This window comes from Oncorhynchus mykiss, chromosome 8 (assembly GCF_013265735.2).
Source record: "Oncorhynchus mykiss isolate Arlee chromosome 8, USDA_OmykA_1.1, whole genome shotgun sequence".
Lineage (NCBI taxonomy): Eukaryota > Metazoa > Chordata > Actinopteri > Salmoniformes > Salmonidae > Oncorhynchus > Oncorhynchus mykiss.
This window is the reverse complement of record NC_048572.1, coordinates 66509687-66798044: the sequence shown is the minus strand read 5'-3', so window position 1 is coordinate 66798044 and position 288358 is coordinate 66509687. Positions and strand designations below refer to the sequence as shown.

General features: G+C 43.0%; 5 protein-coding genes and 5 pseudogenes across 13 annotated transcripts; 5 read left to right on the top strand and 5 right to left on the bottom strand.

Annotated features, from left to right (window-relative positions):
* Nucleotides 1-76590: 76590 nt before the first annotated feature.
* Nucleotides 76591-85958, bottom strand: LOC110530397 (transmembrane protein 275-like). 2 transcript variants are annotated; one of them, XR_002474521.2, is made up of 3 exons: nucleotides 85558-85958; nucleotides 83516-84392; nucleotides 76591-76647 (listed from the first exon to the last, which is right to left on the bottom strand). XR_002474521.2 is itself a non-coding variant. In XM_021613414.2 (2 exons), the coding sequence occupies exon 2, from the start codon at nucleotides 84244-84246 to the stop codon at nucleotides 83635-83637; it is 612 nt and encodes a 203-aa protein (XP_021469089.1). In that variant the 5' UTR covers nucleotides 84247-84392; nucleotides 85558-85958; the 3' UTR covers nucleotides 83373-83634. The 2 variants fall into 2 exon arrangements, 1 of the variants encoding a protein (XP_021469089.1); XM_021613414.2 differs by lacking the exon at nucleotides 76591-76647 and having other exon boundaries at nucleotides 83373-84392.
* A 7886-nt stretch (nucleotides 85959-93844) lies between these two features.
* Nucleotides 93845-98834, bottom strand: kncn (kinocilin). Its single transcript, XM_021613413.2, has 5 exons — nucleotides 98215-98834; nucleotides 96090-96158; nucleotides 95924-95995; nucleotides 95150-95243; nucleotides 93845-94152 (listed from the first exon to the last, which is right to left on the bottom strand). Exons 1-5 carry the CDS (start codon nucleotides 98360-98362, stop codon nucleotides 94077-94079), a joined length of 459 nt encoding a protein of 152 aa, XP_021469088.1. The 5' UTR covers nucleotides 98363-98834; the 3' UTR covers nucleotides 93845-94076.
* Nucleotides 98835-115097: 16263 nt separating this feature from the next.
* elovl1a (ELOVL fatty acid elongase 1a) lies at nucleotides 115098-125585 on the top strand. Of its 3 annotated transcripts, none has more exons than XM_021613412.2 (9): nucleotides 115105-115391; nucleotides 118863-118962; nucleotides 122357-122456; nucleotides 122576-122766; nucleotides 122906-122986; nucleotides 123121-123177; nucleotides 123360-123465; nucleotides 123714-123853; nucleotides 123977-125585. In XM_021613412.2, exons 3-9 carry the CDS (start codon nucleotides 122396-122398, stop codon nucleotides 124289-124291), a joined length of 951 nt encoding a protein of 316 aa, XP_021469087.1. In that variant the 5' UTR covers nucleotides 115105-115391; nucleotides 118863-118962; nucleotides 122357-122395; the 3' UTR covers nucleotides 124292-125585. The 3 variants fall into 3 exon arrangements, with proteins under 3 accessions (XP_021469085.1, XP_021469087.1, XP_021469086.1); XM_021613411.2 differs by having other exon boundaries at nucleotides 118855-118962; XM_021613410.2 differs by lacking the exon at nucleotides 118863-118962 and having other exon boundaries at nucleotides 115098-115391.
* LOC110530967 lies at nucleotides 125438-126942 on the bottom strand (annotated as a pseudogene).
* Nucleotides 126943-139228: 12286 nt separating this feature from the next.
* On the top strand, nucleotides 139229-148182 carry LOC110530394 (tRNA selenocysteine 1-associated protein 1-like). The gene is made up of 9 exons (XM_021613409.2): nucleotides 139229-139410; nucleotides 140475-140572; nucleotides 141479-141578; nucleotides 142039-142091; nucleotides 142275-142406; nucleotides 142881-143000; nucleotides 143143-143389; nucleotides 143524-143569; nucleotides 146881-148182. Exons 1-9 carry the CDS (start codon nucleotides 139375-139377, stop codon nucleotides 147021-147023), a joined length of 975 nt encoding a protein of 324 aa, XP_021469084.1. The 5' UTR covers nucleotides 139229-139374; the 3' UTR covers nucleotides 147024-148182.
* Nucleotides 148183-148492: 310 nt separating this feature from the next.
* On the bottom strand, nucleotides 148493-149411 carry LOC118965632 (annotated as a pseudogene).
* An 11699-nt stretch (nucleotides 149412-161110) lies between these two features.
* On the top strand, nucleotides 161111-164120 carry LOC118936436 (annotated as a pseudogene).
* Nucleotides 164121-165864: 1744 nt separating this feature from the next.
* On the top strand, nucleotides 165865-174532 carry LOC110530964 (annotated as a pseudogene).
* A 4914-nt stretch (nucleotides 174533-179446) lies between these two features.
* LOC118965631 lies at nucleotides 179447-187742 on the top strand (annotated as a pseudogene).
* A 14062-nt stretch (nucleotides 187743-201804) lies between these two features.
* Nucleotides 201805-287620, bottom strand: LOC110530393 (microtubule-associated protein 4). Of its 6 annotated transcripts, none has more exons than XM_036986010.1 (17): nucleotides 287343-287620; nucleotides 269339-269517; nucleotides 242273-242392; nucleotides 241525-241617; nucleotides 241167-241391; nucleotides 237561-238853; nucleotides 216167-216561; nucleotides 213234-213443; nucleotides 212622-212769; nucleotides 212395-212457; nucleotides 211615-211859; nucleotides 209837-209881; nucleotides 208139-208231; nucleotides 207553-207634; nucleotides 207251-207369; nucleotides 206628-206814; nucleotides 201805-206296 (listed from the first exon to the last, which is right to left on the bottom strand). In XM_036986010.1, the coding sequence occupies exons 2-17, from the start codon at nucleotides 269511-269513 to the stop codon at nucleotides 206289-206291; spliced, it is 3501 nt and encodes a 1166-aa protein (XP_036841905.1). In that variant the 5' UTR covers nucleotides 269514-269517; nucleotides 287343-287620; the 3' UTR covers nucleotides 201805-206288. The 6 variants fall into 6 exon arrangements, with proteins under 6 accessions (XP_036841905.1, XP_036841906.1, XP_036841907.1 ...); XM_036986011.1 differs by having other exon boundaries at nucleotides 201805-206293; XM_036986012.1 differs by having other exon boundaries at nucleotides 207251-207354.
* Between the last annotated feature and the right edge of the window lie 738 nt (nucleotides 287621-288358).

The following is a 288358-nucleotide window of genomic DNA, read 5'->3' as shown; positions in this document are numbered from 1 at the left end:
CTTAAATCTGGACTGTACCTGCTCTAGACCATAAGTGTTAGCATGGTGTGAATAGTGTTGTGTCTTGGGCTACAGCTGGCCATTTCACGGCTGTTTCAAGCAAAGGGTGTCAGAATATTTCCCAGCTACTTTGAGATTTAAAACTGAAAGGAGTAAAGGACTGAGTTGTAAAAAAATAATCCTCCCGTGCCAGTGCTGATAATCACACCTGAGAACGAGACTAAACTTCCAGTATAACCGGACATACACGTGCACCTACTCTCACGCCCAAATGTGAGCGTGGCAGGCAGCTGCCTACTGTTTACTGTATGTTGACGCTGATTTCTTTGGCATTCCATAAGAACATAGTTTCACAGACCATAGCTAATCATTTTTTGAGTGACAAGTTTACTTTGTTAGGGCTGGAATAGATTGTATGTGGTGTCCTTACGAGACTGGTTTTCTGAGGGGTGATGGTATTCCTTGCATGCCTGAGACTGGTTTTCTGTCTGAGGGATGAGGGTATTCCTTGCATGTCTTAGGTCATGTGTGGAGAATAGGACTAGACATATTGTATCAAGGAAGGGCTCCTCAGACAAAGCAGCCTTGTCCTCTGGCATGGTAGCAGACCTGGAGGTTGAACTTCCCTTTGAACATTGTATGACTTGATTATGTTAAATTTAGCCTCACAGCCTGGGCTTCCGAGGCTATGTTCAACTCTACCCTAGTGTCACAGTTTGGTCGTGTCCCTTTGCTATTTTAAGTTGAAACTGTGCACAAATGTTGAATTTTAAAAGCCTTTTATATTAAAGGAAGTGTCTTTTAACATAGACCACATGGAAAATTCAATAAATCAGATAACACGAATAAAGACTTGCTAAAGTGCCAAAATTCAGAATTTGACATGTCCCTCTAAGCATCCTCTGACTTTAAGCCCCTTAACGCTAACGTTTCTCAAAGTTTCTACCATCATTGTAAAGCATGGTGAAACTATTCATTTTTACATATTTTCAAAAGAAACTTTGAACATCAAATCAAATACAATTTTATTGGTCACATGCGCAGAATACAATAGATGTAGACTTTACAGTGAAACGCTTATGTCCAATCCCAGCAGTGCAGAGTTAAAAAGTAAGACAAATATTTGCTTTAAAAAAAGTATAAAATATTAACACAAAAACAATGAGGCTATATACAAGCAGTATCAGTACCGTGTCAATGTGCCGGGGTACGAGGTAGTTGAGGTAATACAGTTTGTACATGTGGGTAGGGTAAAAGAGACTAGGTAATCAGGACATATAATAAACAGTGTAGCAGCAGCATATGTAGAGAGAGATTTTTTTTTTTTTTTTGTGTGTGTGTGTGTGTGTGTGTGTGTGTGTGTGTGTGTGTGTGTGTGTGTGTGTGTGTGTGTGTGTGTGTGTGTGTGTGTGTGTGTGTGTGTGTGTGTGTGTGTGTGTGTGTGTGTGTGTGTGTGTGTGTGTGTGTGTGTGTGTGTGTGTGTGTGTGTGTGTGTGTGTGTGTGTGTGTGTGTGTGTGTGTGTGTGTGTGTGTGTGTGTGTGTGTGTGTGTGTGTGTGTGTGTGTGTGTGTGTGTGTGTGTGTGTGTGTGCATAGAGTCAGTTCAAGGGAGTCGGTGCTAAACAATTAAGATAAAGAAATACATAATGAAGGGGGTCAATGTACATTTTCAGGGTAGCCATTTGATTAACTTTTCAGCAGTCTTATGGTTTGGAGGGTAGAAGCTGTTCATGTGCCTTTTGGTCCCAGACTTGGCGCTCCAGAACTGCTTACCGTGCAGTAGCAGAGAGAACAGTCTATGACTTCGCTGGAATCTTGACAACTTTTTATGGCCTTCTGACACCGCTTGGTATAGAGGTCCTGGATGGCATGGAGTTCGGCTACAGTGATGTACTGGGCCGTATACCCTCTGTAGCTCCTTGGTTGGATACAGAGAACTTTGTAGAGGATCTGAGGTCCATTCCAAATTTTTTCAGCTTCCTGAGGGGGAAGAGGCATTGTTGTGCCCTCTTCACGACTGTGTTGGTGTTTTTGGACCATGATAGGCCCTTAGTGATGTGGACACAGAGGAACTTGAAGCTCTCGACCCGCTCTACCACAGCCCGTTGATGTGAATGGGGGAGTATTCGGCCCTCCGTTCCTGTAGTCCACGATAAGCTCCTTTGTCTTACCCGTGTTGAGAGATGTTGTTGTTCTGGCACCACACTGCCAGGTCTCTTGTCTTCCTCCCTATAGGCTAGTTCATTGTCGTCTGTGATCAAGCCTACCACGTCATGTCGTTGGCAAATGTAATGATGGTGTTGGAGATGTGTGTGGCCACACAGTGGGAGGTGAACAGGGAGTACAGGAGGGGACTGAGCACGCACACCTAAGGGACACTGGTGTTGAGGGTCAGCAAGGCGAATGTGTTGTTGCCTAACCTCACCACCTCAGGGCGGCCCGTCAGGAAGTCAAGGATCTAGTTGCAAATTGAGGTGTTCAGTCCCAGGGTCCTTAGTTTACTGATGAGCCTGGAGGGCACTATGGTGTTAAACGCTGAGCTGTAGTCAATGAACAGCATTCTCACATAGGGGGATTTCTTATAAGCATCTGGATTAGTGTCCTGCTCCTTGAAAGCGGAAGCTCTAGCCTTTAGCTCAGTGCGGATGTTGCCTGTAATCCATTACTTCTTGTTTGGATATGTACTTATAGTCACTTTGGGGACAACGTCGTCAATGTACTTATTAACGAAGACGTGAATGATGTGGTAAACTCCTCAATACCATCGGATGAATCCAGAAATATATTCCAGTCTGTGCGAGCAAAACAGTCCTGTAGCTTTCTGGCTGATTTAAGATGAAGTTGTCGACCCTGTAACAGTCAACCCTGGCACATGACACTTAATAGAAACATACAATATCCTGATGGTTAGAGTGTTGGGCCAGTACCCGAAAGGTTGCTGGATCGAATCCCTGAGCTGACAAGATAAAAATCTGCCGTTCTGCTCCTGAGCAAGGCAGATAACCTACTGTTTCCCAGGCACTGAAGACTTGGATGTTGATTAAGGCAGCCCCCCGCACCTCTCGGATTCAGAGGGGTTGAGTTAAATGCAGAATACACATTTCAGTTGTACAACTGACTAGGTATCCCCCTTTCCCTTTATATACGTATCCTATATATATATATTTTTTTAAATTTAGCCTCTTGAGATTGGAAAACTAGTTTTTTAATGAAGTTGAACATGTGCTCTTTATGATAGAATGTTAAAATGAGGTGAAATCCAATGTTTTTTACGAAGTTACCCAGTTACTGATCAAATCAAATCAAATGTATTTATATAGCCTTTCTTACATCAGCTGATATCTCAAAGTGCTGTACAGAAACCCAGCCTAAAACCCCAAACAGAAAGCAATGCAGGTGTAGAATCAATCAAATTTATTTTATATAGCCCTTCGTACATCAGCTGATATCTCAAAGTGCTGTACAGAAACCCAGCCTAAAACCCCAAACAGCAAGCAATGCAGGTGAAGAAGCACGGTGGCTAGGAAAAACTCCCTAGAAAGGCCAAAACCTAGGAAGAAACCTAGAGAGGAACCAGGCTATGTGGGGTGGCCAGTCCTCTTCTGGCTGTGCCGGGTGGAGATTATAACAAAACATGGTCAAGATGTTCAAATGTTCATAAATGACCAGCATGGTCGAATAATAATAAGGCAGAATAGTTGAAACTGGAGCAGCAGCACAGTCAGGTGGACTGGGGACAGCAAGGAGTCATCATGTCAGGTATTCCTGGGGCATGGTCCTAGGGCTCAGGTCCTCCGAGAGAGAGAAAGAAAGAGAGCATTAGAGAGAGCATATGTGGGATGGCCAGTCCTCTTCTGGCTGTGCCGGGTGGAGATTATAACAGAACATGGCCAAGATGTTCAAATGTTCATAAATGATCAGCATGGTCGAATAATAATAAGGCAGAACAGTTGAAACTGGAGCAGCAGCACAGCCAGGTGGACTGGGGACAGCAAGGAGTCATCATGTCAGGTAGTCCTGGGGCATGGTCCTAGGGCTCAGGTCCTCCGAGAGAGAGAAAGAGAGAAGGAGAGAATTAGAGAACGCACACTTAGATTCGAATAGGACAGGAGAAGTACTCCAGATATAACAAACTGACCCTAGCCCCCCGACACATAAACTACTGCAGCATAAATACTGGAGGCTGAGACAGGAGGGGTCAGGAGACACTGTGGCCCACTCCGAGGACACCCCCGGACAGGGCCAAACAGGAAGGATATAACCCCACCCACTTTGCCAAAGCACAGCCCCCACACCACTAGAGGGATATCTTCAACCACCAACTTACCATCCTGAGACAAGGCTGAGTATAGCCCACAAAGACCTCCGCCACGGCACAACTTAAGGGGGGGGGGGGGGGGGGGGGCCAACCCAGACAGGATGACCACATCAGTGACTCAACCCACTCAGGTGACGCACCTCCTCCAGGGACGGCATGAGAGAGCCCCAGTAAAGCCAGTGACTCAGCCCCTGTAATAGGGTTAGAGGCAGAGAATCCCAGTGGAAAGAGGGGAACCGGCCAGGCAGAGACAGCAAGGGTGGTTCGTTGCTCCAGAGCCTTTCCGTTCACCCTCCCACTCCTGGGCCAGACTACACTCAATCATATGACCCACTGAAGAGATGAGTCTTCAGTAGAGACTTAAAGGTTGAGACCGAGTTTGCGTCTCTGACATGGGTAGGCAGACCGTTCCATAAAAATGGAGCTCAATAGGAGAAAGCCCTGCCTCCAGCTGTTTGCTTAAAAATTCTAGGGACAATTAGGAGGCCTGCGTCTTGTGACCGTAGCGTACGTGTAGGTATGTACGGCAGGACCAAATCAGAGAGATAGATAGGAGCAAGCCCATGTAATGCTTTGTAGGTTAGCAGTAAAACCTTGAAATCAGCCCTTGCTTTGACAGGAAGCCAGTGTAGAGAGGCTAGCACTGGAGTAATATGATCAAATTTTTTGGTTCTAGTCAGGATTCTAGCAGCCGTATTTAGCACTAACTGAAGTTTATTTAGTGCTTTATCCGGGTAGCCGGAAAGTAGAGCATTGCAGTAGTCTAACCTGGAAGTGACAAAAGCATGGATTAATTTTTCTGCATCATTTTTGGACAGAAAGTTCCTGATTTTTGCAATGTTACGTAGATGGAAAAAAGCTGTCCTTGAAATGGTCTTGATATGTTCTTCAAAAGAGAGATCAGGGTCCAGAGTAACGCCGAGGTCCTTCACAGTTTTATTTGAGACGACTGTACAACCATTAAGATTAATTGTCAGATTCAACAGAAGATCTCTTTGTTTCTTGGGACCTAGAACAAGCATCTCTGTTTTGTCCGAGTTTAAAAGTAGAAAGTTTGCAGCCATCCACTTCCTTATGTCTGAAACACATTCTTCTAGCAAGGGCAATTTTGGGGCTTCACCATGTTTAATTGAAATGTACAGCTGTGTGTCATCCGCATAGCAGTGAAAGTTAACATTATGTTTTCGAATAACATCCCCAAGAGGTAAAATATATAGTGAAAACAATAGTGGTCCTAAAACGGAACCTTGAGGAACACCGAAATTTACAGTTGATTTGTCAGAGGACAGACCATTCACAGAGACAAACTGATATCTTTCCGACAGATAAGATCTAAACCAGGCCAGAACTTGTCCGTGTAGACCAATTTGGGTTTCCAATCTCTCCAAAAGAATGTGGTGATCGATGGTATCAAAAGCAGCACTAAGGTCTAGGAGCACGAGGACAGATGCAGAGCCTCGGTCCGATGCCATTAAAATGTAATTTACCACCTTCACAAGTGCCGTCTCAGTGCTATGATGGGGTCTAAAACCAGACTGAAGCATTTCGTATACATTGTTTGTCTTCAGGAAGGCAGTGAGTTGTTGCGCAACAGCCTTTTCTAAGATTTTTGAGAGGAATGGAAGATTCGATATAGGCCGATAGTTTTTTATATTTTCTGGGTCAAGGTTTGGCTTTTTCAAGAGAGGCTTTATTACTGCCACTTTTAGTGAGTTTGGTACACATCCGGTGGATAGAGAGCCGTTTATTATGTTCAACATAGGAGGGCCAAGCACAGGAAGCAGCTCTTTCAGTAGTTTAGTTGGAATAGGGTCCAGTATGCAGCTTGAAGGTTTAGAGGCCATGATTATTTTCATCATTGTGTCAAGAGATATAGTACTAAAACACTTGAGTGTCTCTCTTGATCCTAGGTCCTGGCAGAGTTGTGCAGACTCAGGACAACTGAGCTTTGAAGGAATACGCAGATTTAAGGAAGAGTCCGTAATTTGCTTTCTAATAATCATAATCTTTTCCTCAAAGAAGTTCATGAATTTATCACTGCTAAAGTGAAAGTCATCCTCTCTTGGGGAATGCTGCTTTTTAGTTAGCTTTGCGACAGTATCAAAAAGGAATTTCGGATTGTTCTTATTTTCCTCAATTAAGTTAGAAAAATAGGATGATCGAGCAGCAGTAAGGGCTCTTCGGTACTGCACAGTACTGTCTTTCCAAGCTAGTCGGAAGACTTCCAGTTTGGTGTGGCGCCATTTCCGTTCCAATTTTCTGGAAGCTTGCTTCAGAGCTCGGGTATTTTCTGTGTACCAGGGAGCTAGTTTCTTATGAGAAATGTTTTTAGTTTTTAGGGGTGCAACTGCATCTAGGGTATTGCGCAAGGTTAAGTTGAGTTCCTCAGTTAGGTGGTTAACTGATTTTTGTCCTCTGGCGTCCTTGGGTAGGCAGAAGGAGTCTGGAAGGACATCAAGGAATCTTTGTGTTGTCTGTGAATTTATAGCACGACTTTTGATGATCCTTGGTTGGGGTCTGAGCAGATTATTTGTTGCAATTGCAAACGTAATAAAATGGTGGTCCGATAGTCCAGGATTATGAGGAAAAACATTAAGATCCACAACATTTATTCCATGGGACAAAACTAGGTCCAGCGTATGACTGTGACAGTGAGTGGGTCCAGAGACATGTTGGACAAAACCCACTGAGTCGATGATGGCTCCGAAAGCCTTTTGGAGTGGGTCTGTGGACTTTTCCATGTGAATATTAAAGTCACCAAAGATTAGAATATTATCCGCTATCACTACAAGGTCCGATAGGAATTCAGGGAACTCAGTGAGGAACGCTGTATATGGCCCAGGAGGCCTGTAAACAGTAGCTATAAAAAGTGATTGAGTAGGCTGCATAGATTTCATGACTAGAAGCTCAAAAGACGAAAACGTCATTTTTTTTTTTGTAAATTGAAATTTGCTATCGTAAATGTTAGCAACACCTCCGCCTTTGCGGGATGCACGGGGGATATGGTCACTAGTGTAGCCAGGAGGTGAGGCCTCATTTAACACAGTAAATTCATCAGGCTTAAGCCATGTTTCAGTCAGGCCAATCACATCAAGATTATGATCAGTGATTAGTTCATTGACTATAATTGCCTTTGAAGTAAGGGATCTAACATTAAGTAGCCCTATTTTGAGATGTGAGGTATCATGATCTCTTTCAATAATGACAGGAATGGAGGTGGTCTTTATCCTAGTGAGATTGCTAAGGCGAACACCGCCATGTTTAGTTTTGCCCAACCTAGGTCGAGGCACAGACACGGTCTCAATGGTGATAGCTGAGCTGACTACACTGACTGTGCTAGTGGCAGACTCCACTATGCTGGCAGGCTGGCTAACAGCCTGCTGCCTGGCCTGCACCCTATTTCATTGTGGAGCTAGAGGAGTTAGAGCCCTGTCTATGTTGGTAGATAAAATGAGAGCACCCCTCCAGCTAGGATGGAGTCCGTCACTCCTCAGCAGGTCAGGCTTGGTCCTGTTTGTGGGTGAGTCCCAGAAAGAGGGCCAATTATCTACAAATTCTATCTTTTGGGAGGGGCAGAAAACAGTTTTCAACCAGCGATTGAGTTGTGAGACTCTGCTGTAGAGCTCATCACTCCCCCTAACTGGGAGGGGGCCAGAGACAATTACTCGATGCCGACACATCTTTCTAGCTGATTTACACGTAGAAGCTATGTTGCGCTTGGTGATCTCTGACTGTTTCATCCTAACATCGTTGGTGCCGACGTGGATAACAATATCTCTATACTCTCTACACTCGCCAGTTTTAGCTTTAGCCAGCACCATCTTCAGATTAGCCTTAACGTCGGTAGCCCTGCCCCCCGGTAAACAGTGTATGATCGCTGGATGATTCTCAAGTCTAATACTGCGGGTAATGGAGTCGCCAATGACTAGAGTTTTCAATTTGTCAGAGCTAATGGTGGGAAGCTTCGGCGTCTCAGACCCCGTAACGGGAGGAGTAGAGACCAGAGAAGACTCGGCCTCTGACTCCGACCCGCTGCTTAATGGGGAAAACCGGTTGAAAGTTTCTAGAAGTTTCTAGAAGCACGGTGGCGAGGAAAAACTCCCTAGAAAGGCCAAAAACCTAGGAAGAAACCTAGAGAGGAACCAGGCTATGAGGGGTGGCCAGTCCTCTTCTGGCTGTGCCGGGTGGAGATTATAACAGAACATGGCCAAGATGTTCAAATGTTCATAAATGACCAGCATGGTCAAATAATAATAATCACAGTAGTTGTCGAGGGTGCAACAGGTCAGCACCTCAGGAGTAAGTGTCAGTTGGCTTTTCATAGCCGATCATTGAGAGTATCTCCATCGCTCCTACTGTCTCTAGAGAGTTGAAAACAATAGGTCTGGGACAGGTAGCACGTCCGGTGAACAGGTCAGGGTTCCATAGCCGCAGGCAGAACAGTTAAAACTGGAGCAGCAGCACGGCCAGGTGGACGGGGACAGAAAGGAATCATCATGCCAGGTAGTCCTGAGGCATGGGCCTAGGGCTCAGGTCCTCTGAGAAAGAAAGAAAGAAAGAAAGAAAGAAAGAAAGAAAGAAAGAAAGAAAGAAAGAAAGAAAGAAAGAAAGAAAGAAAGAAAGAAAGAAAGAAAGAAAGAAAGAAAGATAGAAAGAAAGAAAAAGAGAGAATTAGAGAGAGCATACTTAAATTCGCATAGGACACCGGATAAGACAGGAGAAATACTCCAGATATAACAGACTGACCCTAGCCCCCCGACACAAACTACTACAGCATAAATACTGGAGACTTATACAGGAGGGGTTAGGAGACACTGTGCCCCGTGTGCGAGGGGATTTATACTACTATCTGTACTTACTGGTGGCACAGACGCTGTTTCATCCTTTCCTACACTGAAATTACCCTTGCCTAACGATTGCGTCTGAAGCTGGGCTTGCAGCACAACTATCCTTGCCATAAGGCGATCGTTCTCCTGTATATTATGAGTACAACGACTGCAATTAGAAGGCGTCATGTTAATGTTACTACTTAGCTTCGGCTGGTGGAGGGCCTGACCAACCACGTCCAGATAAAGCGTCCGGAGTGAAAAAGTTAAATGAAAAAAAAAAGTTGAGTGAGGGAAAAACTAAAAATATAAACGGTAATTAAAAAGTAAAAAACGTAAAGTTGTTAGGTAGCAAAGTAAGGTTAGCAACAAAACGCACAGCAGCAAGTCTGCAAGTTGTGACCGGAAATCTGATCCACATTTGATTTGATAATGAATTTGTACATCTGACTAGGTATCCCCCTTTCCCTATGTATATGTTTTTAAATTTAGACTCTTGAGATTGGAAAACTCGTTTTTTTAATGAAGTTGAACATGTGCTCTTTATGATAGAATGTTAAAATAAGGTCAAATCCGAAGTTTTTTTAACGAAGTTACCCAGTTACTGACCCACATTTGATTCGATAATGAATAGGAGGGTGCTCATATTTGTCCTACTCCACATGTGTATTGGAAATTTGTTTTTTGCATAGCCCAAGTTCTCCTGAGAAACAGAAACAGATTTTTTTCTCTCACCTTTTCAGCATGGGGATTCAAATGAGCAATCCCAAAGCTCTAACCACTAGGTCACCTGACTGCTCCACTGATAACAACTTAATAACATGTCATCCTCTTCAATGTTTGTATATCTATTTAAGCTCCTTCTAGGACTTGGGGAAATACCGAATTATCCTACTGATCTCTTTGCTGAGCTTGCAGCGGCAGCCTGTGTTTCCGCTGATTCATCACTGTCCCCTCCCTTGGCTAGACTGGACCAGAACCAATAAGTATTTTAGCCAAAGAAGATGTCAGTCAGTCACGTGGTAGAAAAATGTGTTTACTCTGTAAGGGAACAAGGGGGGATTTTTTCCCCTGGACGTGCAGGAACATCGACACTTCACAGGACATAAATATTGACTTAGCCTGTTCTCCTCCCTCTGCTGCCTGCCTGCCTGAGGGGAAAGGGGGTGCTGGCAAGATTTGTTGTCGGACCTTTTACCTACATCCTATCTGGCCCTACAACAGAAAAGTTACAAAGTGTACTGATTGGCTCAGTGAGAAGCAAGTCAGCCAATCATAAAGTACAAAGCAGGTCACTTCGGAGAAAAGTTGGCTGGCAGATTCCCTAGTCATGTACTTTACCTTTGTCATGTTGTTCTTGGCATTTCCCCCCCAAAATCAAAAAAGAAGTCCCTGCACCAAAGCAGGGGCATATTAATTACCCTTATTCTGTTGCAAAACTTTTCCTTAAACGGAAGCAAACGTTACAAAATGGGGAGGGACCTACCTGAATTTGTTTTGTGACTGTTTAGACTAATGATTACACCCCATATCTTGTGCTTTTATGTTTTATATCAAAGTGTTTTTGCTGCCTTTACCAGACTGTCAAATCAGTACCACAAACATTAGAAATGCAATGTTTTGAAGTTTTCCTACACTTTATTAATCTTCAGGTATCATCAAAAATGCATTCTAGGACATCTTTGTTGGAACAGGCCCCACCTCATTCTGGAGAGAAAATGAATCAAAACAAAAATATCTGTATACCTTGAAATTGACTGAAGTTTTCTGAGGTTTTACAAGAGCATAACAGAATGGCTCGGTACCAGGCTGTCAGAGGAAGGCACTAAAACTGTCAAAAACTCCAGCCACCGAAGTCATAGGCTGTTGGCGAGCGGTACCGGAGCGCTAAGTCAGTGACCAAAAGGCACCTGAACACCTTCTACCCCTAAGCCATAAGACTGCTGAACAGTTAATCAAATTCCTAGCCGGAAAATGTACATTGACCCCCATTATTATGTATTCATCTTAATTGTTTTGCACTGGACTCTCTTGCACTGACTATGCACGCACACACACACACACACACACACACACACATACATATTGACACCACACACTCACACATAGACACATTTTCACACTTCACACAGGCTTCTGCTACTCTGTTTATTATTTCCTGATCAGTGGTGTAAAGTTCTTAAGTAAAAAATACTTTGAAGTACTACTTAAGTAGTTTTTTGGGGTATCTGTACTTTACTATATATTTTTACTACTTTTGCTTTTACTTCACTACATTCTTTAAGAAAATATTATACTTTTTTTTTGACACCAAAAAGTCCTTGTTACATTTTGAATGCTTAGCAGGACAGGAAAATGGTTCAATCTACGCCCTTATCAACAGAACATCCCTGGTCATCACTACTGACTCTGATCTGGTAGACTCACTAAACACACAGGCTTTATTTGTAAATAATCTCTGAGTGTTGGAGTGTGCCCCTGGCTATCCATAAATTAAGAAAGAAAAGAAAATGGTGCCTGGTTTGCTTAATAAAAGGAATGTGAAATTATTTATACTTTTACTTTCACTTTTGATACTTAAGTATATTTTAGCAATTACATTTACTTTTGATACTTAAGTATATATTTAAACCAAATACGTTTAGACTTTTACTTAAGTATAATTTTCCTGGGTAAATTTTAGTTTTACTTGAGTCATTTTCTATTAAGGTATCTTTATTTTTACTCAACTTTTTCCACCACTGATTCTGATTGTCTAGTCACTTTTACCCCTACCCTCATGTGCATACTGTATTACCTCAATTACTTCAACTACCTCGTATTCCTGAACATTGACACGGTACTGATACTCGTATAAAGCCTCATTATTGTTTGCATTGTGCTACTATTTCCTTTTTTTATTCAGCAAATATTTGTCTTACTTTTTAACTCTGCATTGTTGGGAATGGGCTCGTAGGTAAATATTTCACTGTAAAGTCTACACCTGTTGTATTCGGCGGATGTGACCAATAAAACCTTTCGATGTGATTGTGATTTGAGTATGTCCTGTTCACTTCCCATGTTTTACAATCCAATTCAGAATATACCTCAGAATCAATGGACTAAGAAGGAATAAGATAAAATGTCACCATATAAGTACATTGCAGACATCAAGCATTGCATTTACAGTTAACCAGCTATCCGCCACCCCACTATTAAGTCTGATCCCTTTACCATAAGTACAATTAAAATGGTGGAGGAATTCAATGCAATAGAGTAATTGATACATTTGCATCAACAATCCTTGCCTTAGAATAACTCCTATTCAACATGTCAAGATGCAATTGCTTTGTGGAAGGAACAATGTCTGTATTGCTTGTAACATATCCTTCCATCTAACCCATGCATGTCTAGCGGTTTTCTAGTTTGTGCTGGTCATGCTTTTTAACCTAACAAAAAGAGGGTGTGTAGTCAGGGGAGGGGATGGGGGATACCTGCATTTCTGTTTACAGTGTCACTAAGCACGCCCCTTGGTTGGACAGCAGCCATACCACGCCATTCAAATGTCCATCCCTCCACACACCCTTCTTGAAAGCTAAATCCTTGCATATAAAATCCCAGTAGCCTCCTCCCTGAGAAACTGTAGCCATGCAGAGAGGGAGCTGCTTAGACAAAGGAAGGGGAGGGATGGTGCTGCTTTGTTGCTATGACGACCACCGGAATGTACAGGCTTGGTCGAGATGGTTCTTGTATGGACTGGGAGGCGAGAGCAGTGGGGTGGGGTGAGAAAAAAAAACATCCTTGTTATGTAACATGGAGAAAAAGAACAGAATCAGGTCTTCCAAATAGGACCTTGTACAATACCCGCAAGATTAGCCCGCTTCAAAGATTCATGCAATTATTTGTCAGTGTAGATTTCCACCCCACCTTGCCCTTTATTGGCATAGTGTCAGTGTTAAAAACAGCATATCGTTGCATTTAGAGCCATCAGTGCCATCAATCAGCTGTGTTGAAGCTCTGCCAATCGTCTCTCTGCATTGCATTGCATTGCATGGTAAAAACACTCTGGCCATTGTGTAACACACATTATGACAGTACAATCCAGTGCTTCACCGTTTCCACTCAAATGCATAGTGAGTCAGAAGTCAAGATAATAAACATCTGATGACATACTGCACGTTAGCTGTAAACCAGGTTAGACATAGATGGTGTGATATAGACATTGAACAAGACAGAGAGAAGAGAGAATAGATGGAATTAACATGATTCTGCAGAGGACCATGTGGCAGAAATAGACCAAGTGCAGACTAGGCAAGGAATGTTTCTGTCTTGGCTAGGAATCCATATAATCCTATTAAGAGAAAGCAGCGTACATTTAAGGGGCGTTTGAAGAGAGGGATTTGCCGCATTCCCCTCTCTGTCATAGCCCTGTATGACTGGGCACATATTTCATACAGATCTGCTATCTTAATTTGATCCCTCTCTTGTCGCAGATCATTTTCCTGTGCAGTTTGTAATTTCCACTTTAAAATGTCAGACTTGATTTGCCCTAATGAAAAATGTATTCAGGGCAGGTGGGGCAGAGCTGGCCTGTTTCCCATGTTATTTTGGCATTAATACGAGTCACATATCAGTTTGCAAACAATTAAAAAAATGTACATATATCATTGAGTTAATAAAGCTGCATACGAACATGCTCTTTTTTGTTTTCTTGAGTAATGCAGCTCCAAAATGCAGGTGTTTCAGCCTAGCTCAGTGCTTTCTGTGGTTGCACCATGATTGGCTCAGTGTTCTGTCGCTCATGGGGACACTACGCCACGGCCAAGTAGTAAGGGTAGACATAAAACATTTAAGCCCTTTGGCTCCTGCCATAGAACATTTCAAAAGTGCTAAACAAATAGTTATATTGACTATATCAAAATTCCGAATGGTCTCTTATCCACTGGTCGTCCCCTTATGCCATAGTTTGTACATCTCAATTGTCAGTAGAATCCACATTTGTTTAAGCAAGTCAGCTATATCAGCTATGTTTTTTTTAAAGGCAGTAAATGAGGCTGAATGAACCGTTTCGCTGACAGACAAGGCTCCGCTGTTAGCCAGGTGTAGCAGTGTTAAGGTGTTGGGACTGCTGTTGGGACAGCTTTATGTAGGCCCTAACAGTTTCTGGGCACCGTTTGTCACCGTTATAGGTCAATTAATGTATTGTTTAGTGTTGTGTTGTGTAGTGGATTTGCTGGCATGCACCCCCCCCCACACACACACACCAAAATGTACATGCTAAAATCGCTACTGCTTTTGAGTCCATGCTCTCCAGGTCCAATACACACTCATACACACACATCATGCAGACATGAACATGCATTCACATGTAGGTACTATACATACAAGCAGGCACATGTGTACACATGTTTATGGAATCACATCTACCAACACAATATACAAGACAGAACACTCATACAGCAGACACATTCTCACAAAGAGAGACAGAGGCGGCACTCTGCACGCTAGAAGCCGCCTGATTGGTTGAGCATTCTGGTGTGATTGGACTGATGCTAATAGGCCACGCCCACTCACCTGCACCAGGATTGGCCAAACCATTATGTATGACACAGTGACACAATTTTCACTAGACTTCAGTTCGTAGACTACTGAGAGATACAGTTTCTTTGTCCCTGTTTGGCTGAGAGGGTGCAGTGTGGTTTGAGGTGTGGTTTGCGGTGTGGTTAGCAGTGTGGTTAGCGCAACACTTCCGTTTATTACGCCTTGAATAGTGAAAGTGACTTTCAAAACCATTGGACTTACCTACCCTCTTTAGAAAAAAGGGTTTGTTGAGGGTTCTTCGGCTGTATTCAAAGTAGGAGAACCCTTTTTGGTTCCAGGTAGCACCGTTTTGGGCTACATGGAACCCAAAAGGGTTCTACCTGAACCAAAGGGTTTTACCTAGAACCTAAAAAGGTTATTCAAAGGGTTTTCCTATGGTGACAGCTGAATAACAGTTTTTTGGTTCTAGATAGCAAATTACTTTCTGAGAGTCTAGGACACATACTATCTTTTCTGATTAGAATGGATATCAGTGGGGACGACACAAACATGCTGACTATGCACACCATTAAGCCGCTATCAGAACATACTGTGGGTTAATGACAAATGGAAGCTACACTCTTAGAAAAAAGGCTTCCAAAAGGATTCTTTGGCTGTCCCCATAAGATAACCATTTTTGTTCCAAGTAGAACCCTTTTGGGTTCCATGTAGAACCCCTCTGTGGAAAGTCAAACATCCCGTTGAGGTTCTAAATAGCAACTTTTTTTCTAAGAGGGGAGCCAAACAAACAGCCTTGGTCCAAGATAGACAACCACTAAACACTGGCCAAATGTGTAACTGGAACGTATTGTAAATCAGAGCGCGCTAGCTAGCCCCATGCCTGAAGTTCCACAGCATGCCGACTGGGTTCTCTCCTGTCCTGACCTACAGTAATAGCCCAGCAGAAACATTGAACCCTGTTTCACATGAGACTGTCACCCTCCCTACTGTACAGGTTCCATTCTAAATCATTGGAATAAAATCTGTTTTGACCACATTCACTGTGAGGTATTGTATTTTATTGTCCCAAATATCCTATAACCTGTTTTAGAGAAGTGTAATCACCGAATATTGTAAGAGCTTTCATTGTCTGTTTATATGCCCCCTTTATTTATCCTATGGTTCTGACTTGTTGTACAGGGAATATACTGTAAGAACGGCCCATGTTCTGAATTCTGTCGCTGTACATTTCAAAAGTGCTGAACAAATAGTTATATTGACTATGTCCGTCATCGCTTGCTCATTAATGACTTAATCGAAATTACGGATTGCCTCTTATCCGCTTGTCGTCCCCTTATGCCATAGTTTGTACATCTCAATTGTCAGTAGAAACCACATCTGTTTAAGCAAGTCAGCCATATCAGCTATGTTTTTTTAAAAGGCAGTAAATGAGGCTGAATGAACTGTTTCACTGCCAGCTGAATTGTATTGGGACTCTGATGTTGGGACAACATTATGTAGGCCTTAACAGTTTGTGGGCGCCGTTTGTCACCGTTATAGGGCAATTCATGTATTGTTTAGTGTTGTGTTGTGTAGTGACTTTGCTGGCATGCATCCCACATTTTATTTTTTTGCATGCTAAAATCGCCATTGACCAGCTGTAAAGTCAAAATTGGCTATATCGTAAAATTTCATGAAAACAAAAATGGTATTAGATTAGGGTTAGCGGTGTGGTTAGGTTTACTTTAAAATCTGATTTTATGACTTTCTGGTTGTGCCAGCTAGTGACCACACTGCCTTCAGGGCAAGTTCATGACAATATATTCCAACCTGCAGGTTGCTACCCACTGGGCACAGATGTCATTTCAATGTCTAATTTTGATTTACATTTGATTGAGTTGTCAACTAATGTGTATTCAATGTGAAATCAACAAGAATTCTAACCATGTCATTGGATTTAGGTGAAAATGTAGGTGAAAACAAAGATGACTGAAATCCCTTTACGTTGATGACTTTTTACAAATCTAATCAGTTTTCCATATTGATTTAACGTCAACACGTTGATTTTATTTGTTGAAATGATGTAGAAACAAAGTTGATTCAACCATTTTGTGCCCAATGGGTAACTTCTGTCAAAGCAACTCTAAATCTGAAACCCAACACCTCATAAACATCGACATAGAACATCTATCCACCTCTCTCTCCAATGAATGGCTTTGCACCATCTCTGGTCTAGCGCCTATCCTTAAGTCCATGGAAAATCCCGCTATTATGGGACATACAGTTCGAAAGAAAAGGGGGTGTGTTTTTTTCATGATGTGACTGAAAAAAAGGACCCCTGTAGTTAAAAACACCAGAAGACTGACTTCGACCGGGAGAGGAGAAGACTTTGTGAATGGAGCCAGCCTAGCGGTAGAATAGTTCATGACTGAGCTATTTCTCACAAGAAAACTCTCTCCATACAGCCAGACTGTTAAATAAAAAATGTGCTCTATATCAGTGCACTAATCTCACCAATGCAACTGGGTATTTATGGCTTAGAAGCGTAGCTATGTGCCATGTATCGTGAACCAGCTGAACTCTGACGCAGCCTTACAGTTATAGGTCATGCTCAGCAAAATAGTTGTGTATATAAACTACATTTGCATGCCATTTATATAGACCTTCAACAGAGTCTTCACAACCTTACTGAAGAAAGTAGTCAGAGTAAATCATTGCTCACATACCAAAAAGACTTGTATGCCGTTTACATGCTTCGTAAACAACAGGTGTGGAGTAGCAGTGAAACGCTTACTTACGTGCACATCCCAACAATACAGAGAACAATACAATAGAGAAATAATAGAAAAGTAAAACACGTATTGATAAAAGTAATAATACTTGGCTATATACGCGGGTTACCAGTACCGAGTCGATGTGCAGGGGCACGAGGTCATTGAGATAGATATGTACATATAACTAGGTGTCCAGATGGGAAAGGGCAGTGTGGAGTGCAATAGTGATTGTGTCATCTGTGGATCTGTAGTGGCGGTATATGAATTGGAGTCAGCCCAGGGTGTCTGGGATGATGGTGTTGATGTGAGCCATGACCAGCCTTTCAAAGGCTATGAGTACTATGAGGAGATAGTTATTTAGACAGATTACCTTGGCATTCTTGGGCACATGGTGTTCTGCTTTAAACATGTAGGTATTACAGACTGGGTCAGGGAGAGATTGAAAATGTCAGTGAATACACATGCCGGCTGGTCAGCGTATGCTCTGAGTATGAGTTCTGGTAATCGGTCTGGCCCTGCGGCCTTGTGAATGTTAAGTTGTTTAAAGGTCTTACTCACATCGGCTATGGAGAGGGTGATCACACAGATCTGTTGTTCTTACAACAAAGCCTGGGCTAAAGGAGAGCATTTGTCATTTCATTATGACTTTGATACACCGAGAGCAAAGCACATACCTAACAGTGAACACAGCACATACCTCACAGTGAACACAGTACTATTTGGGACGGCACATGGGCTACAAACAGCTTACTGCACAACATACACTTAGTATTACTTTCTCCGCTACAGTGTACATTTCTCCCTGGCATATTACATCATTTATGCAGCAGCATATAAGACATTTTTGGACTTACCTTGTGAAGGTGTAGCAGCGGTCCTTTTTGGGCAAATTTTGTCATCAAACTTTGTCATCAACGTCTGGCATTCTCTGGATTTATGGTGGGAACTCAGGGAAAAAAACAGCTACTCCATTGAATAGTAGGCTAACGTTAGTGGTCTCTTTGCAATGTTTGCAGTTAGCCACTGATTCCTTCCAAACAACCCATTGTTGAATTTGCAATTTCCAATGGTCGATAACCACCGATACATTTTTATCTATAATTTCTCTTCATTATTTCTCTTCATATGACAAGGATTAAGAAGGATTTGCCAGTAGATTGTCAACTTGATGACAACTGATGATGACTGCTAGCTGAGACTTTGAATGTATGATGTTGACATGATCAGTCCAATCAAAGCCTCTGTAGATAAAGCATGATTTGATGTCAATCTATCTGTGGCCAATGACCTTGAGCCTTCTTGGATGGGCACTTCTAATATAACTCTATGGCTGAACCCAAAGGGCAAACATTTTCGAGCTCTAACCTTAGAATTGGAGATGACGTACTGTCCCACGAGTGACAGAAAACTGAGCCAATCAGGCACAATGCTCTGTATTAGGATAGTCCCACCACCACGGAAAGCACTAAGCTAGGCTGAAACACCTGCATTTTGGAGCTGCCTCACTCAAGAAAGCAAAAAAGAGACCATGTTCGTATGCGGCTTTATTAAGTCAATTATATATTTTTTTACAATGTTTGCAAACTGATATGTGACACATATTGATGACAAAATAACAAGCAAAACAGGCAAGCCTAAACGTGTGGTACTCAAAACAGGTGGGGATCTGCCCCACCTGCCCTGAATGACAGGTTGCCACTGCAGCTGGCTCATCTAGTGGAAATTGATCAGTGCTGCCCCCAGGGCAAAATGAATGACAATCAGCCTCAATCTGCTAGTAACACGCACAGTAGGTTTGTACAAGTTGTTCCCGATTCCTTAAAGGGACAGTTCTCCTCCCAAGTCTCCATTTTTTTGGCAGTCAATGAGTAGCATGCACAGTCAGCTGCTACAAGGACGCTCATTAGGTTTTATAGATAGAGCTACATATACATAATTGACTGTTACAGTATCCTGTAATCAGAGCAGAGTATATCTCATTGCACTACATTAAAAGGGTCAATCGGTTTACAATCACAGTCAGATTCTAAAAGCTGGTCATAAACAATGCAACACAAAATGTCCGTAAAACACTGAGTCAGTATTCTTCTTCTCACAGATTTACAGCTGGACAAAAATGAAGAATAAGGAGACTGATTTGCGGGTGACAAAAGTAAAATATAAATTATACTTGCAGATGTATGCATTTAAGTGGAAACATTGGCAGAATAAAAATCCTGCATTGCTCAAAAAAATGACAAGGAAAGGGAACGAATATGTAGGTCAGAATCCAGAGCAAAGGGGGAAACCGAGGGCACCGTCTAAGTAGGAACTATTTTGGGGTTTTGGCCTAGGTGAGCGGTAAATGTTGAATCCTGCTGATACTGCAAATAGTGTTCGGTGTCACGCCCTGACCGTAGAGAGCCTTTTTATTCTCTATTTTGGTTAGGTTGGGGTGTGACGAGGGTGGGTAATCTAGGTTGTTTTATTTCTATGTTGGCCTGGTATGGTTCCCAATCAGAGGCAGCTGTTTCGCGTTGTCTCTGATTGGGGATCATATTTAGACAGCCATTTCCTATCTGTTTTTTTTTTTGTGGGATCTTGTTTATGTGTTGTTTCCTGTGAGCACTCCATAGCTTCACGTGTCGTTTGCTCTTTATTGTTTTTTTGCGTTTCACGAATAAAAAGATGTGGAACCCATATCACGCTGCGCCTTGGTCCGAATGTTATTACGACTGATAGTGACAGTCGTAACACCCAGGCCTACAGGGAGTACTATTTAGGGCCTGATCTATCTATGAGGTTAAACAAACACCAACTGAACTCAGAGGAGCCACATATATATGTATATACAGTATATATATATATATATATATATATAAACAAGTCATCGAGAAATAGTGGTATTTTCGCTGAAACAAGTGAGTCATTGAATTCATTCTTCTAGGTTATATTGACAGAAGGGAAACGTGTTTCTTGTTCTCTTGGAAAGTGAAATTCTGCTACATTTCATCATACCTCTCACTCAGCACACCCAGAGAGCCAGACTATTGCAACGTATAGGGAAATAGATTGTTCAACAGATGTCACACTGAACATGAGGATCTCTAAGTGTGCTTTAGCCCTCAAAGCACTTTGCCTTTAATGTGTATCTCTAGTAAAGATACCCAGCTGTAGAAATATACAGTTCAAACAGTATGACAATGTATGTACAGTTGAAGTCGGAAGTTTACATTCACTTAGGTTGGACTCATTAAAACTCGTATTTCAGCCACTGCACAAATTTCTTGTTACTAACTATAGTTTTGGCAAGTCGGTTAGGACAACTACTTTGTGCACGACACAAGTAATTTTTCCAACAATTGTTTCAGACAGATTATTTCACTTATAATTCACTGTATCACGATTCCAGTGGGTCAGAAGTTTGCACACACTAAGTTGACTGTGCCTTTAAACAGCATGGAAAATTCCAGAAAATGACGTAATGGCTTTAGAAGCTTCTGATAGGCTAATTTACATAATTTGAGTCAATTGGAGGTGTATCTGTGGATGTATTTCAAGATCTACCTTCAAACTCAGTGCCTCTTTGCTCGAAATCATGGCAAAATCAAAAGATATCAGCCAAGACCTCAGACCTTTTTTTTAGACCTCCACAAGTCTGGTTCATCCTTTGGAGCAATTTCCAAACACCTGAAGGTACCACGTTCATCTGTACAAACAATAGTACGCAGTATAAACACCATGGGACCACGCAGCTGTCATACCGCTCAGGAAGGAGAGGCGTTCTGTCTCCTAGACATAAACATACTTTGGTGCGAAAGTGCAAATCAATTCCAGAACAACAGCAAAGGACCTTGTGAAGATGCTGGAGGAAACAGGTACAAAAGTATCTATATCCACAGTAAAATGAGTCCTATTTCGACATAACCTGAAAGGCCGCTCAGCAAGGAAGAAGCCACTGCTCCAAAACCACCATAAAAAAGCCAGACTACGGTTTGCAACTGCAGATGTGGACAAATATCATACTTTTTGGAGAAATGTCCTCTGGTCTGATGAAAGAAAAATAGAACTGTTTGGCCATAATGACCATCGTTATGTTTGGAGGAAAAACGGTGATGCTTGCAAGCCGAGGAACACCATCCCAACCGTGAATCACGTGGGTGGCAGAATCATGTTGTGGAGGTGCTTTGCTGTAGGAGGGACTGGTGCACTTCACAAAATAGATTGCATCATGAGGCAGGACAATTATGTGGATATATTGATGCAACATCTCAAGACATCAGTCAGGAAGTTAAAGCTTGATCGCAAATGGGTCTTCCAAATGGACAATGACCCCAAGCAAACTTCCAAAGTTGTGGCAAAATGGCTTAAGGACAACAAAGTCAAGGTGTTGGAGTGGCCATCACAAAGCCCTGACCTGAATCCTATAGAGAATTTGTGGGCAAACCTACAAACCTGACTCAGTTACACCAGCTCTGTCAGGAGGAATGGGCCAAAATTTGTGAAAGGCTATCCGAAACGTTTGACCCAAGTTAAACAATTTAACGGCAATGCTACCAAATACGAATTGAGTGTGTGTAAACTTCTGACCCACTGGGAATGTGATGAAAGAAATAAGCGCTGAAATAAATCATTCTCTCTACTATTATTCTGACATTTCACATTCTTAAAATAAAGTGGTGATCCTAACTGACCTAAGACAGGGAATTCTTACTAGGATTAAATGTCAGGAATTGTGAAAAACTGAGTTTACGTGTACGTGGCTAAGGTGTATGTAAACTTCCGACTTCAACTGTATGTACATCTCCCTGGAGAAGTTCATAAGGAAAGACAAAACAATAGTGTAACCTTACTGCACCCGATAAGCTCACTCAAGACTACAGAAGTTATGTCTCAATGTTAGACACTGAAGGTGTGGTGAAAGGAGGGTTAAAGGTAATCAAGAAACTTGGCCAAAGACCCCTTAAGTCATGCCCAAGGCCACAGTTATGTACTAACGTGTCATCGGAAACACATAAGCCTATCTCCACACTAAATTACACACTTACTGAATAGGCAGTAAACCTCACTGCGTCGGGGGAATGTCTTCTGTCGACGTCATGCTGAATAGGTGGCACTCCCATAGCAGTGTGACACAAACACACAAAGAGAGGAAACGGCCAGGCAATGATGTCTGTTGTTTGTGCTGCTCAGGAATATAAACAGGCTTCTAGTCCTCACCAGGACACCTCTCTGTTTGTCTTTCCAAAGGATCTATATTGTGTTGTCACTGACTCAACAAAAATCATGCTTCTTCCTCCAGGACACTGTCCCTGACATGTATGTGACATGTGATATGTCTGCCTATCCTGCTACCAGCCTTTAGACAGATACACACATTCAGTAGAGTACCTAAAGTTCTCACACACCCACACCCACGTTTTTGATAAAGGGAAGGTAACACTTGGTACTGGAAACAGTAAGCAGCTGCTGTGTATAAATCTCATTATGACACAAAGATCTGCCTATGTTTTCTTCTATTTATTGTAAATATTAAGATAAGAAACAAGAGAGAGGGAGGGAAGAGAGGAGAATGACGGCCACACAAATCCTTTAATCTTGGTATTGTTTGTTCTGGTATCAGTCAGACACAGATACAGTAGATTACATGTACAGTGCTCTTCTTTTGGCTCTATACTCCAAAAGTTCGGATTTGAAATCAAACAATGGATATGAGGTTAAAGTGTAGACGGTCAGCTTTAATTTGAGGATATTTGAATCCACATCGGGTAAACCATTTAGAAATTACAGCACTTTTTGAACATTTTAGGGCAGTAAAAGTATTGGGACAAATTCCCTTATATGTGTATTAAAGTGGTAAAAAGTGAAATATTTGGTCCCATATTCATAGCACGCAAAGACTACATCAAGCTTGTTTTAGTTGTGTTTCAGATTATTTTGTGCCCAAGTGAAATGAATGGTAAATTATGTATTGTGTCCTTTTAGAGTACTTTTTTTTATAAATAAGAACGGAATATGTTTCTAAACACATCTAAATTCATGTGGATGCTGCAATGATTGTGGATAATCCTGAATGAATTGTGAATAATGATGAGTGAGAACGTTACAGACACACAAATATCATACCCAGCCAAAAATGTTAACCTCCCCTGTTATTGTAATGGTGAGAGGTTTGCATGTCTTGGGTGTATGATATTTCGAAACAGTTCAAATACCCTCAAATTAAAGCTGACAGTCTGCACTTCAACCTCATAGTCATTGTTGGATTTCAAATCCAAACTTTTGGAGCATAGAGCCAAAAGCAGAAAAAATGCTTCACTGTCCCAATAATTACGGAGGGAACTGTAGTTTATTATGTTATGTAACACCAGATAAGCACCATAGGTAGCCAGTAATTATGGAGGGCCCTGTAGGTTGTTATTTTATGTAACACCAGATAAGCACCATAGATAGCCAGGTGAATAGGGGACTGGGTCATGACGTGGAAAAAGCTCATGAGGTGGTTTTCACTCTGCTCAGAATAACGCATCAACAGTGTCGACCAAGGTGGGCGATGATTATATGGCTAGTCATGCGGCCAAAGTAACAGCTGTAAACAGAGATAAGCTCATGCTTCAGACAGACTGCTTTCTTTTTATGAGGTTGGGTCAGGCCAATAACGTATTCGAGGTAAATGAAGATCACAAACAAATCAGATAAATCTCTGAAAGGATATGACCCAATTCGATTGGTTCTAACTGGCCCAGTGATTCTTGATCCTATTATTTTATTAATAAATTCATTCTCAATAACTGATCAATAGGCAATTTAAAGTTAGAGACACAATGTTTATCTGAATAACTACAGACACATGCATACACACACGGGGCGGCAGGTAGCCTAGTAGCCTAGAGCATTGGACTAGGAACGGAAAGGTTGCAAGAACAAATCCCTAAGCTGACAAGGAAAACACCTGTTGTTCTGCCCCTGAAAAAGGCAGTTAACCCACTGTTCCTAGGTTGTCATTGAAAATAAGAATTTGTTCTTTACTGACTTGCCTAGTTAAATAGAGGTTACATTTTAAAAAATGCACGCTTGCCCACGCAAATGAACACACACATATGCAATGTAAAGTAGGGGAGCAGTCAGTTTAACATGCTATCCAGGTAGGCAACAGAGTGGCTGGGTTCCTGATCATGTAATCATGGTTAAGGACAGCAGGCTCTGCCAAGGTCTGCCCCAGTCTCATGCCTTCTGCCTCAGCAGAGTCTATGCATGATCAGAGCAAAGGGCCTAACTGAGACCTGTTTACCCTCTACGAGTCCCATATAAGGCATTACAGGGTTAGGTTGCATAAAGGAATCATCAATCAAGGATCAAAATATAAGATGTTGGATCATATGTAAGACCGTTAAGATGTTTTATCAAATATTGTACATTTACCAAGCCGCTATTCCCAGCGCCTGTAGTCGTTGTCTTTGCCTTTGATTGCCAAGCATAGAACACAACTAAATATAGTCATCACAGACTCAGCACTGTGAAGGTAATGGTGAAGGTATGCAATCATTCCAATATCCTAAATGAGCACCAAATGAATCCACTTGCTATTCTCACATGAATGATGCTGAACTATACCAGGATTACATCATGTCCAATATGCTGTAGTGGAAAGAGTACTCAATTGTCATACTTGAGTAAAAGTAAAGATACCTTAATAGAAAATGACTCAAGTAAAAGGGAAAGTCACCCAGTAAAATACTACTTGAGCAAAAGTCAAAAAGTATTTGGTTTTAGATATACTTAAGTATCAAAAGTAAATGGAATTGCTCAAATGTACTTAAGTATCAAAAGTAAGAGTAAAAGTATAAACCATTTCAAATTCCTTATACTAAGCAAACCAGCACAACGGCACAAATATTTTTATTGACAGATAGCCAGGGGCACACTCCAACACTCAGACATAATTTACAAATGAAGCATTTGTGTTTAGTGAGTCCGCCAGATCAGAGGCTGTAGGGATGACCAGGGATGTTCTCTTGATAAGTGTGTGAATGGGACTATTTTTCTGCCTTACCGTCCATACGGGGAAAAAATACACAATTTCAAACACATTATTCAGTAATGCCCCAAACTTCATCAAGTCCCCTTTTAGCCATGTTTATAATAAAGGCATCATGGTTGTAGTGCACATACAGTGCATTTGGAAAGGATTCAGTCCCCTTCCCCTTTTCCACATTTTATTATATTACAGCTTTATTCTAAAATTGATCAAATATATGTTTTTACTCATGAATCTACAGACAATATCCCATAATGACAAAGCGAAAATAAATGTATTAACAACAAAAAACAGAAATACCTTATTTGCATAATTATTCAGACCCTTTTCGATGAGAATTGAAATTGAGCTCAGGTGCATCCTGTTTCCATTAATCATCCTTGAGATGTTTCTACAACTTGATTGGACATGATTTGGAAAGGCACACGCCTGTCTTCAAAAGGTCCTACAATTGATAGTGCATGTCAGAGCAAAAACCAAGCCATGAGGTCAAAGGAATTGTCTGTAGAGCGCCAAGACAGGATTGTCTCGTGGCACAGAGTACAAAACCATTTCTGCAGCACTGAAGGTCCCCGAGAACACAGTAGCCTTCCTCATTCTTAAATGGAAGAAGTTTGGAACCGCCAAACTCTTACTAGAGCTGGACGCCCAGCCAAACTGAATAATTGGGGGAGAAGGGCCTTGGTCAGGGAGGTAACCAAGAACCCAATGGTCATCCTGACAGAGCTCCAGAGTTCCACTGTGGAGACGCGAGAACCTTCCAGAAGGACAACCATCTCTGCAACACTCCACCAATCAGACCTTTGTGGTAGAGTGGCCAGAAGGAAGCTCAGTAAAAGGCACATGACAGCCCACTTGGAGTTTTCCAAAAGGCACCTAAAGGACTCTCAGACCATACGAAACAAGATTCTCTTCTCTAGTCTGTTGAAACCAAGATTGAACTCTTTGGCCTGAATGCCAAGAATCACGTCTGGAGGAAACCTGGCACCATTCTTACGGTGAAGCATGGTGGTGGCAGCATCATGCTGTGGGGATGTTTTTCTGCGGCATGGACTGGAAGCCGAGTCAGGATCAGGGGAAAGATGAAGGGAGAAAAGTACAGAGAGATCCTTGATGAAAACCTGCTCCAGAGCGCTCAGGACCTCAGACTGGGGCGAAGGTTCACCTTCCAACAGGACAATGACACAAAGCACACAGCCAAGACAATGCAGGAGTGGCTTCATGACAAGTCTCTGAATGTCCTTGAGTGGCCCAGCCAGAGCCCGATCAAACATCTCTGGAGAGACCTGAAAATAGTTGTGCAACGACGCTCCGCATCAACCTGACAGAGCTTGAGAGGATCTGCGGAGAATAATGGGAGAAACAGGTGTGCCAAGCTTGTCGTGTCTTACCCAAGAAGACTCAAGGCTGTAATCGCTTCCAAATGTGCTTCAACAAAGTACTGAGTAAAGGGTCTGAATACTTATGTAAATGAAACTTTTTTTATTTTTGTATTTTTTTACATTTGCATTTCTAAAAACTTGTTTTTGCTTTGTCATTACGGGGTATTGTGTGTAACAAAATGTGGAAAAGTCAAGTGGCCTGAATACTTTCCGAATGCACTCTACATACTGTAGATGGCAATTCAATCACAGATGACAGTGTATTTTACTGTGCTTGAATAAAACTGCTTAGATGGTTTACCACAATTGTTGATGTAAAACCCTGAAACAGATTATATCAGAATTGCCAACAGTGTGTCAGGGTTATCAAGTCATTTAAGACATACAGTGCCTTGCGAAAGTATTCGGCCCCCTTGAACTTTGCGACCTTTTGCCACATTTCAGGCTTCAAACATAAAGATATAAAACTGTATTTTTTTGTGAAGAATCAACAACAAGTGGGACACAATCATGAAGTGGAACGACATTTATTGGATATTTCAAACTTTTTTAACAAATCAAAAACTGAAAAATTGGGCGTGCAAAATTATTCAGCCCCCTTTACTTTCAGTGCAGCAAACTCTCTCCAGACGTTCAGTGAGGATCTCTGAATGATCCAATGTTGACCTAAATGACTAATGATGATAAATACAATCCACCTGTGTGTAATCAAGTCTCCGTATAAATGCACCTGCACTGTGATAGTCTCAGAGGTCCGTTAAAAGCGCAGAGAGCATCATGAAGAACAAGGAACACACCAGGCAGGTCCGAGATACTGTTGTGAAGAAGTTTAAAGCCGGATTTGGATACAAAAAGACTTCCCAAGCTTTAAACATCCCAAGGAGCACTGTGCAAGCGATAATATTGAAATGGAAGGAGTATCAGACCACTGCAAATCTACCAAGACCTGGCCGTCCCTCTAAACTTTCAGCTCATACAAGGAGAAGACTGATCAGAGATGCAGCCAAGAGGCCCATGATCACTCTGGATGAACTGCAGAGATCTACAGCTGAGGTGGGAGACTCTGTCCATAGGACAACAATCAGTCGTATATTGCACAAATCTGGCCTTTATGGAAGAGTGGCAAGAAGAAAGCCATTTCTTAAAGATATCCATAAAAAGTGTTGTTTAAAGTTTGCCACAAGCCACCTGGGAGACACCAAACATGTGGAAGAAGGTGCTCTGGTCAGATGAAACCAAAATTGAACTTTTTGGCAACAATGCAAAACGTTATGTTTGGCGTAAAAGCAACACAGCTAAACACACCATCCCCACTGTCAAAAATGGTGGTGGCAGCATCATGGTTTGGGCCTGCTTTTCTTCAGCAGGGACAGGGAAGATGGTTAAAATTGATGGGAAGATGGATGGAGCCAAATACAGGACCATTCTGGAAGAAAACCTGATGGAGTCTGCAAAAGACCTGAGACTGGGACGGAGATTTGTCTTCCAACAAGACAATGATCCAAAACATAAAGCAAAATCTACAATGGAATGGTTCAAAAATAAACATATCCAGGTGTTAGAATGGCCAAGTCAAAGTCCATTCGAGAATCTGTGGAAAGAACGGAAAACTGCTGTTCACAAATGCTCCATCCAACCTCACTGAGCTCGAGCTGTTTTGCAAGGAGGAATGGGAAAAAATGTCAGTCTCTCGATGTGCAAAACTGATAGAGACATACCCCAAGCGACTTACAGCTGTAATCGCAGCAAAAGGTGGCGCTACAAAGTATTAACTTAAGGGGGCTGAATAATTTTGCACGCCCAATTTTTCAGTTTTTGATTTGTTAAAAAAGTTTGAAATATCCAATACATGTCGTTCCACTTCATGATTGTGTCCCACTTGTTGTTGATTCTTCACAAAAAAATACAATTTTATATCTTTATGTTTGAAGCCTGAAATGTGGCAAAAGGTCGCAAAGTTCAAGGGGGCCGAATACTTTCGCAAGGCACTGTACTTCAGCTGAGAAACAATAAACTGTTTAAGGTATGCCAATACACACGTACACATGCACACGTATACGTACACACACTCACTGAAACAATTGTTATCTTCTTGCACTCAAGACATGCATGACCATGTCTGGCAGACAGACATGCGTGTGAGTTTTGGAGACTCTTCCGCAATCTGTCAGCTTTTGTAATATTATTCTGTGAAGAGTTCTACATTCTTAAAATACTCCAATGCTCTGAGATTACATCAGCAACAATGGATACATTGCTGAACTTAGCACTTTAGTCCTCCCTCTGACCCAAAGAGTGACACATGATTACATGGAGAGAGGAAAAAATGCCTACCCCACAGCCCCCTTGAGCCCCAGTGATATTGAGATTAAGGCCTGATCATGCATCTGATGGGGGCACATCAGTTTTTCAGAGCCATCCTTCTGGTGGTATAGTCCTAATCCCAACAAATCCTTTATTTTCCTCAGAACAGAGTGATTGGATTTGCGTCCAATACACACCACTGCCTAAATCAGGCACAAAGAATGGGGTCAAGGGGAAAGGGAGAAAAAAAATAAGATGTTGCGTCTTTCTGTTTGCAATTGCGAAGTTTGTCATCACTGAGAATGAATTTACTCTAATCCGCGCAGTAATCAAAACAGAATTATGCACACGAGGCAGGGATGACGCATGTTCCCCCGAGCACCCGTTCTTGGTGTGTGTCTTGAGGTTAGTAGGTAAGAGGGTCACTGTCCCAGAGGGCTGAGTTAACAAAACATTAAGGACACCTGCTCTTTCCATGACATAGACTAACCAGGTAAATCCAGGTGAAAGCTTTGATCCCTTATTTGTATTTGTATTTATTATGGATCCCCATTACTCTTCCTGGGGTCCAGCAAAATTAAGCCAGTCGTACATTTTTAGAAACATTACAATACATTTACAACAGATTTCACAACATATTAAGTGTGTTTCCTCAAGCCCCTACTCTACTACCAAATATCTACAACACAAAATCCATGTGTATGTGTGTGTGTAGTGCGTATGTTATCGTGTGTTTGTATGCATGTGTCTCTGTGTCCATGTTTATGTCGCTTCACAGTCCCCGCTGTTCCACAAGGTGTATTTTTCTCTGCTTTTAAAATCTTATTTTACTGCTTGCATGAGTTACTTGATCTGGAATAGAGTTCCATGTAGTCATGGCTCTATGTAGTACTGTGCGCCTCCCATAGTGTGTTCTGGACTTGGGGACTGTGAAGAGACCTCTGGTGGCATATCTTGTGAGGTATGCATGGGTGTCCAAGCTGTGTGCCAGTAGTTCAAACAGATAGCTCGGTGCACTCAACATGATCCAGGAGAGATTGACATGCATATTATTAATTTTAGCTCTCTGTGTACGTCCAAGGACCAGCCGTGCTGCCCTGTTTAGAGCCAATTGCAATTTCCTAAGTCTCTCAATGTGGCACCTGACCACACGACTGAACAGTAGTCCAGGTGCGACAAAACTATGGCCTGTAGGACCTGCCTTGTTGATAGTGCTGTTAAGAATGCAGAGCAGAACTTTATTATGGACAGACTTCTCCCCATCCTAGCTACTGTTGTATCAACATGTTTTGACCATGACAGTTATATTTAGGACTAACTTATTCCTTGCCACCTATTCTGAAACTAATTGGCTCTTTGTTAAGTGTTGCAGTCATTTCAGTCGCTGTGGTAGCTGATGTGTATAGGGTTGAGTAATCTGCATACATAATCAAAGCCAGTGGCATGTCGTTAGTAAAGATTTTAAAAAGTAAGGGGCCTAGACAGCTGCCCTGGGGAATTCCTGATTCTATCTGTATTTTGTTGGCGAGGCTTTCATTAAAGAACACCCTCTGTGTTCTGTTAGACAGGTAACTCTTTATCCACAAGATAGCAAGGGGTGTAAAGCCATAATGCATACATTTTTCCAGCAGCAGACTAAGATCGATAATATCAAAAGCCTCACTGAAGTCTAACAAAACAGCACTCACAATATTTTTATCTTCAATTTCTCTCAGGCAATTATCAGTAATTTATGTAAGTGCTGAGCTTGTTGAATGTCCTTCGTTATGAGCGTGCTGAAAGTTTGTTGTCAATTTGTTTACTGTAAAATAGCATTTTATCCGGTCAAACACAATTTTTTCCAAAAGTTGACAAAGTGTTGGTAACAGGCTGATTGGTTGGCTATTTGCGCCAGTAAAGGGGGCTTTACTATCCTTAGTTAGGTGAATGACCGTTGCTTTCCTCCAGGCCTGAGGGCACACACTTTCTAGTAGGCTTCAATTGAAGATATGGCAAATAGTCGTGGCAATATAATCCGCTATTATCCTCAGTCATTTTCCATCCAATTTGTCGGACCCCGGTGGCTTGTCATTGTTGATAGTTATCAATCATTTTGTACACCTCTTCCACACTTACTTTACGGAATTCAATAATTTGGTCAGATAAACTTGGATGTGTAGTGTCAACGTTTGTTGCTAGCATGTCATGCCTAAGTTTGCTAATCATGCCAATGAAAAAATAATTAAAGTAGGTGGCAATATCGTTGGGTTTTGTGATAAATGAGCCATCTGATTCAATGAAGGGAGCGGAGTTCGCCTTTTTCCAGAAATTTCATATTAGGTGCTCCAAAGCTTTTTACTGTCATTCTTTATGTCATTTATCTTTGTTTCATAGTGTAGTTTCTTCTTCTTTTTATTCAATTTTGTCACATGATTTCTCAATTTGCAGTATTTTTGTAAATCGGTTGTACAGACCTATTTGTCATTTCTTTTTCCTCATCCCTCTCAACCATACAATTTTTAAATTCCTCATCAATCCACTGGGATTTCAAAGTTTTTACAGTCATTTTCTTAATCTGTGCATGCCTATTAGTAACTGGCATAAGCAATTTCATAAATGTGTGAAGTACACACCACGGACCAACAAATATTATTTACATCAATGAAACATAGGAATTGCTACAAAACTTCTTGTATGACCTCTTATACACTATATTTAACAAGTTTGAAGATAAGACCCAGGTGCAGACAATATCAAAGTAACAAAGGTTTATTAATTCAAACACGGCCAGTCAAAGGTACAGGACGGCAGTCAGGCTCAGAATCAAATCAGGCAGAGGTCGGTAATCCAGAGAAGCGGGGCAAACAGGAGACAAAGGGCTGTGAGACATGGGTTAAACTATAACGGCGAGACAGTGCATCCGGCTTGAAATTCTTGGACCCTGGCCGATATAAGAGGAGAAGTTGACCATGTGAACAGCAGGGCCCATCTAGCTTGCCTGGAGTTGAGGCGTTTGGCGCTGTGGAGATACTCCAGATTTTTATGGTCGGTCCATACAATGAACAGGTGTTCCGCCCCTTCCAGCCAGTTCCTCCATTCCTCCAACGCCATCTTCACTGCGTGTTAATGTAATTTAATTATGCCAATGTGCTTTCATTCATTGAAAACCCTTAATCTATTTTATGAGAATTTGTAAGATTCTTGTTTGCATAAAATAGACTCAGACCAGTCTTTCAATAATAGGTAACATAATTTATTCTCGGAGCGCGCTGCCACTTAACCACGAGCAACAGTTTATATACAGATCATGACGTCATTTCATTGCAACTTACTAACACACTCCCAGGTAACTTTTGACCCCTCAACATTATCAATCACCACTGAGCTGACAGTTCTAATTAACAGAAAACTTAGGAATGCACTCACTGTCTTATCTAAAAACACCAGAGCTAAGTTTCTGTAGGGTCAACCATAGGCCAACGACCTGATCTGTTTTCACAGTCCACAACCCATTAGTTTCTTCCTAGTTGAAATGGTGTTCATTAACTTTAATTACTCCTTGTCCGTGTCTCACGATCCCTTCTTATATTGTTAATCAGATATAATAAAACAGAGTATAATTTTTACTTAGTTACAGTTCCATTTAAAATGATTTGTTCAGTCATTTAATCATAATTTTACCAACACTGTGAGAAGCTCACGATTTCCCACATTTAAATTTTGCTCCGTGGCTTTGAGGCGATGGGAGAAAAAGGCGTAGGGATGTAGCTTCAGGTCCAGGGCAGAACGCTGGGACAGGACTGCCCCCACTCCTAAATCAGACGCATCGGCCTCCACCACGAACTGTTTGGAAGGGTCAGGATGAACCATGATGGGAACAGTGGTGAAGTGGTGTTTCCCGGAACGCCTGGTCAGCAGGAGACCACGTGAACGGACCTTGGGAGTGGTGAGTGCTGAAAGGGGGGAAGCCAGGGTGCTGTAACGCTAGATGAAGCAGCGATACAAGTTGGCGACCCCCAGGAAAAATTGCAGCTGCACCCTGAACGAAGGCTGAGGCCAGTCCACCACCGCTCTCACACGTGGAGCACATGTTCTTGAGGGGAGCGGGGGAAGACAAAGATGTCACCAATGTAGAAGAAGATGAACCGATTCAACATGTCACGGAGAACATCATTTACCAGAGCCTGGAACACAGCAGGGGTGTTGGTGAGGCCAAATGGCGTGACCAAATACTCGTAGTGACCGCTGGCCGTGTTGAAGGTGGTCTTCCACTCATCCCCCTCCCATATCTGCACCAGTTGGTAGGCCTTCCATAGATCCAGCTTGGAAAACAAGGTGGCCCCCTGGAGCAGCTCGAACGCCGAGGAGATGAGTGGTAGCAGATAGTGGTTCTTCACCGTTATGTCATTGATTCCCCGGTGGTCGATGCACAGGCGCAGGGTCTTGTCTTTCTTCTCCATAAAGAAGAACCTTGCGCCGGCGGGAGAGGACGAAGGACGTATAAATCCTGCAGCTAGGGAGTCCCCAATGTAGGTGTCCATAGTCTTGATCTCTGGTCCTGACAGTGAGTACAGTCGTCCTTGGTCAGAGTGGTGCTAGGGAGAAGGTCAATCCCGTAGTCATATGGTTGGTGCAGCGGAAGTGAAGTGGCGTGGGGCTTGTTGAACACCTCCCAAAGGTCCTGGTACTCCACAGGAATAGTGGAATGGTCTGGGGCACCTTCCGAACCCCCAGGAAGATGTCCCGGGCAGGTTGCGCTGACTTCAGACAATGGGTGTGGTAGAACTAACTTCAGCCCATGATGGCACCAGTAGACCAGTTGATGAGGGGATTGTGTTGCTGAAGCCAGAAGAATCCACAGGAATATGAGGAGACCTAATGAGCAGGAATTGAATAGTTTCGCTGTGATTCCCTGACACCCGTAGGTTGATGGGAGTGGTATATTATGAATGCCCCGGCCCACAGAGCGCCCGTACGGCACTCTAGCAGAAATGGGATTGGAGAGGGGCTGAGTGGGAATATTCAGCTCAGAAGCCAGAGTAGCGTGCAAAAAGCTCTCATCGGCCCCAGAGACAATGAGGACCCGAAGAGATTTGGACTGGTTTCCCCACAGCAGAATGGAATGAAAAGGGGTGCGAGCAAGGGAAGCAGGAAAGTTCTCCATATGGCCCACCAGAGTACTCGCTTCTACCAGTGAGCCTTGTCTTTTTAAAGGTCAAGAGGATTCAAAATGACCAAGAGTCCCGCAATACAGACATCTCTTCGTGTCGAACCTGTATTGCTCTACCTAGTTGCATAGGCTCGGGAAGTGATGACTCAGCCTTCTTCGGCAACTCTCTGGGAAGGTTGGGAAGCCTTGGGTTCTCTCGGCAAGGGGATCGTTGGGGACTTCCAAGATGACTCAGAGGCAAGGTGGAATCCCTGGACGTTCATGCAAAGTCGAATTTACTATCCCTCCGATGTTCCCGTAGTCGCCCATCAATTCGGATGGTCAAAGCAATGAGGGATTCGAAATCCTCCTCCGGGACTCCGTGCTGGAACATATTCTAAGCACTCTCCACTGCCAACGTGTGGAAATCCACCACATAGTCTGTCACACTGCGGGAGTCCTTCCGAAGCTAGGTTAGCTTCCGGGCAGCTTCTCTCCCGGAGAATGGGGCATAAAAAACCTTCCCCACCTCTCCCACGAACCCAGGTGAGAGCTCTCCCAGACATCAGTGTGATGAGATGTGCTATCTTGGAGCAATCCGAGGAGAAGAAGGAGAGCTGAAGCTCAAAAAACGAGGGCACACTGAGCTAGAAATGCCAGACAGGTGCTTGGCTTTTCATTGAAGCGTTCGGGGGAGGAGGGGGGGTTAGCGGGGCTCCCGAGTAGGAGGAGTGACCGATGAGACAGCAATGCTAGCAGCTGGGTTACTGAGGAGCTGTGCGGTTACCACTGTGGTAGGCTGCATCCCAGACAACCCGCGGAATTGCTCCAGCAAAATGTCCAATGTCCGGTCATGGCGTTCAGCCAACGTTTGGACCCCTCCATAAGGCCACGAAGCAGTCCCTCATGCCTCCCGATGTTGGCTCCTTGGGAGGAGATGATGTTGCGCAGCTGGCCCGGGTCTGCTGGGTCAGTCATGGCCAGTTCGTACTAACACGTTTGAAGGTAAGACCGAGGTGCAGACAATGTCAAAGTAACAAAAGTTTATTAATTCAAACACGGGCAGTAAAAGGTACAGGTCAGCAGACAGGCTCAGTGTCAGGGCAGGCAGAGGTCAGTAATCCAGAGTAGTGGGGTAAAGGTACGGGATGGTAGATAGGCTTAGGGTCAGGGTAGGCAATTTCAAGGGGGAGGAGACAGGTTAAGGAAGGACTACATGGATTGTCTGTATGTGCCATTCAGAGGGTGAATAGGCAAGACAAAAGATTTAAGTGCCTTTGAATGGGGTATGGTAGTAGAGGTGGGACCAAGTCATTGTTTTACAAGTCACAAGTAAGTCTCAAGTCTTAGCACTCAAGTCCCAAGTCAAGACAGGCAAGTCCGAGTCAAGTCTCAAGTCAAGACCATCAAGTAGCAAGTCAAGTCTCAAGTCCTAAACTTTGAGTTTCGAGTCATAATGTGCTCTTCACCAAATGTAATACCATTTCATATTTTTAACAAGAGTAATAGTTAGTATGTTACATTTACGCAAATCATGAATGCTTTATGCTTTTTAAAATATCTATATATTTATTACTTTCCAAATGAACGTTATATTTCCATGGAAATACATGGGGTAGCCATGATAAAGACCCCCCACTCCCCAATAGTGATCGACTATCGAGGATGGCTATGGGGCGCAATCAGGCGATGTAGGCTTGTACACAATCACCTGACCTTAACACACACTCTCTCTCTCTCTCTCTCTCTCTCTCTCTCTCTCTCTCTCTCTCTCTCTCTCTCTCTCTCTCTCTCTCTCTCTCTCTCTCTCGCTCTCTCTCTGTCTCTCTGTGTGTGGTTTACAGTATGCCAATGACTTTAGGAACAGCAGTAACATCAGGCAGGATTTAGGCTACCAACTGCCTAGTCAGTTGTAGCTCAATCTTGGTTTCAATGATCACGTTCCCGCACTGACTGACTGTGTGGAGGCTAATTGATTTAACGTTACGTTAGCCTACATGATACACTAGTAAAGTAATAAAATATATAGCTGTTGGCTATACTGTATTAGTCACGACTTACAGTTCTTTCTGCAGCTTCAAATATCGAACAAAGTTGGAAATTGTTGCGGCCCTGTCTGTAATTTTCTTCCTGCATGTTTTGCAAGTTGCAAGTCGTCTTTATATCCAAAAATAATAATTTTGGGTATTATCTTTCCAAGGGCTCCATCTGAATTCACCTGCTGAAGTTCCTCTGCACTGCCACGCACAACTGTTTCTCAGCTGGCACAATTTGTTTGGCTGCTGTCCAATTCAAACTGTAATCCGTTAAATTAAGAGTTGATGCACTGCACACTTTTTTTAATAGCATCATTTTTTATATTTGGGCATGGGGAGGGTATCAAGTCAGGTCGAGTCATAAGGCTCAAGTCCAAGTTAAGCCACGAGTCATTGGTGTTAAAGTCAAAGTCGAGTTGCAAGTCATCATATTTGTGACTTGAGTCTGACTGAGTCCAAGTCATGTGACTCAAGTCCACACCTCTGGTAGTAGGTGCCAGGCTCACCGGTTTGTGTCAAGAACTGAAATGCTGCTCGGTTTCCTGTGTGTTTCAAGAATCGTCCACCACCCAAAGGACATCCAGTCAACTTGACACAACAGTGGGAAGCATTGGAGTCAACATGGGCCAGCAAGCATCCCTGTGGAACACTTTCCTTGCCCCGACGAATTGCGGCTGTTATGAGGGAAAAATGGGGGTCGGGGGTGTAACTCAATATTAGGAAGGTGTTCTTAGTGTTTTGTACACTCAGTGTATGTAACTCTACAAAAATAACTTTAAGGCCTATTAAACCTGACTTCAGTGTATTAGATGAAATGTCTGGCCTTCATTCAGTAAAGCCCTGAGTATAACCTTGAAGGCTGCACTGAACAGCCTGTTGAGATGGTGAGCCAGTCTGTACAGAAGGAAAATGAAAGAAAGTGCACCATATGAATGATTTCATGTGAAAAGAACAACTGTACTATGTTAGAGAACCTACGTCAATAGCAGCAAGGTGAACCAATGGAGATTACTACTTGTGACCCGATGTACCATAATCTACATCTACAGATGTTTGAATTTAGCTCTAATGATAACTCAAGGAGAGATACATATTATATGGGCATTTTCTCCAGCTCAGTTTATGTCTTATTATTTAAGTGATACAATTAAAGTAGTTCTACAAATATTAGGCCTACGTATATTTATCAAATCACCCACTATCAATGTGAATGTAAGCCAATCAATGTCAGTGAGTTTAGAGTTTACAATCCATTTGACTAAGCCCTCCCTATTTGCGTATCATCATCTCGGATTTGGAAAGTGCTTTCGACTTTGTACTGGCCTTACTTTGTACTGTTGTTTTTCAGCCTTGGTTAGGCTGAATCTCTGCCCCAGGCAGGCTTGCAGCTACAAACACTGGTCCTGTAAGCCAGGGATTGCCCTCCAGTGGCCACTGTTGATAGGAATCATGGAAATGGGACACGTCCTTGGGGCAACATGGACCAGGATGGTGCTAAAGTATCACACAGGTGTCTCAGCATTGCATGGCCTGGTACATCTGTCATCAAAACACAGAAAGGGCTGCACAACTACAACACTAGTAAAGGCATTAGAACTTAGAGAACCTATAATATTTTGGCCACAAATGTGTTATTCTGTCTACACAAATGCTGTTCCCAAACAGAAATAGAGGCGCTTTGGGCATTCTCAGGTTGAAGGATGATGGCAACTTTCCAAGATAATTGATTTGGTTGCCATTACTATGACTGCTACTTGGACTATAAAAAAATGTATCATGCCCTCTGGTTGGCTGAACGGACAAAAACCGAGTTTGTACTTAAATTACCCAACTGGTTCTCATTTCATTCTTGCCCTATTTCTGGCCTTTGGAACTTATCCTGTTCCTGTCCAACCTCATGTCGCTGATAAAAACAACTCTCCAATTATCCATCAGTCATTCCAAGGCTGACAAAGAGGCCTATGTTAAGAGGCATGTTATGTTAATGTATAAAGTCTCAAGTATCAGATTGAAAATTGGTCATACTTGGAGGATCATGTTATTTTGTTTTGGGTTGTTGCTTTGGAGTCCATAAACTTGCCCGAAGTGAGTAATGTTAAATTCCTTGAATACAAAAACCAAGATAGCTCTCTATGAGAACCATATGGCTGTCTGATATTTCAGGAGAATAGCAAAGCGGACCTAAAAAACAATACAACCCCACTGGGCACACACTGGTTAAATCAGCAAAATGACATTGAACCAACGTGGAAAAGAAGTAGAATTGATGTCTGTGCCCAGTGGGATGTCCCTCTTTCTGTTAAGGTATACACTAACTTCCTCTCTTGGCATCTTCTCTGTTCTCCCTGTGCCTTCCCAAGACCAGATTGACAATAACACACCACAAACACTCATGTTCTTTCTCCTCGAACAAAGCCTCAAAATTACCTTGATCGCTTTTCCGTCACTGTTGCCTTGAAAGGTTTTTTTTTCCACCATAGCGCTTCCGTTCCCTATTCTCAGTGGTCCAGTCTGTTTTGTACCACCACCTCTCTTGCTTAAGAGAATTAAACAGAAGCCGACATTCAGGTAAAGACACACACAGGTACTCTCATGCAGACACACATGCACGTACATGCATTCACACACAGATGCACGCACGCAAGCACACACTGAGCCCCTGCTTGCCCACTACACCGTGGGAACTGCATCAGCCAAAAGCATTGTGGTAAAATAGACACCAGAAGGGACTTCAGTATAAAACAGGAATTGTTCCTCCTAGCAGACCCAATTCAGAAGCTTGGCACGCAGCAGCGTTTTTAACTTCACCCAGGTCACCCGAAACGAGTAGGACTGGGAGTATTCTACAGTATCACATCCCTCTGGCTTCAGCCTGAGTGGGTAGATGCCTCAAAAACACCATTATTCAGGATACCCAGCTCCAGGCACACAATGGCAAAAACATTTCGCTGAACCATCTTAATTAAAACTCTAATACAATGCCAACAACGGGTGCTTTATGTACCCAGAGCTTTGAGTGGACAACACTTGAGCGTGAGCCATGGTGGTGAGTCTGGCCCTGGTGACTGCTGCCTGCCGGTGGATTGGACAAACCTTCCCATGATCCTGTTCTGTTTGTTTTCTCCTTTCATATTGTTTAATTATCTTCTGTTTGACATGAATGGTTGAATAAAGAGCTTTTTAAAGGCAAAGTCTCCTTGCTCACACAGTTCAATTGGCAACACAGCACTTTTTAACTTTATGAAAGATGACTTTGAACCTGCACCTGGTGAACCTTTGTGACAGCTGAGTCACAAACATACCTTGTATTTTGGCAGGGTCAGGGCACCCCAGAGAGCTACTGTAAATCTATAACTATTATGGCTTGTAAATACAGTTGGACTCCACGTGCTCCCGCTAAATCTGTTCTGTTCCACTCAACAGTTATTCATTTAATTGAACGACTAGTTTCTGAAAGCATCTTTCTTCCAGTGTCTACAATGCAGTGTGGTACACAATCTGAGTGCTATGAAGGTTTCGAGAATCTCAGCCCAGGCTAACTTTGATCTCAGTCTTTATGGTTCATACCTGCCTGTCAGTGCCTGACCATGCGAGGGGCCTCACTAGACTTACACTGGTCTGGTTAAAAAGATGTGGTGGAAAATTGACCTGAAAGAATGTAGCTATGCTGCTACTGTTGTTTAGTAGAGCAGTTGTGTACAACCAGGTTGTTTTGCACTGGGAATTAATGTCTGATAAAGCAGTGATAATAGTATGGGACACCCAGTCAATACCTAGGGGCATGAACTAGAACTACACCCTGAGAAGAAAATAAATACCACCATAGCACAAGTACAGTGCTTGTAGTAGTATTTTTAGTAGTAATGGTTGTTGTAGAAATAATAATGTATTAGTTGTAATAGCAGAAGAAGCAGTGCTAAGAAGTAGTTGTGGAAATAGTACAGTAAGCTGATTAAACTCATTTAGATTTGGTGCAGAACCTTTTCTGTGAAGTACAGTATTGAGCACAACACCAAACTTCAATCCCCATTAAGTCCCTTTAACTTTAACCCTCAATGTGTTGTGCAATCTGTCATTATAATCTCACATGGAGAACATGGATTAACATACATTTAAACAGATAGACACTTTGTGCATGTTAACCGTAATACCATGTCTCTGATCTGCCGCAGGGGGAGTGAGGCGTCGGGAGATGGGGGTGTCAATAAATGGCCTATGCCATCAAGGGCGAATGTCTCAAACTGAATGTGACACCAGTAAATGCCACTCTGAAGCCCATTGTGTGGCCCCTATGATAATGAGGATTTCCATCCTTGTGTATTGTGAATATGTTATTATATAAGAGTGGCTTGTTTATTCATAGTGTGTTCAGTTTGTGCGAAAGCCCCCTTTTGATTTCACTGGCTTCATTATTGGGGCACGGCTAAAGCCTTTATCAAACTTCAAACATAAGAAGTCCTCTTTCCCTCGCCTGGCCATGCACACTAACACTGGCCTGGTGGTCTGAATGAAAATGCTGAAATTAAATTACACTGACTGTACGTGCGTACTTTTCGGAGTGAATGAGACAGTGTGAGAATGTACAGGTAACGGCCAAAATAAAGGAAACACTTGAGTAAATGAGGGATACAAACTATATTGAAAGCAGGTGTTTTCCACACAGGGGTGGTTCCTGAGTTCATTCATTAATTAACATCCCATCATGCTTAGTCATTAAAAAAAATGCTGGGCAGGCCATTATTTTGGCCATTATTTTGGCTATCATGGCTATGCCCCATAGGATGATATTGCTCCCAACCACAGGGCATGGGCGGTTACTGAATGATTTGATGAGCATGAAAGCTATGTAAACCATATGCCATGGCCATCTCAGTCACCAGATCTCAAACTAATTGAACACTTATGAGAGATTCTGGAGCGGCGCCTGAGACAGCGTTTTTCACCACCATCAACAAAACACAAAATTATAGAATTTATCTTGGAAGAATGGTGTTGCATCCCTCCAATAGAGTTGCAGACAGTTGTAGAACCTATGCAAAGTTGCATTGAAGGTGTCCTGGCTTGTAGTGGCCCAACGGACTATTAAGACACTTTATGTTGGTGTTTCCCTTATTTTGGCAGTTACCTGCATGTGATGTGTGAGAGGGTGTGTGGTTGTGTGTGTGTGTCTGGGGTTAGAGTGAGGGTGTAGCAGGCAGCAATCTGCATCCGTATCCTCTTTTGATGTGCATTCTTGGAAACACCTGAGATCAGCTGTTTTTGCTGGGGCTTTATTCATATGGGCTTAAGCCAGGTGGCGTAACTCACCCATACCGTGTAACATCACAGAACACCGCAGTAACATAGGCATGGCTGAGGACTCTTCCATTGACCTGTTCAGTGATCCTGATAACGGATCCCAGGGTTTCCGGTATGTTCTGCACACAAGCTCACTCTGGTGTTAGCTAGCTAGTAATAGCCACAGCACCACAAAGGAGAGGAGGGCACAAAGCTGTGGTGTTGTTCCTGGTGGGGGCCTGTGCTGTAACGTATCAAGCCTCATTAAGAGCTGTTTCCTGTAAGCCTCTTATTGTGATGGTGCTGGCTGCACCAGTCACTACATGCACCAGGTACAGCAACAGCTATGGGCCAACGCAGAGGCTCAGGGGCTGGAGGAGATGACCTTGTGTGACCTGAAGGTTGTTGATTCAAATCCCATTTCCAGGAAAATGCGGGAAAAGATCTTCAGAGTATTTGTTACATTTTTAGAATCATATTGAAACAGGCCTTACACTACATACTGTAGTCTATATTAAACCGTTTATAATAGTGTTATGATGGACAAATTACCTAAACAGAGAATGGTACTCCGAGAGAGTGGTTTCTTCATAACAGTTATTAAAACAGTGCCCCACCACCAGTGAGGTTCAGAGTCAGGCGATTTGGTTCGGGCAAGCCTGTTTCTTCCCTCTATACAGTAAATCTAGATGAAAGCCACAGCAGGATTAACAGCGTGGTTAGCTCCGGGAAAAGATTCCAATCCTGGAACCACTTCCACTCTTCCTTCTTCCCCCCTCTCCTCTCCTCTCCTCTCCTCTCCTCTCGATCAGAGTACGTTTTATGTAAGAAATATTTGTATGTGTACACAGATCTAAGTTCATACATACAAAAACAGCATTTATATTAACATTTTTTGGGCCCCAAACAACCCACATTCCTCTGATCCCCTAAACAATCTATTTGTTGTATTTACATTAAACACGTTGATATTCTTTGCCTAGAATAAGAGATTAAAGCTCAGGTGACAGATGTGTGAAACCTCTCTCCTCTCGCCAATACTCATCATGATGTCTCTAGTACTTTACACACGGTTTGATAAATTGTCTTCAAACACCACATTATTATTATGTCTGTCTGACCTATGACTTAATAACTGGCACCATATTCAGGCCTACTACATTTCTGAGGATGCAGAACTGAATGCTAAACCGAAGCAGTGGAATTGTGATTATCAAGGTAAATTCTATCCATTTTGAATACACTGTAGGCCTGCATTCATTTGCCTCTCTTTCTGTCAAAGAACATGTGATGTAATGTCATGTAAGGGCTAAGTACTTCATCACCTGTGGAGCTTTTATCTTTATTGACCATGAAAACATCCTCATAACTTCAAAATAAGAACTACCTATCCCTTGTCTAGTTGTGTCAATGGAAGGCTCTCTTTATGGCATCTGGAGTATGCTGACATCACTATCAGCATGGCAGTGTCACAAGTCTAGCCGTATGTCATCATAGGGTGTGTGACATTGACACTGGGCACAGTCTTCTTGCATGGCATCTATCTATCAACCCTTTGATCTCTACAGCGGGGAGGAACACTGACAGGCAGTTATGTATAACTGTCTGGGCACAAAGTGCTAATCAAAGTAAAAAGGTCTGCTACTCAAATAATAACTCATAGCTTGTGAGTGAATTTCAGAAATGTCCTGCACAGACATAAGGTAGTTCCACTAAAATATGTTTTTATGCAGGATGCATTGGTTACACTGCATGAAAATCCACCACATATGTAACATGCTAAACTAATGACATGCACAAGAGAGGACCGCATCACATAATGTTTCTATCAAGAAAAGTATTACAAATCAGATGGGAAAAAATGGGAATATGCTCACTACTCATTTTACACAAATACATTCAGGGGGATGCGGGTGCTTGTACCCAAACTGGTCGAATCTGGTCCAGACTGAAACTGTATTTGTATTCCTCTATTCCCTGCCCCTCTGCAACCCCCTCCTCTCCTGCAGAAATCGGTTATGTAACGGAATATACTGAGAACCAGTTTTGCAGAGGCTTCCCTGGTTTTGCAGAGGCTTCCCTTTCTCAGGATCGCTGCAGGAGCACTATGTTGTTGTTTAGGGTGAAGTCTGCACTAGTGGGACATCAGGTGTCGTGGGACATTTGTGTTTGTGGTAGACTGATTAGGATTTTCTACATAGCGATCTACCAAAAAGTGTCCCACTAATGCTGATTTCACCCTACACTTCCACAAGGACATGCATGCACCCATTCATTTAGATCCTTTGAAAAGCCTTGAACGGATGTTTTTATTGCTACTTTTCCCGCCTAGAGATAGTCTATTTCCATCGACATATCCATATGAATTTGTAAGGAGTGATATGGACATCAAACAAGTGTATTGATTCAACACAGTCAATTCTGTGAGCTATGAACTTTTTTAGCAAGGGAACATTTTTCACGCACCAGCAAAGCACTACATTTTCATGCACTAGCAAAGTATTAAATGTTCCCTTGCAAAAAAAAGACCCTAGCTTACAGAATTGACTGTGTGACAGGAAGGAGATGACCTTGGAGGGTTGTGACATTCTGAGCTACAAAGAACTGTGCTTGACATTATCCACCGTAAGCAAAAATCTTGTTGAAAAAAAAGCGCAATTAAGTTGAATAGAAAGATTGTGAATTTGTAAAACAAAACCTAAAATCCAGTAAACCTCAACACCCCTCACATTGAATCAGAAGTCAGGAGTTCAAATTAGGACACATAAATACTTTCCTGTCTGTATCTTATTTCATTCATCAGTTTCCACATTATTGTGTAATGTTTTCATGCACCCCCCTCTCTCTCTTCCACCCCCCCCCTCTCTCTCTCTCTCTCTTTCTCACACACATACAGAATATCACAAAAGTGAGTACACCCCTCACATTTTTGTAAATGTAAAGTACTGAGTGTACAGCTTGTATAACAGTGTAAATTTGCTGTCCCCTCAAAATAACTCAACACACACAGTACACCCCTAAGTGAAAATGTCAAAATTGGGCCCAAAGTGTCAATATTTTGTGTGGCCACCATCATTTTCCAGCACTGCCTTAACCCTCTTGGGCATGGAGTTCACCAGAGCTTCACAGGTTGCCACTGGAGTCCTCTTCCACTCCTCCATGACGACATCACGGAGTTGGTGGATGCTAGAGACCTTGCACTCCTCCACCTTCCATTTCAGGATGCCCCACAGATGCTGAACATGGTTTAGGTCTGGAGACATGCTTGGCCAGTCCATCACCTTTACCCTCAGCTTCTTTAGCAAGGCAGTGGTTGTCTTGGAGGTGTTTGGGGTCGTTATCATGTAGGAATACTGCCCTGCGGCCCAGTCTCCGAAGGGAGGGGATCATGCTCTGCTTCAGTATGTCACAGTACATACTCCCCAGTGCCGGCAGCACTCATGCCACTCCCACCACCATGCTTGACTGTAGGCAAGACACACTTGTCTTTGTACTCCTCACCTGGTTGCCGCCACACACGCTTGACACCCTCTGAACCAAATAAGTTTATCTTGGTCTCATCAGACCACAGGACATGGTTCCAGTAATCCATGTCCTTAGTCTGCTTGTCTTCAGCAAACTGTTTGCGGGCTTTCTTGTGCACCATCTTTAGAAGAGGCTTCCTTCTGGGACGACAGCCATGCAGACCAATTTGATGCAGTGTACGGCGTATGGTCTGAGCACTGACAGGCTGACCCCCCACCCCTTCAACCTCTGCAGCAATGCTGGCAGCACTCATACGTCTATTTCCCAAAGACAACCTCTGGATATGACGCTGAGCACGTGCACTCAACTTCTTTGGTCGACCATGGTGAGGCCTGTTCTGATTGGAACCTGTCCAGTTAAACGGCTGTATGGTCTTGGCCACCGTGCTGCAGCTCAGTTTCAGGGTCTTGGCAATCTTCTTATAGCCCAGGCCATCTTTATGTAGAGCAACAATTCTTTTTTTCAGATCCTCAGAGAGTTCTTTGTCATGAAGTGCCATGTTGAACTTCCATTGACCAGTCAGTATGAGGGAGTGTGATTTAACACACCTGCTCCCCATTCACACCTGTAACACTAACGAGTCACATGACACCGGGGAGGGAAAATGGCTAATTGGGCCCAATTTGGACATTTTCACTTAGGGGTGTACTCACTTTTGTTGCCAGAGGTTTAGACATTAATGGCTGTGTGTTGAGTTATTTTGAGGGGACAAATTTACACTGTTATACAAGCTGTACATTCACTACTTTACATTGTAGCAAAGTGTCATTTCTTCAGTGTTGTCACATGAAAAGATATACTCAAATATTTACAAAAATGTGAGGGGTGTACTCACTTTTGTGATACACTGTACACGCACACGTTCTCTCTCTTATTCACTCTCCACATAATATATTTAAAGCAAAGTGTTCATATTGATTTACTCAGTATTATCATGAGCAAATTGGGTGGAGCGCTGCACTTGTGCTGCTCTTGACTACCCTCACAAGGCTGCCGGCCCAGATGGCACCCCAAGCCGTCCTCAGAGCATGTGCAGACCAGCTGGCTGGAGTCTTTGCAGACATATTAAATCTCTCCATATCCCAGTCTGTTGTCCCCACCTGCTTCAAGATGCCCAGCATTGTTCCTGTAGCTAAGAAAGTGAAGGTAAAGGAACTAAATGACTATTGCCCCGTAGTACTCACTTCTGTCATCATGAAGTGCTTTGAGAGGCTAGTTAAGGATCATATCACCTCCACCTTACCTGACACCCTAGAACCAAAATAATTTGCGTATCGCCCCAATGGACGACGCAATTTCCATTGTACTGCATACTGCACTATCCCACCTGAACAAGAGCTATGTGAGAATGATGTTCATCAACTACAGCACAGCCTTCAACACCTTTGTGCCCTCCAAGCTCATCACGAAGTTCAGGGCCCTGGGTCTGATCCCTGGGTCTGATCCCTGCCCTCTGCAACTGGCTCCTAGACTTTCTGATGGACTGACCCCGAGTGGTGAAGGTAGGCAACAACACCTATGCCACGCTGGTCCTCAACACACCCGGTCCCAGCTCCCTCCTGTACTCCCTGTTCATCCATGACTGTGTGGCCACGCATGACTCCAAGTCAACCATCAAGTTTGTTGATGACGCAACAGTAGTACTGTAGGCCTGATTACCAACAACAATGAGACAGCATACAGGGAGGAGGTGAGAGCCCTGTCGTAGTGGTAACCTCTCCTGCAATGTCAACAAAATTAAGGATCTGATTGTGGACTACAGGTGACATGGCCGCAATAGAGAGGGTCAAAAGCTTCAAGTTTCTAGGCTTGCACATCAGTGAGGACCGGAAATGGTCCCTCCACACTGACAGCATGGTGAAGAAGGCGCAACAATGCCTTTTCAACCTCAGGAGGCTGAAGAAATTTGTCTTGGCCCCTAAGACCCTCACAAACGTCTACAGCTGCACCATCGAGAGCATTCTGTCGGGCTGTATCATTGCCTTTTATGGCAACTGTCAGCCCACGCATAACCGGGAGCAAACCATCATCTAGAAGGTGAAGACAGTACAGGTGCATCAAAGCTGGGACTGAAAGACCGAAAAACAGCTTTCATCTCCAGGCCATCAGACTGTTAAACAGTCATCACTAACTGGCCTCCGCCCCCAGTACCCTGCCCAGAATTTCAGTCATGGCGGCTAACACCCGGGACACTAACCTATACCTTAGAGACTGCTGCCCTATGTGCATAGCCATTGAACACTTGTCACTTAAATAATGTTTACATGCTGTTTTACCCACTTGATACACTACCAGTCAAAGTTTGGACACACCTACTCATTCCAGGGTTTTTCTACATTGTAAAATAATAGTGAAGACATCAAAACTATTAAATAACATATGGAATCATGTAGTAACCCAAAAAGTGTTAAACAAATCAAATAAAATTTATATTGAACATTCTTCAAAGTAGCCAACCTTTGCCTTGATGACAGCTTTGCACAATCTTGGCATTCTCTCAATCAGCTTCATGAGGTAGTCACCTGGAATGCATTTCAATTAACAGGTGTGCAAGTGAATTTGTGGAATTTCTTTCCTTCTTAACTCTTGGAACTACCCATCCCGGATCCGGGAGAATTGTCAGCAACTACACTAATTAGCATAGTGCAACGGTCAAATAATCTTACTAGAAAATATTCATATTCATGAAATCACAAGTGAAATATAGTGAAACACAGCTTAGCCTTTTGTTAATCACCCTGTTGTCTCAGATTTTGAAATGATGCTTTATAGCGATAGCAAGACAAGCATTTGTGTAAGTTTATCAATAGCCTAGCACAGCATTATTTCCAGCTAGCTGCAAGAAGCTTGGTCACGAAAATCAGAAAAGCAATCAAATTAACCATTTACCTTTGATGATCTTCGGATGTTTTCACTGACGAGACTCCCAGTTAGACAGCAAATGTTCCTTTTGTTCCATAAAGATTATGTTTATACCCAAAATACCTCAGTTTGTTTGTCACGTTATGTTCAGAAATCCACCGGAAATAGCGGTCACGACAATGCCGAAAAAAAATCTAAATTATATCCATAATATCGACGGAAACATGGCAAACGTTTTTTATAATCAATCCTCAAGGTGTTTTTCCAATATCTATTCGATAATATATCAACCGGGACAGTTGGCTTTTCAGTAGGACCGGGAGGAAAATGGCTACAGTACCTCTCTCTTTTATGCAAGAATCACTCTGAGATCCATCAGCTGGCCACTTACGCAATGTGGTCGTTTACGCTCATTCTTCAACATAAAGGCGTGAAACTACGTCTAAAGGCTGTAGACACCTTAGGGAAGACGTAGAAAAAGGAATCTGATTGATATCCCTTTAAATGGAGGATAGGCATGCAAAGGAACAGAAGGGTTTCAAAATAAGAGGCACTTCCTGATTGGATTTTCCTCAGGGTTTCGCTTGCAATATCAGTTATGTTATATTCACAGACAATATTTTGACAGTTTTGGAAACTTTAGCGTGTTTTCTATCCTAAGCTGTCAATTATATGCATATTCTAGCATCTGGTCCTGAGAAATAGGCTGTTTACTTTGGGAACGTTATTTTTCCTAAATAAAAATAGTGCCCCCTAGCTTCAAGAGGTTAATGTGATTGAGCCAATCAGTTGTGTTGTGACAGGGTAGGGGTGGTATACAGAAGATAGCCATATTTGGTAAAAGACCAAGTCCATATTATGGCAAGAACAGCTCAAATAAGCAAAGAGAAACAACAGTCCATTAAGACATGAAGTTCAGTCAATACGGAAAATGTCCAGAACTTTGAAAGTGCAGTGGCAAAAACCATCAGGCACTATGATAAAATTAGCTCTCATGAGGACCTCCACAGGAAGGGAAGACAGAGTTACCTCTGCTGCAGAGGATAAGTTCATTAGAATTACCAGCCTCAGATATTTCAACCTAAATAAATGCTTCACAGAGTTCTAGTAACAGACACATCTCAACATCAACTGTTCAGAGGAGAATCAGGCCTTCATGGTCGAATTGCTGCAAAGAAACCACTACTAAAGGACACCATTAAGCAGAAGAGATTTGGTTGGGCCTAGTAACTCAAGCAATAGACATTAGACCGGTGGAAATCTGTCCTTTGGTCTGATGAGTCCAAATTCAAGATTTTTGGTTCCAACCGCCATGTGTTTGTGAGACGCAGAGTAGGTGAACGGATGATCTCTGCATGTGTGGTTCCCAGTTCAAGAAGAAGAAAATATTTACCAAGTAGGCTAAAATAGAAAGTCATAATAAAAAGTAACACAGTAACAATAATGAGGCTATATACAGGAGGCACTGGTACAGTGTGCAGTGGTACAGGCTAGTTGAGGTAATCTGTACAAGTAGGTGGGGGCAAAGTAACTATGCATAGGTAACAAACAAACAGCGAGTAGCAACAGTGTACAAAATGGGTGGGTGGGGGGGTCAATGTAATGTTTTATGAATTGTTCAGCAGTCTTATGGCATTGGGGGTAGATGCTGTTGAGGTGCACTTTGGTCCTAGACTTGGCGCTCCGGTACCGTTTGCCATGCGGTAGCAGAGAAAACAGTCTATAACTTGGGTGACTGGAGTCTCTGACAATTTTATGGGCTTTCCTCTGACACTGCCTACTATATTGGTCCTGGATGGCAGGAAGCTTGGACGCAGTGATGTACTGGGCCATACGCACTACCCTCTATAGCGCCTTACGGTCAGATGCCGAGCAGTTGCCATACCAGGAAGTCCAGGATCCAGTTTCAGAGGGAGGTGTTTAGTCCCAGAGTACTTAGCTTAGTGATGAGCTTCATGGGCACTATGGTGTTGAACGCTGAGCTGTAGTTAATGAACAGCATTCTCACATAGGTGTTCTTTTTGTCCAGGCGAGAGAGGGCAGTGTGGAGTGCGATTGAGATTCCGTCATCTGTGTATCTGTTGGGGCGGTATACGAAATGGAGTGGGTCTAGGGTGTCCGGGAGGATGCTGTTGATGTGAGCCATGACCAGCCTTTCAAAGCATTTCATGGCTACTGACATGAGTACCACGGGGTGGTAATCATTTAGGCAGGTTCACTTTCCTTCCTTGGGCACAGGGACTATGGTGGTCTGCTTGAAACATGTAGGTATTACAGACTCAGGGAGAGGTTGAAAATGTCCGTTAAGACACTTGACAGTTGGTCCGCGCATGCTTTAAGTACACGTTCTGGTAATCTGTCTGGCCCAGCGGCTGTTTAATGGTTTTGTTCACATGGGCTACCGAGAGCGTTATCACACTGCCATCCAGAACAGCTGGTGCTCTCGTGCATGCTTCAGTGTTGCTTGCCTTCGAAGTAAGCATCAAAGGCATTTAGCTCATCTAGTAGGTTTGAGTCACTGGGCAGCTCGCATCTGGGTTTCTCTTTGTAGTCCGTAATAGATTTCAAGCCCTGCCACATCCGACGAGCGTCAGAGCCGGTGTAGTAGGATTCAATCTTAATCCTGTATTGACGCTTTGCTTGTTTGATGGTTCGTCTGAGGGCATAGCGGGATTTCTTGTAAGCATCCTAATTAGTCTCCTGCTCCTTGAAAGTGGCAGCTCTAGCCTTTAGCTCAATGCGGATGTTGCTTGTAATCCATGGCTTCTGGTATGGAATAAGTACGTACAGTCACTGTGGGGATGACGTCATCAATGCACTTATTGATGAAACTGATGACTGAGGTGGTGTATTCCTCTTTGCCATTGGATGAATCCCGGAACATATTCCAGACTGTGCTAGCAAAACAGTCCTGTTGCTTAGCATCCAGCTGACCACTTCCGTATTGAGCGAATCACTGATACTTCCTGCTTTCGATTTTGCTTGTAAGCAGGAATCAGGAGGATAGAATTATGGTCTGATTTGCCAAATGGATGGCGAGGGAGAGCTTTATATGCATCTCTGTGTGTGGAGTAAAGGTGGTCTAGGATTTTTTCCCCCTGGTTGCACGTGACATGCTGGTAAAATTTTTGTAAAACTGATTTAAGTTTGCCTGCATTAAAGTCCCTGGCCACTAGGAGTGTCGCTTCTGGGTGAGCATTTTCTCCTTTGCTTATGGCCTTATAGAGTTGGTTGAGAGCGGTCTTAGTGCCAGCTTCACTTTGTGGTGGTAAATAGACGGCTACGAATAATACAGGTGAGAACTGTCTTGGTAGATAGTGTGGTCTACAGCTTATCATAAGGTACTCTACATCAGGCGAGCAATACCTCGAGACTTCTTTAATATTAGACATTGCTCACCAGCTGTTATTGACAAAAGAAACACACCCCCACCCCTCGTCTTACCAGAAGTAGCGTCTTTGTCTCAGAATCCCGCTAGCTCTATATTGTCTGTGTCTTCGTTCAGCCACGTCTCGGTGAAACACAAGATGTTACAGTTTTTAATGTCCCGTTGGTAGGATAATCTTAGTCATAGGTCATCAATTTTATTTTCCAATGATTGCACATTAGTAAGAAAAATGGAAGGCAATGGGAGTTTACTCGCTCGCCTCCAGATTCTCAGAAGGGTGCCCAATCTGCTGCCTCTTTTCCAATGTATTTTCTTCAAGCAAAAGGTGTGGATCTGGGCCTGTTCCAGGTGAAGCTGGTTGAAAGAATGGCAAGAGTGTACAAAGCTATCATCAAGGAAAAGTGTGGCTACTTTGAAGAATCTCAAATATAAAATATATTTTGATTTGTTTAACACTTTTTTGGCTACTACATGATTCCTTATGTGTTATTTCATAATTTTGATGTCTTCACTATTATTCTACAATGTAGAGAATAGTAAAAATAAAGAAAAACTCTGGAATGAGTAGCTGTGTCCAAACTTTTGACTGGTACTCTATGTACAGTATATACTGTGTTCTAGTCATATAGAACTACTACTGTACACAGCTTTTCTATTCATATACTGTCCATACTGTCTATACAAACCAAACCATTATACTGTATATTGATATTCTAGACTCTGACATTGCTTGATCTGATATTTCTTAATTTCTTTATTTTTAACTTTTTGAATTATGTATGTATTGCTTTGTATTGCTAGTTATCACTGCACTGTTGGAGCTAGAAACACAAGCATTTCGCTGCACCTGCGATAACATCAGAGACCAATAAACTTTGATTTGAATTGACATTTACCCAACCGCCTAGATTGTATGATAAAGGGAGTGTTTTCATGGCTCAGTCAAATTCTTTCCTCCCACACTCCTCAGGTCAGTGAAGTATTGTTAATGTGTCATCTGATGTCACAGAGCAGGAGGAGGGGTAACTTATTGTTTCTTAGCTTTCATGAGTCAGCTGTGTCTGTGTGGCCTGCACTGATTCTGGGGAAACCCCGGAAACAGGTGTTTCCTTCATGCCTGGTGCTACCCATTAATGACTTTTCCCCAACAGAATAATTGTAAATACTGTTGAGAGACATCTGGTGGAATTAAGTTACAATAGCCTACTATGCAAACTTTCAAAGCAACATTTTTAAAAATAAATTCCTGGAATTAAGAGAGAATTCAAACATGAATCTTTTTAAGATTTTAATATTGGAGATCATGAGATACAACTTTTTGATGTTTACATGAACACATTGACCAAAGTTTTGAATAGTCAAACAGTTTTACACAACTTTACACATACAGTATACTGTAAGTACTGGCTCCAACAGCAGAGTCTAGACTTATAGCTTGACCTCTGTGTGAACAGGGGTTGATACAATGGTGGTATTACTTTCATTCTACTCGTATTCTGTCATAATCATGGCCAGTTTAACATAATGTCTGGTTTCAGGTTTCCTGACTTCCTTTCTCCCCTTTCTCTAGCTCTCTTGCTTTTGGACTGAGACGGGGAGTGAATGTAATCAGATCGCAGACGGAGGGTACAGGTGAGAAGGACAGCACAGCAGCACCTTGTTGTGTGAAAGAGCCTACCCATGAGGACACAATGAAAGCCCAGGATGTAATAGAGACTCAGCAGCCAAAGGAGTAGTTGTGTGACCAACCTTTGTCATTGGCCAGGTCAGAGACAGTGTAGTTCTGTACCATGAACCTGTACACTGTCTGAGAACACTACTTTATTTATGTGATAACACCCGAGAAGCCGGTGTTTGGAGGATATATTGGCATGGGTGTTGTTAGGCCGAGACTAATTCAAATAATGATAGACATATTTTCATTAAAAACATTACTTTCATAAATGTATTCATACTATTTCAGTCTTCCACAAGATACAGTTGAAGTCGGAAGTTTACATACACCTTAGCCAAATACATTTAAACTCACTTTTTCACAATTCCTGACATTTAATCCTAGTACAAATTCCCTGTCTTAGGTCAGTTAAGATCACCACTTTATTTTAAGAATGTGAAATGTCAGAATAATAGCAGAGAGAATTATTTATTTCAGCTTTTATTTCTTTCATCACATTCCCAGTGGGTCAGAAGATTACATACACTCAATTAGTATTTGGTAGCATTGCCTTTAAATTGATTAACTTGGGTCAAACATTTTAGGTAGCCTTCCACAAGCGTCCCACAATAAGTTGGGTGAATTTTAGCCCATTCCTCCTGACAGAGCTGGTGTAACTGAGTCGGGTTTGTAGGCCTCCTTGCTCACACACGCTTTTTCAGTTCTGCCCACAAATTTTCTATGGGATTGAGGTCAGGGCTTTGTGATGGCTACTCCAATACCTTGACGTTGCTGTCCTTGAGACATTTTGCCACAACCTTGGAAGTATGCTTGGGGTCATTGTCTATTTGGAAGACCCATTTGCGACCAGGCTTTAACTTCCTGACTGATGTCTTGAGATGTTGCTTCAGTATATCCACGTAATTTTCCTGCCTCATGATTTGCCACATCTATTTTGTGAAGTGCACCAGTCCCCCCTGCAGCAAAGTACCCCCACAACATGATGCTGCCACCCCCGTACTTCACGGTTGGGATGGTGTTCTTCGGCTTGCAAGCCTCCCCGTTTTTCCTCCAAACATAACGATGGTCATTATGGCCAAACAGTTCTATTTTTCTTTCATCAGACCAGAGGACATTTCTCCAAAAAGTACGATCTCTTTTGCAGTTGCAAACTGTAGTCTGGCTGTTTTATGGCGGATTTGGAGCAGTGGCTTCTTCCTTGCTGAGTGGCTTTTCAGGTTATGTCTATATAGGACTCGTTTTACTGTGGATATAGATACTTTTGTACCTGTTTCCTCCAGCATCTTCACAAGGTCCTTTGCTGTTGTTCTGGAATTGATTTGCGCTTTTTGCACCAAAATACGTCCATCTCTAGGAGACAGAACGAACGTGTCTTCTTCCTGAGTGGTATGATGGCTGCGTGGTCCCATGGTGTTTATACTGCGTACTATTGTTTGTACAGATGAACGTGGTACCTTAAGGCATTTGGAAATTGTTCCCAAGGATGAATCAGACTTGTGGATGTCTACAGTTTTTTTTCTGAGGTATTGGCTGAATTCTTTTGATTTTCCCATGATGTCAAGCGAAGAGGCACTGAGTTAGAAGGTAGGCCTTGAAATACATCCACAGGTACATCTCCAATGGACTCAAATGATGCCAATTAGCCTATCAGAAGCTTCTAAAGCCATGACATCATTGTCTGGAATTTTCCAAGCTGTTTAAAGGCACAGTCAACTTAGTGTATGTAAACTTCTGACCCACTGGAATCGTGATACAGTGAATTATAAGTGAAATAATCTGTCTGTAAACAATTGTTGGAAAAATTACTTGTGTCATGCACAAAGTAGATGTCCTAACCAACTTGCCAAAACTATAGTTTGTTAACAAGATATTTGTGGAATCGCTGAAAAACGAGTTTTAATGACTCCAACCTAAGTGTATGTAAACGTCCGACCTCAACTGTATAGCCACGACACACATCTAGGGTTTTCTACCCAAGCCGGCTGGTCGTTTGGTTCTATCGGTTTGGTTGTTTGAGACGCGACCCAGTCGTTCTGTCTTTTTGCTCTGTATCTATGGACACGACCCAGTCATTCGTTCGAAATGTTTCTGTTGCATACTGGCTGGCAAAGTTCTTATCCCTTGGTCGCTAGCTAGCCAACTACGGCTAACTTACAGTCATGTCAAAAAGTGCAGCCAGAATAACAGCAAGTAGATGCATTTGCATTTGTTTAATCTGTTTTCTAGAGACATTTATTTGGATGCATCCATAACAATGAGCTAATGAGGCGTGATTTCGCCTGGCATAGAAGATGTGCTCACTCGTCAGGACACAGTTGTTCTGAGGAGCTAGCCAACAACACAGCTAATCACTTCAAACTCAAGTTGGAAAGACTGCAAACTAGCTGCACTTCGTTTGACCTTTTTTCAATTGACATTTCTTTGTATATATCCATAAAAAATGTGCCAGCTGATTCATGATATCGACTGGTTGAGAAACGACGCCTGCCTGTCTGTCTCGTCCCGACTCCCGACATGTTCATTACTATGGGATAGCTGGAGATCGACTTTTAATATTTTAACAATGTTGCAAGAGAGAGAGTCTGTCGGAGAGACAGCAAGGTTTATACAACTCTCCTCTGTTGAAAACTAAATGTTAGTCTAAAAGAAACGTGAGATAATGTCTAGATGCTTTTTATAGTGGAGATCAAGTTTATTAATTGCTTGGCTGGGCTGATGAGACAGTGGATTGCGCAGTCAGATGGAACAGAGTAAATAGGTGATTTACCAAACCTCTTATTGTAAATGGTACACAAGTTTTACTGTTTTTTACACTATTAGGCAGTTGGCACTCTTGACTGTTTTTGCCATTGCATTACTGGGTGTGTTACCTTGTTTAGTGAGAATAAGGTGCCAGTGTTCCATCCTGTATACATTGGTATGTGTGTTGCCATATGTGTACACAGTAGGACAGGACGGTATGTAATGTATGACATAAGCACTCATACACAGATGCGTGCGCACACACACACACACACACACACACACACACATTCTACGTCGGTCTGCATGTCCCAATCCCTCTAGGGATTATCAGTGTTGTTAACTGGTATGCGATTATATGGTATTACATACACCATCTCTTGCTCTGATCCACATCAACAGCTTCATGTTTTCACACTGCAGTTCAACAAAACATCATCCAACTGAAGTACTGTATAGTGATCTCAGTAGAGAGTCAAACTAGAATGCTACATTTTTGTGTATAGTAGTAAGCCATTGTATGACACACATTACTGTAAGATTAATGTAGATTTTACAGTAAGCTGATGCAACATAATAAGGTAAAGATGTTGTGGTGTAACACCAGGACACCATAACAAGGAAGTTGGCCAAGGCAGGCCTTAAGTAACACTGTTACTGATTATTATACTGATTTGATTAATCTTTGATGGGCTTCTGTGTGGTTTCCAATTGATGGAAAGATGAGTTTCTATCAAATGAGAGTAAATCAATTGCACTGAAAACCTTGATTAAAAAGGGAACTATCCACAGCTTCATTGCCAAGCCAGTTAACAGGGGTGATATGTGTTGCCTAGCAACTATGCAAAGTTAAGCATCTCTGTCTTGCTTGCTACATCTGACTATGGTTTTCTCCATGATGAGCAATGATGAGCCATGGAATTAAATAACTATGATCAGCATATTTTTAGTGGGACTGCCTACTGTGCATGGCATTAGATCACAGCACAGCACAGCACAGCTAGGAGACAAGGTGTCTTTCAGAGAGGAATTATGATAATGTCTTTCAATAGAACCTTTTGTAGAGGTAGCATACTGTAGGGTAGATTGCAAAAAGTATAGATATTGTTTTTACTTGATTAGTGATTTGTTATTAACTTGATTTGTTATTCCTGGTGCTGAAGGTGTATGCCATCATACTAACTGCTACTTAAGTGTAAGCGTTAGCAGAAAAATGGTTAAAATCTTGCGTAATTCCCCAAGTTTTCAAACAGCTTTCTGTTCAAAGTAATAGCAATAAGTGTCCTAATACTTTATGGTAGCTATTGATTCAATGTGCCTACATGAATGGGCATTTGTTGCACAATTTCAGGACAAATATGTTCAGCAGCTAGATACTGGGTTTCTTAGATGTCCTAAGACAGCCTTTTACTAGCCTGACCTCAATCACTGACCGGTAGATGACAGAGTAAAACAACACAAACTGTTCAGAGGAAGTGAGAGGATTTTTTGAGAGATAAAACAGTGATGTAACAAAAAAAAAAACAAATCTAGAAAGCCCTAGAGATCTGGCATGGGGGAGGAGTACAGATCCTGCCTTGTTCTTACTACTTAAAAAAAGTACTGTTCTTTGAGAAGTTATGTAACAAGCGTTAAAATAAACCTGAGAGTATGATAATTAATGCTAAAAACAGCCCCATCGAGATCTGAGGCAGTAAATGAGTGTATTCTAATTTCAGTGCTATCCCAAAAGGACGGGACGAGACAAAGTCACACACTGGTAAGGTCCCCTAACGACATGTATAGATGTTACAGCAGCAGTTAAATCTATGGAACGTTACCTCTGCAATTCTAATGACACACAGCATCAGTGATGTTTTATCATTAACAGACTAGTTGGCTTCCATTTCAACACCCTGCATCCTATATGCAACCATGTAAATCACAGCTCTGAAAGCAGCCCCTTCCTTTTAGCCATTTTATCTGCCTAAATCTGGTCCAGGAAGAGTTGCCTTGTCAACATTGTGATGCCTTGTAAACCTTGTGGTGGCTTGTAAACCTTGTGGTGCCTTGTAAACCTTGTGGTGCCTTGTAAACCTTGTGGTGCCTTGTAAACCTTGTGGTGCCTTGTAAACCTTGTGGTACCTTGTAAGCCTTGTGGTGTCATTAGCTGAATGACCTGGAGGGACAATCCATGTGTTTTGTATTGAAGGAGGACAGCAGGGGGATGGGGGACACACCAACTTTAGGTTGGAGGGGGTGCCCCAACGTGACCCCATGTTGGCTGTGGAGGACAATCAGGCGAGCACAGGGGGGGGGGGGGGGGGGGACAATGCAGTAGCTGTCCCTAGCAAGCCCCATGGATGCCACATAAAGACCCGATTATTCCCCCTGTTGACTGGCCCAGCCAACTGGACAGACACTGGACCCTGTATTCATCCAGCAGCTTTAGTCCACTGAAGAATATCCTCTCTCTCACTACCCTCCAGCTTCAGCCAAGGCAGAGCAATCTAGGAGGGGGCTGTTGTTTTGGAGAGAGACTCTGTGGGAAAGTCATTAAAGTGTAAAGCATCTCCCTTTATTCTTTTCTAAGGGACTCCTGGAAGAGGGATCCGATGAGCTCCTCGACGGTAATGAGTGGTGACACCGACTGCCCAGCGCTACCATGGTGAACCAGCAACCTGGCCCGCCGTGCTGTGCCGTTAAGAACCAGCCTGTCAGACACTTTTCAGAGACACATCCGCTCCTCTACAGGTGGCCACCGTCCACCAGCGACGCAGTAAATTTTTATTTTCTTAGCGCAGGAAAGGGCCTTCAGACGTTGAGGTAGGTTGTGTGGAGGGAGGTGGTTAGTAGTGAGTTGTGAGGTGAATATTTTATTACACCACACAGAGTTAGACAGAGACAGACTCCACCAAAGATCACTGAATCATCATTTATTTAGAAAGGCCCAGCAAGCACCTGTTATGCAACACTAGGTGACTGGCTGGGAGGCCTGAGGAGATGCCATGCATTTAGTTATAAACTGACTCAACTGAGTCTGCTCCCACTCCTACATTACCATGATCACCCTACACTCTTAGAAAGGGTTATAAAAGGTTTTTCTGCTGTCCCTATGGGAGAACCCTTTTGGGTTCAGGGTAGAACCCTATATGAAAAGGGTTCTACCTGGAACCAAACAGTGGTGGAAAAAGTACCCAATTTTCATACTTGAGTAAAAGTAAAGATACCTTAATAGAAAATGATTCAAGTAAAAGTGAAAGTCACCCAGTAAAATCTATCTATAACTAGGGTGGCTGGAGTCTGACATTTTTTACGGCCTTCCTCTGACACCATCTGGTATAGAGGTCCTGGATGGCAGGAAGCTTGTCCCCAGTGATGTACTGGGCCGTACGCACTACTCTCTGTGGTGCCTTGCGGTCGGAGGCCTAACAGTTGCCATACCAGGCAGCGATGGTGCAGATGTAGAACCTTTTGAGGATCTGAGGACCCAAGATGAATCTTTTCAGTCTCCTGAGGGGGAATAGGTTTTGTTGTGCCCTCTTCAGGACTGTCTTAGTGTGTTTGGACCATGATAGTTTGTTGGTGATTTGGACACCAAGGAACTTGAAGCTCTCAACCTGCTCCACTACAGCCCCGTCTATGAGAATGGGGGCGTGCTCGGTCATCCTTTTCCTGTAGTCTACATTCATCTCCTTTGTCTTAATCACGTTGAGGGAGAGGTTGTTGTCCTGGCACCACACGGCCAGGTCTCTGACCTTCTCCCTATAGGCTGTCTCATCATAGTCGTGATCAGGCCTACCACTGTTGTGTCATCGACAAACTTGATGATGGTGTTGGAGTCGTGCCTGGCCATGCAGTCATGAGTGAACAGGGAGTACAGGAGGGGACTTAGCACGCACCCCTGAGTTTCCCTGCATTAATGTCCCCGACCACTAGAGCGCCGCCACTAGATGAAAATGTTCCTGTTTGCTTATGGCCATATACAGCTCATTGAGTGTGGTCTTAATGCCAGCATCGGTTTGTGGTGTTAAATAGACAGCTGCGAAGAATATAGATGAAAACTCTCTTGGTAAATAGTGTGGTCTTAAAGCTTATAATGAGATACTCTACCTCAGGTGAGCAAAACCTCGAGACTTCCTTAGATTTCGTGCACCAGCTGATGTTTACAAACATACATAGACCGCCAAACTTGTCTTACCAGAGGCTGCTGTTCTATTCTGCCGAAAAAGCTTAAAACCTGTCAGCTGTATGTTATTCATGTCGTCGTTCAGCCACGACTCGGTGAAACATAAGATATTACAGTTTTTAATGTCCCGTTGTAGGATGTACGTGATCACAGTTTGTCTATTTTATTTTCCATTGATTGTACATTGGCTAATAGGACCGATGGTAAAGGGAGATTACCCGCTCATCGTCGGATACTTATAAGGCACCCAGACCTTTCTCCCCGATATCTCCATCTCTTTCTCCTGCGAATGACGGGGATGAGAGCCTTGTCGGGCATCTGAAGTAAATCCTTCCCGTCCAACTCATTAAAGAAAAAGTATTCCTCCAGTACGGGGTGAGTAATCGCTGTCCTGATATCTATAAGTTATTTTTGGTCATAAGACACGGTGGCAGAAACATAATGTACAAAATAAGTTGCAAATAATGCGAAAAAACACACACAATAGCACAATTGGTTTGGGGATCGTAAAACGTCAGCCATCTCCTCTGGCGCCATTAGCACTTCATAGCAGTGCTATGAGGATAATATTGTCATTGCTGTGTAAATACAATACATAAGGAAATGGATGATTTAATAGTGTTCCTGCTTGAATTTTTTTAATGATTTAGTTAATAGAGTGAGTAAAGTATAACATATTACTTTTTACTTGAATACATGGTGCTACCTCGGCTAATGTGACGTTATAGCCAATGGCTTTATGGTTACATTAGTTTTTCAGTAAAGGCAGCATTATAAACTTGCAATGTGAAGATAGTTAACACAATTTTTATTTGACACACAAAGCAAAAACTGATCTGAAGCAATCTGCTTTGGACACAACAAGTATGTTTCTTTTCATTGTTGCATCAGTTCTATGAATGATGGAGGCCTCTGCTGGAGAAGACCATTAATGCATGTTGTTTACCAGCCTGCCTTTGCACCCAAAATGGCCCCTGCAGGAGTACCAAACATGAAATGGAAATAGAACATTTTGTTCATACATGTTTAGGTGACCCATTTCTCAATCCAGGACTGGAAAAACAACCCGAATATGTCTGACTATACTTAATCGGACTATACTGTTAAATGTGAAAACAAGGACAACCAGAGTCGTTAAAAGAGAGTTCATCTAAGTGACTCTTTTCAATGCTGCATTATGTTGTCTAAGGGTTGTCACCACTAACAACACTTAGACATTTGTGCAACAGTATACTATTTTGGTTCAGCTAAAATATTGATCTGTTTGAGTAGGCAGCACACCAACCGTGGAGGATAACATTTAGAGAGGAGCTCCAGGTCAAAGATCCCCAGTTGAGATAAAAACGAGAATTCCCATTGCCACAGTTAACATACGGCAGTATATGGGAGCCAGTGTGTGATTGGAATGTGATTGATCGACTTTGCTAATGGTGGAATATATGAAAGGCTAATTGATTTGTGTACCAGAGCATCAATGCAGTTTACACAACGCTGACAGGCTCATTAAGTACCTCACAGTCTCCACGGCGATGCCTTTATTTTGCTGTGTCAGAGAGAAGGGGTCAAAATTGCTTTTCCGGAAATACTGTACATTCTGTTCTTTCCCTTATAAACAAAACTACATATGTTTTCATTCCCCAGGGTTCTAACATAAAGTCTCTAACATATAGAGTGAGTGGTGAAAAGGAGGTTATGCAACAGCATTGGTCACTTGAGTAACTGGTGTTTAATGGGAGTGAATGGAGAGGCCTTAGAGGCATTGTAGGAGACCATTAGTATTCACAGCAGCACGGTATTGGTATTAAGACTCTGATGCTGCTTAGATCACAATCTGCTCCCAGATCTGTAGTGGTCTTTCTTCTCCATGTAGCCCCACAACAGCTCCTGTCATGGAGACCAATAGTCCAACAGGCACTGGACATAGCCATGCTGTGGCAGACCAAAACATCCCCACATCTTCACAACTCAGTCAGGAAGTTTGCTGTATTTACTGCTTTGCACAGTAACATACTGTAATCATAGCAACTTAGAGTTGAAATAAAAACATGTCTACTCTTATTAAGGGCTTCGGGGGGTTGGATTGATTTCTGTGTTTTGTGCCTTGGTTCATAAATCATATGTTTCATCCATTGCTTGATTGAACTTGTTTTCAAGACCCATACATGTGTATATTATTCTGTAGCATTGTTGTGTATATAATCAGCTTTGCTCTGGGAGTGAATGTCATTCCTACGTTTACATGTTGTATGTTACTTGTTGCTTTGGTGATCACACAGATGATATGACTCACTGAAATAGAATATACAACTTTAGGTCATACAGTGTTTATATCCTCTTGTATTCGTTCATTCGCACTGAAAAAAAAAGAAACAATCCAATTGTTTGTCAAGACCCTTAGAGTAACAGACAATGTGATGAAAAAGCAGTTGAGAATCTAAATCCCAGTGTTAATACAAGCAAACTGAATAAAAAACATCAAGAATATGCAATAGAATGTATAGACCTACGATCATATTTTCTTCCTCTGTAGTCTTCCTTCCAGAGCGGAGAGGTGCAGAGCGAAGTAAACTGGGTTATTTGGGTTATGTAACCACTGTAGATCCTCTCTTCAGCACAGCAGCTCGGTCTTCCCCTGATCTCTTCTGCCTGATTACACCCTCACATCCCCCCTCCCCTCCCTGACTCATTCAAACTGCTGAGGCTCTATCGCTCATACACAGCCATGCAGGACTTGTTGTAAAACAGTTCCTAGTACTGCTGAAGTAAAATAGTAGGCAAAGGTGAGACAATAACCAGCAGCATACCACCCTGCATCCCACTGCTGGCTTGCTTCTGAAGCTAAGTAGGGTTGGTGCTGGTCAGTTCCTGGATGGGAGACCAGATGCTGATGGAAGTAGTGTTGGAGTTCCAGTAGGAGGCATGCTTTCCACTGGTCTAAAACAAAATCCCAGGGCAATGATTTGGGACATTACCCTGTGTAGGGTGCTGTCATTCAAATGGGATGTTAAACGGGTGTCCTGACTCTCTGTGGTCACTCAAGAGCCCATTGCACTTACAGTAAGAGTAGGGGTGTCAACCCTGGCTAAATTCCCAAGCTGGCTGTCAATTTATCATCCCCAGTTTACAATTGGCTCATTCCTCTCCCCAGTAACTATTCCCTGGGTTGTTGCTGAGAATGTGTTCTCAGTCAACTTACCTAGTAAAATAATGGATAAAAAAAATAACTCTGTTGATGCTGCATGTATTACTGCAGTTAATTAATATGGATAGAATACCACTGTTTTTAGTCCAGTATGTACACAGGGGTGCTTGAACTTAATGGAGGAGCCCTAGAATAAGTACCAAAGAGGAGACTGGGTCAAATATAATGATATTCATATTCACGGTTGCCGTTATGCAACATTAATTGACAGCATTTTTATGTCATTATCATATAAAACTCCCCATCAAATGACTAATCCTTGAATTATAGAGAACAAAAGAGCATGCCGTGTAAACTAACATATCAGAACATAATGTTCTACGCTCATCCAGTGTGTCACATGATGTTGACTCTCCAGTAATAGATTAGAAGTGGTTTCCTCAGAGAACATCAACAGTCTTATTCACATTCAGTCAGTCATCATCTCAAAAAGATGCTTTACACATAGCTAGTGTTGCAGTGTGTCTAAGTCTAGGGTATAATCACAGCTTTTACCAGTCTTCCTCCCAATCCGAGCCCAGCACTGCGGCTGCTCATTGCAGTGATTATTAGTCATACTGTATATTGTTACCTTGATGAGTGAAGGAGAGCTTCACTGATCAATGTCCAGCCTCACCATGACCCTCGACCGGACCCCCTCGTCACCACTAGAACAAAGGGAAACGTGTCGATATAACATGTTAAACCGGAAAAGCTTCCACCTTAAACCCATTCACCTTCTGACTGGCCGTAAATCATTGAACAACATTAATCTTCAGCTCAGCTCAGCTCAGGTAATTTATAGTGCTTTATGGACCTGTTGGCCCAAGACCAGAAGATAGGAGATACAAGAGGTGTGAATATGTGTTTCCAATGGCACCACATGCAACCTGTGTCTGCGTCCCAAATGGCAATGTATTGCTTATAACTTTTGACCAGAGTAGGGCATTACATAAGGAAATAGGCTTCCACTTTTGATCAGACATGAGTCAGACATGGGTCATAAAGTAGGAGACTCAGTGAGGGTCAATTAACATTGTCTCAAGGTATTTCCAAAAGTAGGCCAAACCCCATAGCTGACAAATTCTGGATTGTTGTTTTCTGCTATGACTATTGCAATGTTGGCCAATGTTGGAGATGACACCAGTGGAATCATATTGGATATGTTGGAGAACAAGGTTGAATTTAAGGAGCAAGTGTCTAAAAATGTCCGATGTTCAATCCTGTGAACTATTTGTTTGGCCAATCATTGCTTGTTCAGCATTTATGTCCCTAACTTTAACAGTAGGCTACAGTTGATCATATCAAATCGACAGTTGATAACCTACAAAGCCTAGGGGTGACTTCAAATAGTGGTGCAGTGGTCTAAGACACTGCATTTCTGTGCAAGAGGTGTCACTGCAGTACCTGGTTTGAATCCAGGCTGCATCACATCTGGCTGTGATTGGGAGTCCCAGAGGGCGGCGCACATTTGGCCCAGCGTCGTCTGGGTTTGGCTGGGGTAGGCTGTCATTGTAAATAATAATTTGTTCTTAACTGACTTGCCTAGCTAAATTATAAAAATAAGGCTCATTATCACAGGGAAGTGTTAAAAATGGGAAAGACTGACTGCTCTTTTAAGTGGTTCTGATCAAGCCCATGCATCATCCAAAAGGGCTTCAAAATGTATCTACAACAAGGTCTCCTTATCAACAATTAATATCACAAGATGTTAATCAACGTAATCTTGGTGTGATTTGTGATGTCTGTTATAAGTAACTACCATGTTGTTTAATCAGTGGTCACTGATGAAAACATGCTGTGAATGATTGGGACATAAGACCCCTGTGCTATTAGTGAAGATATAAACATGTTGCTAACATTTGTGGCATCAAACATTATCACTGTGTTTAGAGATGCTGTGCTAGTGCAAATAGCTTGACATACATTTCACGAGACACTGTCACACCCACGTTCACACAGTCTGCACAATCTGACATAAACTTTAATGCTCTGCTGACACCTACTGGCTCTATTGAAAATGACATTGTTACATAATTTGAGAAGTATGGATACATTTTGGAAGCTCTATCATCCTCTGCTGGTACAGTAGTAAGAATACATAGAATTTACAAACATGACAGCCATGCAGGCAAAATTATAGAAATTAAATTATTAGAGGGGCTCTGTCATCAACCCTCAAAGTTCCAGAATGGTCTGAAAATGGCAGGGAAGAACCCAAACCAGTTTAATTGAAAGGAATGGTAGTAGAAGTGTAGGTGATACATTTCCTGCTTTTAATTATGCAGGCAAATAAAAGTACTGCATGTGAAAAGGTGCAATATAATATTGATTATAAATCCAGTTTATATGGGTTTTATACACATTTTCTGTATAAATAGCCTCTAAAATACATGTAAACAGACCATAAGTGTCTCCGTTCGTTTTCTTGGAACACTGTGAGTGTTATTATATGACACAGAATCAGTACTTGTTGCATTTACAACTTAGTCCTTAACTGATTTCAGCCAGTGTTCCGCTGTGGATTGACTGCATTGTTTGCATTGAATGTTGGCATATTGGCAGTTATTTAGAAAAAATGATGGAATTATTCCTCTAAAACTGTCTGGCTAACTAAGTAACAAACATACCATGCAGATAATCTTCAAATTCATTGTTTCATACAATACTTTATCACAGCACTGGCTGACCATGGTTGGCCAACTCCCTTACCAAAATGGCTGACCTTTTATACCATAATGTAATTGACTAATCGGTATGGATCAGGCATCATTGACTGAAAGGACACAAAGTGTTTTTTCTGATGATGTTAAGTCAGATTTCCTTCATATTATGAAAGTTGTCCCACAAGGATCACTTTTAGGTCTTGTACTTTTTACTATGTGATTTTTATTTATTTATAAAGGCTACACCTGTATGCAGATGCCACTGTTTTGTATGCTATTGCCCCGGAGTACTGGTTGACCACCAGTGCCTCGTTTCCCGATAACGATGGAACATAAAACTACTGAAACTTAAGTGTGTCCTTACAGGAGCTGTCCCATGATGAAAATGATTCCAGAATACAGGCTAAAGAGCTTGCTGTAGCTCTTAAATTATTTATGGCTATTCAAAGTCATCTTTTTTTACACAATACAGATTTCCCATCTGTAGAATGTTATGTATTTAAGTGTTTGGAAGCCTATTATTTTGCAATCTGTTATGTATTCTAAGTGTTTGGAAGCCTATTATTTTGCAATCTGTTATGTATTCTAAGTGTTTTCTCATACTTTGTTTTATTACGTAGGCCTAAATTCTGTATTTCTTCAGTTTGTGTAAACTGTGAGCAAGAATAAATAAAGTCAAAGTCGCTCGTTCCTTCATTCGCTATAGAAAATATCAATGTGACCTAAAAACAGGATATGATGACAATGGTTTTCATACTTGCTCAAGAAATCATTTATATTTCAGCAGACACTTTTATCCAGAGTGACTTACTGTAGTGAGTGCATACTTTTTGGTACTGGTCCCCTATGGGAATCGCACCCACAACCCTGGAGTTGCAAATGCCATGCTCTACCAACTGAGCCACACAAGACCCACTGCAGCCTAATGGCAGGCAGGAATTGAACTTCATGTAAGCCTACAGATATTTTACAATCAAATCATTTTAATAATTAACCATTATCCAGCAGCATACCACCCTGCATACCACTGCTGGCTTGCTTCTGAAGCTAAGCAGGGTTGGTCCTGGTCAGTTCCTGGATGGGAGACCAGGTGCTGCTGGAAGTGGTGTTGGAGGGCCAGTAGGAGGCACTCTCTCCTCTGGTCTAAAAAATATCCCAATTCCCCAGGCCAGTGATTGTGGACACAACCCTGTGTAGGGTGCTGTCTTTTGGATGGGATGTTAAACGGGTGTCCTGACTCTCTGCGTTCATTAAAGATCCCATGGCACTTATTGTAAGAGTAGGGGTGTTAACCCCGGTGTCCTGGCTAAATTCCCAATCTGGCCATCAAACCATCACGGTCACCTAATAATCCCCAGTTTACAATTGGCTCATTCCTCTCCCCTGTAACTATTCCCCAGGTCGTTGCTGCAAATGAGAATGTGTTCTCAGTCAACTTACCTGGTAAAATAATGGATTAAAAAAATTAAGTAGAAAGTTAAGTGATGTTGCCACAGATCTAATATGTTGACCTTTAGATTAGGCTACATTGAAATGTGTGAGTTTTTAGATAGAAGTAGCCTATAGGCCTGATAGATATGAATATTGAAGTGGCTCAGATGTAGCCTAATGGCTTAATACTAGGTAGGTCTATCCTATTGCACATACATGAAAGTGGTGTCAATATTAAGCCTAATATTCTAGTTATTATATATAACATTGCACACTTTTTAGGCTATTTACACACTGAGTATACAAAACATTAACAACACCTGCTCTTTCCATGACATAGACCAGGGCTGCCCAACCCTCTTCCTGGAGATCTACAGTCCTGTAGGTTTTCAATCCAATCCTAATTTAGTGTATCTGATTCAGCTAGTTAAGGTCTTGTTGAGCAGCTAATTAGTAGAATCAGGTGTGTTAAATTAGGGTTGGAATGAAAATCCACAGGACTGTAGATCTCCGGGAATAGGGTTGGGCAGCCCTGACATAGACTGACCAGGTGAAAGCTATGAGGCATGGATTGTGTTTCTGTGACATTCAGAGGGTGAATGGGCAAGACAAAAGATTAAAGTGCCTTTGAACTGAGTGTTAGTAGGTGCCAGGCGCACCAGTTTGTGTCAAGAACTGCAACTCTGCTGAGTTTTTCATGCTCAACAGTTTCCAGTCTGTATCAAGAATGGTCCACCACCCAAATGACATACAGCCAATTTGACACAAGTGTAGGAAGCATTGGAGTCATCATTGGCCAGCATCCCTGTGGAATGCTTTCGACACCTTGTAGAGTCCATGCCCCGACGAATTGGGGCTTTCCTGAGGGCAAAAGGGAGGAGGTGCAACTCAATATTAGGAAGGTGTTCTTATTGTTTGGTATACTCAGTGTATATTCAACTGTGAAGTTTTGGGCTGTCAGAGAGACAGATTAACATCTTCATTGCATATTTAGTGGAGATTGTCGGTGAGTAAAATGACTTAGGAGGACAAACAGTGATTTAACGATGCATTTAGCTGTGGTATGAGGCAGGCGTTAGATTATGAGCGAATTCAAGTGCAACGTTAGTAAAGGTGGTTTTGGGAAACGGCTCAAATGTTAAGATGCAATTAACTTAGCCTTAAAGCTGCAATATGTAGCTTTTTGGGTGACCTATCCAAATTCACATAGAAATGATTCATAGATCTATCATTCTCAGAATACAAGTCTAAGAAGTGGTAAATCTTTCCTATACTATTTCTATGCTTTCCGTTCTTAAATTCAAATAGCTAAAAAAAAATGTTTTTGGTTATGGAAAATACATATTCCCAGAAGTTTAGATCATACAATGATTCTCTACACAATGACTGCTTGTTTTGTCACATAAAATGAAATTAGGCAAACATTTTAGCAACCAGGAAATGGCGGAGCGATTTCTGCGTACAGTATTCTACCTTTAAGATGCTTTTGGGAAACCGGATCCAGGCTCTTTTGGAGCCTCAATCTGCCTTAATTGCTTTGCAGAAAGCCTTCACTGAACTGAAATGGGTTCTTAATGCAGGTAAAACTAAGTATATGTTCTCCAAATCACGTAAAAATCTATCTGGTGATTTATGCATATGCACATTGGATGTTGCCTTCATTAATCGTGTCCCCGCTAATACATATTTGGGCATCTGGTTTGATGTAAAGCTATCTTTCAAAAAGCATGTTGATTAGTTAGTTACAAATTTTAAGAATTAAAAATGTGCTTATTTTTTTAGGAACAGGTCATGCCTTTAATTTAATAGCAGAAAACAAATAATTAAATTGACATAACGGTTATAGACTATGGAGATGGTCTATATGAATGCAGCTGCCACTGTATTGAAGCCATTGGACAGAGTTTATCATAGCTCACTACGCTTGTTACAGGTGATATGCTCAGTACACATCTATGCATTCTGTAACAGAAAGTAGGCTAGCCCTCTTTGAAATCTTGTAGATCTTTTTGCCCTCCTGCATAAACGTCTGCTGTACCTTACTTCATTGTTAACTTATAGACAGACGTACGCGATATCAGACCCAGTCTCGGGGATGGCTAACTCTGGAGATCCCTTCAATCTCCACTGAGTTAAGTAAATCTGCTTTTAGTCTTTTTGCACCTTGTGTGGGAAAATCTCAACCATTTGATGAATTGGTGTCTCTAGGGTAGGGGTAGGCAACCCTGATCTGGGAAAGCAGCAGATACTGCAGGATTTTGTCCCATCTAGGCACCCCACCTGGCCGTCTGAGCTTATTGATCAGTGCAGTGATTGTCTAAATACAACACACTTGGTCTTCCAGGTCGGTTAAATCCAACACATGAAGTTCCTGCGGCTCTCTCCAAGACCCAGGTTGCTGGCTCTAGGGCAAAAGGCTGATTACATCTTTACTGAATAATGCATTTGTTTTTTTATGATTGTGTTTTGCTTTTAGTGTATTCATGTGAATATTGATGTAATAATAAATTACATTTGTAAAGCCCTTTTCATTATAAAGAATAATCTCAAAGAGGATAAAACAAATACAATTATAAAATGTATACAACTAGACCGGGCAAATGACACAAAGAACCCAGTTGACGCTCCAAGGGACAAGGACACCATGGAGCACAGCTATCAACAGAAACCTTCCTAAAGAGAAAGGTCGTTAGGCCCTATTTAAAGGAGCCCAGAGTCTGTGGTGCCTTTAGGTGGTCCAGGAAGGCATTCCAGAGGCTGGGGGCATGATGTCTACGATTGATGTGTATAGTGTATATTTATGTGTTTTGCAGGGCTCATCTGAGAAAAAAAGACAAGTGTTCCTAATTCTATGGGCAAATCTTGCATGGAGATATTGTTCTATACCTTTATGGAATCTTGCTGAAATTGATGTGTCACAATGTCACTATGGGAGCATCATCGCGTTTACTGTTGAAGTAGTAGCATGTTGGTTTCAGTTGACATTCAGTAGAAACAGTTTACTGGCAAATAAGAAGTATTTTTGCTCACCAGTCATGGATATCCTCTGCTCTCTTTTAGATGTCCAGGCACGCTTTCCCTCTCGGAGGGTAGATTCTATTTGCCAACCTGTTTCATCAAGGGTGACTCTCTGCAGACGCGGTCTCAGCCTCTTGATCTTCTACATCATCTACATGATAGGAATGATCCTGGTGTTTGGTGTGGCCCCTTTGGTGGTTAGTCTGTTCAGTGTGTTCAGTCTAATCAAGCAGCTGAGGAAGTTCTGGAGGCAGTTCCTAAAGTTCATCAATAGGAGGAAGAGGAGAAAGGGCATGTGGTTGCCTCTACCAAACGACCAGCTCCCAAGTACAGCCAAGGTGCACAGACGTCGATGTCAGAGGTGCCCTAGCATCTACAGTGGCCCCATCTCTGTGCTGCACCTGAACCAGACAGAGGACCAAGACACTAAGGAAGAGGCTAGACAAGGACACACAGCTGGAACAAAGACACGTTCACAGACCAAGACACAGCAAGCGACTGGACAGGAAGGGTCTGACAAGGATGTGAACCAGAATGGACATGGAGATGTCTCTACCTCGAGGAACCCAAAAGCCAGTCTGAAAAGAGACACCATTCCACAGACAACCAGCCATCCGAGCAGAAGCAAGAACAGATGCAGCCGCAGGAACCAATGAAGTGCAAACAACCACCGCCTGTGCTTCCATCAAAGGAATATTTATTGCTATCTTTTTATTTAAAAGAAACTCATGCAGTTTACTGCAAACAAACTCTTTCTCTTTGTGATCCTTTTTATATGAACATATTTTTATTTTTGTATTTTTTTAAATTCACAAGTATCACATTTATTGTTATCAAATTAAGTAAATAAAAATCACAAAAATAATACATTGTTAAAGATGCTGTCAAAACAGAATACATTTTCAAACATCTTGACACTACACATTTACAACAAGTTTCCTCCCTGGACATGTAAATCACGCTCATACTGCATGTCATCCCTCAAACTATGACTTTCTCTTTTCCTTAGGGGAGGTTGTTCCCATAAAATATAAATGACTTTACAAAGACATTACCCTCTTTTTGATATTAACATGGAAACGTGTCGTGCAAAATTTGCTGCATGGCACTTTTGTTTTCAAAACAAATGACAATTTAGGACAAATATTGGGAAATTTAAAAAAATACAAGTTGAAAATATCCTGCTGCGATACAAACTGATTTCTCCTGACAATGTCATCGCACATTAAAATAGCCCTAATTTGTTTGATCCTGAGATCTCAGTCTAAGGCAGCATTACTTTCAAAGTGAATCTGGGATACTGTAGGTGTCTATGTTCAGCCTGGTCTCAAAGACTAGACGTAACATAATTCTGGGACACTCAAATTAGTATAAGTTATGTTTGGTATGGTTACATAAGACAGAAAGTTACTTAAGGCAAAAACAAAGTAGGGTGGTTGGTCAGGGTGGGTGTTAGTAGTGCGTGAGTAAACTGTTTGTTCAGCCGCACCTACCCGCAATTGCTAATAACCCATCCACAAACACCTGACTATGTGATAAGGTGAAAACCTGATGGCTGCACCCAACCCTAACCAACTAATATGCTGCTGAAGGCTACAGTCAGATGGCGGAACTATAATTTGGCAGGTGGTGCAGATTCTTTTGGCCTGATTTAGATGTTTTGGTTTATAATTTAACATTTTGTTAGTTAACTTGTCTATAAATAGATACATGCAGCTTCTCTTCTGTCATTATATGTTGCCCTAGAATAAACCCTTGCTCACTAGAATGTCATAAATCGCTAGAATGAATGTTTGAATCTAGTTCATTGGTAGTTCTCTGTCATATCTGCTTCTTTTGCGGTTGAAAGAGTTTAGGGACCGGCAAAATAAAACAGGAAAGACTGTCTAACATTTTCAAATTACATCAGTTTGACCATTTGTAAGGAAATAGAAATCTGTGAAAATGAACCAACATGTTTCTGATAAGATTTCAGTTCAGCTTGGGTGCATATTTTATGTGGTTGAATTACTATCCGTTTTTATGATACTGATAAAGCTAGCACCTGTAGAGGTGCTATCTAAAATGCGCATTCACATTTTTTCAAGATGCAGAAAGACAGAAATCATATTTCTCCACTCCTGTTCCCAGGTAAACATTATACACTACATTTGGTGTATAATTCTACTGCAATAAATGCTTAATTCTGCAGGAGTTAATATTAAAGGCTATGTGAGAGGTTATAGACCTACAGTCAGTGTCCAAACCCATCTAATCAGTAGGCTACTGTTCCCTTGACACGCCACGGGCCTATTTGAAGTCCCCATCTTGTGACTTTCAAGTTTGCATAGCGCCTCAATCGTTACACATAACATCTGGCACTGCTATCATCCTCTTTTACCACATCAACAAATCTTTCCCAAACATGAGTTCTGGCCCTCCTTTCTCCCTTTCGCAGCTCTTATCTTTTTTAATTAAATTCAGACGTTGCCCTTTTTGCCTTCGTTCCCAAAAGCAATTTGGCGATTGGCGTGTAGGATATTTGCCGTGTGTACAGTTAAGACTAAGCTTTAGGGCCTATGCACTAATGCCAGATAACCTAAAATAATTACAGAAAAACCTCAAATGTAGCCTATAGATATAAATTACATAAGAATGATAAATGTATGGATTTAAGGTATTGTTTTTTCTTTATTAAAATTTGCCTGCCACCCACCCGCCCTTCATCCACACAATATTTCACGACCTATCCCACCAGCCCTGAAGATATATAACCGTGGGGACTGCAGGTTATGAGTCAACCCACGCATCACTAGTAGGTGTTTAGCAAACCAAAGGTTTTGTGTCGAATCTTATCATAGACAACTTTAGAATTTTTGCTAATTAGCAACTTCTTAGCATTTTAGCTAACCCTTCCCCTAACACATACCTTTAACCTGACTCCTAACCTTAACCCCTTGCCTAGCTAATATTAGCGTTAGCCACCTAGCTAACATTAGCCATAACGAATTGCAATTCACAACATATTGTATGAATTGTAATTCATAACATATCATACTAAAAGGATGGACATCCACAATGGAATAGATACCATGGGAAATGTAACATATCATACTAATTGGAGTGTCCCAGATTTATATATACACACACTATCTACCCCTGAGTCCAGATTGCTATGTTTGGACACTTCAACAGAGAATCGGTGGAGTAACTGTCAGATCATCAGGGGGGCCAAATCATTCTGAATAGAACGTTTTTTTTAATTCAACCTTTTGAATAAATATTAAATACGTTTGCTGGACATACGTATGTTGGAAACAGAGCTATAGTGAATATAAAGTTGTTGGTAAGCTTATACAGTGAGGTTTAGAAATAAATGTGTTGGTTAATGATGAATGCTAGTAGGGCACATGTGCAAATACAAATACTTTTTTTTAAGCGTAGTGTTGATAGCGTTTTCCTTTGTAAACACAATGGCTTTTTATGTATTCTGTCAAAGTGTCAGTGAGTGCTGTGAAAACCCAATTGGCTCTAATATGAAGCTCTTTATAGTAGGCCTATGGGGAGTGGTAAAAACAAGAACATAATAGTCACACAGTAAATGCAGGCGAGATTTCCACTCAGTGATACTATGAACACTCCGTGGATGCTGTCATGTTACTCAAATATACTCACCCTATGAACCTACATACAGTGTACATTGTATATCATACATAATACGTTTTGACCGAGGAAACCATTTTGGAAAACGTAATGCGAAGAAAGTAACATTAGTCCTCTGTTGCTGATCCTTTCAGCTGAGATTATATTGCATAGGAACCGTGTGACCCCATAATAATAAATGCCTTTTAGCAGATTCCTTAATCCAAAGAGATTTACAGTCATGCATACACAATCGAACCCATGACCATATGTTATTTGCATTTAATTTAAGACTAAAGCAGCACATACTGTAATGCCAAACCAAATTTAGGAATAGGAATTGAAATTATGGCATTATTAAACTAGTTGCAATTTCGCGTCAAATCTTTCAGTTCTGGCAAAAACAAAAAAGTTGCTTCAGAATAATGGGCTGAAATGTCGAGCACAGAGGTCCAGACGGTCAAAAAAAAAAGGAACACATCGCTTTGTGTGTTACCCCTCAGGAATGCCACAGAGAAGACACTTAAATTCTCTCATTCTGATCTCCAGTTAGAAACCGCTTACAATAATTCCCCATGGATGTTAAGAGAGGGAGCTGAAGAGAACAGCTTTGAGGTAGGAACATCAATTCCAACAGAACCATCATCCACGTTCTTTCAACATTGATTCGGATGTTAATTACTGGTTGGTTGCTGCACAAAAGAAAAACAAAAGTGCCGTTAATAGCTTGTCATAAATATGAAAAATGGCACTTCACAAAATTTCTAGACGTAGGACTGGCACAATTACGGTATAACCGACGGTTATGGATGAAGACCGCCATGAACATAAAATAACTGCCATAACCGTTAAAAAAAATGATATACAATACCAGTCAAAAGTTTGGACACACCTACTCATTCAAGGGTTTTTCTTTATTTTTTGGAATAATAGTAAAGACATCAAAACTATGAAATAACACATATGTAGTAACCAACAAAAAGAAGTGTTAAAAATATCTAAATATATTTTGGATTTTTCAAAGCAGCCACCCTTTGCCTTGATGACAGCTTTGCACGCTATTGGCATTCCCTCAACTACAGTGGCAAGAAAAAGTATTTGAACCCTTTGGAATTACCTGGATTTCTGCATAAATTTGACATAAAATTTTATCTGATCTAAGTCACAACAATAGACAAACAGTGTGCTTAAACTAATAAATACACAAATTATGGTATTTTTCTTGTCTATATTGAAAACATCATTTAAACATTCACAGTGTAGGTTGGAAAAAGTATGTGAACCCCTAGGCTATTGACTTCTCCAAAAGCTAATTGGAGTCGGGAGTCAGCTAACCTGGAGTCCAATCAATGAGATGAGATTGGAGATGTTGGTTAGAGCTGCCTTGCCCTATTAAAAAAACTCACAAAATGTTGAGTTTGCTATTCACAAGAAGCATTGCCTGATGTGAACCATGCCTCAAACAAAAGATATGTCAGAAGACCTAAGATTAAGATTTGTTGACTTGCATAAAGCTGGTTACAAAAGTATCTCTAATGGCCTCGATGTTCATCAGTTGACGGTAAGACAAATTGTCTGTAAATGGAGAAAGTTCAGCACTGTTGCTACTCTCCCTAGAGTGGCCGTCCTGCAAAGATGACCACAACAGCACAGCGCAGAACGCTAATGAGGTTAAGAATCCTAGAGTGTCAGCTAAAGATGTACAGAAATCTCTGGAACATGCTAACATCTAACATTTCTGCACGTCAGAAGTTGGCAAAAGAGCACATGGATGTTCCACAGTGCTACTGGCAAAATATTCTGTGGACAGATTACACTAAAGTTGTGTTGTTTGGAAGGAACACACAACACTATGTGTGAAAAAAAGAAGGCACGGCACACCAACATCAAAACCTCATCCCAAATGTAAAGTATGGTGGATGGAGCACTATGGTTTGGGGCTACTTTGTTGCCTCAGGGCCTGGACAGATTGCGATCATCGACGGAAAAATGAATTCCCAAGTTTATCAAGACATTTTGCAGGAGAATGTAAGGCTATCTGTTCGCCAATTGAAGCTCAACAGAAGTTAGGTGAAGCAACAGAACAACAACCCATTAGACAGTAAATCAACAACAGAATGGCTTGAACAGAAGAAAATACGCCTTCTGGAGTGACCCAGTCAGTCCTGACCTCAGCCCGACTGAGATGCTGTGGCATGACCTCAGAGTGTGTCACACCAGACATCCCAAGAATATTGTGGAACTGAAACAGTTCTGTAAAGAGGAATGGTCCAAAATTCCTCCTGACCACTGTGCAGGTCTGATCCACAACTACAGAAAAATTTAGTCTGAGGTTTTTGCTGCCAAAGGAGTGTCAACCAGTTATAAATCCAAGGGTTCAGATACTTTTTCCACCCTGCACTGTGAATGTTTACACAATGTGTTCAATAACGACATGAAAAAATGTAATTGTGTGTTATTAGTTTAAGCAGACTGTGTTTGTCTATTGTTGTGACTTAGATGAAGATCAGATAAAAATTGTATGACCAACTTGTGCAGAAATCCAGGTAATTCTAAGGGGTTCACATACTTTCTTCCCAATGTAGCTTCACCTGGAATGCTTTCCCAAAAAGTCTTGAAGGAGTTCCCACATATGCTGAGCACTTGTTGGCTGCTTTTCCTTCACTCTGCGGTCCATTTCATCCCAAACCATCTCAATTGGGTTGACGTTGGGTGATTGTGGAGGCCTGGTCATCTGATGCAGCACTCCATCACTCTCCTTCTTGATCAAATAGCCCTTACACAGCCTAGAGGTGTGTTGGGTCATTGTCCTGTTGAAAAACAAATGATAAGCGCAAATCAGATGGGATGGTGTATCACTGCAGAATGCTGTGGTAGCCATGCTGGTTAAGTGTGCCTTGAATTCTAAATAAAGGTACCAGTACCACCATTAAAGCACCCCCACACCTCCTCCTCCATGCTTCTCAGTGGGAACCACACATGCGGAGATCATCCGTTCACCTACTCTGCGCCTCACAAAAGACACGGCAGTTGGAACCAAAGATCTCAGATTTGGACTCATCAGACCAACAGACAGATTTCACTGGTCTAATGTCCATTGCTCATGTTTCTTGGCCCAAGCAAGTCTCTTATTGTTATTGGTGTCCTTTAGTGGTGGTTTCTTTGCAGCAATTTGACCATGAAGGCCTGATTCTCCTCTGAACAGTTGATGTTGAGATGTGTCTGTTACTTGAACTATGTGAAGCATTTATTTGGCCTGCAATTTCTGAGGCTGGTAACTCTATTGAACTTATCCTCTGCAGAGGTAACTCTGGGTCTTCCTTTCCTGTAGCGGTCCTCATGAGAGCCAGTTTCCTCATAGTGCTTGATGGTTTTTGCGACTGCACTTGAAAAAACATTCAAAGTTCTTGGAGTTTTCCGGATTGACTGACCATCATGTCTTAAAGTAATGATGGACTGTCGTTTCCCAAATAGGGCTACCAACCCTACATTGTCACAAGACAACTGATTGGCTCAAACACATTAAGGAGGAAAGAAATTCCACTATTTAACAACCAAGCCTGTTAATTGAAATGCATTCCAGGTGACTACCTCAAAGCTGGTTGAGATAATGTCAAGAGGGTAAAAAGCTGTCATCAAGGCTCCTGAGTGGTGCAGCAGTCTATGGCACTGCATCTCAGTGCTAGAGGTGTCACTACAGACCCTGGTTTGATTCCAGGCTGTATCACAACCTTCTGGGATTGGGAGTCCCATAGGGCGTTGCACAATTGTCCCAGCATCGTCGGGGTTAGGGTTTGGCCGGGATATCCCGTCATTGTAAATAAAAATTGACTCGCCTACATAAATAAAGGTTAAATTAAAACATGTAAAGAGGCAAAGGGTGCACCGCCCTATGGGACTCCCAATCCCAGCCGGTTGTGATACAGCCTGGAATCAAACCATGGGACTCCCAATATATTTTGATTTTGATTTGTTTAACACTTTTTTGGTTGCTAGGTCTTTTTTTGGTTGCTAGGATTCTTCATGTGTTATTTCATACTTTTGATGTCTTCACTATTATTCTACAATGTAGAAAATAGTTCTAAAAAAAGGGAAAACCCTGGAATGAGTATGTGTGTCCAAACGTACACCGACTGTCATGTTGTCTTGTCTCTGTCCTTTCCCTTCACCCTGTCTCCCTCTGCTGGTCGTTGTTATGTTACCTTTTCTCCCCCTCTTTTCCCCAGCTGTGCCTTGTCTCCTCCTAATTACCCATTCACCCCGTTCCCCACCTGTTCCCTTTTTCCCTCTGATTAGGTCCCTATATCTGTCTCTGTTTCTGCTCCTGTCCTTGTCGGATTCTTGTTTGTTTGTTTATGTGTCTCATGCCTGAACCAGACTATCATCGTGTGTGCTGCAACCTTGTCCTGTCCTGTCGGAATCTACCTGTCCATCTGAGCCCACGTATGTTCGTCATTAAAGTACTCTGTTTGTTAATTCGCTTTTGGGTCCTCATTCACGCACCATAACAGAAGAATCCGACCAAGAATGGACCCAGCGACTTCGGATCCTCTCCACTCAGCCGTCGAGATCCAGGGAGCGATGCTAGGCAGACACAAGCAGGAATTGTCTGCTGCTCGACATGCCGTTGAGACCCTGGCCACCCAAGTCTCCAACCTCACAGAACAGGTTCACCATCTCCGCCTCGATCCACCGGCCACTTCCAGGGCTTTCGAATCTCCGGAGCCCAGAATCAATAACCCGCCGTGTTACTCTGGGGAGCCCACTGAATGCCGCTCGTTCCTCACCCAGTGTGATATTGTGTTTTCTCTCCAGCCCAACACTTACTCCAGGAGCACTGCTCGTGTCGCCTACGTCATATCTCTCCTTATTGGACGGGCTCGTGAGTGGGGCACGGCAATCTGGGAGGCAAGGGCTGAGTGTATTAACCAGTATCAAGACTTTAAGGAGGAGATGATACGGGTTTTTGATCGATCTGTTTTTGGGGAGGAGGCTTCCAGGGCCCTGTCTTCCCTATGTCAAGGCAATCGATCCATAACAGACTACTCTATTGAGTTTCGCACTCTTGCTGTCTCCAGTGGCTGGAACGAGCCGGCCTTGCTCGCTCGTCTTCTGGAGGGTTTCCGCGCAGAGGTAAAGGATGAGATTCTCTCCCGGGAGGTTCCTTCCAGCGTGGATTCCTTGATTGAACTCGCTATTCGCATTGAGCGACGGGTTGATCTTCGTCACCGAGCTCGTGGAAAGGAGCTCGCGCTCTCCGTCGCCTCCCTCTCCGCATCACTACCATCTTCCTCTGCCGGCTCGGGTGCTGAGCCCATGCAGCTGGGAGGTATCCGCATCTCGACTAAGGAGAGGGAACGGAGAATCACCAACCGCCTCTGTCTCTATTGCGGTTCCGCTGGTCATTTTGCCACTTCATGTCCAGTAAAAGGCCAGAGCTCGTCAGTAAGCGGAGGGCTACTGGTGAGCGCTACTACTCCTGTCTCTCCTTCAAGATCCTGCACTACCTTGTCGGTCCATCTACGCTGGACCGGTTCGTCAGCTTCCTGCAGTGCCTTAATAGACTCTGGGGCGGAGGGCTGTTTTATGGACGAGACCTGGGCTCGGGAACATGACATTCCTCTCAGACAGTTAAAGGAGCCCACGGCCTTGTTCGCCCTGGATGGTAGTCCTCTCCCCAGGATTCAGCGTGAGACGCTACCTTTAACCCTCACTGTTTCTGGTAATCATAGTGAAACCATTTCTTTTTTAATTTTTCGTTCACCTTTTACACCTGTTGTTTTGGGCCATCCCTGGCTAGTTTGTCATAATCCTTCCATTAATTGGTCTAGTAATTCTATCCTCTCCTGGAACGTCTCTTGTCATGTGAAATGTTTAATGTCTGCTATCCCTCCTGTTTCCTCTGTCTCTTCTTCACAGGAGGAGCCTGGTGATTTGACAGGGGTGCCGGAGGAATATCACGATCTGCGCACGGTGTTCAGTCGGTCCAGGGCCACCTCTCTTCCTCCACACCGGTCGTATGATTGTAGTATTGATCTCCTTCCGGGAACCACCCCCCCCCGGGGTAGACTATACTCTCTGTCGGCTCCCGAACGTAAGGCTCTCGAAGATTATTTGTCTGTAGCTCTTGACGCCGGTACCATAGTCCCCTCCTCCTCTCCCGCCGGAGCGGGGTTTTTTTTTGTCAAGAAGAAGGACGGGTCTCTGCGCCCCTGCATAGATTATCGAGGGCTGAATGACATAACAGTGAAGAATCGTTATCCGCTTCCTCTTATGTCTTCAGCCTTCGAGATCCTGCAGGGAGCCAGGTTTTTCACTAAGTTGGACCTTCGTAACGCTTACCATCTCGTGCGCATCAGGGAGGGGGACGAGTGGAAGACGGCGTTTAACACTCCGTTAGGGCACTTTGAATACCGGGTTCTTCCTTTCGGCCTCGCTAACGCTCCAGCTGTCTTTCAGGCATTAGTCAATGATGTCCTGAGAGACATGCTGAACATCTTTGTTTTCGTTTACCTTGACGATATCCTGATTTTTTCACCGTCACTCCAGATTCATGTTCAGCACGTTCGACGTGTCCTCCAGCGCCTTTTAGAGAATTGTCTTTTCGTGAAGGCTGAGAAGTGCACTTTTCATGCCTCCTCCGTCACATTTCTCGGTTCTGTTATTTCCGCTGAAGGCATTAAGATGGATCCCGCTAAGGTCCAAGCTGTCATTGATTGGCCCGTCCCTAAGTCACGCGTCGAGCTGCAGCGCTTTCTCGGCTTCGCGAACTTCTATCGTCGTTTCATCCGTAATTTCGGTCAGGTGGCAGCTCCTCTCACAGCCCTTACTTCTGTCAAGACGTGCTTTAAGTGGTCCGTTTCCGCCCAGGGAGCTTTTGATCTCCTCAAGAATCGTTTTACATCCGCTCCTATCCTTGTTACACCTGACGTCTCTAGACAGTTCGTTGTCGAGGTTGACGCGTCAGAGGTGGGAGTGGGAGCCATCCTTTCTCAGCGCTCCCTCTCTGACGACAAGGTCCACCCATGCGCGTATTTTTCTCATCGCCTGTCGCCGTCGGAACGTAACTATGATGTGGGTAACCGCGAACTGCTCGCCATCCGGTTAGCCCTAGGCGAATGGCGACAGTGGTTGGAGGGGGCGACCGTTCCTTTTGTCGTTTGGACTGACCATAGGAACCTTGAGTACATCCGTTCTGCCAAACGACTTAATGCGCGTCAGGCGCGTTGGGCGCTGTTTTTCGCTCGTTTCGAGTTCGTGATTTCTTATCGTCCGGGCTCTAAGAACACCAAGCCTGATGCTTTGTCTCGTCTCTTCAGTTCTTCAGTAGCCTCCACTGACCCCGAGGGGATTCTCCCTGAGGGGCGTGTTGTCGGGTTGACTGTCTGGGGAATTGAGAGGCAGGTAAAGCAAGCACTCACTCAAACTCCGTCGCCGCGCGCTTGTCCTAGGAACCTTCTTTTCGTTCCCGTTCCTACTCGTCTGGCCGTTCTTCAGTGGGCTCACTCTGCCAAGTTAGCCGGTCACCCTGGCGTTCGGGGTACGCTTGCTTCCATTCGCCAGCGTTTCTGGTGGCCCACCCGGGAGCATGACACGCGTCGTTTCGTGGCTGCTTGTTCGGTCTGCGCGCAGACTAAGTCCGGTAACTCTCCTCCTGCCGGCCGTCTCAGGCCGCTTCCTATTCCCTCTCGACCGTGGTCTCACATCGCCTTAGATTTTGTCACCGGACTGCCTTCGTCAGCGGGGAAGACTGTTATTCTTACGGTTGTCGATAGGTTCTCTAAGGCGGCTCATTTCATTCCCCTTGCTAAGCTTCCTTCTGCTAAAGAGACGGCACAAATCATCATCGAGAATGTTTTCAGAATTCATGGCCTTCCGTCAGACGTCGTTTCGGACAGAGGTCCGCAATTCACGTCTCAATTTTGGAGGGAGTTTTGCCGTTTGATTGGGGCTTCCGTCAGTCTCTCTTCCGGCTTTCACCCCCAGTCTAACGGTCAAGCAGAACGGGCCAATCAGACTATTGGTCGCATCTTACGCAGTCTTTCTTTTCGCAACCCTGCGTCTTGGTCAGAACAGCTCCCCTGGGCAGAATACGCCCACAACTCGCTTCCTTCGTCTGCGACCGGGCTATCTCCTTTTCAGAGTAGCCTCGGGTACCAGCCTCCGTTGTTCTCATCTCAGTTCGCCGAGTCCAGCGTCCCCTCCGCTCAGGCTTTTGTCCAACGTTGCGAGCGCACCTGGAAGAGGGTCAGGTCTGCACTTTGCCGTTATAGGGCGCAGACTGTGAGAGCTGCTAATAAGCGTAGAACGAAGAGCCCTAGATATTGTCGCGGTCAGAGAGTTTGGCTCTCCACTCAGAACCTTCCCCTTAAGACGGCTTCTCGTAAGTTGACCCCGCGGTTCATTGGTCCATTCCGTATCTCTCAAATCATTAACCCTGTCGCAGTGCGACTTCTTCTGCCGCGATATCTTCGTCGCGTCCACCCGGTCTTCCATGTCTCCTGTGTCAAGCCCGTTCTTCGCGCCCCCGCTCGTCTTCCCCCCCCCCCCCCCCATCCTTGTCGAGGGCGCACCCATCTACAGGGTCCGTAGGATTTTGGACATGCGTCCTCGGGGCCGTGGTCATCAGTACCTAGTAGATTGGGAGGGGTACGGTCCTGAGGAGAGGAGTTGGGTTCCCTCTCGGGACGTGCTGGACCGTGCGCTGATCGATGATTTCCTCCGTTGCCGCCAGGCTTCCTCCTCGAGTGCGCCAGGAGGCGCTCGGTGAGTGGGGGGGTACTGTCATGTTGTCTTGTCTCTGTCCTTTCCCTTCACCCTGTCTCCCTCTGCTGGTCGTTGTTATGTTACCTTTTCTCCCCCTCTTTTCCCCAGCTGTGCCTTGTCTCCTCCTAATTACCCATTCACCCCGTTCCCCACCTGTTCCCTTTTTCCCTCTGATTAGGTCCCTATATCTGTCTCTGTTTCTGCTCCTGTCCTTGTCGGATTCTTGTTTGTTTGTTTATGTGTCTCATGCCTGAACCAGACTATCATCGTGTGTGCTGCAACCTTGTCCTGTCCTGTCGGAATCTACCTGTCCATCTGAGCCCACGTATGTTCGTCATTAAAGTACTCTGTTTGTTAATTCGCTTTTGGGTCCTCATTCACGCACCATAACACCGACACAATTATTCTACATTGTAGAATAATAGTGAAGACATCAAAACTATTAAATAACACATATGGAATCATGTAGTAACTAAAAAAAACAGTGTTCAATATATTTTAAATTTGAGTTTATTCAAAGTAGCCACCCTTTGCCTTGACAGCTTTGCACACTCTTGGCATTCGCTACCTGCCTTAATGCATAGTGCCAACTGTAAAGTTTGGTGGAGGAGGAGGTCTGGGGCTGTTTTTCATGGTTAGGCCCCTTAGTTCCAGTGATGGGAAATCTTAACGGTACAGCATACAATGACATTCTAGACGATTCTGTGCTTCCAACTTTGTGGCAACAGTTTGGGGAAGGCCCTTTCCTGTTTCAGCATGACAATGCCCCCATGCACAAAGTGAGGTCCATACAGAAATGGTTTGTCAAGATCGGTGTGGAAGAACTTGACTGACCTTTTAGCAACATGAAATGTATAATTATTTATTTAATTTTTTTGCTTTTCGAATGGTTATTACTGAGACCGTACTCACTTGGCTGGCCAATTACCGTCATCCAAAATTTCATGACCGTCACAGCCCACATTTACATAGTTTTGCGTCAGTCCCCTGGAGCAGGAGGCTCATGCTACAATGTGTTAATCAGGGGAGTGCTAGGTGGCCACATCATCACGTGGCAGGTTGAGCCTCACAGCCCCTCCCCCTGCCGAGGAGGCGGTATAGCATGCCGTGGCGGAGGTGGGGCCATTGGTCTCCATGGTGAAGAGCTTGAAGGTCCCTGGGGGTGCGGGGTCAGGAGAAGCATCCCGCTCGGGGCTGGATGCCCGGGATGACCCAGGTGAGGCTGAGGGGCTGAGCTGTACTGCTGTCGTGTCCTGCAATGTGTGCTCACTCGTCTCAATCTCAAACGTCACTCCCCCGGCTAAACCTCCACGCCCCATCATCCCCATGCTCCTTCCGCCCACATTAGACCTCCGGGAGCCCTGGGCAGGGGGCAGGCGGCTGCAGACACAGCACGCCCCGAAGAAAGAGAAGGCCACCAGAAGCAGGATGGGCCCTATGATGATGGGAGGGTTGGTAGAGGGCACCATGGTGCTGAAGGCAAACGCCCCCACCAGGGTGATGTTGATGCCTGCCAGCATGATGCACAAGCCACACGCGCAGCACAGCGCCGGGGAGGGCAGGCCATGGGGGCGGGATGCCCTCTTCTTCGGTTCCTTCTTCTTGGGCCCAGGAGTGCTGGAGCTCCTGTCAGTGATGACCATCTCTTCTTCTGCACCGCAAGGCTGCCTTTTCTCTCCCTCTCTCTCCCCTTCTCTCTCTATCCTTCAGCCAGGACTATTCCCCTTGGCAACAGACCACCGACGAAGGCCATGGCTGTGCTGACTGATTGTTCACAGTGTAAAAGCACCTGAATCAGAGCAGGAAATAAAATGTAAAACTGATTAAGTTACATGTGTTTTCAGCTATATCAGATTTTGATTTAGAGTAGGGAAAAAATAAAGGACAAGGACACTGGAAAGGAGCATTCGGAACTCATGTTCAATGATGGTGTAATTCATACACCACAGTGTTTCAATAAATGTAGTTTATATAATGACATTATGATGATAATTCTAGCCTTGGTTTGAACACTAAAACACAATTAAAATGCTATCAAGAGACCCATCAAGGGCCCTTGGTCAGGAAGCTCACATCGTGCTTAACTTAACTCGGTCTCTGGCTCATACAACACTGAATACTCCCCTGCAACTCCTCCAGTCCACTGCGCATTACAGTATAGCAGTATAGTAAACAAAATAATTTCAAACCTTGATTAGGCTACATTGGGACACGATCACATATGCTTCTCTATGAATGCGTGTAAATACTTGGAAACAGCTAAAAACAAAAATGAAATAACTTTGAACTGATTCATCCTAAATTAAAATCACTTTGAGATAATATTCTGGTGATTTTACAGTCCTATGTCCAACAACAAACTTTTAAATAAATAAAATGGTTTTTGCTCAGAAAACTTGGGGGGCCAAATAGAATCACCAACAGGGCACCTATTGGGAAACCTTGGCCTATCTACATTTGTATTTACATTTGAGCCATTTACCTATACAATTTTGATCATAACCAATGACTGAGTAAATACATAATGACTTGTCTGGTGAAGTATCTTAGATAGATATACAATATTATATGTCAACTTACTGAACAGTGACTGCATTCATTCATGTCAGGCTTGTAAGTGAATACGGTTTTAATTGCTGAGTAGCACCCAGACAGACCCTTTTCATTCATCATCATACATACACCCCACCAAAATTAAATGAAAATCAGTCAAGTGCATAGACGGTTTTAGAATGTATTTTTTAAAACCTATGATTTCATACAGATTATGTTTGCTATTATCTATTGCCCCGAAAAATGAAATGACATGTTTGGTGTAGCTGTATAGCCTATCTGAGCATTGGGCATTGTTGTAGAACGCGCCCAACAATCAAATAAAATATAATTGTATTTATAGTTGTACTGATCTGTTGCATATAACGTTTAAATGAACTGATTTCAGCGCTTCATCCTACCTTCTGTGCTGATATTCAGAATACCTGAAGATTCCTGAAGAATTACATCGCCAACACGCATTTTCAATCCGAATAACATTCGCACATGGATGGTCAGGTTGGAACTACTTGTATACGCCGAAGGATTGATTTTCAGATTGATCATATCATAGTGAGCCATTCAATCGATATGAAATGTCACAACAATGGCCAGTGAACGTAGTGCAGTGCATCTGTGGGAGAGGCTTATTCAGGTGAAGGTTTTGGTCTTGACATATGGTGTTCACGTGACTGTGCAGTCGGATACATGACGCCTATACAATTATAGGATACATACAACTCTTAGTACACAAGATTATGTCCATTTCAATAGCAGCATTGTTCACAATGTAGCCTACATAAAACCTGTCAAATTATCGTAATATTCTTTGCTCAAGAAGGTGGTGCTCTTTAGAGAAAAGCATCGGTGCGTTTCCATAATCCCGCCAGTTTTGTGAATGACAACGCTCATGTTTTTGATGTAAGGTTTCTGCGATGGATCCAATCTTTAAAAAGCACTTAGATCTAGTTTTCTCAGTGCTTGAGACGTCCTCCCTCTCCTCACTGGGTAGTAGCACAATATAATATGTGCTTCTACACTTGCACTGCTTGCTGTTTGGGGTTTTAGGCTGGGTTTCTGTACAGCACTTTGAGATATCAGCTGATGTAAGAAGGGCTATATAAATACATTTGATTTGATTATGATTGATAACGAATATCTTGCCTCCATACAACACCATGATATTCACCGTTCCCCTTGGTGTTGTGGAGAAGGGGAGGGGGGGCGACGATGACGGTTGACAGATCCCGGTCCTAAAACAAGCTATTCAAAGCTAATACCGCATTGAACATATTGCAAGTAGGCTAGCCATACTTTTTTTGAGCACCTTGATACTGCATGATCTGTTTGTGTTCGAGCCAACTCCATTGCTTATTATTGTTTGGCATGACAATGAGCGACAAGGAGTTGGCAAGATAGTACAAACAGACTGGCATTCGGGCTATAAACACATGGGAATAAACCATTCTTTTTTCAAGCATTTGAAATTCGAAACTAGCTACATCTGAAAAACATATGCTCCCCGGAGCGGGCAGGGTAGCCGACCATCTTTCAATGCTTACAATGGAATGGAAACACAGTAATTTCCAAGTATTTGCATTGTTATTCAGTGAAAAGGCCACTGTAAAGGAAAAGTCCTGCATTTGAAATTAGTTGTAATTATGTAAAATGTAGCCTTACTGAAACGTATATTCATTAGAGGCTTCTTCCAAATCAGACAGAAACCTCAGCCACAGTCTCCTGCTATGAAAATAGGTATTGTGGTTGACAATAACTTAGATGTAAACTCCTGATTTAAAATAAAGTTGTGGATTTAAAGATCCTCACAGTGAGACAAGAAGCCAGGAAAATACTGTATTGTTCAATCCCAGGCTCAGAGCGCACATCATGCTTTAGTCTACATCAGAGCACATCGTTTTCCCCACACCGCTATGCATGAAGCAGTCACTCTGTCTAATGTACTCTGCCTCTCCTGAATATAAATGCATTGTGGTGTGCGTGCGTGCATGTGCTTGGGTGTGAGCATGTCAGCAAATGGTGTTCAGTCATAAAATGTGAGCGACGATAAAATAAGTTGTAATCGTGCATCTCCCTACAGAGTCTAAGATATTCATATTGTAGCGAATTCAAGGGGAAGCTCCGACCGGTACTCAAACCCAGGTCCAGGGACCGTCAAGCCAATGCCTTCACCATTATGCCAAGAGGTCCAAAGCCCTTGACGAGTTTGCTAGGTGTTGGTTTCACGTCGCTTCATTATGTAACATGCCGACTACACCTGTGTGCACACATACATGTTATTCAATCATTTCGCCTAAACTGCTCACCCGCTTCAACTAGCGTCTGTGTAGCCAGGCGCTAAAATAGAAATTGGTTATATTTTAGACGCATAACATGCTGCAAGTCCCCCTCTCCCATCTCCTCATTGGTTTTTAGGAGCTTATACAGATGTGGGTGATTGAAAGATGAACTGAGGTCCACACTCCAGTCCAGTTGGTGGTGGTAATGCACCTTAAAGTTGGTTGCCAAACAACATATAAAGTCCACAGAATAATAAGAAGAAGAAGACTACTACTGAAGGAGGAGAGATTACTAGAATGTATTAGTTTCCCCTTTTATCTGTGGATTAAATGTCAAGAGTAGATAACACATGATTTTGTGTGCTTCAAAATGGGTCAGAATTCTACAAAGACACCCGAGTGGCTCAGGGGTCTAAGGCACTGCATTGCAGTGCTAGAGATGTCACTACAGATCCAGGTTTGATCCCGGGCTGTGTCACAGCCAGCTGTGACTGGGAGATCAATGAGGCGTCACACAATTGTTTGGGTTAGGGGAGGTTTTGGCTGGCTGGGGTTGTCCTTGTCCCATTACGTTCTAGTGACTCCTGTGGCAGGCCGGGTGTGGGCATGCTGACACGGTCGCCAGTTGGACGGTGTTTCCTCTGACACATTGGTGAGGCTGGCTTCTGGGTTAAGCGAGCAGTGTGTCAAGAAGCAGTGCTGCTTGGCAGGGTCGTGTTTCAGAGGACACATGGCTCTCAACCTTCGCCTCTCCCGAGTCCATTCATGAGTTGCAGCGATGGGACAAGACTGTTGGATATAACGAAAAGGGGGTACTAAAATTGTTTTTATTAGATTTTTTAAATTTAACCTTTAACCATCTTCACAAGGTCCTTTGCTGTTGTTCTGGGATTGATTTTCACTTTTCACACCAAAGTACGTTCATCTCTAAGAGACAGAATGCGTCTCCTTCCTGAGCGGTATGACGGCTGCGTGGTCCCATGGTGTTTATACTTGCGTGCTATTGTCTGTACACATGAACGTGGTACCTTTTGGCATTTGGAAATTGCTCCCAAGGATGAACCAGACTTGTGGAGGTCTGCAATTTTTTTTCTTAGGTCTTCGCTGATTTATTTTGATTTTCCCATGATGTCAAGCAAAGAGGCACTGAGTTTAAAGGTCGGCGATGAAATACATCCACAGATACACCTCCAATTGACTCAAATTATGTCAATTAGCCTATCAGAAGCTTCTAAAGCCATGACGTAATTGTCTGGAATTTTCCAGGCTGTTTAAATGCACAGTCAATTTAGTGTATGTAAACTTTTGACCCACTGGAATTGTGATACAGTGAATTATAAGTGAAATCTGCAAACAATTGTTGGAAAAATGACTTGTGTCATGCACAAAGTAGATGTTCTAACCGACTTGCTAAAAACTAGTATGTTAACAAGAAATTTGTGGAGTGGTTGAAAAAATGAGTTTTAATGACTCCAAACTAAGTGTATGTTAACTTACAACTTCAATTGTACCTCTCCTGTATGTTAATTTATTAATATATGCAAATACACTCAGTGTGTGTATGTATGCAAAGGAGGTACAAATAGTTCTTTATTGAACACAAAATATAATAAAAGACCTGATACAGTAAGAAACGGTACATATGAGTGCATCCTAAGAAAAAAGTGTAATTTTACAATAAATTGAATACCTGAAGTCCCATCAAAATCACTGAACTCCATTCATTATTTTTCCATGCATGTAAAATGTTTTATGTACTAAAATGTTGTCAATATCTGATGGATTATACAAATTCTAAACGTTGGGGGTATCTTCATCCATTGTCCAACTGTTGCATTTATTATAATTGTTTTTAAAAACTTAACAATTTCGATGACCGTTGCTAATTGCTAAAAGCCATAATCACCACTTGAATCTTGTTTTTTTAACAATACAAAACAAATGCACACAAATATCAAGAACATCACACCTGCCCAGACCTACCAGCTCACACCCCCATGTCCATAACCCAAATCACTCTCCGCCACATGGCTTCAAACCTCCGTCACCCACGCACTTTCAACATTTAGATAATAAAGCATTTGACTTTTCCATTGTGTTAACGATGGAGGATGCGTTGATTTCCATTTTTTAAGTAGATGTTTTTTTTTTCAAAATGATTGAAGAGAAAAGTATAGTCCACTTCACCCTCATATGCCAGGTCTTGAAATATGCAGACAGATGGATTAAAAGTACATTTACATTGTAATACTTCTGACAGCCAACTCTGCCCATGACTTTTTAACTTTATAGCATTCCCAGAAGGCATGGATTATTGAGTCATTGTTAGTTTTACACTTAAGACGTGACTGCTTTTGTGCTGTAGAATTTGTGAATTTTGTTTCTTGTATTATAAATTCTATACATTAGTTTATAGTGGATTAAACGTAAACGATTAAATGTCAATTTCTTAGTTGTGTTCCAACATTCCCTGCATCTTGTGCTAATATCAGTTATTTGTACGTCTTGGTTCCAATAATGTACAGTGCCTTGCGAAAGTATTCGGCCCCCTTGAACTTTGCGATCTTTTGCCACATTTCAGGCTTCAAACATAAAGATATAAAACTGTATTTTTTTGTGAAGAATCAACAACAAGTGGGACACAATCATGAAGTGGAACGCCATTTATTGGATATTTCAAACTTTTTTAACAAATCAAAAACTGAAAAATAGGGCGTGCAAAATTATTCAGCCCCCTTAAGTTAATACTTTGTAGCGCCACCTTTTGCTGCGATTACAGCTGTAAGTCGCTTGGGGTATGTCTCTATCAGTTTTGCACATCGAGAGACTGAACATTTTTCCCATTCCTCCTTGCAAAACAGCTCGAGCTCAGTGAGGTTGGATGGAGAGCATTTGTGAACAGCAGTTTTTAGTTCTTTCCACAGATTCTCGATTGGATTCAGGTCTGGACTTTGACTTGGCCATTCTAACACCTGGATATGTTTAATTTGAACCATTCCATTGTAGATTTTGCTTTATGTTTTGTATCATTGTCTTGTTGGAAGACAAATCTCCGTCCCAGTCTCAGGTCTTTTGCAGACTCCATCAGGTTCTCTTCCAGAATGGTCCTGTATTTGGCTCCATCCATCTTCCCATCAATTTTAACCATCTTCCCTGTCCCTGCTGAAGAAAAGCAGGCCCAAACCATGATGCTGCCACCACCATGTTTAACAGTGGGGATGGTGTGTTCAGGGTGATGAGCTGTGTTGCTTATACGCCAAACATAACGTCTTGCATTGTTGCCAAAAAGTTCAATTTTGGTTTCATCTGACCAGAGCACCTTCTTCCACATGTTTGGTGTGTCTCCCAGGTGGCTTGTGGCAAACTTTAAACAACACTTTTTATGGATAACTTTAAGAAATGGCTTTCTTCTTGCCACTCTTCCATAAAGGCCAGATTTGTGCAATATACGACTGATTGTGGTCCTATGGACAGAGTCTCCCACGTCAGCTGTAGATCTCTGCAGTTCATCCAGAGTGATCATGGGCCTCTTGGCTGCATCTCTGATCAGTCTTCTCCTTGTATGAGCTGAAAGTTTAGAGGGACGGCCAGGTCTTGGTAGATTTGCAGTGGTCTGATACTCCTTCCATTTCAATATTATCGCTTGCACAGTGCACCTTGGGATGTTTAAAGCTTGGGAAATCTTTTTGTATCCAAATCCGGCTTTAAACTTCTTCACAACAGTATCTCGGACCTGCCTGGTGTGTTCCTTGTTCTTCATGATGCTCTCTGCGCTTTTAACGGACCTCTGAGACTAACACAGTGCAGGTGCATTTATACGGAGACTTGATTACACACAGGTGGATTGTATTTATCATCATTAGTCATTTAGGTCAACATTGGATCATTCAGAGATCCTCACTGAACTTCTGGAGAGAGTTTGCTGCACTGAAAGTAAAGGGGCTGAATAATTTTGCACGCCCAATTTTTCAGTTTTTGATTTGTTAAAAAAGTTTGAAATATCCAATAAATGTCGTTCCACTTCATGATTGTGTCCCACTTGTGGTTGATTCTTCACAAAAAAATACAGTTTTATATGTTTATGTTTGAAGCCTGAAATGTGGCAAAAGGTCGCAAAGTTCAAGGGGGCCGAATACTTTAGCAAGGCACTGTATATTTGTTTCTAAGAGATTGTTGGTTGGATATGCTATCTGTAAGGTTTTGTATATCTTACCTATCATATGAATATCATTTTCTGACTCAAATAGGATTTCCTCAACATTGCTTTTATGTCCAAAAACTATCAGCTTGAAATGACGTGTTATAAAATTTGTGGGCCAATTTATCGGTAAATTCTGAAAAGCTATCCAAGGATTGTTCCATAGGGGTCTCTTTTTAGGGAGTGATTGATATTGGTTCTTGTAGAATCTGTTTCACTTTCTTCTATGTTGTTATATTGTACTAAACTATGAAGTTGTTAATGTTCTTAGCTCCATTCTTTGAAAATAGACACATGAAAAGATTCTGGGGATGAGCATGTGTATCTTCAATATGTACCCAGAGTTCCTCTTTAGCGTATTTAACAATATGTCGCAAGTAAAAGCCTTGTGTGACATGTTAATACAATTCCAAATCTGAAAAGTTAAAACCAGCCTCAGATTTAGGGACATGTGAAACTTTCTTATTTATTCTATGAGTTTTATTTGCCCATATGATGTCTGTTATGGCCAAGAATACTCTTTTAAAGAATGTCTTTGGTGGGGTAATTGGTATTACCTAGAATAAATATAAAAACTTTGGGAGCCATGCCATTCTAAAGAGGTTTATTCTACCTGCAAGATTTGTGGTGAGATTGTTCCATTTAATTAGTTCTGCTTTCATGTTGTTGAATAATGGGATGAAGTTACCTTTACATATTTGTTATTAAGCATCCTAAATATTTCATATTTTGTTGTGGTCCACTGAAAGGATTGCTGTAGAGCACAAGGTATTCTTTTTCCTATTTCCATTATTAAAATGTGTATGATTCAGGTATAATCAGGAGATCTTCAGCAAATAAGTTGAGTTTATATTCATGTTTACCAATACCGATAACTGTTACGTTTGGGTCCTGCTTAATTCTTTCTGCAAGCAGTTTAATTTGCCAGTGCAAACAGGAGGGTAGAGGGAGGACATCCCTGTCTCATGTCCCTTTCTAAAGCAATTTCATCAGATAATGTATTATTTGTGTACATTTTTGCTTTATGATATTTCTATAATATTTTTATTAAATGTATTATTTCAGCTGGAAAGTTGAACGCTTCCAAAGTTTTTAATATATATATTTTTTAAGAGTGTCTAATATTTATTTTTGGTTGATTTCCATTTTTTTGTGATTCTTTTTTAATATGCTGATATTTGCTTCAGGGTTATTGTGCCTACCAAGGCTGTAGGATCAGTCCAGCTGTTGTTAAGTTCTGATTTATATAGATTTTTATAGAAGCTTTTAAAATTAAGTCGCATTGTTGTTTCTAACAAATGCATTTGTATTTTTATCTTTTCAGCGTGTATTGGTTTGTGAAGGCTGTGAGATTTTTACCAGGTTTATGTTCCATGAAGTTGTAGGCTTTATTTGAGTTTAGTCTGTAGTTGTTGGCTCTTTTCAAAAGTAAAATATCATATTCCTGTTTAAGTTCAGAAATGATATTTTCTTCTTTACCTTGTAAAGATTTTTTATGGACTTTTTCTAAGATAGTGATTTTTGGAAATTTGTATTTAACTTCTAACTCAGATTGAACTTTTGCCGAGTATGAGATCATCATTCCCATAATGTTTGCCTTAAAAGCATCACACATTATCTCTGTCCTCTATGTCTACATTTGTAATGGTAAAGGTTGAACATTTGTCATTTGCGGATTTACATTTAGGGTCTTGAAGATGCACTATTTTCATTCTCCCAATACTGTTGCTAAGTGTATTTTATGTTGGTATAAGTAAGCATGATACCGGAGAATGATCCAAACTCACTATTTCAGGTGTCCTGTAAATTATTTGTAGAGATGAAAATGTTCAGCCTCTTTGGAGGCTCCTTGAATTTGCCTTTTTTTATTGCTACGTCTGTCAATCTTATCGAATATATAATTTAGGTTGCCTGATAAAATAATTGTTTCTGTCTGGATTTGCTCTAATATAGCTTGACTTCCTTCTAAAAACACCAGACTTGCCCCTGGTGGGATATACAATGAAATCAGTATGTATTTTTCACTATGTCAGTTACAATTCAACATTAGAAAACAGCCTTCTCAGTCTGTGTACTGGGATTCTTGTATATCTTGTGCGATGAGCTGAGATGTTACTATCCACTACTTGATTATCCTTGGTTGATGCCTCTTTGCCTTATGCCTCTCTCTCTCTCTCCCCCTCCCCCTCCCCCTCCCCCTCCCCCTCTCCCTCTCCCTCTCCCTCTCTAGGATAAGAATAAAATTGCTAATAAAATGAGACATTGTGGAAGAAAATATGTATTCCTCTCGATAGTTAGGAGAAGGCACAGTATGTAGCTTTTGAATTGTATTGTTGAAGTAAGTAAACATCTGATTCACCAACTTGTGAAGTCCATTTGAGGGTGAACTCAAATCTGAGTAGGCGTGTATGAGAGATGTGTGCTGTGTGGCTGCTATAAAACCAATTTACGGGAGGTCTGGATCAGGGAGGGTCTGCTTGAACTTTCGTCTGGACAAGATGTCTGGCATGTCTGAGGATGTCCTGCAACAGAATAGTGGGAGTGTTAGTAGAGCTCATGATGAATACATTTTTGTTTGTGAGGTACTGTATGTGTGTGTGTGCATGCATGCCCACGTGTGTGGATGCGTGCACGAGTGAGTCTAACTGGATCAGACATGCATGCCCTGCAAGGTTGGTTAATATCACCCAGACTCAGACAATGAATGAAATCAGCGGTCTCTTGGTTACCAAGGCAACAATATCCGGAGCAACTTGATTTCTTGGTTATGACAAGGGATAGAGGTCTCCTTCTCTTCAGTACATTTTGGTACTTATAGTACTGTTCTAATCGACTTAGGAGACAGGACAGCCATATCGGTCCTTTGTACTGAATTGGTTCGGATCATGTTTCCTTATTATTGGGGGGAGAAAGAATACACACGAAACACACTTGATCTATGAAAACATACATTCGTTAGATAGCAATGCTAATGTTTTATATGCTTCAGTGCTTAACTTGTTTCATTTTCGACATCAACAGTTAGCCTCTGTATTCTCACTGTTGCCTTATGATTTAATTTAACGCTGTGTGCATCCTCTGCTATTATCCACTATGTTCATAATAGCTAAACGTTATCATGAGAAGGTCACGGTAGTATCAACACAAAGCAGGATAGTCTGCCAGTGCCACTGACTCCAAATGATGCCATTAGCATTCACCTGGTCCCATCAGAGACTATCAAACACCTTTATTGAACTGGGTGAGAAAGAAGCAGGCAGGAGCATAGCAGCATACATACAAGCAGGCTGCAAACCAAATCATTCCATTGCTCTGGAGTGCCACTGAGTGTCTGTCTGTTAGCTCGGCATCATCAGCTGATTACATTCACAAGCAAAGGGATTCCCCAGGATACACTGTGAAACTAAAATATACATGTATATTTAAAATGTGAAGAAATATCCAGACATGCATCTGTCCAAGTGTGTGTGTGTGTATGTTTGTGTGTGTCTGCATGTCCATCTGTCTGACACGTCTCACCCCTCATCTGCGGAGGCCTCAGCCATCGGTCCGGCATCAACAAATGTCCCCATCCGGCTTTTAGAGCGCTCCAGATTCAGCTGGCTCTGAGTCGCTGTCAGATGAAAGGGAACACAGCAACAACCTCTGGGTCACATTCAACAATCGGAGTATCTATGAAGTATACATATTCATTATACAACGTCTACCTAAAGCAAAATATATGTTCATATACAATGTGAATGAAATATGCATTATTAGCCCATGCCTGTCTGAGAAATGAGAGAAGTATAACCAGATAAACACTACTGGCTATGCAATGGTTCGGCTGTCCTTAGCTATCTGTGGCTTATACAACTTAGTCTAGCCATCTCTCCACATAATTTTTTATTATAGAATAGACAAACTGCTATGGTAAGTGACTGCGGTGCCTGTGCAGCATCCTTCAGACATAACTCTCTCCAGCCCAATTGCTGTTGTTCAAAGCAATCTCCATCTCATCAAAGAGTATAAAGGAGTGAGTGTGATGAGTATTCTCTAATGTAATGGGAATGCTCTTTCATCACACACTCTCCTGGCATAGTTCATTATCATGTCCTATCTGGCCCAGCCTACAGATTTAATCAGATCTCTGCCAAGGTATCATGGATTAACTGTCACTGTTGTTCACAAAAAATGTTTTCTCTACAATGAATTGTATGAGTTTGAACTACGTAGAACTGACTCCAACACTGGGGACAACAGCAATTGAACCACAGCAACTAAAAACTACAAACATAGCCATCTGACATTTACCTTCTCGTTTCAGTGTCTCTGGTTGCTCAGGGCCAGGAGGGTTAGCAGGCATAGGGTGCACTCTGAAGTTTCCTGTGAAGAGCAGAGGACTTTTTTTTAAGAAACACATTTTCTTACAAATGGATTTGCTTGAAATAAAATATAATGGGAGACATGAATAACTTGCCCAAGGTGGGGAGAATGTTGTTAATATTGAGCCAGGCTCTTATGAAGGGGAAGACAGCGATGAGGAGGCCTGGAAAAGAAAGACAACGTTGACACTAATTGATATCAGTTGACCATGGTGTTGAACTACTAATAAGAGTGTAGTACTGCAAGTGTAGGAGTTCACCTTCTTTGACTGGTTTGTATTGATTGTAGCATATTAGGGTGGTTTCAAGTATCATTTTGGATACTGTAAATGTCAATTAATAAACAGATGGAAGCTAGTGTTTGGTCTTAGGCACGGACCAGAGTTAGTAATGTAATAAAATCGCTGATTAATATATTTCATTGTGGGTTCTCAAAAAACAATTGGCAGATAAACAAAGAAAGTTACAATGACATAGGGACAGCACAAACATACACTGGGGAGAAATAGGGGGCATATCTCATTAAAATGGTGTTACATTGCCTTCAAGTGGCTCAACAAACCTAATCCTAAATTACTATCTCCCTGCTCATGCATATTGTATTTAATGACAAGCTGCTAACTTAATTTTAAAGGGACATTTCAAAATGTTTGAACTTCATATTCATCATCTCCAGCACCACCCCCAATGGTGTGTTTCTATGTTTTGTAGTAAAAGAAGATACAGGAAGATAAGTGTTTCCATTGACATCTTCAACATATTAGTATAAAATTGGTAGGCAATTAGTAGGCAATGATGTCATTGGAAACACTTCTCTTCCTGTATCTTTTTTTTTACGACAAAACATAGAAACCACAATTTTTACATATAATATGTTGATGTTGGGTGATGCTGACAATGATGAATATGAAGTTGAACGTTTTCCACATTTCCCTTCAAGTACTACTGGTAGGCTAAGTGGATTTTCTCTTACCCTGCCCCTCCTGCAGTCTCAGGAGCCCACTAGGACTTGTGAATGCATCCAAATAGCTCTAGCTACCCTTGGGCAGGCAGGCTGAACACACTTATTGATTTCCCTTCTAAACAACAAAGAGATCTGCTATTGAACAGTGGCTGGTCCTGAGTGTGCCTGTGTGTGATGCAAGTCTATGCTGTCAGAACATCTCACCAGGCGGCCAAGGAGCGAAAAGATCCTCCCAAGAACACTGAGTTTTGTTCAGTCAGTCCATAGCCACAGATGTAGCCTACTTGGATCAGTGATTGTCCTCTTTGGAGCAAATAATAAGAGGAAACCTGCACTTCAGGAAACAACATTTGATTCTGCAGTGCAAGAAGGGGCTGTCTGCGTGACGTAGTTCTCCATACAAAATGTCAAAGATGCTACCATATTGTCTTGTTAAGAAGCAATAAGATGTTGTTTAATTACAAGGAAACGCCACAAATATTTTAGTTTTAGTTTTGGGATGTTCAAAGTCAGCGGTCCAAGTTGACTTTGAATGACTTCTAGTCTGCAGTCAGTGTAGATCAAAAGCTGGCCACTTGTTTTCTACTCTCTGACACTGCACTTAATCTCCTGGGTTGAGTGGAATACCCTGCTCCCCATGATGCTATCAACTGTCTTAGATTACACCAGCGGATCAACTGATCCCCAGGTGTGTTTTTGATGGAAGTGGATGGAAAATGTCATGGGCCACTGATCATTCACACAGTCTGCTACAGGACTTCGCAAATATTAGACATTGCAGCAGGTCTTGTACACCTGAGAAAGGAAAGCCTCATAGACCCATGTGACACCTTAGGATAGAGATCAAATGGTCTACTGTTTCAACATTGCAGTATAAAATCCCTCAGTTACAGTTAGGAATAAAGATAGATGTGTTTTTGTTGAAGAAAGAAAGGACAGCCTGGAGTGTAAATATTTTCAAGATAGAACACAGAGATTAAAAAAAGAGTACATTGAATTTGCATAAAGTTTCATCTATTGGGGAAATTACCCATTTGTGGTGCCACCATCAAATAGGCAGTAGTTTCTGAACTGAATAAGCTACCAGTACATTTCTGTAGGCAAGCTGTATACTGTAGCTATACGTAATGTCTGCATGCTTCTTACAATGCTATGCCCTGCAAGTACCAATGGAATGTTGCATAGCATGTTTTACATAGCACATTGCATAGCACTCTACAAAATCAAAGACTAGTTGGAGTTCTGGATATACTCACCCAGCCCTCCCGCACCGAGGAAGATTCCCCCTACGGCATCCGCATCACACTCCCTCGACACCCCGATAATGATGCACCCCGCCACGATGCTGAGCAGGGCCGAGCCCACCCGCAGACCGTGGTACCCCCCAATGCTGACAGCGCTCATTCGACAGGTGGAGAGGAGACCCCCCACCTGGTCACCAGACTCTGCCCGCTTAAGGCCCTAGACATGCAGAGGGACTAGGACTGGAACAGACTGGATCTAACTTGGGCCTTCAGAGTCAGCCCAAACTGTAGCACTTGTGTCAGCACCAACTCTAGTTGCAAGTACCCACCGCCACTCTCACTCTCACTGTCACAGGACTCCTTTCTCTGCCAGCCAGGCATTGTCTCTGCTCTGGCCTGCTTCAAGACTCCTCATGCATCATTAAAGACATGGCTCTGGTTTCTCTTTGCCACCGTTCATTCATTCACCCTCCAGACAGGGATATACAAACTACTCTATAAATCTGATCACAGCTGCTCCTCCTTCCCTCTCCCCCACAAGAATACTAAGACCACTGATAGCGCAGTCAGTGATGGTAATTAGGACTAAACTGAGAGTGGTCACAGAGCGTCTGTAGTTCCCCTCTCTATAATACAGTGGTAAAAGGCTGGGTGTCATAAAGCATAAATGCACAGTCACATTGCCTACTGCTCTTGAGACCCTGGCTCACATGTGGAATGTGCTCTGAAATTAAGGTAACAGCATGCTTGTGATTATGCAAAAGAAAACCAGGAGAGAGAGGTTGAGAGAGGGGGCGAGAGAGAGAGACCGACAGAGAGAGGAGGGCGAGCAAGAGAGAGAGGAAGAAAGCGAGAGAGAGCGAAAGGAGAGAGAGTTAGAGGGTGGAGAGAGGATGAGAGTAGGAGAGAGACTATAGGAGGGAAATAAAAGGAGAGAGGGAGAGGGGAAGAAAGAGAGATAGAGGAAGAGAGAACACTGTCATTGATAGCGTCTGTGAGCTAGGAATGTAATGAAAGGTTCTGAGAGTCCTCTGTGGTCGGGACCTGAGGCCGTCCACAAAGGCCCGTAGTTGCCATAGGAATAGCATATCCATGGCAACAGAGGGAGCTGAGGGTGAGCGGAATTAACACCAGAGAGTTGGGTAACAAATGAAGTTATCGGGAGGGAAGAAACAGTGACACATATCCTGTTCAAGCTGCATAATTTTTCCTTTTTTCCCTTTAATCGTAACTTCTCATATTAATGCATTGTGGTAGTATCCTGATGCTTGAAAGACATATGATTGCTTTCAGCCAGTATATTACTTTGTAAGAACGTGACAGGGTAATAAAAACAATTAAGGAGCAACTGTGTGTGTGTGTGTGTGTGTGTGTGTGTGTGTGTGTGTGTGTGTGTGTGTGTGTGTGTGTGTGTGTGTGTGTGTGTGTGTGTGACAGAAAGAGATAAAAGAGAAAAAGAAAATGAGAGAGAGCGAGAGAGTGAGGCACCATGCAAAGAGCTAACTTGTCCCTGAAGTGACTGATCAAAACTCTGTTTTCCCTTGTATAATAAAAATACATTAGGATCGTGTAAAATAGAGTATGGCAGATGTGAAAAATGTATTACACTTCATTGTTATCTCCAACTTCTGCAGCAGTTGATGCCCTCTGTTCCTCAGATATCAACAGCAAGTAGTCTAGTGCAAATTAGCCTAGGCTGAGAGAGGCCTCTTGGTGAAACAAGGCTGACTGAATCCTTCATGATAACTTCTGTGTGGCAATGGGCAGGTGATGGGATCTGTCTGTCTGTCTGTCTGTCTGTCTGTCTGTCTGTCTGTCTGTCTGTCTGTCTGTCTGTCTGTCTGTCTGTCTGTCTGTCTGTCTGTCTGTCTGTCTGTCTGTCTGTCTGTCTGTCCATCTCCACCCTTCCAGCCTGAAGGTACGCAAATCTAGGGTGGGGAAAAAGATACGTCAGAGAACAAATGTAAAGGTTCATTAAAAATGTGCAGAAGAAGGATAATGAGCTACATCAAATTAATATTTTGGAAACATTGTCTCAGTGAATGGTCATCTAGGACGGTCTCAATAGCAGGGGATGGACAACAATGACGAGTGGCGTGGGTTTAGAATGATTAGGCCAAGTCACTGTCAGTTTGCTTAAGCTGAAAGCAGATTAGCCCATCTCCAACACTGATGACATGCAAAAACCTTGGACATAGGTAAACCAACAACTTAATAACTTACTGTATTAGGCTCTCCTTTATTAAGTAATTGGAGGTAGGGAACAACATTTTTTGGGGGGACATTGTGTACAAGCATAAAACGTATCGTATTTGACAAATATATTAAACATTATATTTCTAAGCCTGTTCAAGTGTTCACCATTATGCTAGCTCAATCTTTCTCACTCACAGAACTATAGCTGATCTAGGCTCCAAATTTCCACCCCGTTAGAAAATGCTCCAATATGTTTTTCGGAAAGGCAATGCATAAAGGAATGACCATGCTAATGATTGAAATCCTATGAAGTGGGCAACACGTGGCAAACAGCATCAGGAGAAAATGGCATCGCTTGAGATGGCAAGAATGAGATGAATGTTAGGAGAAGTACAATATTATCATAAGGAGACGTATACTTGGAATATGGAGGAGGAATAGAGGGAAAGAGAGAGGCAGAGGAGGCCGAAGAGAGAGGGAAGGGTGAGCTTGAGTCATGTAAAAATGGTGGAGAAAAAAGGAGATGGTTTGTCGAAGAAGAATGGTAGAAAGTGTAAGCAGCGTGAGCCGTATGCCGAATCGAGGTCTGGAGGAAAAATGGAAGCGAATGAGGGCAAATTATTGGATGTGGCAGGTGTGGTGAAGTCCTCTGAGCCTGAGGCTTGCACCGATGGTCAAAATAAAGATGAGTCTGTGACAGTAGGAGTGACCATTTTTGGAGAAAGTGGACCCTTGCCTTTTGGTTGATCCATTTGTTGTTTCAGGGTTGGTGAAAAGGAGTTGGGTGCTATGGAATCAGTGAGGGTAACCCGAAGTGGTCTTGTGAAAATTGTTTGTGTTTCTGCTGTTCAGAGGGAGCAGGCGCTTCACACCAAATGAATGGGGACAAGAGATGTGACTTGTTTTGCTCTCAATAAAAGGGTGCCATTGAATGTAGTGATTATTGGGGTAGCGGTAAATGTGAAAGTGGACCAAGTGAAGGGAAAGATTTCGGTGTTTGTGATGCTTGTCATTTGGTACGATGCAGACAGGGTGGCATGAGTGGGGAAACAGAAGAGTCATTCTGTTCTTTTGAGTTTTGATGTTGAGTCTCTGCCCGACAATGTGATGTAAGGATATTTAATTTATCCTATATGAACTCACGTGCCGAATACATTACGTTGTTACAGTTGTCTGGCTTATGGGCATGTGGCAGCAGTGTATAGGAGGGAGGTTTCTAGGTGTGAGAAGTGTGCAGAAGGGCATGAGACAAAGTAATGTGTAGCATTGGGGAAAGTGGTATGTGTTAATTGTAAGGGGTGCCCATGGGACTGGGAATCAGAAATGTCTGGTGCGAGAGTGGCAGGTTGAGGTTAGAGTAGAGCAGAAGGTGTCCTATGCTGAGGCAGTGAAGAAAGTTGAGACAAATGGGTCAAGGGGGAGGGATCCTGAGAGGATTTGTGTGAGTATGGTAGTAGATCTGCATTAGTAGAGGGATAGGCCAAAGAGTGATATAGCCTTCAGTAAGATTCGCTTTTTAGCGTTCATAGCGATGGTTATCCACTGTACTGCAGGGATGGAACGTACGTCGCAGAGAATAGAGGTTGTGGTGGCAGCTGCAGAGAAGTATTTGGGTGTACGAGATTTGAAGGGGTGTTATTAAGTGGTAGTGTCCCGTCCTTTCAGGCTGTTGGCCTGAGGTAGGACTAGATATGTTTAAATAGTGGAGTAGGGTGGTGAGTTAACGAGTGTAGGGGTAGATATGGTATTTGTTGATTTATTTGACTTTTTCAAGTAAAGTTCATGAGTTATACTCAAGTCTAGTAGGTGGTGGTAATGCAACTATTATTGGATGCCAACCGCTGTTAAAACTCATCGAAGAAGAAAAAGAAGAAGAAGAAGTAGTAAAAAGCATCAGCTTCTGGTCAGAAGAAAGTTTGCATTGTGTAGGCTACACTCTGTTCAATTATACAAGCTCTCTGTGACTTCGCTGGAGGGTGAGCATTTTAGTAGCGAAAAAGGTTATACAGTTACCTAGAAATCATTTGAAAAGTTCAGCGCTGGCTAATTAGTGGGTATTGGCAAGGGCTTCAGCACTGCAACCTTGGAGCGATTTAATACAGCCCACCAATCCATGCATGCAGGGGAAAAAAAGGTTTTATCCACCTGCAACACGCATGTACCTTTGGAACGAACTTCAACTACTTCAGATCTTGAAACTGATTTGGTCTAAGGTGTTAACTTTAGCTGTATAAAGACAGTTGATTAGGGATGGGTGTGCTGACACTAAAGCTATGCTTTCACGAGTAACTTTGGCTGATTGTAATGGTTTGCCAGTGTCATTATCCTATGTACATCATTATAAAAGTGGTTTGTCCCAACACAAAATTATGAGTGAGTGACTGAGTAAAGTCAATCCCAGTCTAGAAAAACCTGTACAGTAATAGCTTTAGTACATCTAGGTCTATTAGGTTAGACCTAATATAGGTTAGGATCTTCCTTGTCACCCTAGTCTGTTTTCCTTCTTTCATGCATGACTGTCAGCAAAGATAGGACATGCCCATGCCATTTGTCTCAGTTAGTGTGCCCTTGCCTTCTTCAGGTATTCAAGCATCAGCATCCCAACTGGCAGCATCTGTCTAGGTAACGGTCACACTCTTCAAAAAACACCCACCCTTCTCTTTCTCCAAGAGTAAAACATGGCTACAAGATCAAGTTCATCTAAGCAGAAAGGCTATTCTATTGACTTGTATAGTAGAGAGACCTATACATTTAAGTCTTGTAATTTCCTTTTAGGTCCTTGAATATGTTGTGGCACTGGTACACAATACAGAGCAGTATGTGACTAATGACATCATGCACACACATGACATGAACATATTACCAAGTAAAAACTCGGCCAAGTTCAATGCTATATTGTTTTACTGCGGCTCTCATATACGCAATGGAGTCTGATTTCCTCATGAATCAAATCCAACCTGACATGTAGGCTACAACACATGAAACACAATCCAAGGATTACAACTATGTCACTGTACTTGAAAGAGAAATTGATGAGGTGACTTTGCGTTGTTGGGTAACTCGCTTCTGCTCTCACCATTAACAGACCTCCCCTTTTCCTCCAGTCCAGAAGCCCAGTGTTACGGGATTCTTCCATCAAAGGAGAAGCGGACCAAAATGCAGCGTGGTTATTTCGATTAATCTTTAATAAAGATAATAACGAACAATACAAAACACAAAACACTAAACGTAAAAATAAATCAAAAACAGCCCTATCTGGTGCAAACAAACACAGAGACAGGAACAATCACCCACGAAACACTCAAAGAATATGGCTGCCTAAATATGGTTCCCAATCAGAGACAACGATAAACACCTGCCTCTGATTGAGAACCACTCTAGGCAACCATAGACAACTCTACTATACCACAATAACATAACCTACAAAAACCCCAAGACAAAACACACCACGTAAATAACCCATGTCACACCCTGGCCTGACCAAAATAATAAAGAAAAACACAAAATACTCCTGACAGAACCCCCCCTCCCTCCTTGCTGACTGGTGGCTCTGGCAGATCCTGGCTGACTGGCGGCTCTGGCAGATCCTGGCTGACTGGCGGCTCTGGCAGATCCTGGCTGACTGGCGGCTCTGGCAGACTGGCGGCTCCTGGCAGACTGGCGGCTCCTGGCAGACTGGCGGCTCCTGGCAGACTGGCGGCTCCTGGCGGATCCTGGCAGACTGGCGGATCCTGGCAGACTGGTGGATCTGGCTGCTCCATGCTGACTGGCGGCTCTGGCTGCTCCATGCTGACTGGCGGCTCTGGCTGCTCCATTCTGACTTGCGGCTCTGGCTGCTCCTTGCAGACTGGCAGCTCTGGCGGCTCCTTGCAGACTGGCAGCTCTGGCGGCTCCTTGCAGACTGGCAGCTCTGGCGGCTCTTTGCAGACTGCAGCTCTGGCGGCTCCTTGCAGACTGGCAGCTCTGGCAGCGCTGGACAGGCGGGAGACTTTGGTAGCGCTGAACAGGCGGGAGACTCCGGCAGCTCTGTAGAGGAGGAAGGCTCTGACAGGGCTGGACAGGTGGGAGACTCCGGCAGCGCTGGAGAGGAGGAAGGCTCCGGCAGCGCTGGAGAGGAGGAAGGCTCCGGCAGCGCTGGAGAGGAGGAAGGCTCCGACAGCGCTGGACAGGCGGGAGACTCCGGCAGCGCTGGAGAGGAGGTGGGCTCTGGCAGCGCTGGACAGGCCTGATACGTGGTGCTGGCACTGGTGGTACTGGGCCGAGGACACGCACAGGAAGCCTGGTGCGGGGAGCTGCCACCGGAGGGCTGGTGTGTGGAGGTGGTACTGGATAGACCGGACCGTGCAGGCGCACTGGAGCTCTTGAGCACCGAGCCTGCCCAACCTTACCTGGTTGAATGGTCCCGGTCGCTCTGCCAGTGCGGGGAGGTGGGGACACCGTGCGCAAGGCTGGTGCCATGTAAGCCAGCCCAAGGAGACGCACTGGAGACCAGATGCGTAGAGCCGGCTTCATGACACGTGGCTCGATGCTTACTCTAGCCCGGCCAATACGAGGAGCTGGTATGTACCGCACCGGGCTATGCACCCGCACTGGAAACACCGTGCGCTCTACAGCATAACACGTTGCTTGCCCGGTCTCTCTAGCCCCCCGGTAAGCACAGGAAGTTGGCGCAGGTCTCCTACCTGGATTTGCCATACTCCCTGTATGCCTGACTCTCGGGCTTCCATCCACGTCGCTGTGCTGCCTCCTCATACCAGCACCTCTCCGCTTTCGCCGCCTCCAGCTCTTCTTTGGGGCAGCGATATTCTCCAGGCTGTGCCCAGGGTCCTTTTCCGTCCAAGATTTCCACCCATGTCCAGAAATCTGGATTTCGCTGCTCCTGCTACCGCTGCCTGTCACCACGCCGCTTGGTCCTGTCGTGGTGGGTGATTCTGTTACGGGATTCTTCCGTCGAAGGAGAGGAGGACCAAAATGCAGCGTGGTTATTTCGATTAATCTTTAATAAAGATAATAACGAACAATACAAAACGCTAAACGTACCATGAAAAAACCAAAACAGCCCTATCTTTTTTTTTTATAAAAATAATTTATTATCATCAATACCATTCATTCTTTACAACTCATAATTTCCATACAAACTCAAATAGTGGTATTTTAATTTAAACAAAACAAAAACCCCAAACAAAACCTCAGGGGAGCATCTTCCCTCTCCGTCATCCTACAAACTACCTTTCCCTATCTCCCCATCCCTAATCTATCCCCTTACAAATCTAAATGACACCCAGCCCTAAACCCCCCTTCCACCTCTCCCGGGCAGCATGCTGCCCCCACTTCCTCTCCTCCCTCTTCATCCTCCCCCTCAAATCTCCTTCCACCCTCCTCACTATCCCTTCCACCCCCCAATCTCTCCCTGTCTTCACCATGTTCTGCCTGGCTTCCCACAGCCCCCGTTTAAAGAGACTCATGAGAAGCCAGAGCAGAAACCTGTCCCTATCCGTCCCTCTCGCTCTCCCTACACCTCTCTCTAACCTGGCCCACGTCAATACAAAATCCCCCCTTACCAAACCTAACAACACCCGTGCCCTAGCCCATACTACTCCGGCAAAGGCACAGTCCCAAAAGACATGGCGCACAGTCTCCTCCCTGCCACAAGAAGATCTTGGACAGGTGGGGGATTGCACCAAACTATACCGGTACATGATGGAACGTACCGGCAAGCACTTATGGAGACTCAACCAATTCAGGTCCTTGAGCCTGTTGTCCAGACCCCGCGCCTGCACTCCCTCCCAGACCACTTCCGAGATGCCCACTACAGGCGCCGGACTCCCTGCCTTTCTGACCTCCTCGTACAGGTGCCTGTGATCTAAACCTACTCGGGCAACTTCAACCTCAGGGTGCTCACGCAGCCACTTGGCCGCATGACCAAAGTGCCACGGCAGCTGTTCCGCCCGAGGACCCATGTTAGACCACACCATTACGCTTCTCGCCTGATACGAGAAGAACACCCGCAGGAGGTAACCGGACGGGTGTATCACTGGATGAGCAAGCTCCGTTAACAAGAAAGAAACAAAAATTGCGTCCAGCTTGAGGGGGAAATGTGGTACCCCCCTACCTCCCTCCCCGATGGGACAAAGCATGCGTGCCCTGGCGACCCACTCGCACCTGCCACTCCACATGAACTGAAACACAAGCCTCACTAGAGGCCTCCTCAGACTAGCCAGCAATGGGTAGATGTACGCCAAATACAAAAGAGACGGCAACACATCCACCTTTAGAACCAGGACTTTGCCCATAAAAGACAAATACCTAGCCTTCCACATTGCTAGCTTCCTCTGTACCCCTGCGATACGCATGTTCCAGTTTAGCGTCGCTGAGCCGGAGGTCTCAAAATGGACCCCGAGAATCCTCAGGGCCCCCTCACAGAGAGATAACCCCCCGGGCACATCCGTTCTACCGCGCCATCTTCCGAAAAACTTGACGGAAGACTTTGCATGGTTCAGAACTGCTCCCGACGCTCGGGTGAAATCCCCAAAGATGGCAAGGGACCTTGTCAGGCACGAGTCCTTGCACAGCAGCAAGGAAGTGTCGTCGGCGTACTGCGTCATCTTAACACGCAGCCCACCACTTCCAGGGATCAACAAGCCTTCCACCCCTGTGTCTGCCCTAATGGCAGCCCCCAGAGGCTCCATGTACAGAACGAAGAGGAGAGCCGAGAGTGGGCACCCCTGCCTGACCCCAGACGAGAGGTCAAAAACGTCACCCAAGTGACTATTTACACTAACTCGGCATCCCGCTCCGACATATAATGTACGAATCCATCCTATGAACTTCTCCCCAAATCCTAATCGACCTAACACTCTGAATAAAAATTATCTATTCACGCGATCAAAGGCTTTCGCCTGATCTAGCGCTGCTACCATTAAAGGCAGTCCTCTATCTTCAACCCAAGCGATGGAGTCCCTGATTAACTGTAGGTTCCATCTAATAGAGAGGCCCTCTACCCCGCACGTCTGATCCTCATGGACGACGTAGGGAAGGGCTGTGCGCAACCGGTCTGCTAAAACCTTTGCAAGTAGCTTGTAATCTACACACAGCATGGTCAACGGCCGCCAGTTGCCAAGGTCTGTTACTTCCCCCTTCTTATATAAAAGTGACAGCACACCAACAGCCATTGATCCCCCCGGGACCCCCGTCTCAAGGATGGCCTTCAAGACTTCGAGGACCACTGGTCCAAGTATACCCCAAAACTTGAGATAAAACTCAGCCGAGGCACCTTCCCTTCCCTTCCCAGGCACCTTCCCTTTTCCCATCCTCCTAAGAGCGCTCTCAACCTCTTCTAGTGAGATCTGGGCCTCCATCACTTCTCTAATGTCCTCCGGCAACCGCCTGGACAAGTGTTCTAAAAACACATTTCCCTGCTCTACATCTATTTCCCTTTCCTTAAATAAACCTTGGAAATGATCAGTTGTCACCCTGACCATATCCTCTGGTTCTCTAACTATACTACCATTTTCTTCCCTAACGCCATGCATTACCTTCCTACTCTGTCTGGCCCTAACCGACTTAAAGAACATAGCAGAACAAGTCTCATTGTGTTCTAGAAAGCCACTATGCGCACGCTCCAGGAAAGCTCGAGACTTCCGCTCCTGCAACTCCCTGAGCTGCGCCTTTAGGGTTGCGGATCTCTCCCAGTCAAACGACCCGCCGAGGTTGCCTGCCTCGTACTCGAGTTCAATTAACCTTTGGATACGATCCACCTCCCTCCTCTCCTCCCTTTTTTTCCTCTTGCAATATCCTATTATAAAAGCCCTAATCCTCACCTTAACTAAATCCCACCACTCTAACACCCCCTCGCACATGGACCGGAGACCCTCAAGCCTCCAAAAGAAACCATAAAACCCGTCAACAAAAGCCTGCTCCTCCAGCACATCCCGATCTAGCTTCCAGTACCCCCTACCAAAGAGGCAGACTGGCGACCCCACCTGCAGGAGCACCCCGTCGTGATCCGAAAAGAAAACAGGCAACAGCCGCCCAGACAACTTACCCAAAGACCTGGGTACAAAAATATAGTCGAGCCTCCGCTCAACCCCCCTGGAGTTGCGCCATGTAGGACCGTCCATTTTCGGAGTAGTGTGCAGACCACCATCTACCAGACCATGGCAAGCCATTAGCCTGGCAATGGCGCCTGCACTGCTATCCCCCCTCTTCCTAAATCTGTATTAAAATCCCCCCCTATCACTAATTTCCTATTTGTGACACACAGGGGCGTCAGACAGTCCACCATCTCCCTCCTGTCTGCCACCACCTGTGGTCCATACACCACCACTAATCTAAAATTACAATCCCTTATCGTGACATCCACCCCTATAACCCTCCCCTGCATTACCACAAAAGAATCCTCCACTTTAACCTCCCTGTGCCCACACAAAATCCCTACCCCCGATGAGTGCACCCCCCCAACACCCCAAACCGACTCCCCCTTGTCCCACTCCCTCTTAAACCTATTAACATCCCCTCCATCCCTCAGGTGAACCTCCTGTAAAAAACAAAAATCAAACACCACACCCTCCAAATAACTAAAAACCGCCCTCCTCTTAACACAATCCCTTAAACCCCTTACATTTAAACTAACAAAAGTAAAATCAGACCCCATGAAAGAATAAAATAAAAACATGTAATATACTCAAATTCTAAACCCAGACAGAAAAAAACAAAAACAGGAGACTCACCCGATGCTCCCCTGCTCCATATCTACTGGTGATGACACCATCTGTACTCCCAACATCCCCCCCTCTTCCTCCATCTCACCAACCCAGGATGCAGGAATAGTGTTTGGCTCCGGGGTGCCCTGCACCCTGGGTCTACCCCCACAATCCTCCCCCTCCCCAGTGCTGCAGCTGGATTGGAAAAAATTTGGGGAGGCTGAGTCCCCAAACAAAAAACTCCCCACCTCCTCCTGTACCCAGTCCTGAGTCCTGTTAGGTGTGTCCCCACCCAACAGATATTGAGAGCCTGTGGAAACCAGCAGCAACCCAGAGGTTTCTCCCACCCCCATCACTCTCTTGGCCATTCCCTCCCTCTCACTGTCGGCCAATCGCTCCCTCCTCTTCATTCTCTTCTTTGGTGATGACGGCAGTGGAGAGATACCAACCCCCCCCCCCCCCCCCCCCCGCCAGCTCCTCCACCATACCCCTCATCTCTTCCACCAGGCACATTCCCCCCAGTCCACTTGCTCTTCCACCGTCTCCTTCTCCACCACTCCTCCATCGCTTTCTTCTCTCTCATGCTCCTCCACTCGGTTGCCGTCTTCCGCCGCTTTTCCTGGTTCTCCTACTCCCGTGCCTTCCGTTTCCTTCTCTCTTCCTTCCGCCGCTTCTTGCTCCTCCTCCTTCCTTGTGGCCTTCCCCTCTGGACCTGTACTCTGATCATGAGGCGTGCTTCCTTCCCCTCCTCTTCTTCCCCCATCCCCCGCCCCTGCTCCCCCCCCAGCCGCAGACGCATATGACCGCTGACGGGCCGGGCACCCCCGCCACAGGTGTGCTGACGAGCCACACCCATGGCACGTCTTAGGCTTGTCACAATCCCTCGCCTCATGATCCTCAGATGCACAAAATCTGCATTTTCTTGTACTGCATGAGGCGAATATGTGACCGTAGGCCATACAGCGTCTGCAAAATGGGGGCTGACGTGCATAAAACAACGTCCCCCTGTCAGCCCCTAGGGAGAACATAGCAGGAGGATGGAGGTAGCCACCATGTCCCTTTGGGTCCTCTCTGAGGAGGGCCTGGAAACCTCTCCTCCCATTCCAAAACCCAAGGGAGTCTTTGAGGTGCCTTGCTGAGGAGACGTTATCCATATATCTCCCCAGAAAAGCCCTCACCTCTTCGTCCTTAACGTAAGGGTTGTAAATGTTGACAGTTACAACCCTAAAATTATTCTTCGCCAGGCTTGTTATTTCGTAGTGGCACATCGGCCTCTCACCTCCCACTGCTCTTGCCCTTCTCAGGATATCATCGTGTTTTGCCTCTGTATATAGTGCCACGTCGTATGCTCCCTCCAACGAGTTGCCTTGGAAACAAAACACGTCCTTCACCGTCAGCTTTAGAATCCCCATCAATATTATCCTTCCAAAAGATTCCCGTCCTAAAGGCTCCATCTCCTTTTCCTTCCAAGCAAACCTAATCGTGTTAGCCAGCCCAATCCCAGGGACCGACCGTGTTGATGTATTTAGCACCATCTCCGCAAGGAGAATGGCGCTCGTTCTCTTCTCTTCTCTTCCAAAACAAGTGAAAAGAAAAAACCAAAGTGACTGCGCCTATCTGTTGCAAACAAACACAGAGACAGGAACAATCACCCACGAAACACTCAAAGAATATGGCTGCCTAAATATGGTTCCCAATCAGAGACAACGATAAACACCTGCCTCTGATTGAGAACCACTCTAGGCAACCATAGACTTACCTAGACAACTCTACTATACCACAATCCCATAACCTACAAAAACCCCAAGACAAAACACACCACGTAAATAACACATGTCACACCCTGGCCTGACCAAAATAATAAAGAAAAACACAAAATACTAAGACCAGGGTGTGACACCCAGAGTATTTAGATTGTCTGTCCTGTCTATCGGATAATTTAGCTGACGCTTACATCCAAAGCAACTTACAGAACTGTCTACATTAACCGTGAGTGACATATTCTGTATGTGGCCTATGGGGGAATCAAACCCACAGCTCTATTTTTGTCAGTACCCTGCTCTAACCACTGACATTATCGAGAGTGAATCGCTAGTCTAGTGGACATTGTCCATTCTTTAGCAATGAAGTTGGGCAATGACCCGCAGACACTTAAACAAATAACATACCCATGGGGAATGATATTCATATTGCTGTACATGTCTTTGTGTCTACTTCACACACCTCTGCTGTGTGGGTAAATTACTGGCGCATCTAAAGGAAGAGATGGGGGAGCTTTTGTATGCTCCTTTGTGACACTGACCACCAGTTTACCATTTCAGCAATTCGCCTTGTGTACTGTTCAAACTCGAATCATGGAATTTACTTCTCAAAAGTAAATACTCATAGAAAGTATTTTGCAGGCTAGAGCAGGACCGAGAGGTTGTTTAGTTAGTTCAGCTCTTACAAGACTTACAACCTTTCACCCAGCAAACCATCCCACACCAAAGGGGAAGTTGGTATCTAGGCTAGTTAGGCCAACGTGTCTGTAGCCTGTGGTTAATTTTTCATTCATGATCTCATTTACTGTTAGTCCGAATATTTGCTACAGTAATATATATGGTATCTGTAGAATAGAGTGTAGCTGTCAGTTGTTTTGGAAATGTACACTTGGTTTCAGTCTTGTGGTTAGGATATTGATCAAAATGTAATTCAAACATTCAGGTGGAAGGGTTTCTGGCTTCTGCATTTGGTTTGGAACAAGTTATGCAGCTTTTAAAAATAGAAAATGCTTTTGTTTTACTCACGGGTAACATCATAGGCCTAGTATATTCTTGTTTGTATGGTAGGATGTAGGTGATTTTTAAGATGAAAACATTAAATGCCACCTAATGCTGAGATGGCAGTGAAACTTGTGTTGCAATTGTTTATGAGCAGAAAGTACCCCTGTTCTCGATGGCCTATAGTGGTTGACAACTACACCCAGTGTGAGACTACAGGTCCAGTCAATCCCCCATCTATATCAATACTGAAAAGAGGGACAAGAAAGTGATTGCCCTCTGTAAATACTGGAGATTTGGCTGAAACTTCAGTCCATAGGGAAGTGGTGTATCTGACTGAGAAAGAATGCGGGAATGAATTAATGGAAACTGTTATGTGTTGTGTGTGTGATTAACCTTGTCTGTGTTTGTTAAGGTGGAAATGTTCTTTGGTCTGTTTCAGCTCCTATGTGATGGCGCCTTCCTCCTCCCCTCGCCCCATCTCACTTCATCATCCTTCTCCTCATCCTCTCGCCTCAGTCTCAAACACTGGCTCTATGCCTAAATTTGAACACAGAAACTCGGTAGGAGAAATATGCATGAAATATGAAATAAGCCCTCATTCCTATGATGATGTTGTCGTGTCTTACAGTGCATTTCGACATAACACGATGGGACGATGAGACAACCACACCCCATTAATTTTCAGTAGAGGGAAGCAAAGTGGGCGGAGGGACCATGGGGCGACGCGTGCTTGGGCGAGGGTGCATGAACAAGGTGGACCGAAGTTGGGGAAAGCTGAACTTTATGCAAATACTCTGCAATATCACAACGTTATTGACCAATCGAAGCTCACTATAGCTTCCAGCCCCTACTGGATTGGAAGTTGATATACAGTTGAAGCCAGACGTTTACATACACTTAGGTTGGAGTCATTAAAACTTGTTTTTCAACCACGATGCTCAGTGCCTCTTTGCTTGACATCATGGGAAAATCTAAAGAAATCAACCAAGACCTCGTAAAAACAAATATGGACCTCCACAAGTCTGGTTCATCCTTGGGAGCAATTTCCAAAAGCTACCACGTTCATCTGTACAAACAATAGTACGCAAGTATAAACACCATGGGACCACGCAGCCATCATACCGCTCAGGAAGGAGCAAAGGACCTTGTGAAGATGCTGGAGGAAACAGGTACAAAAGTATCTATATCTACAGTAAAACGAGTCCTATATCGACATAACCTGAAAGGCCACTCAGCAAGGAAGAAGCCATTGCTCCAAAACTACCATAAAAATACAGAATATGGTTTGCAACTGCACATGGGGACAAAGATCGTACTTTTTGGAGAAAGGTCCTCTGGTCTGATGAAACAAAAATCGAACTGTATGGCCATAATGACCATCGTTACGTTTGGAGGGAAAAAGTGGGATGCTTGCAAGCCGAAGAACACCATCCCAACCATGAAGCATGGGGGTGGCAGCATCATGTTGTGTCGGTGCTTTGCTGAAGGAGGGGCTGGTGCACTTCACAAAATAGATGGCATCATGAGGGAGGAAAATTATTTGGATATATTGAAGCAACATCTCAAGACATCAGTCAGGAAGTTAAAGCTTGGTTGCAAATGGGTCTTCCAAATGAACAATGACCCCAAGCATACTTCCAAAGTTGTGGCAAAATGGCTTAAGGACCACATATTCAAGGTATTGGAGTTGCCATCACAAAGCCCTGACCTCAATCCTGTGGGCAGAACTGAAAAAGTGTGTGTGAGCAAGGAGGCCTACAAACCTGACTCAGTTACACCAGCTCTGTCAGGAGGAATGGGCCAAAATTCACCCAACTTATTGTGGGAAGCTTGTGGAAGGCTACCTGAAACGTTTGACCCACGTTAAACAAATAAAGGCAGTCCTACCAAATACTAATTGAATGTATGTAAACTTCTGACCCACTGGGAATGTGGTGAAATAAATAAAAGCTGAAATAAAGCATTCTCTCTACTATTATTCTGACATTTCACATTCTTAAAGTAAAGTGGTGTTCCTAACTGACCTAAGACAGGGAATTTTTACTAGGATAAAATGTCAGGAATTGTGAAACTGAGTTTAAATGTATTTGGCTAAGGTGTATGTAAACTTCCGACTTCAACTGTTTCTAGCACTACCTAGCCTGATTGCTTGCTAACACCCACATGAAACCAACGCTAATGTAGCTATCCAAATTGTGTTATGTGGAAATGAACTGTAAGCAGCCAGGTAATCATCACGTAATGATGATGGTATATGGCCTTTTACAGAGTATCCCCCCGTGTGCTTTCCCCCAGTGAAAGTCCTAAAGCACTGTGTAAACCCACACAGTTCTCAATGTCTTTTTGTATGTTCTTTGTTTGCCTGTACACTGCTCGTTTCCAGATTCTTCTCATTCCAGTCGCCCTTTAATTCCAGTGTAAGGATGAGTGAGTACATTTCAAGGCCGTTCTTCCACTACCACGCCCATCACCAGTTCTCAGTGCCTGAGGAACAGGTAGAACCAGTGCTACTGGGAGATAGTGGAACCTGTCATACTGTGGCGGTGTACAGTAAGTAGGACCCACCAGCGCAAACTCCGTGCCTGTCTCTGGGTGACGATCCCTCAGGCATTAAATCCCCATTATTCCCTGTCAAATCCCCATGCCTCATAATTATTCACCTGTAGCTCTGACTCTGGGTTGACGATTGGGTTTTATGATTATGATGATCAGAATTACAATGATGTAAAGATTGATGATGATACTAATTGAAACAGGGAAATTATAGGAGCATCAGAAATGGATGTTTTCTCAAACTTCAATATCACTAACATGTACTAAAAATTCTAAGAGCAAAGTTCCTAAAATTATATTGTTGCTAGCAAATTATTCCTGAATATCAATGCTTTGCAATTTTATGTTGAGCTCCCAAGCAATGGGAAGACAGATATTTTCCAATCCTTTTACATTTTCATTAGTCATTCTTGTCACATATGGGATGTTAGTTTTTGTTACATACATGTGTGCTATGTGATGGGGGGCCATTGTTTAACAAAGAGACCATTCAATCTCTCAAGAGGTCGCTACTGGATTCTCCCTCACTTACTACCTTCAGATACACAACCTTCTCAGACGACCAATGGCCAATCCCTCTTTTTCTGCTGAACCAATCAGAGAGAGGTAGTGGTTAGGGGAGCGAGAGTCTAGATGTTGAAACAGGGTGTGGTCCTGAAACTAGGTGGGCGTTGTCACTAAGTAGTGTGCTTGGCCTTGAGGGTTTAAATCTGAGTTGAATGAGTCATATAGCTGTCCTCATCTCTCTCTTTCTGACTTAATCTGCCCTGGCTTTATGTGGCCTATTTCTAGACCGTCAAACTTTTGAGGACTTCAAGGAAGAAACAAGCACTCTTTTTTTATTTTCTTCAGTTAATCTCTCTTTGACTCTTCTGTTTTGCTGGGCCTGGATCATTGTGAGCTCAGTGGTTGTGACTCTCTTGTATATGTGCCTGAAGGACTGACGATTTGGGCAGAGTACAGGACAACTCGGCAGGTGAGTCTTGTGTTACCAGTGACGCTCAGTGTTATACTCCATCTAACACTGCTGTCTATTTACTTTACTTCAAGTTTTTTACTCTTATAACACATACCCAAACTGTCAGGGCAGGTTTTCCTTTTACCTGTAGGTCTTGTATTGAGACCCTTGGTGGATATGATGACACTTTTACCTGTAGGTCTTGTATTGAGACCCTTGGTGGATATGATGACACTTTTACCTGTAGGTCTTGTATTGAGACCCTTGGTGGATATGATGACACTTTTACCTGTAGGTCTTGTATTGAGACCCTTGGTGGATATGATGACACTTTTACCTGTAGGTCTTGTATTGAGACCCTTGGTGGATATGATGACACTTTTACCTGTAGGTCTTGTATTGAGACCCTTGGTGGATATGATGACACTTTTACCTGTAGGTCTTGTATTGAGACCCTTGGTGGATATGATGACACTTTTACCTGTAGGTCTTGTATTGAGACCCTTGGTGGATATGATGACACTTTTGCCTGTAGGTCTTGTATTGAGACCCTTGGTGGATATGATGACACTTTTGCCTGTAGGTCTTGTATTGAGACCCTTGGTGGATATGATGACACTTTTACCTGTAGGTCTTGTATTGAGACCCTTGGTGGATATGATGACACTTTTACCTGTAGGTCTTGTATTGAGACCCTTGGTGGATATGATGACACTCTTACCTGTAGGTCTTGTATTGAGACCCTTGGTGGATATGATGACACTTTTACCTGTAGGTCTTGTATTGAGACCCTTGGTGGATATGATGACACTTTTACCTGTAGGTCTTGTATTGAGACCCTTGGTGGATATGATGACACTTTTACCTGTAGGTCTTGTATTGAGACCCTTGGTGGATATGATGACACTTTTACCTGTAGGTCTTGTATTGAGACCCTTGGTGGATATGATGACACTTTTACCTGTAGGTCTTGTATTGAGACCCTTGGTGGATATGATGACACTTTTGCCTGTAGGTCTTGTATTGAGACCCTTGGTGGATATGATGACTGTCCCATCTTTGTCATGTGTGCAATTGGTTTTATTGCATTGTATGGAAATGACATAAAAAGTAGTGTCCCACATTCATTCTCTCGCTCTCTCTGTCCTTAGTTTGCCGGCTCACCTCCATCCCATTCCATCTTCCTGTCATTTTTCTCAATCAACTCCTCATCCATTCCTATCTAGTGACCTCATACCACATACTGGCTGTTCAAACCAGTTCACCTCTCTGCCTCACCTGTTTGACTGTCTATGTTAGTCATTGAGAGAACACTTCATTGTCTAAGGAGTAGCTAAGGAAATGTTAAATACTGCTGAACAAGCACTTTGTAAAACTACTGCCATATATACAATTTTAAAAAACATTACATTTCACAAGACATTAAGGGTGTGCCCTTTTGTACATGTGTGTGTATAGTGCGTATGTTATCGTGTGTATGCGTGTCTGTCTCTTCAGACCCTGCTGTGTGCTAGTAGTAGTTTAAACAGACCGCTCGGTGCAATCAATATGTTGATACTTCTGTAGTGATGGAGTCAATCTCTCCTCTACCTTGAGCCAGGAGAGATTGACATGCATCTTTATTAATGTTCGCTCTCAATGTACATCTAAGGGCCAGCCGTGCAGTCCTGTTTTTGGCCAATTGTAAGTCCCTCTTTGTGTCACATGACCACATGACTGAACAGTAGTCCAGGTGCCACAAAACTAGGGCCTGTAGGACCTGCCTTGTTGATCGCGTTCTTAAGCAGGCAGAGCAGAGCTTTATTATGGACAGACCTCTCCCCATCTTAGCTACTGTGGCATCAATATGTTTTGACCATGACAGTTTACAATCCAGGCTTTCCCCAAGCAGTTTAGTCTCCTCAACTTGCTCAATATCCACATTATTCATAAGGTTTTGTTTAGGTTTTAGTGAATTATTTGTCCCAAATACAATGCTTTTAGTTTTAGAAATATTTAGTACAAACTTGTTTCTTGACACCCATTCTGAAACTGACTGCAGCTATTTAAGTGTTGCAGTGATTTCACTTGCTGTGGTATCTGACGTGTATAATGTTAAGTCATCAGCATACATAGCGATCAGGCTTTCTCAGTGGTAGGTCATTAGTAAAGATTGAAAAAGGTAAGGGGCCTAGACCGCTGCCCTGGGGAATGCCTGACTCTACCTAGATTAGGCTTCCATTAAAGAACACCCTTGGTGTTCTGTTAGATGGGTAACTCTCGATCCACAATATAGCAGAAGTTTTCCCAGCAGCAGATTATGATCAATAATGTCAGCCACTGAAGTCTAACACAACAGCTCCCACCTTTTTTATTATCAATTTATTGTAGCCAATCATCCGTAATTTGTGTAAGTGCCGTACATGTTGAATGCCCTTCGTATAATCGTTCAGAAAATGTGTTGTATTTTGTTTTTTGTTTTTTCCTGTGAAATGGCGTATCTGGACAAACACCATTTTTTTCACCCCCAAAGGTTTACTGAGGGTTGGTAACAGGCTGATTAGTTCGCTGTTTGAGCTACTAAAGGGGGACTTACTATTCTTGGGTAGTGGAATGACTTTAGCTTCCCTCCAGGCCTGAGGGCACACACTTTCTTAGATTGAAGAGATGTCAAATAGGACTGGCAATATCATCCTCAGTAATTTTCCATCCAAGTTGTCAGACCCCGGTGGCTTGTCATTATTGATAGACCAAAACATTTTCACCTCTTCCACACTCACATTTTAGAATGCAAAATTATAATGCTTGTCTTTTGTTATTTGGTCAGTTATGCATGGATGTGTCAGACTTGTTTGCCATTCATTTTGCCTCATCCCTCTCAACCATAAAATGTTTAAATTCCTCAATCCACTGGGATTTATACATTTAGTCATTTTCTTAGTGGGTGCATGCTTATTAGTAACTGAAATTATTCATTTCATAAACGTGTCCAGTGTAGTGTTTGGTTGCTCCTCATTACACACCACAGACCAGTAAATATGCTTTACATCTTCAGCATAGAACTTATTGTATGACCTCTTATACACTATATTAGGACCAGACTTTGGAACTTTGGTTTTTCTAGATATGGCTACTATATTATTATCTATACCTCCTATGGATTTGGATACTGCTTTAGAGCATATTTCTGCAGCATTAGTTAAGATATATAATCAATACATTCCTATGCTGTTTGTAAATACACTGGTAGGTTCACTGATAACCTGAACCAGGTTGCAGGCACTAGTTACAGTTTGAAGCTTTTTTGGGTGGGCAGCTTGACAGCTAGTCAATATTTAGGTTGATATTACATACATTATCAAGCATTTCACACATTATCCAGATACTGACAATTAGCACTTGGTGGTCTATAGCAACTACCTACAAGAATGGGCTTTAGGTGAGGCAGGTGAACCTGTAGGCATATTACTTCAACAGCATTTGACATGAGATCTTCTCTAAGCTTTACAGGAATATGACTGAACATAAACGGCAACACCTCCTACCATTGGCATTCCTGCCTCTTCTGAAGATGTTGAAACCATGTATTGCTACCACTGTATCATCAAAGGTATTATATTATTTGAGTTCAGAGATAGTCAGTATATGAATGTTATGTTACTAGTTATCGATTTCATGAACATTGTTACTTAGGCTACATATGTTAATATGGGCGATTTTTATTTATTTATTTATTTATTATTTATTTTATTTTAATTAATTTTTTCCTCACTTTTCTGGGTTTCTTGACAGCTCAACGACAACATGGTGGGAATGATTTGAGCAAGGCTTGGGTCACTGATAAATCATTGTCTGTTTGTGAGAATATGATTTTATTAGTTAAGTGGACAGATTGATTTTAGTTTGACTCGATGCTAAAGCCTATATAGTAGATGCATTCAGAAAGTATTCAGACCCCTTTAATTTTTCCACATTTGTTACGTTACAGCCTTATTCTGAAATTGATTAAACTATTTTATATACACTGCTCAACAAAATAAAGGGAATACTAAAATAACACATCCTAGATCTGAATGAATTAAATATTCTTATTAAATACTTTTGTATTTACATAGTTGAATGTGCTGACAACAAAATCACACTAATTATCAATGGAAATCAAATTTATCAACCCATGGAGGTCTGGATTTGGAGTCACACTCAAAATTAAAGTGGAATTTCCACACTACAGGCTGATCCAACTTTGATGTAATGTCCTTAAAACAAGTCAAAATGAGGCTCAGTAGTGTGTGTGGCCTCCACGTGCCTGTATGACCTTCCTACAATGCCTGGGCATGCTCCTGATGAGGTGGTGAATGGTCTCTTGAGGGATCTCCTCCCAGACCTGGACTAAAGCATCCGTCAACTCCTGGACAGTCTGTGGTGCAACGTGGCGTTGGTGGATGGAGCGAGACATGATGGCCCAGATGTGCTCAATTGGATTCAGGTCTGGGGAATGGGCGGGCCAGTCCATAGCATCAATACGTTCCTCTTGCAGGAACTGCTGACACACTCCAGCCACATGAGGTCTAGCATTGTCTTGCATTAGGAGGAACCCAGGGCCAACCGCACCAGCATATGGTCTCACAAGGGGTCTGAGGATCTCATCTCGGTACCTAATGGCAGTCAGGCTACCTCTGGCGAACACTTGGAGGGCTGTGCGGCCCCCCAAAGAAATGCCACCCCACACCATGACTGACCCAAACCGGCCATGCTGGAGGATGTTGCAGGCAGCAGAACGTTCTCCACGGCGTCTCCAGACTCTGTCACGTCTGTCATGTGCTCAGTGTGAACCTGCTTTCATCTGTGAAGAGCACAGGGCGCCAGTGGCGAACTTGCCAATCTTTGTGTTCTCTGGCAAATGCCAAACGTCCTGCACGGTGTTGGGCTGTAAAGCACAACCCCCACCTGTGGACGTCGGGCCCTCATGGAGTCTGTTTCTGACCGTTTGAGCAGACACATGCACATTTGTGGCCTGCTGGAGGTCATTTTGCAGGGCTCTGGCAGTGCTCCTCCTGCTCCTCCTTGCAAAAATGTGGAGGTAGCGGTCCTGCTGCTGGGTTGTTGCCCTCCTACGGTGTCCTCCACGTCTCCTGATGTACTGGCCTGTCTCCTGGTAGCGCCTCCATGCTCTAGACACTACGCTGACAGACACAGCAAACCAGTGTATATACTGCTAGAAAAAATAAAGTGAACACTTAAACAACACAATGTAACTCCAAGTCAATCACACTTCTGTGAAATCAAACTGTCCACTTAGGAAGCAACACTGATTGACAATACATTTCACATGCTGTTGTGCAAATGGAATAGACAACAGGTGGAAATTATAGGCAATTAGCAAGACACCCCCAATAAAGGAATGGTTCTGCAGGTGGTGACCACAGACCACTTCTCAGTTCCTATGCTTCCTGGCTGATGTTTTGGTCACTTTTGAATGCTGGTGGTGCTTTCACTCTAGTGGTAGCATGAGACGGAGCGTACAACCCACACAAGTGGCTCAGGTAGTGCAGCTCATCCAGGATGGCACATCAATGCGAACTATGGCAAGAAGGTTTGCTGTGTCTGTCAGCGTAGTGTCCAGAGCATGGAGGTGCTACCAGGAGTCGCCTCTTCACTGTTGAGACTGGTGTTTTGTGGGTACTATTTAATGAAGCTGCCAGTTGAGGACTTGTGAGGTGTCTTTCTAAAACTAGACACTAATGTACTTGTCCTCTTGCTCAGTTGTGCACCGGGGCCTCCCACTCTTTCTGTTCTGGTTAGTGCCAGTTTGCACTGTTCTGTGAAGGGTGTAATACACAGCGTTGTACCAGATCTTCAGTTTCTTGGCAATTTCTAGCATGGAAAAGCCTTAATTTCTCAGAACAAGAATAGACTGACGAATTTCAGAAGGAAGTTCTTTGTTTCTGCCCATTTTGAACCTGTAATCGAACCCACACATGCTGATACTCAACTCGTCTAAAGAAGGCCCGTTTTATTGCTTCAAGCAGGACAACCGTTTTTAGCTGTGCTAACATAATTGCAACAGGGTTTTCTAATGATCATTAGCCTTTTTTAAAATGATAAACTTGGATTAGCAATCACATCGTGCCAGTGGAACACAGGAGTGATGGTTGCTGATGCTGAATGGGCCTCTGTACGCCTATGTAGATATTCCATTCAAAATCTGCTGTTTCCAGCTACAATAGTCTTTTACAACATTAACAATGTCTACACTGTATTTTTGATCAATTTGATGTTATTTTAATGGACAAAAAATGTGATTTTTCTTTCAAAAATAAGGACCTTTTCTAAGTGACCCCAAACTTTTGAATGGTAGTATATTTGAAATAGTATTTGAACCCAAGTCTGATTTTATATCCATGGCTAATAGTTGAATATAACACTTGGCTATTATAGAAAAGTGACAGTAATATTACAAAGGCTACTTATGAATATTCCCAGTAGGATCTATTTGACATTGACTGACATACAGTACATGGCCAAATGGACTAAAGTGCCCTCTGCAACGGTTTTTATTGTCGTGAAGCTTTTGTTTGTCTATCAATATCCCCTTATAATACCTACCGCATTGTGCCCTGGAGCAAGGCACTTTACCCCTAAGTGCACCAGGGAAGCTGCTCTGCCGCAGCCCCTGTGCTGCTTCCAGCCTGTGATGTGTCATGTTGGGTACTACGGTGACAACAATAAGAGAGTATATCTGTGCTAATGGACCAATAAAGCAAGTGTTGTATTGTTTTATTATCAGTCCGTCATCAAAGCAGAGCCTCGTGTTCAGTTATATGATGGGCCTGTGCAGCTGCCTGTTTGTTTAGTGTGGGAGGCCATGTGGCAGTGCTTTGTTCATCATCTTACGTCTCTATAGGTCTCAGTACACATTATTGCATCCCCTGTAGGCATAACCTGCCATTATCACCACCAAATGTTTTTTTCAAGCTAATTGTATTTTTGTCTGTATATTTCAGGGTTTTTTGACTGAATAAAGGAGAAAAGAGGCCATCAAGATGCTGCGAGAAGTGGAATCCAATATTATGGTGTTTTATGAGTATGTATTGCAGAGAACGGGTGAGTGCTTTCGCATGAGTTTATATTTTATTTTAATTTGCATCAATTTGGTGATTTGCAGTTTGTACCATACTGTATTGTGGTCTCAAATATTGAATTGCTTGATTTCTTGTCCTCAGACCACCGGTTGTTGCCCTACCCGTTGATGCGGACCCCCTTCCAGATGACCAGCATCCTGATGGGCTATGTGTTCTTCTCGCTGTACGCAGGGCCTCTGTTGATGGCCAACCGCAAGCCATATAACCTCAAAACAGCCATGATCATCTATAACTTCAGCATGGTGTCCCTAAATGCCTTCCTAGTCTATGAGGTGAGCAAATCATTTAGTTATTCAGGAGAATGAAAGTTCTTCAAAGAGCCTTGTTGTGAAGACCTACTATACTGTAGTAAGACTTTTCCCAGCGTTTATGAATTGATGTGACAGCGAGTTCTGTGCTTTGCCTTTGCAGTTCCTGATGTCAGGATGGGGAACCACTTTTACCTGGAGATGTGACCTGTGTGACTACTCAAGCAACCCACGGGCTCTAAGGGTATATATCTTGTTGTTTTTTTGAGAGAATCTGTATTGCATCTCCATGAAATGTGTGTTTTACTTTACATTCAAATATGCATATGTGATTTTTATTCTGTGCTATTTGTCTGTACTTTTTTCTCTTTTTGTCAGATGGTTCAAGTGGCCTGGTGGTTTTTGTTCTCTAAATTCACTGAGCTTCTGGACACCGTAAGAGCGATTTCTCTATCAGAACATCATGTTTGTGAATAAAATGTTTGATGCTAGCTTAAATCATTTAGATTTTGTACATATTCTGACTGCATCTTTCTCCGACACCCTTAGTAAAATACAAATGGAGATTTCTGAACAATGTTTGCTTTAAGTAACTTGAGCTCTTGTCTGATTTTCAGTTTTTCTTTGTGCTGCGTAAGAAACACAGCCAGATCACATTTCTACATGTCTTCCATCACTCCTTCATGCCCTTCACGTGGTGGTGGGGAATTACCATTGCTCCTGGTAAGCTTGACCTCATCACAATGCAGTGTGCTTACAGCTGGTCATGTAACCTGTTTAACATTAACTTTTTTTTTGGGGGGGGGGGTTGTTTAAAAAAATCTTTATCACAACGAATCTTCTGCAATTTTACAAGGGAATAAGAACACTAAACAAAATCCATTTAGTAACATTTATTTTGTCATCCCCCTGTGATTTAAGAATTACTCTCGGATTACGTTTGTTTTAATACTGTCTTTGTGAACCTCCAGCAGGGGGAATGAGCTCGTTCCATGCCATGGTCAACTGCTGTGTCCACGTCATCATGTACACCTACTACGGCCTGTCCGCTGCCGGACCTCGCTTCCAAAAATACCTCTGGTGGAAGAAGTACATGACCGCAATCCAGCTGGTGGGTGTTATTTCTTAATGATGTACTATTGGAAGAAAGTATGTTAAAGGGGAGCATTTGTGGATAGCTGTGAATTGGTGACTCTCGTGCAAACTTCACATCAAAATGTTCTTCCTTCTATAGATCCAGTTTGTGCTGATCTCACTTCACATCTCTCAGTACTACTTCATGGAGAAGTGTGACTTTCAGGTGCCCATGTTCATTCACCTTATCTGGATGTACGGCACCTTCTTCTTCCTACTATTCTCCAACTTCTGGATTCAGGCCTACGTGAAGGGGAAACGGCTGCCTACGGCAACTATGGAGAAGCTAAAGCAGAATGCCGTTATTAACGGCGACGTTACAGTGGTCATCAACAGCAAGCCACTGGAGAATAGCAACGGGACAGCACATCGTGTCAACGGCCATAACCAACTAGGCAAAGTGAAGGAAGTCTAGTTTCGTCCTTTTGGAAGGGGGGGGGGGGGGGGGGGGGAAACAACTGTCTGAAGGAGCCTGAAATGCCAAAGATTCCAAGAAAGTATACTCTTAGCTACTGATCACTTTATATTTATCTGCAGTTCGTGGAATATGAATGGCGTTATGGACTTGGCAGTTATTCCCTACTTGCCACACTTTTAAATTGTGGGTAGTTGAGGGAACATGGTGTGTTTTAACTGTACGTCACTAATACCTCAAACCCAGGCTTGAAATGGACTCTTCTGGTTTGACTGGAACACACTTGTAAATACAGTTACTTTCAAAGAGGTGGTGTTTGTCACTGACCAACTCAGTCATTACTTTGAGGCACAAGACAGCAGCATTCTTGATAAGGGTCCTCCAGGTCAGGCCTCACCTGTTGCTTTCCAGCATAGGGCAATCAGAGTGGATGTCTGGTAAATTGCATTCATTGTTTGACACTGAACATTACTCACACCCGAATTTGTCTGCAATAGCTATTGGAGAAGTTCTAGGAACTGTGCTGAGTCAGCAACATGCCCAATACTCTAGAAAATAATGAAAAGGGTTTTGAACTCAACTGACTAGTTAAAAGGTTACAAATAACATTGAGTGCCCTAACAGTATTTGCAATAACACTAGTTATTAATCATTATCAAGTGGCAGCAAAATATTCAAAGGCAAGAAAATATTTTTCAGTGAATTAAAAAAGTACACAATTCAGAGGCGATCTATAACTTAAACAATACAGAAGTCCATTATTGGATAGCTGTGTGTATAATGCTGCTAGTGGACTTCATCTCATTTGCCTTCTTTTTGACTGGATCCAGCTCAAAGCTCTTCCAGAACCGGACAGTTTCATCACCAGATACAGTGACAATAGTCGAGCAGTCTGTCCTCATGACCTGGGGTGAATAAAAACAGTTTAAAGTTTGTTTTGAACTTTCGACACCTGAATAAATCCAAGGTTAGTTTGAAATGTGTGCTCCAAGACCATCTGCAAGATACACAGCCCAAACACGGACTTCCCCACAATTCCCAACCAATGCAGCTCTGGTACGAGTCCTCAATTTGAATGGGTTGATAGTTGGAGAAATTGCTTGAGCTGCACTGAGAATTTGAGAAGTATGATGGACTACGATAGAGTTACAGCGTCAGACAATGCTCTTTGTCAACTGACATTAATGACAACTGCACAGAGCTGTTAAGTTTACACATAGTGAATGAATAGCAGTTTCAGACAAGCATTGCTAAAACATCTGCATGTGACCAATAAAATTTGATTTGACACTTACCATTGAGCTCTGCCACTTCAGTCAAGGAGGGGTACTACCAGATGACTATGTTGTTGTGGGAATATCCGTGGCTGGAGACCAATTCCTTGTAGTTTGGCGCAAACATCAAAGAGGAGATCTGTAAGGCAGATTAGAACACTAGTTAACTTCAGATCATACGGGATAGCAGTTATGGAAAGTAAACACTTAAAAAATGGCTGGTATGCAAATACACATGCGGCTATGACTGAGCAAGGCCCTGGAGGTAATAACAAGGTACATTTTGTTAGAGTTCAAGGTGGGTGCAGTTACCTGAGACCGAGTGTCCAGACCATTGATGCAGGAGCCACAGTTGACATTCCAGATGCGGATGTGGCAGTCTCTGGTGCCACCTCCAGAAGCAAGAATGTTGTGTTCCCATGGGCACCAGGCCAAAGCCTAAAACATTTTTGCAAGAGAAATTAGTGTGCAGCAAAGTGTCATGTAATACAAACAACTCCTTCCTTCAATAATAACATTTTAGTTTTGAATTTCACAGCAAGATATTTTTAAGTTCAAAATTTGTTCACCTTGACTGCTCCTTGGTGCTCACTGAAGAAGTGGATAGAACTGCTGCCTTGGCCACTACCATCCTGCACATCTGACCACACATACACCAGGTTGTCGTTGCCTCCAGAGGCCAGGTATCTTCCGTCAGGGGACCACTTCAGCCCACACACATCCTGAGTGCCCAGACAGGGTGAGGTGGTCGGCTACCCTCACATCATGGTGGTAGATGTGACCCGATCTGGAGCCTCTTGAAAAAACAAATCATAAAATGTTTAAACACTAACGCTATTTTTGCTCAGTTGACAAATGAAGTGATCAGATTAGTCAAAAGATGAATAATTGGGAAAAAGATTAGAATTGAGCTGCCTGTTTAGACAGACTAGAACATCTTGAGCATAAGTATCACAAAAGATCCTGGCAGGACAGAGACTTGACATTTCCAAATTTGACATTCAAGACATGATTCTTTACCTGGAGAGAATATAATCGTTCCAACTCAGGCTGGCAACTCTGGCAGTGTGGCTGGCCATGCTGCGTAGACACTTCTGGTTCTCCACATCCCACAACTACGGTAAGTCAAATTCAGGTGAAATATTAAAAACAGAAAACATCAAATTATTCTCCCCAACACCATAACATTGCAATGAAGCCAAATATTTAGATGAGTACTGGGTGTTCACTTCAGACATTTACATGAACTTTGCAGATGGAGCGTGAGGAGGACTGTCATCCTGGGCTGCGTCTCACAGGTAAACTGTTGTGAAGGGCAACCGCTAAAAGGTTCCGACTGCTCCAGTCCAGTAGGTTCAAATCTGTGGGAAGAGAAAGGTAAATAAATTGTTAAGTCAGTTAAAAGAACACTCCTGCCACCACAACTAATAAAATTAAGTCGATAGAGTAGAGATGAAAGGGCCGGATCCCAATTTGAGAGAGTTGCTTTAATCACTTTCTGCAAATTTCCCACTGAAATCTATGTGTTATTTACATAAACAGCAGGCCCATGTTTCACTCACAGCTAGGACTACTCTCCAGGTAGGTAGGTTACTGGCCAATTACTGTGCTGGCAGGAGCTCTAAGATATACCTATAGGATAAGTCCCTCTGTACCTTCTCACCAGACAGGTTTTTAGACATTTGTGGTGGTGTTGGCAGGAGACACAGAAATCATTTTGGAGTTCAGAAGCTTTTAAGAAACTGTCGGACACTGATGATATGTATCTGGTCTTTTTGGGACAGACTGGGATAGAAACTTGACTGTAGAGGACTTTCAGGTTGTTCTGGTAACCTGCAAAGAAAAAGAATGGAACATTAGATTTTGATATCAAAAATCAACTGACAAGTCACACCATCATTACCAGTGGTAGGCCTACCTTCTGGAGCATTCAAGGATTTTCCTCCCAGATGCAAGATCTTTGCCCCACCAATGTCATATCCATTGAGTGACAGACCAAGCCTTCTGGTTCTACTACAAAGACAAATGTGCAGCTGTTGACTTACAATGCATTAACTAAATGTGCTGATGTGCAATGTTAAAGAGCCTCACTGATGTTGCTGTGGAGGGGTTTGTGGCCATAGGCTCATTTTTCTTTGAAAGCAGGAAGCTTCCCAAGTCCATCTGTTTGTTATTCCTAGTGGGAATGTAACAGTCCCCACTGGCCTTTGAAGTTGTGCACTTACCATTTTTACCTAAGAAAGAGAGGGGCAAATTAGTGGAACCATTGGTGAAACTACTGACAGCCAACAGTGCCACACCCATAGACAGCTGAAAGGCAGTAAACAGAAGCAAATGCAGTTGGGAAAAGGTGAAAAGCATAATAGTTAGCTACCTGCTAAAGAGCGCTGGTGTTGGCACTGTTGGTAGACGTGGACGAAATGGCTTTTCTTTGCCTCCTCGCCATGGGCGCGTTTGTGATTGGCATATCAAGCTTCAGAATGCTATGAATGCCATTCTTGAATCCATATTGGGCCATGTTCGAATCTGCCTTTTGGGCTCCCTGCAGGGTACAATAATAAATCCACATTTTTGTTTAACTATACTAACAAAAACGTATATAGTTACTTTGCTAAATAAAATGCACATGTAGCTAATCTTTGCCAACTCAATTCACTGACGTTAGTTCTAATGTTACATCAAATTAAACGGATAATGTTAACTAGCTAACGTTAGCGACCTGGCAAATTTGCTGCCTTTCCCCGTCATTTAGTATTTACATTCCATTCAACAAAACATTCAATGTCGGTGTTAACAAACGTGTGCTACGCTACTTAATCCAACTTAATTCCACACGTTTTTATTGAGAAAATGTACTTTAGCGTCCCAAACTTTACCGGTACGTGTTTCTTTCTGCAGTAAGTCAAATTCGACATTTCAAAATAACAATGACGACACTTCTTTAAATGACTAAATACAGTGTAGTGATTGGTTTATTCAAAATATTTAGAAGGTAATCATGGTGGCGGAATAGTATCCGTTAGTCTGATTGGTGGAAAAGGTAGACGTCGACTTCCTGAATAATCAACGCCAAAAGAAAATCTTGTCACACTTTTTCGAAGGACAGGATAGAATCAAGAACACTGAGTATTTCAAGAGTTGATATACGTTTTTATGCGAGTAAAGTCAAACCTTGTAAAAAAAAAACAAGACAGCTATGATGGAAACAGGAAATTTCAGTTCAATTTTATCAATGCAGATAGATAATTTGTTCGTTCACATGGTGGAATCTTTTATGTCAGTAAAAATAATTATGCGACAAAAGCAGGTGGAAAGTAATTTTTGCGCACATATTGATACAATAACCTTCATATCGAAGTAAACTTGGAGTCACGTGATGATATGGTGTGTGGTCTGGCCTCCCACTATTACTCGGAAACCATGCTATGAAGCTACAGATTAAATCAATTATCATGAATTTAACAGGGCGGTGCACCTTGATGAGTTTGACAAAATAAAAATTGAGGGTCTTATTCTGGTGACATGATAATCCTTGCTTGAATACCATTTGAAAAAGATACAAGTATTCTGGCTCGTGAGTGGTGCCAGAGGCACTTTATCTCAGTGCCAGAGGTGTCACAACAGACCCTGGTTCAATCCTGGGCTGTATCACAACACAGCTGTGATTGGGAGTCCCATAGGGTGGTGCACAATTGGCCCAGCATTGTAAATAAGAATTTGTTCTTAACTGACTAGTAAAATAAATGTATAATCTCTCATGCCTACCTGAGCTGTTGGCCCATGTGCCAAGCACAGAGTAGGCACATTTGCTATTTTACCCAACAGTTTTTGTGACCACAATGACAAAACTACAGTGCCTTGCGAAAGTATTCGGCCCCCTTGAACTTTGCGACCTATTGCCACATTTCAGGCTTCAAACATAAAGATATAAAACTGTATTTTTTTGTGAAGAATCAACAACAAGTGGGACACAATCATGAAGTGGAACAACATTTATTGGATATTTCAAACTTTTTTAACAAATCAAAAACTGAAAAATTGGGCGTGCAAAATTATTCAGCCCCCTTAAGTTAATACTTTGTAGCGCCACCTTTTGCTGCGATTACAGCTGTAAGTCGCTTGGGGTATGTCTCTATCAGTTTTGCACATCGAGAGACTGAAATGTTTTCCCATTCCTCCTTGCAAAACAGCTCGAGCTCAGTGAGGTTGGATGGAGAGCATTTGTGAACAGCAGTTTTCCGTTCTTTCCACAGATTCTCGAATGGACTTTGACTTGGCCATTCTAACACCTGGATATGTTTATTTTTGAACCATTCCATTGTAGATTTTGCTTTATGTTTTGGATCATTGTCTTGTTGGAAGACAAATCTCTGTCCCAGTCTCAGGTCTTTTGCAGACTCCATCAGGTTTTCTTCCAGAATGGTCCTGTATTTGGCTCCATCCATCTTCCCATCAATTTTAACCATCTTCCCTGTCGCTGCTGAAGTAAAGCAGGCCCAAACCATGATGCTGCCACCACCATTTTTGACAGTGGGGATGGTGTGTTTAGCTGTGTTGCTTTTACGCCAAACATAACGTTTTGCATTGTTGCCAAAAAGTTCAATTTTGGTTTCATCTGACCAGAGCACCTTCTTCCACATGTTTGGTGTCTCCCAGGTGGCTTGTGGCAAACTTTAAACAACACTTTTTATGGATATCTTTAAGAAATGGCTTTCTTCTTGCCACTCTTCCATAAAGGCCAGATTTGTGCAATATATGACTGATTGTTGTCCCATGGACAGAGTCTCCCACCTCAGCTGTAGATCTCTGCAGTTCATCCAGAGTGATCATGGGCCTCTTGGCTGCATCTCTGATCAGTCTTCTCCTTGTATGAGCTGAAAGTTTAGAGGGATGGCCAGGTCTTGGTAGATTTGCAGTGGTCTGATACTCCTTCCATTTCAATATTATCGCTTGCACAGTGCTCCTTGGGATGTTTAAAGCTTGGGAAATCTTTTTGAACCCAAATCCGGCTTTAAACTTCTTCACAACATTATCTCGGACCTGCCTGGTGTGTTCCTTGTTCTTCATGATGCTCTCTGCGCTTTTAACGGACCTCTGAGACTATCACAGTGCAGGTGCATTTATACGGAGACTTGATTACACACAGGTGGATTGTATTTATCATCATTAGTCATTTAGGTCAACATTGGATCATTCAGAGATCCTCACTGAACTTCTGGAGAGAGTTTGCTGCACTGAAAGTAAAAGGGGCTGAATAATTTTGCACGCCCAATTTTTCAGTTTTTGATTTGTTAAAAAAGTTTGAAATATCCAATAAATGTTGTTCCATTTCATGATTGTGTCCCACTTGTTGTTGATTCTTCACAAAAAAATACAGTTTTATATCTTTACGTTTGAAGCCTGAAATGTGGCAAAAGGTCGCAAAGTTCAAGGGGGGCGAATACTTTCGCAAGGCACTGTATATTGGTAGTGTTGAAAATGCAATAGAAACACATTGAACTCTAGAATTATTTTTTGTACATTAAAACTTGAGCGAAAAACTACAATTTGTGTGCACTACGTTATCACGATTTTTATCCAAAACAAGTCAGTTTGTGGAAACTACACTGGTGGGGTAAATGCGCATATTGTCTTTAGGCGAATGTTTGAGAATTCATGTGAAAATATGTCGCTAATTGGATGGAAACCTAGTGATGAGGAAATAAATGCAAGATTTGTCAATTCTTGCAAGTTCATTTATTGGAATTTCCGGAGGCATGGTCTTCGACATCACTTCATGACCTTTCGAGATGCAGAAACTTGGATGAGCGAGGTTCGACTTCAAACAAGGAAGCAAAAAATATATAATCCATTGTTCTATACTGTGGTAGGCGGTTTTAGCAACAGCTGTGCTGGACTGTGGTCGACCTGGATGATAGTTCCGATGGTATGGGTGGGGATGACGAAAGTCATGGACCTGTAAAAACCCTTGAATGAGTAGGTGTGTCCAAAAGGAGGGTGGTTCCTTGGTGTACTGAAGAGTGCACTGCAGCTATTCAAGAAAGATATAGGCTCCTGTGAGTCTAGTTGATTTCCAAAGGATCAAAGGGTCATTAAGTCTGTGAAGATAAATACATGGAGACAGTTCTGCTCTACAATAGGCAGGGGTACTGAGCTGGGGGATGCATGGTATATGTTGAAGAAGATGACTGGAAGAAGCAAGTCCACTTGAATTGGGGGTTATACCTTATGGTTGGAAACGTGCAGTAATACCTTTTGTAAAGCCTGGAAAGGACCCTTCATGTGCTGATAGTTATAGACCAATAGCACTTGTGTAAACTTGTGTAAACTGATAGAAAAGATGACAGTCAATAGACAGTCATATTTCCTGGAACATAGAGGTTTATTGAGTCAATGTCAAAGTGGATTCTGTAAAGGTAGATCTACTTTGGGTGCATTAGTAAAGGTGAGCAATGAAGTTGAAAAAACTCTGGTCATGAAAGAAGTAATGGCTACTGTCTTTTTTGACATTGAAAAGGCCTATGACATGATGTGGAGAGAAGGCCTATTGATTAAGATGGAAAGACTTGGTATTGGTGGGAGATTATATAACTGGGTTTTGGCCTTCTTATTTAATCGCTCTTTTCAAGTTAAAATTGGATCCATTTTATCTGATGACTATGGAGTTGACAATGGTATACCTCAAGGCAGTGCTATCAGTCCTATTTTGTTCAACATTATGATTAAAGATGTGTTTTCGAATGTAGGTAGGGTTATTGGGGCTACCCTATATGCTGATGATGGAGCTATTTGGAAGAGGGGAAGGAATGTCTCTCATCAAATCAAAATCAAATCAAATGTATTTATATAGCCCTTCGTACATCAGCTGATATCTCAAAGTGCTGTACAGAAACCCAGCCTAAAACCCCAAACAGCAAGCAATGCAGGTGTAGAAGCACGGTGGCTAGGAAAAACTCCCTAGAAAGGCCAAAACCTAGGAAGAAACCTAGAGAGGAACCAGGCTATGTGGGGTGGCCAGTCCTCTTCTGGCTGTGCCGGGTGGAGATTATAACAGAACATGGCCAAGATGTTCAAATGTTCATAAATGACCAGCATGGTCGAATAATAAGAAGGCAGAACAGTTGAAACTGGAGCAGCAGCACGGTCAGGTGGACTGGGGACAGCAAGGAGTCATCATGTCAGGTAGTCCTGGGGCATGGTCCTAGGGCTCAGGTCCTCCGAGAGAGAGAGAGAAAGAAAGAGAGAAGGAGAGAATTAGAGAACGCACACTTAGATTCACACAGGACACCGAATAGGACAGGAGAAGTACTCCAGATATAACAAACTGACCCTAGCCCCCCGACACATAAACTACTGCAGCATAAATACTGGAGGCTGAGACAGGAGGGGTCAGGAGACACTGTGGCCCCATCCGAGGACACTCTCATGTGATCAAATCTATTCAACAAGCTATAGTGGATGTTGAAACATGATTGACTGGGGTTTTAAATTGTAGGATGTACAACCTGTTAGAATTATAGTATACTCAGATTCTCTGACTGTATTGAATAGTTTATAATCTGGTAAATCTAATAGAAGTGACCTTCTATTGGCAGTATTAATATTATTATGGAGAATTGAGAGAATGGGTGTAGTAGTGAGATTCTGCTAGATCTCAGCACATTTGGGTGTGGAAGGGAATTCAATTGTAGACCAGTTAGCTGAAAGAGCTTTGAAACAAGATATAATTGATATGAATGTTCCACTGGGTAGAGATGAGGCCAAATGTAAGATCAGAGCCATTTTGATAGATGTGTGACAGAAGAGATGGGACTCTGAGCACAAGGCTAGCATTTATAGGCCCTCCAAAGAAAGGTCGGTTGACAAAAATTCAAAGGTCAGATTAGGAACAACGAGGTGGTGTTTGCTTGATTGCACTTAGGACATTGTACATTGAACTCATTACATTTGGTTGTCAAGAATGTGAATGGGTTATGTCTGGAGTGTGTGGTCGATGAAATGGTGGAGTAGGTGTTGTTATATTGGGGCTCCTGAGTGGCGCAGCGATATAAGGCACTGCATCTCAGTGCTAGAGGTGCCACTACAGACCCTGGTTCAATTCCAGGCTGTATCACAAAATTGTGCACAGCATAGGGCGGTGCACAATTGGCCCAGTGTCGTCTGGGTTAGGGTTTGGCCGGGGTAGGATGTCATTGTAAATAAGAATTTGTTATTAACTGACTTGCCATGTTAAAACATTGTTGAAGAGAGGGAAAGATTGAATTGTTGGGTCATTGAGCTTTGGGGGGTTTGGAAGGGATTTTCAAATCAAATTTTATTTGTCACATGCGCCGAATACCTTACAAGCCCTTTACCAACAATGCAGTTTTAAGAAGATACCCCCCCCCCCCAAAAAAGTAAGAGATAGGAACAACAAATAATTAAAGAGCAGCAGAAAATAACAATAGCAGGGCTGTATTCAGGGAATACCCGTACAGAGTCAATGTCAATGTGTGGGGGCACCGGTATTGAGGTAATATGTACATGTGGGTAGAGTTATTAAAGTGACTATGCATAGTTAATAACAGAGAGTAGCATCAGCGTTCCGGGGGTGGGGGGGCAATGTAAATAGTCTGGGTAGCCATTTGATTAGCTGTTCAGGAGTCTTATGGCTTGGGGAAGTTTTTCCAATTTTTAGGGCCTTCCTCTGACACCGCCGGGTATAGTGGTCCTGGATGGCAGGAAGCTTGGCCCCGGTGATGTACTGGGACGTGCGGACTACTCTCTATAGTGCCTTGCGGTCGGAGGCCGAGCAGTTGCCATACCAGGCAGTGATGCAATCCATCAGGATGCTCTCGATGGTGCAGCTGTAAAATGTTTTGAGGATCTGAGGACCCATGCCAAATCTTTTCAGTCTCCTGAGGGGGAATAGGTTTTGTCATACCCTCTTCACGACTGTCTTGGTGTGCTTGGACCATGTTAGTTTGTTGGTGATGTGGACGTCAAGGAACTTGAAGCTCTCAACCTGCTCCACTGCAGCCCCGTCGATGAGAATGGGGGCGTGATTGGTCCTCCTTTTCCTGTAGTCCACAATCATCTCCTTTGTCTTGATCACGTTGAGGGAGAGGTTGTTGTCCTTGCACCACACGGTCAGGTCTCTGACCTCCTCCCTATAGGCTGTCACATCGTTGACGGTGATCAGGCCTACAAATATTGTGTCATCAGCAAACTTAATGATGGTGTTGGAGTCGGGCCTGGCCGTGCAGTCATGAGTGAACAGGGAGTACAGGAGGGAGCTGAGCACGCACCCCTGAGGGGCCCCCGTGTTGTGGATCAGCGTGGCGGATGTGTTGTTACCTACCCTTACCACCTGGGGGTGGCCAGGATCCAGTTGCAATGGGAGGTGTTTAGTCCCAGGGTCCTTAGCTTCTTTGCCCGCATTGAGGCCGACGTGATTAAAACATTTAAATATGTTAACCCTCGCAAGGCTGCCGGCCCAGACGGCATTCCTAGCCACGTCCTCAGAGCATTCAATCGCTCCCTATCCCAGTCTGTTGTCCCCACATGCTTTAAGATAACAGAACTGAATGACTACCTCCCTGTAGCACTCACTTCTGTCATCATGAAGTGCTTTGAGAGACTAGTCAAGGATCATATCACCTCCACCTTACCGGCCACCCTAGACACACTTCAGTTTGCATGCTGCTCCAACAGGTCCACAGGCGATGCAATCGCCATCACACTGCACACTGCCCTATCCCATCTGGACAAGAGGAATACCTATGTAAGAATGCTGTTCATTGACTACAACTCAGCATTCAACACCATAGTACCCTCCAAGATCATCATCAAGCTGGAGACCGTGGGTCTCAACCCTGCCCTGTGCAATTGGGTCCTGGCCTTTCTGACGGGCTGCCCCCAGGTGGTGAAGGTAGGAAACAACATCTCCACTTCGCTGACCCTCAACACTGGGGCCCCACAAGTGTGCATGCTCATCCCCCTCCTGTACTCCCTGTTCACCCCCAACTGCGTAGCTATGCACGCCTCCAACTCAATCATCAAGTTTGCAGACGACACAACAATAGTGGGCTTGTGGTGAAGAAGGCTCAACAGCGCCTTTTCATCCTCAAGAGGCTGAAAAAATGTGGCTTGTCACCCAAAACCCTGACAAACTTTTATAGATGCACAATTGAGAGCATCCTGTCGGGCTGTATCACAGCATCACCGGGGGCAAACTACCTGCCCTCCATGACACCTACAGCACCCGATATCACAGGAAAGCCAAAAAGATCATCAAGGACAACAACCACCTGAGCCACTGCCTGTTCACACAGCTACCATTCAGAAGGCGAGGTCAGTATAGGTGCATCGAAGCTGGGACCGAGAGACTGAAAAACAGCTTCTATTTCAAGGCCATCAGACTGCTAAACAGGTATCACTAACTCAGAGAGGCTGCTGCCTACATTGAGACCCACTGACCACTTTAATAAATGGATCACTAGTCACTTTAAACAATGCCACTTTAAATAATGCCACTTTAATAATGTTTACATATCTTACATGACTCATATCATATGTACAGTTGAAGTCGTAAGTTTACATACACTTAGGTTGGAGTCATTAAAACTTGTTTTTCAACCACTCCACAAATTTCTTGTTAACAAACTATAGGTTTGGCAAGTCGGTTAGGACATCTACTTTGTGCATGACACAAGTCATTTTTCCAACAATTGTTCACAGAGATTATTTATTTTAATTTTGTACGTTTTTTTTTACCCTGTTTTCTCCCCAATTTCGTGGTATCCAATTGTTTAGTAGCTACTATCTTGTCACATCGCTACCACTCCCGTACGGGCTCGGTAGAGACCAAGGTTGAAAGTCGTGCGTCCTCCGATACACAACCCAACCAAGCCGCACTGCTTCTTAACACAGCGCGCATCCAACCCGGAAGCCAGCCGCACCTGGCAACCTTGGTTAGCGCGCACTGCGCCCGGCCCACCACAGGAGTCGCTGGTGCGCGATGAGATAAGGATATCCCTACTGGCCAACCCCTCCCTAACTCAGATGACGCTAGGCCAATTGTGCGTCGCCCCACAGACCTCCCGGTCGCGGCCGGTTACGACAGAGCCTTGGCGCAAACCCAGAGTCTCTGGTGGTACAGCTTGCACTGCAGTACAGTGCCCTTAACCACTGCGCCACCCGGGAGGCTCACAGACAGATTATTTAACTCATAATTCACAGTATCACAATTCCAGTGGGTCAGAAGTTTACACACACTAAGTTGACTGTGCCTTTAAACAGCTTGGAAATGATGTCATGGCTTTAGAAGCTTCTGATAGGCTAATTGACATAATTTGAGTCAATTGGAAGTGTACCTGTGGATGTATTTCAAGGCCTACCTTCAAACTCAGTGCCTCTTTGCTTGACATCATGGGAAAGTCTAAAGAAATCAGCCAATCAGCCAAAATTGTAGACCTCCACAAGTCTGGTTCATCCTTGGGAGCAATTTCCAAATGCCTGAAGATACCACGTTCATCTGTACAAACAATAGTACGCAAGTATAAACACCATGGGACCACGTAAGCGTCATACCGCCCAGGAAGGAGATTTGTTCTGTCTCCTAGAGATGAATGTACCTTGGTGTGAAAAGTGCAAATCAATCCCAGAACAACTGCAAAGGACCTTGTGAAGATGCTGGAGGAAACATGTACAAAAGTATCTATATCCACAGTCTAACGAGTTCTATATCGACATAACCTGACAGGCCGCTCAGCAAGGAAGAAGCCACTGCTCCAAAATCGGCATAAATAAGCCAGACTACGGTTTGCAACTACACATGGGGACAAAGATCGTACTTTTTGGAGAAATGTCCTCTGGTCTGATGAAACAAAAATAGAACTGTTTGGCCATAACGACCATCTTTATGTTTGGAGGAAAAAGTGGGAGGCTTGCAAGCCATAGAACACCATCCCAACCATGAAGCACGGGAGTGGCAGCATCATCCTGCAGGAGGCAGCAAAGCACCCCAAAAGTTAAAGCTTGGTCGCAAATGGGTCTTCCAAATGGACAATGACCCCAAGCATACTTCCAAAGTTGTGGCAAAATGGCTTAAAGACAACATAGTCAAGGTATTGGAGTGGCCATCACAAAGCACTGACCTCAATCCTATAGACACTTTTTGGGCAGAACTGAAAAAGCGTGTTCGAGCAAAGAGGCCAACAAACCTGACTCAGTTACACCAGCTCTGACAGCTTGAATGGGCCAAAATTCACCCAACTTATTGTGGGATGCTTGTGGAAGACTACCCAAAACGTTTGACCCAAGTTAAACAATTTAAAAGCAATGCTACCAAATACTAATTGAGTGTATGTAAACTTCTGACCCACTGGGAATGTGATGAAATAAATAAAAGCTGAAATAAATCATTCTCTCTACTATTATTCTGACATTTCACATTCTTAAAAGAAAGTGGTGATCCTAACTGACCTAAAACAGGGATTTTTTACTAGGATTAAATGTCAGGAATTGTGAAAATCTGAGTTTAAATGTATGTGGCTAAGGTGTATGTAAACTTCTGACTTCAACTGTATGTACTCTATTTTACACCATCTATTGCACCTTGCCAATGCCGCTCAGCCATCGCTCATCCATATGTAGATATTCTCATTCACCCCTTTAGATTTGTGTGTATTAGGTAGTTGTTGGGGAATTGTTGGATTACTTGTTAGATATTACTCCACTGTCGGAATTAGAAGCACAAGCATTTCACTACACTCTCATTAACATCTGCTAACCTTGTGTATGTGACCAATACAATTTGATTTGAGCTTTGAAGGCACTATGGTGTTGAACGCTGAGCTGTAGTTAATTAATAGCATTCTCCTTTTGTCCAGGTGTGAAAGGGCAGTGTAGAGTGCAATAGAGATTGAATCATCTATGGATCTGCCGGTGTGGTATGTAAATTGGAGTGGGTCTAGGGTTTCTGGGACAATGGTGTTGATGTGAGCCATGACCAGCCTTTCAAAGCATTTCATGGCTACAGACGTGAGTGCTACGGGTCGGGTAGTCATTTCGGCAGGCTACCTTAGTGTTCTTGGGTACATGGACTATGGTGGTCTGCTTGAAACATGTTGGTATTACACACTCAGACAGGGAGAGGTTGAAAATGTCAGTGAAGACACTTGCCAGTTGGTCAGCGTATGCTGACCTGGTTATCCGTCTTGCTCTGCCGCCTTGTGAATGTTGACCTGTTTGAAGGTCTTACTCACATCGGCTGTGGAGAGCGTTATCACACAGTCATCCGGAACAGCTGATACTCTCATGCATGTTTAAGTGTTACTTGCTTCGAAGAGAGCATAGAAGTTATTTAGCTCGTTTGGTAGGCTCGTTTCACTGGGCAGCTCTTGGCTGTGCTTCCCTTTGTAGTCTGTAGTAGTTTGCAAGCCCTGCCACATCCTGCGAGTGTCAGAGCCGGTGGGGATGGGAGAGCATCTATTAGAAGTTAATAGGGCTCTTTTTTATTTTCTCAGAAGTATTGAGTTAGGTAGGAGGATTTAGAAATGTTTTAAACTGTGATTGACCCCACACCCCAGTACAGTAGGTGGCGGCATGCACTTTTAAAGTTGGTTTGCGGACCGCCATATGTCATGATATAGGATAGAAGTAGAAGAAGAAAACCTCACATAATTTCACGACGCAGCCATTTGAAACAACGCCAGTTTCGTGAGGAGGAGCTAGCTAACGTTAGTTATTAGCCAGCCTTTCGTTAACGAAGCTACCTAACTTACATATTCGCATTTATTAGAGACCCTCCGACAATAAACCACCAAGATGTTCAACAGAATGACAAGCCTTTGGATGGGTGATGTATGCTCGCTCTGTTTGAATAATTTTGCAGTAACGTTACTGGTAACAAACGTTTTAGCACAGACAATTGTTTTAGCTAGCTAACTTAGCTATTTTAGCAACGTAATTTACTAACGTTAGATACCGCACAACAACTTTTTGGGAGACATAATGATAATGTGTATGGTGTTATTTTAAAAACAGGATAAGAAATACAGTCAATGGTGTATTCGCAGTGTTTACTTCTCTAAAGTAACGTTAACGTTCCCGACAGTTTGGTTAACGTTTGCTTGTTAACGTTATGTTGATGCTGCCCTGGCTGGGCCTGACGTTACTATGGCAGCGCCTTGTAATAATCTATTAGTAGTTAGTTACTACCAGCACCTAATAACTGCTACTTCTGGGTGGCTGAAATGTGGGTTAACATTTGTTGTATGTAATTCTTTGGCCACATTAGCACTTTGGCTAGCTAGGTAGGTCTATCACTTATCTATCAGTATTCTCTCTACATTAATCTCAATTTCCTGGCTTGAGTTTGTACATTTCATGGATATGAATGGGATATTTTAAGCAATTAGACCTGAGGTGTGGTATTTGGCCAATATAACATTACCACGGCTAAGGGCTGTTCTTAGTCACAACGCAGCTCTGGAGTGCCTGGGCATAGCCCTTAGCCGTGATATATTGGCCATCTATCACAAACCCATGAGGTGCCTGTGGCATATTGGCCATATACCACTCCTCCTCAGGCCTTATTGCTTAAATATACCATGGCTTTCAGCCAATCAGCATTCAGGGCTTGAACCACCTGATTTATAATTGCAATGGGTATGACAAAACATTTCATTTTACATCTCTAATTATGTTGCTAACCAGTTTTATAAGAGCAATAAGTGACCTCAGAGGTTTGTGCTATATAGCTAATATACCACTGCTAAGCACTGTGTCCATGCATTCTGCTTTGCGCATGAGAACAGCCCTTAGCTGTGGTATATTGGCCAAATGCTACACCCCCCTCTGGCCTTATTGCTTAAGTGTATATCTTACAGACAACTACTCAATAATATTTTTTATTTTCTTTATAGCTGGACCCATACATGGATGAGAATTTCATCAAACAGGCCTTCAGCACTATGGGCGAGACGGCGTATGGTGTTAAGATCATTACCCACAGAGTAACGGGGTAGGTTAATCACAGACGTGTTTAATGTAGTGAGTGATATCATGTTTAGCTAGCTCTCAAACCCTTCTCTCCATGGGGTTTTCAGCCTAAAAGTTGACAAAACAAAAACGAGAATAGACGAGGTACCACTGTTACGCAGTTAGAGCAAGCAGGCATGATTTTCACAACAAGAAGGCACCAGAGCCTGCAATGCTATCAGGTTCCCACTAGATAACAAGCCTGTGAAGAGCATGAGTTGTGAGTAACATTTGCCAGCTTGAGCTAGCTAGCATACAAACTCAGTAGCACATCTACTAGCACAGAGTAGATCCTCCATATGATGTTGAAAAAAAGTTTGATGTGGGTAGTTCCGAAGATATCCTCAAATAGGTTAATGAATATAACCAGATTGTGACAACTACTAAGTCTTTGACCACACTGTTACTTTAGTGATTAAAAACTCATGTTTCCTACTCTTTAACATTTAGAGCAAGTGTAATGAAAGTCCCCCGGGAAGATGCCTTAATCAGTAGGCGCTAATGGTAGTTAGCATATATGAATGGGCTAGTGTGTAGCATTTGTTTCCTTCTTTGAAAGTAGGCCACTGACCAGTTTGTAATACACACTGTGGCATTGTGCATAGATCAAGCCAATACATGCCCAAATGATCAGTGACAGATGCACAAAATACAATCTAATTGGACCCCATCAGCTACAAAGTCAAACCTAAAACATTACTTGTTCTAGAACCACCTGGTGTGATTCCAGTGAAGTACTTAGTTTACTTACCACAGCGCTGTGAATTGATACTGAAATTCCAAAATACAGTATTTGTGGGATATTATTACCCTACATTGGGTTTTTTCTGTCCTGTTTCTAAAATGTGGGTGTGTCATATTGTCACTAATACAATCTCTTGTGCTACAGAGGATCGGCAGGCTATTGCTTTGTGGAAATGGCAGACGAAGCTAGCGTTGACCGATGCGTTCACAGACTGAATGGGAAGCTTGTTCCTGGATCAAACCCGGTGAGCACTCATTATATGCTTGACATTTCTAATATTCGTTGTTCATTTAAACAACTTACTGATGATGTATTAGTGGACAACCACCCTCTCGTTTTAGTTTGATGCTTTTTGCAAAATGTGTTGTGGATAGCGGAGCTTCACTATCATTGGCCCCCACCTTAATTTGAGGTTGATGGAACATAATATCTCAAATTTACATGACAGCCAAGTTACTGAGCTCCGTTTTCTTCCTGATGGTGGTGGTTGAGGCTGTTTGTAAATTTACTTTGTTTGAAGCTGGTGAATAAACTCTGTTAGGAACTAACTGACGAATGGGATAAAGCCTGTACTGGGTGGTGGAGGTATGTAAACCAAATAAAATGTCCCTTTCTAATATACTCTTTATTTTCTAGCAATATGTCCTTACTACACGCATTTGTCTTTGAAGGTTCTTGATTGCGTGTTCTTTCTTCCTGTATAGCCCAGAAAGTTTAAGTTAAACTATGCAACTTATGGGAAACGGCCAGAAGCTGGGTAAGCCTGTTGAACTTTCTTCCTCATTTTGAGGCATTCTTCTGTTGTTGGAACCTGCAGTAGTGTGTTTATTATGTGATATCCACCTACAGAAAAAAGAAACCACTAGATGCATTGATGTTGGTAACTTAGTACACCTTGGTTATCTCTCTTGCTCTCTGTCCCTCTCATGGCTCTGCTCAGCCTGGAATTTTCAGTCTTTGTCGGAGATCTGTCTTCAGAGGTGGATGACTACCAGCTCCATCAGTTCTTCCTGAAGAAGTACCCTTCCTGCAAAGGAGGGAAAGTGGTCTCTGATCAGTATGGTAATTCCAGGTATGAGCGCTGAACAGACATAGTCATGTTATTTGGTGATGCTGGTAATGCACCACCTGATTTGAACACAATTTGAATGTAATTTCTGCTTCAGATGGATTAATCTGACATTTCATTACATTTAAATTCATTGTAAAATCGCATGACATTTTTAACAATATATTTGTTTAATTGGATTGTGTGGAGACGACATATCTGTGTCTTGCGTATCTTCACCGCTGGTATATTTTCCCCCAAATACTGGAAAAGGTTTGTTTCTGACATTTATGCTAAAACCATTGTTTTCCCCATATAGGGTAAGCAAGAGCAACTCACAATTGAAGTGATGCTACTTCATATTAAAAGTAAAACAACAAGTTTCAGTTCTACCATACCATTTTTGTTTTCTAATTAATTACGTGTTTGATAAGCATGATAAGGTGAGCCCGGAGAGAATGTGTGCTCAGGGTTTTAGTGTTGTGCTTTGTCTCGCAGAGGTTATGGTTTCATCAAGTTTGGGGACGAGAACGAACAGAAGAAAGCCATCGATGAGTGTCAGAACGCCACAGGCCTGGGGACGAAACCAATCAGGATCAGCATAGCTGTGAACAAGAGGTATGGTTCTATTACTGTAGAAATTATTTGATTAGTTTGATTAGTGTTATGCCGGTCACTCCTTGTTGAAAGTTGATCTCATATGCATGATTGTCCTCCTAACTTTTACATAATTTCCCCCCCATGTTTCCTTGCTTTTTAGCCATAAAATGAACAGCTATAACAACCAGAACCACAACTCCTACCACAACAATTACCAACAGCCGTACTATCAACAACCCAACCAGAACTATTACCCTCATTGGGGCTATGACCAGTACAACAGCTATAACTATGGTGGCTATGGTCCCTATGGAGGGTACCCTGCTCCAGGCCCCCATGGGATGATGGGACCCCCACCTCCCATTGGCATGCCCCCCATGCCCACAGACATGCAGACTTCCTCCGAGGTAACAAGCTCCTGGGATCTTCCCCTCATAATTCCCTATCCCTTAATGTCAAAAATATGTCAAAAAATGATTGCTGACAGTCATCTTCAACGGTTCACAATGATTAATTTCAGTTGTCTTGTTCTTCCCATTAGCAAACACAGGAGTCCACAAATGAGCCTGAAGAAGAGGCAGCAGAAGGTAAGTCCTCACTATCCTATTATATGTACTAAAGGAAAATGCGATGTGCTGCAGATAAGTTATTAGTTTCTTTTAACCTTTCACACGTTCCAACACACAGGTGTGATCGCTCTACAGTGGTCCCTGTAGCGTATGATCAGACTGTGATTAGAACGCTTATTTAGAACGTCCAGTTTCGAATGACGCAACAATCAGCGTTTGAGCTGGCCACTGTTTTTTCAGAAACATTTTGCACAAACACAGTCCTTACAAAGTTATCTTCAGAATGTGAGCAGTTTATTTTTGGATACAATGTTCAGACATTCACAGAAGTAGCTACAGCATAATGCAAACATCCAAACCGGAAAAATGTGGGCTACATTTGTCCTAGCGCTTTCTGAGGAAAGATTTAAATATTTTTATAACTCTCGGCTGACAAACTACAAAATGAATTAGTTAATAGCAATTACTATTTATAATTAATCACATCACTGGTGAGCTCACCATTGATCAAAATAATTGAGTAAAACACTTTCTAGAAATCGAAAGTAATCCGACGATGGCTAGTTTGTGCGCGCCACCATGCTTGTTTTTTTCCCGCATCAGCCAAAGATGAGGAGTTTAGTCTATTTATAGTATGCATGTTGAAGGGGGTGTGTCGTCTACGATCATCCACTTCCCTTCATTCACTAACGTAAGTTTACCTGAAAGATGAGTGAACCATTCCTTCAAGTCATTATAACATCTTTGGTCTGACCAATTACGTGACTCCCAGAATGCAGCTTAGCTCATTATAATCAGTACAACCTTCAAAAAGTATTTTACACACATCATAGTTGTCCATTACAATATATGCAATAATCGGAATACATTGTCACCAGTAATTGAAAACGTGAATAAAACTGTAAATACATTATGCTCCATACATAGAGAGACAGTAGAAACGACAACACGATATACAGAAAATAAGGAACTTACTTTGATAGGAATGCACACATGTCCAAGGTTATTATGTATAAGGAAAACAACAAGGAAGGCAAAGCGAGCGCGAGCAAGAAAGTGTTCGATTCTTGCAGGACTGCACAAATGTATGCATACTTTATCTGCGCTAACATGAGTGAAGTACGGTGGGCTCTCCTCGAAGAGAGAATTTTATCTGGCTCAGTAAAGCCTCAAACCTAAATTGTCCACATCGCTAAAATGGACTACTTCTATGTCAATTAATGAGGCAGAACACACCAATTCAAACCGTTAGAAAATAATTTGAAATTGACAAGTTGAAACTAATTAGCAGGCAACCCTGTAAAACATTGGTCACCAACCTTTTCTGAGTCAAAATGCAAGCCGAGATCCACCGCTCAGATGTTTTATTTATTTATTTTTAAAAGACTTACACTTTTTTTTTAACAGTTCTGTAACAATACATTATCACTCCATATTGGCTATGCTTGAATTGCCCTGCCAATGTTCTTCTCAGACCATTTTGAAATTGTAAAACAAATGTTAGGTATATCAACACACTGGTAATGGTAATTGGTTGGGGAGGGACGGAGCAGCGGTGAGGCTGTTACCTGACTCACTGGCTCTTATCCGCTGAGAAAAGGGGGCACAGTCTTCCAGCTAAATGCTATTCAAGTCACACTGCATTATTTCTGCCTTATGCACCAATTCATGTTACTGGAGAAAGTGAAATATTCCTCGACATTGAAAAGTACAAGGCACTAATAATAATAATACAAGCTTATCGGAGCACTTTGCTTTACTTATTCATTGTGGCTGCAGTGCTAGTTGTAGCGCGAGAGGAAGTTGGGAGAATGTGCATTTTATGGCTTATAACAGTGTTCACTTTGCTGAGTAACTTAACCATAACCATCCATAAAAACAGCAGCTCTTTGCTAATTTTATTGAGTCTCTCGCTAGTCATGGTTTTAAGTTTTATCTCACGGTATCAACTTTTCTGTGGGTTCAAGGTTTATTTTTAGTCTATGGCTCGTGGAAACTGCAGACACTGTGATCTCATTGGCCTGCGGTAGGCCTATAGGTGTACTTGATTTGTCCTCCGGGCCTGCCGGATAGGCGGCGTTCTACTTTCAGTCACATGAAATGGTTAAAAATGGGATCACTTTGCCTTCCCGGCGCTAGGGCTGATGAAAAAAGTGCACTTACAACCATATCTCACACACTACCGTTTGAAAGTTTGGGGTCACTTAGAAATGTCCTTGTTTTTTTTTTTAAAGAAAAGCACTTTGTCTTATGACCTAACATAATCGTTTGTAGTGCTTTCGCTGAAAAGCCTATTTGAAATCGGACACTTTGGTGGGATTAACAACGAGAATAGTTTTAAAATGATATAAGACACATGTATGTTTTAGGAATTGTAATTATGAGATTTCTGTGGTTTGAATTTGGCGCCCTCTATTTTCACTGGTAGTTGTCATATCGATCCTGATATCAGGATTGCAGCCATAACAGGTTAACCTGTCCCGGAGTCGCCTCTTCCTTGACGTTGAGACTGGTGTTTTGCGGGTACTATTTAATGAAGCTGCCAGTTGAGGACTTGTGAGGTGTCTTTCAAAAACTAGACACTCTAATGTACTTGTCCTCTTGCTCAGTTGTGCACCGGGGCCTCCCACTCTTTCTGTTCTTGTTAGAGCCAGTTTGCGCTGTTCTGTGAAGGGAGTACACAGCGTTGTACGAGATCTTCAGTTTCTTGGCAATTTCTCTCATGGAATAGCTTTCATTTCTCAGAACAAGAATGGACTGGCGAGTTTCAGAAGGAAGTTCTTTGTTTCTGCCCATTTTGAGCCTGTTATCGAACCCACAAATGCTGATGCTCCAGATACTCAAGTAGTCTAAAGATGGCCAGTTTTATTGCTTCTTTAATCAGAACAATAGTTTTCAGCTGTGCTAACATAATGGCAAAAGGGCTGTCTAATGATCAATTAGCCTTTTTAAAATGATAAACTAGGATTAGCTAACACAATGTGCCTTTGGACATAGGAGTGATGGTTGCTGATAATGGGCCTTTATGGAATATAGATATTCCATAAAACAATTGCCGTTTCCAGCTACAATAGTCACTTACAACCATTAACAAGGTCTACACTATTTCTCATCAATTTGATGTTATTTTAATGGACTAAAAATCTGCTTTTCTTTCAAAACAAGGACATTTCTAAATGACCCCAAACTTTTGAACAGTAGTGTATAGATGTTCTTTCTTAACAGTAATGTATGGAGATTGACAAGGAATGCCTTGAAGATCACTGCTGTGACCAATGCCTTGGCTTGTTGGCTTACTTTTTTTTTTTTTTTTTTTTTCTTCCTGCCAGACCCCAACCCTCAGCTGGATGTGGATGCACTGAACACAGAATACATGGAGAGGAGCGAGGAGCTCTACGATTCACTCATGAACTGTCACTGGCAGCCACTGGATACCATCACGTCAGAAATCCCGCCTTTTTCCAGTTCCTGATCTGTTTCAACTTTCCAGTTTAGTATGAAATTAATTTTCTATAAAAGGGTAAAGTTGTGCAGAAAATGTATTTTTCTTTATCACCAGTAGACACAGCATGTTTCTTCACTACTGCCTTTGCCATTTGTATATATTGTTCACATCCTTCCCCTTTTGTATTTTTATTTAATGGAAGTAATGTTATTTTTCGGTCTGCACTAAACTTTCCTTCTAAATTAAAGTCTAAGTCTAAAAAATCTAAATCTAAGTCTTTCTGGCAGTGCGTTTGTTTGATTCAGAAACTGCATTTTTTTTTTTTTTTGATTAAATGAAGTAATCAATGGTCGTCATCTCCCAGACATGAATTTGTATTTATTTTCAGGAAGAAAGAACATTTGTTTTATTTTTCGCAGATTAAAAACTTCAATTTAAGGTTATATTTCAACAGTTTGTATCACACCTTTTACTTGTGCTTTAATCTTCTTTTTTAAAATTTAAAGTTGCATTATACAGCAATTGGTCTGCCATTTCCTGGTTGCTAAAATTCTAATTGCTTGTTTTGTCAAACTGAAATTAAGCGAACTATGTATAGTGTAGAGAATCATTGTACCCTCTAAACCGCTGTGAAATATATTTTCAATAACCAAAAATATTGTGTTTGCAGATTATGTACCTGAAGTAAAAGTTGTAAAAACTAAACTTAAATGTGAAGCATCTACACATTAGGTTTGCTTTAAATGAGTGACGGCTCTAACTCATATTTCTATGTGAATTTGGTCGTGACACGCAAGAAATGTAACTCAATTGCTATTGGTCATGCACATATTTAGCAGATGGTATTGTGGGTATAGCGAAATGCTTGTGTTCCTAGCTCCAACAGTGCAGTAGATACCTTTTCATTCATTCTCATGATATACATTTTGTTTTAGACTTGTAATTCATTTTAGCTTTTTTTGTGCCTGGAGCTTTTGGAATAATTCTATTAAAGCTGACTTGGGGGGGTGGGACAGGACGTTGAAGTTGTCTGGTATGTATTATCCAATTATGTGACACCGAACATTTGTGCTTATGCAAAGTTCAGCGCTCGTTCATTTAGTCTGGTTTTCAGAACCACAATTGAACTTCTTACATTACTTGCACTGTCAGATGCATATGTTCAAAAATAAACAGCCTTATGTAATCAGTGCTCTATGTTCAGGTCTGAAAGACAGCCAACCAATTTTATGAAGTCGTTCCTTTATAAAACTGCTTGTAGACAAGTTCATAAATGTCTTCTCGAGTACAATAAGTGGATAACTGACAGTTTAAAAAGGTCTTGAAATTCTGTTAATATGGTTTAGTTAGCTCTACTATTTCATGAAAAGGAAAAATTATTATGCCTACACTTATGTTTTATGAGATGTGTGTATGGCTCCAACCATTTCTCCCCCTCTTTCACTCAGGTCTAACCCTCTTTCTTGGTTAAGAGTCCAGGGCAATACCACCTGGGTCTACGGTGGTACCAGTCCTGATATAGGGCCCTCTAGCTGAGACACCCCAGGGCCCCTCCTCGGTTCTGTGTGTGGAACGCAGAGAAGCAAGAACGCCCAGCAGGGTGACAAAGAACAAGAGCAACTGCAGTGGGGTACCCGAAGGCCCACCCAGAATCGGGTAGTGCCTGAAAACGGCCTCCTTGGCCAACAGTAGGCAGCAGAGACACCGCAAGAAGATGTCATCGGAGACCTCATAGTCATTTCCCACACACAACTGCTTGCTGTCTCTTGTAGTAGGACACCTACAGAACTGAAGGACTCGTAGCAGCTCCCTGTAGAGTTCTCAAGGATCTTCCGGAACCCCACCCACAGCCGATCTCCCACCATCAGCCAATAGAGGTGTCGCAGAAAGAGGGATCTGTGCACTGAGGAGAGGAGGCCAACAAAGATGCAGGTCCATCCCCAGCCTGAGCGCAAGAACGCTCTGAATTATGAACAAATAACAAGATGATATGAACGTGGTTTTAATTCAGGTCTAGATGCTGATTGGCATAGAATATGTGGATGCAAACAGACCTGAGGACAAGGCCTTGAAACCAATAAGGCAATTATGTATTATTGTTTGAGCCCATCTTAATTCTCACCTGTGAAGAAAATTATTCCCTTTGGCGAAGATGCTGTCTTTGGAAACCCAAATGCTCAGGGCGGGTCCAAACATGGTCAGACATGACAAAAGGTGAAATTGGAACTTCCCATGAGTCCGACGGCCACCAGGAAGTTATTGAGAAACATCTCAACTTACAATCTGGCCTCAACTGAGACAGGAAATAAGCCTCTATTCCACTGGGTACAAAATAACCCCCTATAGTTTATTTGTGTATCCAATGATCCTGTAGGTTATTTTGGTATTGTTTACTATGCTAGTGGGAGTGACCATTCCTGCATGTTATAAACCAAGACCTGCAGTTGATGTAAATCAATTTCCATAGAATCAGTCTAAAAGCTTGGTAATTCAGTTAAGATGCTATCCTCTGCAGGTTTGTGACATTCACCTCTTCTTGTGTAGATGTCTTGAATATAGTGAAATCCAGTTGTTAACCTCCTTTAGCCAATACCGTTTCAATATCCATAAATATTGCTCTTTTCTGCTTAAAAATCTTTTAATCCTGACTTTGACTAAGTTACCACTCTGTATTTACTTCCTTAATTTTGCCATGGTTCGTTCTGTTATTGTTGAGGTCACCTCTTACTCATGCAGCATTAAAACACTTGCTCATCCACAATACAGTAGACCGTGAAGTCAAACTGTTAGAGCTGAAGTTAGTTCCCCTGTCCCCCATGCCTTCAGCTCCCATCTCACCACCCTTTCATCAACACCAACAGAGTAGGACATATGTTCACACCTTTGGTCTGTTCCCCCCACGTTGCAGGTGTCACATTACCTTTACAAAGTTCAGGGGTTACAGAATGCTTTGAGTGAGTCAGCAAGAAGTTGTGCAACAATATTTGATTCATGTAAGCGCAAGAGCTGCTCAAGATTGTCCTAGTTGAAATGGTTGGCCCACTGTTCTGTGACAGTGCATTTTGTTTTCTTTAACCCTCTACTGTAAATGTCAGTGGAATTCTAAATAATTAGGTCTCCATTTGTCTTCTTATATATATATATATATATATATATATATAAAATCTGTACTGTATCCATCCCATCCACGGATGTTCTCTCCATTCTTAGACTCAGCTGTTGGTGTAGGCCTAGAAGCCTGTCTCTGTCAATCAGTGAGCTGGATCTCTCTCAATCATTCACTCACCAACTCTGAAATTTCTAGCTCAAGTATTCCTGACTGACTTCCCTCACTGTATATTTTCTCTTTATGCCTATATACAGAGAGTCTAAATCTAACATCTAACTTGTGGGGAAAAATTCCCCCTGGCTCATGATTTATTTTATTTATGCCAATGAATGTAGTCGACTTGTCTTGCCCATTATATCATTGCACATCCTTCTCTCAGCATCAATGATTTGCCATAGAACTTCATCTATTGGTAACAAGACACTCATCTCTCTGCATGTTTTTGCACTTTGAAATCTAGAGGTGTAGGCATATGTGATGAGAGGATGTATTTTCATGATATGCCTTTCAGTATAGACATTACATTGAGAGAACCAAGCCTATGGGTACGTAGCTTCAACCACCCATCTTATGTCAAGTGTTACTGAAGTGTTGTGGTTGCGGGTTCACCTGGCACATATAAAGCCTTTTCTTTTGGGGTGTTGCTCTAGGCCACCAAGTGCTAACAGTCAGTATCTAAATAAATGCTTGATAGTGTACCTGAATCTTGACTGGTTTTCATCAAGCTGTCCGCTCAAGAGGACGCTTCTCAATGTAACCAGTGCCTGTAATCTGGTTCAGGTTATTAATCAACCTAGCAGGGTGTTTACAAACACTACATGAAGAAGATCATCCACATGTATTGATCACATTTTTACGAATACTGTAGAACTTTGTTCTAAAACTGTATCCATAACCACTGAATGCAGGGATCACAATTTTAAATATTTTTTAAATTTAACAATATAGTGGCTATATCCAGGAAAGCCAAAGTTCCAAAAGCTGGGCCTTAATAGTGTATACAGTGTAAGAGATTATACAAAAGATTTTGCTATGACTCTTATGTGGATGATGTTAAAAATATTTGTTGGTCTGATGTGATTAATGAGGAGCATCCAGGCGCTGCACTTGATGAATTTATGAAATTGCTTCTTCCAATTATTGAGAAACATGCACCTGTTAAGAAACTGACTGTTAAGGCTCCATGGATTGATGAGGAATTGAAAAACTCTATGGTTGAAAGAGATGGGACAAAAGGAGTGGCTAATAATCTGACAGGCTGATTTACTGCAAATTGAGACATTATGTGACTGAACTCAACAAAAAGAAGAAACTGAAGCCAAGATCAATGATATAAATAATTATGGAAAAAAACTTGAGTACATTAAATGAAATTATGGACAGAAAGACAAATTCAACTTCATCTTTCATCGAATCAGATGGCTTATTCATCATTAAACCATTTGATGTTGGCAATTATTTTAATGATGACTTCATTGGCAAAGTGGGCAGACTTAGGCAGGAAATTCCAACAAAGAACAGTGAGCCATCGTACTCATGCATAAAAAACTAACAATGAAAGAAAAGCATTGCGAGTTTGAATTTTGTAAAGTTAGTGTGGGAGAGGTGGAAAAATTCTTGTTAGTTAGTAAATAAATAATTAAGCCAATTTGTATATCGCTGATTCATGATTTAAACTATGGTTTGTGCAGTTAACCAAGAATTGTACAATGTTTGGAATGAGACAGGTAACAATTAATTATCATTAATGGAAGACTAATTATAGAGTTATAGAGTTATATTCGGGAAATTATAACTCTAACTCTAAACATTTTCCTGTGGTGCCCCGACTTCCTAGTTAATTCATGTTTACATGATCAGTTTAATCACGTAATAATGAAACCTAGAGAATTGATTTAATAATATACAGTCTTCACATTTAATGATAGTCCAGACACTACCACTCTTATTGTCAATTTATTTCAACCAATCATCAGTAATTTGTGTCAGTGCAGTACATGTTGAGTGTCCTTCTCTATAAGCATGCTGAAAGTCAGTTGTTAATTTGTTTACAGATAAATAGCATTGTATTTGGTCAAACACAATTTTTTCCAACAATTTGCTAAGAGCTGGCAGCAAGCTGACAGATCTGCTGTTAGAACCAGTAAAGGCCGGAATAACTTTGGCTTCCCTCCAGGTCTGAGGACAAAGACGTTCCTCTAGGCTCAGAATAAATATATGACAGATAGGAGTGGCTATAGAGTCAGCTACCATCCTCAGTAGCTTTCCATCTAAGTTGTCATTATTTATCGATAACTAAATAATCACACAGAATTACATAACAGATATTTGGGTTACTACATGATACAAATAAAAAGTTGTTACTGGATATTGCCAATATGATGGCTTGATAGACAAAGGAAAGTGGTGGGAACTGAGAAAGAGCGGGAAAGACAAAATGGATTCACTACACACAGTGGATAATTGTACTCATGGACATGCTAATACTTTGCACATGAACAGTCTCTCATTCTGAAAGAAATTGCAATTTACATATCTGTATGTCTTTGTTGTCTTTCCGTTGAAAGCACTCGATCATCCTGTAGAGTTCATCAGAGTCTCTGGTTAACTTTCCCAGAAGTCACAATGTCTTTTGTGGTTGTAGTTGGTTGGAATGGATACTTCAGAGTACCATTCGGCGGTTGTCGGTATTCTCGTTCTAGATTTACGTCATTTCTAGCTGCAGATGAGTAAATATACGTCTAAGATTTGCTCTTATTCTGTAGTGGTCGATAGTCTCAGAGTTTAACCATTTCCAGCAGTGTAGCCAAAACTACAGCTGTATGTTCATTCCAACGTGGGGGCTCTGTCCCGGCATTCTCTGACTTAATGTATATTTTGTAGGAAGTGAGTTTTATACTCTGTGGAAAAAGGGGCGGTTCTATGATGCCCAATGTGATGTCTGGGCTCACGGGGGTGTGGCCACTGACTAATCTATACTCTCATTTAGAAGGTTAACATCACATTGCATCTTTTCACAAATAGTTTCTTGTTTAATCACATAGGTTTCACAATATTTAGATGTAAACCTGACAGCTGGGAAATGTACACTAAGAGATACAGTTATGTGTGTTTCCTGTCCTTCATGAGATCACCAAATTAAACACACTCGTCATGACTGTCCCTTAAGTGTCCATTGACCATTCTTACATTCTCAAAACTAGAAATATTGTTTAATTCTCACATTTTCGGGATTAGGAGTTTGGCCAAGTCTCTCTCTGTGTCCCACAATCACACATTCCAATCTCAATACTACAGACCCAGAAGCAGAGTATTTACGATTGTGGGAACTATGCTGTTAGATTTCAGTGAAACCTTTGATATTATTGACCATAACCTACCTGTTGTTGAGAAAACATATGTGTTATGGCTTTTGAACCTCTGAGATATCATGGATTCAGAGCTATCTATCTAACACAAGTCAGAACATCTCTAAAACTAAGAGCATTGTATTTGGTTCAAACCATTCCCTAAATTCTAGACCTCAGCTGAATGTGGTAGTGAATGGTGTGGCTGTTGAACAAGTTGAGGAGACTAAATTACTTGGTGTGTTAACTTAGATTATACACTGTCATGGTCAAAACTTATGAAGTACCAGTCAAAAGTTTGGACACCTACTCATTCAAGGGTATATTTATTTGTACTATTTTCTACATTGTATAATAATAGTGAATACATCAAAATTATGAATTAACACATATGGAATCATGTGGTAACCAAAAAAGTGTTAAACAAATCTAAATATATTTTAGATTCTTCAAAGTAGCCACCCTTTGCCTTGATGATAGCTTTGCACACTCTTGGCATTCTCTCAACCAGCTTCACCTGGAATGCTTGTCCAACAATCTTGAAGGAGTTCCCACATATGCTGAGCACTTGCTGGCTGCTTTTCTCTTTTTCTCAAACGGGTTGAGGATGGATGATTGTGGCTAGCTCATCTGATGCGGCACCATCACTCTGCTTCTGCTTCTTGGTCAATTAGCCCTAACACAACCTGGAGGTGTGTTGGGTCATTGTCCTGTTGAAAAATGAATGATAATTCTACTATGCACAAACCAGATGGGATGGCATATCACTGCAGAATGCTGTGGTAGCCATGCTGGTTAAGTGTGCCTTGAATTAATACTTTTTTGGTACTACATGATTCCATATGTGTTACTTCATAGTTTTGATGTCTTCACTATTATTCTACAATGTAGAAAATAGTACAAAATAAAGAAAAACCCTTGAATGAGTACGTGTCCAAACTTTTGACTGGTACTGTAGATTTAATGGTTGTAAAGATGGGGAAAGGTCTGTTCCTAATAAAGAGATCCTCTGCTTTTTTGACACCACACTCCACAAAGCAAGTCCTGCAGGCTCTAGTTTATTCTTATCTTGATCTTATATAGTACAAGTGAACAGCAAACTTTGTTTCAAAAAACAAATAAAGCAATACCCCTTCATGTGACGTACTTGTTGTGTGTGTGTACTGACATGTATGTGTAACTGATAGATGCACACTGCACACTACATGTTCATGTTTTTAAATGTATGTACTGTAAAGTCTTTTGTCTGTAATCTCTTTTTCATTATGTGTCAGATCCCAGGAAGACTGTCTGTTGCCATTAGCATTGGCTAATTGGGATCCTAATAAATCAACCAGCCTTCAGGCACCATGCCCGCCAAAAGGAGAGCGCAATGAGCCAAGTAAAGTTAATTGTCAGATCAATAAGCAGATATCTTTGTTTCTTGGGACCTAGAACTAGCATCTCTGATTTATCTGAGTTTGAAAGTAAAAATAAATGCCGCCATCTACTTCCTTATGTCTGAAACTCAGGCTTCCAGGGTAGGTAATTCTGGGGTTTCAACGTGTTTCATCGAAATGTACAGCTGTGTGTTGTCATTATAGCAGTGAAAGTTGACATTGTGTTTCTGAATGACATCACCAAGAGGTAGAATATATAGTGGTCCTAAAACAGAACCTTGAGGAACACCGAAACATACAATTGATTTGTCAGAGGACAAACCATCCACTGAGATGAACTGATATCTTTATGACAGATCAGATCTAAACCAGGCAAGAACTTGTCCATAGACCAATTAGGGTTTCCAATCTCTCCAATAGAATGTGGTAATCGATGGTGTCAAAAGCTCCACTAAGGTCTAGGAGTACGAGGACAGATGGAGAGCCTTGGTCTGACGCCATTAAAAGGCAATTTACCACCTTCACGAGTGCAGTCCCAGCACTATGATGGGGTAAAAAACCAGACTGGAGCGTTTTGTATACATTATACTCAGGAAGGCAGTAAGTTAATGCGCAACAGCTTTTTCCAAAATGTTTGAGAGGGGAAGGGGGATTCCATATAAGCCTATAGTTTTTTAATTTTCAGGGTCAAGGTTTGGCTTTTTCAGGGGAGGCTTTATTACTTCCACTTTTAGTGAGTTTGATACACATCCAGAAGATAGGGAGCCGTTTATTGTGTTCAACATAGGAGGGCCAAGCAAGCTCTTCCAGTAGTTTAGTTGGAATAGGGTCCAGTAGGTAGCTGGAAGGCCATGACTATTTTCGTGAATGTGTCGAGAGGTACAGGATTAAAAAACTTGAGTGTCTCCCTTGATCCTAGGTCCTGGCAGTTCTGTATTGACTCAGGACAACTGAGTTTTGGTGAAATGCTCAGATTCAAAGAGGAGTTCGTAATTTGCTTTCTAATGATAATGAATTATTTTGTCTCAGAAGTTCATGAATTGATCAGAGCTGATGAGAAGTTAATCCTCTCCTGGGGAATGCTGCTTTTTTAGTTAGCTTTGAGACAGTATCAAAAAGAAATGTTAAACTTAAAGGGAACTATCATAAACAAACTAACACTTGCCAATATTGATACAAAACCTGACATTTAACCTGCATCGAAATAACAGAGTATATAGTTATAGTGAAGAATCATTAGTATCACTAGCATGACCCTAATCATGGTAAATGGCCAATGAAAATATATGGTAGAAACAATTTTTTAGTCCACTGGCTATTCAAATTAAATCAACATCAACACCAGTGAAGTTTTCTTCCACCCACAGGCAAAAGAGCAGTCTCTTCAAAGGTTGGCTATGGTAACAGAGAAGGCTGGTGGGAGGAGCTATTGAAGGATGGGCTCATTGTAAAGGCTGGAATGGTATCAATGGAATGTACTGTATCAAGCACATCAAACATATATAAACCACACATTTTACTCCGTTCCATTTATTCCATTTCAGCCATTACAATGAGCCAATCCTCCTGTAGCCCTTCTCACCAGCCTCCACTGGGTGGTAACATTACCCTTAACCCACCATGTAGGCCTACAGCAAAATACCCATTTTACCAGGGGACTATTCCCCACATAGTCTTATTGGCAACTCCTGTAATATTCTATGAATGAGTGTACCTGCTGGTAGTTTCCCAACAAGTAAAGAACATGTTTTATGTACACGTACTGAAGATAACATGTAGCTGAAAGGTTTGTTCTAACTTGCTCCATTGCATTTTGGGCGCTATGCACCTTGGAACTGTCTCACTTTTGGAAAAATAAATATACTATTTTGATGAAGTTTTGAGTCTGAAGATCAATTTTTGCAGTGTGCAGACAGCAAGCCCTCTTTTGAAACCCACTTTGCTGATATTAATATTTGACGACTAAATAGTTTATTCAAGAAACAACAATATACATGCCATTTAAAATGTTTAGCTGGAGGAGTGAAGAATGGTAGTAGCAGATGATACCCTCTGGGCTGAACTGTATTGTAGTCAGTCCATTGCTCTAGTTCTATCTCACTCCACATGTATGCATCCTATCTCCTTCCAATCCCCAATCCTAGAATAACTGGGTCAGTTGATGGGCCTATATTAATGTGGTGTTACTGCCACTATGTGGCTAAAAGCTGCACTACACATGAACGTTGTACAGAAATTGAGAATCCCCAACAACATAGTGTGTACGTACTGTATGTATGTTTTGAAAGCAGAGCTAGAGAGGTGCTGGATGTAGCCTAGTATATTTGTCATTGTGTCAGCAATCTAGAATGTGTGGAATGTTGCTTGTTTCATAACGGCTCCTGCATCCCTAAATATTACCCTTATGGCTCCCTTATATTACCCTTATGGCTCCCATTACTGAATGTCTTGCACCGTTCATCTCAAGCTATTGTTTCTGGATGATGCCTATGATTATTCCTGTCTCTTTGTCTTCATCTGAAATTCACTTGATTGTTCTATTTATGTTCACAGGAAGAATGGATGCCTAAAAGGTCTTTAAGGAAATTGAGACAACACAGATACACAAACATCTCATCAAAGGTATGGTGTATTTGTGATGTTTATTTCAATTTTGTATATATAAATTGTACCACAAACATGCATGAATCTGATCGGTATTATCTTCCAAATAAATAATAACTGCTCATGCAACTACTATCCTGTCCTTGGTGATGGCCCAATCAAATCCATTTATTTCTGAGTCTCTGTGTGCCTTTGAGAATGGAACATTCAGCTGTGGAACTGGAACTGACCTCAAATCCCCCGGTAAGGCTCTGACTGACAATGCAAACAGATGCACTGCTGGACGCGATCAGTCCTCCTGTTCAAGTCCCCTAAGCCCTCTCAAATGAGGACACAGGAGGCGGCAGGAGGGGAGGATGAGGCAGATATGTGGCATGTCATTCCCACACGAGTCAGGGCGCATGCAGACCATGGTAGTTGAGGTCATATGCTATTTTTAAGAGCACATGCCAAAGTGCACTGAAAAGACCATTGACGGCCATTTACATACCAATAATGACTGAGACAAAAGTTTTTAAAAACAACAACATATATTGTAAATACAAAATCATGTACCTACATTGAACCTACAGGGGTACATGAACCATCCTCTGGCTATTCTCAAAGTCTCTTAAGTCTCTCTTTCAGACTGCAGATAGTGTTTTAATCTGCTGGTAAATGGTGAAACTGTCACTGACATTGAACCCACGGGGCAGTGACAGGCGGTTGGCAGGACAATGAAAAGTGTCTCTGAAGTATTGACTCTGGCGGACCCTGGTGGATCGGACCCAAGCAAACTTTAACCAACTCATAATAAGCCTTTCAAGATATGAAGAGTGTTCCTACAAAAGGGCACTCTTCGTGACAGGTTGGCGGCATGATTGGATTTTGAAGATTTTATGCCTGGTGTGCTAACGATGTAATAACAATGAGTGTTATTTTGAAGTTATAGCTCAACCACTTAGTTCTGATATCATTAGGAGAGCAAAAGTCACAATTATATTTCATATTTCCCGAGAGGAACAGGAATGTGCCAAATCCTATGACTATAAATAATATGGAGTTATAACAAGATCGTAGCAACACTATTCAACGCAAATGTTTGTGTTGTATCAGCTAGGTGTTTCAATCAGTCAATGTGACCTTATTGTAACGACGTTCGTCTGTAGAAGGAGAAGCGGACCAAAAAGCAGCGTGGTGGTTACTCATGTTCTTTAATGGAAAATGAACGATACATGAAATAACTTAAATCTACAAAACAACAAACGGAACGTGAAAAACCTATACAGCCTATCCTGTGACAACAAACACAGTGACAGAATCACCCACCAACCAAGGACCAAGCGGCATGGTAAAAAACAGCGACGAAAGCAGCAGCAGCAGCAGCAACAACAACAGCGGCCGGCTTCACTGGACTACACAACTTGGGAGGAGATAGACAGATGGGCGATCGACCCAGGGAGAGTGCCGGAGCCCGCCTGGGATTCGATGGAGCAGTGCAAGGAGGGTTACAGGAGAATGAGGTTGGCGAAGGCAGCACGGCAGTGCGACAGGTACGAGAGGCAGCCCCAACATTTTTTTTGGGGGGGGGCACACGAGGGGTGGAGCTAAGCCAGGTAGCAGACCTGCGCTCACTCCTCGTGCTTATTATAAGCAGCGCGTTACTGGTCAGGCACCGTGTTATGCGGTTAAGCGCACGGTGTCGCCAGTACGTGTCCATAGCCCGGTGCGCTATAGGACAGCCCCCCGAGAGTGTCATGCGAGCGCGGGCATCTAGCCAGGGCGTATGGTGCCTGCTCAGCGGGTCTGGTCGCCAGTACGCAGTTTTGGTCCAGGGTATCCTGCGCCGGCTCTGCGTGCTGTGTCTCCGGGGCGCTGGGAGGGTGCAGTGCGTCCTCTGCCTGCGCTCCGCTCGTGTCGGGCAGATGTGGGAGTGGAGCCTAAGGGAGAGGTGCGTGTAGTAAGCACTAGATCTCCCGTGCTTACCCACAGCCCGGTTCAACCTGTGCCTGCACTCTGGAGGGTCCGGATTAGAGTGGTTATCCAGCCTGGGGAAGTGGTGCCAAGGTTGCGCACCAGAGCTCCAGTGCTCCCCCACAGCCCGGTCCTTCAGGTGCCTCCTCCTAACCCCAAGCCTCCTGAAGGTCTCCCCAGCCTGGTGGTTCCTGTGGCAGCCCCACGCACCAGGCTGTCTCTCTGTCTCCTCCCTGCAGGTGGTCCCGCCTGTCCGGCGCCGCTGCCGGAGTCTCCCGCCTGTCCGGCGCCGCTGCCGGAGTCTCCCGCCTGTCCAGCGCCTCTGCCGGAGTCTCCCGCCTGTCCGGCGCCTCTGCCGGAGTCTCCAGCCTGTCCGGCGCCGCTGCCGGAGCCTCCCGCCTGTCCGGCGCCGCTGCCGGAGCCTCCCGCCTGTCCGGCGCCGCTGCCGGAGCCTCCCGCCTGTCCGGCGCCGCTGCCAGAGCCCCTCTGCCCAGAGCCCCTCTGCTGCCGCACCTCTGTCCCGAGCAGCTGTCCCTCTGTCCCGAGCAGCTGCCCCACCTCTGTCCCGAGCTGTCCCTCTGTCCCGAGCAGCTGCCCCACCTCTGTCCCGAGCTGCCCCTCTGTCCCAAGCAGCCCCTCTGTCCAGTGGGGTCATTGAGTAGGGTGGCCATGGTGAGAAAGCCACGGAGGCGGACAATAAGGCGGACTAAGACAATGATGAAGTGGAGTCCGCGTCCCGCGCCAGAGTTCAACCGCGGACAGACGCCCACCCAGACCCTCCCCTATAGGTCAAGGTTTTGCGGCCGGAGTCCGCACCTTTGGGGGGGGGGGGGGGGGGTACTGTCACGTTCTGACCTCTATTTCCGTTGTTTTGTATTTATTTAGTATGGTCAGGGCGTCAGTTGGGTGGGCAGTCTATGTTTGTTTTTCTATGTTTTGGGGCATTTCTATGTTTTCGGCCTAGTATGGTTCTCAATCAGAGGCAGGTGTCATTAGTTGTCTCTGATTGAGAATCATACTTAGGTAGCCTGGGATGCACTGTTTGTTTGTGGGTGATTGTCTATGTTGATGGCTTGTTTCAGCACAGATCTCATTTTTGTAGCTTCACGGTCAAATTTGGTTTATTGTTTTTGTTACTCGTTTGTATAGTGTTCAGTCTTTCTTGATTAAAGATTTACCATGGACACTTACCACGCCGCATTTTGGTCTTCCGATCCATCTCGCCTCTCCTCTTCAGATGAAGAGGAGGACGACCGTGACACTTATCAAAAAAATGGTTGGATGAGTCTGATAATGTTGATTTACACCAGCACATTCACCTGTGAACATGGCAATCTCTGCCGTTCCCCTTGGGAATTGGGAGTGGTGCTGTGGATGAGAGATGGAGATCTAGGAAAATGGATGGCCAAAATGAGGTGCATTATAACAAACCTACATCCAGTTGAACAGAAATAACACAGAAGATGGAACAGACAAAACTTGACAGTGGTAGATGAAGTGTTGGGGCTTTAGTAATGAGTGCTTGTATAAGTATGACTCACAGGAAAGACATTTGAAATTCCTGGACATTATCCCATAAAATCACAATGGAGCTGTGGAAGCCCGGTCAAGGGAATGGAGCCAGACAACAATGCTCATCTCTAGGCAAGAGTGGCATGTCCCTCAACAGTCATTTGTGAGTCAGTGGGTGATAGTGAGGATTGTGTATGTGTGTGTTGTGGGAAGGGGGGGTCATGGGGTTACAGTGTTCTTGGCCTTTTAAGGCAGGGCCAACAGGGGTTAAATATGATCTCTGCTATTGCAGGGATACAGTTCTGGAGCCTCCATTCATCTTCACCTCTTAGCAGTGTTGAAGGTAAATGAACACTCCGTAAACTATTATTGAGTGATAATTATTACATACATTTAAATCGAATTGTAGGATTTATTACTGTTCTTTTGACAAATGATTAGTGGTGTAATGAGACATGTATGGTGGAAATGTAAAATGTAACAAAGTAACCTTGAACTAATTTGGCATTTTCTCTTTCTCACAGTGCAACCATGGGTGATGCTGAGATGGCGGTGTTTGGGGCGGCAGCCCAGTACCCGAGGAAATCTGACCGGGAGCGTCTGGAGGCCCAGACTCGTCCCTTCGACATGAAGAAGGAATTCTTTGTACCAGACCCCGTGGAGGAGTTTGTCAAGGTGTCCGTCACCAGCCGCGAAGGAGACTTGGTCACTGTGCAGACGCAGAATGGGAAGGTCAGTGCTTTACTTCAAATGACCAAGTTGAATTCTGCTTCCCTTTTCCCCCCCAGAACAAGGTTGTAAAATCATGCAGAATTAAGTGGTTAATAAATCCTTGTTCACGTTGCAGGCCTCAAATCCGTTTTGTTTTTCAAATCAGTTTTGGAATACTGAATGTCCAAACAGCAAGTTACAAATGACCAAATCGGATGTGTGTATTCAGACAGCAGTCATTTGCTGACATAGCTACGCTAGTTGTTATAGTAATGACGGGTGTGTTGGCAGTGGTGGAGGTTGATTAGTGTAGGATGACCCTTCCAAAAGGGTTCTTCAGCTGTCCCCATAGGAGAACCCTTTTTGGTTCCAGGTAAAACTATTTTGGATTCCATGTAGAACTCTCTGTGGAAAGGGTTCTACATGGAACGCAAACGAGTTATACCTGGAACCCAAAAGGGTTCTTCAAAGGGTTATCCTATGGGGACAGCCGAAGAACCCTTATTGGTTCTAGATAGCACCTTTATTTCTAAGAATATTTAACTCAAGTTATGTAGCAAGCTAAGGTGACAACAATGCCTGCCACGGACATTTCCCAGTTGCTTTGAATGTTCAAAATCATAGTGTAAGAACACTTTTAAAGCCTCAAAGGATAAGATGATCCAACTTTCAAAAGTAGTCCTTTTCGGCTAGCCTCAGTCGTCAACTAGCTAGGTAGCTGTTTAGCTTTCCAGGACAGGAATAATATTTGTATCTGTATCACCTATGAAGGTGGTTTGAAATGCGATTTGGAACATTTTATTCCATTTTCTTTTTGGCTGTTCAGACTGCAAGAAAAATAACAGATTTGAATCGAATATGAGTCACTTCAAACTGCCCATGTGAACAAGGCTTAACTGTCTTTACATAATCTCTCTAATTTCTCACAGACTCTCACCTTCAAAGACTCTCAGATTATGCAAATTTGACAAGATTGAGGACATGGCCATGCTGACCTTCCTCCACGAGCCTGCTGTTCTGTACAACCTCAAAGAGCGTTACGCAGCATGGATGATCTATGTGAGCACATGAGAGTCGCTTCATCATTAAGTTCAAAATGTGAATATTAAATTGACAACTTGTAAATGTAAATTATCCCCACCAAAACCATAGTAATACTTTCCAATGTTAGGCCTTAATTCTTCCACTTAAAATATTATGCACTTTCAACTGAATATATATTTTACAGATCTACTCAGGGCTGTTCTGCGTCACTGTCAACCCCTACAAGTGGCTGCCAGTGTATGATCCATCTGTGGTCATAGCCTATAGAGGCAAGAAGAGGCAAGAAGCTCCTCCCCAACATTTTCTCTATCTCTGACAATGCCTATCAGAACATGTTGACAGGTAAACTAAAATAGTTACTTTAGAAAATATGTAAGGGAATCATAATGATAATTAATTCTGATAATTGTATAAAATTGCATTTTTATAACCTGTATAGACTGTGAGAACCAGTCTATTCTGATCACGTAAGTAATACACTACCCATTCTACTCACATGCTTTTAAAAAGGGTGTTATCTGTCATGTTACATAAGATAGTGTGAAAAATGCTTTTTTTTCCCCTAAAGATTACTGTGTTTCCAGTGGAGAATCTGGTGCTGGAAAGACTGTGAACACCAAGAGAGTCATCCAGTACTTTGCAAGCATTGCAGCTAGTGGCGGGAAGAAAGATGCAGCCGCCCAAAACAAGGTATTCAATCTGAGACAGCTTTGACAAGCATATTTTCATGATTGAGCAATTTTGTAGCTATTTGTAAAGCTAAGCATCTAACATGTGTTTCTATACCATTCTAAGGGAACTCTGGAGGATCAAATCATCCAGGCTAACCCAGCCCTGGAAGCCTTTGGTAACGCCAAGACCATCAGAAATGACAACTCCTCAAGATTTGTGAGTTTCTGATGGATATTCTTATACAGCATTAATCACCCAAAAAGAAACTAACAAAACTATTCTATTTAGGGTAAATTTATCAGGATTCATTTTGACACTCAAGGAAAGCTTGCTTCTGCTGATATTGAGACATGTAAGTCCAAAGATAACAGACTTTGAAAAATCAGAGAGAAATTGTCAACAGTGGCTGTAAGAAATGTATTTGTCTACTGTTCTAAATCACCTTCTTTCCAGACCTGCTGGAGAAGTCTCGTGTCACTTTTCAGCTGAAGGCTGAGAGGGACTACCACATCTTCTATCAGATCTTGTCAAACAAGAAACCTGAATTACTGGGTCAGTACCACAATTAGATAACAATGGTGTATTGACTGCATTCATTTGTGTAGTGTAATAATAAGTAATAATATTTGTCTTTCTATGTCTCTCTCCCCGGCCTCATGGGTATACAGAGATGTTGCTGGTGACAGCTAATCCCTATGACTACGCCTTCATCTCCCAGGGGGAGACAACTGTGTTGTCTATTGATGACGCTGATGAACTGATGGCAACAGATGTGAGTCACTCTGGCCCCTGAATTTTGGTGTTTTGGTATTTTTTCATTTGGGAAAACAAAGTGTTGTCTTGTTGAATTTCAAGCCAGCTTGTTATGTTGCATACAACACCAGACAAAGTTTGGACACACCTACTCATTCAAGGGATTTTCTTTATTTTTTATTGCTTTCTACATTGTAGAATACTAATGAAGACATCAAAACTATTAAATAACACATATGGAATCACCAAGAAAGTGCTAAACAAATCAAAATATATTTTGTATTTGAGATTCTTCAAAGTAGCCACCCTTTGCCTTGATAACAGCTTTGTACAATCTTGGCATTCTCTCAACCAGCTTCACGAGGTAGTCAACTGAAATGCATTTCAATTAACAGGTGTGCCTTCTTAAAAGTTCATTTGTGGAATTTATTTCCTTTATTAATGCGTTTGAGCCAATCAGTTGTGTTGTGACAAGGTAGGGGGGTATACAGAAGATAGCCCTATTTGGTAAAAGACCAAGTCCATATTATGCTAAGAACAGCTGAAATAAGCAAAGAGAAGCAACACTCCATCATTACTTTAAGACATGAAGGTCAGTCAATCCGGAAAATGTCAAGAACTTTGAAAGTTTCTTAAAGTGCAGTCGCAAAAACCATCAAGCGCTATGGTGAAACTGGCTCTCATGAGGACTGCCACAGGAAAGGCAGACCCAGAATTACCTCTGCTGCAGAGGATAAGTTCATTAGAGTTAACTGATTGCAGCCCAAATAAATGCTTCACAGAGTTCAAGTAACAGACACATCTCAACATCAACTGTTCAGAGGAGACTGTGTGAATCAGGCCTTCATGGACAAATTGCTGCAAAAGAACCACTACAAAATGATACCAATAATAAGAAGAGACTTGCTTGGGCCAAGAAACACGAGCAATGGACATTAGACTGGTGGAAACCTGTCCTTTAAAACCCCCCACTGATATCTCCAAATTGGAGACTTTTGGTTGCAACCGCTGTGTCTTTGTGAGACGCAAATTAGGTGAACGGATGATCTCCGCATGTGTGGTTCCCACCCACCGTGAAGCATAGAGGAGGTGTGATGGTGTGGGGGTGCTTTGCTGGTGACACTGTCTGTGATTTATTTTCAATTCAAGGCACACTTAACCAGCATGGCTACCGCAGCATTCTGCAGCGGTATGCCATCCCATCTGGTTTGTGCTTAGTGGGACTATCATTTGTTTTTCAACAGGACAATGATCCAAAACACACCAGGCTGTGTAAGGGCTATTTGACCAAGGAGAGTGATGGAGTGGCACATCAAATGACCTGGCCTCCACAATCGCCCAATCACCCAACTTTGGGATGAGTTGGACTGCAGAGTGAAGGAAAAGAAGCCAACAAGTGCTCAGCATATGCGGGAACTCCTTCAAGACTGTTGGATAAGCATTCCTCATGAAGCTGGTTGAGAGAATGCCAAGAGTGTGAAAACTGTCATCAAGGCAAAGGGTGGCTACTTTAAAGAATCTAAAATCTAAAATATATTTTGATTTGTTTAACACTTTTTTGGTTACTACATGATGCCATATGTGTTTTTTCATAGTTTTGATGTATTTGCTGTTATTCTACAATGTAGAAAGCAGTAAACATTTAAAAAAAACTTTTGACTGGTACTGTATTTATATTTACCAAAACAAATCTATGAGGGATTGGAAATTATGCAGAAAATTACATTGATGGAAGTCACAATCTATCTGCAATATTAAAGCTGATCTTCCCCCTTAACATTTTTTTCTGGTAAAAATGTTGGTAACTGTGGGAATTCACTCTCTACCACAGGAAAACCTGAACAAGCTGATGACCAACTTGAGGTCTACTCACCCTCACTTTGTGCGCTGCATCATCCCCAATGAGACCAAGACTCCTGGGGCCATGGAGAATCGTCTGGTCATGCACCAGCTGCGCTCTAACGGTGTGCTGGAAGGAATCAGGATCTGCAGAAAGGGCTTCCCGAATAGAATCCTGTATGGAGACTTGTTGGGTTCGCTCGACATCGATCACCAGCAGTACAAGTTTGGACATACCAAGGTAAGATTCAAAGCAAGGCATGGATGAAATCCTAGGAGCATTGTACTGAAGCGCATTGTTCTTGACTTTTAAATTACATTTCACTGAAATATTATTTTTGTTAGGTGTTCTTCAAGGCTGGCCTTATGGGTCTATTAGAGGAGATGAGAGATGAGCGACTGTCCAAAATTATCACTGGTATTCAAGCCAGAGCCCGTGGTGTTCTGTCACGAATGGAGTATAAGAAGATCCTTGACCACAGGTATTTATATTGATACGCTATAAAATGTAGACATCTGAAGTAGTTTTTCAGTTTATTCACACAGCACTGGTGTGGGAATATAGTCCCATGCATGAACATGTTAAACTTACCAATGGTTTTCTTCAAGGGAGACATTGCTTGTCATCCAATGGAATATCCGTGCATTCATGGTGGTCAAGAATTGGCCCTGGATGAAGCTGTACTTCAAGATCAAGCCTCTGCTGAAATCTGCTGATACCGAGAAGGAGTTGGCCAACTTGAAGGTAGAATTCATCAAGCTTAAAGAAGCATTTTCCAAGTCTGAGACTCGCAGAAAGGAATTAGAGGAAAAGATGGTCTCGCTTCTACAAGAAAATAATGATCTCCAGCTTCATGTCCAGGCGGTGAGTTACATTTATAATCACATTTCCAAAAATGATAATGTTGTGGCTGACTGTGGTATCAAGCTTTGGTCTTCAACACTACTACAAAATCTACCGTACGTACATCTTTACCAAAAAGCTAGCTTTCAGTACAGGGCGGCAAGGATACTGACATGTCACACAACTTCAATTACACTGCGCTGTCAATTGTATGTTGTTTGTATCTATATATTTACGAGGTGTTTGGCAGGAGCAAGATAATCTCTGTGATGCAGAGGAGCGATGTGAGGAGCTGATCAAAAACAAGATCCAGCTTGAGGCCAAAGGCAAAGATCTGATGGAAAGACTGGAGGATGAAGAGGAAATAAATGCAGAACTGACTGCTAAGAAGAGGAAGCTGGAGGAGTGCTCTGAGTTAAAGAAGGATATTGATGATCTGGAGCTCATTCTGGCTAAAGTGGAGAAGGAAAAGCATGCCACTGAGAACAAGGTAATTCTTAATTGTTGAATCTGTATGAAAAACACAAAACATTTTTTAAAAGGTTAAAAGCAGTGTGCTCAGCCTACACTACCGGTCAAAAGTTGAGGAGACTAAATTACTTGGTGTGTTACCTTAGATTGTAAACTGTCATGGTCAAAACTTACACGGTACCAGTCAAAAGTTTGAACACACCTACTCATTCAAGGGTTTCTCTTTATTTTTACTACTTTCTACATTGTAGAATAATAGTGAAGACATCAAAACTATGTAATAACACATATGGAATCATGTAGTAACCAAATAATTGTTTAAGAAATCAAAATATATTTTATATTTGAGATTCTTCAAATAGCCACCCTTTGCCTTGATGACAGATTTGCACACTCTTGGCATTCTCTCAACCAGCGTCACCTGGAATGCTTTTCCAACAGTCTCGAAGGAGTTCCCACACTTGTTGGCTGCTTTTCCTTCACTCTGTGGTCCAAATATCAAAGTTGTACTTCAAATTTGGACTCCAGACCAAAGGGCAAATTTCCACCGGTCTAATGTCCATTGCTCGTGTTTCTTGACCCAAGCAAGTCTCTTCTTCTTATTGGTGTGCTTTAGTAGTGGTTTCTTTGCAGCAATTCGACCATGAAGGCCTGATTCACACAATCAACTCTGAACAGTTGATGTTGAGATGTGTCTCTTACTGAACTCTGTGAAGCATTTATTTGGGCTGCAATTTCTGAGGCTGGTAAGTCTAATGAACTTATCCTCTGCAGCAGAGGTAACTCTTCCATTCCAGTGGTGGTCCTCATGAGGGTCAGTTTCATCATAGCGTGTTATGTATTTTGCGACTTGAAACTTTCAAAGTTCTTAAAATGTTCTGTATTGACTGACCTTCATGTTTTAAAGTAATGATGGACTGTTGTTTCTCTTTGCTTATTTCAGATGTTCTTGCCATAATATGGACTTGGTCTTTTACCAAATAGGGGTATCTTCCTTGTCACAACACAACTGATTGGCTCAAACGCATTAAGGAAAGAAATTCCACAAATTAACTTTTAAGAAGGCACACTTGTTAATTGAAATACATTCCAGGTGACTACCACATGAAGCTGGTTGAGAGAATGCCAAGAGTGTACAAAGCTGTCATCAAGGCAAAGTGTGGCTACTTTGAAGAATATCAAATCTAACATATGTTTTGATTTGTTGAACACTTTTTTGGTTACTACATGATTCCATATGTGTTATTTCATAGTTTTGATGTCTTCACTATTATTCTACAATGTAGAAAGTAGTAAAAATAAAGAAAATCCCTTGAGTAGGTGTTCTAAAACTTTTGACCGGTAGTGCATGTTGTCTGTTCACAGGTGAAGAACCTGATTGAGGAAATGGCAGCTCTGGATGAAATCATTGCTAAGCCGACAAAGGAAAAGAAAGCTCTTCAAGAAGCTTACCAGCAAACACTGGACGACCTACAGAGTGAGGAGGACAAAGTCAACAATCTAACCAAGGCCAAGGCTAAGATAGAGCAACAAGTTGATGATGCGAGATCCTATATAGAGATTAGATGGTCTTTGAATGGAAAAAATGCTAACAATCAGCTAGAAATTGTCATTTGCTTCTTATCCTCTGAAGCTTGAAGGGTCCCTTGAGCAAGAGAAAAGGGTGCGAATGGATCTTGAAAGAGCCAAGAGGAAGCTGGAGAGTGATTTAAAGCTGTCCCAGGAGAGCGTAATGGAGCTGGAGAATGATAAACAACAGCTAGAGGAACGCCTCAAGAAGTAAGATTAAAATCATCACAAAATATTACATTCTACTGCAAACAAATGCATAAACGAGCTACCAATGAATTATTCCATTGATTCCACAGGAAGGACTTTGAAACCGGTAATCTTATCTGTAGGATTGAAGATGAACAGGGCATAATAATTCAACTTCAAAAGAGGTTGAAGGAGCTTCAGGTAATGAAAAAGTACGACATCCTTAATCGATTTTAACTCTTCAACCATTTGTATATTTTACCATGATGATGCCATTTTGTGCTAGGCCCGTGTAGAGGCACTGGAAGAGGAGCTTGAGGCAGAAAGAACTGCCCGAGCCAAGGTGGAGAAGCAAAGAGCAGACTTGGCCAGAGAGCTGGAGGAGATCAGTGAGAGGCTGGAGGAGGCTGGCGGAGCCACTGTGGTCCAGATTGAGATGAACAAGAAGAGGGAGATGGAGTTCCAGAAACTCCGCAGAGACCTTGAAGAGGCCGCTCTGCAGCACGAGGCAACAGCTGCCTCATTCAGAAAGAAACAAGCTGACAGTGTGGCTGACCTGGGGGAGCAGGTAGACAACCTTCAGAGAGTGAAGCAGAAACTGGAGAAGGAAAAGAGTGCATTTAGGCTAGAGCTGGATGATGTCCTCTCCAACATGGAACATGTTGCAAAGTCAAAGGTAAAAAATCCATCTAAGTGAAAGTACGTTTTTTTTTCCATTTCGTCACTGTTAACCTCTTGAATTGATTTTTTCTTGTCTTTCATCTTGAAGATTAACTTGGAGAAGTTGAGTAGAACTCTAGAGGACCAAGCCAATGAATACAGGACCAAGTATGAGGAAACCCAAAGATCCTTCAATGACATTACAAATCAAAAAGCCCGACTTCAAGCCGAGAATGGTAGGTAGAATAACTTTTGTCTCTGGATATTGCAATAAATACTCTGAATGAGGTAACAAGATAAAGTCTGTTCCTCAACCTCTTACTTTCTAGATGAGATTGGAAGACAGTTGGAAGATAAGGAATCTCTGGTCTCTCAGCTGACCAGAGGAAAGAATTCCTACGGTCAACAGCTTGAAGATCTAAAGAGACAGCTGGAGGAGGAAGTCAAGGTAATTTAGACCATTCATTTTCTTATTGATAAATGATGATGCCCTCGTCATAAAATTAATCCCATCTCTCCTTGCTCCCTTCAGGCAAATAATGCACTATCCCATGCAGTGCAGTCTGCTCGCCAATTGGTATTTATTATTTTGGACTCGATCCCTTGAGTATTTGTGTGAGCCTGAAGTTTGGAGAAGCTATGAAATGATATACCACATTTTCTACTTTGTCTCTTCATCTACAACTCAAGAAGAAGCTGGCTCAGCGCTTGCAGGATGCTGAAGAAGCTGTGGAGGCAGTGAACGCTAAGTGTTCCTCCCTGGAGAAGACCAAACACAGACTGCAGAATGAGATTGAAGATCTCATGGTGGATGTGGAGAGGTCTAATGCTGCTGCTGCCGCCCTGGACAAGAAGCAAAGAAACTTTGACAAAGTATGCAATGCAGTTCTTCAATTCACACGTGTATCTGAATTCCTGAATTCTACACAGCAGAAACAAAATAGTAGGCTTACTACAACACTTATAAAGAGTCATGATTGAAGTCAAATGGCTGCTGTATTATATCATGTAGATCCTGGCTGAATGGAAGCAGAAGTATGAGGAGTCTCAGTGTGAGCTGGAGAGCTCCCAAAAGGAGGCCAGGTATCTGAGCACTGAACTCTTCAAGCTAAAGAACTCCTATGAAGAATCTTTGGATCAGCTGGAGACAATGAAGAGGGAGAACAAGAACCTTCAAGGTGAGCAAAGAGCTCTTTGTTTGAAATGTTTTCAGCTCTGCCAATGTTCGCATCCATGCACTGAAGAGCAAACAGCTCTTTTATGAAACAAGGTTCTGCAAGTGCCCAATATAGTTTTCATATTTCTTCATTGCAACACCTTTTTCTCAGAGGAGATAACTGATCTGAGTGAGCAGCTGGGTGCAGGAGGAAAGACAATTTATGAGTTGGAGAAGGTCTGTAAACAGTTAGAGCAAGAGAAGGTAGAGATCCAGGCTGCTCTGGAGGAAGCTGAGGTAAGAGTGCAATTTCAAATCTTCCCTGGTTCTGTCTGGATTGGCCATTTTACATCAACAACTGTCATTTTCAGTTTGAATCTTCTGATGTGTATTCTAGGCCTCCCTGGAGCACAAGGAGGGAAAGATTGTCAGAATTCAGCTTGAGTTAAATCAGGTCAAGGCTGACATTGATCGCAAGTTAGCTGAGAAGGATGAGGAGATGGAGCAGTCCAAGAGAAACATGCAGAGGAACATTGATACCCTGCAGAGTTCTCTTGAGGCAGAGTGCAGAAGTAGGAATGATGCCCTCAGGCTGAAGAAGAAGATGGAGGGAGACCTCAATGAGATGGAGATCCAGCTTAGTCAAGCCAGCAGGCAGGCAGCTGAGGCCCAAAAACAGATGAAGAGCGTTCATGCTCATCTGAAGGTAAATTAAATTAAAACAGATTGCCATCTGACTGGGCACAAACTGGTTGAATCAACATTGTTTCAACATAATTTGTCAACATATTGTGATGTGGAATCTATGTGAAAAATACATTAGATTTGAAAAAGTAATCAACATAAACAGTTGTTTTGAGGGTGAAATTTCAACCACAGGATTATGTCATCATGGTAACCAAATTTCAACATAATCAAACATATAAAATATGTTGAATTTGTACCTTTCAAACAACGTCAGATCTTCAACGTTATATTCACTATAAAACATTATTTTCTTTAAAGGCTGGGCAGCACCTCCTACTTGAGAATTGATTTATCTACAGCTACTCTTTGGTCTCTCATCCAGGGTTTTAACCAAGTTTAGCTATAATATTTATCACTGACTATTACTAATGTGCTATCTTGAGAATGATTGTTGAGAGATCTCCACATAAAAACGAAAGATATTCACTGTTGCTATAGAAGTCATTCCAAAGGTTAGTTTAACAGAGGAAATTAAATATGACCATGCTCTATCACTCATCATCAATGATGCTATTTAGGCCTACAGCATTTGCAAAGTCATCAACAGCTATTGTTTCAATTCAACCCAGAATTCAACTAAAAATAGACAATACAATAGACCTAGGGTTTCAAGCTCTATTTCAAATGTAACGATATTTAGTGATATTGAATTGTGTTTGGTTGCCAATGCAACCAGATTTCATCATTTGAAGGAGATATATATTCTGCTTGGATAGTTCCATCTGTGCCAATTATTCTAGTTTTAATTCCAGTTTGTCTACAAATTAATTAATGGCACATATTGAACTATCCAAGCAGAAGACATCTCCTTCAAATGTTGATATTTGGTTGCTTTGACAACAGACCACAATTCAGTATTACTTTTTGTAATAAAGTAAATAGCCTTAACTTTAGGCTATCTTAAATACTAATGTAACATTCAACCTTAAAATAAGTAGCACATCCATGGCCACGTTGAGGTTACTGTAGCTATACATTTCTTCCTATGTAATCATATAAGGCGTGCATGTTCAAGATAGCATGCACAGGTCGTCACAGGTCTGTGGAGATCTTCATAATTGCTGCAGAATCTCGAACAGAATTGATCACTTACACCATATGCTTTTAATGTAATCTCAACTGCAATCCAGGTCACTTGGTCTGCTATTAGATGAAACACAGTAATAATGATTGGTTGTATAAATAAGCAAACTATCTGACATTGTATTCCCATTTGAACTTTGCTGTGCTTTTAAATGGTTGAAAGCATGATAGACATAAATCAAAAATAAGACATTGTTTTTTCATTGGAATTTGGTTGTGCTTTTAGATGGTTGAAAGCATGGAAATTCACCTAACTTTTGGCTGTCTTTTTGAGTGGGTGAATATAGTTTGTAATCTCACTGATCAACATCTCAACCGAATATTACCCAATTATCCACATTGAAATGACGTGGTGTGCCCAGTGGGATGGTGTGCCTAGTAGATACTGCTCAAAATGAGGTATCTCCAACCTTGCATATTTCTCTCTAGGATGCCCAAATCCAGTTGGATGACTCTCTCCGTTCCAATGATGATCTGAAGGAGAACATTGCCATTGTAGAGAGACGTAACAATCTGATGCAGGCAGAGCTGGAGGAGCTAAGAACCTGTCTTGAACAGACTGAGAGAGGCCGCAAGCTGGCTGAGCAAGAACTGCTGGATGTCAATGAGAGGGTACAGCTGCTGCACTCACAGGTAAAGTATAATCACTAATTATGGATTTCCTGCTGTAGCTGAACATTGTTACAAAGTTATTTTCTTAAAATCTATGAATAGAACACTGGCCTGCTGAATCAGAAGAAGAAACTTGAGGCTGACACTGCCCAGTTTCAGACTGAGGCAGAAGAGGCAGTGCAGGAGTGCAGAAATGCTGAAGAAAAGGCAAAGAAGGCCATTACTGATGCTGCCATGATGGCAGAGGAGCTGAAGAAAGAGCAAGACACCAGTTCTCACCTAGAGCGTATGAAGAAGAACATGGAGCAGACCATCAAGGACCTGCAGCACCGCCTGGATGAGGCTGAACAAATTGCCATGAAGGGGGGCAAGAAGCAGGTGCAGAATCTGGAGGCCAGGGTAAGTGTAACTTTACATTACATATTGTACATGTACATACTGTACATCAGAAGACACAAAAAAGTAATACTGCATCCTGTAACATGAATGTTATTTCTTTGTTGTGACAGGTGAGGGAGCTGGAGAATGAGGTTGAGGCTGAGCAGAAGAAGTATGCTGATGCAATCAAAGGAATTCGTAAATATGAGAGGCGTATCAAGGAGCTGACCTACCAGGTATCTTTACTAACTCCATCATTGGCTGTCCAGTCATTTGACCTGCTAACAAATGGGGTGAACCTTTTTTTTGTCTGAAATGTACAGACTGAGGAGCACCGTAAGAATATGGCCAGTCTTCAAGACCTTGCCGATAAGCTACAGCTAAAAGTAAAATCCTACAAGAGAGCTGCAGAGGAAGCTGTAAGTGTGGACTTTATGCATTCATTCTTGAGGTACTGTCCACCTGTATTAGCTCAGGCTACATAATGTTTATTTTGTTTCTGTACCACAGGAGGAACAGGCCAATACTAACCTGACCAAGTTCCGCAAGATACAGCATGACCTGGATGAGGCCAAGGAAAGGGCCGACATCGCTGAGTCTCAGGTCAACAAGCTGTGTGCCAAGAGCCTTGGTTCCAAGGTTAGAATTTCTGTAAAATATATGATCTATGGTTTCTGACCCTGGCAAATGCCAAACAACCTTTCCACTATATTTTAATAGATGGTTTTTATATTTTGATGCCAGATTTCTACTCACTGGCTGTCTCTCTTTGTCTCCTTTCTTTACAACATTCCCTGACATTCCAGAAAGGATTTGATGAAGAGTGAGGCTTTGGACCCTTCTGAAAACCATGTTTCTGCTGTGTGTGGTAGTGTGGAATAAAATCTCTTAAATCAGTCTGACAATTACGTCTCTTACATTGTGTCCCAGTTACCCATCCTTGGTCAGAGAGATTGAATGCTAAATTATCATCATCAAACTAGAGTATTTCGAAACATACTGAATGCAGGTTACAGTTTTTTTGTCATCAATCTTGTTCTGGAGGCAGTTCTGCAGAGTTGTCACTAGCTGGTACAGCCACAAAGTCATAAAATCTGATTTTTAACCTAAGCTTAACCATAACCACACTAATGCCTAACCCTAACTTAAGACCAAAAAACAAATGCTTGTTTTCATGAATTTTTACAATAACGCCCATCTTGACTTTGCAGCTGGCCTATTTATAGGAAAATCACTAAATTCTGCCTCCAAAAAAAACCTGACGACAATAAATGTCAACCTGCATATTGACTGCTTACTGACATTTTTAAGACTTAATTTACAAATATTTTCCTATTTTCACTAAACAAACAAAAGTGTATAGGGTAGACAATGACCTGGTTAATTAGTCAACTCTTTACTATAGAGTTTACCATTTACTCATTTACCATCTAAGACAGTTGGAGGGTGATGAGGCTATCTGGGGTATCATGAGGTCAAGCACCCTCTTTGACTTTGGCACAGGGATAAGGTTTAGAGTTAGAGGGGAACTCTAGAGGGGCCCAGCAGGGGTGCATTGACAGACAGAAAAGGCATGGGGAGTGGGGTGGGGAGGACTGTTAGGTGGATGGGCTTAAGTGTTTGAAATGTGAGCTGGTGATAGCTAAAATAGAGAGATTAACCAAAACCTTGTTCTTGAAATAGAGCCTTAAGGAAAGCATCAGGGTGTCAAGTTCGCGCAATAAACCACCTCAAATAGAAATGTTCCCGCACAGCAGGAAATGCAAACTTATAAAGTAAGTGAGGTTAAAAAAGGCTTCTAAAGATTATAATTTCCATGACAAAAATTCAGACTTGATTTACCCTAACAGAACATGTGTCAACCCTACAAAATATTTTAATTAATTATAATTCACATATATATGTTTTTTTATTTCACCTTTATTTAACCAGGTAGGCTAGTTGAGAACAAGAAAAGCAGTGCGACACAAACAACAACACAGAATTACACATGGAATAAACAAACATTCAGTAAATAATACAATAGAAAAAGTCCATATACCATGTGTGCAAATGAGGTAGGATAAGGGATGTAAGGCAATACATAAGCCATAGTGGCGAAATAATTACAATATAGCAATTAAACACTAGACTGATAGATGTGCAGAATATGAGTGTGCAAGTAGAGATAATGGGGTGTAAAGGAGCTAAATAAATCAAATAAATAACAGTATGGGGATGAGTTGGATGAGCTATTTACAGATGGGCTATGTACAGGTGTATTGATCTGTGAGCTGCTCTGACAGCTGGTGCTTAAAGTTAGTGAGGGAGATATTGGTCTCCAGCTTCAGTGATTTTTGCAGTTCCTTACAGTTATTGGCAGCAGAGAACTGGATGGAAAGGCGGCCAAAGGGGGAATTGGCTTTGGGGGTGACCAGTGAAATATACTTGCTGGTGCACATGCTACGGGTGGGTGCTGCTATGGTGACCAGTGAGCTGAGATAAGGCAGGGCTTTACCTAGAAAATACTTGTAGATGACCTGGAGCCAGTGGGTTTGGTGACGAATATGAAGCGAGGGCCAGCCAACGAGAGCATACAGGTCGCAGTGGTGGGTAGTGTATGGGGCTTTTGTGACAAAACGGATGGCACTGTGATAGACTGCATCAAATTTGCCGAGTAGAGTGTTGTAGGCTATTATGTAAATTACATCGCCAAAGTCAAGGATCGGAAGGATAGTTAGTTTTACGAGGGTAGGTATGGCAGCATGAGTGAAAGATTCTTTGTTGCGAAATAGGAAGCCAATTCTAGATTTAATTTTGGATTGGAGATGCTTAATGTGAGTCTGGAAGGAGAGTTTACAGTCTAACCAGACACCTAGGTATATGTAATTGTCCAGATATTCTAAGTCAGAACCATCCAGAGTAGTGATGCTGGATGGGCGGGCAGGTGTGGGCAGCGGTTGAAGAGCATGCATTTATTTTTACTTGCATTTAAGAGCAGTTGGAGGCCATGGAAGGAGAGTTGTATGGCATTGAAGCTCGTCTGGAGGTTAGTTAACACAGTGTCCAAAGAAGGGCCAGAAGTATACCGAATGATGTCTTCTGCGTATAGGTGGATCAGAGAATCACCAGCAGCAAGAGCAACATAATGGATGTATACAGAAAAAAAAGTCGGCCCAAGAATTGAGCCTTGTGGCACCCCCATAGAGACTGCCAGAGGTCCGGACAACAGGCCCTCCAAGTTGACACACTGAACTCTATCAGAGAAGTAGTTGGTGAACCTGGCGAGGCAATCATTTGAGAAACCAAGTATCCCAGAGACCCTGGACCGACTCCAATTTGCACACCGCCCCAACAGATCCACAGATCAAGCAGATCACCATTGTCCCTTCTCTATTGCACTCCATGTACAGTGCCTTGCGAAAGTATTCGGCCCCCTTGAACTTTGCGACCTTTTGCCACATTTCAGGCTTCAAACATAAAGATATAAAACTGTATTTTTTTGTGAAGAATCAACAACAAATGGGACACAATCATGAAGTGGAACGACATTTATTGGATATTTCAAACTTTTTTAACAAATCAAAAACTGAAAAATTGGGCGTGCAAAATTATTTAGCCCCTTTACTTTCAGTGCAGCAAACTCTCTCCAGAAGTTCAGTGAGGATCTCTGAATGATCCAATGTTGACCTAAATGACTAATGATGATAAATACAATCCACCTGTGTGTAATCAAGTCTCCGTATAAATGCACATGCACTGTGATAGTCTCAGAGGTCCGTTAAAAGCGCAGAGAGCATCATGAAGAACAAGGAACACACCAGGCAGGTCCGAGATACTGTTGTGAAGAAGTTTAAAGCCGGATTTGGATACAAAAATATTTCCCAAGCTTTAAACATCCCAAGGAGCACTGTGCAAGCGATAATATTGAAATTGAAGGAGTATCAGACCACTGCAAATCTACCAAGACCTGGCCGTCCCTCTAAACTTTCAGCTCATACAAGGAGAAGACTGATCAGAGATGCAGCCAAGAGGCCCATGATCACTCTGGATGATCTACAGCTGAGGTGGGAGACTCTGTCCATAGGACAACAATCAGTCGTATATTGCACAAATCTGGCCTTTATGGAAGAGTGGCAAGAATAAAGCCATTTCTTAAAGATATCCATAAAAAGTGTTGTTTAAAGTTTGCCACAAGCCACCTGGGAGACACCAAACGTGGAAGAAGGTGCTCTGGTCAGATGAAACCAAAATTGAACTTTTTGGCAACAATGCAAAACGTTATGTTTGGCGTAAAAGCAACACAGCTGAACACACCATCCCCACTGTTAAACATGGTGGTGGCAGCATCATGGTTTGGGCCTGCTTTTCTTCAGCAGGGACAGGGAAGATGGTTCAAATTGATGGGAAGATGGATGGAGCCAAATATAGGACCATTCTGGAAGAAAACCTGATGGAGTCTGCAAAAGACCTGAGACTGGGACGGAGATTTGTCTTCCAACAAGACAATTATCCAAAACATAAAGCAAAATCTACAATGGAATGGTTAAAAAATAAACATATCCAGGTGTTAGAATGGCCAAGTCAAAGTCCAGACCTGAATCCAATCGAGAATCCAACCTCACTGAGCTCGAGCTGTTTTGCAAGGAGGAATGGGAAAACATTTCAGTCTCTCGATGTGCAAAACTGATAGAGACATACCCCAAGCGACTTACAGCTGTAATCGCAGCAAAAGGTGGCGCTACAAAGTATTAACTTAAGGGGGCTGAATAATTTTGCACGCCCAATTTTTCAGTTTTTGATTTGTTAAAAAAGTTTGAAATATCCAATAAACGTTGTTCCACTTCATGATTGTGTCCCACTTGTTGTTGATTCTTCACAAAAAAATACAGTTTTATATCTTTATGTTTGAAGCCTGAAATGTGGCAAAAGGTCGCAAAGTTCAAGGGGGCCGAATACTTTCGCAAGGCACTGTATGTTTGAGGTGTGTCCTTAAAAACTTGAACCAAAGTGCTAATTTCAGGCAGTGCTGATAAGGATTTTTAAGACCAACATAAAGCTGGTTTTAGCCATAATGCAGTTGGTTATGGCATGAATTTTGACCGCGAAAACGCTGCCTATCCAGCCATGTTGCATGGAATAATTAGAGTAGCCTAATGTGCTTTTGGTGTCTGTATACTTCGTATTTAGAAATATAAAAAGCTTTATTAAAATACAAAGTTTGAGAGGAGTAAAACATTGAGTTGACATTCCTTTTTAATTTATGCATTGTAGGCAGACCCACATTATTTTATCCAATGCAGGTCCCGTTTTGGATGTGCGTGAAACCCCCTCCGTGATGTAAGCTACGTGTCCATGCTCATTATAAAACGAGAGATGAGAATCTCTTTGAATACTGGTGAACCTCGTATATTTTCGTTTTGTAATGACCTGGCTAGATCATAAATTAATAATTGTCCAGACAGAGGATTGAGTTACCGAATTCCCGGTTCATTAACCCAACTCAACACAGGCTACTGTTTGGCCGTAGCTCACGCCAAATAAATCAAGGATACCCGTATAAAACAACCGTGACCATCTCTTGTTAAGACCTGACGTAAGAGAGAGAACAATGGCTATTCCCGTGGTTGGCAAGATAGCAGGTTGACTGGCATGTCAGACCCTGCGAACACTGGGTACTGCTAAGTACAACACAACCAATGAACAGCATAACACATAGCACACAGCTGTCTGTGCGGGTCGCTACACAGCCCCCCCCCACCACAAAGTCCCTCTTCCCGGAGGGAACTAACAAAGTCTCTGAAGCAACCCGTAGGTCTCCTTTGCCTGCGTGGCCGTGATGGTCGCAGAGTGTTCAGATGTGAAACAGGGGGCTCAGTCCGTGGCAGGGGGCATCCCCTCTGGGGCCCAGGGGATGAAGGCAGGGACAAGGATGAGGGAACGGGTAATACAGTCTGTGCCTCTGGGGAACCACTCGGTGACACAGGGAGGGAGACTGGGTGAGTGGGCTATCTGGAGCCTTGTCTGCGGCGCCTGGGGGTGGGTGCTTTGGGAATGACATTGCCAGAGAGGGGAATTGTGGGGGTCCCTGCTACCTTGGTCACTGTGGATGGACAAGGCAGCTCCAAACCTGCTGAACATCCCTGTTGCCAGGGCGTCGATGATGGTCTTTGCCGCCTGGACAGGTAGAGCTTAGGCCTTGGGCCATTTTCTGAAATAGTCCATGTCCGTGAGCACCATGCGGGTTCCACTGTCTGTGGTGGGGAACGGCCCAACTACATCCACTCCCACCCTCTCCATGGGAGCCCCAACTGGGAACTGTTGGAGCTGAGCATGAGAACGGCCTAGAGGGTGGCAAAAGCAGTGGCAAAAGTCCTCCACATCCCTCTTGTGCTGCCTCAGTAAAAGCCCTGACGGAGGTGGCGGAGGGTTTTTGTGACCCCAAAGTGTCCAATCCCCACCCCCCATGAGTGCTCTGGAACACAGCCTCCCGCAGTGCTTTTGAAACCACCACCTGCCACCTCTCCTCTCCCGTAGCTGGCTCCTTCCATGCCTGCTGTAGCACATCATCAGCTAGTCTCTCAAACTTTGACCACAACCATTTTGTTGTTAGTGAGAGCGCTGTCACCTCTTCCCACAGTGGCTGCCTCTTCCCTCCGCTGCGCCTCTAAATCAAATCAAATTTTATTTGTAACATACACATGGTTAGCAGATGTTAATGCGAGTGTAGTGAAAAGCTTGTGCTTATAGTTCCAACAATGCAGTAATAACCAATGAGTAATCTAACCTAACAATTCCACAACTACTACCTTATACACACAAGTGTAAAGGGATAAAGAATATATACATAAAGATATATGAATGAGTGATGGTACAGAACGGCATAGGCAAGATGCAGTAGATGGTATAGAGTACAGTATATACATATGAGATGAGTAATGTAGGGTATATAAACATAAAGTGGCATAGTTTAAAGTGGCTAGTGATACATGTATTACATAAAGATGGCAAGATGCAATAGATGATATAGAGTACAGTATATACATATACATATGAGATGAGTAATGTAGGGTATGTGAATATTATATTAAGTGGCATTGTTTAAAGTGGCTAGTGATACATTTTTTACATCAATTTCCATTATTAAAGTGGCTGGAGTTGAGTCAGTATGTTGGCAGTAGCCACTCAATGTTAGTGGTGGCTGTTTAACAGTCTGATGGCCTTGAGATAGAAGCTGTTTTTCAGTCTCTCGGTCCCTGCTTTGATGCACCTGTACTGACCTTTGCCTTCTGGATGATAGCGGGGTGAACAGGCAGTGGCTCGGGTGGTGGTTGTCCTTGATGATCTTTTTGGCCTTCCTGTGACATCGGGTGGTGTAGGTATCCTGGAGGGCAGGTAGTTTGCCCCCGGTGATGCATTGTGCAGACCTCACTACCCTCTGGAGAGCCTTACGGTTGTGGGCGGAGCAGTTGCTGTACCAGGCGGTGATACAGCCCGACAGGATGCTCTCGATTGTGCATCTATAGAAGTTTGTGAGTGCTTTTGGTGACAAGCCGAATTTCGTCAGCCTCCTGAGCTGCTGCGCCTTCTTCACAACGCTGTCTGTGTGGGTGGACCAATTCAGTTTGTCCGTGATGTATACGCCGAGGAACTTGAAACTTACTACCCTTTCCACTACTGTCCAGTCGATGTGAATAGGGGGGTGCTCCCTCTGCTGTTTCCTGAAGTCCACAATCATCTCCTCAGTTTTGTTGACGTTAAGTGTGAGGTTATTTTCCTGACACCACACTCCGAGGGCCCTCACCTCCTCATCATTGTTGGTAATCAAGCCTACCACTGTAGTGTTGTCCGCAAACTTGATGATTGAGTTGAAAGTGTGCATGGCCACGCAGTCGTGGGTGAACAGGGAGTACAGGAGAGGGCTCAGAACACACCCTTGTGGGGCCCCAGTGTTGAGGATCAGTGGAGTGGAGATGTTGTTACCTACCCTCACCACCTGGGGGCGGCCCGTCAGGAAGTCCAGTACCCAGTTGCACAGGGCGGGGTCGAGACCCAGGGTCTCGAGCTTGATGACGAGTTTGGAGGATACTATGGTGTTAAATGCTGAGCTGTAGTCGATAAACAGCATTCTCACATAGGTATTCCTCTTGTACAGATGGGTTAGGGCTGTGTGCAGTGTGGTTGCGATTGCGTCGTCTGTGGACCTATTGGGGCGGTAAGCAAATTGGAGTGGGTCTAGGGTGTTAGGTAGGGTGGAGGTGATATGGTCCTTGACTAGTCTCTCAGAGCACTTCATGATGATGGAAGTGAGTGCTACGGGGCGGTAGTCGTTTAGCTCAGTTATCTTAGCTTTCTTGGGAACAGGAACAATGGTGGCCCTCTTGAAGCATGTTGGAACAGCAGACTGGGATAAGGTTTGATTGAATATGTCCGTAAACACACCAGCCAGCTGGTCTGCACATGCTCTGCACGTGGCTGGGGATGCCGTCTGGGCCTGCAGCCTTGCGAGGGTTAACACGTTTAAATGTTTTACTCACGTCAGCTGCAGTGAAGGAGAGCCTGCAGGTTTTGGTAGCGGGCCGTGTCAGTGGCACTGTATTGTCCTCAAAGCGAGCAAAAAAGTTATTAAGTCTGTCTGGGAGCAAGACATCCTGGTCCGTGACGGTGCTGGTTTTCTTTTTGTAATCCGTGATTGACTGTAGATCCTGCCACATACCTCTTGTGTCTGAGCCGTTGAATTGCGACTCTACTTTGTCTCTATACTGACACTTAGCTTGTTTGATTGGCTTGAGGAGGGAATAGCTGCACTGTTTGTATTCGGGCATGTTTCCAGTCACCTTGCCCTGGTGAAAAGCAGTGGTTCGAGCTTTCAGTTTCGCGCGAATGCTGCAATCAATCCACGGTTTCTGGTTTGGGAATGTTTTAATCATTGCTGAGGGTATAACATCGCCGATGCACTTTCTAATGAACTCGCTCAACGAATCAGCGTATTCGAAACGTTGTTGTTGGACGCAATGCGGAACATATCCCAATCCACGAGATCGAAGCATTCTTGAAGCGTGGAATCAGATTGGTCGGACCAGCGTTGAACAGACCTGAGCGCGGGTGCTTCCTGTTCTAGTTTCTGTCTGTAGGCTGGAAGCAACAAAATGGAGTCGTGGTCAGCTTTTCCGAAAAGAGGGCGGGGGAGGGCCTTATATGCGTTGCGGAAGTTAGAATAACAATGATCCATGGTTTCACCAGCCCTGGTAGCACAATCGACATGCTGATAGAATTTAGGGAGTCTTGTTTTCAGATTAGCCTTGTTAAAATTTCCAGCTACAATGAATGCAGCCTCAGGAAATGTGTTTTCCACAATTCCACTTTTATATGTTTACATATCCTATATTACTCATCTCATATCTATATACTGTATTACATCAATATGGCAAGATGCAGTAGATGGTATACAGAGACATTATATACATATGAGATGAGTAATGTAGGGTATGTAAACATTATAAGAGTAGCATTGTTTAAAGTGGCTAGTGATACATTTATTACATAAATTTTTCCATTATTAAAGTTGCTGGAGTTGAGTCAGTATGTTGGTAGGTGCGGGACACAACCAACGCACAGCATAACACATAACACACACCTGTTTGTGCGGGTCGCTCCAATATGTTAAAAACTCAAGCCCTCCCTTAGGCCTATTATAATGAAGTTCAAGAGCAATGTGTTTTTTATCCTGGCTATTTCATGATATCGTACTTTTTACATTTATTTTTTATGTTGTTGTTTAAAAAAACGTCTTGGTTATTTTTCGTTACATTTTATTACAACCAAAGGAATTATTAGAACGATTCACCTTCCTGGTTTTATGGAGACAACATCCGTGGCGCACTTGCAGTGCAACTTCAGGAGATGCGTGAATGTGATCTGATCTGTAAGATAGTTCTGATTTTATTAATTAAACATAGGCCTATTTTGGAGCAGTATAATGGTGAGCGGATAAACATACTTGATTACACCCTAGATCAGCTAGATGCAGGCAAGAGTGTGTAAGGCAGTATTGAATGTGTCGCTGTCTGTCACCTTGATTACAAAAAAATCTCTACTTGAATTCTCCCATGACCTGACTTAGGTTGTAACAACCTTATGATGGGTACAGGGAAAATTCAAGCATCATGTGGTAGCCTAAACCTATCAATGATACATTGAACTGGGTGAATTAAATATTAATGACAGTCATCCAATATACTGTAATAGAAATAAGGCCATGTTCATAGCAAAAATGATGATCCGGGTTCAAGTTAATGTATTTAGCAAAGATAGGTCTCCATTTTGTTATTTCGTTTCTGTAAGACATTTCATTAACAAACTATAACGGACTATCATTGGAATTGGTGTTGATTCCAAGGCAAAACAAAAAAGACCATAAATACACAACTTGAAGCAACCACATATTTCGCCACGGAGCACGTTCTGATTGGCCAGTGGGGGGCCAAGCCTCGACACACTCATAACTTGTTTATTCATCAAAACCCAACCCTTTCGAGCCAACGCCTTTTGAGCCGAATGGAATCATTGCCAATCTGACCAAGGAGAAGAAAGCTCTCCAGGAATCTCATCAGCAAAAGCTGGATGACCTGCAAAGCGAGAAGGACAAAGTCAACACTCTAACCAAGGCAAAGGCTAAGCTGGAGCAACAAGTTGATGATGTGCGTACTTGACGTTGTATTGTGAGCAAAAAAAATCTAAAAATACGTAATTCATGTAGCCATCAGAAATCGAATGGATTAAACAGTCTTGTGTTTTGTGATGATGTTTGTCAGCTTGAATGTTCTCTGGAGCAAGAGAAGAAGGTCTGTATGGATCTTGAAAGAGCCAAGAGGAAGCTGGAGGGAGACTTTAAGTTGACCCAGGAGAGCCTAATAGACCTGGAGAATGATAAACAACAGCAAGAGACACGTCTTAAGAAGTAAGTGAATTGTATTTTCTATTTATTTATTTAATTCAAGCCTTTATTTGGAGGTAAAATGTTAATTCACTATTAACTATTAACTATCCACAGTAAAGAATTTGAAGTCAGCCAGCTTAACAATAAAATAGAAGATGAACAAGCAGGTAGCATTCAGCTTCAGAAGAAACGGAAGGAGCTTCAAGTAATTGATCATGTGTAATTGAATGTCTAACCATGGTATTTAATGAAAATACACATTATTTCGACTTAAAAGAAGAAAAATATTCAAACCTCCTAACAATCTTTCAATCTATTTCCCCATGCTAGGCTCAAATAGAGGAGCTGGAGGAAGCGCTGGAGGCAGAAAGAGCTGCCCAAGCTGTGGAGAAGCAAAGCGCAGACTTGGCTAGAGAGCTGGAGGAGATCAGTGAGAGGCTGGAGGAGGCTGATGGAGACACATCTGTCCAGATTGAGATGAACAAGAAGAGAGATAATGAGTTCCTGAAGCACCGCAGAGACCTTGAAGAGGCCACTCTGTAGCACGAGGCTACAGCTGCAACACTCAAGAAGAAACAAGCTGACAGTGTGGGCGACCTAGGGAAGCAGGTAGACAACTTGCAGAGGGTGAAGCAGAAACTGGATAAGGAGCAGAGTGAGCTCAGGCTAGAGCTTGATGATGTGGTCTACAACATGGAACATATTGTGAAGTCTGAGGTATGGCTCCATTTCATGATCTGGTCTTTTAGTTTCTCATCAAATGTAATGCATGATGGATTATTTAAAACTCACATTTGTCTTTATATCATGCTCTTCATTTCAGACCCATTTAGAGAAGGCATGCAGGACCTGAGAAAATCAGAGTATGAGGAGGGCATGCACAGCATCAATGACTTCAGCATGTGTAAAGCTAGGCTGAAAACAGAGAATGGTAAGTTTCTTATCTCTTATGATAAATAATCACCAATATTAGTCAATTATTCCTTCCTCCACACTGATCAAGCCAGTGAAATTGTTCTTAACAATTTCGTAATTTACTTCACTAGGACAGCTTTCCAGTCAGCTTATGGAAAAGGACTCCCTTGTATCTCAGCTGAGTAGAGTGAAGCTGTTCTACACTCAGCAGATTGAGGACATCAAAAGACAACAGGAGGAGACAAAGGTGAGAGATAAATATGTTCATCTGAAACTACACTACCGTTCAAAAGTTTGGGGTCACTTAGAAATGTCCTAGTTTTTGAAAGAAAAGCTATTTTTTTGTCCATTAAAATAACATCAAATTGATCAGAAATTCAGTGTACAGTAGACATTGTTAATGTTGTAAATTACCTTTGTAGCTGTAAACGGCAGATTTTTTATGGGATATCTACAAAGGCGTACAGAGGCCCATTATCAGCAACCACCACTCCTTTGTTCCAATGGCACGTTGTGTTACCTAATCCAAGTTCATCATTTAAAAGGCTAATTGATCATTAGAAAACCCTTTTGTAATTATGTTAGTACAGCTGAAAACTGTTGTTCTGATTAAAGAAGCAATAAAACTGGCCTTTAGACCAGTTGAGTATCTGGAGCATCAGCCTTTGTGGGTTCGATTGCAGGCTTAAAATGGGCCAAAACAAAGAACTTAACAAGTCCAATACAGCAAATGAAAGATAAACATCTTGTTAATCTACCCATCGTGTCCGATTTCAAAAATGCTTTACAGCTAAAGCACAACACATGTTAGGTCAGAGTCAAGTCACAAAAACATTTTCCAGCCAAAGATAGGAGTCACAAAAAGCAGAAATATAGATTAAATGAATCACTAACCTTTGATGATCTTCATCAGATGACACTCATAGGACATCATGTTACACAATACATGTATGTTTTGTTCCATAATGTGCATATTTATATCAAAAATCTCAGTTTACATTGGCGCCTTACGTGCAGTAATGTTTTGATTCCAAAACATCTGGTGATTTTGCAGAAATACTCATAATAAACATTGATAAAAGATGCAAGTGTTATTCACAGAATTAAAGATAGACTTAACCTCTATTCAACCGCTGTGTCAGATTTTGAAAAAACTTTACGGAAAAAGCAGAACGGCGCTCAGAACCCAAAACAGCCAGAGGAATATCCGCCATTTTGGTGTCAACAGAAGCTATAAAAAACACTAAATATGCACTTACCTTTGATGACCTTCATCAGAAGGCACTCCCAGAAGGCACTCCATAAAGTTCCATAAAGCCCATCATTTAGCCACTTGTTGTTAGCGTGTTCCCAGCCCAGGAATCCATCTTCATGAGGCGCGAGCACTTCCTCCAGACAAAAACTCGAAAAGTTCCGTTACAGTCTGTAGAAACAAGCCAAATGATGTATGCAATCAATCTTTAGGATGTTTTTAACATAAATCATCAATAAGGTTCCAACTGGAGAATTTCATTGTCTGAAGAAAAGCATTGGAACGAGAGCAAACTCTGTCGGGAGCGCGCGTCATGAGACAGAGGCTCTCTGTCAGACCACTCACTCAAAGAGCTATTATGAGCCCCTCCTTTATAGTAGAATCCTCAAACCAGTTTCTAAAGACGGTGACATCTAGTGGAAGCCCTAGGAAGTGCATCCTCATGCATATCTCACTGGGATTTCAATAGGCACTGTTTTGAAAATCGATTTCTCACTTCCTGTTTGGATTCTTTCTCATGTTTTTGCCTGCCACTTGAGTTCTGTTATACTCACAGACATCATTCAAACAGTTTTAGAAACTTCAGAGTGTTTTCTATCCAATACCAATAATAATATGCATATATTAGCCTCTGGGACAGAGTAGGAGGCAGTTCAGTCTGGGTACGCTATTCATCCAAAAGTGAAAATGCTGCCCCCTATCCCAAATTAAGGCAGAGTGCCGGAGCAGGATTGAAGCCCTTAGGCTGTCAAAGAAGGAAGGAGACCTCAGTGAGATGGAAATCCAGCTCAGCCAATCCAACAGGCAGGCATCAGAGGCCCAGAATAATCTGAAGAGCGTTCATGCCCATCTGAAGGTAAATCCGGGGTAGAACATATTGGATTATTTAAGGTCTATATTTGGTAATAAGCAATTGACTTAATTCATTGTCTTGTCTTCTAGGATTCCGAACTCCAGTTGGATGACTCTTTTTGTTCCAATATTGGTCTGAAGGAGAACATTGCCATTGTAGAGGACATAAAAATTTGACACAGGCAGAGCTGGAGGAGGTGTCATGGTAACAACTATATAAAAAAAGATTACCTGGTAGGTGAGTTCCTTGATACACCGCTCAAATTTAGGAATTCATTTGATTGTATCAACATCCTTCTTCTGCTCCGCCTCAACCTCATTCCAAATCAAATCAAATCAAATGTATTTGTCAAATACACATGGTTAGCAGATGTCAATGCGAGTGTAGCGAAATGCTTGTGCTTCTAGTTCCGACAATGCAGTAATAACCAACGAGTAATCTAACCTAACAATTCCAAAACTACTACCTTATACTGTACACACAAGTGTAAAGGGATAAAGAATATGTACATAAAGATGTGAATGAGTGATGGTACAGAACGGCATAGGCAAGATGCAGTAGATGGTATCGAGTACAGTATATACATATGAGATAAGTAATGTAGGGTATGTAAACAAAGTGGCATAGTTTAAAGTGTCTAGTGATACATGTATTACATAAAGATGCAGTAGATGATATAGAGTACAGTATATACATATACATATGAGATGAATAATGTAGGGTATGTAAACATTATATTAAGTAGCATTGTTGAAAGTGGCTAGTGATATATTTTACATAAATTTCCATCAATTCCCATTATTAAAGTGGCTGGAGTTGAGTCAGTGTGTTGGTAGCAGCCACTCAATGTGGTGGCAGAGACAGCAAGGGCGGTTCGTTGCTCCAGAGCCTTTCCGTTCACCTTCCCACTCCTGGGCCAGACTACACTCAATCATATGACCCACTGAAGAGATGAGTCTTCAGTAAAGACTTAAAGGTTGAGACCGAGTTTGCGTCTCTGACATGGGTAGGCAGACCGTTCCATAAAAATGGAGCTCTATAGGAGAAAGCCCTGCCTCCAGCTGTTTGCTTAGAAATTCTAGGGACAATTAGGAGGCCTGCGTCTTGTGACCGTAGCGTACGTGTAGGTATGTACGGCAGGACCAAATCAGAGAGATAGGTAGGAGCAAGCCCATGTAATGCTTTGTAGGTTAGCAGTAAAACCTTGAAATCAGCCCTTGCTTTGACAGGAAGCCAGTGTAGAGAGGCTAGCACTGGAGTAATATGATCAAATGTTTTGGTTCTAGTCAGGATTCTAGCAGCCGTATTTAGCACTAACTGAAGTTTATTTAGTGCTTTATCCGGGTAGCCGGAAAGAAGAGCATTGCGGTAGTCTAACCTAGAAGTGACAAAAGCATGGATTAATTTTTCTGCATCATTTTTGGACAGAAAGTTTCTGATTTTTGCAATGTTACGTAGATGGAAAAAAGCTGTCCTTGAAATGGTCTTGATATGTTCTTCAAAAGAGAGATCAGGGTCCAGAGTAACGCCGAGGTCCTTCACAGTTTTATTTGAGACGACTGTACAACCATCAAGATTAATATTCAGATTCAACAGAAGAACTCTTTGTTTCTTGGGACCTAGAACAAGCATCTCTGTTTTGTCCGAGTTTTGCCATCCACTTCCTTATCTCTGAAACACAGGCTTCTAGCGAGGGCAATTTTGGGGCTTCACCATGTTTCATTGAAATGTACAGCTGTGTGTCATCCGCATAGCAGTGAAAGTTAACATTATGTTTTCGAATGACATCCCCAAGAGGTAAAATATATAGTGAAAACAATAGTGGTCCTAAAACGGAACCTTGAGGAACACTGAAATTTACAGTTGATTTGTCAGAGAACAAACCATTCACAGAGACAAACTGATATCTTTCCGACAGATAAGATCTAAACCAGGCCAGAACTTGTCCGTGTAGACCAATTTGGGTTTCCAATCTCTCCAAAAGAATGTGGTGATCGATGGTATCAAAAGCAGCACTAAGGTCTAGGAGCACGAGGACAGATGCAGAGCCTCGGTCTGATGCCATTAAAAGGTAATTTACCACCTTCACAAGTGCAGTCTCAGTGCTATGATGGGGTCTAAAACCAGACTGAAGCATTTCGTATACATTGTTTGTCTTCAGGAAGGCAGTGAGTTGCTGCGCAACAGCTTTTTCTAAAATGTTTGAGAGGAATGGAAGATTCGATATAGGCCGATAGTTTTTAATATTTTTTGGGTCAAGGTTTGGCTTTTTCAAGAGAGGCTTTATTACTGCCACTTTTAGTGAGTTTGGTACACATCCGGTGGGTAGAGAGACGTTTATTATGTTCAACATAGGAGGGCCAAGCACAGGAAGCAGCTCTTTCAGTAGTTTAGTTGGAATAGGGTCCAGTATGCAGCTTGAAGGTTTAGAGGCCATGATTATTTTCATCATTGTGTCAAGAGATATAGTGCTAAAACACTTGAGTGTCTCTCTTGATCCTAGGTCCTGGCAGAGTTGTGCAGACTCAGGACAACTGAGCTTTGAAGGAATACGCAGATTTAAAGAGGAGTCCGTAATTTGCTTTCTAATGATCATTATCTTTTCCTCAAAGAAGTTCATGAATTTATGTCTTTGTGAGACGCGGTGTGGGTGAATGGATGATCTCCGCATGTGTAGTTCCCACCGTAAAGCATAGCGGAGGAGGTGTTATGGTGCTTTCCTGGTGACACTGTGACATTCCTGGTGACATTTAGAATTCAAGGTACACTTAACCAGCATGGCTACCATAGCATTCTGCAGCAATACGGGTTTGGGTTTAGTGGGACTATCATTTATTTTTGAACCAGACAATGACCCAACACACCTCCAGGATGTGAACGGGCTATTTTGCTAAGAAGGAGAGGGATGTAGTGCTGCATTAGATGACCTGGCCTCCACAATCCCTCAACCTCAACCAAATTTAAATGGTTATGCTTTTAGTTTTCAGAAAGAGGAAGTGTTTGTTCATAAACTAGTTTGTAAACAAAGAAAATGTCTTATTGCTATGGCAGGTTTATTATACTTAGTTACTTATTTAATAAATATATATTTTGTTACATAAGTAACTAAGTATAATATACAATGGTGTGTGTAATCAGTAATCAGTAGTGTAAGTGAGTGTTTTGCATGCATAAATGTGATAATGCAGGGTGTTGAAAGATGCTAAAGCAAACAACCAAAAAACCACCAAGAAACACAACACAATTCAAAAAAGTGTCTGCATGGAGAGAGTCTCCTCTATGAATGGGGAAGTGGTGTATTTATCCTGGGACACACCGGGCCCAGGTGTTTCCCACGTAGCTGACCACCCTCCCAACTACGCCTACCGGCATCCTAATGAGGAAACAAGAACAAGAGAATACGGCAGACAGAGTGGGAGGGTCGTCACATTGTCCATTTGGAAGACCCATTTGCGACCAATGATTAACTTCCTGACTGATATCTTGAGTTGTTGCTTCAATATATTCACATAATTTTCCTGCTTCATGATGCCATCTATTTTGTGAAGGGCACCAGTCCCTCTTGCAGCAAAGCACCCCACAACATGATGCTGTTACCCCCGTGTTTCACGGTTGGGATGGTATTCTTCGGCTTGCAAGCCTCCCCCTTTTTCCTCATAACATAACAATGGTCATTATGGCCAAACAGTTCTATTTTTCTTTCATCAGATCAGAGGACATTTCTCCAAAAAATACGATCTTTGTCCCCATGTGCAGTTGCAAACCGTAGCCTTGCTCTTTAATGGCGGTTTTGGAGCAGTGGCTTCTTCCTTGCTGAGCGGCCTTCCAGGTGATGGCAATATAGGACTTGTTTTACTGTGGATATAAATACTTTTGTACCTGTTTCCTCCAGAACCAGACTTATGGAGGTCTACAATTTGATTCCTGAGGTCTTGGATGATTTATTTTGTTTTTCCCATGATGTCAAGCAAAGAGGCACTGAGTTTGAAGGTAGGCCTTTACATACATCCACAGGTACACCTCCAATTGGCTCAAATTATGTCAATTAGCCTATCATAAGGTTCTAACGCCATGATATCATTTTCAGGAATTTTCCAAGCTGTTTAAAGGCATAGTCAACTTAGTGTATGTAAACTTCTGACCCACTGGAATTGTGATACAATGAATTATAAGTACAATAATCTGTCTGAAACAATTGTTGGAAAGATTACTTGTGTCATGCACAAAGTAGATGACCTAACCGACTTGCCAAAACTGTAGTTTGTCAACAAGAAATTCATGGAATTGTTGAAAAACTAGTCTTAATGACTCCAACTTAAGTGTATGTAAACTTCCGACTTCAACTGTATCTCTGAATGTGTACATTTCTCAATTATGGGGTTTGCATCTAATTCTTGTATAAAATTAATGAGTAAAGATGAAACTATTTTTGAAATGATGTAATGTGATGTTAAACCCCTTTAACTAAGTCATTGGCCCGCCCCCGTGAGCACAGACATGATCTGGCATCATGGAACCGCCTTTTCTATTATTACGAATAAACCCCCCTCCTGAGGAAATCCTCTTCAGACCACGCATACCTCGGTGTAAGCTGAGGTGGCACAGGTTTGAGTACCAAGACCAGAAAACCATACCACATGGAGCATTGGCCACATGGCTGGAAATGGTTAAACTCTGAGACTATCGATACCTACAGAATAAGATAAAATCTTAGATACTAATTACTAGTCTGCAGCTAGAAATTATGTAAAGCTGGGATGCGAATACCGACAACTGCCGAAACATCTATTCTATGAGAACATTTCTGAATGGTACTCTGATGTAACCACTCTAATCATGAACTCTCCAGCAGACAAACTGGATTCCAACAGAGAAGACAACAATTACCTACACCGTAAATATGTACTTGCAATTGTTCTCGAATAAGCGACCGTTCATGTGCGAAGGATTAGCATTTCACTGCGTAATGAATCCATATTGTCTTTCCCGCTCTTTCTCAGTCCACACCCCCTTCCCTTTGTCCACCAAGCCATCATATCGGTTTAGCCCACTAGGGAGTCTTCCCTATCATTGTTAGTAACCAATATCTACTGTTTGTTTGTTTGTTTATGCATGTCTGTGATTAGTTAGTTAGTTAGTAAATAAATGATTTAGCCAATTGGTGTATGGATGATTTAAAGTAAAGGCTGGGTTCGTGCAGATAACAATTTACGACGTTCAGATCAGACTGACGTGAGGTAAAGAGTAATTCATTAACTTCTTGGATATAGGGGGCGCTATTTAAATTTTTGGATGAAAAACGTTCCCGTTTTAAACAAGATATTTTGTCACGAAAAGATGCTCGACTATGCATATAATTGACAGCTTTGGAAAGAAAACACTCTGACGTTTCCAAAACTGCAAAGATATTGTCTGTGAGTGCCACAGAACTGATGTTACAGGCGAAACCCAGATAAAAATCCAATCAGGAAGTGACTCATTTTTTGAAACCGCCTCATGCCAATGACTCCTTATATGGCTGTGAAGGAGCTAGGAGCTAGCTTACGTTTTCCACGTTTTCCCCAAGGTGTCTGCAACATTATGACGTCTTTTTAGGCATTTCCATTGGAGAATGGCTGTAAGAGACCATATAGGGCGAGTGGACGCATGGTGTCTCCGGGAGAAAACCTTGCGTAAAATACTGAGGTAGCCATTTTTCCAATAGTTTCTTATGAGAACCAACTGCCTCCACGGATATATTATCGAATACATATGTTGAGGATGGATCCTAAACACCGTTTGCCGTGTTTCTGTCGATATTATGGAGCAAATTTTGAAAAAAGTTTGCCGTTATAGTTTAAGTATTTTCGGTCGATTTCTTAGCCAAGCAGGATGAACAAATGTGACGTTTTTCGCCTACAAAAATATTATTTTTGGAAAAAAGGAACATTTGCTATCTAACTGGGAGTCTCCTGAGTGAAAGCATCTGAAGTTCTTCAAAGGTAAATTATTTAATTTGGTTGCTTTTCTTATTTTTGTGAAAATTTTGCCTGCTGCCAGCACAGCCTAGCATAGCATTATGCCATGCTAAACGTACACAAATGCTTGTCTAGCATTGGCTGTAACGCATATTTTGAAAATCTGAGATGACAGTGTTGTTAACAAAAGGCTAAGCTTGTGTTTGAATATATTTATTTCATTTCATTTGCGATTTTCATGAATAGGAAACGTTGCGTTATGGTAATGCGCTTGAGGCTATGATTACGCTCCCGGATACGGGATTGCTCGTCGCTAGAGGTTAATAGAAGACTAATTGATCAGATATTAAAATATATTAAGAGGTATATTCGGAAAAGTACAACTTTGTAATCTGAAGATTTTCCGTGGTGCCCCGACTTCCTAGTTAATTAAATTTACATGATTAGTTGAATCAACTAATAATAATTACAGAGAATTGATTTGCTAAAATAACAGTCTGCACCTTTAATGATGCCAAAGCTACGACACTACTAAAGCTTGACCAGTGCTTACCAATGTCTTCTCTCCCTGATGTATTTCGCTATTCTCTAATTCTTTCCCATCACAGAAAGAGCATGATGAAGAGTTAAGCTCTCAGATGGATCTCTGAAACATTCTGCTTTGGTGCACTCCAGGTAATTTTGGTTCTTGCCCCAGTACTACACAGCTCATTCAAGTAAGAAACTCATCATCATGCTTTGATTATTTGAATCAGCTGTGTAGTGCTAGGGCAAAACCCCAAATTACCTTCTATTGTCTGCAGGAGCACGTCCTGGAGTTGGTGCTCATGCCTTACACTGGCTCACTCGGCCTCCTGTGGTGTCAGTTGTGATAGCACTCAGACTGTCCACCTGACCTCACTGCAGTAGAGAAAGAGAATTTAAGAATAAATACATTTGTCAAGTAATGTTGATCAGATAAATTGTTTCAAGTATAACTGCAAAAAAATGTTTCCTTTTCTTTATTTTTTTCTACATTTCACAAATACAAAAAACCATACAGAAATACGAACGACAACTTACAGACACATACAAACAATGACTACATCTCTTCTACCCAGACCTGCATGCTCACACCCCCATCCCCAGTGCTAGCATTATTACTTGCCACTTGGTCTTGAATTGTACCAATTTGTTTTCCTCAGTCGCCCATGCTATTTAAATATTAAATAATAAATCATTCGATTTTTCTATTGTGTCAATGATGACGGATTAATTGACTTCCAAGTTTTTAGTATATGTTTTTTCAAAATGAGTGATGAGAAAAGAATCGTTCAGCCCATTGGGTATCTCACTACACCCTCTTATGTCTGTCATGTCTTGAAATATGCAGACAGATGGATTAAAAGTAAGTTTACATTGTAATACTTCTGACAGCCAACTTTCTAGCTCTGCCCACAACTTCCAAACTTTATAGAGTTCCCAGAAAGCATGGATTATTGAGTCATTATTAGTTTTACACTTGAGACATGACTTTGCTGTTGTGCTGTAGAATTTGTGAATTTTGTCTCTTGCATAAATTCCAACGTACATTTTCATTAACTGTCATTTCATTAGTTATGCTCCAACTTCCCTCCATCTTGTGCCAACATCAGTTCTTTTTAAATCTTGGTTCCAGTGGCGACCCGACCTGTTTAGCTAAAAATATATATATATATTTAATTGAAATATTAAAGCCGTATACAAACATGCTCATCCAAGAAGTCTCAAGGTGATTGGCCACAGATAAAGTGACGTCAAATCACTTTATGTGTACCGTAACTTTGATTGGACTGATCATGTCAACATCATACTTTCAAAATCTTCATGAATCAAGTCAACAATCTACTGGCAAATCCTTTTCAATCCTTGTCATATGAAGAGAAATTATGAAGAGAAATCATAGATAAAACGTATTGGTGTTCATCGGCCATTGGAAACAATAACATTACACAACAAGTTAGATATCGCAAATTCAACAATTAATGGGTTGGAAGGAATCAGTGGCTAACTGCAAGTATTGCAAGGAAATCCCTAGCCTGCTATTCAGTGGAGTGGTTGTGTGGTCCAAGTCTGGGTTTAAGGGTCTCTTTTCCAAGCTTAAAAGGAAAACATTCAACATTGTTCATGCATGATCTCTGCCGCGTTCGAAACAACTGGAAACTCAGATCTGGGAAATCTCAGACTTCAGTGAGTTCAAGACAACTGGGAACTCAGACAAAAAAACGAGCTCCGACTGGGAAAATACTTTTTGAACGGTCAATCAACTCGGAATTGCAAGACTATACAGTGGCTGGCACGATAGGTTGTAATGGAAAGGCTGACTTTCCTTCGCTGCTGCCTGCCTAGATGCATCCTCCCTCTACATACATGTTATCTTCTCTCTGTGCATTAAAGGCAAGGTAGGCTAGTTACTACCATTTCACTTTGCACCTTGCTGATATTTTATGGACACTGAACAAAAATATTAACTCAACATGTAAAGTGTTGGTCCCTTGTTTTATGAGCTGAAATAAGACCCCAGTGTCACGCCCTGACCATAGAGACATTGTTTCTCTATGGTGTAGTAGGTCAGGGCGTGACTAGAGGGGGATCTAGTATATCTATGTCTATGTTGTGTTCTAGTTTCTTTTTCTATGTTGGTGTTTTGTATGACTCCCAATTAGAGGCAGCTGGTAATCGTTGTCTCTAATTGGGGATCATATATAAGTAGTTATTTTTCCCACCTGTGTTTGCGGGATCTTGTTAATGTGAGCACTCCATTGTCTTCACATTTTGTTCATTCTTTATTGTTTTTTGTGCGTTTCAGTTAATAAACATGTGGAAACCATATCACGCTGCACCTTGGTCCGATAATTCTTCTGACGAACGTGACAGAAGATCCCAACATAACAGGACCAAGCAGCGTGCCCAGGAGGAGAAGGGATCCTGGACTTGAGAGGAGGTCTTGGATGGAAAGGTATCCTGGACTTGGGAGGAGATCTTGGATGGGAAAGGATCCTGGACTTGGGAGGAAATCATGGCAGGACAGGATAGCCTTCCTTGGCGGCAGACGCAAGGAGAGAAGAGAGGACAGCGACGACGCTGGGTTCGCGGCCACAAAGAAAGCCCAAAAAACAGCCAAAAATAGTTTTTGGGGGGACACAAGGGGTGGTCACAAGGGGTGGTCAGAGGAGCCGAGGAGTGAACCAGAGCCAGTTTGGGAGAAGAGGGAGAAACTGGAGGAGAGTGAACGGAGAGAGTTGTTGAGTTGGTGGAAGATGCACGACATTTGGCCTAAGGAGCGTGTTATCAGTTTAATGCCACCTGAGTCAGTTCTCTGTACTCGTCCTGAGGAGCGTGCTATCAGTCTGGTAAAATCTGTGCCGGCTCCACGCACCAGGTCTCCAGTACGCCTTCCCAGCCCTGTACGTCCTGTGCCAGCTCTCCAAACTCGCCTGAGGAGCTTGTCATTTGTCTGGTACCATTTGTGCCGGATCTACGCACCAAGTCTCCAGTGCGCTTCCACAGCCCAGTACGTACTGTGCCAGCTCCTCGCACTCACTGTTCGAAGTGTGTCATCGTTCCGGTGCAATTGATGCTGGCTATACGCACCAGGTCTCCAGTGCGCCTTCACAGGCCAGTACGTCCTGTGCCAGCTCCACGCACCAGGCCTCAAGTGGCCTTCCCAGTCCGGTACGTCCTGTGCCTGCTCCCCACACTCGCCCTGAATTGCATGTCACCAGTCCGGTATGTCCTCTGCCTGCTCTCCGCACTCACCCTGAAGTGCGTGTCACCAGTCCGGTGCCACCTGTACAGGCTACACGCACTAGGCCTCCAGTGCGTATTCACAGTCCAGAGCTTCCGGCGACGGTTCCCAGTCCAGAGCTTCCGGCGACGGTTCCCAGTCCAGAGCTTCCGGCGACGGTTCCCAGTCCAGAGCTTCCGGTGACGGTTCCCAGTCCAGAGCTTCCGGCGACGGTTCCCAGTCCAGAGCTTCCGCCGACGGTTCCCAGTCCAGAGCTTCTGGCGACTGTTTCCATTCCAGAGCTTCCGGCGACGGTCTACAGTCCAGAACCTCCTACGATGGTCCATAGTCCGGAACCTCCAGCGACGGTCGACGGTTCGGAGCTTCTAGAAACGTCTTCCAGTCCCGCTCCATGGCAGGAGCCTTCCTCTGCGCCGGTGCCCAATCCAGGCACGGTGTTCAGTTCTATTCCATGGTCAGAGCCTTATTCTGCGCCGGTGCCCAGTCCAGGTACGGCGTCCAGTCCAGCTCCATGGCCGGAGCCCTCCTCTGCACCAGTGTCCAGTCCAAACACGGCGTCCCGTCCTGCTCCATGGCCGGAGTCTTCTTCTGCGCCGGTGCTCAGTCCAGATACGGCGCCCAGCTCAGGCGGCGCTGGGCAGACGGGCAGCTCAGGCGGCGCTGGGCAGAAGGGCAGCTCAGGCGGCGCTGGGCAGACGGGCAGCTCAGGCGCCTCTGGACTGAGGGGCTCTGGCGCCTCGCGACTGAGGGGCGGAAGCTCTGTCAGCGCCGGACAGGCGGGAGATTCTGACAGCGCTGGAGAGGAGGAAGGCTCTGGCAGTGCTGGACTGAGGGGCTCTGGCGCCTCTGGACTGAGGGGCGGAAACTCTGGCAGCGCCGGACAGGTGGGAGACTCCGGCAGTGCGAGAGAGGAGGAAGGCTCTGGCAAGGCTCTGGCAGCGCTGGACAGAGGAGCTCTGGCGCCTCTGGACTGAGGGGCTCTGGCGCCTCTGGACTGAGGTGCTGAAACTCTGGTAGCACCGGACAGGCGGAAGCACCTGTATTGATGTGACGGAGAGACAGCCTGGTGCGGGGTGCCGGCACTGGTGGTACCGGGCTGGGGACACGCACCTCAGGGTGAGTGCAAGGAACAGGACACACCGGGTTGTGAATGTGTACTGGAGACCTGGTGTGTATAGCCGGCATTCAAATCCTCCGGAACTCCAACACAAGTTTCAGGCTGAGTACGAGAAACTGACACAGGTACCATCGGCCAGCTAACACGCTCCTCAGGGCGAATGCCGTGCATACTACGCCAAACCAACAGCTCTCTCTCTCTACTCTGTCCAATACCTCCTCAACACTCCCAGACGCACACCTCAACTTCGCCGACTGCTCTGATTCCATCCATGGCTCCTTACGGTAAACAGGGGGAGTTAGCTCAGGTCTGACTCCTGACTCTGCCACACTCTCCCTGTGCCTCCCCCCAATACATTTTTGGGGCTGCCTCTCAGGCTTCCAGCCGCTCTGCCGTGCTAGCTCCTCATTATGCCGCCTCTCTGCTTTCGCTGCCTCCAGCTCGGCTTTGGGGCGGCAATATTCCCCTGGCTCTGCCCAGGGTCCTTTCCCGTCTAGGATCTCCTCCCAAGTCCATTTTTCCAAATAGTGTAGCCTCTCCCTCTGCTGCTGCTGCTTCCTCTGCTGCTGTTGCCTCTCCTGCTGCTGCTGCTGCTGCAGCCGCTGTCTGTTACCACGCCGCTTGGTCCTTGGTTGGCGGGTGATTCTGTAACGGCTTTCTTACTGGGAAGGAGAGGCGGACCAAAACCGCAGCGTGGTTAGAGTTTATGTTATTTTAATGAGGTAACTCAACATGAACAGAATACAAAACAATAAACGTGGCAAAACCGAAACAGTCCTAACTGGTGCAGAAAACACAAAGACAGGAAACAATCACCCACAAACCCCAACACAAAACAAGCTACCTAAATATGGTTCCCAATCAGAGACAATGACTAACACATGCCTCTGATTGAGAACCATATCAGGCCAACCACAGAAACAGACAAACTAGACACACAACATAGAATGCCCACCCAGCTCACGTCCTGACCAACACTAAAACAAGGAAAACACACAAGAACTAAGGTCAGAACGTGACAGCAAAGGTATGTGTGTAAGGAGCTAGTATAAAAATGAATGGTTTTGTACAACGAACCAGCACACTCGTGAATAAACATTTTTACTATTTTAGCTGGGCCTCTGTCTGTTTCATTCAACCAGTATCTTACAAATTCTGGGTTGCAGACCGAGTAGTTTAATTGAATTGAGTTATGAACATTGAGAACATCATTCTCGTAACAATTTTCCATGAAAAAGTTTATTTCTCTCATATTTTGTGCACAAATTTGTTTACATCCCTGTTAGTGAGCATTTCTCCTTTACCAAGATAATCCATCCACCTGACAGGTGTGGCATATCAAGAAGCTGATTAAACAGCATGATCATTATAAAGGCCACTCTAAAATTTGCAGTTTTTTCACACAACACAATGCCACAGATGTCAAGTTTTGAGGGAGCGTGCAATTGCTCACTGCAGGAATGTCCCCCAGAGCTGTTGCCAGAGAATTTAATGTTAATTCTCTACCAACATCATTTTAGAGAATTTGGCAGTACGTCTAACCAGCCTCACAACCGCAGACCACGTGTATGGCGTTGTGTGGGCGAGCGATTTGCTGATGTCAACATTGTGAACAGAGTGCCCCATGGTGGCGGTGGGGTTTTGGTATGGGCAGTCATAAGCTACAGACAACGAACACAATTGCATTTTAGCGATGGCAATATGAATGCACAGAGATACCGTGACGAGATCCTGAGTCCCATTGTCGTGCCATTCACCCACCGCCATCACCTCATATTTTAGCATGATAATGCACAGTGTCATGGAAATTCTAATCAATAATGAGGAGAGACAAGGTCAATCACCAATCAGGATTTTACTTTGTTCAAAACGTATTAATAAGGAAAGCATAAAGTAATTGCTTCTACAATGATGAGGCTCGGGGGGTCAACATTCCCAAGTGTTGTGGTGAGTAGCTCTGACATACGACTAATACAAATATATTTTATAGCATAGATATGCCCTTTAGTCTACATGACAAAAAACAGATGTATGGAATGGGTCACAAGGTGAAACTCGATACATGAGAAAGGAGTATCCCGCAGCCAGATAGCATTTGCTATGAAGACTGTTCTTATTGTTCAGTTTGGCCCCTAAGACGAGGCTCCAATCTCGTTCCTGGTACTTCATAGCACAAAAACAACAACTCATTCTATGGCTCATGGCTCATTCTTATTCATAAATCAATTGTCAACTCCAGACACTCCCATCTCAAGTAAAAGCGCTTCTTGACCACACGCCTGGACCAGCTCACTGAGGGGAGTGAGCCTCTAGGTCATACACTATCCCAGGATAGGTGCAACATCAGAGATGACGTACAATGGTTCCAGACACTACCACACACATCTTGTCTCAGACCTTATCTCCCCCAAAACCAAAGGAAGGAGTGACTGGTGCCCAGACATTGTGTTGACAAGTAATTGGTTCCCCCTTAATCACGCCATCCCTTCACCTGGTTTAATAGGTAAAGGTAAAGGTAAATAGGTAAAGACACATTCACATATGAAGACAATGTTCCCTCCTGCCCTCTTCTCTTTCTGATATTCTGTGTAGCACCAGTGACATGTGAAAGACAAGCCTGACTTCTCCCCTCTCTGGGCCCCAGGTGACTGAGGCCCAGCTGAGGGAGGAAGTGCAACTGCCAACACCAGAGTAATAACAAGTATATCACATAAGCATATTATGCAGATAAGACATCTTAATTATTTATGTTACCTAACTAATTCTGATTCTTCCGCCACAACAACACCACGATGCAAGGCTCTGTACACATTTCCTGGAAGCTGAAAATATCCCAGTTCTTATATGGCCTGCATACTCACCAGACATGTCAACCATTGAGCAGGTTTGGGATGCTCTGGATTGACGTGTACGACAGCGTGTTCCAGTTCCCGACAATATCCAGCAACTTCGCACAGCCATTGAAGAGAAACGGGACAACATCCCACAGGCCACAATTAACAGCCAGATCAATTCTATGTGAAGGAGATGTCGTGCTGCATGAAGCAATAGTGGTCACACCAGATACTGACTGGTTTTCTGATCGACTCCCCTACCAGGATTTAAGGTATCTGTGAACAACAGATCCATATCTGTATTCCCAGTCATGTGAAATCCATAGATTAGGGCCCATCGAATTTATTTCAATTGACTGATTTCCTTATATGAACTGTAACTCAGTAAAATTGTTGAAATTGTTGCATGTTGTGTTTACATTTTTGTTCAGTATACATGCACTATACGTTGTGTTCTTGTGGACTCAGACAACATAGTTCTTTATGGAAAAGACATACTGTAATAAAAAAAGGCAATATTTGTACAGTTATACACAAAAGACAATTAAGCAGAAAAGGAAACACTCAAATGTTTGCTTGTCTTTTATTTCATGATTAATATTCACATCACTAGATAACAATTAATCACAATGAACATCTCTTTCATACCAAATTACATCTCAAATCGAAGGGGAAACAATGAACTCCTATCTATGACAGATGTCTACAATCCATTGTCTTCTGCATGCTCTTATGGTGTGCACTATGGAGAATAATACACACTGCAGGTGTGCTCTAAGACGAAGCACAGCTATGGGCTCCTTGATGCTTTACAGAAGCACACTACATAACACATGCCAAAAGACAGTTACTGTTAGTCTCACATGGGGGATGTGGGAGGGATGTCTGGATGACAATCAAGGGCTGTGTGTGTCAGGTGCTGCATTTGGGAGCATGGCCTTCAACCTATCCTCACAATGCCTGGTTCCTGATTAAAGTTGGGCACTCGGTCAGCTCACCAGTGACACAAAACATTTGGAAGAATAAGTATGAAACCGGATTATTCTTTATTCCATGTAGATTTCTAACATATAGTGAGTACAGGCCTAAGTGTAAGAGGCAGATAAAAGTGTTAATTTATTCCTCTACAGAGTTGGAGTTGGTAATAACACACCTTGACCAACCATTGAGATGCTAACCACCATTCCTACTGTCAAGTCAAATGTAGATTTAGGGCTCTATTCAATCAGAGGCGCTTTAGCCGACATCCGCATAGTGTCTGAGGTGGAACTGTGTTAGAGCTGTCAAATCCACAAGTGGCTCTCTCATACCTAAGGCGGACATTGCCATTGGCTGCACAGTCAAATTATTAACAGAAATCCCATGCAGCCTTGTTTACAACTTCAAACACTGGAATGTGATGATGATGGAAATCCTCATTTTGTTGAATGATTTTTTTATTTGAGTGTAATTCTATATATATAGTGTACATATTCTCACTCTGAGCTTCTAATGCGAGTGTGGGGGGGGGGGGGGGGGCTTCCTGATGATTGCAAGAGCAGCTGCTCAATAACTTGACAGCTCCAACGCAGTTTCCTTCTCCGACACCACCAAAACATTCGCTATGCAGGTGTCTGCTATCGCTGGTTAACGCTTGATCTGATTGAATCTAGGCCTTGGTATGTGTCCTATTGTGATTTTGAAAACAAAACAAAAAGTTCATACATATGATATTTATGTCTTGCATCTTTAATACATTGCATTTTAAAAACATTCTTGTACTTCAGCCCTTTCTGAAAAAGGCAGACTCCAGAAAGAAAACACTCTCTTTGAAAATGGGTTCATGGATGTGAAATACATTTGTCAACATCCATAAAGACTCTAATATCAATACCTATTTGTTTTTCCTGTGGTGATAAAAACATGTGGATGTCTATTTACAAACGACTGTGTGAAGACTGATGGAAGGATGGTGTTGCAAGCAGAGGTTACGTGTTGGAAAGGGGAGTGTTAACAAACGTGACGTCTAACAGGCACAAGGAGAACAGACAGAGCGAGTGACCATTGTCCCAAAGCACGACACCAAAGTCCACTAACGTGACCAGCAAGGTCACCACCAAGGAGACTAAAAGACAAATCTGTTCATCCAATCATGCCAACAGTTCTAACATACTGTAGAGCTCAAACATAAAATGTACATACCACTGTGCATTCAAAGTGCTTTCATCAGTGTAAGACTTATGCTTCAGGAAGAATTCAATTCATTCCAGTTTTTCAACTAACCATGGGAATCTTGGGGGGGAAAGAATACTTGTAAATATCATAAGGTGCTTTTTCTTTCATTCTCGATATTTTGATAACTTGCTCTTTGATTATCTCTGCCATTGACAATCCCTATTATTTCCTCCACTGCAGTGCACACACTCAAATAAATTCAAATGACACCTTACCGACATCAAGCAGCATTATATCATTACAGTACATAACAATATCTGAAAATAAAAGGGTTTGAGGGTGGGACATAAAGATAATTTTTTGGGGGGAACTATACACCTGTTACAGTTCAGCCACAGATTTGTACTAACCCAAGATATACCACCGATGTTGTTTCCAATGGGAGCAAATGAAGCATATTGAGCAGAACAAGCAAAGAGCTGGGCAAAGCTAAGCACGAACTAGCGAAATCCTATTGGCCCGTTCTAGCATGTATTTGCATATTTACGCTGGAGAACTCCTACTCTGTGAAGTTGTGATTGTGCAATTACTCAATTTGCCCTTGTAATCCTTCTAAACAATGCCATTTATTTTAGAAAGGGTGAAGTCTCAAAAACTTAGTCTACTCTGTTCTTAACAGATGTTAGTTTTGGGAACAGAAAACTGTATTGAGATGTTTCATCTATCAGAAAATTTGCAGGTTTCATCGAGCTCCATGTTCTCCCACTTCCCGCCACTGGGCTTCCTCTCATCACAATATTTGATGGTGAGAAGAAGCTATAAAGGGATGCTTCAGATTTATACATCCTGTGAGAGATCTGGTTCTAGCCTTGAGAATCTACAAGGCACAATTACACATTAATATCTGGGGCCCTTATCCCTCTTGTTGGAGGTGCCATTTTTGTACTCTAAGAGCCAAACTACCAGTATTTTAAAGGCAATGGGGTGCCCTCGAACTTGATCCAGCAACATACCACTAATATGACAAACTCCACAGACATGCCTAAATGTTGATCACAACATACTACACACACACACACACACACACACACTGAATCCTAATTCATAGTCATGTAATGTTATACAATTCCGCCAACCTCTTTACAAAACCGACAGCAAGTTAATCTGAGTAATTAGCTTCTTTGTTAAAAAAAAGAAAGAAAACTGCTCCAATAAGAAATTGTGCGCTATTGTTACACAATAATGTCACTTTTCACAGTGGAACCAATAGCATAAGCAGCCATTCAAATGAATTCATATTTAACAGTGGAGTAGTTGAAAAGACTGACAATTGTTACATTGGAGATCAATAAATGACTGTCTTTGTTCGTCACAAGCTTCTCTTGATACTGACTTAAAATGGTGATTATATTGTTAAATGTATCTATCTAAATCTTGCTTTCCTTCAAAACGTCTTTCTATTCGTCTTCCCTGTCCCAACACTACAGAGACTTGATCACTGGGGGACAACACAAACAGCATTGGAGTATCTTTACTCTCCTGGTGCAATCATAGGCCTTTCCTCACTCTGTTTGCTGCCTCCTGCTTACTATTTTGCCCTGTCCCAGGCATCCAGTCTCTGTGCACAGACCCTGCAGGGGTTTGTTTGTCTCTCTCTCCCTCTGACTGTACCGTACTGCACACATGTGCGGGGATGTGTGTGTATGAGGAAGTTGTATCCTCGGCAAAGACCACTCACTGTATTGCTTTCAGAGAGATGTAACAGTAAAAGGAAAATGGTATATTATGATGAAACCACATAACAACACATCAGCTCATTGTTACAATAATTGACGAAAACACGATACAGAGTTTTTTAAAGAGATGTTAAATATCCTACTGTTTGTAACAGCCTACTAGTATCTTGTTGTTGAGAGTGCTGTGGGGGAATCACACGTTTACAAAGGGTTATCTAGACAAACTGTATTGGTTAAGAGAGGGAGTGGCATATTAGCCCCTGTTCATTGGGATGACATGACAATCCCACATGCTCACAATAAGGGGTGCTTCACTAATCGCCATTGTATAATGTACTGTATACAACTCAAGTGAAATCTGGGGTCCCAACAGTACAAGGGGAGTTATGCTCGTCCAGAGAGATAGGTACAGTAAGGAAGGTGTTACGTCTAGGGTAAGGCCTGTCACATAGATAGCATTGGCTCATTGTGATGGTCTGACGTAAAATACGTACAAATGTACAGTCTGACACTGAAGGTGTTTGTGATTTTAATCGAGGTGGCACTACGTATAAGAACAGAAATTATAGGCTGGAACAAAAGAAGCAGGCAGTATAATAAGTTTCATTCTGCGCTGACATAACTATAACAGAACACTGAGGGTCTAGATTCCAGAAGGTTCACTCTGAGGTCATACTACTCCCCTTATATCACAGCAAGTTAAGCCAGGACAATTCAGAAGAGACCAAACCCCACTGTACAGTAAGAGCTTGTCTATCTATCTGAACTCTGGTCTCTATACTTTAATACTGGCTCCTCTGAGACCAGAAGACTAGGAAAAATATTCCACAAGGACAGAGAGTAGTGATTAGATACAGTATGGTAAAAGGAGAGGTAAAAGGTCAAATGAAGGTGCTGGAGGAAGTTGAAATGTGCTAAAGAAGTCCCTGTCCTGCTAGCATTCAGTAGTTGTCCCCCTGCCTCATGTCTGTGTGACGAGGGTCTGGGTTGGAGCTGGAGGGTGTGGAGGAGAAAGCTGGCGGACCCCCAGAGAAACACTGAGAGAGGTGCTGCGATGAGGGTGAGGTGTGGCTGTCAATCGGGGTGGGCCGGGAGATGATGTCGGCGCCGTGGTTCGTGCAAGCCCGTGCACGCTTGCGAAAGCTCAGCTTGTAAGACTCAATCTGCTGGCAGATAAACAGAGTGGGACACAGGAAGCAATGGAGAAAAGGGGAGCGAAATAAGAGGAGAAAGAGTAGAAGGAGTTAACTTGTTATACTAATGGCATAAAATAACATGCACATTTTTTGAATACAGTATTTGCAGGAGGCAAAAAACTTGCCTACTTCACAACAATCAGTTATCTACAATCTGAGCACTCAGCAGTGACATCAAGCCCAATAAGTCATGTGAGACAGGCAACAGAGGTAATCTCAAAGTTAATGCTCTGAGTGCATGACAGAAAAAGTGAGATTTGAGAAAGACCACAGGGTGTTTGTTGAGGCAAGAGGCACCTACTTGTCTCAGGGATGCGTTTGTCCATGCCCATGCCTATCGGGTCTCGCAGCCCATCACCCCCAAAGGGATTAGGGTGAGGTGTGGCCTCCTTATGTCCGTTCTCCTTAGCCATACTTCTTGCACCTGTGGCTGGAGCTCCACCAGGGGGAGATGTTTTCCCCTCAGCTTTCTCCTGCATCCCCCCAGCCTGGAAAAAAGTGAGCAGCAGGGTTTTGACATGAGAATTAGACAAACATTTAGGTAAATTACCATAATAATATGTCAATTAAAAAAGTATGTATGAATTCCTATAAGTTCAATGATCTTTTCATTACAGGTTGTTTTGCTGATGAAAGACTGGGTAATCATTAATGCCATCTAGTGGACAAACAGGTTAAAGCACAATGACGCAACTTATTTTAAAAGGATGAAATTGCTCTCTGAATGTAGTCAACCAGCATGTTCAAATGAAACGTTTCCACCACCACAACCTCAAACATCCTGTATTTGTGTGTTGCGCAATAAACAATTTCTTTAGAACGTTAAGCTTTCTGAAATGTATTTGAATAAAACCTTCAACACCAAATCCTGGTTAAGTAAAACATGTAAATAACTACGTGACTACAAGAGAATGGTGACCTTACCTTGTTTTGTACATCCTCTGCCTCAAGGCCAATATTGTCCATTGACCCCACCTTGGGCTTGCCATTACCATTGGCCTTAGCCTCAATCTTCACATCGCCACCCCCTGTAGTGGACACACCTTAGTGGCATAAGAAGGTATTTAATTTGATATAGGAGGCTTCCCAAATGGAACCCTATTACCTATATAGTCCACTCTTTTTGAGCAGGTCCAATGAGACTCTGGTCAAAAGTTGTGTACTGTGTAGGGGATAGGGTGGCATTTGGGATGCAGACATCATTTCCAAAATCATCAGATGTCTACCTGGCTTGTGCTTGATGTTGTCCTTAGAGCCACACTTGGAGGTCACTTTGCTCAAGTCCACCTTCTTATGCTGAATCTGGACCTGAATGCATCCAAACAAACAATACAAATGTTGAAGTATGAATGGCAAAGGTGAAACAACACCCACTCTGACATTCTCACACAATGGCTTGAATCACTTTCACCCATCAGTATAACACGGATTATGAAATTTGAGTACTCTACTGTAAAGTAGAGAAGTGGGCATTTTAAGTATCCATTTAAATTGATTTTGTTGTCACTAAATAAGGAAATGTAATACTTGTTGCAATGTAAAAGAGAGTGAAAGAGAAGGAGGCAGATAGAAAGCTAGTATCTCTTCAGCTGGTTAGTTGGGTGAGACAGTTGGCACAAACAGCATAGCATTCAGACCTCACATTATAACAAGGCTGGCCAATGGGGCTGACCATAGAATTAGAATGACTAGAACATTAGGACATTACTCTATTACAAATGGGGCTGACTTCCTTACAGTCCAATCGAGCATGTTAGTGGGATATGGGGAATGAGGCAGCAGCCACATGGGAGCCCCATGTGTTGTACTTACATTCCCTCCACCAGGGACATGCTTGATATTATCCTTGGAGCCACAGCGGGAGGTGATATGGCTGAAGTCCAGTTTTTTGTGGACTATCATAACCTACAAAGAAGCACAATAGCAGTGGGAACGGTTCACTACGGTGAGTCTAGAATTAGTGGAGGGTGGTGGAGAAGCAGCCAGGATGAAAAGTGAAAGCAATCTAAAGAGCATGTTGTTAACTCATTCTTACACATAGTAAGTAACACCAGTCACACAACAGTCAGAAAGCTGGCTGGTCAGATGTCAGTATTTACATGCAAATTAGCTCAAATATCATCCAATTCTAGATGTGGCTGATCAAAGTAGATAACTATTGCAGTGTTTATGAATAAAGATAATACACGCACAAGCGCACACGAGCACACACACACACACACACACACACACACACACACTAGCCAGCCATCTCTTCCCTGATATCAATTGCTGATTTCAAAACACCGTCACTTATCGAAAGGAACAGACCTGCAGTTCAAAAACCTTGAATGAAAAGCACTAATCTGTTTTCACAATTAATTTTTTGCTTGGTATACTGAGATGCCTGATGTTTAAATTAGTTTAGTTAGACTCTGTGACGCAGGTAGCATCGCAGACGGGCTGAGTCACCCTCTAAAACACTAGCCCACAGTCAAGGTCTGCTATTTCCAACTGCTTGCTCACACTGCCTCAAGCTCATATCTTATTGAACTCAACTCACAGGTGTCGTACAACCAGAGGCTTCTCTGCTATATCACTCAGTTGATGAGAAGACAGCAGCAAGTGCTTCCCACATTTCCCCCCCAAAATGACATCTGATGATGTTGAATCAACGTGGAAAACTGACTGAATTTGCAAACCGTTTCGTATTTCTTTCACCCAACTGTTAACCTAAATCCAATTACATTTTTTGTTGATTTCACGTTGAAATTCACGTTAGTTGACATCTCAATTTGAATCAAAACTAGACGTTGAAAGTATGTCTGTGCCCAGTGGGTTGTTTCTGAATTGCTTATCTTACCATTATAATCCTTCATTGAATCATACTGATAGGACTGTAAAAATGGTTTAGGGTAAATTACGTAAAAGTAAACCCAGATGAATAAGAGCAGTGGTATTGGTTACACTATGAACCCAAAAGCCTTCCAGGGCCTCTCAAATACTCAAGCTCAGGGACCTTCGAAATGTACCAGGTGTGAGGACCAGCGCAGGACAATGGTCACTGTGGTGTTATTCCACGAGGAGGTTCATTAGGTTTCTGTGCCAAATAACTGGGATGGGTAGTGCCATGATTGTAGAGGTCAGATGGATGACGGCAAGGTCAATTCCTGTCTGTCTGTTTTTCTGTCTGTAAGTTAAGCTGTGCATATCAGGGGAGACAGAGACTTGGAGTACACTGTCCACAGCTATTCACATTTTATACCGGAAAGCAACAGTCTATCATGAAGAGGAAGAAAAGGTGAGGATGTGCATGACTGATAGTATGTTAGACTGGGAGTGTGTTAGAGCGGGAGTGTGCGATGTGTCTGTATGTGTTTGTGTATGTACAGATAGGTTCAAACAGTCAGTGGACAAAAAAGGTCCACTTATGTCATTTCCTTCAGTGTGATATTGAAGGAGAGAGAGTGGTTGAGCACATGGGTGAGAATGAGCAAGGGGTGTGTGATGATGGCGATGGTAGGGACTCACCTTGCCCTGGCCGTCTTTGGATTGGGAACCCCCCGCCGAGGAGACCTGAGGGGAGACAACCACCCCTGGGTCAATATCAGGAGACAAGGCTGCCCTGGACCCTGGGTCAGTACCACCAGGGCTCAGGAGAATGTGGTGTGGTGTACAGATGGAGGGAATTTCTCTGCTTTAAGGCTACACCAACGGTCTGTGTGACTGACAGGTTTCAAACCCAGGTCTCCTGCATGCCAGAAGAGTGCATTGGCTCGAAACAATGTGTTGAGAATTTGTTTCTATGGAGACTCCCTTTTGCATACATCACTGTGACAGGTAACCTTTTGTGGATGGACACTGACGCAACCTATGAGTGAAAGGAGCTGTCAGTTGTAATGTAGAGAGATGAGAAAGAGAAAAGAGAGAGATAAGAGAGAAAATAAAAAGTTACAGAGAGGATAAGAGAGAAATAAAGGGGAGAGAACAGAGAGAGAAACAGAAACGCATAAGTAGACAGACAGATACACTACATGACCAAAATTAAGTGGACACCTGTTCGTCGTATATCTCATTACAAAACCATGGGCATTAATATGGAGTTTACTGCTATAACAGTCTCCACTCTTCTGGGAAGGCGTTCCACTAGATGTTAGAACATTGCTGGGGGGACTTGCTTCCATTCAGCCACAAGAGCATTAGTGAGGTCGGGCACTGATGTTGAGCGATTAGGCCTGGATCACTGTCGACGTTCCAATTCATCCCAAAAGTGTTTGATGGGGTTGAGGTCAGGGGCATTGTCATGTTGAAACAGGAAAGGGTCTTCCCCAAACTGTTGCCACAAATTTGGAGGCACAAAGATTTCCCTTCACTGGAACTAAGGGGCCTAGCCTGAACCATGAAAAACAGACCCAAGCCATTAATCGTCCTCCACCAAAAGTGAGCTTTACAGCACTCCAGCCGACGCTTGGCAATGTGCATAGTGATCTCAGGCTTGTGTGCGGCTGCTCGACCATGGACACCCATTTCATGGCGAACGGTTCTTGTGCTGACATTGCTTCCAGAGATGTTCTAGATGTCTGTATTGAGTGCTGCAACCGAGGACAGACAATTTGTACGCGCTACGTGCTCCAGCACTCGGAAGTCCCGTTCTGTGAGCTTGTGTGGCCCACCACTTCTCGGCTGAGCCATTGTTGCCACTAGGAGTTTCCACTTCACAATAACAGCACTTACAGTTCACCGGGGCAGCCCTAGCAGGGCAGAAATCGTATGAACTGACTTGTTGGAAAGGTGGCATCCTTTGATGGTATCATGTTGAAAGACAGTGAGCTCTTCAGTAAGGCCATTCTACTATCAATGTTTGTCTATGGAGATTGCATGGATGTCTGCTCGATTTTATACACCTGTCAGCAACAGGTGTGGCTGAATAGTCAAATTCACTAATTTGAAGGGGTGTCCACATACTTTGGTATTTATAGTGTAGTTTGCGTAGCATATTTTCTCCAGGAGTAGCATGCATTGTGCCACTATTTAGTTGAGAAAGCCATAAATGTTGGTAAAGAGGGTGGTATAAGACCTTGTTATATGGTAGCAGTGGAGAGGTGAGGTTTTTGATAATATGGAATTTGTATGATGTTGAATGAGAATTTGCTTGTGACAAAACCCATGCCTTGAATGGCATTTGACAGCACTGAAGGCATGATAGATATGTCAATACACAAATGTCTACGTCTGATGTCGGTCCACTTAAATAGGCCTCTTTCCCAAAGCTTTCATGTACAGTACATCTCTATCCCACGTTACCGCACCTTGCCACCGGTAGACTGATACTTCATGTTGTCTGTGGAGCCGATCTTGGAGCGCACATTCTTCAGGTCTGGCAAGGGTGCGTTAATGGGCCTGGGAGTCCTAGGAGCTCTGGGTACAGCTGGCTTCCTCTCCATAGCTGTCTGCTTGGGCACCGGGGGTTTGGTGATGCGTCTGCGAGGTTGCTCCCCGTTGGTTGCAGGAGTGCTTGGAGCAGTAGCAGAAGTGTGAGGTACCCTGGGCTTGGCTGGGGCGGTGATAGAAATAGACAAAGGGCATGAGGAACCATACCCTCTAAGGGCTGGAGCTGAGCACACACACAAACAATAACAACAATGATTCACTAGGAAACAATGTCCTGGAAGCTAACTAGTCCCCAGGGGAGAGGATAAGGAACAACACTACTACTACCTACAGAGGGTAGATACTGTGGTCTCTGGTAGTGGGTTTTCCAAGGCTGTGTCAGCAGCCTCTGATTCGATGACTAATGAATATCTCAGAGGAGGACGTGACAGGCCTGAGGCGTCAGTCAGTGTTTTCAGGAACTGGAGCTACTGTTGAGACTAAGTGTCTGTCTCCCTCTGCGTCCCTGTCTGTCTCCTAGCATCACTTACCCATTGCACTTGTCTCTCTCTGTGTAGTCATAATGACACTGTCAAGAGAGATTATAACAGACGACACTTGTCTGTCCTTACAATTTCAAAGAACACATTCAACTCTAGGGTATTTTAGTTGTATAATGAGATACTTGGGTTAGATTGTGCATGTTGGTTCGTTGTTACCTGGTGTTGTCTTCAGCGTAGTAGGCTTCTTCAAGTCACCTGGCTTGATATCAGTCTTGGGAACTGTAGGGTAGAGAACATAACCAAGCTCCCCTTACATGATTGAGACTAGTGGACATTTAGGGACCAAGGAATTCTGACGTTGGCTTTTTGAATATCACCATCATCAAGAATAAAGTACCTTAAAGCATGTCAGCTTGCACTATACAGTTAAGAGTTGGTGTCACCTGTGTTGCGGCGCAGAGAAGGGACATTAGCAGAGGGGCGTGGCCCAGCAGGTTTAGTAGAGGGGGTAGTAGAGGAACTGTCCTTATTGGCCGTGCCGTTGGCCTTTGGCACAGGAGGACGTCTGTCAGAAGTGCCGTTTTCTGGAGTCTGAGTAGGCAAACAGGAAATCAGAGAAGGGTGTGGTGTGGAAGAGAGCGCTGGACATAGGGAGGGTTGGTTGGGAGAGGCAACTAGAGGTGTAAGGAAGATGGAGAAGGCTGAGGGAAAAGAGAGATAGGTGTGTGATAAAAAACACACCAAATGGAAGTTGATTAAGCAATTAGGGGAGTAAAGACTGGAAACAGAAAGGAGATATTGGAAATGCATGCTGGGATCTTCAGGGAGTTATAGAAAATATTCAGCTGGTAGGACTAAATGGTGAAGAGCCCGGACAGAGGTTATAGTGCAGGGAGTTGGTGGTCCACAAACTGTGAGTGAGAGTCAGAAGGTGGACACTGGACAGTTATATAGCAGAGCCAAACAAAGGGAAGGGGGACAACGTGCCAACCACAAGAGGGAAGGCCAGTGAGCAGAGACAGGAGTGAGGGAAGTGGGAGTGGGAGGGGACTCACCTTGGACTTGGATGCTGTAGGGGTTTGACTGGGAGCGACAGTTGGCCGCTTGGTGCCAGCAGTGGGAGTGGTTGCCTTGGTAACAGGACTTTTTTTATTGGCAGAGCTGGAGGTGGGGGCGGAACGTTTTAGGGGGGCAGCTGCATCCCCAGTGGACAGAGAGGTGGGCCGTGTTTTGACAGAGTTTGGTTTGGTTGACCCAACAGCAGGCTGTACAACAACGTCACACGATGAAGGAAAAAATAAGAAAACCAAAAGCATACAACAGAGGAGAGGCAGCATGGTAAAGCAACAGAGGACAGGCAGCATGGTAAAGAAACAGAGGACAGGCAGCATGGTAAAGAAACAGAGGAGAGGCAGCATGGTAAAGCAGCAGAGGACAGGCAGCATGGTAAAGAAACAGAGGAGAGGAAGCATGGTAAAGAAACAGAGGAGAGGCAGCATGGTAAAGCAGCAGAGGACAGGCAGCATGGTAAAGAAACAGAGGAGAGGCAGCATGGTAAAGAAACAGAGGACAGGCAGCATGGTAAAGAAACAGAGGAGAGGCAGCATGGTAAAGCAACAGAGGACAGGCAGCATGATAAAGAAACAGAGGACAGGCAGCATGGTAAAGAAACAGAGGAGAGGCAGCATGGTAAAGCAACAGAGGACAGGCAGCATGATAAAGAAACAGAGGACAGGCAGCATGGTAAAGCAACAGAGGAGAGGCAGCATGGTAAAGAAACAGAGGACAGGCAGCATGATAAAGAAATAGAGGACAGGCAGCATGGTAAAGCAACAGAGGAGAGGCAGCATGGTAAAGAAACAGAGGACAGGCAGCATGATAAAGAAACAGAGGACAGGCAGCATGGTAAAGCAACAGAGGACAGGCAGCATGGTAAAGAAACAGAGGAGAGGCAGCATGGTAAAGAAACAGAGGAGAGGCAGCATGGTAAAGAAACAGAGGACAGGCAGCATGGTAAAGAAACAGAGGAGAGGCAGCATGGTAAAGAAACAGAGGACAGGCAGCATGATAAAGAAACAGAGGACAGGCAGCATGGTAAAGCAACAGAGGACAGGCAGCATGGTAAAGAAACAGAGGACAGGCAGCATGATAAAGAAACAGAGGACAGGCAGCATGGTAAAGCAGCAGAGGACAGGCAGCATGGTAAAGCAACAGAGGACAGGCAGCATGGTAAAGCAACAGAGAACAGGCAGGACGGTAAAGCAGCACAGGCAGCATGGTAAAGCAACAGAGGACAGGCAGCATGGTAAAGCAACAGAGGACAGGCAGCATGGTAAAGCAACAGAGCACAGGCAGCATGGTAAAGCAACAGAGGACAGGCAGCATGGTAAAGCAGCACAGGCAGCATGGTAAAGCAGCAGAGGACAGGCAGCATGGTAAAGCAGCAGAAGACAGGAAGCATGGTAAAGCAACAGAGGACAGGCAGCATGGTAAAGCAGCAGAGGACAGGCAGCATGGTAAAGCAACAGAGGACAGGCAGCATGGTAAAGTAACAGAGGACAGGCAGCATGGTAAAGCAACAGAGGACAGGCAGCATGGTAAAGCTGCAGATGACAGGCAGCATGGTAAAGCAGCAGATGACAGGCAGCATGTTACATTAGCAGTGGACAGGCAGGACGGTAAAGCAACAGAGGACAGGCAGCATGGTAAAGCAACAGAGGACAGGCAGCATGGTAAAGCAACAGAGGACAGGCAGCATGGTAAAGCAGCAGAGGACAGGCAGCATGGTAAAGCAACAGAGGACAGGCAGCATGGTAAAGCAACAGAGGACAGGCAGCATGGTAAAGCAACACAGGCAGCATGGTAAAGCAGCAGAGGACAGGCAGCATGGTAAAGCAGCAGAAGACAGGCAGCATGGTAAAGCAGCAGAGGACAGGCAGCATGGTAAAGCTGCAGACGACAGGCAGCATGGTAAAGCAACAGAGGACAGGCAGCATGGTAAAGCAGCAGAGGACAGGCAGCATGGTAAAGCAACAGAGGACAGGCAGCATGGTAAAGCAACACAGGCAGCATGGTAAAGCAACAGAAGACAGGCAGCATGGTAAAGCAGCAGATGGCAGGCAGCATGGTAAAGCTGCAGATGACAGGCAGCATGGTAAAGCAGCAGATGACAGGCAGCATGTTACATTAGCAGTGGACAGGCAGGACGGTAAAGCAACAGAGGACAGGCAGCATGGTAAAGCAACAGAGGACAGGCAGCATGGTAAAGCAGCAGAGGACAGGCAGCATGGTAAAGCAGCAGAGGACAGGCAGCATGGTAAAGCAGCAGAAGACAGGCAGCATGGTAAAGCAGCAGAGGACAGGCAGCATGGTAAAGCTGAAGACGACAGGCAGCATGGTAAAGCAACAGAGGACAGGCAGCATGGTAAAGCAGCAGAGGACAGGCAGCATGGTAAAGCAACAGAGGACAGGCAGCATGGTAAAGCAACACAGGCAGCATGGTAAAGCAACAGAAGACAGGCAGCATGGTAAAGCAGCAGAGGACAGGCAGCATGGTAAAGCAACAGAAGACAGGCAGCATGGTAAAGCAACAGAGGACAGGCAGGGGGTGGCAGGTAGCCTAATGGCTAGAGCGTTGGGCCAGTAACCGAAAGGTTGCAAGATCAAATCCCAGAGCCGTTAATTAAAAACTGTGTCATTCTGTCCCTGAGCAAGGCAGTTTTAAATTAACCCGCTGTAATTGAAAATAAGAATTTGTTCTTAACCGACTTGCCTAGTTAAAAAACAAAGCAGCAGAGGCCGCATTCACTATAAACCTCAAACCAGGAGCATCAGCAGAGCAAGTTCTAGCAGCAGGCTAGATAACCTTTCTAAATTTGAATTAGCACATAAGCGCATGCACACACACACTAGAGATGGCAGTGACAGTTGCAGAAGCAGCTTGCACTGATATGAATGGTAACATTGTCCCAGCCTTTCCCTGACCTACCTTGGCCTTACTGTCTGGGCTGGTGAGGTCCTGCTTGCTTCTGATGGTTGTTGGGGACTTTGCAGTACCTTTCCCAGCCTTTTCATTCTTCTCAACTTTAACCATCTTTTCTGTTTTCTCTCCATTTTCTTTCTTCTCCATCTTTCCATCTTTGTTGGTCTTCTCTGGCTTGTCCACTTTTTCATTTTTAACATTTTTCTCTGTCTTGTCAATCTTCTCTTCGTCTTTGAGGATCTCAGATTTGTTTGTCTTGTCAGCATTGACTTTCTTAGATTGATCTTTTTTCTCTTTATTCTCCATCTTGTCCGACTTCTCGGTCTTATCAAACATGTTCAAGTTATCCACCTTGGGGAAGAAATCAGCCTTCTCTTGTTTGTCCTTATTTTCTGCTTTCACTGTAGAGAGACAAAAATAGACATATATATATATTGAGAAAACCCACAATAGTATATGTCATGAAAAAAGACCAGAATTTATCTGAGGATCAAATACAGAAGGAGAAACCTTTCATAGTGCCAGTGCTGCTTTCAGCCATGAGCGAGAGCATATCTGTTTCAAATCATGGGAAACTGTGCTCAGATGGATGCTGACAACATGGTTCATGGCTTTCAACTATCCACAACACCAAATGACCATATGTTCCTTGACATTTGCGACACCCAGTTACTAAAGACCAGCGTTGTCGTTGAGGAGGGGGTGAAGGGCATGAAACCGTCAATGATCTGACCTATCAGTTCACTTTATGTTCCACTGACAAACAGCATTGTGTGTTATTAACCGAACCACAGATTCAGACTGGCTTTAGCTTCAAAATCTAGCTTCAACAATACATCCAAAGAATGCCACATGGACAACAGAATGTACATGGACAACAGCACTCAGTACAGATCTGCTATCTTAAGTTGATTACTTTGCTGATACAGAGAGCTTTCCTGCGCAGCAGGAAATGCACAATTCTAGTGTATTCAAGGTTTAAACAGGCTTCTAATTTTATCTTTAAAATGTCAGATTTGATTCACCCTGATGAAAAATGTAACAACGCCTACAAAAATGTCCATTAATAATAGTCCACATAATAATTCCCATTTCCTGTTCCTGCAGGATTATTTTCCTACTGTGAGAAGCAGGGTCAAATGAAGAAGTGCATCTGTATATATTGCTTCTATTCAAACAGGCAGCTAAATGTCAATCCTCTAAAATTGTTTGATAGACTTAATCACAGCAGAACACCGTCGCTGGTGAGGAAATGAGAGTTAGTAGACTACAGTGACCATGGCATGCTGGTGAGGAGTCTGGGCAGGGCCACAGAAAGTGACAGAGACCAGGGTTGAGCTGGACAGATAGAACAGCACATTGTTGGCATGGGCTCCTTATGTAACCCAGCTTCAGTGACCTCTACAGAGAGAGAGTGTTCATCCTAAATGGCACTCTATTCCCTATGGAGAGCACTACGTTTGACCAAGTCAGAGTATTGCCCTACTTAGAGAATAGGGTGCCATTTGGAATGCATCATGAGAGAGGAAAACCAATGTGCCAAAGAGATGAGGAAATGTGGCACAAATTAAGCTGGGTCAAAAGAAGAGCTACTTGTGCAATGAAAGAATCTGCTTTTCAATGAACATTCTGACCAATTAGTTGACTAGAGCATCCATTTTTCAAAAGAGTGATGGCAAATGGATTGTACATTTTTGACAGATAGATACCATTTTAACTTGTCAAACCGGATCATATTTGTCACAATGGTACAGAAACATGAGCCAATCGCAAAATCTATCAAATCATTAAGACTAAACCAGAATGGCCTTGTTGTTCTAATGGCTGGCTTTAGGAGCCCTGGTTCCAGTAACGATCATACACTATAGACTCTAGTATGGAGCTGTTCTGTATGTCTGGCCAGTGGTGTAAACATACACTATAGACTCTAGTATAGAGCTGTTCTGTATGTCTGGCCAGTGGTGTAAACATACACTATAGACTCTAGTATAGAGCTGTTCTGTATGTCTGGCCAGTGGTGTAAACATACACTATAGACTCTAATATAGAGCTGTTCTGTATGTCTGGCCAGTGGTGTAAACATACACTATAGACGCTAGTATAGAGCTGTTCTATATGCCTGGTCAGTGGTGTAAACATAACCTATAGACTCTAATATAGAGCTGTTCTGTATGTCTGGCCAGTGGTGTAAACATACACTATAGATGCTAGTATAGAGCTGTTCTATATGCCTGGTCAGTGGTGTAAACATACACTATAGACGCTAGTATAGAGCTGTTCTATATGCCTGGCCAGTGGCGTAAACACAATGTCACATAAGTTAGAGAATGACTAACACACAGGGACATGATGGAGCAGGTGCTCATGATATTTCAATGCAGGTGACCAGCATCAAACACCAGACACCCACATGAATATACAAGCATACACATGCACCCACCCACCCACCCACACCCACACAAACGTTATATGAAGTGATGATGCTTATCTGTCGCCAGAATCTGTCAAATGTGGAACTGTACAGTTTGTCTTTGAATGACCATGCATTGGAGAAAGGCACGCAAGCAGAGGGATTATTTTCCGATGACCTTCATTCATGAGGTAGAAATGTTACAGCAGGATGATATTGCCAGGCAGCTACACTACATGACCAAAAGTAATGCAGTGCTTGCCAAACATCTCATTCCAAAATCATGGACATTTTTAATATGGAGTTGGTCGTCACTTTGCTGCTATAACAGCCCCCACTCTTCTGGGAAGGCTTCCACTAGATGTTGGAACATTGCTGTGGAGACTAGTTTCCATTCAGCCACAAGAGCATTAGTGAGGTCGGGCACTGATGTTGGGTGATTAGGCGTGGCTCACAGTTGGCGTTCCAATTCATCCCAAAGGTGTTCGAGGGGGTTGAGGTCAGGGCTCTGTGCAGGCAAGTCAAGTTCTTCCACACCGATCTCAACAAACAATTTCTGTATGGACGTCGCTTTGTGCACGATTCTGTTACTTGTTTACTTCTTATTTGTGTCAGGTATCTCCATTTTGGGATAGGTCACTGAATTGCTAGCACTAGTTGCTCACGGTGCTACAGTGGCTACAAACGTATGGCGCTGGGTAAATGTCAATGCGTTATCATGTGATGCTGCCTTCAAATCTTGTGCCAACTGGAGAAGTGCTCCCTACGAAGGTAGATGCCTTTGGAGGCAGGTAGGCAGCAGGCAGCTGCCTTTAGATTTGTTAAATAATCATAGTAGGCTACACCAACATTAGTTTCCATGTCAAAATAGTTGCTCAGCACTGGGCGCCAACTCATGATGCTCCGAGCAGAAGCGTGCTGCTCTGACCACTGCGCTATGGCAGTTCACAATGCTTAAGCAAGCCGTGAGAATACTTGATGATACTTGACGGTATGAGGTCAGTTAGTTTGCAGATCCTACCCCAAACCATCGCCCCCTGGGTATGGTACTGCATTGTATAGCCTACAAACACCGTTTCCAGCTGCCCCCTGGGTATGGTACTGCATTGTATAGCCTACAAACACCGTTTCCAGCTGCCCCCTGGGTATGGTACTGCATTGTATAGCCTACAAACACCATTTCCAGCTGCCCCCTGGGTATGGTACTGCATTGTATAGTCTACAAACACCATTTCCAGCTGCCCCCTGGGTATGGTACTGCATTGTATAGCCTACAAACACCGTTTCCAGCTGCCCCCTGGGTATGGTACTGCATTGTATAGCCTACAAACACCGTTTCCAGCTGCCCCCTGTGTATGGTACTGCATTGTATAGCCTACAAACACCGTTTCCAGCTGCCCCCTGGGTATGGTACTGCATTGTATAGCATACAAACACCATTTCCAGCTGCCCCCTGGGTATGGTACTGCATTGTATAGTCTACAAACACCGTTTCCAGCTGCCCCCTGGGTATGGTACTGCATTGTATAGCCTACAAACACCATTTCCAGCTGCCCCCTGGGTATGGTACTGCATTGTATAGTCTACAAACACCGTTTCCAGCTGCCCCCTGGGTATGGTACTGCATTGTATAGCCTACAAATACCATTTCCAGCTGCCCCCTGGGTATGGTACTGCATTGTATAGCCTAGAAACACCGTTTCCAGCTGCCCCCTGGCGGCAATTGTAAATATTCAATATTCATTCAAATCCTCCTGCTGCGGGATTATTTTCCTCCTGCGATGAAATGGGTCATCTGTATATACTGCAAGCAAAATGGCCTCAGGCTCCAGACTGCCTTGCCTGTTTGGTGTTACTGAATCTAAGTGTGTCTATGAATAACATGGAGTTGTCATCCAATCCGAAAGCATCCCCAGGAGTCCCCACATAGCACCACTAAAAATGACTACTCTCTGTTTAAATGATTACCAGGACTCGATTTCAAATCAACTACACACCCTTCCCTTAGTGCTAGCCAATCGATGGAGTGCCACTTGATGTGATGCATCACTAAACAACACAGTCATTTGAAGATGGGGGTTTGAGAGGGTAAACGAACCTCAGTATTTCAATAGACACTCATATATTTAGAGGAACTTGACTCTTCAATGATGGTGCCTTTGACATTTTGTCAAAACAAAAGGTAGACAAAACAATAGATGTAAAAATTCCCTTATTATATCCTTTCTGAATTTTTAATTGTCCTGCTATCTTCAAACCAACGCTTTTTGAGAAGCAAATCATCCTAGTGTAAATATACCAAAAAAACCTAGTTCAAGCTGGTGAATATATATATATATATTTTTTTACTTCCATTCTTCTTTTGGCTTCCTCCATTTTGTCTTTCAGCACCCAATCATTGTCAATGAAACAAACAACTATTCCAGCCTAGAGAAATACCACTGCCCACTGATCACAAATAAACCTGAACTCCCAAATCTATATACTTAAATGACTGTAGGTCAATGATGAGCAACATGTTATAACAAATTAATGAGAGCTGTTCCAGCAACAGAGGAATAGGCCTCAAATCATAGTCACCTACCATCCATGGAGCTTTTAGTATTGATGTTGAAGGTTTTTCCACTGAGGGGAACCGGCAGTAGGACACTCTCACTCTGGCTCTGTGACATCCCATTACCAGTACCCCTCCTGGGTGGAGGGGAGTTGGGGGCCCTGACAGGGCTCAGTGGGGACAGAGGAGAGAGTGTGGGTGACACAGTCTTTCTCTCCCCCCCCACTGTCAGAGAGCGTTGGACCGCTGAATGTGGAGACTTGGACCCCATAACATTACTTCCAGATGAGGGCAGGTCCACCAGTCCGCCAGACTGCCCTGGGTACTGGGAAAAGTCCAAGCTACCTGGCACAGACAGGTGGGAGCAGTCAGACATAGCGCGCCTCACGGCTTTGTGTTGTTGCTCGGTACCTCCTCCTCGAGGTAGAGTAGGCCCCATGTCCTCGTCACTGTCCTCTGAGAATCCTGACACAGTGCAGTCTCCACCCTTAGAGTAGTTGTCGTTGACAACACCAATGACACAGTAGTTGGCTACAGGTGCAGGTGCAGCAGGAACAGTCTGAACAGCAGGCTTGAGGCCTGTTTGGGGCAGTCCAGAGAAGGAGGGATTCCTTACGCAATTGTCCACCTTCTGTGTGTTAGGGAATGGTGAGACATCCCGCTGCATAGCAGGGGACCCTAGCTGGGCTGCGGCTCCATTGGCCCTGTGTTTTTGTCCTGGGGTGGAGAGGAGTATCCCGGGTGAGGCTGGAGAGGACGAGGAGGAGAGGGGACTTGTGGGGCTCTCCCCGGCGCTGCCCAGACCAAAAGACGGCCCGAGTCCGACACCCATCCTCCCTGGCACCTTAAGGTCAGACAACTCCACCTTGAACCCTGATCCAGATTGTCCATCAAGGAGGCTTGAGAGCTTGTCCTCGTCGGTTAGCCTGGGTACTCCTGGGCTGCCACCGAAACCAAGTGGTCCCATCTGGTCTTGCTGCCAGTCCCAGCCCTGAAGGGCCTGCTGAGGAGACACCATAGAGCCAGAGGGCACCTTGCCCAGCTCAGTGTGCTCACAGAGCTGTCCACCACCACCACCCTGCTGCTGATTGGAGAGAGAAGACATCCTCACCTCTCTCTCTCGATCTCTCTCTCTCTGCTGCTTCCTTTTGATGGATACTCTTTATTCTTCTAGACAGCTAATCTTCCCTTGGAGGTAAGGAAGGCTGTTAATGTACTATATCTGTGTTATATGGTGCGTCTGTGAAGCGCAGTCTATGTGTGCGAGGGAAGTAATTGTGTGTTTCTCTCTGTGTCTGTGCTCTGATCAGATGAGTCTCTGAGGATGAACTGAATGCTGCTCCCTCTCTCTCCCTCTCTCTCTCCATTTCTCCCTCTCTCTGACATCACAGCCCTAACAGAGCTTTGGTCACATGACTCCACGGAACATATCCCTATTTGCGAGAGCAGATTCTCGACTCATGCCTCCCACCAGTAAGCTCAGTCAAACACACACACCCACCCACACACACCCCCACACACACAAATGAACGTCACGTACACAGAAATGTACGTCACTAACACACAAATACTAATACACACACCCTCCCTTGGTGTCCTATAAACCGCAGTTCTGACTCGTCAGGCAGCTTGGCATTACAGTAGAAACTTAGCAAACAGAGAGAGTAGCTTTGGGGGATACAGTGCCTCAGTTTCCACAGCCATTCTACTTGAATGAATCTGTCCTCACTGTAACAGCATCCATTACTGCTACACACCTCTTCACGGTTCTGGTGGTATAATGTGCTTTTCCATGCTGTTCTGTCATCTCCAATTCCCCCCCCCCTATCACCCTGTTCCATGCCCACTACTGTACCCACTGCCCCTCTCCTCCTCCCTGCCTTCCTGCCCCCATCAGGGGCCCTGGTTGTACATCTCTGGCTCCTGGCACTGGACCCTTTGGCTCTTTTGTTTATTGTGTTTTGTTTGTGCACTTGGTTGCGGACACTGTGTTCCTCCCCTCTGCTGTAGCCACATGCGATGGGCTACTCTGTTAGGAAGGTATTGAATGACTGCCCTCGAAAAAGAATGTGTGATAACTCTCCATTGACATAGCGGTTAGTGCATTGGGCCAGTAACTGAAAGGACGCTGATTTGAATACCCTTTACCGACAAGGTAAAAAATCTGTCAATGTGCCCTTGAGCAAGTCTCTTAACCCTAATTTGCTCCAGGGGTGCCGTACTACTATGGATGACCTTTTAAAACAACACATTTCATCTATGCGGTGTATGTGACAATAAAAAACATATTTTATCTTTACCCTTCAAAACCACAAACATCCACCTCATCTCTGAACTGAATTCACACCCACCCACATTCTTCACACAAACACCGCGTCGAAACGTTCACAACAACCTCACTGATTCAGTCCTGGACTAGACGCTAGAACCCCTCCCTCTTGGCAATTATGGTAGAAGGCAGGCAGTGATTATTCAAACCTTGATGACACCCCCTTGCCCCCATCCCACCTCCAGCCCCATGAGGACTGGAGCCAAATAAAACATAATTAAATATAAATGAATGAAGATTAGGTAATCGCCCCCAAAACAGTCCAGAATTTACTGTAGGAGGAGATAACAAGGGGAATGAGCACAGTACAGTGAGGTTGATTGATGTTGATGAGGTTGATTGATGTTGATGAGGTTGATTGATGTTGATGAGGTTGATTGATGTTGATGAGGTTGTGCAAAGCAGGTCATCAAATCAAAGGGTGGCTATTTTTAAGAATCTAAGATCTAAAATATATTTAGATTTGTTTAACATGTGTTATTTCATGTCTTCGCGGTTATTCTACAATGTAGAAAATAGTACAAATAAAGAAAAAACCTTGAATGAGCAGGTGTATCTAAACTTTTTACTGGTATTGTATATAGTTACCAAATAGCAGTGTTTTCTACAGCCCGATACAGACACAGTTAGAGAAAACTCACACATCACAAGGCAACAGCCAAAGTCAGCCACTGACAGCCACATCCCCAAAACAGAGTTTTTCTCTCTGTTCATTAGACCATGGTAATGGGACTGCTTCTCATGAATGGACATTGTTATGCAAGACCCATGTCCAACATATTCTGTCTGTTTATGTTTACATCTCTCACAGAAATATTACTGTAGCTTTAACGACACTCATAATCCATGTTGTTTTCTTCTCCTAATCATAAAGACACATACAAAGGTCTGTCCAAACAAACATTGCACAAAGCATTTCAGTTCAAAGCCAAATGTAATTTATCATACAATTTATCATACAATGCTTCACTGCAGGGAACGAAAAATGTTCTTGCGGGAAATTGACCCCAATTATAATGACATGTTCCAGTGTACCACTCTCTATGTCTGTGTCCAGTGGGAATGAATATGTCTTTGTTGAATGTTAGCATACTAGTATAAGAAACAATTATACTGAGCACAATCACCCAACCTCGTCTCAGAGCATTTCGTAGTTGTCCGGGATGTAAATCCGGGACACTCCATTTAGTATGATATATTACATTTTGTATGGTATGTATTCATTTGTGGATGTTCATCACCCAGTTTTGAATGATATGTTACGAATTACAATTTGTAATATATGTTACGAATTTGCAATATATGTTACGAATGTGTTTACAAATTTGCAAAACGTATGATATGTTACAGATTCTAGCTAGGTGGTTAGGTAGCTAACTTTAGCTAGGCTGTGGGTTAGGGTCAGGGTTAGGGTTAAGTTTAGGAGCTAGTTAAAGGGTTAAATTTAGGGTTAGCGTTAGGGGAAGGGTTAGCTAAAAGGGTTAGGGTTAGGGGAAGGGTTAGCTAAAAGTTGTCCATGATGAGATTCGAATGCGCCACCTTTGGTTTGCTAGACCTTTGCCTGACCAACCACCCTACTTTTGTTTTTGCCTTAAGTAAACATATGTCCTATGTAACCATACCAAACGTAACATATCATTCTAATTTGAGTGTCCCGGGTTTATGTTTACTATGTTACATCTAGTCTATGAGACCAGGCTGAATCGCCTCATACCATAACAGCCTTTGGTGTGATAAGACTTTTTACAAGGTGAACATTCAAAACCAACAGAAAGACATTGTTTGAGAAAAGGAAATTAAGAGGGTAGTGGCTGGTGGGCCATGTGCAGTAGCAATCCTCAGCCATCTACAATATGCCATGGATGTTTTGGGAGGGCCTCAGAACTCAGAAAAGGACGGGGAGAGTGACAATATACAGCTTACAGTCCATGGTCTTGCAGGGGATAGAGCACGGAGGAAGTCTGTCAGAGAATTCTATTTCTGGCATCCAACCTCCTGACAGTCACACCCCATTTTTTCCTTGGCAGTCCTGAGTAGCTCTATCTCCACGGAAACCACCTCCTATATCCATGGCAACAAGCTCCCAGTCAGAAATAGGCTGCTATGATTATGGTACGTGTCGTCTCAGCGACCCAGGGAGTCTGGGAAAAGGGGTTGGATCGTAACGTCGGAGGATGAGAGATAAAGGGCAAAGGAAGTATGGAGAGATTGAGAGGAGGAGGAAGATTGATGAACACAAATAATGAAGAAGGAAAAAGAAGAAGCAGAGGTAGGGATGGGAAGAGGAGGCAAAATGATGGAGAGAAAGGACAATAGAAAAGATGGAGACTCATCTCACTACACTCATCCCATCCCACGTCTTCATTGGTAGCTTACAATCTATCTTGTGGAATGGCAACAAAATTGGGTTAGAGTGCAGCCAAATGCAGTGTCACATCTAATGAAGCCGCAGAGTCATTAATACACACATCTGATGGTCCAGTGGACTGAAGAGCACACACTTATTGAACAAAATCCAATCATTCTGCCAAATTATGTTCCCAAACAAAAATAGTGTAAAAAAGGGAAAAGCTTGAGACATGGAAAAAGACCACAGTGGCTGTGAAGGGTTTATCTTGGCTTTGTAAACATAATGTGTCTGGCTGAGAAATCAGAAGAAATACAATTAGATGTCTTTCAATTGATTCCTCTAATAGCCAATGAGTGCTAGCAGACATTTGAGGAAGATGTTTTCTAATCAAAATGATCCGAACGGTGAATAGCCTCATATTTGCAGTACATATAGTATGTTTTGATCATACCACAGTATGTTACCTCACTGTGGGAGCAACGTAATGTAAAGCAATGTCTAGTGTCAACAACAACAATGCGGTCCATATGGGCATAGTGACCTGGTAAGGTGGCTGAACCCTTTGTAAGGGAAAAAGCTCATACAAATAGTTGTATTTTAGATTAATGCTATTGTTTATCAAGTGCCCTAGTTCTGATCCTGCTATCATTCAATATTTATGTCCAGCTTCAGGCCTATTTGTAGATTAGGTGACTTTATTACAATGTCCGAGGGAATGTCTATAGGGGGAGCAGCAGGAGGGGAAGTAAGAAGTGAATGAAACAATAATACAAATGTTTTTGCCATGATGCTCCTATAATGCGTGATGGAAGTGGGGCTCGTGTGGCTGAGGTCCCTGATTATCTTCAAATCAAATCTAACTTTGTTTCTCACATGCGCCGAATACAACAAGTGTAGACTTTACCGTGAAATGCTTACTTACAAGCCTTAACCAACAGCGCAGTTCAAGAAAAGTTAAGAAAATATTGACCAAATAAACTAAAGTAAGAAATAATAAAAAGTAACCCAATAAAATAACATTAACGAGGCTATATACAGTGTGCAGTGGTACAGGTTAGTGAAGGTAATTTCTACATGTAGGTAGGGGTGAAATGACAATGCATAGATAATAAAGAGAGTAGCAGCAGTGTACAAAACAAATGCAGGGGGGGGGGGTCAATATAAATAGTCTGGTGGTCATTTGATTAATGTTCAGTAGTTATGGCTTGGGGATAGAAGCTGTTAAGGAGCCTTTTGGTCCTAGACACACCGTTTGCCGTGCGGTAGCAGAGAAAACAGTCTATGATTTGGGTGACTGGAGTCTCTGACAATTTTATGGGCATTCCTCTGACACCGCCTGGTATATAGGACCTGGATGGCAGGAAGATTGGCCTCAGTGATGTACTGGGCCTTACGCACGGCCCTCTGTAGTGCCTTACAGTCAGATGCCAAGCAGTTGCCATTCCAGGCGGTGATGCAACCGGTCAGGATGCTCTCGATGGTGCAGCTGCAGAACTGTTTGAGGATCTGGGGACCTATGCCAAATATTTTTGGTCTCCTGAGGGGGAAAAGGTTTTGTCGTGCCCTCTTCATGACTGTCTTGGTGAGTTTGGACCATGATAGAACTTGAAACTCTCAACCTGTTCCACTACAGCCCTGTCGATGTTAATGGGGGCCTGTTCGGGCCACCTTTTCCTGTAGTCCATGATCTGCTCCATTGTCTTGCTCACATTGAGGGAGAGGTTGTTGTCCAGGCACCACACTGCCAGTTCTCTGACCTCCTCCCTATAGGCTGTCTCATCGTTGTCAGGGATCAGGTCTACCACTGTTGTCTCGTCAGCAAACGTAATGATGGTGTTGGAGTCGTGTTTGGCCACATAGTCGTGGGTGAACAAGAAGTACAGGAGAGACTAAGTACACACCACTGAGGGACCCCAGTGTTGAGGATCAGCGTGGCAGACATTTTGTTGCCTACCCGCCTGGGGGCGGCCCGTCAGGAAGTCCAGGATCCAGTTGCAGAGGGAGGTGTTTAGTCCCAGGGTCCTAAGCTTAGTAATGAGCTTTGTGGGCATTATGGTGTTGAATGCTGAGCTGTAGTCAATGAACAGCATTCTCATATGGGTGTTCCTTTTGTCCAGGTGGGAAAGGGCAGTGTGGAGTGCGATTGTGTCATCTGTGGATCTGTTAGGGCGGTATGCGAATTGGAGTTGGTCTAGGGCAGGGGTGTCAAAGTCAAATGGACGGAGGGCCAAATAAAAAAATCAGCTACAAGACGAGGGCCGGACTGTTCGAATGTTCATTGAAAAAATTTTAAATGACGCATATAGTCTAGTGAACCTAATTGAACCTACTGAAAACCTAACAAATATATTACAATATGATCAGATAAATAAAGCAATATTTTCTTATGGCTCTGTCAGTAATCTTTAATTTTCAACAGACACAAAAGACAAATTTCCTTTATATAAATATCCCCATAACATGAACATTAAATGAAAGAAACCGGTATTCAAGGCACCATCAGTAGACTATATTTTCTATTTTAGCAAAAGTGGGCTAAATTTACTTCAAAGAAAAAACAATAATAGCAATTTTCTATCATCCACTCAACTGAAATATTTTTAAAATATAATTGGATTGAAATACAAAAAAATAAAGTGCAAAAATCTATTAATCAAAAACAACACTTTGTTTAAGGAGAAGTAACATGCAGTGAAAACAAATATTAAATTTTAACTTTTAAACTTGAACTGAGTAAAAACTCTAAATATGTGATTGCACAGTAATGTTCACTTGTTTGAGGTTGAGGGTGATACTTGGTGGTGTCCCATCTTTTCCACAAGTTCATCAATGTTCGGGGTAAGGCTCTGAGCTGAAGAAATCCTCAGAATTGAGTGGAGGTGTTCAGCAGTAAGTCGACTTCTGTGTGATGTTTTGTTCAGGTTCATCAAAGAAAACAGTTGTTCACACAGGTATGTGCTGCCAAACATAGACAACGTTTGAGCAGCCTGGATGCGCAGCTGGGGCATTGTGCCGGGGAGGAAACGGGCGAACTCCGCAGCACCCACTGCCGCATATTTTGCCCTCAGTGCATCATTGCATTGGAGGTCAATCAACTCCATTTGGAGGTTTGGTGGTGAGCTTTCCACGTCAACAGCAAATGGGTTACCGAGCAGTTCCAACCTGCTTTTTTGTGCTTCAAAGTCAGCAAATCGGCGTCGAAAGTCAGCGGCAAGCATACCTATTTTATCAGCCAACTGTGTGCTCGGGAACGCACTGGTAGAGAGCTTCTCTTTCATGGTCTGGCAGCTGGGAAAGTGGCTCAAATTTTCTTTCCGCATCTGCGTCTCCCACAGAGTCAGTTTGGTTTTAAATGCCTTCACTGTACTGTACATATCAGAGATGACACGATCCCGACCCTGCAGCTGCAAGTTTATTGCATTCAGATGACTCGTAATGTCACACAGAAAAGCCATTTCACACAGAAACATTTCGTCTCGGAGTTGTGTTGTGTCTTTCCCTTTGCTGTCCAAGAACAGACAAATCTCCTCACGAAGCTCGAAACATCTTTGAAGCACCTTTCCCTGGCTTAGCCATCGCACCTCTGTGTGATAAGGCAAATCACCATGCTCCGTTTCTAACTCCGTCAGAAATGCCTTGAACTGGCGGTGATTCAAACCTTTGGCTCTGATAAAGTTAACTGTGCGCGTGATGATGCTCATTACATGCTCCATTTTCAAGGCTTTACCGCACAACGCTTCCTGGTGTATGATACAATGATAAGCTGTCAGCTCACCTGTCGCGTTTTCCTCTTGCATCTTTTCCCGTATCTTCGCCACCAGTCCGCTCCTGTGTCCACACATCGCAGGTGCTCCGTCAAACCCACGAGTTTTTCCCAAGGCAGCTCCATCTCATTTACACATCTTGACACCTCTTCATACAAATCATGCCCCGTAGTTGTGCCATGCATAGGACGTAAAGCCAAAAACTCCTCTGTCACGCTTAGGTTGGAGTCCACTCCGCGGATGAAAATTGACAACTGGGCAATGTCAGAAATGTCGGTGCTCTCATCCACAGCCAAGGAATATGCAATAAAATCTTTTCCCTTTTTCACAAGCTGCTCTTTTAGATTGATGGACAACTGGTCTACTCTCTCGGCAATGGTGTTTCTGCTCAGACTCACATTTAAAAAGAGTTGCCTTTTTTCTGGGCAAACTTCGTCACAAACTTTAATCATGCAGTTTTTGATGAAATCCCCCTCCGTAAATGGCCGGGCTGATTTAGCGATCTCTTCTGCCAAAATAAAACTGGCCTTGACAGTTGCGTCCGCGTGTGTGTCCGCGTGTTTCGTTTCATAATGTCGTCTCAGATTATACTCTTTCAGTACCGCCACACTTTCTCCACACAGAAGACACACAGGTTTTCCAGCTACCTTCGTGAACATATACTCCGACTCCCACCTTGTTTGAAACCCCCGGTTCTCAGTATCCACCTTCCGTTTTGCCATTTTTGATGGGTATCTGAAAGTTAATTTTACTGTGATGCTGACGACTGCTGTGCCAATAAATATTGAAATGAAGCAGCCTACTGCTCGGTGCGTCACCTTTGCATTGTGGGACATGTAGTATTGGTGCGTGTAAAAGATCTGCGGGCTGCCGGCTTGCTGCGGGCCGGTTCTAATAATAAATCAAGATCATCCCAGGGGCCGTAAAAAACCTTCTTGCGGGCCGGATGTGGCCCGCGGGCCTTGACTCTGACATATGTGGTCTAGGGGGTCTTGATGTGAGCCATGACCAGCCTTTCAAAGCACTTCATCTTCTTGGCCTTCCTGTGACACCTGGTGTTGTAGGTGTCCTGCACCCAATGGTGCACCCTCTGTAGAGCCTTGCGGTCAGCGGTGGTGGAGTTGCCGTACCAGGCTGTGATGTAGCCCGACAGTATGCTCTCGATGGTGCTCCTGTAGAACACTGTGAGGGCCCTCGGGACAGGCCAAATTTCTTCAGCCTCCTGAGGTTGAAGAATCGTTGTTGTGCTTTCTTCACCACAGTGTCCGTGTGGTTTTACCATTTCAGCTCCTCTGATGTGTACGACGAGGAACTTGAAGTGTTTGACCATCTCCACAGCGACCCCATTGATGAGGATGGGGGCATGCCCATCCTGATTCCTCCTGAAATCCACAATCAGCTCCTTTGTTTTGCTGACAATGAGGGAGAGGTTGTTTATCTGGCACCACGCCGTCAGAGTGCCTAACTCCTCTCTGTAGGCCGTCTTGTCATTGTTGATAGTCAGGCTAATTACTGGGGACAGCCCGTCAGGAAGTCCAGGACCATTAGCTTTGTGGTGAGCTTAGAGGGTACTATGGTATTGAAGAATGCGCTGTAGTCAATGAACAGCATCCTCACATATGCATTAATTTTGTCCAGGTGGGTGAATGCAACTCCACCACCGCTGACCCCAGTGTACAGTGCAGTGTGCAGTATGTGTGTGCAGTACGCCTTGTGTTCGACCCACTGAATTGCGCCTCCACCTCGTGTCGAAGGAAAGCCAAGTCTCAGAAAAACAAAGTATGTTGCAGAATCTGAAAGTAGATGCTCGCTCTGAGATTGTCAAGATTGTTCACAAACTATTGTACTACGAACACAAGATCTTATTCTCAATCCAAGATCCAAGAACTTGTTTCCACAAGTGAAAAGTGATTACATTGATATTCTCTGGATTGAAGCTTAAAATCAAGTCATCAAGAGAGTCTGTTTCTATTCAGATTATTATAATGACAACTTATCTAGTTATAATATAATGAAATGCTATTCAGTAACTAAAAGTAATGAGTGGCTAAAAGTGGGACTGTGTTCGCCAGTGATGCTATCTCAAGCAGAATCTTCACAGGTGTGTCGCAGCGCGATCAGTCCTGAAAGGATACCATTGAAGCTGTTTTTCCCGAGAGGTGTTGCACAAAATATATTCAAAAGCGATTGGATCATCTTCAACCAGTCAGAAAGCAGAAGCCACAGCACCGCATTTTTAGGAAGTAAAACAACACTGGCCTTCTTTCTAGAGAAAGTTATTTTGAGCACCAGGACAAAAACATGTTAGCTAACGTAGCTCCTTACTACTAACTACCTTTTTTAATTTAAAAATGCTTTATTTAACCTTTATTTAACCAGGTAGGCAAGTTGAGAACAAGTTCTCATTTACAATTGCGACCAGGCCAAGATAAAGCAAAGCAGTTCGGCACATACAACAACACAGAGTTACACATGGAGTAAAACAAACATACAGTCAATAATACAGTAGAAAAATAAGTCTATATACAATGTGAGCAAATGAGGTGAGATAAGGAAGTAAAGGCATTAAAAGGCCATGGTGGCGAGGTAAATACAATATAGCAAGTAAAACACTGGAATGGTAGATTTGCAGTGGAAGAATGTGCAAAGTAGGAATAGAAATAATGGGGTGCAAATTATCAAAATAAATAAATAAATAAATTCAGTAGGGGAAGAGGTAGTTGTTTGGGCTAAATTATAGATGGGCTATGTACAGGTGCAGCAATCTGTGAGCTGCTCTGACAGCTGGTGCTTAAAGCTAGTGAGGGAGATAAGTGTTTCCAGTTTCAGAGATATTTGTAGTTCGTTCCAGTTATTGGCAGCAGAGAACTGGAAGGAGAGGCAGACAAAGGAGGAATTGGCTTTGGGGGTGACCAGAGAGATATACCTGCTGGAGTGCGTGCTACAGGTGGGTTGCTGCTATGGTGACCAGCGAGCTGAGATAAGGGGGGACTTTACCTAGCAGGGTCTTGTAGATTACCTGGAGCCAGTGGGTTTGGCGACGAGTATGAAGCGAGGGCCAGCCAACGAGAGTGTACAGGTCGCAGTGGTCGGTAGTATATGGGGCTTCGGTGACAAAACAGGTGGCACTGTGATAGACTGCATCCAATTTATTGAGTAGGGTATGAAGGCTATTTTGTAAGTGACATCGCCGAAGTCGAGGCTTGGTAGGATAGTCCGTTTTATGAGGGTATGTTTGGCAGCATGAGTGAAGGATGCTTTGTTGCGAAATAGGAAGCCAATTCTAGATTTAACTTTGGATTTGAGATGTTTGATGTGAGTCTGGAAGGAGAGATTAAATTCTAACCAGACACCTAGGTATTTGTAGTTGTCCACATATTCTAAGTCAGAACTGTCCAGAGTAGTGATGCTGGACGGGCGGGCAGGTGCAGGCAGCGATCGGTTGAAGGGTATGCATTTAGTTTTACTTGTATTTAAGAGCAGTTGGAGGCCACGGAAGGAGAGTTGTATGGCTTGAAGCTCGTCTGGAGGGTTGTTAAAACAGTGTCCAAAGAAGGGCCAGAAGTATACAGAATGGTGTCGTCTGAGTAGAGGTGGAACAGAGACTCACCAGCAGCAACAGCGACATCATGGATGTATACAGAGAAGAGAGTCGGACCAAGAATTGAACCCTGTGGCATCCCCATAGAGACTGCCAGAGGCCCGGACAACAGGCCTTTCGATTTGACACACTGAACTCTATCAGAGAAGTAGTTGGTGAACCAGGTGAGGCAATCATTTGAGAAACCAAGGCTATTGAGTCTGCCGATGAGGATGTGGTGATTGACAGAGTCGAAATCCTTGGCCAGGTCAATGAATACGGCTGCACAGTATTGTTTCTTATCGATGACGGTTAAGATATCGTTTAGGACCTTGAGCGTGGCTGAGGTGCACCCATGACCAACCTTGGCTTGAGCAAAGAGATGCCAACTGAACTGAAGCCATACAGTAGCTGTGAACAGCGGTACTTTGCGTTCATCATCAACTAAACCACCCCCACACCCTTAGCAGTGTTGGCAAGTGGATGTTTCTGGTTTTCAGGGATACAGTATTTTCAACCTAAGTGGAGACACTGCTCACATGTCTTTCTACACCTGCTACCTTAGGTAGTAGTTCATCAGAGGACAGTGATTGGAACAATGAAATGGTGAGGGCACCAAGCTCATGTCTTCTGCTCCTAGCCAGATGGAATCCATGTAGGGAAAAAAAATGTAAGCTTGTGAGACTTCTGGATGGTTGTATGAGGTTAGCTTTAACATTCAAAGCAACAGCAAGAACTATTATATAAGCACCAGTCATTTATTGAACCACCAGATGATGGCCTCTTTGGTCAAGTAATACATCATAAAAAAGTGCATGGATTTTCGATACTAATCAATATGTAAACAACACTTAAATAGCAGCCGTCCCTTTACTTGACTTCAACACATTCGGTCCAGTGTGATGATATGCACTGTGACATACAGAAATGCACTTAAAGCCAGCAGCATGATGATTACGTATTTACTGAAAGGTAAGCTATACCTTAAAAAACAAAAGACTGTACAGCACTGCCCATCTCAATCAGTACTATAGTGGTGATGCTTTGCCAGACTGGGCTGGCTCTTATGGATGGTATCTTTGCCAGGCTGGGCTGGCTCTTATGGATGGTATCTTTTCCAGGCTGGGCTTGCTCTTATGGATGGTATCTTTGCCAGACTGGGCTGGCTCTTATGGATGGTATCTTTGCCAGACTGGGCTGGCTCTTATGGATGGTATCTTTGCCAGACTGGGCTGGCTCTTATGGATGGTATCTTTGCCAGGCTGGGCTGGCTCTTATGGATGGTATCTTTGCCAGGCTGGGCTGGCTCTTATGGATGGTATCTTTTCCAGGCTGGGCTGGCTCTTATGGATGGTATCTTTACCAGGCTGGGCTGGCTCTTATGGATGGTATCTTTGCCAGACTGGGCTGGCTCTTATGGATGGTATCTTTGCCAGACTGGGCTGGCTCTTATGGATGGTATCGTTGCCAGACTGGGCTGGCTCTTATGGATGGTATCTTTGCCAGACTGGGCTGGCTCTTATGGATGGTATCTTTGCCAGACTGGGCTGGCTCTTATGGATGGTATCTTTGCCAGGCTGGGCGGTCTGTAATCGGCTGACCAGAAAAATTACTATGCAGCAGAGCAGAGCAGAGTAGTGCAGAGTAGAGCAGAGTAGAGTAGGGCAGAGATAGGCAGAGTAGAGTAGAGTAGAGTAGGGTAGAGTATAGCAGAGCAGAGCAGAGTAGGGAAAAGCAGAGCAAGGCAGAGTAGAGTAGAGTAGAGCAGAGTAGGGTAGGGTAGAGTAGAGTAGAGTAGAGTAGAGTAGAGTAGAGTAGAGTAGAGTAGAGTAGAGTAGGGTAGAGTATAGCAGAGCAGAGCAGAGTAGGGAAAAGCAGAGCAAGGCAGAGTAGAGTAGAGTAGAGCAGAGCAGAGTAGGGTAGGGTAGAGTAGAGTAGAGTAGGGTAGACTAGAGTAGAGTAGGGCAGAGTAGAGCAGAGTAGGGCAGAGTTGGGCAGAGTAGAGCAGAGTAGAGTAGGGCAGAGTAGAGCAGAGTAGAGTAGATTAGGGCAGAGCAGAGCAGTACCAGTTCACAAACCGGTGGTGGCGTGGTGGGATAACCCTGACTGCAGCACCGCACAGCCTCTAAGCCTCTGTCTCCCTCTGCCTTTTTATTTGATTTATTTAACCTTTATTTAACCAGGTAGGTTAGTTAAGAGCAAGTTGTCATTTACAACTGCGACCTGGCCAAGATAAAGCAAAGCAGTGCGACACAAACAACGACACAGAGTTACACATGGTAATAAACAAACATACAGTCAATAATACAATCCAAAAAGTTTATATACAGTGTGTGCAAATGAGATAGGATAATGAGGTAAAGCAATAAATAGGCCATAGTGGTGAAACAATTACAATATAGCAATTAAACACTGGTATGGTAGATGTGCAGAAGATGAGTGTGCAAGTAGAGATACGGGGGTGCAAAGGAGCAAAACAAATAAAATAAATAACAGTATGGGGATGAGGTAGTTGGACGGGCTATTTACAGATGGGCTATGTACATGTGCAGTGATCTGTAAGCTGCTCTGAAAGCTGGTGCCTACTGCACAAACCCAGATCACCGGCTATAAAAAGACAAGGGCTGCATGATTTATGTAACTGCAAAAAAGTCCCAGCCATCAATATTGCATTAGGGAGAGGAGGATGGAGAGGGAGGGAGGGAGGGAGAGAGATAGGGGAGATGGAAGAGAGAGAAAGAGAGAGAGAGGCAGCAAAACAGAGAGGCTGCTAGGGGGAAAGAGGGAGGTATGAAAAACAAAGATGGTGATTGAGGGAGAAAGTTGTGGGATGAGGATACAGAGGGCAGTAGAGGCTAGTCCCTCACTGTACTGTCCCTCCACACACCAACCCGCTTGCCCGGTCATCTGTAAATAACCCATTAACAGACTGCTGAATGGGGATGGTTGAGTTGAGTAAGGGAATGTGAGGGGTGCAGACAGACAAGCAGTATGCTAACGACTTCCACCATTTGTCAACCAAAAACACCTGTGTCATCAAGGAAGGAGGAACAGCGTCTCTACAACAACCTTACACTGCAGGGTAACAACTTAGGAAAGCAGTGTTAACTTAGCTATCAGTCCTTGGAATCTCCAACCGAGAAACCAAAGTAAGAAGAACCAACACAGAACAGTACAGTCTCTGAACTAGGCCAAACTAACGCTCAAAGCAAACTAGCCAGGAAAAGTGCCAGCTTTTTCCTGACATGGACAATATCTCAACAACAGTGAGAGGCAAAGTCCGAGAAATCTTGAACAGAACAAAAACCTGTGGCAAACATTTGTACCAAATAAGGAAATAAATAAACACTGAATTTGACGTCATATTATTCCACTGATGAGAAATCTAAATATTCTCAAAGGCAATAACGGAAATGTGACTCACCTATTTAGCATCATCATCATCATCATCATCAGAGCCATCATCAGGAGACGCAGTACATGTGGGTGAGAGAAAAGACAAAACATAGCTGTCAGTCGTTTCAGTTTGCCTATTAATCATGCAAACATTTACATGACAACTTGCACATCGAGCAATTTTCATTGTATTTTTGATCTCCAATCAAAAATTGGCTGAAAGTAAAATGTGTAAGTGTTTTAAAATGGTCAAATTGCATAACTAAGAATTCCAAATAGGAACACTGAGATATTCAAAATGGTTCTGAAAGTGAATTCACAAACACAAGTAGAAAGAGAATGTGAAAGAAAAGCAGTTAGTGACTCCTCAGTCAGCTCATGGCTATTTGAGGAATTAAAAGCATAATTTAGTCAGGGAAAAAGCAATCTCTTGAGAGAAAGAGAGAGAATCACACTGTAAACCAACATCCCTTTGATTAGAGAAGAAAGGTTGAATCAATGTCAAAGAGTTAGGGTGTAGAATTACTCATTGCAATTTAGGATAATGGCATTCAGGGGGGAGAAAGCTAGCTAATTATATCCCAAGAGTGGAGTCACTCAGGAGTCACACACATAGTAATCTACAGAGACAGTAGAGTAAGTAGTATATGATTACAGTGTTAGAAAGGAGAGGGATATGAGGTAAAACGAGCTGGGCAGTTACACAATCAGGTAGGTAGACAGCCACATAGCAATGAATGTGTTATTATCATGATCATCATCATCATCATAACAGCACTACAGAGACTGGCCAGACAGTCAGTCAGGATAAAGGGACTCAAGGCCCAGCCAGTAGGGACTCATTCAGATGCAGTCAGATTAGCGAATAGTGGTAATTAGTTAGCATGTTACTAACAGTGCTATTAAACACACAATGGCCGAGCAACAGCAGGCCCAGTCCACAGAGAGAGCCATGCACTATAATGTCATCATACACCCCCATACTGATAGATATGTCCCCTCTTCAGTGTCACCAACCTTCCAGCAGGGGGGGCTCTGGCAGCGGTGGCTCCTGGTGCTCTGTGAGTGGCAGTGTAGTGGGGATAAAGGGCGGGGCTGCAGGGTTGAGGCCTGAGCACACTGCAGGGCAGGGACTGTGAGTGTCATGATCAGGCTGGGAGGAGTGGCTAAGCAGTGGAGGAGAAGTGCACTGGAAAGAGGAGGAGGTGGTGGTGTTTGGAGGAAGGCCCTGGGGTGTGGTGGTCTGAGACAGGGCCTGTGGCTGTGAAAAAGGGGTGCTGGCTGAGGGGGTTTGCAGGACAGAGTCTAGGAAAGAGGTCTGTGAGACCTGGGGGCTGAAGCCTGGGGAACTCTTAGGACCCAGTTGCCTCTGGTCAGTAATAGATGCGTTGGCCTCACGACTACAATGATCAGAGGAGGCTTTGTCAGTGAAGGACATAGCTGCCTCCTCCTTCTTGGGGGGTAGGACATCTTTAGTGGCTAAGGGAGGGGGCATTTTGAAGTCATCAATACACATGGGTTCATAATGGAGGGGAGCAGAGGCAGTGTTTTTAACAGGAGCCTCAGCCTCCCACTCCATGTTTACCTTGGCTGGAGAAGGTTGCTCAAACATGTTCAAGTTACTAGTGGAAGTGTCTGTTAAGGCAGGGTCCTTGTTGAGGATGTGACTTGGTTTGGGGTTCTCAGTGAGTGGCGGCGAATTGGAGGTGTGAGAGGGTTTGGTGTCCTCTATAAAACTGCTAAAGGGGTTAGTCTGGGGGTCAGCTATGAGGGAGGAGATGTTCTCTAGGGTTGAGCTTAACGGACCGGAGGCCATCACCATTGCAGACACAGAGGCTGGGGTGGCATGGGGTGTCGTGGGCTCCTGGGGTGTTGGCCCCCACTCCTCTGGCAGCTTCATCCTGCTCTTATTCTTCCTGCCCCTGACCCTACCCCCTCCCCTCCCTCGGATCTCACACTCCCAGCTCTCCTCCTTGCTCGGGGAGGACAGACTCAGCGGGCAGTCCGAGGCTCCGCTCTCTGTCTCGCCCTCCTCCTCCTCCTTCGAGGAGTCCGGAGCCTCTTCCCTGTCCATGAAGTCATACAGCTCCTCTCTGGGCCTCCTTTTCTTTTTCTTTCTCTTCTGCTGCATGCTGCCGCTGTCGACCCCCTCAGTCCCCCTCTCGTCCCCAGAGCCAGTCTCCTGGCCGTGGGGGCTGAGGGGGTCGGAGTTGGGGCTCTCCTCCACTGAATCGCTGGGGGAGAGACTGAGACCCTCTGAGGCTTGCAGCCTGGACTCACCATCTGCCAAGGGGTTTGGGTTTGTCCAAACTTTTTGATGAGCAGAGAGGAGGAAGGAATGTCACTACCCATAACAAAGAAGACCAAAAACCAATTGCCAATCATCTCCAGAAGAATCTGGGTATATCTTATCTGCTCATAGAAATTCAGGCCTACATTTATGAAACTCAACAACTGAGTAGAAAATTATCTTATTAAACTACAAATAAAAACGATTCAATAAATCAAATTGTGATTTGAGTTTTGAGTATGCTACATGAAATGGTGCCTGAGGAAGGACCACAGCATCATCAAGGACCCAACACACCCCAGCTACGAGCTGTTCTCTCCTTTACTGTTGGGGAGACGGTATCACAGAATGAGGTCTGATAACAAGAAACAGTTCCTATCTACAAGCCATCGGACTGCTGAATACTTGAACTGGACTGACCACCTGCACTGACTCTCCACACCTTTGCGCACGCACACACGCATGCACACACACATGCACACACGCATGCACACACACATGCACACACGCACACCACAATTGATGCTACCACTCTTATTTACTATTGCTAATACTGCACAATTGAAACACTTGCCCCCAATCCCCCCTTTCTCTAATACATGTATAAATATTGTACTATAAATCCTACCTTCCTGTATTATATTTATGCTAAATGTTTATTTTCTACTGAGCCATTTACTTTGTTCGTATTCTTATATTTATTATTGTTGTTGCATTGTCGAGAAAGAACCTGCAAGTAAGCATCCTAATAAAACTTAAATAATATTGACACAACCACCACTAGAATTTCTTTACGGCCTGGCCAGTAGGCTAATAGAATGTGACTTTTAGGCTTCTGGATTACATGGTAGCCAGAGAGACAGTTATTTTGTTTGCAATGTTCCGAGATTGCAGCTGATTGGGTGTGATTCTCTCTGGCAGGGCAGGGGAAGAATGGAGATTGTGCTGACACTGAGCAGTGTGGTGTGTGCTGTATACTTGACAGCACATCGCGTGAGTAGATGAGCATATGAGTGAATGTGTAAGTAACTGACATGCTGCAGAACAACAACAGAGGCAGGTCACATGGACAAACACAGATAAACAATGAACCCAGAGGAAGGGGTCATGTGACATGGGGAACCTAGTACAAACACACTGAAGAGGACAATGTTAGTAGTAGACCATATTAACACAAGAAAATCTAAATCATTAAATCATAGAGCATACACACTGAAAAAACATACATGCGGGAACAAACGAAAGATACTATACACATAAAAACATACAGCGCATGTGTTTTTTGATATTTTGTGATAAAGACATTACAGTGGGAAATTGTCTCTCCATCCATGTTCTTCAGTTAATACTGATGGTATACCCCAATACTTCACATGACAGGGCAGAGAGAAATTAAAAATAATAATACCCTCCCCACTTTAAAGCCAATCGTTAATGATAATGGCTTTCTCTCGAAATTGTGTATCCTTGCCCTCCTCTCTAATTGATTGATGGGCTATTTTCCTCAATGTCCTTTACTGATTATGTTGCCATAAAAAACACATTTGTGCAGGTAGCATTATCATCTATGTTTCATGCAATATTAGTATTTAAAAAGCCAAGAGCACATCGTAGTCCAGAGCCTCAGCCTGGCCTCCTGCCAGAAGATACATTACTCCTAGTCTATGTGGTTGCCTCACTCAGAGAGCAGTATCAAAGGTGGGGAAGGAGCTCATGATAAATCTTTTAAGAAAAATCCTCTATTCCAAATATAACTGAGCACTTAAATTAGGCCTCTAGGAGATTATCTAAGGAAATATTTGTAATAAAGAAGGTTAGGTATCTCATCACAGAATCATTCTTCCTTCTCAAACAAAATTGATATAAAGTCTCAGAAAGGTCTGAGGTATTGCATAATAAACCAAAGATATGGCCGAGGGCTGGAAAGGTCTAGAAGCCTGGTTGTCTGAGAGGGAAAACATCATAATTTAAGCCGGAGCAACACGCGATTTCTGCTCCGATGGCCGCCCCACTAAGAAACAACTAATACTGTACCACTATCTGGCTTTTAACTATAAGCTCTGCATTTAGTTTGTAAATAAAAACAGAGGTCTTATACAGTATCGAAAACTTTCCCTTTGGATAAAGATGACTGAAGTCTGGCACTTTGAGGAACCCTCTAGAAAAAGTGACGGTTACAGTTTACCCTGTTCACAGTCAAATCTAAGATCTATCATCATCCAAACGTATTTGATTTCCTAACATTTGATATCATGTTTTAACTGGTGACTGGACCCCTGGACATCCCACCTCAGGCCCCCCATCTAGCTGCTCTGTGTGAGACAACCTCTTACCTGCAGAGTTGTCCTGGGACTGGGTGTTGTGGCCCGGGGCAGAGGGGTATGAGTCGTTGGGCTTAAAGGGGGCCTGGGACTGGGACTGTTTGTGGGGCTCAGAGGCAAACAGAGGAGAGGCTTTCTGAGAGTTGCCCATAGGAGGCATGCCTGTCTGGAATGGAGCCATGCCCCCCATACCTCCTGAACCCATGTTCATATTCATCATCCCTGGCTGGGAGAAACCTGGGAGTGGAATTAAGACACCCAGGTTAATACTATACTTCATGTTATTACTACTCTATTTCGCTATAAGACACAGCGATAAGCACTACATGCTGGTGTTACATAAACACTATACAGTATTGTTAAGCAGTACCCATGAGGGAATCTGGTATGTTGCTGTCCTTCATTCCTTTGTTCTGGTTCCCCCACTGATCACCAGGTATCCCCATCATACTAGACACTGGCCCTAGAGATTAAATAGGGGGGAGAGAGAGAAAGAGAGGGGGAGTGAGAGAATATATATTTGGGATATCAGATGTCAGTTACTAATGAGAGATGAGTACACCACAGACAGAAATCAATAGCCAGACTAAAACCACCAAAGGAGATTGTAATCACATTCACAATCACATAATTCAGTTAACTCTCAGTCAGCCATAAAATATTAATGTCTAGACGGTCTGAGAAGACAAAAACAAGACAACAACAACAGCCTCACTTAAATACAGTCATGTGTTTAACTAGGTGTCCTGCAACACTGTAATGCCCAGTTTACACTGCTAAGAGTGCCCAGGCCGTGTCAGGGATACTTGTCAGTTGTACAACTAGTCAGTTGTACAACTGAATGCATTCAACTGAAATGTATCTTCCACATTTAACCCAACCCCTCTGAATTAAGGGAGCTCTAGGTGCCTAGAAAGCTTACTAGGCTATGCCACAGGGGGATCTTTAGCATCTTAGGCTATTGATGATAACCAAATTGAAAAAGCCTAATGGCAGTAAAATATGACAAGATATAGAAACAGTGGAAACCTGTCTTTCCACAAAATGCATTTTCACAGCCTTTTTGACTTATTGAGCATAAAACACTAGAGGGATAGAAACGGGGGAAAGGGACTCACCTGAAAGGTAGTCAGAATTGACGGCAGACTGTTGTCCAGTTGGACAGGGATGCTTTTCTCCCATTGGTTCCTGCCACTGCATCCTCGTCCCCATCTGTCCTCCTGGCATCATACTGGATCCTGCATTGAAGACAGGCAAAAAACTGAACATCAAATGTTAGACACAGGACCATATGACCATGTCATGTGACCATGTTAGCCTACAGCACTTAGCTCTGTTGCCCCCTGTCTTAAAGTTAGTGACAGATTTGATCATAGTCGATGGTGCTTAGGGTCCTTTGCACCCGGTCCGGAAATTAAAGCGCAAAGAAAGTTTCAAACGTTTCACAGGTATGATGTACTACCATCTACTGTATCTTGCCTATGCTGCTCTGTACCATCACTCATTCATATATCCTTATGTACATATTCTTTATCCCCTTACACTGTGTACAAGACAGTAGTTTTGGAATTGTTAGTTAGATTACTTGTTGGTTATTACTGCATTGTCGGAACTAGAAGCACAAGCATTTCGCTACACTCGCATTAACATCTGCTAACCATGTGTATGTGACAAATAAAATTAGATTTGATTTGATTTGATTTGATCTTTGGTGGATACAGTTTCAGGGGGGGGGGGGGGGGGTCCACCATTTTGCCTGGGTCCAGCTCCTGCTAGAGCAAACTGGTGTAGATTGCCTGTGACGTCCTCGAAGAAAACTAAAAACATCTACTTGGACGTAGAGTCTACTCTCTATGTTAAGATCAACATTTCTCAGTTTCATGATAGTAGTTTAAAATAATGGGAAACGTAAGTTTCTCATTCCTCCACAGTTTGGCTAGGTAACAATACCTGCTGCTGTTTACATCCAACAGTACATTTTTTTTGCCAGCTAGCTATCTGGTGGTTACATAAGAGACAGTTGTGAAGTGACAACAAGCATATCATTACTGGAAACAATTGGTATTGACAAAGTAAATGAAAAATACAGCCAGGCCTACAGTACATACAGCTAGTTAACTCAACCAGTCTGCCTAGCCTGCTTCATTAGTTAGCCAACTACCCTTGTATTGCTAAATTGGTGACTGACCACACTGACAAAGCTTGCCAAGATAATTACCCTCCTGGTTTCAATGTAGGCTACAGTGCCCTCCATAATAAGTATTTGAACACACCCGCATAAAAAAAGACAATTTATGATATAAATATCTTAGAATTAAGTGTAGTGTTTTTGTGGACTTTAAAGTTAACTATAGTATAAATACTGTAGTAAAAGAAAACTGCAGTATATACTATAGTAATTAATGTAATGTTTTTACAGATTGTAGACCACTGTAGTATTTACTGTAGTGTTTTGGGGGACTGTACTATACTGTAGTGTTTTTGCAGACATAACGTTTTTTAGTGTTTTATTATCTTTTACATAGAAGTGGAGTCCTTCGCCTTCAGGAAACCTATTGGAGAAATACTTAAATAGCACATTTTCCATAACTTTCAGGTTGGACTGCACAGATAGTTCAGCATTTCTGCTCTTTTCTATAACCTGTAAGGAACACAAGATATGATCTATATCTGGCATGTAGGTTTCTCACATGGGTGACACAAATTGTGATATGGGGATGGGGATGGGAATGGGCAGGGTATATGCAATTAAATACTGTAGTGTTTACTATAGTAAAATAAATGGGTTGAGGTTTTGTGGACTGTATTGTTTTTACGGATATTACTGTAGTATTTACTAGAGTGTTTTTTTTTTGTGGTTAATACTGTAGCATTAGGTATAGTATTCAACATTATGCTACAACAATCTATAGTAAGTACTACACATGATTGATGGATAATACAGTCTGTAGTATAGTATTCTACAGTATTCTACAGTATAATACAGTACTATTGTATTCTATAGTAAACTGTAGTATTTTTTCATGTCGGCAGTAAGATCAAAGTTGTTATTTTAGCTATAGGCTACTCCAGAAATGTTGAGTTTTGGACTCCACCTCCAACACCTGACAAACACATTGAAATACAGCCCACCTGGTATAAATTGTCAGTTGATGTCTGGCCTAGACTAGGCTATACTCGAATGCCTCTCAGGGTGCTGTCCCTAAAAACAGCCCTCTAGAACATAGCAGAGGGGTGACAGTGACGACAGGGGACAATAGAGGACCGTGGGCCGTTACTACGGCTACGCAACCGACCAACCAGATGAGAGTATCTTAGGTTCCGGGTGGCAACCCGTCTGTGTCATAAATTATTGACATCCTCAGCTCAAGCCTAGGGGAACTCACTGTACTCGCTGGTGTTTAGTCCTGTAGGGCTCTGCTGCTTTACCAGCTAGATCCAATTATTCAGCCCCCCGCATACATTCACACACTCAACCCCAGAGATATCATTGCACATCAATCTGACCTCTTCTGCTTGAATTGACACAACTTAGCAGGTATTACAAAAATCCCAAAGTCCCAAAGTCATCCATAAACAGGGTCCAAAGCTACCGGTAATTTACCAAAGTTACGTGAATCTTCAGTAATTTTGGTATTTAACAGAAAATATATGGCAATCTATCGTAGCTTTGGTAATTTATACTTGAATAAATTGTGAAAAGGTATTCATATATCACATAAATGTTTTATATGTGTCCATATTGTCCATGAGTTTCTAGAAGATAGGCCATACGATTAAGGAGAAAATAGCCTAATGAATGAACATTTTCTATTAACTCTGCAACTATTGACTTTTCTTTACAACTGCCACCAGTTTGACACCAGTTAAACAAATAAAAGTATATTTACTACTGAAACCCTCATATTAAACACTAATGGTATTCACTAAGTGGATGGTTTGTATTTAGGTTAATATTTTACAGCTTTGTCATCATTTTTTTACATTTTAAAAGCATTTTATTATTTCATATATTTTACATGTGATAAGGCCACACAGAGGGTCAGAGATAATTACAGACACCTGTGATAATTTGAAGTACCCAAAGGGTCTTTCGATAGATTACATAAAATCCTTGAAAGATACCAATATTGTGGTCGTTTACTGGTAAACTTTGAATGTTTCAAGTAATATACCCTCCCTTTGCAACCCTATCCATAATATCAGTGTGTAGGGTCAGATACTGTCCTGAAATGAGACATACAAAACTAGGAGAAATACACACACTCGTCCTAATGTCAAATATGTGCACAACTTTCATGATAACATAAGCATATTCGAAAGAGTCAGGGAATTAAGATGTAAGTCCCAGTGCATAGGGTTGCTCAGCAACAGCAGCCTCTGGGGACCATAAAGGTGTTGGTCCTCTTGGTACGTTCCATGCAGCACTTCCGCCTCTCCTCAAAACCCTTGAGGGGGCCATCACAGTCCAAAAACCACACCCACGTCCCCACCGCCCTAGCATCACCCTGGCCGGGCTGGCACAGTGTCTGACCCGACATCAGTCCTGACACGCAAAACATGGCAGAGACTTCCCTGGCATAGGAGCCCAGAGTTTCCTATTTCCCAGAGGATGGCATGGAACCAACTGAACCTGGGCTAACAATAACACACGGGTCTTAGAATACACCAAAACATTTGATCAGACAACTAATGCAGTAGACTGCAGCCAGAGCTCAGTCACAGCTAACTATAAATTGTTTAGCTTTACATGAGTTGTAGTCAATGATGTGTATAAACCCTGGATTGGTGATGCTATGTATTGGCCAATGAGAGGCGTTAAAGCCACCCGTCGGCAATATTGGCACTGCCCAGAAGAAGCAATTCCTCCATAGAAATGAATGGAATTCTACACTTTTTCAATTCAAATGTTTCAAGGACAAAATTACATGTATTTAAGTATTTTTGTTGTTATAGTGGTTACAATATCATACCAATTTTCAAAAAAGTATACTTCAAGGAATTTTTTACATATATATTTTTTTATTTTTGTTTAGAGCACATAAAAGTTTGCATGTGTCTGTTTAAAAGTGATAATGCCCGGTGTTTGGAAGATATATTGGCGCGGGTGTGTCTCGGCCCAGCAAACCGTGCCAATATATCCACCAAACACCGGCTTCAAGGGTATTATCAATTTTATACAACGGGTTACCAATATATTCAAAAATGATTGACATATATTCATTAAAAATCTTGTTTTGATGAATTTATTCATACTATGTCATCCTTCCACAAGATACAGTGCCTTGCGAAAGTATTCGGCCCCCTTGAACTTTGCGACCTTTTGCCACATTTCAGGCTTCAAACATAAAGATATAAAACTGTATTTTTTTGTAAAGAATCAACAACAAGTGGGACACAATCATGAAGTGGAACGACATTTATTGGATATTTCAAACTTTTTTAACAAATCAAAAACGGAAAAATTGGGCGTGCAAAATTATTCAGCCCCTTTACTTTCAGTGCAGCAAACTCTCTCCAGAAGTTGAGTGAGGATCTCTGAATGATCCAACGTTGACCTAAATGACTAATGATGATAAGTACAATCCACCTGTGTGTAATCAAGTCTCCGTATAAATGCACCTGCACTGTGATAGTCTCAGAGGTCCGTTAAAAGCGCAGAGAGCATCATGAAGAACAAGGAACACACCAGGCAGGTCCGAGATACTGTTGTGAAGAAGTTTAAAGCCGGATTTGGATACAAAAATATTTACCAAGCTTTAAACATCCCAAGGAGCACTGTGCAAGCGATAATATTGAAATGGAAGGAGTATCAGACCACTGCAAATCTACCAAGACCTGGCCGTCCCTCTAAACTTTCAGCTCATACAAGGAGAAGACTGATCAGAGATGCAGCCAAGAGGCCCATGATCACTCTGGATGAACTGCAGAGATCTACAGCTGAGGTGGGAGACTCTGTCCATAGGACAACAATCAGTCGTATATTGCACAAATCTGGCATTTATGGAAGAGTGGCAAGAAGAAAGCCATTTCTTAAAGATATCCATAAAAAGTGTTGTTTAAAGTTTGCCACAAGCCACCTGGGAGACACTCCAACCATGTGGAAGAAGGTGCTCTGGTCAGATGAAACCAAAATTGACCTTTTTGGCAACAATGCAAAACGTTATGTTTGGCGTAAAAGCAACACAGCTCATCACCCTGAACACACCATCCCCACTGTCAAACATGGTGGTGGCAGCATCATGGCTTTTCTTCAGCAGGGACAGGGAAGATGGTTAAAATTGATTGGAAGATGGATGGAACCAAATACAGGACCATTCTGGAAGAAAACCTGATGGAGTCTGCAAAAGACCTGAGACTGGGACGGAGATTTGTCTTCCAACAAGACAATGATCCAAAACATAAAGCAAAATCTACAATGGAATGGTTCAAAAATAAACATATCCAGGTGTTAGAATGGCCAAGTCAAAGTCCAGACCTGAATTCAATTGAGAATCTGTGGAAAGAACTGAAAACTGCTGTTCACAAATGCTCTCCATCCAACCTCACTGAGCTCGAGCTGTTTTGCAAGGAGGAATGGCAAAAAAATTCAGTCTCTCGATGTGCAAAACTGATAGAGACATACCCCAAGCGACTTACAGCTGTAATCGCAGCAAAAGGTGGCGCTACAAAGTATTAACTTAAGGGGGCTGAATAATTTTGCACGTCCAATTTATCAGTTTTTGATTTGTTAAAAAAGTTTGAAATATCCAATAAATGTCGTTCCACTTCATGATTGTGTCCCACTTGTTGTTGATTCTTCACAAAAAATACAGTTTTATATCTTTATGTTTGAAGCCTGAAATGTGGCAAAAGGTCGCAAAGTTCAAGGGGGCCGAATACTTTCGCAAGGCACTGTATAGTCCAGACACAAATCTAGGGTTGCTATCCAAGCTGGCTGGTCATTGGTTCTATCTGTTCGGTTGCAAGAGACGCGACCCAGTTGTTCATTCTTTTCGTTCTGTATTTATGGACGTGACTCAGTCATTCATTCTAAATGTTCCATTGCCATACTGACTGGCAGCGTTCTTAACCCTTGCTTGCTAGCTAGCCAACTAAGGCTAACTTACAGTCACGTCAAAAAGTGCAGCCCGGATAACAGCAAAGTAGATGTATTTGCATTAGTTTAAGCTCTTTTCTAGTGACATTTATTTGGATACATCCATAACAATGAGCTAATGAGGTGCTATTTCACCTGGCATAGAAAATATGCTTATTCGTCAGGACACTGTTGTTCAGAGGAGCTAGCCAACAACACAGCTATCACTTCAAGGGTTTTTCTTTATTTTTACTATTTTCTACATTGTAGGATAATAGTGAAGACATCAAAACTATGAAATAACACATATGTAATCACGTAGTAAACAAAAAAAGTGTTCAACAAATCAAAATGTATTTTAGATTCGTCAAAGTAACCACCCATTGCCTTGATGACAGCTTTGCACACTCTTGGCATTCTCTCAACCTGCTTCATCTGGAATGCTTTTCCAAAAGTCTTGAAGGAGTCACCACATATGCTGAACACTTGTTGGCTACTTTTCCTTCACTCTGCGGTCATACTCATCCCAAACCACCTCAATTGGGTTGAGGTCGGGTGATTGTGGAGGCCAGGTCATCTGATGCAGCACTCTCACACCATCACTCTCCTTCTTGGTCAAATAGCCCTTACACAGCCTGGAGGTGTGTTGGGTCATTGTCCTGTTGAAAAACAAATGATAGTCCCACTAAGCGCAAACCAGGTGGGATGGCGTATCGCTGCAAAATGCTTTGCTAGCCATGCTGGTTAAGTGTGTCTTGAATTCTAAATAAATCACAGACAGTGTCACAAGCAAAGCACCCTCACACCATCACACCTCCTCCTCCATGCTTCACGGTGGGAACCACACTGAGATCATTCGTTCACTTACCTACGCGGAGATCATTCGTTCACCTACTCTGCGTCTCACAAAGACACAGTGATTGGAACAAAAAATCTCAAATTTGGACTCATCAGACCAAAGGACAGATTTACACCGATCTAATGTCCATTGCTTGTGTTTCTAGGTCCAAGCAGGTATTTTCTGCTTATTGGTGTCCTTTAGTAGAGGTTTCAAGCAGTCTACTCTGAACAATTGATGTTGAGATGTGTCTGTTACTTGATCTCTGTGAAGCATTTATTTGGGTTGCAATTTCTGAGGCTGGTAACTCTAATGAACTTATCCTCTGGTAACTCTGGGTCTTCCATTCCTGTGGCGGTCCTCAGAGAGTTTTATCATACTGTTTTTATTTATTTAATTTCCTGCTTTTTTGCACACCAGTATCTCTACCTGCACATGACCATCTGATCATTTATCACTCCAGTGTTAATCTGCTAAATTGTAATTATTCACCTACCTCCTCATGCATTTTGCACACAATGTATATATACTTTCTTTTTTTTCTACTGTGTTATTGACTTTACTCCATGTGTAAGTTTGTGTTATCTGTTCACACTGCTATACTTTATCTTGGCCAGGTCGCAGTAAATGATAACTTGTTCTCAACTAGCCTACCTGGTTAAATAAAGGTGAAATAAAAATAAAATAAAAATCATAGCGCTTTATGGTTTTTGCAGCTGCACTTGAAGAAACTTTCAAAGTTCTAGAAATGTTCCAGATTGACTCACGTTCATGTCTTACAGTAATATTGGACTGTCGTTTCTCTTTGCTTATTTGAGCTGTTCTTGACATGGACTTGGTCTTTTACCAAATAGGCTCTCTTCTGTATACCACTCCTACCTTGTCACAACACAACTAATTGGCTTAAACGCATTAAGAAGGAAAAATCACAAATTAACAAGGCACACAAGTTAATTGAAATGCATTCCAGCTGACTACCCCATGAAGCTGGTTGAGAGAATGCCAAGACCAAGAGTGTGCAAAGCTGTCATCAAGGCAAAGGATGGCTACTTTGAAGAATCTAAAATCTAAAATATATTTAGATATATAACACTTTTTTGGTTACTACATAATTCCATATGTGTTATTTCATAGTTTAAAATAATAATAATAATAAGTTATTTCAGTTAACCTTTATTTAACTAGGCAAGTCAGATAAGAACAAATTCTTACTTACAGTGAGGGAAAAAAGTATTTGATCCCCTGCTGATTTTGTACATTTGCCCACTGACAAAGAATTGATCAGTCTATAATTTTAATGGTAGGTTTATTTGAACAGTGAGAGACAGAATAACAACAAAAAAATCCAGAAAAACGCATGTCAAAAATGTTAAAAATTTATTTGCATTTTAATGAGGGAAATAAGTATTTGACCCCCTCTCAATCAGAAAGATTTCTGGCTCCCAGGTGTCTTTTGTGCAGGTAACGAGCTGAGATTAGGAGCACACTCTTAAAGGGAGTGCTCCTAATCACAGCTTGTTACCTGTATAAAAGACACCTGTCCACAGAAGCAATCAATCAATCAGATTCCAAACTCTGCACCATGGCCAAGACCAAAGAGCTCTCCAAGGATGTCAGGGACAAGATTGTAGACCTACACAAGGCTGGAATGGGCTACAAGACCATCGCCAAGAATCTTGGTGAGAAGGTGACAACAGTTGGTGCGATTATTCGCAAATGGAAGAAACACAAAAGAACTGTCAATCTCCCTCGGCCTGGGGCTCCATGCAAGATCTCACCTCGTGGAGTTGCAATGATCATGAGAATGGAGAATCTCTCTTTTGGAGAGATTGGAAACCCAAATTGGTCTACACGGACAAGTTCTGGCCTGGTTTAGATCTTATCTGTCGGAAAGATATCAGTTTGTCTCTGTGAATGGTCTGTCCTCTGACAAATCAACTGTAAATTTCGGTGTTCCTCAAGGTTCCGTTTTAGGACCACTATTGTTTTCACTATATATTTTACCTCTTGGGGATGTTATTCGAAAACATAATGTTAACTTTCACTGCTATGCAGATGACACACAGCTGTACATTTCAATTAAACATGGTGAAGCCCCAAAATTGCCCTTGCTAGAAGAATGTGTTTCAGACATAAGGAAGTGGATGGCTGCAAACTTTCTACTTTTAAACTCGGACAAAACAGAGATGCTTGTTCTAGGTCCCAAGAAACAAAGAGATCTTCTGTTGAATCTGACAATTAATCTTAATGGTTGTACAGTCGTCTCAAATAAAACTGTGAAGGACCTCGGCGTTACTCTGGACCCTGATCTCTCTTTTGAAGAACATATCAAGACCATTTCAAGGACAGCTTTTTTTCATCTACGTAACATTGCAAAAATCAGGAACTTTCTGTCCAAAAATGATGCAGAAAAATTAATCCATGCTTTTGTCACTTCCAGGTTAGACTACTGCAATGCTCTACTTTCCGGCTACCCGGATAAAGCACTAAATAAACTTCAGTTAGTGCTAAATACGGCTGCTAGAATCCTGACTAGAACCAAAAAATTTGATCATATTACTCCAGTGCTAGCCTCTCTACACTGGCTTCCTGTCAAAGCAAGGGCTGATTTCAAGGTTTTACTGCTAACCTACAAAGCATTACATGGGCTTGCTCCTATCTATCTCTCTGATTTGGTCCTGCCGTACATACCTACACGTACGCTACGGTCACAAGACGCAGGCCTCCTAATTGTCCCTAGAATTTTTAAGCAAACAGCTGGAGGCAGGGCTTTCTCCTATAGAGCTCCATTTTTATGGAACGGTCTGCCTACCCATGTCAGAGACGCAAACTCGGTCTCAACCTTTAAGTCTTTACTGAAGACTCATCTCTTCAGTGGGTCATATGATTGAGTGTAGTCTGGCCCAGGAGTGGGAGGGTGAACGGAAAGGCTCTGGAGCAACGAACCACCCTTGCTGTCTCTGCCTGGCCGGTTCCCCTCTTTCCACTGGGATTCTCTGCCTCTAACCCTATTACAGGGGCTGAGTCACTGGCTTTACTGGGGCTCTCTCATGCCGTCCCTGGAGGAGGTGCGTCACCTGAGTGGGTTGAGTCACTGATGTGGTCATCCTGTCTGGGTTGGCGCCCCCCCCCCCCCTTAAGTTGTGCCGTGGCGGAGGTCTTTGTGGGCTATACTCAGCCTTGTCTCAGGATGGTAAGTTGGTGGTTGAAGATATCCCTCTAGTGGTGTGGGGGCTGTACTTTGGCAAAGTGGGTGGGGTTATATCCTTCCTGTTTGGCCCTGTCCGGGGGTGTCCTCGGAGTGGGCCACAGTGTCTCCTGACCCCTCCTGTCTCAGCCTCCAGTATTTATGCTGCAGTAGTTTATGTGTCGGGGGGCTAGGGTCAGTTTGTTATATCTGGAGTACTTCTCCTGTCCTATTCGGTGTCCTGTGTGAATCTAAGTGTGCGTTCTCTAATTCTCTCCTTCTCTCTTTCTCTCTCTCGGAGGACCTGAGCCCTAGGACCATGCCCCAGGACTACCTGACATGATGACTCCTTGCTGTCCCCAGTCCACCTGGCTGTGCTGCTGCTCCAGTTTCAACTGTTCTGCCTTATTATTATTCGACCATGCTGATCATTTATGAACATTTGAACATCTTGGCCATGTTCTGTTATAATCTCCACCCGGCACAGCCAGAAGAGGACTGGCTATCCCACATATGCTCTCTCTAATTCTTTCTTTCTTTCTCTCTCTCGGAGGACCTGAGCCCTAGGACCATGCCCCAGGAATACCTGACATGATGACTCCTTGCTGTCCCCAGTCCACCTGACTGTGCTGCTGCTCCAGTTTCAACTATTCTGCCTTATTATTATTCGACCATGCTGGTCATTTATGAACATTTGAACATCTTGACCATGTTTTGTTATAATCTCCACCCGGCACAGCCAGAAGAGGACTGGCCACCCCACATAGCCTGGTTCCTCTCTAGGTTTCTTCCTAGGTTTTGGCCTTTCTAGGGAGTTTTTCCTAGCCACCGTGCTTCTTCACCTGCATTGCTTGCTGTTTGGGGTTTTAGGCTGGGTTTCTGTACAGCACTTTGAGATATCAGCTGATGTACGAAGGGCTATATAAAATAAATTTGATTGATTGATTGAATGGTGAGAAATCAGCCCAGAACTACACGGGAGGATTTGTCAAAGGCAGCTGGGACCATAGTCACCAAGAAAACAATTGGTAACAAATTACGCCGTGAAGGACTGAAATCCTGTAGTGCCCGCAAGGTCCCCCTGCTCAAGAAAGCAAATATACATGCCCGTCTGAAGTTTGCCAATGAACATCTGAATGATTCAGAGGACAACTTGGTGAAAGTGTTGTGGTCAGATGAGACCAAAATGGAGCTCTTTGGCATCAACTCAACTCGCCGTGTTTGGAGGAGGAGGAATGCTGCCTATGACCCCAAGAACACTATCCCCACTGTCAAACATGGAGGTGCTTCTACACCTGCATTGCTTGCTGTTTGGGGTTTTAGGCTGGGTTTATGTACAGCACTTTGAGATATCAGCTGATGTACGAAGGGCTATATAAATAAATTTGATTTGATTTGATTTGATTTGGAAACATTATGCTTTGGGGGTGTTTTTCTGCTAAGGGGACAGGACAACTTCACCGCATCAAAGGGACGATGGACATGGCCATGTACTGTCAAATCTTGGGTGAGAACCTCCTTCACCCCACCAGGGCATTGAAAATGGGTCGTGGATGGGTATTCCAGCATGACAATGACCCAAAACACATGGCCAAGACAACAAAAGAGTGGCTCAAGAAGAAGCACATTAAGGTCCTGGTGTGGCCTAGCCAGTCTCCAGACCTTAATCCCATAGAAAATCTGTGGAGGGAGCTGAAGGTTCGAGGTGCCAAACGTCAGCCTCGCAACCTTAATGACTTGGAGAAGATCTGCAAAGAGGAGTGGGACAGAATCCCTCCTGAGATGTGTGCAAACCTGGTGGCCAACTACAAGAAACGTCTGACCTCTGTGATTGCCAACAAGGGTTTTGCCACCAAGTAGTAAGTCATGTTTTGCAGAGGTGTCAAATTCTTATTTCCCTCATTAAAATGCAAATTAATTTATAACATTTTTGAAATAAATTTTTCTGGATTTTTTTGTTGTTATTCTGTCTCTCACTGTTCAAATAAACCTACCATTAAAATTATAGACGGATAATTTCTTTGTCAGTGGGCAAACGTACAAAATCAGCAGGGGATCAAATACTTTTTTCCCTCACTGTACAATGACAGCCTACTGGGAAACAGTGGGTTAAACTGCCTTGTTCAGGGGCAGAACGACAGATTTTTACCTTGTCAGCTCGGGGTTTCGAACCAGCAACCTTTCGGTTACTGGCCCAAAACTGTAACCACTAGGCTACCTGCTACCCCTTCACTATTATTCTACAATGCAGAAAATAGTACAAATAAAGAAAAACGCTGGAAAGTGGGTCCTTGTGTCACAACAATATATGTTTTTATTTTATCTCCCTGCCTGCAGTTTGGGTTCCCCCACTTTCAGAGATATGCATATTCAAGACAAGTAGCCTGTGGTAAAGAAAAACCCTGGAATAAGTGTTCAAACCTTTGACTGGTACTGTATATATCCATAAAAATTATGCCAGTTGATTCGTGATTTCGACTGGTTGAGCTACGCTGCCTGCCTCTGTCTCGTACCAACTCCCGACACGTTCATTACTATGGACAGTTGGAGATTGAATTTGAATCCTGAAACAATGTTGCAAAGGTCAGCGAGATGGACAGCAAGGTTTATACAAACCTCCGCTATTGGAAACAAAATGTTAGTCTAAAATAAATGTGAGATAATGTCTATCAATTGCTTGGCTGAGCTGATGAGACAGCGCAGTCAGATGGAACAAATTAAATAGGCATTTTGAGGTCATACAGTGCCTTGCGAAAGTATTCGGCCCCCTTGAACTTTGCGACCTTTTGCCACATTTCAGGCTTCAAACATAAAGATATAAAACTGTATTTTTTTTTGTGAAGAATCAACAACAAGTGGGACACAATCATGAAGTGGAACGACATTTATTGGATATTTCAAACTTTTTTAACAAATCAAAAACTGAAAAATTGGGCGTGCAAAATTATTCAGCCCCCTTAAGTTAATACTTTGTAGCGCCACCTTTTGCTGCGATTACAGCTGTAAGTCGCTTGGGGTATGTCTCTATCAGTTTTGCACATCGAGAGACTGACATTTTTTCCCATTCCTCCTTGCAAAACAGCTCGAGCTCAGTGAGGTTGGATGGAGAGCATTTGTGAACAGCAGTTTTCAGTTCTTTCCACAGATTCTCGATTGGATTCAGGTCTGGACTTTGACTTGGCCATTCTAACACCTGGATATGTTTATTTTTAAACCATTCCATTGTAGATTTTGCTTTATGTTTTGGATCATTGTCTTATTGGAAGACAAATCTCCGTCCCAGTCTCAGGTCTTTTGCAGACTCCATCAGGTTTTCTTCCAGAATGGTCCTGTATTTGGCTCCATCCATCTTCCCATCAATTTTAACCATCTTCCCTGTCCCTGCTGAAGAAAAGCAGGCCCAAACCATGATGCTGCCACCACCATGTTTGACAGTGGGGATGGTGTGTTCAGGGTGATGAGCTGTGTTGCTTTTACGCCAAACATAACGTTTTGCATTGTTGCCAAAAAGTTAAATTTTGGTTTCATCTGACCAGAGCACCTTCTTTCACATGTTTGGTGTATCTCCCAGGTGGCTTGTGGCAAACTTTAAACAACACTATTTATGGATATCTTTAAGAAATGTCTTTCTTCTTGCCACTCTTCCATAAATGCCAGATTTGTGCAATATACGACTGATTGTTGTCCTATGGACAGAGTCTCCCACCTCAGCTGTAGATCTCTGCAGTTCATCCAGAGTGATCATGGGCCTCTTGGCTGCATCTCTGATCAGTCTTCTCCTTGTATGAGCTGAAAGTTTAGAGGGACGGCCAGGTCTTGGTAGATTTGCAGTGGTCTGATACTCCTTCCATTTCAATATTATCGCTTGCACAGTGCTACTTGGGATGTTTAAAGCTTGGGAAATCTTTTTGTATCCAAATCCGGCTTTAAACTTCTTCACAACAGTATCTCGGACCTGCCTGATATACCTCTGAGACTATCACAGTGCAGGTGCATTTATACGGAGACTTGATTACACACAGGTGGATTGTATTTATCATCATTAGTCATTTAGGTCAACATTGGATCATTCAGAGATCCTCACTGAACTTCTGGAGAGAGTTTGCTGCACTGAAAGTAAAGTATTAACTTAAGGGGGCTGAATAATTTTGCACGCCCAATTTTTAAGTTTTTGATTTGTTAAAAAAGTTTGAAATATCCAATAAATGTCGTTCCACTTCATGATTGTGTCCCACTTGTTGTTGATTCTTCACAAAAAAATACAGTTTTATATCTTTATGTTTGAAGCCTGAAATGTGGCAAAAGGTCGCAAAGTTCAAGGGGGCCGAATACTTTCGCAAGGCACTGTAGATGTAGGTGGTAACTTGGAATAGACACCGGCTGGAATGTGCTTTTAACCAATCAGCATTCAAGATTAGACCCACCCGTTGTATAAAATAGAATAAACGTGGCAAAAACAAATGTAGACATTATAATAAATGCATTTCTATAGTTTCCTAAACATTTTTACACAGGTGGGGGAGTGCCAAGATGGAGGCGTGGTGGCTTCAAAACAGCACCCCCCGTCAGCTCCCCCTCTCAGTATGGACCAGGTTATTTTCAAAATGAATTTAAAGGGACACCTAAATTATGTGTTTGGGGCGTTTTAATTCTCCGGTTTCAGATGTGACATCCCTGAAGGAGCCAACAACCACAGGCTACTTGTCTTGAATATGCATATCTCTGAAAGTGGGGGAACCCAAACTGCAGGCAGGGAGATAAAATAAAAACAGATATTGTTGTGACACAAGGACCCAGGAGCAATAATAACAATAAAGGAAGAAAAAAATCCTAAAAGCAGACGCTAGTTAGTGTCCAGACCAGACAGACTGCAGAGTCATGCTGGGTGCAATGGCTCCCTCTGTACTCTGCCGGAGGAGTCACAATGACCTTCCTTCCCTCTCACTCCTTCAGCACAGCAGCCTGTCTGCTAGGCAGGCACTTACGTAAGGACCCCCCCCCCCCCCCCCCCCCCCCCCTGCAGAATGGAGGTGAAGCAAGGGTTTGATGATTTCTGTGTTTAAAAAGTAAATAAATAAGCCTGTGATTGTGAGAAGTACAAAATACATTGTACGTGACTGAAATGTGTGAGCATGGTAAATGAATGGGGTTTACAAAGATGTAGTTGTGTGTGCGTAGGAGGGAAGGATCACACTCCATGGACGGCTAATGGACCACTGATATGGTATGTGTAAACACACAATGTTTTATTGTCACATACACCAGATAGGCGCAGTAAAATGTATTGTTTTACGGCACCCCTAGAGCAAATTAGGGTTAAGCGCCTTGCTCAGCTCAGGTATTCGAACGAGCAACCTTTCGATTACTGGCCCAATGCTCTAACAACTAGGATACCTACTGCCCGTTCTGTGACTAATGAGTTAACACCCACATTGAATGCACAAGTAATTAGCTAATACTAGTTGTTATGGTATAGGCTGTAGGTAAATAACACATAGAAATGAGCTTACCTAAGACATTGTTCGAGAACTATTTCTCATTTCTAAGACATTGTTCGAGAACTATTTCTCATTTCTAAGACATTGTTTGAGAACTATTTCTCATTTCTAAGACATTGTTCGAGGGCTATTTCTCATTTCTAAGACATTGTTCGAGGGCTATTTCTCATTTCTAAGACATTGTTCGAGGGCTATTTCTCATTTCTAAGACATTGTTCGAGGGCTATTTCTCATTTCTAAGACATTGTTTGAGGGCTATTTCTAAGAGGCCAGAGAGCTGATAATGTTCATCCTCCTGTATCGCCTGACAGGGAATCAGCCCCAGCCTCAGCCGGTCCCTGTGGGGTTGATATGCACTCAGCTTGTCCAGTACCACGCCAAACCTCTCCAGTACCACACAACCATTTGGCAGGCCTACCCAGCTTCAGCCTCCTCACCATGATAGGCGTCTTTCAGCTGCATAAAAATCTGTTCACCGCTTATGGGATTATTTGTGTAGCTAAAAGAGAAAACAACATAATTTCCCAGAAAGAAAATATGAATAGTGTACAGTGAGATGAGCTGTTCTGAATTCCCTCCTCTGTACATGTATGGGTTTCTCTCATTTTGGGTTGCTGTTCGACATGATGAGCGTCAACAATCCTTTATCTTTACTACAAACAGACGAAGGGGATAGCCACATCAAAGTATCCAATTCTACATGACAATCTCCAAAGTAACCAACCAATGACTTTGGGATTGAAGGACATTGGGGGATGGGAGAAGTGGGCGTGGGGAAGACTCTGGGAAGGCTTTTAATGATTGATGAATATAGCAGTGCCTTTGTGTAGGTCAAGGAGAGTTCGGTATAAGATAAGCACTGCAAAATAAAAACATGGGTTGAATCTCATGCAATGACAGGAAAAAGGAGCACAGGTGCTGTAAGAGGCTCCACGGCCAGTATACTTCTGAACACTGCAGACAAGATGGAGTAATAGTGCACATCCTGACATGATAGGATGATAGAAGTTAGTATATCAGTCTATTACTGTGTGTATTTTCCACTGACATTTTACATACAAATATATGTTTTCCTTCTTCAATGTCAAGGTAGCGTGGCTTCAGTTCAAGGAACAAGGCATGTTGAATTGTCACTCCACAAATCAGACAACCTAAGAATTGTGACGACATCAAACAGAAGCTAAATCAGTTAGATAAAGTACAGTATTGAACGAACGTAGAGTATTAAACAAGAAGAATAGTGTACAGTACGTGACTGATAAGCAGCAAAAGCTCTCCTTGGGAAAACCTTGATCTACACAGTGGTTGTCCAGAGGTCTTGCTCTAAAAGCATCAATCACAACATACAGTACAGAGGAGATGCTGACATCAGCACCCCCACACACAGACGGATCTGCACTGCCAACACCGGTGTTGTGTGTACGAGTCTTTTTGATGAGCTCACCCGCACTGTTTCCTTCTGCTATTGATGTTCCAGCTTACTGTAGTCACATGCTCTGCCCTGAGCCCCTATCATGCAGCACACTGCTGGCACTAGTCAACATGCTACACTGTACAGTGTTCTGCATGCCCTCCTGAAATAAACCACATACTGTAGCGTAGCCTAATGATGTTGGTTGATCTTAATTAGACATCATTAAATCAAGTGGTTGTGTGGGGAAAAATGACATCTGTGTCAATCAAGATTTTTTTTTCAAATAAAACCATTTTTTATTTGTCACATGCACCGAATACAACAGGTAGACCTTACCGTGAACTGCTTACTTACAAGCCCTTAACCAACAATGCAGTTCAAGAAATAGAGTTAATCAAATATTTACTAAATATACAAAAAGTAAATCAAATCGAATCAATCAAAAAGTAACACAATACATTTACATAACAATAACGAGGTCGTATACAGCGGGTACCGCTACTGAGTCAAAGTGCAGGTTAGTCGAGGTAATTTGTAAAGTGACTATGCATAGATAATAAACAGTGAGTAGCAGCAGAGTAAAAACAAAGGGGAGGGGGGTCAATGGTGGGGGTCAATGTAAATAGTCCGGGTGGCCATTTGATTAGTTGTTCAGCAGTCTTATGGCTTGGGGTTAGAAGCTGTTAAGGAGCCTTTTGGTCCTAGGCCTGGCGCTCCGGTACTGCTTGCCGTGCGGTAGCAGAGAGAACAGTCTAAGACTTGGGAGAACAGTATATGACTTCAGATTGACATAAAGGTCATAAAGCCTCAGAGGTCAAAGAATACCTTCTCTAATCCATCCCTAATCCATCCATAATTTTAATCATTTGTTTTGACTGAATATTTCGGTACATGTTGATAGTTTTTAGAGCAGGATAATTAACATGCAACCGTTGTTGCCAAGATGTCAGAGGAGAAGCCTGGGTGTTTATGGTCTGGGTGTTAATTGACGTTGTTGTTTCCTGACTTGTTCACGGCTGAGTCTGTAATGTCGCTCCAGTCAGGGCTATGCTAACACTGCCCTGTCTCCAGGCTGACACTTCTGGAAGTGACAGGACGCGAGGGGAGACAAAGAGAGAGAGGGAGTGAGAGAGAGAGAGGGAGACAAAGAGAGAGAGGGAGTGAGAGAGAGGGAGTGTGGGAGAGATGGACAAAGACTGGGATATACAGCTAGATGGGAAGAGGGAGAAACAGAGAGAGGTAGAGAAAGAGAGAGTGACACGACTTCCGCCGAAGTCAGTCCCTCTTCTCGTTCAGCGGACGACGTCACCGGCCTTCTATCCACCGCCGATCCATTTTTTATTTTCCATTTGTTTTGTCTTTGTTTTACACACCTGATTTCAATCCCACAATTACTTGTTTATTATTTAACCCTCTGTTCCCCCATGTTTTTTTGTGAGTGATTGTTTATTGTATTTTCGGTCTGTCATGGTGTGCGTGTATTTGTAAAAAAGTATGTTGATTACTCATATCTGCTGTCCTGCGCCTGACTCTCTACACCAGCTACACCTAGGACCCATTACAGAATCACTCACCCGAAGAATGGAGTCAGCAGGACCAGACGCCCTCCCTGTTCCAGTGGAGGAGCACGTTCAGCAGCATGCGACCATGTTGAAACGTCTGGGCACTGCCATGGATCACGTGCTGCAGACTATGGATCGTTTGGAGAGAGGAGGAGGTTTTTCAGCACCTCCACTAGCCACACTACAACAGGTCCCACTGTCCAACCCTCTATCCCCTGGTCCCAGCGGGATTCGACTCGCACTCCCGAGGGAGTATGATGGGACGGCTGCCGGATGCCAGGGGTTTCTACTACAGCTGGAGCTCTACCTAGCGACCGTCCACCCGGCTCCTTCGGGGCGTGAGAGTGTGTCCGCCCTCGTCTCCTGCCTCTCAGACAAAGCCCTGGAGTGGGCCAACGCCGTATGGTGTGAGGGAGATGCCACATTGGATCATTATAAAGAGTTCACCTGCATAATGAGGATGATAGAAGTTATTCCACCTGAGGCAGGGGACGAGGAGCGCGCAGGATTTTGCCTTGGACTTCCGGACCCTGGCCGCCAGCGTGGGATGGAACGACGGGGCCCTGATTGATCACTACAGGTGCAGTCTGCGCGAGGACGTCTGTCGGGAGTTGGCCTGCAGAGACACCACCCTCACATTGGACCAGCTGGTGGACCTGTCCATCCGGCTGGACAACCTGCCCGCGGACGTCCGGATTGGGACCTGTCAGTTCCATCCCCCAGCACCTCCGCTCCGACGCCAATGGAGCTGGGAGGTGCTGCACTTACGGCGACCGGAGGAGGGGCCATTCCCTGCACCATCTGTGACCGCAGAGGGCACACTGCTGGTCGGTGCTGGAGGGGTTCCTCAGGCAGCAGACAGGGCACTATTGTGTCACCCCAGGTGAGTCGGCAACCCCTGTTGCTCACATGTACAGTGACTTGCGAAAGTATTCGGCCCCCTTGAACTTTGCGACCTTTTGCCACATTTCAGGCTTCAAACATTAAGATATAAAACTGTATTTTTTTGTGAAGAATCAACAACAAGTGGGACACAATCATGAAGTGGAACGACATTTATTGGATATTTCAAACTTTTTTAACAAATCAAAAACGGAAAAATTGGGCGTGCAAAATTATTCAGCCCCTTTACTTTCAGTGCAGCAAACTCTCTCCAGAAGTTCACTGAGGATCTCTGACGATCCAATGTTGACCTAAATGACTAATGATGATAAATACAATCCACCTGTGTGTAATCAAGTCTCCGTATACATGCACCTGCACTGTGATAGTCTCAGAGGTCCGTTAAAAGCGCAGAGAGCATCATGAAGAACAAGGAACACACCAGGCAGGTCCGAGATACTGTTGTGAAGAAGTTTAAAGCCGGATTTGGATACAAAAAGATTTCCCAAGCTTTAAACATCCCAAGGAGCACTGTGCAAGCGATAATATTGAAATGGAAGGAGTATCAGACCACTGCAAATCTACCAAGACCTGGCTGTCCCTCTAAACTTTCAGCTCATACAAGGAGAAGACTGATCAGAGATGCAGCCAAGAGGCCCATGATCACTCTGGATGAACTGCAGAGATCTACAGCTGAGGTGGGAGACTCTGTCCATAGGACAACAATCAGTCGTATATTGCACAAATCTGGCATTTATGGAAGAGTGGCAAGAAGAAAGCCATTTCTTAAAGATATCCATAAAAAGTGTTGTTTAAAGTTTGCCACAAGCCACCTGGGAGACACACCAAACATGTGGAAGAAGGTGCTCTGGTCAGATGAAACCAAAATTGAAATTTTTGGCAACAATGCAAAATGTTATGTTTTGCGTAAAAGCAACACAGCTGAACACACCATCCCCACCGTCAAATATGGTGGTGGCAGCATCATGGTTTGGGCCTGCTTTTCTTCAGCAGGGACAGGGAAGATGGTTAAAATTGATGGGAAGATGGATGGAGCCAAATACAGGACCATTCTGGAAGAAAACCTGATGGAGTCTGCAAAGGACCTGAGACTGGGACGGAGATTTGTCTTCCAACAAGACAATGATCCAAAACATAAAGCAAAATCTACAATGGAATGGTTCAAAAATAAACATATCCAGGTGTTAGAATGGCCAAGTCAAAGTCCAGACCTGAATCCAATCGAGAATCTGTGGAAAGAACTGAAAACTGCTGTTCACAAATGCTCTCCATCCAACCTCACTCACAGCTCGAGCTGTTTTGCAAGGAGGAATGGGAAGAAAATTCAGTCTCTCGATGTGCAAAACTGATAGAGACATACCCCAAGCGACTTACAGCTGTAATCGCAGCAAAAGGTGGCGCTACAAAGTATTAACTTAAGGGGGCTGCACGCCCAATTTTTCAGTTTTTGATTTGTTAAAAAAGTTTGAAATATCCAATAAATGTCGTTCCACTTCATGATTGTGCCCCACTTGTTGTTGATTCTTCACAAGAAAATATAGTTTTATATCTTTATGTTTGAAGCCTGAAATGTGGCAAAAGGTCGCAAAGTTCAAGGGGGCCGAATACTTTCGCAAGGCACTGTATGTGTTTATTTCATTTCCTGAGTTTTCCCCACATTCCCAGCATAAGGCACTAGTAGATTCAGGTGCAGCTGGGAACTTTATTGACCGTTCATTTGCTCATATTTTAGGGATTCTCCTTGTTCCTGTGGATATGCCTTTCCCTGTGCACGCCCTAGATAGTCAACCATTAGGGTCAGGGCTGATTACGGAGGCCACCGCTCCACTTGACATGGTTACGCAGGAGGGTCATGAGGAGAGAATAAGTCTCTTCCTTTTCCTCTCTTCCTCTTCCTTCCTCTCCTGCATTTCCCTTGGTGCTGGGCTTACCCTGGTTGGCCCATCATGACCCCACTATTTTGTGGCTACAGAGTGCTCTCAAGGGGTGGTCACGAGAGTTCTCAAGGAGGTGTGCGGGGGGTTCCATCGGTGCGACTACGGTGGAGTCCAGACCAGGTCTGCACCGTGCACATCCCCTCAGAATATGCCGATTTGGCTCTCGCCTTCTGTAAGAAGAGGGCGACTAAATGACCACCTCATCGACGGGGGTATTGTGCGAAGTACGTGTATCCTCTGTCACAGGAGGAGACGGTGGCTATGGAAACATGTCTCCGAATCCCTGGGGCAGGGATACATTCGGCCCTCCACTTCACCTGCCTCCTCAAGTTTATTTTTTGTGATGAAGAAGGATGGGGGTTTGCGCCCGTGTATTGACTATCGAGGGATCAATCAGATCACTGTGAGGTACAGCTACTCACTGCCTCTCACCGCCAGTGCGATCGAGGCAATGCACGGGGTGCGCTTCTTCACAAAATTGGATCTCAGGATTGCTTACAACCTGGTGCGTATCCAGGGGGGGGGGGGGAGACGAGTGGAAGATAGTGTTTAGTACCACCTCAGGGCACTATGAGTACCTCGTCATGCGGTTTGGGTTGATGAATGCTCCATCAGTCTTCCAGGCCTCTGTTGATGAGATTTTCCGGGACCTGCACGGGCAGAGTGTAGTGGTGTATATTGATGACATTCTGATATACTCCGCTACAGGCGCCGAGCATGTGTCCCTTGTGCGCAGGGTGCTTGGTCGACTGTTGGAGCATGACCTGTACGTCAAGGCTGAGAAATGTCTGTTCTTCCAACAGTCCGTCTCCTTCTTAGGGTACCACATTTCCACGTCAGGGGTGGAGATGGAGAGTGACAGCATTTCAGCCGTGCGTAATTGGCCTACTCCCACCACGGTAAAGGAAGTGCAGCGGTTTATGGGGTTTGTCAACTACTACCGGAGGTTTACCCGGGGGTTTGGTCAGGTAGCAGCTCCCATTACCTCACTGTTGAAGGGAGGACCGGTGCGGCTGCAGTGTTCGGCTGAGGCAGACAGGGCTTTTGGTCACCTGAAGGCTCTGTTTACCTCGGCTCCCGTGCTGGCTCATCCGGATCCCTCTTTGGCGTTCATAGTGGAGGTCGACGCGTCCGAGGTTGGGATAGGAGCCGTGCTCTCTCAGCGCTTGGGCAAGCCACCAAAGCTCTGCCCCTGTGCCTTCTTTTCGAAAAAGCTCAGCCCGGCGGAGCAACACTATGATGTGGGGTACCGGGAGTTGTTGGCTGTTGTCAAGGCTTTGAAGGCGAGGACAACACCCTTTTCTCTTCTGGACTAACCACCGCAATCTGGAGTACATCCGGGCGGCGAGGAGACTGAACCCTCGCCAGGCAAGGTGGGCCATGTTCTTTACCCGTTTTGTTTTCACACTATCCTACAGACCAGGTTCCCAGAAAGCTAAGGCAGACGCACTATCCCGGATGTATGACACAGAGGAATGGTCCATGGATCCCACTCCCATACTTCCGGCCTCTTGCCTGGTGGCACCGGTGGTGTGGGAGCTGGACGCGGACATCGCGTAGGCGTTACGCAAAGAGCCCACTTCCCCCCCAGTGTCCAGCTGGGCGCCTGTACGTTCCGTCTGATGTCTGCGACCGTTTGATTTATTGGGCCAATACGTCACCCTCCTCTGGTCATTATGGCATCGGGCGGATGGTGCGTTGTCTTAGTGGGAAGTACTGGTGGCCCACCTTGGCAAAGGACATGAGGGTTTATGTTTCCTCCTGCTCAGTGTGCGCCCAGTGCAAGGCTCCCAGGCAACTGCCCAGAGGGAAATTACAACCCGTACCCGTCCCACAACGGCCGTGGTCGCACCTGTCGGTGGACATCCTGACGGATCTTCCTCCCTCACAGGGGAACACCACGATCCTGGTCATTGTAGATCGGTTTTCTAAGTCCTGCCGTCTCCCCCCTTTGCCCGGTCTCCCTACGGCCCTACAGACTGCGGAGGCCCTGTTCACTCATGTCTTCCGGCACTACGGGGTGCCTGAAGACATAGTCTCTGATCGAGGTCCCCAGTTCACGTCCAGGGTCTGGAGAGCGTTCATGGAACGTCTGGGGGTCTCGGTCAGCCTCACCTCCGGTTTTCACTCCGAGAGTAACGAGCAGGTGGAGAGAATAAACCAGGATGTGGGTAGGTTTCTGCGGTCATATTGCCAGGACCGGCCGGGGGAGTGGGCGCCGTTCATCCCCTGGTCAGAGATGGCCCAAAACTCACTCCGCCACTCCTCCACTAACCTCTCTCCTTTCCAGTGCGTACTGGGATATCAGCCGGTTCTGGCACAGTGGCATCAAGAGCCAGATCGAAGCTCCTGCGTTGGACGAATGGTTCAAGCGCTTGGAGGAGACCTGGGACGCCGCCCATGTGCACCTACAACGGGCAAAAAGAGGGCGCTTGACCGCCACTGCAGCGAGGCCCCGGTGTTTGCACCGGAGGACCGGGTCTGGCTCTCGACCTGAAACCTGCCCCTCCGCCTGCCCTGCCGGAAGCTGGGTCTGTGGTTTGTGGGGCCATTAAAAGTCCTGAGGAGACTGAACGAGGTATGCTACAGGTTACAGCTTCCCCCAGATTATCGTATTAATCCCTCATCCCATGTGTCTCTCCTTAGGCCGATGTTGGCTGGTCAACTCCAGGAAGCTGAGCTGCGGGAGGTTCCTCCGCCCCCTCTGGACATGGAGGGGGCCCTGGCATATGCTGTTCGAGCTATCCTGGACTCAAGGCGTCGGGCGAGGGGTCTCAGTACGTTGTGGAGTGGGAGGTGTACGGTCCAGAGGAGAGATGCTGGGTGCCGGTGGAGGACGTCCTGGACCCTTCGTTGCTGCGTCCCCGATTCGTCCCCGATGTCGGTGTTGGCACGCGGCTGGAGCCAGAGAGAGGTAGAGAAAGAGAGGGTGTCACGACTTGCGCCGAAGTCGGTCCCCCTGCTTGTTCGGGCGGCGTTCGGCGGTCAACGTCACCGTCCTTCTAGCCACTGCCGATCCATTTTTCATTTTCCATTTGTTTGTCTTTGTTTTACACACCTGATTTCAATCCCACAATTACTTGTTTATTATTTAACCCTCTGTTCCCCCATGGGTTTTTGTGAGTGATTGTTTATTGTATTTTCGGTCTGTCATGGTGTGCGTGTATTTGTTACTTTGTATATTTATTATTTTGAGTAAAAGAACGTTGATTACTCATATCTGCTGTCCTGTGCCTGACTACCAGCTACACATAGGACCCATTCCAGAGAGGTAGAGAGTATGAGTGCTTTTGGTGCTGGGAGTGCGGTCAGTCTGCGGTATAATGAGACCATGTCTGTGGTTAGAGGGCTGTATCTGAAAGAACTGCCTGGGAGAAAGGATACTATCTGGAGTGGAGGAGACTAATTTATTTTATTTTTATTTATCCGTTATTTTACCAGGTAAGTTGACTGAGAACACGTTCTCATTTACAGCAACGACCTGGGGAATAGTTACAGGGGAGAGGAGGGGGATGAATGAGCCAATTGTAAACTGGGGATTATTAGGTGACCATGATGGTTTGAGGGCCGGATTGGGAATTTAGCCAGGACACCGGGGTTAACCCCCCTACTCTTACGATAAGTGCCATGGGATCTTTAATGACCTCAGAGAGTCAGGACACCGGAGTTAACACCCCTACTCTTACGATAAGTGCCATGGGATCTTTAATGACCTCAGAGAGTCAGGACACCGGGGTTAACACCCCTACTCTTACGATAAGTGCCATGGGATCTTTAATGACCTCAGAGAGTCAGGACACCCGTTTAACGTCCCACCCGAAAGACGGCACCCTACACAGGGCAGTGTCCCCAATCACTGCCCTAGGGCATTGGGATATTTTTTAGACCAGACCACTAATCACTGTACATACGAGCTTTATCATATTCTGTCATATTTGGTTCTTCTACTGTTACTGTGAGAAGCAGCGTTGTCCAATTGTATAGCTATAAAACAGAATCTTCATTCACTGAGCTTTTTGTTCTTACATTTTTTTTCTCAGTTTCTCTGTTGTTATTTCTGTGCAAATTAGCTATTTTACTCCGGGGCTAAAATACCAATTGCCATCCAACATAGCCAAAAGCGGATAATTCAGCGATCCCCATACTTCACAATAAACAACTAAATTTGAGGGTGAACAACAGTGACGGTATGGCCCAAAGGAGTGAATTTCCCCTCATGCTCATGACAGTTCTCATGAACTGTGAAGTACTTTCTTGGCAGAGGGAAACAAACACAGGACTTTTCCAGTAGCCATTTTTTTTCTCTCAGTGAGTCAGGGGGAAGTTGCCACCCAAGAAGTTCAGGAAAAACCCAATCATAATAACATCAGTGCACATTACCACTCAATCACAGTGATCCCAATAACTGCAATGACTCGTTTTTACAATGCATTCGGAAAGTATTCAGACCCCTTGACTTTTTCCACATATTGTAAAGTCACAGCCTTATTCTAAAATGGATTACATGTTTTTTTCTCTTATCAATCTACACAAAATATCACAATGATTACAAAGAAAAAACAGGTACAGAAATGTATTAAAAACAAAAAACTGAAATATCAAATTTAGATAAGTATTCAGACCCTTTAGAGTCAGTACAAACTTCTTCAATTTAAGAATGCTGGAGGCCACTGTGTTCTTGTGGACCTTTAATGGCAAAGAAATGTTTTGGTACCCTTCTCCAGATCTGTGCCTCAACATAATCCTGTCTCAGAGCTCTACGGACAATTCTTTCGACCTCATGGCTTGGATTTTGCTCTGACATGCACTGTCAACTATGGAACCTTAAATAGACAGGTGTGTGCCTTTACAAATCATGTCCAATCAATAGAATTTACCACAAGTGGACTCCAATCAAGTTGTAGAAACAGCTCAAGGATGATCAAGGGAAACAGGTTGCACCTGAGCTCAATTTGGAGTCTCATAGCCAAACTGTCTTAATACTTATGTAAATAAGGTATTTCTGTTTTTAGTTATAACAAACTTGCAATAATAATTTTTAAAAAAAAATGTTTTTAGCATTGTTATTATGGGGTATTGTGTGTAGATTTTATTTAATCCATTTTAGAATATGGCTGTAATTTAACAAAATCTGGGAAAAGTCAAGGGGTCTGAATACTTTCCGAATGCACTGTATATAGACATTGTCCCTACACACACACACACACACACACACACACACACACACACACACACACACACACACACACACACACACACACACACACACACACACACACACACACACACACACACACATACTTGTTTAAAATCAGACAGTATTCATGCAGCCTGAGCTGTGGCAGGAAGAGAGCAGAGTAAATAGCAGGAGCTGGATGGGAGTGGTTCTGTTCCTGAACATTGTCTGGCCTGGTTCCTCTGTCCCTTAGGTCTCCGCTCTCTCCATGATTCAACACATTCACTTACACAATACACATACCATACTGTACACACAGAGTACTGTACATGCTATATATAAATAGCATATGCGCATGATATTTTGTATGCTTACATGAGATATGGATAATCTGCATAGATACAAAGGATTACATTGGGGGAAGGGATTTCAGCTGTAAGGCAAGCAGCTGCCATCCAGCTATACATCACAATGTTTGCCTTTACTGAGTAAAACAACCAGCAAAATCCTCTCACTCGATTGTCTCTGCTGCCCCAATTCTCTATGGGTTTTCCCAATACCACAAAGTCTGCATCCTGCATCCCAGCTTACCTTTCCCATCCTTTCCGTCCAGCAGAGGGCGGTAGTCAGTCTTTCCTACAGTCTCGCCCACTTTGTCATCAAAAGTTTCTTTCTCAAGGGAGGCCATGAAGTCCCTCCTCACCAGGCTGTCCGGTCCTAACTTAGGCGCCCCGTCCGTGAGAGCGTCATGCAAGCTTAGGTCCATTATCCTGAAAGGGAGAGGTCACAGAGGTTAGAGGTCACAGGTCATCAGCATCATCATCATACACATTATTATCATCATCCATCAGTAGAATATTTGGTGCTAAACCAATACTGCATTCCACAACTGCATACTTGTTTTCAGGCCCACCAATCAAAGTTCATATTGATGGCTGATCTTGGCTAATGGTTGTCACCATATGTGCACCCTACTAAATCCAGCAGCAGACAAACCACTGCCTCTTTAACATGGGGGGGTATTTAGGCCAAAAGGTAATCTCCCAGTGGGGGATATAGCCTAGCTGACAGACACCATCCCCCAGCCCACAATAAGAACAGGGTTTGACAAAAGACTGGGTTATTGCCAGCCAAAACTCATGGGTCTACATTGTGTCGTTAAACTAGACACAGTGGCTCTGGGAAGAGACCAGAACAGAGTCCATGTAAAATCAAAAAATGTCTGGAACCGTAAAACATATTAATGAACGATGTCACCATAATCGGGGACAGTCTCCTCCTGCAGTCTCTCCCACATCCTCTTTCCCCCACTGCAGCTAGCTGTCCTGACCCTACATTAGTACCCACCACCACTGCAGAACACATTATAAACTAGGCCTGTCCAGGCCAACAGACAAGTTGTCATGCTGTGGTTTTTGCATTGCTCTAATTTCTCACAGGGTACTATCTGCCTGTTAAGTAAAGTGATCAGCTACTGACAGGCGGCAGGGTAGCCTAGTGGTTAGAGTGTTGGACTAGTAACCGGAAGTTTGCAAGTTCAAACCCCTGAGCTGACAAGGTAAAAATATGACGTTCTGCCCCTGAACAGGCAGTTAACCCACCTACGAACAAAATAAGAATTTGTTCGTAACTGACTTGCCTAGTTAAATAAAGGTTAATTAAATAAAGAGTCATGCTCTGCTCTCTCCTCTCACAGCTCTCCTTCATGTGCCACTATTATGAAAGTTTGCTGCAGTGCCATGCAGCTCACTTAGTGGGGCCAAGCTCAGTTTGGCTTCTTTAGTTATTTTCATAAGATATCACTGCTCCTCTCTGCTATATGTGTGTCTGTGTGTGTTTTATCGTCGGCCATCTGGTCCTACCAATAAACCAATATTTGGCCTTTTCATGGTTGGAGACATATTCTATCTTATTTTTGGCACAGTAACAACAATTATGCAACACTGAAAGTGTTGCGTTATTTGTGCTGCATTATTGTATAGTTGCAAAGATATCACACAGATATTACTTGATGTTGACATAAATTGGGTAGTCATATTTCCACTGGTTTGACAGCATATAACATCATTAATTGATGACTAATTTCTCCCTGGGTCACAACACTGTAGTAAATGGGTCAATTATAAACACTTCAGGTGAGTAACAGCATCAAACTCTGTGTGAACCACTGCTTCCTGAGCATGGAAGAGTGTTCCTAGTTTGATATAAAAGGGTGTCAGTGTTCCGATGAACCTGGAAATTAGACTTCCTGGACGAGAGTGTTGTAATCGTAATGAAATCAGCATGGTTGAGGTGGAGTTGTGAGAGTGTCTGAGATACGCTGTCTGAGATAAGAGCAGACACACACCTGAGACTAATAAGACATGTTCAGTCCTTAACCTGCACCAGGTGAGGCATCAGGGGTCGTTCCAGAGCGCTTCCCTTTGAGAGAGGTGGTTCCGACCAGCAGCTGTGTAATCAAAGCCAGTTACTGGCCACGTTCCAGGGCATCTTTTTTGGCGCTGTGCAGAAGACTGCAATATGCTATCATATGAAAGTGGTTTCCAGCTGCTGTTAGATCTGATAGCCTGAGCAGTGCAATAAAGATGACCTGGAACCCCACCATTGTGTCCCAAAAGGCGGAGAAAGCCATTCGGGTGTACTGAACACATACAGTACAGTAACCAATGAATGGAGTACTCACTACGCCTATGCAAGGAACCTGAAGGGTTCACTGTCTAAACCGTGGAAGTTATTCATTTAATGAATTACCCTGGATTATAATTTCAAATTATTGTAAAAGAGGGTAGCTATTGCTACTTTGTTGCAAAACCACATGCTTTTCTTTGCCTTACGTGATCCAGCCCTGCGTGCTACAGTGCAGTAGGGGATAGAAGCATCCAAGCTCGCTTTAAAGAGGGAGGACATTCTCCTCTCTTCACAATGCACCATTTACTCCTCATAATGAGTTTATCTTTGTGAGAAAGACAGCGAAACTAATACATACGTTGAGAGCTGCTCTACACAAATGGTCTATCAGTGGAACTCCTCACACTCACGGCCACACAGATAGACATGCACACCCACATCTTCATCCTTTTTTCCTCCGTCCCCTCCACTCATCACGCTCTCTTCCTTCACACATGAACAAGCGATCACTGTCCGGACACTACACAAACACACACATCCACAAACACACAGGCACACACAAACACACTCAAACAAGTATCTCCATGCTGCTATTGTGCACCAGCCTGCAGATTTGAGTATGTACAGTGTTTGTTGGCCATGGTTGAAACTGTGCCCCATTGTTTTAGGAGAAGCCACACTAAGTACAGTAGGAATAGTCAGATCACTACATTGACACAATTTGTAGCAGCTCCTAGGAGAGAGAAAATACTGCGTGACACACATAAACCTCATCAAAATTCACTGTCAAAACGCAGCAAACAAGCATGCATTCAGGCAGGACCACAGCAGTTAATAAAATAGCTAAATCACAGCTCAGCGTTTGTGCATCCATCCAATGTAGGAAAGATGCATACAAACATCAGATTAATGTCCCTGTGTCGCTCCATCAACTGAGTACTTTTTGGGTAGTGTAACTTTGAAAAATAAAATATTTCACACATTTTAACATTCTGTAATAAAGAGGTTAAATAAAGAGTTCAGTAAGTGCCTACTAAGTGCCAAATAATGTAACAGGGTTGACAGTAACAGCATTGACGATTTCCTCTTAAATCAGCCAAACATTCCCTTGTGAGAGGAAGAATGGAAACTAGTTGTCTGTAACAGGGAGGGGCATCACAAAACAAATGAAATTGTTAAAACATTTCCAGCCTGTCTATCTATGGGTAACAGAGCTGACGTGTTATGCTCAACCCTTTCAGTTTTACACCACAAAACAAATGAAATTGTTAAAACATTTCCAGCCTGTCTATCTATGGGTAACAGAGATGTTATGCTCAACCCTTTCAGTTTTACACCACAAAACAAATGAAATTGTTAAAACATTTCCAGCCTGTCTATCTATGGGTAACAGAGTTGTTATGCTCAACCCTTTCAGTTTTACACCACAAAACACCAGACATGTTACAAAAAGGGTATACCCAGCTAACCTGCTTTTACACTATGGTTTGACTATTAGATGTTCAATGTTTCTTTTGAAAATAACTTTTGAAAAGGAATAGTTTCATCATATTAAAAGTTCAGTTCAGTTCACGTAACAGGGTTGACCATAAAGTGAGGGACTGATAAATTAATCACTAGATTTATTACATTTTGCATGTGGTCTATATTAAAGTTAATTTCATTTAATATAAAAGGCTTTTAAAATTCGATATTGGTGCACAATTTATACCTAAAATATCAAAGGGGTACTCTTTGCGAAGAGTAGAACGACCCCCCTCTTTCTGAACTCAATCTCCACCTCCAAATCTTAATCTACTCTGCTGTATATCATTTTATACCCCTCTTCCTTTAAAAGTTCTGCTTACCATATCAGTCTTGCTTCTCTTCAATCCTTTATGTTCTCTGATCCCCATTCAATCAATTAGGCTGTCTTTTCTCTCTTCTAATGAACCCTGAATTTAGACTGTTTCAGAAGCCTTTTCCCTTCTATATACATTTTTTTTCATTCAAAGAGTCCTCTCTACCTCTAACTTCCCTTTGAAGGTAACTCCATTCATTACAATTATTCCCGCACAATAACAATATTTAGTAACAGTAACAGTAATTCTTAATACAGGAACAATCTTTTCATGCCCATCCACCCACCCTATGGTTGGGAGAAGAGCGGACAAGTCATAACATAAACATGAATAGAAATAACACAAAAATAAAACACAGAAAAATAAAAGCAAACAAAAAAAGGAGAAATACAATTATTCAATCATTAGTATTAAATAGGTTGTGACAGTACATTTTGTAGTATACATTTAGTGGCACAACATTCTATCTGCCACACATCATTGTCTTACCTCATCACATGATTAGGTTCTGGACTGCTACATCCCCCAGTCTGACTGCTACATCCCCCAGTCTGACTGCTACCCTAGACCCACTCCAATTTGCATACCGCTCAAACAGATCATGCAATCTCTATTGCACTCCACACTGCCCTTTCCCACCTGGACAAAGGAACACCTACATGAGAATGCTATTAATTGACTACAGCTCAGCGTTCGACACCATAGTGCCCTCAAAGCTCATCACTAAACTAAGGATCCTAGGACTAAACATCTCCCTCTGAAACTGGATTCTGGACTTCCTGACAGGCTGCCCCCAGTGAGGGTAGGTAGCAACACATCTGCCACGCTGATCCTCAACACTGGAGCCCCTCAGGGATGCATGTTCAGTCCCCTCCTGTACTCCCTGTTCACCAACGACTGCATGGCCAGGCATGACTCCAACACTATCATTAAGTTTGCAGATGACACAACGGCGGTAGGCCTGATCACTGACAAAGACGAGACAGCCTATATGGAGGAGGTCAGAGACCTGGCCGGGTGGTGCCAGAATAACAACCTATCCCTCAACGTAATCAAGACAAAGGAGATGATTGTGGACTACAGGAAAAGGAAGACAGAGCACGCCCCCATTCTCATCGACTGGGCTGTAGTGGAGCATGTTGAGAGCTTAAAGTTCCTTGGTGTCCACATCACCAACAAATTAGAATGGTCCAAACACACAAAGACGGTCGTAAAGAGGGCACAACACAACCTATTCCCCCTCAGGAGATTGAAAAGATTTGGCATGGATCCTCAGATCCTCAAAAGGTTCTACAACTGAAACATTGAGAGCATCCTGACTGGTTGCATCACTGCCCGGTACGGCAACTGCTCGGCCTCTGACGGAAATGCACTACAGAGGGTAGTGCGTACGGCCCAGTGCATCACTGGGGCTAAGATGCCTGCCATCCAGGACCTCTACACCAGGCGGTGTCAGAGGAAGGCCCCAAAAAATTGTCAAAGACCACAGCCACCCCCCACCTCTCTGCTACCGCATGGCAAGCGGTACCGGAGCGCCAAGTCTAGGACCAAAAGGTTTCTCAACAGATTTTACCCCCAAGCCATAAGACTCCTGAACAGGTAATCAAATGGCTACCCGGACTATTTGCATTGTGTCCCGACACCTCCCACCCACCAACCCCCGCTACTGCTACTTTCTGTTTATCGTCTATGCATAGTCACTTTAACTATACAGTGCCTTGCGAAAGTATTCGGCCCCCTTGAACTTTGCGACCTTTTGCCACATTTCAGGCTTCAAACATAAAGATATAAAACTGTATTTTTTTGTGAAGAATCAACAACAAGTGGGACACAATCATGAAGTGGAACGACATTTATTGGATATTTCAAACTTTTTTAACAAATCAAAAACTGAAAAATTGGGCGTGCAAAATTATTCAGCCCCCTTAAGTTAATACTTTGTAGCGCCACCTTTTGTTGCGATTACAGCTGTAAGTCGCTTGGGGTATGTCTCTATCAGTTTTGCACATCGAGAGACTGACATTTTTTCCCATTCCTCCTTGCAAAACAGCTCGAGCTCAGTGAGGTTGGATGGAGAGCATTTGTGAACAGCAGTTTTCAGTTCTTTCTACAGATTCTCGATTGGATTCAGGTCTGGACTTTGACTTGGCCATTCCAACACCTGGATATGTTTATTTTTGAACCATTCCATTGTAGATTTTGCTTTATGTTTTGGATCATTGTCTTGTTGGAAGACAAATCTCCGTCCCAGTCTCAGGTCTTTTGCAGACTCCATCAGGTTTTCTTCCAGAATGGTCCTGTATTTGGCTCCATCCATCTTCCCATCAATTTTAACCATCTTCCCTGTCCCTGCTGAAGAAAAGCAGGCCCAAACCATGATGCTGCCACCACCATGTTTGACAGTGGGGATGGTGTGTTCAGCTGTGTTGCTTTTACGCCAAACATAACGTTTTGCATTGTTGGCAAAAAGTTACATTTTGGTTTCATCTGACCAGAGCACCTTCTTCCACATGTTTGGTGTGTCTCCCAGGTGGCTTGTGGCAAACTTTAAACAACACTTTTTATGGATATCTTTAAGAAATGGCTTTCTTCTTGCCACTCTTCCATAAAGGCCAGATTTGTGCAATATACGACTGATTGTTGTCCTATGGACAGAGTCTCCCACCTCAGCTGTAGAGCTCTGCAGTTCATCCAGAGTGATCATGGGCCTCTTGGCTGCATCTCTGATCAGTCTTCTCCTTGTATGAGCTGAAAGTTTAGAGGGATGGCCAGGTCTTGGTAGATTTGCAGTGGTCTGATACTCCTTCCATTTCAATATTATCGCTTGCACAGTGCTCCTTGGGATGTTTAAAGCTTGGGAAATCTTTTTGTATCCAAATCCGGCTTTAAACTTCTTCACAACAGTATCTCGGACCTGCCTGGTGTGTTCCTTGTTCTTCATGATGCTCTCTGCGCTTTTAACGGACCTCTGAGACTATCACAGTGCAGGTGCATTTATACGGAGACTTGATTACACACAGGTGGATTGTATTTATCATCATTAGTCATTTAGGTCAACATTGGATCATTCAGAGATCCTCACTGAACTTCTGGAGAGAGTTTGCTGCACTGAAAGTAAAGGGGCTGAATAATTTTGCACGCCCAATTTTTCAGTTTTTGATTTGTTAAAAAAGTTTGAAATATCCAATAAATGTCGTTCCACTTCATGATTGTGTCCCACTTGTTCTTGATTCTTCACAAAAAAATACAGTTTTATATCTTTATGTTTGAAGCCTGAAATGTGGCAAAAGGTCGCAAAGTTCAAGGGGGCCGAATACTTTCGCAAGGCACTGTACCTACATGTACATATTACCTCAATTAGCCCGACTAACCGGTGCCCCCGCCCACTGAATCTGTAACGGTACCACCTGTATATAGCCTCGCTACTGTTATTTTCACTGTCATTTTACTGTTTTCTTTTATATTTCTTTACTTATCTCTTTTTTTACTTAATACCTTCTTTTTTTACTTAATACCTTTTTTTTAACTTAAATTGCACTGTTGGTTAGGGCTTGTAAGTAAGAGTTTCACTGTAAGGTCTACTATACCTGTTGTATTTGGCGCTCGTGACAAATAAACTTTGATTAGATTTGATGTAGAGCTTCCCAGTTGAGTGCAACTTTGAGTGCAATTTCCTATTTAACATAAAGGAGCATAATTCTGCTTTATGCTCAGATTGAGTGTAAAAGCCTGAGAGACCAGCTGGTATTGCTGCATGGGGATTAGTGCTAGCTAGAGTCAACCCTAGTCCCCACTTCCACATGCAGCCAGGCCCTGTTATATTATATTCACTAAATCCCCCCTCTGTCTGTCACGCAATCATCCCAAAAACCACAGCAGGTTTACTGTAACACACAGCATTGCTTAACACACTGACAGTACAGAGTAACACATAAAGTGGGCCTAGGCCAGCAGCTTGGCAGGGGATCCCCGGCTTTATCCTACCATCCAAAACAACATAATTGTTCAAGGGGGGGGGGGGTTCTGTATACACAAAATGCCCTCAGTAAGCCTCTTTACCCCCCTCACATTGCCATATTGTATTTCCCCCATATAACCGTAAAATGCATATTGATCCAGTAGTTCACACAGCAATATAGGTACTGTACTCACCCACTTTCAGTCACTATATTGACAGATACTGTTTGTATCAGCTAACCTCTTAACTGCCAACACTAGATGACTAACATAACTACACCCACCTACAGACCTTTGATCCGCCGCACTAGGTTCGTTCACAGGTGTTTCCAACCTGATTTGAATTGAATAAGTTATTACAGTAGCATGAGTCACCTGATTGAAGTACTATTGGCCATTCAGCATTAGTTATATCTACATCACAGGAGGATGGTGGCACCTTAATTGGGCAGGACAGATGCATGGTTATGGCTGTAGAGGAATTAGTGGAATGGTATCAAATACATCAAACACATGGTTTGATGCCATTCCATTCGCTCTGTTCCAGCCATTATTATGAGCCGTCCTCCCCTCAGCAGCCCCCTGTCTACATCTATACATCTACATTATAAAAAACATTATAAAAAACGAAACTGAACCGAAACCGCACTAACCACTCAGTACTAAGTGGTAGCCACGATTTATATAGGGGAAACACTGCAGACTCAGTGACCATAACAGTGGACCATAACAGTGATATATATCATCAGTGACAGAGCACAGAGTGAAAGATCAGCACAGGTTCACTAGTCACTATCTCTCTGGCCAAATGGCCTTTTTAATATAAGTTTCCACTTTTTGTTTTACCTTGTGGGTTATTTAAACAGCAGTTCATCTCTATAATTGCTGTGCTGTTATTTTAAAACTGGGATATGTCACTTTTTAGGGACCTGACCAAATTCACGTAAAAATGTGAGTTATGGATCTGTCATTCTCGTTGAAAGCAAGTCTAAGAAGCAGTAGATATTTTCTATGTGCGCTATTTCTATGGTTCCTGTTCCTAAATTTAGTTTTTGTGTCTTTTACTCTCGGTTTTGTACACCAGCTTCAAACAGCTGAAAATACAATATTTTTGGTTATGGAAAATATATATCACAGCGGTTTAATGATTCTCTACACTATACTTGCTTGTATTGTCACATAAAACTGACATTTTAGCAACCAGGAAATGGTGGAGCGATTTCCGCATTGTGCATCTTTAAGTGAGGGGGCTAGCTCTCTGACCCAACAGGCAGTTTAATGTCAGGGCATAAACAGTAGTCAGCCAGTTATGGTTAACCTATCTCTTATTTTGTGCTGGTTTATCTCAGATGATCCTTAAATCAGCAGGGTTTCCCAAACCCGGTCCTGGGCCCCCTCTGGGTGCACCTTTTTGGTTTTTGCCCTAGCACAACACAGCTGATTCAAATAACCAACTCATCATCAATATTTTATTACTTTAAATCAGCTGTTTAGTGCTAGGGCAAAAACCAAAATGTGCACCCAGGGGGCCCCATAACCGAGTTTGGGAAACTATGCCTTAATGTGTTAAAAGTGTTGCCAGGTCTCCTAGTGTTCGTCATGAGTCTGCGTTTTTATGTCTCTCTCATGCATGATGGGCACCAGCTCTAGTTACTGCTGATATAATGCTTTGTCACCCTGTTTCGTCCTCTCAGGGGAGACACACACAGTCCCCGAAAACAGTCACTCAGTCACTCAGTCAGAGCACAGTGGTGAGGTCTGTATTTACCACCAGTTTGTGAACACTCATCTAAATCGACATGCACGAGGAATGGTTGTGAGGAGTGTGTGTGACAGCCACCTGACTGTGCATTGTCCCTGACCTTGTGGTTACTGACCTGGTCCTTTATGCATAGTGATGGATTTTACTTTCTCATTCACACTCACATGTTCCTCTTGGCAATTACCATTCCTAGTCTAGCTTTCACGTTAAAAATTCACAATCATGTTAGATTCATAACACTCATCATGACAAGAAGGTACAGCATTTCAAAATGTATTGCAATGTTACAACTCCTCTATTATTCACTGTGACACTAGCAATGACTGTTAAACAGCCATCACTAACATTGAGTGGCTGCTGCCAACATATTGACTCATCTATAGCCACTTTAATAATTACAATTTGGATGTAATAAATGTATCACTAGTCACTTTAAACTATGCCACTTTATATAATGTTTACATACTCTACACTACTTATCTCATATGTACAGTGCCTTGCGAAAGTATTCGGCCCCCTTGAACTTTGCGACCTTTTGCCACATTTCAGGCTTCAAACATAAAGATATAAAACTGTATTTTTTTGTGAAGAATCAACAACAAGTGGGACACAATCATGAAGTGGAACGACATTTATTGGATATTTCAAACTTTTTTAACAAATCAAAAACTGAAAAATTGGGCGTGCAAAATTATTCAGCCCCCTTAAGTTAATACTTTGTAGCGCCACCTTTTGCTGCGATTACAGCTGTAAGTCGCTTGGGGTATGTCTCTATCAGTTTTTCACATCGAGAGACTGAAATTTTTTCCCATTCCTCCTTGCAAAACAGCTCGAGCTCAGTGAGGTTGGATGGAGAGCATTTGTGAACAGCAGTTTTCAGTTCTTTCCACAGATTCTCGATTGGATTCAGGTCTGGACTTTGACTTGGCCATTCTAACACCTGGATATGTTTATTTTTGAACCATTCCATTGTAGATTTTGCTTTATGTTTTGGATCATTGTCTTGTTGGAAGACAAATCTCCGTCCCAGTCTCAGGTCTTTTGCAGACTCCATCAGGTTTTCTTCCAGAATGGTCCTGTATTTGGCTCCATCCATCTTCCCATCAATTTTAACCATCTTCCCTGTCCCTGCTGAAGAAAAGCAGGCCCAAACCATGATGCTACCACCACCATGTTTGACAGTGGGGATGATGTGTTCAGCTGTGTTGCTTTTACGCCAAACATAACATTTTGCATTGTTGCCAAAAATTTCAATTTTGGTTTCATCTGACCAGAGCACCTTCTTCCACATGTTTGGTGTGTCTCCCAGGTGGCTTGTGGCAAACTTTAAACAACACTTTTTATGGATATCTTTAAGAAATGGCTTTCTTCTTGCCACTCTTCCATAAAGGCCAGATTTGTGCAATATACGACTGATTGTTGTCCTATGGACAGAGTCTCCCACCTCAGCTGTAGTTCATCCAGAGTGATCATGGGCCTCTTGGCTGCATCTCTGATCAGTCTTCTCCTTGTATGAGCTGAAAGTTTAGAGGGACGGCCAGGTCTTGGTAGATTTGCAGTGTCTGATACTCCTTCCATTTCAATATTATCGCTTGCACAGTGCTCCTTGGGATGTTTAAAGCTTGGGAAATCTTTTTGTATCCAAATCCGGCTTTAAACTTCTTCACAACAGTATCTCGGACCTGCCTGGTGTGTTCCTTGTTCTTCATGATGCTCTCTGCGCTTTTAACGGACCTCTGAGACTATCACAGTGCAGGTGCATTTATACGGAGACTTGATTACACACAGGTGGATTGTATGTATCATCATTAGTCATTTAGGTCAACATTGGATCATTCAGAGATCCTCACTGAACTTCTGGAGAGAGTTTGCTGCACTGAAAGTAAAGGGGCTGAATAATTTTGCACGCCCACCTTTTCAGTTTTTGATTTGTTAAAAAAAGTTTGAAATATCCAATAAATGTCGTTCCACTTCGTGATTGTGTCCCACTTGTTGTTGATTCTTCACAAAAAAATACAGTTTTATATCTTTATGTTTGAAGCCTGAAATGTGGCAAAAGGTCGCAAAGTTCAAGGGGGCCGAATACTTTCGCAAGGCACTGTATATACTGTACTCTATACCATCTACCGCATCTTGCCTATGCCATTCGGCCATCGCTCATTCATATATTTTTATGTACTTATTCTTATTCATTCCTTTACACTTGTGTGTATAAGGTAGTTGTTGTGAAATTGTTCGATTACTTGTTAGATATTACTGCATGGTCGGAACTAGAAGCACAAGCATTTCACTACACCCGCATTAACATCTGCTTAACCATTTGATTTGAGTAACAAGTGTGTAATCCACCTAACTAAACAAGTCCTCGACATCAGTCATCTAGGAAATATTTCTCCAAAGAACCCATCTTCAGACTGAGCCATAGTGACATCCAATGGGGATGACATCACATTCTACTCAAAGGCCCTGGCTCCCAGCCCTCCTCATACTGCACCCTCACATTGCCTCTAATGTTAAGCTCTCTGGTGTTGGGAGGCCGAGGCCACTGTGAAAGAGGAGGGCTGGTGTTCTCCTGGATCACAGTGGACAGCATCTCACAGTGGAGATGATGAGGATGGTTTATGACAGGAAAGCTAGACATCACAACAGATCAGCAGACCTTGACCTGACACCAAGACCATGCAGCGGACAAGGAAACCGCACGCCATGGCATACTGAGCTTCCCCCCACAACAAACATATAGTGTCACTTGGGATTTACCTCACAATGGGGGATCGTTTTACTGAAAATAGAAAGTTCCATTCCTTTCATGCAAAGCCAACTTCAATATCACTTGAGAGATTTTCCCTGTAACACACATCTCTACTCATAGTACCATAGCAATCTGTAAAGAATGACTGACTGGCAGTTATTTGCCTCTGCATTGCTTGTGAACCTTGATGGACAGACACTGCTGTGCTGTCCAAGTCCCTCTGGCTCTGTCTCCCGTAATCTGTGGAGGATTGCACTATAATCCCACCATTCCAGACGACTGAGAGAGAGAGATTTTCTTGTATGGCATACATTAGGCCAGGGATGGGCAACTGGCGGTCCGCGGGCCACATGGCCCCCTTTTGAAGGCCCACGGATTAATTTCCCCCGCAAAAATGTGGTTGTATTTCTGCAGTTTTACTCTTGTTATGTCAGTCACTGATAGTCAGTCAATTACCCATGTCAGCTAAAAAGTTTTATATCTCTAAATTAGTTTAGTGGCCAGCTATCTTAACTTGTTATTTTGGCCGGGGGGCCCCCATTGATGTTGTTAGTTAGTCTCACTGAGATCTCATATTAAAAACTACAAACATTTCTCTCCACCCTATGGCAAAATGTGTAGAATTGCAAGAAATCAGCTGTAAAACAGCACATTTTCCTCTCCAACCCATGGCAAAAATGAGTACAATTGCATGAAATGTATTATAAATTGCTAAATCTTCTCTCCGCCCCATGGCAAATGTTTAGAATTTCACCAAAAAAAGTCCATATTGTTTGTCTATCAAGGCCTATTTATCTACAGTATCTATCTAACAATGTGTATTTGTCTGTCTGTCAGTCTAAATAATCCTTGTTGTGTGACAAGACCAGTGTTTACCACTAGCGCTGGCTATCGGCTACACAGCTGATTACAGACTCATTTTCAGCTGGGTATTTTTTCCAATTCAATTAACTAGGCTACTTTTAAACTTGCTAGTCAGAAAAAAAGTCTGCCGAGCCCTCTCCCAATAGAATAAACAACATGCATCTTCTAGAGATCTACTGATTGGGCCAGCACCTGTCAATCACAAACTGAGCGATGACAGGGAAACACTGCTGGTTTGACAGTCTGCTGTCTGTCCCACCTCTCGGTACAAGAGTGTGCAAATTTGTCATCAAGGCAAAGGGTGGCTACTTTGAAGGGCCTAAAATCTAAAATATATATTGATTTGTTTATCACTTTTTGGGTTACTACATGATTCATGTGTGTTTTTTCATAGTTTTGATGTCTTCCCTATTATTCTACAATGTAGAAAATAGTAAAAAATAAAGAAAAACCCTTGAATGAGTAGGTGTGTCCAAACTTTTGACTTGTACTGTATATCCTTGTCATTCATAAACATACAATGTAGTTATATGTCCATGGTATCGCATCGGGTCAAGTAAACTAAAGATCTATTTTTTTTTTATATTTGTTTAACCTTTATTTAACTAGGCAAGTCAGTTAAGAACAAATTCTTATTTACAATAACGGCCTACCAAAAGGCCTCCTGCGGGAAAGCATCTTCGACAGAGGGGATCAAGCTGATTCTATACAATTTTACAGAGAACAGTTCATGAAGGAAGGCTTTCTCAAAGTGTTTTAGCAAGTGTCTATGACAAATCAGGACAGGTCGTTTTACTGAGCAGCCATTACGAACACAGGCTGTAAAACAGTGATCACTAAGGTCATTACAGAAAACACCAGACTGATACCTATCAGGATAATTTGTGAGGATAACAAATACGCCAGACAGTGACATTGAAGGGTTACTTCGGGATTTCGGCAATCTACTTCCCCAGAGTCAGATGAACTCATGGATACAATTTGTATGTCTCTGCAACAAGTACTAAGAAGTTAGAGGTAGTTTTAGTGGCATGCTAGCCGTTACCAAAGACTTCCAATCTTGCGCTAATGCTAGTTAGCAATTGCGCTAATGCTAATTAGAAACTTCCTTCAAACTGCACGCAGACATAAAAATGGTATCCACAAGTTCATCTGACTCCAGGGAAGTAGATAACGGGCTTCCAGAAGTATCCCTTTAAAGTGAGTGACTCGTCAGTAGCCTACCAAACCACATTGGTAAGAGAGCCGTTCATTTGGCTCCCTCATTTGCATACTGGTAGGCTTTTTGGCAATAACCTGCAGATAAATAATGAAAACATTCCATAAAGATGGTGAATCCTCCTCACTAACAATAGGTAAGCTAGAGGAGAGAGAGGGGGGGGGGCATTGTGTGGTATTTGTGTTCTCTGTAGAGATGAGCCTTCCAGTGAGCAATATTAAGTTGACATCGGTTCTGAATGAAAGTTGAAAAGACGTCTTTTCCGGACATTGAAAATACGTATTTTGCGAACATTGAAAATACGTATTTTCCTGGGCGTTTAAAATGCGTATTCTCCGGATGTTGAAAATGCGTATTTTCCAGGCGCTGAAAATGCATATTTTCCAGACGTTGAAAACGCATATTTTCCAGACGCTGAAAACGCATATTTTCCAGACACTGAAAATGCATATTTTCCAGACGTTGAAAACACATATTTTCTAGATGTTAAAAATACATATTTTACAGACGTTGAAAATACATATTTTATAGACAGTTTTTTTGTAATTGTTCTATGGCCAGATTTCAAACGTACATACATATACAGTGCCTTGCGAAAGTATTCGGCCCCCTTGAACTTTGCGACCTTTTGCCACATTTCAGGCTTCAAACATAAAGCTATAAAACTGTATTTTTTTGTGAAGAATCAACAACAAGTGGGACACAATCATGAAGTGGAACGACATTTATTGGATATTTCAAACTTTTTTAACAAATCAAAAACTGAAAAATTGGGCGTGCAAAATTATTCAGCCCCTTTACTTTCAGTGCAGCAAACTCTCTCCAGAAGTTCAGTGAGGATCTCTGAATGATCCAATGTTGACCTAAATGACTAATGATGATAAATACAATCCACCTGTGTGTAATCAAGTCTCCGTATACATGCACCTGCACTGTGATAGTCTCAGAGGTCCGTTAAAAGCGCAGAGAGCATCATGAAGAACAAGAAACACACCAGGCAGGTCCGAGATACTGTTGTGAAGAAGTTTAAAGCCGGATTTGGATACAAAAAGATTTCCCAAGCTTTAAACATCCCAAGGAGCACTGTGCAAGCGATAATATTGAAATGGAAGGAGTATCAGACCACTGCAAATCTACCAAGACCTGGCCATCCCTCTAAACTTTCAGCTCATACAAGGAGAAGACTGATCAGAGATGCAGCCAAGAGGCCCATGATCACTCTGGATGAACTGCAGAGATCTACAGCTGAGGTGGGAGACTCTGTCCATAGGACAACAATCAGTCATATATTGCACAAATCTGGCCTTTATGGAAGAGTGGCAAGAAGAAAGCCATTTCTTAAAGATATCCATAAAAAGTGTTGTTTAAAGTTTGCCACAAGCCACCTGGGAGACACACCAAACATGTGGAAGAAGGTGCTCTGGTCAGATGAAACCAAAATTGAACTTTTTGGCAACAATGCAAAACGTTATGTTTGGCGTAAAAGCAACACAGCTGAACACACCATCCCCACTGTCAAACATGGTGGTGGCAGCATCATGGTTTGGGCCTGCTTTTCTTCAGCAGGGACAGGGAAGATGGTTAAAATTGATGGGAAGATGAATGGAGCCAAATACAAGACCATTCTGGAAGAAAACCTGATGGAGTCTGCAAAAGACCTGAGACTGGGACGGAGATTTGTCTTCCAACAAGACAATGATCCAAAACATAAAGCAAAATCTACAATGGAATGGTTCAAAAATAAACATATCCAGGTGTTAGAATGGCTAAGTCAAAGTCCAGACCTGAATCCAATCGAGAATCTGTGGAAAGAACTGAAAACTGCTGTTCACAAATGCTCTCCATCCAACCTCACTGAGCTCGAGCTGTTTTGCAAGGAGGAATGGGAAAAAATGTCAGTCTCTCGATGTGCAAAACTGATAGAGACATACCCCAAGCGACTTACAGCTGTAATCGCAGCAAAAGGTGACGCTACAAAGTATTAACTTAAGGGGGCTGAATAATTTTGCACGCCCAATTTTTCAGTTTTTGATTTGTTAAAAAAGTTTGAAATATCCAATAAATGTTGTTTCACTTCATGATTGTGTCCCACTTGTTGTTGATTCTTCACAAAAAAATACAGTTTTATATCTTTATGTTTGAAGCCTGAAATGTGGCAAAAGGTCGCAAAGTTCAAGGGGGCCGAATACTTTCGCAAGGCACTGTACATACAGATATCCACATATCAATGAAGTAAGCATTATATTAATAATAATAATAATTAGCATTATAATTAATATAGGAAAATGGAGCAAACTGAAGATTGCAGTAGGCCATGGATTATGTATTATTCCTACCATATATATCACAAGCACTGCTTAGACAGTGATATAAGTTCAGACCAACAGAAAAAAACCAGAACACTTCAACTACAATAACATTATCAGTAACAATTACAGAAAAGTTTTTCTTGCTATGGCTGTGGTATAGTATGTGGTTGTTTATGTACTATAGTGTAATGCACTGACTGTAAGTCGCTCTGGACAAGAGTAACTGCTAAAAGCCCAAAATGTAAATGTCAAAAGAAGCATGCATAAGCACACAAGCACTAGTACATGCATTCTACACGTACATTGTAATATCGTTTTATGGTGGTATTATACATTTTGTAATGTAGATATGTAGTGGTGTAATAATATTAGAGGATGTATTGTTTTATCTTTTGTTTTATAAGTAATGTAAGTGCCTTAATGTTTTTGGACCCCAGGAAGAGTAGCTGCTGCCTTGGCATCAGCAAATGGGGATCCCTAATAAATACAAAAACAAAAGCACTTGCAAAGCATGCTGGGTATTATTCGAATGAGCTCCTTCCCCAAACAAGACCAAATTTGGTCAGGACTGGACCAAATCTGAACCAATGTTTGGGCCAAATCAAGTCCGCTGTGTGGACCAAGGTAGGTCCGGACAGGACCAAATGTGAACCAATCATACACATCTATGGTCGCGTCCAAAAATCAAGGCCAAGGCGGACGGACCAAATTTCAACGTCTTTTCAATGTCCATGGACTTCGGAGTCGGACGGTGCTCACTGGGATTGTAGCATTGCACTCTTTATGCATCTATCGGTGTTATCTTGATGATTTATAATGTCGAAGCTGTATAATATCACATTTATGTAACGACGATCAATGTTTGCTCTGTTGGAGTGGACCCATCTGTGATGCGGTGGACACCTGTCTACAGTCAGCATCCCTTAACTCAACTGCGGCAACATAACAAAGAAAATGATCTGCATTGGTCGTGGTGAGAGTGAATCAAACACGCCCACTGTGGATATGTAAACAACATCAATTTGGGTACAGATTGTGATAGTGTATGAACAATAAATATCGCGCATTACATTCATGGTCAACCAGACTAGGACTGCGTCTACTCTGCATATTGTGAGATTCTTGCTCAGTAAAAAACGTGTAACCATTCATCAATAATTACTACATCTCTGAGGCATAGAAAAATACACAAATATCTCCACCCAGATAATCACCTGAGCTGCAGTGTTCCCGTCAATTGTAATTATTCATAATTTTACTTACCCTATGTTTTCTCTTTTTTTTATCCGTTTGTTAATTGTTGTCGTGAATGTCGCTGATCGAAGTCTGTTCTACCTTCTCGTACAGAGCACTTCACTGACAGCAGAGAATCAGCCCGCCTACTTCACCAAGCTCATCCTATCACAGTCGAGAAATGCTGCCGTGTTTCGTTTGATTCTCTATTTTTGACGCAGAGATTGTCAGAGCGGCACATAATTCCCACACCGTTTCTGTGTAGATGCCGCCCACATATGTGGAAAGACAACTCAGCCGATGTGATTGTACAAAATTAACTATCATCCATTTCTCCATTCTTGAGACGAAATTTGGCCAATCATTTACAGTAGACAACAGTTCTATATACTGTATGGGCACAATACGCACTGATTGGCAAATGGATGGAGGCAGTTCTCAATGCCGGACACACACGAGCAACGGGGGCGTGGCACTTTGCAGCTCATCTCGCTTTCAAATCTATGCAGGGATATTTTACATTTTGTAGTTTCTCTGTTCATCCTCACAATGGAAACACAGCCTGGCCTGTCTCACTCAGCTCATTATTATGACATCTAATTGGTGTTACAGGCTCATGTGTAACTTTAGCCTACTCTACTCAGGGATTAATGGTCTGCTGCTTTATCCTTGGGCATAGTGCCCTGACCTCAAAGACACTAATAAAAACCTGTCTCTCCCAGTTGAAGTAAACAAAGTCAGACCAAACAGGTGTTACATCTAAGACCATGACTACCGCCATCCATTCAGATTCACTTGCTGTGCTGTAATGTAGTGCTTTCTATAAAATTAAGAGATTACGGTCTCATTTGATTTGGTAAATATATAATCCCTAGCAAAAAAAAAATGTTACCTTTATCTAACCAGGTAGGCCAGTTGAGAACAAGTTCTCATTTACAACTGCAACCTGGCCAAGATAAAGCAAAGCAGTGTGACACAAACACAGAGTTACACATGGGATAAACAAACTAACCCAGTGTTGGACCAGTCAAATCTAAAGGACCTTT

What these genes read in the sequence shown, in the direction of transcription:
- LOC110530394 (XM_021613409.2), top strand. Translation starts at nt 139,375, where the DNA reads ATGTTCAACAGAATGACAAGCCTTTGGATGGGTGAT. An exon ending in ATTACCCACAGAGTAACGGG is followed by an intron (nt 140,573 to 141,478) that starts GTAGGTTAATCA and finishes CTTGTGCTACAG; the next exon opens with AGGATCGGCAGGCTATTGCT. An exon ending in GATCAGTATGGTAATTCCAG is followed by an intron (nt 142,407 to 142,880) that starts GTATGAGCGCTG and finishes TTTGTCTCGCAG; the next exon opens with AGGTTATGGTTTCATCAAGT.
- elovl1a (XM_021613410.2), top strand. Translation starts at nt 122,396, where the DNA reads ATGCTGCGAGAAGTGGAATCCAATATTATGGTGTTTTATGAGTATGTA. An exon ending in GTATGTATTGCAGAGAACGG is followed by an intron (nt 122,457 to 122,575) that starts GTGAGTGCTTTC and finishes TCTTGTCCTCAG; the next exon opens with ACCACCGGTTGTTGCCCTAC. An exon ending in GCAACCCACGGGCTCTAAGG is followed by an intron (nt 122,987 to 123,120) that starts GTATATATCTTG and finishes TCTTTTTGTCAG; the next exon opens with ATGGTTCAAGTGGCCTGGTG.
- kncn (XM_021613413.2), bottom strand. Translation starts at nt 98,362, where the DNA reads ATGAGCGCTGTCAGCATTGGGGGGTACCACGGTCTGCGGGTGGGCTCG. An exon ending in CCTCGGTGCGGGAGGGCTGG is followed by an intron (nt 96,159 to 98,214) that starts GTGAGTATATCC and finishes TTTCTTTTCCAG; the next exon opens with GCCTCCTCATCGCTGTCTTC. An exon ending in CAACATTCTCCCCACCTTGG is followed by an intron (nt 95,996 to 96,089) that starts GCAAGTTATTCA and finishes TGCTCTTCACAG; the next exon opens with GAAACTTCAGAGTGCACCCT.
- LOC110530397 (XM_021613414.2), bottom strand. Translation starts at nt 84,246, where the DNA reads ATGGTCATCACTGACAGGAGCTCCAGCACTCCTGGGCCCAAGAAGAAG.
- LOC110530393 (XM_036986010.1), bottom strand. Translation starts at nt 269,513, where the DNA reads ATGGACCTAAGCTTGCATGACGCTCTCACGGACGGGGCGCCTAAGTTA. An exon ending in ATCAGTCTACCGGTGGCAAG is followed by an intron (nt 209,882 to 211,614) that starts GTGCGGTAACGT and finishes GTCTCCCCTCAG; the next exon opens with GTCTCCTCGGCGGGGGGTTC. An exon ending in CAACATCAAGCACAAGCCAG is followed by an intron (nt 207,370 to 207,552) that starts GTAGACATCTGA and finishes TATGCCACTAAG; the next exon opens with GTGTGTCCACTACAGGGGGT.